The sequence below is a fragment of the Aspergillus ibericus genome (assembly GCF_003184845.1).
Source record: "Aspergillus ibericus CBS 121593 unplaced genomic scaffold BO80scaffold_21, whole genome shotgun sequence".
In the NCBI taxonomy this organism is placed as follows: domain Eukaryota; kingdom Fungi; phylum Ascomycota; class Eurotiomycetes; order Eurotiales; family Aspergillaceae; genus Aspergillus; species Aspergillus ibericus.
Window position 1 is genome coordinate 1 of NW_020292119.1, and position 203,009 is coordinate 203,009.

General features: G+C 53.3%; 76 protein-coding genes across 76 annotated transcripts in view; 36 read left to right on the plus strand and 40 right to left on the minus strand.

Moving 5' to 3' along the window:
- Positions 1–583: 583 nt before the first annotated feature.
- On the plus strand, positions 584–4,698 carry tcsC (putative two-component osmosensing histidine kinase (Bos1); the record flags this gene model as incomplete). The annotated part of the gene is made up of 3 exons (XM_025717810.1): positions 584–918; positions 988–1,018; positions 1,094–4,698. The coding sequence occupies 3 exons, from the start codon at positions 584–586 to the stop codon at positions 4,628–4,630; spliced, it is 3,903 nt and encodes a 1,300-aa protein (XP_025574887.1). The 3' UTR covers positions 4,631–4,698.
- A 1,256-nt stretch (positions 4,699–5,954) lies between these two features.
- On the minus strand, positions 5,955–7,562 carry BO80DRAFT_91881 (uncharacterized protein). Its single transcript, XM_025724918.1, has one exon. The coding sequence runs from the start codon at positions 7,331–7,333 to the stop codon at positions 5,993–5,995; it is 1,341 nt and encodes a 446-aa protein (XP_025574888.1). The 5' UTR covers positions 7,334–7,562; the 3' UTR covers positions 5,955–5,992.
- A 229-nt stretch (positions 7,563–7,791) lies between these two features.
- Positions 7,792–9,352, minus strand: BO80DRAFT_356362 (MCT family MFS transporter; the record flags this gene model as incomplete). The annotated part of the gene is made up of 2 exons (XM_025715788.1): positions 7,792–7,957; positions 8,010–9,352. The coding sequence occupies 2 exons, from the start codon at positions 9,350–9,352 to the stop codon at positions 7,792–7,794; spliced, it is 1,509 nt and encodes a 502-aa protein (XP_025574889.1).
- Positions 9,353–9,551: 199 nt separating this feature from the next.
- Positions 9,552–10,132, minus strand: BO80DRAFT_91841 (uncharacterized protein). Its single transcript, XM_025724917.1, has one exon. The coding sequence runs from the start codon at positions 10,033–10,035 to the stop codon at positions 9,718–9,720; it is 318 nt and encodes a 105-aa protein (XP_025574890.1). The 5' UTR covers positions 10,036–10,132; the 3' UTR covers positions 9,552–9,717.
- Positions 10,133–12,163: 2,031 nt separating this feature from the next.
- Positions 12,164–14,100, plus strand: sxa2 (putative pheromone processing carboxypeptidase (Sxa2)). Its single transcript, XM_025719504.1, has 4 exons — positions 12,164–12,372; positions 12,421–12,703; positions 12,761–12,987; positions 13,046–14,100. The coding sequence occupies exons 1-4, from the start codon at positions 12,174–12,176 to the stop codon at positions 13,936–13,938; spliced, it is 1,602 nt and encodes a 533-aa protein (XP_025574891.1). The 5' UTR covers positions 12,164–12,173; the 3' UTR covers positions 13,939–14,100.
- A 945-nt stretch (positions 14,101–15,045) lies between these two features.
- On the minus strand, positions 15,046–16,858 carry BO80DRAFT_91934 (WD40 repeat domain-containing protein). The gene is made up of 4 exons (XM_025724919.1): positions 16,724–16,858; positions 16,505–16,670; positions 15,285–16,420; positions 15,046–15,232 (listed from the first exon to the last, which is right to left on the minus strand). Exons 1-3 carry the CDS (start codon positions 16,759–16,761, stop codon positions 15,293–15,295), a joined length of 1,332 nt encoding a protein of 443 aa, XP_025574892.1. The 5' UTR covers positions 16,762–16,858; the 3' UTR covers positions 15,046–15,232; positions 15,285–15,292.
- A 3,698-nt stretch (positions 16,859–20,556) lies between these two features.
- Positions 20,557–23,102, plus strand: BO80DRAFT_91991 (putative sugar transporter). The gene is made up of 7 exons (XM_025724920.1): positions 20,557–20,990; positions 21,086–21,185; positions 21,242–21,254; positions 21,320–21,537; positions 21,591–21,740; positions 21,788–22,221; positions 22,271–23,102. Exons 1-7 carry the CDS (start codon positions 20,714–20,716, stop codon positions 22,834–22,836), a joined length of 1,758 nt encoding a protein of 585 aa, XP_025574893.1. The 5' UTR covers positions 20,557–20,713; the 3' UTR covers positions 22,837–23,102.
- A 1,181-nt stretch (positions 23,103–24,283) lies between these two features.
- BO80DRAFT_455495 (serine/threonine-protein kinase) lies at positions 24,284–26,518 on the minus strand (the record flags this gene model as incomplete). Its single annotated transcript, XM_025722113.1, has 4 exons — positions 24,284–25,457; positions 25,515–25,759; positions 25,902–25,952; positions 26,081–26,518. The coding sequence occupies 4 exons, from the start codon at positions 26,516–26,518 to the stop codon at positions 24,284–24,286; spliced, it is 1,908 nt and encodes a 635-aa protein (XP_025574894.1).
- Positions 26,519–27,571: 1,053 nt separating this feature from the next.
- On the plus strand, positions 27,572–28,329 carry BO80DRAFT_92024 (uncharacterized protein). Its single transcript, XM_025724922.1, has one exon. It carries the CDS (start codon positions 27,715–27,717, stop codon positions 28,177–28,179), a length of 465 nt encoding a protein of 154 aa, XP_025574895.1. The 5' UTR covers positions 27,572–27,714; the 3' UTR covers positions 28,180–28,329.
- Positions 28,330–29,048: 719 nt separating this feature from the next.
- On the plus strand, positions 29,049–32,063 carry BO80DRAFT_92022 (uncharacterized protein). The gene has a single exon (XM_025724921.1). The coding sequence runs from the start codon at positions 29,192–29,194 to the stop codon at positions 31,742–31,744; it is 2,553 nt and encodes an 850-aa protein (XP_025574896.1). The 5' UTR covers positions 29,049–29,191; the 3' UTR covers positions 31,745–32,063.
- A 355-nt stretch (positions 32,064–32,418) lies between these two features.
- Positions 32,419–32,849, plus strand: BO80DRAFT_425389 (uncharacterized protein). Its single transcript, XM_025719505.1, has one exon. It carries the CDS (start codon positions 32,465–32,467, stop codon positions 32,624–32,626), a length of 162 nt encoding a protein of 53 aa, XP_025574897.1. The 5' UTR covers positions 32,419–32,464; the 3' UTR covers positions 32,627–32,849.
- Positions 32,850–33,145: 296 nt separating this feature from the next.
- On the plus strand, positions 33,146–33,932 carry BO80DRAFT_425390 (uncharacterized protein). Its single transcript, XM_025719506.1, has 3 exons — positions 33,146–33,588; positions 33,645–33,773; positions 33,834–33,932. The coding sequence occupies exons 1-3, from the start codon at positions 33,294–33,296 to the stop codon at positions 33,905–33,907; spliced, it is 498 nt and encodes a 165-aa protein (XP_025574898.1). The 5' UTR covers positions 33,146–33,293; the 3' UTR covers positions 33,908–33,932.
- A 237-nt stretch (positions 33,933–34,169) lies between these two features.
- On the minus strand, positions 34,170–35,118 carry BO80DRAFT_425392 (type II toxin-antitoxin system death-on-curing family toxin). The gene has a single exon (XM_025719507.1). It carries the CDS (start codon positions 34,895–34,897, stop codon positions 34,439–34,441), a length of 459 nt encoding a protein of 152 aa, XP_025574899.1. The 5' UTR covers positions 34,898–35,118; the 3' UTR covers positions 34,170–34,438.
- Positions 35,119–36,720: 1,602 nt separating this feature from the next.
- On the minus strand, positions 36,721–39,674 carry BO80DRAFT_92153 (putative C6 transcription factor (Leu3)). Its single transcript, XM_025724923.1, has 6 exons — positions 39,070–39,674; positions 38,556–39,004; positions 38,067–38,504; positions 37,751–38,019; positions 37,171–37,704; positions 36,721–37,121 (listed from the first exon to the last, which is right to left on the minus strand). Exons 1-6 carry the CDS (start codon positions 39,265–39,267, stop codon positions 36,811–36,813), a joined length of 2,199 nt encoding a protein of 732 aa, XP_025574900.1. The 5' UTR covers positions 39,268–39,674; the 3' UTR covers positions 36,721–36,810.
- Positions 39,675–40,025: 351 nt separating this feature from the next.
- Positions 40,026–41,258, minus strand: BO80DRAFT_425394 (class I SAM-dependent methyltransferase). The gene is made up of 3 exons (XM_025719508.1): positions 41,120–41,258; positions 40,785–41,051; positions 40,026–40,722 (listed from the first exon to the last, which is right to left on the minus strand). The coding sequence occupies exons 2-3, from the start codon at positions 41,023–41,025 to the stop codon at positions 40,082–40,084; spliced, it is 882 nt and encodes a 293-aa protein (XP_025574901.1). The 5' UTR covers positions 41,026–41,051; positions 41,120–41,258; the 3' UTR covers positions 40,026–40,081.
- A 221-nt stretch (positions 41,259–41,479) lies between these two features.
- Positions 41,480–42,086, plus strand: BO80DRAFT_425395 (uncharacterized protein). The gene has a single exon (XM_025719509.1). The coding sequence runs from the start codon at positions 41,574–41,576 to the stop codon at positions 41,916–41,918; it is 345 nt and encodes a 114-aa protein (XP_025574902.1). The 5' UTR covers positions 41,480–41,573; the 3' UTR covers positions 41,919–42,086.
- A 400-nt stretch (positions 42,087–42,486) lies between these two features.
- BO80DRAFT_445300 (uncharacterized protein) lies at positions 42,487–43,896 on the minus strand (the record flags this gene model as incomplete). The annotated part of the gene is made up of 4 exons (XM_025721483.1): positions 42,487–42,834; positions 42,894–43,044; positions 43,166–43,385; positions 43,449–43,896. 4 exons carry the CDS (start codon positions 43,894–43,896, stop codon positions 42,487–42,489), a joined length of 1,167 nt encoding a protein of 388 aa, XP_025574903.1.
- A 1,091-nt stretch (positions 43,897–44,987) lies between these two features.
- BO80DRAFT_445301 (uncharacterized protein) lies at positions 44,988–46,172 on the plus strand (the record flags this gene model as incomplete). Its single annotated transcript, XM_025721484.1, has 3 exons — positions 44,988–45,160; positions 45,568–45,700; positions 45,765–46,172. The coding sequence occupies 3 exons, from the start codon at positions 44,988–44,990 to the stop codon at positions 46,170–46,172; spliced, it is 714 nt and encodes a 237-aa protein (XP_025574904.1).
- A 656-nt stretch (positions 46,173–46,828) lies between these two features.
- Positions 46,829–50,444, minus strand: BO80DRAFT_382562 (F-box domain protein). The gene is made up of 2 exons (XM_025716897.1): positions 49,882–50,444; positions 46,829–49,772 (listed from the first exon to the last, which is right to left on the minus strand). Exons 1-2 carry the CDS (start codon positions 50,049–50,051, stop codon positions 47,003–47,005), a joined length of 2,940 nt encoding a protein of 979 aa, XP_025574905.1. The 5' UTR covers positions 50,052–50,444; the 3' UTR covers positions 46,829–47,002.
- Positions 50,445–50,689: 245 nt separating this feature from the next.
- On the plus strand, positions 50,690–53,716 carry BO80DRAFT_425398 (putative C6 transcription factor). Its single transcript, XM_025719510.1, has 5 exons — positions 50,690–51,773; positions 51,838–52,275; positions 52,324–52,711; positions 52,762–52,897; positions 52,988–53,716. Exons 1-5 carry the CDS (start codon positions 51,085–51,087, stop codon positions 53,437–53,439), a joined length of 2,103 nt encoding a protein of 700 aa, XP_025574906.1. The 5' UTR covers positions 50,690–51,084; the 3' UTR covers positions 53,440–53,716.
- Positions 53,717–53,962: 246 nt separating this feature from the next.
- Positions 53,963–56,082, minus strand: BO80DRAFT_465069 (protein translocase subunit TIM50). The gene is made up of 3 exons (XM_025722692.1): positions 55,681–56,082; positions 54,905–55,627; positions 53,963–54,852 (listed from the first exon to the last, which is right to left on the minus strand). The coding sequence occupies exons 1-3, from the start codon at positions 55,927–55,929 to the stop codon at positions 54,262–54,264; spliced, it is 1,563 nt and encodes a 520-aa protein (XP_025574907.1). The 5' UTR covers positions 55,930–56,082; the 3' UTR covers positions 53,963–54,261.
- A 212-nt stretch (positions 56,083–56,294) lies between these two features.
- BO80DRAFT_425400 (uncharacterized protein) lies at positions 56,295–57,725 on the plus strand. Its single transcript, XM_025719511.1, has one exon. It carries the CDS (start codon positions 56,627–56,629, stop codon positions 57,587–57,589), a length of 963 nt encoding a protein of 320 aa, XP_025574908.1. The 5' UTR covers positions 56,295–56,626; the 3' UTR covers positions 57,590–57,725.
- On the minus strand, positions 57,666–59,336 carry BO80DRAFT_425401 (proteasome regulatory particle lid subunit RPN11). Its single transcript, XM_025719512.1, has 4 exons — positions 59,035–59,336; positions 58,724–58,977; positions 58,135–58,670; positions 57,666–58,079 (listed from the first exon to the last, which is right to left on the minus strand). Exons 1-4 carry the CDS (start codon positions 59,101–59,103, stop codon positions 57,931–57,933), a joined length of 1,008 nt encoding a protein of 335 aa, XP_025574909.1. The 5' UTR covers positions 59,104–59,336; the 3' UTR covers positions 57,666–57,930.
- BO80DRAFT_92316 (uncharacterized protein) lies at positions 59,027–59,555 on the minus strand. The gene has a single exon (XM_025724924.1). It carries the CDS (start codon positions 59,432–59,434, stop codon positions 59,159–59,161), a length of 276 nt encoding a protein of 91 aa, XP_025574910.1. The 5' UTR covers positions 59,435–59,555; the 3' UTR covers positions 59,027–59,158.
- On the plus strand, positions 59,441–62,044 carry rpdA (histone deacetylase RPD3). Its single transcript, XM_025717811.1, has 4 exons — positions 59,441–59,868; positions 59,942–60,242; positions 60,289–60,830; positions 60,876–62,044. Exons 1-4 carry the CDS (start codon positions 59,677–59,679, stop codon positions 61,878–61,880), a joined length of 2,040 nt encoding a protein of 679 aa, XP_025574911.1. The 5' UTR covers positions 59,441–59,676; the 3' UTR covers positions 61,881–62,044.
- A 289-nt stretch (positions 62,045–62,333) lies between these two features.
- Positions 62,334–63,498, plus strand: BO80DRAFT_425404 (60S ribosomal protein uL14). Its single transcript, XM_025719513.1, has 5 exons — positions 62,334–62,370; positions 62,671–62,718; positions 62,940–63,186; positions 63,276–63,353; positions 63,405–63,498. Exons 1-5 carry the CDS (start codon positions 62,357–62,359, stop codon positions 63,435–63,437), a joined length of 420 nt encoding a protein of 139 aa, XP_025574912.1. The 5' UTR covers positions 62,334–62,356; the 3' UTR covers positions 63,438–63,498.
- A 289-nt stretch (positions 63,499–63,787) lies between these two features.
- BO80DRAFT_465073 (uncharacterized protein) lies at positions 63,788–65,702 on the minus strand. Its single transcript, XM_025722693.1, has one exon. The coding sequence runs from the start codon at positions 65,585–65,587 to the stop codon at positions 63,881–63,883; it is 1,707 nt and encodes a 568-aa protein (XP_025574913.1). The 5' UTR covers positions 65,588–65,702; the 3' UTR covers positions 63,788–63,880.
- Positions 65,703–65,956: 254 nt separating this feature from the next.
- Positions 65,957–69,094, minus strand: BO80DRAFT_356371 (putative polarized growth protein (Boi2); the record flags this gene model as incomplete). Its single annotated transcript, XM_025715789.1, has 3 exons — positions 65,957–68,730; positions 68,804–68,947; positions 69,037–69,094. The coding sequence occupies 3 exons, from the start codon at positions 69,092–69,094 to the stop codon at positions 65,957–65,959; spliced, it is 2,976 nt and encodes a 991-aa protein (XP_025574914.1).
- A 2,100-nt stretch (positions 69,095–71,194) lies between these two features.
- BO80DRAFT_425406 (MIZ zinc finger domain protein) lies at positions 71,195–75,176 on the plus strand. Its single transcript, XM_025719514.1, has one exon. It carries the CDS (start codon positions 71,293–71,295, stop codon positions 74,941–74,943), a length of 3,651 nt encoding a protein of 1,216 aa, XP_025574915.1. The 5' UTR covers positions 71,195–71,292; the 3' UTR covers positions 74,944–75,176.
- Positions 75,177–75,808: 632 nt separating this feature from the next.
- On the minus strand, positions 75,809–77,903 carry BO80DRAFT_425407 (uncharacterized protein). Its single transcript, XM_025719515.1, has 4 exons — positions 77,694–77,903; positions 77,052–77,636; positions 76,755–76,993; positions 75,809–76,690 (listed from the first exon to the last, which is right to left on the minus strand). Exons 1-4 carry the CDS (start codon positions 77,782–77,784, stop codon positions 75,968–75,970), a joined length of 1,638 nt encoding a protein of 545 aa, XP_025574916.1. The 5' UTR covers positions 77,785–77,903; the 3' UTR covers positions 75,809–75,967.
- A 199-nt stretch (positions 77,904–78,102) lies between these two features.
- BO80DRAFT_465077 (putative nucleoporin Nsp1) lies at positions 78,103–80,568 on the plus strand. Its single transcript, XM_025722694.1, has 4 exons — positions 78,103–78,199; positions 78,283–80,035; positions 80,092–80,215; positions 80,269–80,568. The coding sequence occupies exons 2-4, from the start codon at positions 78,321–78,323 to the stop codon at positions 80,473–80,475; spliced, it is 2,046 nt and encodes a 681-aa protein (XP_025574917.1). The 5' UTR covers positions 78,103–78,199; positions 78,283–78,320; the 3' UTR covers positions 80,476–80,568.
- Positions 80,569–80,659: 91 nt separating this feature from the next.
- BO80DRAFT_425410 (uncharacterized protein) lies at positions 80,660–81,396 on the minus strand. Its single transcript, XM_025719516.1, has 4 exons — positions 81,248–81,396; positions 81,058–81,123; positions 80,891–80,956; positions 80,660–80,818 (listed from the first exon to the last, which is right to left on the minus strand). Exons 1-4 carry the CDS (start codon positions 81,379–81,381, stop codon positions 80,779–80,781), a joined length of 306 nt encoding a protein of 101 aa, XP_025574918.1. The 5' UTR covers positions 81,382–81,396; the 3' UTR covers positions 80,660–80,778.
- A 2,731-nt stretch (positions 81,397–84,127) lies between these two features.
- Positions 84,128–85,165, plus strand: artA (14-3-3 adaptor artA; the record flags this gene model as incomplete). Its single annotated transcript, XM_025721485.1, has 5 exons — positions 84,128–84,188; positions 84,266–84,572; positions 84,646–84,887; positions 84,942–85,012; positions 85,064–85,165. 5 exons carry the CDS (start codon positions 84,128–84,130, stop codon positions 85,163–85,165), a joined length of 783 nt encoding a protein of 260 aa, XP_025574919.1.
- A 2,606-nt stretch (positions 85,166–87,771) lies between these two features.
- On the minus strand, positions 87,772–88,444 carry BO80DRAFT_92777 (uncharacterized protein). Its single transcript, XM_025724925.1, has one exon. It carries the CDS (start codon positions 88,228–88,230, stop codon positions 87,880–87,882), a length of 351 nt encoding a protein of 116 aa, XP_025574920.1. The 5' UTR covers positions 88,231–88,444; the 3' UTR covers positions 87,772–87,879.
- A 247-nt stretch (positions 88,445–88,691) lies between these two features.
- BO80DRAFT_356314 (short coiled-coil protein) lies at positions 88,692–89,293 on the minus strand (the record flags this gene model as incomplete). The annotated part of the gene is made up of 2 exons (XM_025715785.1): positions 88,692–88,878; positions 88,974–89,293. The coding sequence occupies 2 exons, from the start codon at positions 89,291–89,293 to the stop codon at positions 88,692–88,694; spliced, it is 507 nt and encodes a 168-aa protein (XP_025574921.1).
- Positions 89,294–91,291: 1,998 nt separating this feature from the next.
- BO80DRAFT_425415 (uncharacterized protein) lies at positions 91,292–91,731 on the minus strand. Its single transcript, XM_025719517.1, has one exon. The coding sequence runs from the start codon at positions 91,633–91,635 to the stop codon at positions 91,393–91,395; it is 243 nt and encodes an 80-aa protein (XP_025574922.1). The 5' UTR covers positions 91,636–91,731; the 3' UTR covers positions 91,292–91,392.
- Positions 91,732–97,016: 5,285 nt separating this feature from the next.
- On the minus strand, positions 97,017–99,229 carry BO80DRAFT_92840 (putative glycosyl hydrolase). Its single transcript, XM_025724926.1, has 2 exons — positions 98,998–99,229; positions 97,017–98,923 (listed from the first exon to the last, which is right to left on the minus strand). The coding sequence occupies exon 2, from the start codon at positions 98,861–98,863 to the stop codon at positions 97,031–97,033; it is 1,833 nt and encodes a 610-aa protein (XP_025574923.1). The 5' UTR covers positions 98,864–98,923; positions 98,998–99,229; the 3' UTR covers positions 97,017–97,030.
- Positions 99,230–100,144: 915 nt separating this feature from the next.
- BO80DRAFT_356612 (RBM8 family RNA-binding protein) lies at positions 100,145–100,747 on the minus strand (the record flags this gene model as incomplete). Its single annotated transcript, XM_025715798.1, has 2 exons — positions 100,145–100,375; positions 100,499–100,747. The coding sequence occupies 2 exons, from the start codon at positions 100,745–100,747 to the stop codon at positions 100,145–100,147; spliced, it is 480 nt and encodes a 159-aa protein (XP_025574924.1).
- A 1,146-nt stretch (positions 100,748–101,893) lies between these two features.
- Positions 101,894–102,961, plus strand: BO80DRAFT_475653 (uncharacterized protein; the record flags this gene model as incomplete). Its single annotated transcript, XM_025723219.1, has 2 exons — positions 101,894–101,925; positions 101,985–102,961. 2 exons carry the CDS (start codon positions 101,894–101,896, stop codon positions 102,742–102,744), a joined length of 792 nt encoding a protein of 263 aa, XP_025574925.1. The 3' UTR covers positions 102,745–102,961.
- A 1,520-nt stretch (positions 102,962–104,481) lies between these two features.
- Positions 104,482–106,432, plus strand: BO80DRAFT_465083 (alpha-amylase AmyA; the record flags this gene model as incomplete). The annotated part of the gene is made up of 3 exons (XM_025722695.1): positions 104,482–105,486; positions 105,555–105,971; positions 106,364–106,432. 3 exons carry the CDS (start codon positions 104,482–104,484, stop codon positions 106,430–106,432), a joined length of 1,491 nt encoding a protein of 496 aa, XP_025574926.1.
- On the minus strand, positions 106,407–107,768 carry BO80DRAFT_425418 (Bax Inhibitor family protein). Its single transcript, XM_025719518.1, has 2 exons — positions 107,236–107,768; positions 106,407–107,170 (listed from the first exon to the last, which is right to left on the minus strand). Exons 1-2 carry the CDS (start codon positions 107,751–107,753, stop codon positions 106,687–106,689), a joined length of 1,002 nt encoding a protein of 333 aa, XP_025574927.1. The 5' UTR covers positions 107,754–107,768; the 3' UTR covers positions 106,407–106,686.
- Positions 107,769–108,286: 518 nt separating this feature from the next.
- On the plus strand, positions 108,287–109,144 carry BO80DRAFT_425419 (EKC/KEOPS complex subunit CGI121/TPRKB). The gene is made up of 2 exons (XM_025719519.1): positions 108,287–108,419; positions 108,471–109,144. The coding sequence occupies exons 1-2, from the start codon at positions 108,351–108,353 to the stop codon at positions 108,783–108,785; spliced, it is 384 nt and encodes a 127-aa protein (XP_025574928.1). The 5' UTR covers positions 108,287–108,350; the 3' UTR covers positions 108,786–109,144.
- Positions 109,145–109,305: 161 nt separating this feature from the next.
- slx4 lies at positions 109,306–112,328 on the plus strand. The gene is made up of 2 exons (XM_025717812.1): positions 109,306–110,242; positions 110,293–112,328. Exons 1-2 carry the CDS (start codon positions 109,424–109,426, stop codon positions 112,039–112,041), a joined length of 2,568 nt encoding a protein of 855 aa, XP_025574929.1. The 5' UTR covers positions 109,306–109,423; the 3' UTR covers positions 112,042–112,328.
- Positions 112,329–112,717: 389 nt separating this feature from the next.
- BO80DRAFT_465087 (putative C6 finger domain protein) lies at positions 112,718–115,099 on the minus strand. Its single transcript, XM_025722696.1, has 2 exons — positions 114,320–115,099; positions 112,718–114,265 (listed from the first exon to the last, which is right to left on the minus strand). Exons 1-2 carry the CDS (start codon positions 115,076–115,078, stop codon positions 112,928–112,930), a joined length of 2,097 nt encoding a protein of 698 aa, XP_025574930.1. The 5' UTR covers positions 115,079–115,099; the 3' UTR covers positions 112,718–112,927.
- A 1,254-nt stretch (positions 115,100–116,353) lies between these two features.
- On the minus strand, positions 116,354–119,643 carry BO80DRAFT_92961 (cyclic nucleotide-binding domain protein). The gene is made up of 2 exons (XM_025724927.1): positions 116,887–119,643; positions 116,354–116,825 (listed from the first exon to the last, which is right to left on the minus strand). Exons 1-2 carry the CDS (start codon positions 119,311–119,313, stop codon positions 116,481–116,483), a joined length of 2,772 nt encoding a protein of 923 aa, XP_025574931.1. The 5' UTR covers positions 119,314–119,643; the 3' UTR covers positions 116,354–116,480.
- Positions 119,644–121,444: 1,801 nt separating this feature from the next.
- On the minus strand, positions 121,445–122,127 carry BO80DRAFT_445325 (uncharacterized protein; the record flags this gene model as incomplete). Its single annotated transcript, XM_025721486.1, has 2 exons — positions 121,445–121,602; positions 121,671–122,127. 2 exons carry the CDS (start codon positions 122,125–122,127, stop codon positions 121,445–121,447), a joined length of 615 nt encoding a protein of 204 aa, XP_025574932.1.
- A 166-nt stretch (positions 122,128–122,293) lies between these two features.
- BO80DRAFT_382634 (uncharacterized protein) lies at positions 122,294–123,257 on the plus strand. Its single transcript, XM_025716898.1, has 2 exons — positions 122,294–122,371; positions 122,440–123,257. Exons 1-2 carry the CDS (start codon positions 122,369–122,371, stop codon positions 122,923–122,925), a joined length of 489 nt encoding a protein of 162 aa, XP_025574933.1. The 5' UTR covers positions 122,294–122,368; the 3' UTR covers positions 122,926–123,257.
- Positions 123,258–123,691: 434 nt separating this feature from the next.
- BO80DRAFT_493872 (kinesin family protein) lies at positions 123,692–127,261 on the plus strand. Its single transcript, XM_025723842.1, has 2 exons — positions 123,692–124,115; positions 124,178–127,261. Exons 1-2 carry the CDS (start codon positions 123,916–123,918, stop codon positions 126,975–126,977), a joined length of 3,000 nt encoding a protein of 999 aa, XP_025574934.1. The 5' UTR covers positions 123,692–123,915; the 3' UTR covers positions 126,978–127,261.
- Positions 127,262–127,724: 463 nt separating this feature from the next.
- BO80DRAFT_356597 (peptide-methionine-S-sulfoxide reductase) lies at positions 127,725–128,448 on the plus strand (the record flags this gene model as incomplete). Its single annotated transcript, XM_025715795.1, has 3 exons — positions 127,725–127,905; positions 128,027–128,345; positions 128,415–128,448. The coding sequence occupies 3 exons, from the start codon at positions 127,725–127,727 to the stop codon at positions 128,446–128,448; spliced, it is 534 nt and encodes a 177-aa protein (XP_025574935.1).
- A 1,107-nt stretch (positions 128,449–129,555) lies between these two features.
- Positions 129,556–131,083, minus strand: BO80DRAFT_407653 (uncharacterized protein). The gene is made up of 4 exons (XM_025717813.1): positions 130,984–131,083; positions 130,804–130,926; positions 129,947–130,739; positions 129,556–129,893 (listed from the first exon to the last, which is right to left on the minus strand). Exons 1-4 carry the CDS (start codon positions 131,050–131,052, stop codon positions 129,697–129,699), a joined length of 1,182 nt encoding a protein of 393 aa, XP_025574936.1. The 5' UTR covers positions 131,053–131,083; the 3' UTR covers positions 129,556–129,696.
- A 3,952-nt stretch (positions 131,084–135,035) lies between these two features.
- utr2 (putative cell wall glucanase (Utr2)) lies at positions 135,036–136,434 on the plus strand (the record flags this gene model as incomplete). Its single annotated transcript, XM_025722114.1, has 3 exons — positions 135,036–135,153; positions 135,220–135,657; positions 135,713–136,434. The coding sequence occupies 3 exons, from the start codon at positions 135,036–135,038 to the stop codon at positions 136,432–136,434; spliced, it is 1,278 nt and encodes a 425-aa protein (XP_025574937.1).
- A 1,271-nt stretch (positions 136,435–137,705) lies between these two features.
- BO80DRAFT_356467 (alkaline phosphatase) lies at positions 137,706–139,560 on the minus strand (the record flags this gene model as incomplete). Its single annotated transcript, XM_025715792.1, has 2 exons — positions 137,706–138,010; positions 138,069–139,560. 2 exons carry the CDS (start codon positions 139,558–139,560, stop codon positions 137,706–137,708), a joined length of 1,797 nt encoding a protein of 598 aa, XP_025574938.1.
- Positions 139,561–139,832: 272 nt separating this feature from the next.
- BO80DRAFT_502362 (uncharacterized protein) lies at positions 139,833–140,919 on the minus strand. Its single transcript, XM_025724318.1, has 2 exons — positions 140,280–140,919; positions 139,833–140,210 (listed from the first exon to the last, which is right to left on the minus strand). The coding sequence occupies exons 1-2, from the start codon at positions 140,788–140,790 to the stop codon at positions 140,014–140,016; spliced, it is 708 nt and encodes a 235-aa protein (XP_025574939.1). The 5' UTR covers positions 140,791–140,919; the 3' UTR covers positions 139,833–140,013.
- Positions 140,920–141,343: 424 nt separating this feature from the next.
- Positions 141,344–144,806, minus strand: hmt1 (putative vacuolar ABC heavy metal transporter (Hmt1)). Its single transcript, XM_025724929.1, has 3 exons — positions 144,124–144,806; positions 142,927–144,035; positions 141,344–142,865 (listed from the first exon to the last, which is right to left on the minus strand). Exons 1-3 carry the CDS (start codon positions 144,496–144,498, stop codon positions 141,554–141,556), a joined length of 2,796 nt encoding a protein of 931 aa, XP_025574940.1. The 5' UTR covers positions 144,499–144,806; the 3' UTR covers positions 141,344–141,553.
- A 487-nt stretch (positions 144,807–145,293) lies between these two features.
- BO80DRAFT_93062 (uncharacterized protein) lies at positions 145,294–145,922 on the minus strand. The gene has a single exon (XM_025724930.1). It carries the CDS (start codon positions 145,788–145,790, stop codon positions 145,470–145,472), a length of 321 nt encoding a protein of 106 aa, XP_025574941.1. The 5' UTR covers positions 145,791–145,922; the 3' UTR covers positions 145,294–145,469.
- A 3,762-nt stretch (positions 145,923–149,684) lies between these two features.
- BO80DRAFT_465098 (uncharacterized protein) lies at positions 149,685–151,923 on the minus strand. Its single transcript, XM_025722697.1, has 2 exons — positions 150,956–151,923; positions 149,685–150,901 (listed from the first exon to the last, which is right to left on the minus strand). The coding sequence occupies exons 1-2, from the start codon at positions 151,874–151,876 to the stop codon at positions 150,131–150,133; spliced, it is 1,692 nt and encodes a 563-aa protein (XP_025574942.1). The 5' UTR covers positions 151,877–151,923; the 3' UTR covers positions 149,685–150,130.
- A 269-nt stretch (positions 151,924–152,192) lies between these two features.
- Positions 152,193–154,088, plus strand: BO80DRAFT_435076 (splicing factor cactin; the record flags this gene model as incomplete). The annotated part of the gene is made up of 5 exons (XM_025720896.1): positions 152,193–152,693; positions 152,758–153,243; positions 153,294–153,920; positions 153,979–154,011; positions 154,071–154,088. The coding sequence occupies 5 exons, from the start codon at positions 152,193–152,195 to the stop codon at positions 154,086–154,088; spliced, it is 1,665 nt and encodes a 554-aa protein (XP_025574943.1).
- A 1,580-nt stretch (positions 154,089–155,668) lies between these two features.
- On the plus strand, positions 155,669–157,143 carry BO80DRAFT_356561 (uncharacterized protein; the record flags this gene model as incomplete). The annotated part of the gene is made up of 2 exons (XM_025715794.1): positions 155,669–156,457; positions 156,538–157,143. 2 exons carry the CDS (start codon positions 155,669–155,671, stop codon positions 157,141–157,143), a joined length of 1,395 nt encoding a protein of 464 aa, XP_025574944.1.
- Positions 157,144–160,278: 3,135 nt separating this feature from the next.
- Positions 160,279–161,038, minus strand: BO80DRAFT_425436 (uncharacterized protein). The gene has a single exon (XM_025719520.1). The coding sequence runs from the start codon at positions 160,539–160,541 to the stop codon at positions 160,305–160,307; it is 237 nt and encodes a 78-aa protein (XP_025574945.1). The 5' UTR covers positions 160,542–161,038; the 3' UTR covers positions 160,279–160,304.
- Positions 161,039–161,101: 63 nt separating this feature from the next.
- On the plus strand, positions 161,102–162,220 carry BO80DRAFT_93147 (uncharacterized protein). The gene has a single exon (XM_025724931.1). It carries the CDS (start codon positions 161,403–161,405, stop codon positions 161,979–161,981), a length of 579 nt encoding a protein of 192 aa, XP_025574946.1. The 5' UTR covers positions 161,102–161,402; the 3' UTR covers positions 161,982–162,220.
- Positions 162,221–162,392: 172 nt separating this feature from the next.
- Positions 162,393–163,170, minus strand: BO80DRAFT_356531 (60S ribosomal protein eL34; the record flags this gene model as incomplete). Its single annotated transcript, XM_025715793.1, has 4 exons — positions 162,393–162,584; positions 162,773–162,896; positions 163,072–163,085; positions 163,147–163,170. 4 exons carry the CDS (start codon positions 163,168–163,170, stop codon positions 162,393–162,395), a joined length of 354 nt encoding a protein of 117 aa, XP_025574947.1.
- A 243-nt stretch (positions 163,171–163,413) lies between these two features.
- Positions 163,414–171,240, plus strand: prp8 (U4/U6-U5 snRNP complex subunit PRP8). Its single transcript, XM_025722698.1, has 2 exons — positions 163,414–168,233; positions 168,296–171,240. The coding sequence occupies exons 1-2, from the start codon at positions 163,671–163,673 to the stop codon at positions 170,792–170,794; spliced, it is 7,062 nt and encodes a 2,353-aa protein (XP_025574948.1). The 5' UTR covers positions 163,414–163,670; the 3' UTR covers positions 170,795–171,240.
- A 1,944-nt stretch (positions 171,241–173,184) lies between these two features.
- BO80DRAFT_93410 (uncharacterized protein) lies at positions 173,185–174,224 on the plus strand. The gene is made up of 2 exons (XM_025724933.1): positions 173,185–174,074; positions 174,140–174,224. Exon 1 carries the CDS (start codon positions 173,446–173,448, stop codon positions 173,803–173,805), a length of 360 nt encoding a protein of 119 aa, XP_025574949.1. The 5' UTR covers positions 173,185–173,445; the 3' UTR covers positions 173,806–174,074; positions 174,140–174,224.
- A 353-nt stretch (positions 174,225–174,577) lies between these two features.
- On the plus strand, positions 174,578–175,627 carry BO80DRAFT_356611 (SANT/Myb-like DNA-binding domain-containing protein; the record flags this gene model as incomplete). Its single annotated transcript, XM_025715797.1, has 2 exons — positions 174,578–175,450; positions 175,505–175,627. 2 exons carry the CDS (start codon positions 174,578–174,580, stop codon positions 175,625–175,627), a joined length of 996 nt encoding a protein of 331 aa, XP_025574950.1.
- Positions 175,628–176,177: 550 nt separating this feature from the next.
- cox5b (cytochrome c oxidase subunit IV) lies at positions 176,178–177,885 on the plus strand. Its single transcript, XM_025719521.1, has 6 exons — positions 176,178–176,323; positions 176,492–176,542; positions 176,746–176,904; positions 177,011–177,111; positions 177,170–177,260; positions 177,330–177,885. The coding sequence occupies exons 1-6, from the start codon at positions 176,233–176,235 to the stop codon at positions 177,416–177,418; spliced, it is 582 nt and encodes a 193-aa protein (XP_025574951.1). The 5' UTR covers positions 176,178–176,232; the 3' UTR covers positions 177,419–177,885.
- Positions 177,886–178,409: 524 nt separating this feature from the next.
- Positions 178,410–180,882, minus strand: BO80DRAFT_425444 (purine-cytosine permease family protein). Its single transcript, XM_025719522.1, has 6 exons — positions 180,053–180,882; positions 179,842–179,995; positions 179,717–179,789; positions 179,554–179,667; positions 178,793–179,498; positions 178,410–178,742 (listed from the first exon to the last, which is right to left on the minus strand). Exons 1-6 carry the CDS (start codon positions 180,509–180,511, stop codon positions 178,659–178,661), a joined length of 1,590 nt encoding a protein of 529 aa, XP_025574952.1. The 5' UTR covers positions 180,512–180,882; the 3' UTR covers positions 178,410–178,658.
- A 409-nt stretch (positions 180,883–181,291) lies between these two features.
- BO80DRAFT_93834 (uncharacterized protein) lies at positions 181,292–181,889 on the minus strand. Its single transcript, XM_025724936.1, has one exon. The coding sequence runs from the start codon at positions 181,661–181,663 to the stop codon at positions 181,346–181,348; it is 318 nt and encodes a 105-aa protein (XP_025574953.1). The 5' UTR covers positions 181,664–181,889; the 3' UTR covers positions 181,292–181,345.
- Positions 181,588–182,711, minus strand: BO80DRAFT_93620 (SANT/Myb-like DNA-binding domain-containing protein). Its single transcript, XM_025724934.1, has 5 exons — positions 182,250–182,711; positions 182,131–182,178; positions 182,040–182,072; positions 181,920–181,985; positions 181,588–181,848 (listed from the first exon to the last, which is right to left on the minus strand). The coding sequence occupies exons 1-5, from the start codon at positions 182,499–182,501 to the stop codon at positions 181,807–181,809; spliced, it is 441 nt and encodes a 146-aa protein (XP_025574954.1). The 5' UTR covers positions 182,502–182,711; the 3' UTR covers positions 181,588–181,806.
- A 1,694-nt stretch (positions 182,712–184,405) lies between these two features.
- Positions 184,406–185,331, minus strand: BO80DRAFT_93763 (uncharacterized protein). Its single transcript, XM_025724935.1, has one exon. The coding sequence runs from the start codon at positions 185,006–185,008 to the stop codon at positions 184,520–184,522; it is 489 nt and encodes a 162-aa protein (XP_025574955.1). The 5' UTR covers positions 185,009–185,331; the 3' UTR covers positions 184,406–184,519.
- Positions 185,332–187,839: 2,508 nt separating this feature from the next.
- On the plus strand, positions 187,840–189,439 carry BO80DRAFT_93871 (ER lumen protein-retaining receptor). The gene is made up of 3 exons (XM_025724937.1): positions 187,840–188,068; positions 188,129–188,415; positions 188,479–189,439. Exons 1-3 carry the CDS (start codon positions 187,969–187,971, stop codon positions 189,094–189,096), a joined length of 1,005 nt encoding a protein of 334 aa, XP_025574956.1. The 5' UTR covers positions 187,840–187,968; the 3' UTR covers positions 189,097–189,439.
- A 2,059-nt stretch (positions 189,440–191,498) lies between these two features.
- Positions 191,499–193,028, plus strand: BO80DRAFT_93986 (uncharacterized protein). The gene is made up of 2 exons (XM_025724938.1): positions 191,499–191,904; positions 191,965–193,028. The coding sequence occupies exons 1-2, from the start codon at positions 191,779–191,781 to the stop codon at positions 192,943–192,945; spliced, it is 1,107 nt and encodes a 368-aa protein (XP_025574957.1). The 5' UTR covers positions 191,499–191,778; the 3' UTR covers positions 192,946–193,028.
- A 2,600-nt stretch (positions 193,029–195,628) lies between these two features.
- BO80DRAFT_407700 (putative translation factor pelota) lies at positions 195,629–197,553 on the minus strand. Its single transcript, XM_025717814.1, has 3 exons — positions 197,291–197,553; positions 196,758–197,246; positions 195,629–196,705 (listed from the first exon to the last, which is right to left on the minus strand). The coding sequence occupies exons 1-3, from the start codon at positions 197,366–197,368 to the stop codon at positions 196,061–196,063; spliced, it is 1,212 nt and encodes a 403-aa protein (XP_025574958.1). The 5' UTR covers positions 197,369–197,553; the 3' UTR covers positions 195,629–196,060.
- A 641-nt stretch (positions 197,554–198,194) lies between these two features.
- Positions 198,195–199,420, plus strand: BO80DRAFT_407702 (aldo/keto reductase family protein; the record flags this gene model as incomplete). The annotated part of the gene is made up of 5 exons (XM_025717815.1): positions 198,195–198,270; positions 198,418–198,485; positions 198,551–198,741; positions 198,835–199,207; positions 199,265–199,420. 5 exons carry the CDS (start codon positions 198,195–198,197, stop codon positions 199,418–199,420), a joined length of 864 nt encoding a protein of 287 aa, XP_025574959.1.
- A 217-nt stretch (positions 199,421–199,637) lies between these two features.
- On the plus strand, positions 199,638–200,753 carry BO80DRAFT_94021 (uncharacterized protein). Its single transcript, XM_025724939.1, has one exon. The coding sequence runs from the start codon at positions 199,740–199,742 to the stop codon at positions 200,562–200,564; it is 825 nt and encodes a 274-aa protein (XP_025574960.1). The 5' UTR covers positions 199,638–199,739; the 3' UTR covers positions 200,565–200,753.
- Positions 200,754–200,941: 188 nt separating this feature from the next.
- Positions 200,942–201,798, plus strand: BO80DRAFT_435087 (alpha/beta fold hydrolase; the record flags this gene model as incomplete). Its single annotated transcript, XM_025720897.1, has 2 exons — positions 200,942–201,371; positions 201,416–201,798. The coding sequence occupies 2 exons, from the start codon at positions 200,942–200,944 to the stop codon at positions 201,796–201,798; spliced, it is 813 nt and encodes a 270-aa protein (XP_025574961.1).
- Positions 201,799–202,027: 229 nt separating this feature from the next.
- The window catches only part of BO80DRAFT_493892 (intradiol ring-cleavage dioxygenase), a 1,457-nt gene continuing 475 nt past the window's right edge, over positions 202,028–203,009 (minus strand). Inside the window, exons 2-4 of the mRNA XM_025723843.1 lie at positions 202,593–202,963; positions 202,464–202,531; positions 202,028–202,390 (exon numbers count right to left, since the gene is read on the minus strand). Coding sequence (XP_025574962.1) covers positions 202,181–202,390; positions 202,464–202,531; positions 202,593–202,963 — 649 coding nt within the window. The 3' untranslated portion in view covers positions 202,028–202,180. The remainder of the gene's footprint in view (positions 202,391–202,463; positions 202,532–202,592; positions 202,964–203,009) is intronic.

Genomic DNA, 203,009 nt, shown 5'->3' on the forward strand with positions numbered 1-203,009 from the left:
TCCCTTCCCTTCCCTTCCCCTTCTTCCCCCCCCCTCAGCGTTCGACTCGGAGCTCCGAGTCTCTCTCTTTTCTTTCCTTTTATCGCCCATCCAATCATTACCCGACATCTACATTTTTCCTCGTTTTCTTTCTTCATCCTCATTTAACCTCCATTTATCGCCCCCCCTCCTTCCCCTTCTTTACCCTTCAGACTCCGCTTTTCAACCATTTTGTTTTTTTGACGTTTTTTCCTATTCCAACTTTTTTTCATCTTCGTTTTGTGTGTCTTTTTTGGACTCTCTTTCCCTCTTCTATCCTCTCTGGGAGGTTCTCCAAATTCCAATATTTTCGGAGTCCAGTCCCGTTACACCTGGATAGACTTTCCCCTCTCCTATCTCCCCTCCGTCTCATCCTCATCGCCTTCCATCCTACGTGTGGCTGAACTTCCATCGTCACTTTGTTGATTGCCATCTTCATCCTCCACCCTCAAAATTTGTCTCACATGCGGCGTGGCGACTTTTAGACCCATCTCGATCGATCAGAAATTTTTCTTCACGACGCCCATACATATGTCCGTTTTTAACTGAGGCGTCCTAGGGCACAATGGCTGGCGCGGACGAAACCCTCGCGGCCGCTGCTGCCATTCTGAGAGGTCTCGCGAAAGAATCTCCTTCCTCCGGCGCTCCTCCCTTCGACTTCGAATTTTCCCACCCTCCCGCTAATGGCTGCGACGCAAAACTCGCCAAACTACCTGGAGAATCAAGCTCGGCAAAGGCGGCTTTCGAACAAGAGTTGGAGGCTTTGGTCCGACGGGTCCGTCATCTGGAATTCCAAAATGTCAGTCACCACCAGTCAACCCCCAAATCCTCTCAGTCTTCTCTCACTCCCGGCGAGAAGGAGCCTGATTTCCTCTGGTCCTTTGGTCTCTCTCGTTTTTCGTCCCGTGACGGTTCTGACTCTTCTTGCCTCTCACAGCAGCAAAACACACATCGCCCCCATGGATCCAGACAATCGGCCACTGAACCGGAAGACCACGAAGTCGAGGAGGACATCGACGATGAGGAGAGTGACGAAGAAGAGGAGCTGAGCTCAAGGACACGCTTGGTACGCGAGGAGGACATCAGCTACCTACGGAACCATGTCCAAAAGCAAGCGGAGGAAATAAGTTTCCAGAAGGATATCATCGCCCAAGTCCGGGATGAATTACAACAACAAGAGGAACAAACACGGCGGGCCTTGACCAAAGTGGAAAATGAAGACGTCGTCCTGCTGGAGCGGGAGCTCCGCAAGCACCAGCAGGCCAACGAGGCTTTCCAGAAGGCGCTCCGGGAAATCGGCGGCATCATCACCCAGGTCGCAAACGGTGACCTGTCCATGAAGGTGCAGATCCACCCGCTGGAGATGGACCCTGAAATTGCTACCTTCAAGCGTACGATTAACACCATGATGGACCAACTGCAAGTCTTCGGTAGCGAGGTGTCACGAGTCGCGCGAGAGGTCGGAACAGAAGGCATACTCGGTGGCCAGGCCCAGATCACCGGGGTGCATGGCATCTGGAAGGAATTGACCGAGAACGTGAACATAATGGCCAAGAATCTCACCGATCAGGTCCGCGAGATCGCGGCGGTCACGACAGCGGTCGCCCACGGTGACTTGAGTCAGAAGATTGAGAGTCGTGCCCAGGGTGAAATCTTAGAACTTCAGCAAACTATCAACACCATGGTTGACCAACTTCGGACATTTGCAACAGAGGTCACCCGTGTCGCACGTGATGTTGGTACGGAGGGTGTTCTTGGTGGGCAGGCTCAAATAGAAGGGGTACAAGGCATGTGGAACGAACTCACAGTGAACGTCAACGCCATGGCGAACAATTTGACCACCCAAGTGCGTGACATCGCCACCGTTACCAAGGCTGTAGCGAAGGGTGACCTGACACAAAAGGTCCAGGCAAACTGCAAGGGCGAGATCGCCGAGCTGAAGAATATCATCAATTCCATGGTGGACCAACTACGCCAGTTTGCCCAAGAAGTCACCAAGATCGCCAAGGAGGTCGGCACCGACGGTGTCCTTGGCGGTCAAGCTACCGTGAATGATGTGGAGGGCACATGGAAGGACCTGACCGAAAATGTCAACCGCATGGCCAACAATTTGACCACCCAGGTCAGGGAGATTGCGGACGTCACCACTGCCGTTGCCAAGGGTGATCTGACGAAAAAGGTAACTGCTAATGTGCAGGGTGAAATACTGGATTTGAAAAGCACGATCAACGGCATGGTGGACCGACTCAATACGTTTGCCTTTGAGGTGAGCAAGGTCGCCCGTGAAGTCGGCACGGATGGTACGCTGGGTGGTCAAGCCAAGGTCGATAATGTGGAAGGAAAATGGAAGGATTTGACCGACAACGTGAACACCATGGCTCAGAATTTGACCTCTCAAGTGCGAAGTATATCGGACGTTACCCAGGCCATTGCCAAGGGTGATCTCAGCAAGAAGATCGAGGTGCACGCTCAAGGAGAGATCCTTACCCTGAAGGTCACCATCAATCACATGGTGGACCGGCTCGCCAAGTTCGCAACTGAGCTCAAGAAGGTCGCGCGCGACGTCGGGGTCGATGGCAAGATGGGTGGCCAGGCTAATGTCGAAGGGATTGCTGGAACGTGGAAGGAGATCACTGAGGACGTGAATACCATGGCCGAAAACTTGACATCGCAAGTGCGCGCATTCGGTGAGATTACGGATGCCGCCACCGACGGCGATTTCACCAAGCTCATCACGGTCAACGCCTCTGGCGAAATGGATGAGCTGAAGCGAAAGATCAACAAGATGGTTTCCAATCTGCGAGACAGTATTCAACGTAACACGGCCGCCAGGGAAGCCGCCGAATTGGCCAACCGCACCAAATCCGAGTTCCTGGCGAATATGAGTCACGAGATCCGGACGCCCATGAATGGCATTATCGGCATGACGCAGTTGACCTTGGACACGGATGACCTCAAGCCCTATACTCGAGAGATGTTGAATGTGGTGCACAACCTGGCGAACAGCTTGCTGACCATCATTGACGACATACTCGATATCTCCAAGATCGAAGCCAACCGTATGGTGATTGAGAGCATTCCATTCACCGTGAGGGGAACCGTTTTCAATGCTCTGAAGACCTTGGCAGTGAAGGCCAACGAGAAGTTCCTGAGTCTGACCTACCAGGTGGATAATACCGTCCCTGACTATGTCATTGGTGATCCCTTCCGTCTGCGGCAGATCATCCTGAACCTGGTCGGCAACGCCATCAAGTTCACCGAGCACGGAGAGGTCAAGCTTACCATTTGCAAGTCCGACCGCGAGCAATGTGCAGCCGACGAATATGCGTTCGAGTTCTCCGTCTCCGACACCGGCATTGGTATCGAGGAAGACAAATTAGATTTGATCTTCGACACCTTCCAGCAGGCTGACGGCTCGACTACACGGAGGTTCGGTGGAACCGGTCTTGGTCTGTCCATTTCCAAGCGTCTCGTGAACCTCATGGGTGGTGATGTTTGGGTTACTTCGGAGTATGGCCATGGCAGCACGTTCCACTTCACATGTGTGGTGAAACTGGCCGATCAGTCTTTGAGCGTCATTGCATCGCAGTTGATGCCGTACAAGAACCACCGTGTCCTCTTCATCGACAAGGGGGAGAACGGTGGCCAGGCCGAAAATGTGATGAAGATGCTCAAGCAGATCGACCTGGAGCCGCTGGTCGTGCGGAACGAGGATCATGTGCCGCCGCCTGAGATTCAGGATCCGTCGGGCAAAGAGTCCGGCCATGCCTATGATGTGATAATTGTGGACTCGGTGGCTACCGCTCGGCTGTTGCGCACGTTTGACGACTTTAAGTATGTTCCGATTGTTCTGGTGTGCCCGCTGGTCTGTGTAAGCTTGAAGTCTGCCCTTGACCTCGGTATCAGCTCCTACATGACCACGCCCTGCCAGCCGATCGATCTCGGCAATGGTATGCTACCGGCCCTGGAAGGACGTTCGACGCCGATCACAACGGATCACTCCCGGTCATTCGACATTCTGCTGGCGGAGGACAACGACGTCAACCAAAAATTGGCCGTGAAGATTCTGGAGAAGCATAACCACAACGTGTCCGTCGTCAGCAACGGTCTCGAGGCCGTGGAGGCCGTGAAGCAACGGCGCTACGATGTCATTCTGATGGATGTCCAAATGCCCGTCATGGGTGGTTTCGAAGCCACGGGCAAGATTCGCGAGTATGAGAGGGAGAGCGGTCTCAGTCGAACCCCGATCATCGCGCTGACCGCCCACGCCATGCTGGGCGATCGGGAGAAGTGCATCCAGGCCCAGATGGACGAGTACCTGTCGAAACCCCTGAAGCAAAACCAGATGATGCAGACGATCCTCAAATGTGCCACGTTAGGTGGTTCTCTTTTGGAGAAGAGCAAGGAGTCGCGGATCTCGAGCAGCGGTGAAATGCATCCGGTCCACCACAGCGGCCCTGATGGCAAGAGTCAACAGCGTCCGGGCTTGGAACCGCGGTCCATCACCGCAACAAGCACGATCAACCGCGGGGGTCTCGCCAGCCCCAGCGTTGATAGGAATGATGACCTTTCCGTTGAAAGGGTAGGCCTTCACCATCACCCTCACACATGAGATTCTTGTGACACTAACCGGCTCCATAGGCACTGTTGCGGTCCAACAGCTCGTGAGACGTTCTCAAGATTATCCTTTCGCTTGTTTTCCTTTCCTCTTTCCGAGTGGCTTCGATGCAAACCTTATACCCTATCTCTTTGCGCGCCTGTAAGAACTGTTCTTTGGCCTGGTAACCTCTTCTTGGTACCTATCTCGTTTCTCACCCAAGTTTTCTTTTCGGGGAAACACTTCTCATGTCCTACCGCACACGCCCTCCGCTTTCGCTTCATTTCCCCAGCTTCTCGGTCGATTTTCCTGCTTTGCATACGCTTGTCGCTGGTAACATTGACGACAGCCGAGCCATGGCATTTTTCTCGTTTCCTTTCTCATCTGCCTATACTATAGTGTGTTCTGATTTCGGATGTTACTGTTTATGCCAGTAAACCTCTGGTGTAAGGTGTTTGGCGCATGGAACCACCGGCGGGGTTTCTCATATAAACCTGCGGCATGGAATGAAGACCAACATGGGCCAGTCAAGCAGCGGCCGGAGGAGCCAGCATCCTTGTGCCCTGCATGCGGAATTCTCTTGCATATGTTCCACTTGACTGCCCGGCAGCTTTTCTTTTCTTCTCATCTAAACTCGTTCCTCTTTAACGCATGCTTTCTGCGTCCTAAGTCAATTTCTCCTTCCTATTTGTATTGTATTTAATCTTTTCACACTAGCAGATGAGCCCCTTGGTATGGGATCAGGAAGCCCGGAATCAGCCACTATCTCTTTTTCTTTTTTTTTCTTTCGCGTTCTATATGGCTGTATGATCGTTTGTCGACCGATGTCGGCGAAAATATGATAAGACACCATTTAGTACGGACTGGATGGATGATCTAAGCAAGTCATATTCTGAGTTACGAGCCACCAGCATCCGGACTGAACTATTAGAGTAATCCAATCAAACCTCCTACATGATAGTAAGCAATAGTACTCAGCGACACATCGATCAGTTCTCTATGTCTTTCCTCACGATTAAAAGGGACTTGATTGAAAGCACAAAGATAAAGCAATGACAAAAGAAATTGAAGTGAAATCAAACCAGACCAGACCAAACCAAGCCTACCCATCACCCTGCGGATCACGAACCGAAGATAGAATTAACCCTTCCTTCCACTCATTCTTCCATCCTTCATTCAATCCTAGAAAAGAAAAGAAATACAAGATGAAAGAAACTCATGAAAGTAGAATCCAAGTAAGTTCTCATCTCCATCATGAAGCTAGAGCTAGGCTAGGCTATGGCTGGGCCGGGCTGGATTAAGTTAGAAAAGACTGTGTTCGTTTTTTTTTTCTTTTTCTTTTATTCCTTTTTTCCTTTTTTCTGGATCATATTTGGATTAGAGAATCCCTGGGATAGTGGTGGGGACTCGAATGGGAGCGTTGGGGTCGTCGTCGCGCTCGGTGAGAGATTTAGTGGTGGGGGTTGGTTTGTTGGTTGTGGTGATGGTTGAGCTGGTTGAAGAGGTTGCTTTGGTTGTAGTTGGAGTGGCGGTGGAGGGGGAAGAAGTGGTGGAAGAGGTGCTGGTGATGGGGACTTTGGTTGTGGGTGTAGCCGAAGCAGTAGTAGTAGAGCTGCCAGACGTGGACGAGGAGGAAGAAGAGGATGAAGAGGTGGTGGTGGGGGTAGGGGCAGGGATTGTAGAGATCAGTTCCTCGGACTTGGTGATCGGTGTAGTTGTGCTGGCGCTGCTGGTGATCGGTGTAGGGGTCGTCGTAACTGTCACTTCCTCAGACTTGGTGATCGGTTTAGTTGTGCTGGTGCTAGTGCTGGTGCTGCTGCTGGTAGGGTCGCTGGCACCGGGGGTCTCAGACTGGGTCTGGAACTCCTCTTCGTCGCGGGAGGAGAAGACAGACACCTTCGGCTTCGGGGTGGAGATAGGGGAGGAGGTTGCGGAGGGGGTGACGGTGGCGGGCAGCGAGGGGGAAATCGAAGTCTGGACCTTGATGGAGGTAGTAGATGTAGTAACAACTTTGGATTGGATTGGCTTGGTGATGGGGACGCCGCTGCTTGATGGCACAAGGAGTTTGCTGCTGACGCTGCTGTCGTCGGTGTCGTTGTCATCGTCACTGTCGTCGCCGTTGTCGGTGCCTTTGCCATTTCCGTTGCCATTGCCATTGCCATTGCCGTTATCGTTATCGTTACCGTTACCGTTGCCGTTGCCGTTGCCATTGTCATTGTCATTGTCATTGTCACCGTTGTTGCCAGGATCAATGACGCTGGGGGAGACGCTGGGGAAGATGCAGGGGGTCGCAATGGGGGAAGATGGTTTGGAAGGTCCCTGACCCTTGGTCTGACCCGGGAGAGAGGGCAGACAGCTGGGAAGGATGCCGATGCTGGAGCCGGAGCCAGCTGCGGCCTCGGTTTCGCGGGCATTGAGTCCCAGGGTCGGGTTCAGGGTTGCGGTGGCACCGAAGCAGGGCAGCGAGACAGTGATGGTCACGGTGGCTCCGATGCCGGGGGCAGCGGCACTAGGGTTGGGGCCCTGGTCCGGAGCATTGGTCGGGGCGGGAGGTTGGGCTGGGACCGGGGTAGGAGTGTTGTCGAGGGGAAAACCTAGGGCATAGTGGGCCAAGGCTGCGGCCAGGATGGGGGTAGAGAAGAACATCATGGTGGTGGGTTTGAAGAAGGAACGAAGATCGAAGAGCGTGGTGGGGAAAAGTAGAGGATTTGAAAGCATCCCGCAACGAGATTATATAGGTTTCGAGAAGCATGATGTTCAGGCTATGTCATAAGGGATCAGCTGTATAAGGGTTGGGAGAATTCAGTGGCTATCATGGTGACGCTGCGGTCAAGAGAATTAGGGTCTCGGCTGCCTTGGAGACTTGCCGGGCCTGCTTCCCGGCGTATACGTCCTAGCCGTCTCATTGGTCTGGATCTGAGGATTATGTACCATTAATTCGATGTACGTAGTCTAGAGCTCTTGGAAACATTGGAATTTTCGCTTCACGTGGCGACGGTGAGAGTTTGCCATGGTTCGTAAGCACCGAGTCTTCACTTCCTTTCTTGTTTTTTTTTTTGCCTTGGCGTTCGTTCTGGAATCGTTGAGGTCATGGACCATGAGACAATTGAGTGCTTTTGAGGCCATTAATGCCAAGTGGATAGATCATTGTGTCGCAAAGCGTGTGGCATATTGCTTCAGTATATCGCAAACGGGTGACGCCAGCCGATGTGGATCAGCTTGGCTGCTGTGACACAGACCAGGCCAAGCACATAGCAACAAGTCGTGAACGTGATTAACCCCCAGTACTCGCCATTGCACCGAGATAAAATTTCACCCGCAATTGGGATCCCCGTCAGGGTGCTGTCAAGGTTAGCGCATGTTTATACCACTCTGACAGCGACAAGGAACCTACCCAAAACTCACGATCGTATACGCCGTAGCATAGTACCGGCCGTAGTTCTCAATCTTGCACAGCTGAGAAATGCAGACCGGGGTCAGGCTGATGTTGCTGCCACTGGCAAAGCCAAAAATGACGCAATATACCACCATGACAGGCACACTACTGCCGGCAGGAAGCCACAGACACGCGTTGCAGATAACACATAGAGCCACCGTCACGATGAGGGTATTGAAGCGACCCAGATAGTCGGCGACGAAGCCCGGGATCCCTCGGCCGAAGAACGAGCCCGCATTGAGGATGGCCAGAATCTGGTACGAAAATTGCGTGGACACGCCATGGTCCAAGGCATACGAAGAGATGTAACTGATCGGAACGAAGAGGCCCCATTCCACAAAGAAGACGCCAGCCGTGGTGAGTGCGAATTTCGGTTCCCGGAAGATTCGAAAATCGGGCAGCATGTTCTCCTTCACAGCCGGCTTCTTAGGCAATCGAGACTTGATCAACAGGCACGCAACGATGACCGAGATGAGGCAGAGAAGAGCAACGACCCGGGTTGCCCACGCGAATCCTATCTTCGGGAACAATGCCTCCAGGGTAAGCGGAAAGACGACCCCTCCGACAGAGCCCCCCGTAGCAGCGATGCCAGTGGCCACGCCGCGTTTCTCGTTGAAGTAATGGCCGATCGCAGCGATTGCGGGGGTGAAGATCAAGGATGCGCCGATTCCTCCAGCGACGCCGATAACCAGCATGAAATGCCAATACTGTGAGCAAAAGCCCAGAGCAATCATCATGGCCATGACCAGCACGGAGCCCGCAAAGACAAGAAATCGAGGACCCTTGGCGTCGAAAATTGGACCTATCTGCACGCCACAGAAAAAGGTCAGAAATGCGTACACCCCGAAGATCCATCCCGTAGTGCCAGAGCTGTAGTTTTGCAGCTGGTGCCCCTCAATGTACGCCTGGAAAGTCCCAATGGTGTTGACCAAACCCAGGGAGCCGAAGAGGCCCATGAAACTCCCAAAGACAACCAGCCAGGCCTCTAATCCACCTTCAGGATAGGTGTTTCCGTCCGCATCGGTTGTCACACGCGTCATTGGGACGCTGTGTGTGGAGTTGTCCGAACCAGAGGCTCCAGACGAGGGTCTGTGAAGGCCATGTTCGAGGGTTGTCTCGGCCTGTGGTAGGTTGCCATCGGATTGTACCCATGTCTGAGACTGCTTTTCTGAGGCATCGAGTGGTCTTCCATCATGGGTGTCCGTCGCGTTACTCAGCACCTTATCTTCGGCTGGTGAAGACTGTGTATACTGGGATTCGGGTAAGGTCGAAAGGCCCTTAGTTGCATGGGATCCGTCCATGTTGTTTATGTCTAAATTGCCAGAAGCCTCCATGTTTGTCGCCAAGTCCAAACAAGAGGGGAAAAGAGGGGAACCACGGCAGACCGTTCGGCCACGCAAGATTCAGTTGTCTGTGCGTGCGTTTACCCCTCTGTATGGCAGGGAGCGTGCGGAGAGACAATTTCTGAATTCAGAGAGAACAGATAGCGAAGTCTCCGACACCGAGTGTATATCCAAGGACTGCTGGATTCAAAGTCTATCAAAAACCGAAAGCGAGCACACTGTCACCTCTCTGAGCCCCGGCCTGAGACTGGATGCAGACATGCCCGATGCGAGAGTACATGCTCGGGGGGAAGTCGAAAAGGCCTTCTGGAACTGCAGGGTCTTTAGCGGCTGGTTAGCTCCGCAGTGGAGGTTTTTCCCCTTCCTACGGCGCACGCCGTTCCCCTCGTGCTTTTCTTAATTCTTCGGCTGCTCCCCTGCCCGGAAATCTTCCCATTGGCGAACCGTTGACCAGCAAGTGGGCAGATTGGATGAGTCGCCTTTCCTGGCCATGGCTGTTTGTTCCTGGTTCGCACCTCATCTGGCGTGGCAAAACCTGGCCACGCTAAACAGTATAGGGAAGGTCGCCGGAGAGTTTGGTGGGAACCAGACGGCGAGAGAAAGGCGCTGATGCAGCTGGCAACTGAATGACCCGATGGCATTCCGTTAGTAAACGATTGAGTCAGAGAAACCAACGATGGCGACTGCTCGATGTTGGGCAGAGGCACCGAGATCGACTCTGACTGGCGGGACTGGCGGGGCCGCCCGCCCATCCTCGGGCTACGGTTACAATGAAGGATCTCTCGCTGCTCGCATCCGACTTCATGGCGGGCTCTCCACTCGGCTACTGGGTTGGTCTAGCAGAGCAGATTGACCAAATGCAGTCTCTGAAATTTGGCCATTGATTGCAGAAGGCCTCGCGGACCGGATGACACTCGTCGTCAATTAGATCTCTCAGACGAGATCGGGTCCAATACATGCTGGACAAGGGTTCCATGGTTGGCCAAGAATTGGCGGTAAGAATCCAGATCGCATCTGATCTTGGATCTCCTCTGCTAAGATATAGCTATCAGGTCGTTGATTTCAGCAACGGGGCTCGGAGTATTGTAGGTATTAGCAAAAGGGAAAAGAGAAGATGACACGAATAGATAATCGACGATGTGAAACTCCCCGAAATGGCCGGTCATTGTTGTACATCCCCAGACTTTGATCGATCCATTCCAGTCGCTCGAAATGTTTACGAGACAATTCTCTATGCAAGTGAAGTCGCCCTCATTGTCCGCAGGAGCCTCTCAGCATGTGCACGCGAGTTTTAGCTAGCTCGTGACAACGATTAGATATCAACTCGCAGACACAGATGTCTGTCGGCTTGAGTCCCAGGGTAGCTCTAGGAGCTGTGGTATCCTCATTTCCCATGTGTAGGTCAGTCTAAACCCGCCATTGGATCGTGGTAGCCATTGTTTTGCATTGCATCACAGCTCCTGGGAGCCTATGCTAGGCAGTCATCACTTCCCTGGGCCAGGAGGCCCAAATGCTGGGTCTGGGTTTTCAGGCTATGCTTATTCCATGTTGCGGTTGAAGGGTCTATAGTCGGGTTAGCAGGCAGATGAGACGGTCTCGTTTCGGGAGAATTGCTCCAGTTCGAATAGTGTCCGCCAGCGACTGGTTGCATCGGCTTGCTATGGTCCCATGCGACGGGCGAGACATGCTGAATACCTCTGCATCGGTCATGAGAAGTGAGGTTGTCATTCTCTGGAAGTTGGCAGTTGGAGAGAAGCAGACAAAGGCGGACAGTCCTGGCAGTACCTACGCAACGAAGCGAAGCAGCTCGACTCGGTTGATCCTTCTTACTTGCAAGTGGAATCGGGATGGGTTCCTTTGCCTGCTGCCTCATAATCCTGAACGGACTGCATCCGAATGGTTCCCCACTTGAGGACTGGCATCGCAAAAGTAAGTCTTGCAGCCGAGTGGGTTAATTCAGCTGGTCTGCCTTTAACCGATGACTTGACGAGTAGCCGTGGCTTAGTGTCGGCACTCTGCAGTTCTTCACCAGTTCCACTTCCCACGTCACAACCAAGCTCAACACTATGAGAGGTTTATCGGGCGCTATCGTTCTGCACATCCACATTCGGACCACCGGCGTACTCCGTGAGACATAGCGGGACATTCCATGGTTTCCATCGTATCACAGCCGTCCAGAATGACGAAGTGGAGGGGACCCAGCTTGATTAATCTGTCTTATCACTAGCAAAAGCCGAAAGTCACCAGATACCGCATCAAGTGATTGTCACCGACAATCGTTATCACCACGCTAAATGCCCGTGTTTTCCGACTGCATCCCCAAGTTAGGCAAGGAGCTTCGTCTGTGTCTTCCCATGAAGCCCTCCTCCGAGGACAGCCGCTGCATCCGTCTGCGGTTCATGCCTCCTCTTGTCTTCCACGGCGGCCCGCAAGCCCCTCCTCATTGGCGCCGCCTTGACCCATTGTCGCATTCCGTTCTCCCTTAGCCCCGGCAGAGATGCCTCTGCAAGGTCCCATCACCTGGCTGCCTCGTTGCAAAATCCCCACCCCTCAGTTTCCAAATGCTCTCACAGCATGGATAGCCTGACTTGGGGAGCTCGTTCCGACAATCAGATGGTCCCGCATCTGCACCATGTCACCTTAGCGTCGCTGGATACATCATGGTTAGGCAGCATGAAAATGGTTGGCCGGCCGCATATAAATTCCCGGAACTCCCAAGCGACCGGCTCGCTGTTTGTGCAAGCCTTTCCCCTCACCTTCCTTCACAGGCTCCTTCAGTATGCTGTTCCGCAGTCTACTGTCGACGGCCGCCTTGGCCGTCTCATTGTGTGTGGATAATGTTTCCGCTGCTAAGCATGGCCGGTTTGGTCAAAAGACTCGTGATGCCATGAACATTGGGAAGCGCTCCGCCAACGCGGTGAAGCATGCACCGACGACTGCCATCGAGGATTATCAATTCCTCACCAATAAAACCAAGCGTGCGTTTCTCCCTCGGGCTAGCTGGGTGTCATAGCTGACGTGGACAGAATTCCGAGTGGAAAGCCTGCCCGATGTCCACTTCGATCTGGGTGAAATGTACTCTGGCTTGATTCCCATTGAAAAAGGCAACTTGTCGAGATCGCTCTTCTTTGTCTTTCAACCTACAATCGGGGAGCCCGTGGATGAGATTACCATCTGGCTTAACGGTGGCCCTGGATGCAGTTCTCTTGAGGCCTTCCTCCAGGAGAATGGCAGGTTCCTGTGGCAGCCTGGAACCTACCAGCCTGTGGAGAACCCATACACCTGGGTGAACCTGACTAACGTGCTGTGGTAAGTCTGGATTGCGGCGATGATCCATGGGACATGTCGAGCTAATCCATCTTGTAGGGTTGACCAACCCGTTGGAACGGGATTCTCTCTCGGTACTCCCACTGCTACATCCGAGGAAGATATTGCAGCAGACTTTGTGAAGTTCTTCAAGAATTGGCAGCAGACCTTTGGAATCAAGAACTACAAAATCTATGTCACCGGAGAAAGTTATGCGGGCCGCTATGTTCCCTACATCTCCGCGGCTTTCCTTGACCAAAACAACACGGAGCACTTTGACCTGAAGGGTGAGTCCTGGTCTCGGTCAGGTTGATCTTGTCGGCCTTTTGCTGACATCTGGACCAGGTGCAATGGCTTATGACCCGTGCATTGGCCAATTCGACTATGTGCAGGAGGAGGCACCTGTTGTGCCCTTTGTTCAGAAGAACCTCAACCTGTTCAACTTCAACACAAGCTTTATGGCGCAGCTGGAGGGTCTGCACGAGTCCTGCGGATACAAGGACTTCATCGATGAATACCTTGTCTTTCCTCCGCCCGGTGTCCAACCCCCGAAGTATATGAACTGGAGCGACCCCACCTGCGATGTGTTTGACATTGTCAACAACGAGGTTCTCAATTCCAACCCTTGCTTCAACCCCTACGAGATTAACGAGATGTGCCCTATCCTCTGGGATGTTCTTGGATTCCCCACCGAGGTTGACTACCTCCCAGCGGGTGCCACTATCTACTTCGACCGTGCCGACGTCAAGCGCGCCATGCACGCCCCGAACATCACCTGGTCCGAGTGCTCGGTGGAGAGCGTCTTCGTTGGTGATGGCGGTGGTGGCGGTCCCGAGCAGGAGGGTGACCTCTCAGCCAACCCCATCGAGCATGTCCTGCCGCAGGTCATTGAGGGCACCAACCGAGTTCTCATCGGCAACGGTGACTTTGACATGATCATCCTCACCAACGGCACTCTGCTGTCGATCCAGAACATGACCTGGAACGGCCAGCTTGGCTTCCAGACTGCGCCCAGCACCCCGATCAACATCGACATCCCGGACCTGATGTACAACGAGGTGTACATCGAGAACGGCTATGACCCGCAAGAAGGGCAGGGTGTCATGGGCATCCAGCACTTTGAGCGTGGTCTGATGTGGGCGGAGACCTTCCAGAGCGGACACATGCAGCCTCAATTCCAGCCGCGAGTATCCTACCGTCACCTTGAGTGGCTGCTCGGACGGAGGGACACTCTGTGATGGCTGACAATATGTGAGAGATGTCATGATATGGGTTACGATATGTAGATAGGTTGTATGCGATGTACATGGAGCTGATGAATAGTTATTTCTACGTAGATCCTAGCTGCCCATAATCGACTACCCCTTCTGATCAGTCCCAGACAAAGAAACATATGATCCTATACCTCGCCATCAGGAATCTATTGCGCCCCCCCCCCCTGCCCCCCCAAAATATCCCCAAACCCTCATATCCCACACATAATACTCCACACAACCGCCATTATACCGCACGAGAAAATCCACTCAATCTAATTTAATAACAAACCCATGATACCCTCCATCTTATCCTTCACCCCCTTTCCCCAACTCAAAACTATCCTATCAAATCCAAAGATCCACTACACGTCAAGTATAGTGATATACTCTGCCCCCGGGGAGAATAAGCAAAAAGCAAGACGCAAGGAGATAGAAGGTACGAGGTCATAATATACTTTTCTGGATCGTGGAAAGTTTAAAAAAGCTTCATTTCATATTTAGGCTAATTTCGATTTTGGAGAATTAGGATTTAGGTTTTGGGACGGGTACCTTTTATCTTTTGGGTTGGGGGGGAGTTGGTTGTGTTGTAGATGTGGGTATGGCTGGTTTGGGGATTGCGTGAGGGTGTGATTATTTTTGATGGCATTGTAGAGTACTTTGGTTGAGGAGGGGGTGGTTCTTTTGGGTGTAGAGAGTAAGGGGAGAGGAGAAACAGCATAACAGGTCTTATGTCCCCAACAGCAGCCATTAAAAGCCCAACTACATAGCTATAGGTACCTATATCTATGTAGAAGTCTAGACCCTTCCCCGATGGAACGGATGGATCCATGTTGGGATACCCATGCAAGGTCCACCTGCAAGATTCCTCCTGCAAGGGATAAAAGCACCGCTAGCTGGCCATTTCAGATAAAACGTACTCCGTAAATACGGCTGCTATTCAAAACATGCAATGGTATCACTTGAGGGTGAGGGAAAAAAAAAGGCATTTGTTGCCTTGGATGCAGGTCAGATGATTCCTGGTGATCCCTTTCTATAGATAGATAGATAGATGATAGATACCTCGTGAATCTCCTCTCCTCCTCTGCATCAGTTCTAGTCCACAACATGATTCATAAGATCATCATTTCATCAATTCCCCTGGTGGTTGGTGTTGTTCGGAGATAAAGGGTCTGGCCTGAGACCTCGGAAGGGAGGGTGGTTCAGGGATGGATGGATGGATGGATGGATGGATGGATGGATGGATGGTTTTTACGGTCTTGCGAGGCAGAATCTGAGTCTTGACATTGGTATTAGTCTTTGGAATGGTTCGGATGTATGCAATCATTTACCTCTGAGACTACGTGAAAATCCGTACACTTGAATCGGCGCTCCCTGTTGCAATCACGCATCGAAACCCAGGCTTGGCAAGGTCCGTCTTGGAACTTTTAGTCGATTCGGAAGACTCCACTGAAACATCGTTCACAGTAACTGGCCCCCAGCGGATGCAACTAACAAAATGCCCGTGTGCGTTGACCGTCTTCACCAAGCGGCCGCCCTGCGAGAGATCCCAGCATCGTATCGTCTTGTCGTCCGCCACGCTGATCAAGTATTTCCCGCCAGGATGGAAGACCAGACTTCTCACCCAGTTGTCATGCCCGACTAAAGTCTTAATCAGTCGTCCCCGAGACTCCCAGAGCTTGATCGTCTTGTCGCGCGCCCCAGTCGCGATGAATTCGGACGAGCTACTCATCGGTGGGGGTTGCTTCAGTCCCGCTATCGCAGCGAGATGCTTGTAGCTCGCCGGAGGCGCAAAGACACAGCACTCAATGTAGTTCTCATGCCCTATTAATGACGCGACGGATTTGGCGGATGCGACTTCCCAGACCACAGCGGCTTGATCACGACCACCTGCCACCAACCATTTCCCATCAAAGGAAGGCGACACGTCTTTGATCCAGGAGCCGTGTGAGTCGATCACCTTGACACAGTATCCGGTCGAAACATCCCATATCCGAATCGATGCATCTCGGCTGGCCGAGACTAGGATATTATCGGTTTGTCGCAAAAAGCGCACCGCGGAAACTGAATGATCGTGCCCAGAAAGTGTTCGGATGTTGGCATAGTCCTTGTTCGGATCCCACAATTTAATCTGCAAGTCACTGGAACAGGATGCGAGTATCGTGTGACCCTTTTGGCCGCCGAAATCGAGATCGGAGACCGGCCGCATATGGCCCTTGAGCGTCCGTTCCAGTTCGCCGAGTTCCCAATCCCATATTTTGATCGTGCAATCTTCGGAACCGGAGGCGAGGGAGGTGAAAATAGGGTGGAATGCGACGCATGTGACAGCGTCTCGATGCGATTCGAAGGTATGTCGGGGGGACGCGGGGAGCCAATTTGTCGGGTCTTTCCCAGTGGACCGGGCCGTAGGTGATATAGTATCGAGCTCAGTTTGTAGACCAGCGAGTTTAGATTCTAGATCCAAGATCTACATGTTGATCAGTCCCTGGCTCCCAAGCGGTCTTGTGAAACAAGAACTCGCAGGCGGTCTTGGTCCAACACATGCACCTACCTTCTTCTGCAGGCGAGCAATGCCCGTCCATTTCTTTTCTAACAGCCCCTCATATTTTCGGCACAGCGCATCGTCGAAACTATTGTCCACCTGAAGTTCCTCCCGCAGCGCCTCACAACTCCGCGTGGCATTTATTGATGATAGGTAGGCGATTATCGACTTGTGCCTGGTTGCAGATAAGCGCGCAAGCAACATACGGCAGGCCGTGCGGATACTCACAGTTCCTCAGCTTGGCTGGAGGTCAATATCTTGGTCATGGTGGTGGTCGTGGTGTATGAACTGTGAGGAGCGACCCAGGGCCTGTGGTGTCGGACGAGGACCTGAGGGGTTACGAGAGAGATCGAGAAATTCCAAAGATGTGATGACTACCCCCCACATTGGCATGTGGCGCAGTACATAGCCAGGAGATAGACAGAGTTATGTTGCGGAATATTGTTTTGGCATCTTGGCCTTAAACGTAGCGCGCACCAAGGCTCAGGCGCGCACTGTCGCAGCCCCTCGATGGGTGCCCTCGATCACGTGGCGCTGGCCCGGGGACTATCTGTTCTTCCGATCCCCGGGCTCTTCTTACGTCTGTGGCGGTGTCAAGCATTCTTCCTCAGTTGCAGCTCTGGCTCTCTACTACTTTGTAGTATGGCCACCACCGCCGCGGGATTCCATCCTCTGCGACGAGATCATGTCCTCTGTTTCCCGCGGGAAACTTGGACGCCAATGTTCTATTGACGTCAATCTATGCCGGATCAGCCCCTCCATCTGCTAACGCGTGCCAGAGTGCCGATATTGAATCCCTTCAGGAACTTTTCGACGTCTGCATTCTAGTTACGGTTCTAGAATAGGTCCAGAACAATGATCGGACGCACGTTATGGTTCGCTTCCCCAGCCTTACCGCATTGGAAACGGCGCTGAAGAGATCGACGTGGAAGAGGAATCTATGCCCAGATAGAGGAAAAGTGTCCCGTCATAGCGTTTCGCGCACTAGGGATTGCAATGCTGCTGGGGAGACTGTATGAGGGCTCTACAACCTTGGGATCCATACTAAGTGACCTTTGTCTCCAGCCCCCAATTTGGAACCCTTCCCGTTTCGCTCCGTGGAATGCAACTTTCGAGCCACCGTTGGCTGCTCAGTCGTCTCATTGGAGGTATAATCATCAAGGACAACTTGGACTGCTCAACAGCGAGGGCGTCCTGGCGATCTGGACTGCCGAGGAGAGTAAGGACAGATGCCATCTCGACCTTAGTGCGAGACAACCTAGAGTTACGCCCGGACGTTTCTCTTGATCCCTCTAGAGCCGGTCTATCTATGGCACGAGGGCACCACTCCCCATGAATCATGTATCCATAGCCAGTACTCCGTAGTAGGGTACGTAACCTGACAGGCGAAATAATCGAGGATTGGCTAGGACCAAAGTACCATGGGCCAGCGGACGTCCCGGCAACGAAATCCTCTGTGAATGGACGGCCACAGGCATCTAGCTGGTAAATTACATGCCACTAAGGACCAGATTTGGCCCCATTGCGCAGGCCAAAAGTTCACCGAGTACTCCCTGTGGTTGGCTGGGGAATTGAGGGAAATTAGGGAGCCATGTGCATGACTCCCACCGTCCATACTGTGCGCCAGAGGCATTTGTGGCTCCATGGCACCATTATGGAGGCCGTCTGGAGGAAATTATGGTCCGATTTGTCGAGGCTGATTGGCCGGGCATGACGACGGGGTGGCCGCGAAACGGATGCGGAAGGCATGACGGGCCACTTCACCAGAAAGTGTAACGATGATCCCTGCTCGTTCTCTTCGCCAGCTGAGCCCGGTGCTAAACCCACTCTGTCATGGTGTCTCGTGTCGGCAACTCCTACTATGGAGTAGGCTGATACTCAGCCGGGATGGATGCATGTTGGACAGTTGAGTTTTCAGCTGTTGCTGGCATGCTGCACTCACGGCTAGGGAAGTCTTCTCCATGCGTCGATCTCATGCGGGGTACGGAGTACAACGCTGGCGTTCAGTGAAAGCCCGTTCCCCAGCCATGAATGAGACAGTCACGCTGGCCGAGATATCGAAAATTGGGACGCTTCACATCCGACCGATTTAGGCAGGTACGGAGGGCGGCACATTCCACGGCGCTTACCTTACCCGTGGGACCCTGAGATCTCTGCCCGGTACTGACATGGTCCGGTAACTTTGCCTATCCGGTTTGGGACTAGTGACAGCCCAAGTGCATAGGGGCGATGACGTAGGGATCGCGGGCAACCTTGGCACGTGGACCGGTTCATGCTCATGTGAGAAAATTCTCTTTCCAGAGCTGCTGGCCGGGAATGTTTACTCATGACGAAGAGTTAAGCTTCTTCCGATGGCATCATTGTCCCCAAAACCGCGAGCATGCGCCTCGGTCTGCACCACGGCGAGCCTCCCCCAGGTTCCAGCATCAAGGTGTCGGGTGGACCCCACGCGTTGCGGCCTTGGAGTCCAACCGACTGTCGCGTCGCTTTCAATGGTTGGGACGTTCCGAGATATCTCAAGGTCGCAAGTCTCCAGTTAGATGATTAGCCACAGCCGAGGAGTGGGTCCTCATCGTGGAAATGGCATCAATCTTCATCCGATTCGGTGCTGAGAGGGCAATCAGGCTGCTATGCTAGACGGCAGGCCCGTCCTTCCCTCGAAGCCCGGGTTTGTCGTTGGGATTGGCCCTCCCTTCTGTTCTGTGACATCTTATCCCTATCATGGCAAGGTTCTGCGGAAGATAAGATAGCTGTTTCCTATCAGAGGTTTGGATAACCAGCTATCGATCCAATCGTGAGGTTGGTATTACCGGGGGGTTGCGCTGCAACGTGCAGATGCCAAGGGCCATAGCGCCGCCTCCAGCGCCGCCAATGCCAAGCGACACTACCAAGGCATGAACTGACCAATCCACGGCGAGTGGGTTGCCCTTCGGTTTCGGCCGGCGTAGTCCCCATCTCAAAGCCTATCAGATGCCCCCGCGCTAGCCTGTGTCCGGTCAAAGTATGGGGGGTTCCCGGAGCGTGCAGTCGCGGTATTGTGGTATCGTATCTGGGGAGTTTTAGGCGGGTGGGCTACAGCATCCTTTTCAGCTCGATGACGGTTAAGCGTCATCTTCTGGGCGCAAGTCTTTTCATTCGTCTTTTTTTTTCCCCCTACTTCTGGTCTTATTGTTTCAGCCAACAGTCGTGCTCATAGGCTGTTAGCTAGCCAGTCACCACGCGATGGTCTTTGCAGCCATTCACAAGGGAAACTGGCGGGTTGCTCCTTGCCACATCGGGCAACCTGTAAAGCACGCTAATTTAGTTTACAGGTACGGACCCATACAACCGCTGGTATTGCAGAGGCCGTGCATGCAAAGATGGGAAAAGGGAAAAAACATAAAAAAAAAAAAAAAAAAAAGGACGGCAAGACAAAAGCTGGGATGTGAATTGATGCCTTTTCACTTTTCACCTTTAGCTTTCCCTCCGACGCTGGATGCGTATATAGTCCCCGGGTATCCTCATCTCACTCTTCAACCTTGGTTCTCCTGTGGTTCCTCCTCTTCTCTACCACCTCATATACTACCCATTCCCCCATCTCCCCCTCCCCCTCCCCCTCCCCCGCAATCTTCCTCCCCTCAGCTCCGTGCCTTCCAGATCCCAGCATCGGACGGCGACTGCAATTGCTGTTGGTTTTCTCTTCAGTGCGCAATCGTCCAGTCCGTCGGGATTGTTCTGTTTCTTTCCCCGTCTACTCTGCTCGATTTACTCATCCTGTCCCTTCAGGTCAACGGAGCCACGGTTCTCAGCTTTCCTGAGTTTTTGCATTACTACATACCATCTACTCTTCTTGGTTATCTCCAAACGTGCTCCAGCAGAGGCCCAATTCGTCTGCTCGATCTTCAGCTGTACGACGTGCGTTGAATCGCATCGACCTAGGACCAATCGACCCGTGACCGGATATCACATCCCCGAGCGCCACTGTTCTCGCCCCCGAGTCCGTCCAAGAATCGATTTTGTCCAGCCTGTCCCTAGCACCAAACAAACCGGCCGTCCATCCATTGCGCCTGCCATCTGACCCTAGCGACCATCGCGAATAGCGACGATAAGTAGATCGAACCGTCCCGGGAAGCCCGCACTAGCAGAGCGTCGACGTCGCTCCCCAGCCCAATCCCATTTCTAGAGCCTATACGATCTCGCCCTCGTCGCACGCGCCATTCTCTTCCAATCCTAGCAGCCATGCCCTTCGGAATCAATCCTTTCCGGAAACACGACCACGACTTCCCCGACGTCGTGGTCCCCCTCTCGGAAGCCCCTGCGCATTTCAAACCGAACCCGGAATTAGAGAAAGCCGGCCGCCCCGATGACAAAACTGATGATAGAAGCTTGGACAGGGCTCCCTCCTCGGAAGCCGGTGTCGGGCCTGTCCCAAACTACAGCACCCTGACGATCGAGGCCCTGCGCGCCGAAGTCGAATCGGATGTTGCGGCATCCGGCAAGGATACTGCGTATGACCGTATGTCCTGATGTTCCCCATGCGACAATGCCATTCAGGATGATTCAACCCCCGAACCCTTTGGAATCCGAGATCTGACTGTGAATCCCCTACAGGCAAGGCCAAAGTCATTAACCGAGCCGTTCAGGACATTGGTATGGGCCGCTACCAGTGGGAGCTTTTTGCTCTCTGTGGGTTCGGCTGGCTGGCAGACAAGTAAGCGAGTGTCCTGGGTAGATGATGTTTCCTCTAGCTGACAGTGAACCCTTTAGCCTCTGGTTGCAGGTGAGACCTTGTTGCCTTTTGGTGCAGAGGTGATGCTGTACGGACAATGTACTAACTGTTGCAAGGGTGTTGCATTGACCCTGAGCCCTATTGCCCAGGAATTTGGTGTCTCTACCACTTGGGTCCGCTTCACGACATGTTCCTTGTTTTTGGGTCTGTGCATTGGCGCATCCTTTTGGGGTATCGCATCGGATATCATCGGCCGTCGCCCGGCTTTTAACCTGACGTTGTTTATCTGCGGTGTGTTTGGTATCGCCGCGGGCGGTGCTCCCACCTGGATTGGGTACGTTTCCCTGAGATGGGCTGTGGGATCCCTTTGCTGATGCATCGCGCTAGAGCCTGTGCCCTGTACGCTTGTATGGGTCTTGGGGTGGGAGGTAATCTGCCGGTCGACGGAGCTCTGTTCCTGGAGTTCTTGCCGTTTGCCTCGGGAAACCTCCTGACGATGCTGAGTGTCTGGTGGCCGGTGGGTCAACTGATTGCTAGGTAGGTTACTTCATTCCAATCGCAGGCATCTGCTAACATGTGGTCAGTCTCCTCGCATGGGCGTTCATCCCCAACTACAGCTGCAGTAGTGAGCTGCCTTCGTGCGGCTCCGTTGCCAGCGGCGTGGCTTGCTGCACCAAGGCAAGCAACATGGGCTGGCGATACCTCGATTATACCCTGGGGGCCTTGACGTTTGCCATGTTCATCTGCCGATTCTTCCTCTTTCATCTGTATGAGTCCCCTAAGTACTTGCTCGCACGGGGTCGCCAGGCTGAGGCCGTGGCTTCGGTTCACGGCATCGCCTACAAGAACAAGGCCAAGACCTGGCTCACCGAGGAGATTCTTAACGAAATCGGTGGTTACCCGGAGGAGGAGACGGAGCAAACCCTCAGTTTCGGTGAGATTGTCCAGAGGAACCTGTCCAAGTTCTCGCTGGAGCGTATCGGGCCCCTCTTTTCCAACAAGAAATTGGGGTTCTCTAGTATGTTCATTGCCCTCCTCCCCCTGATGCTGGCTAACCCGCCTTCTAGCTGTGATCCTCTGGTTCTGCTGGGCCACCATTGGCATGGGCTACCCCCTGTTCAATGCCTTTCTTCCCCAGTATCTGGAGAACGCGGGCGGCTCCAGCTCCAGCTCGACCTACGTGGCCTACCGGAACTACGCCATTACTTCGATTGTCGGCGTCCCGGGCTCCATCCTGGCCTGCTACACGGTCGAGATCAAGTACATCGGTCGTAAAGGCACCATGGTCTTCTCCACCTTGATCACCGGGGTGCTCCTCTTCTGCTTCACCGTCTCCACCAACTCCAACGTCCAACTGGTCTGCTCCTGCCTCGAGGCATTCTTCCAAAACATCATGTATGGTGTGCTCTACGCCTATACTCCGGAGGTCTTCCCCGCCCCAAACCGCGGCACGGCCACCGGGATCGCCAGCTGCCTGAACCGCATTGCGGGTCTCTGCGCGCCGCTCGTCGCCATCTACGGCGGCAGTTCCAACCCCGACGCGCCCATCTACGCATCGGGTGGACTGATCCTGGCCGCGTTCGTGGCCATGTGTCTGCTCCCCATCGAAACCCGGGGCAAGCAGACTCTGTAAATGCTGCACCGTCTCACATACATTGTTGATGATTTCATCCTTATGCCGGTTATGATTATGTGCTCAAGTCTGAGCGAGCGTGACGATGCATGATACCAATGTTGAGTGCCTAAGGCATGTCTGTAGTATTCTTCGTGTTGTTCATATTCTGATGCCGTGGATGGATATACGTGCTGATAGGATAGAAGCACAGGAAGCACCAAAAACAGCTATTCAAATTCCTTTTACCCATCTCAGAAAGTACTGCCTGGTAGTGTAATATAAAAGAAGTACATAAATCCAAGCCCCGTCCAACGGACGACTCCTAAAAATCCTCCTCTTACCTTGATCTGACCCAACACGATCCGCAATACGCTACCCGCTATCCGATATTCCACCTACACTACCCGCGCCGTGCTATCTTACCCTACATACGAAATAACATACAATACAAAACGGAATCCAGGACAGGATGGATGAATGGAATCGAGGCCGATGCTCATGATGGCGTAAACAGACCAATCAAATCAAATCAAATCAAATCAAATCAAATCACTCAGGTAGAAGAAAAAAAAAGGGGGGGGGGATATGCATGGTGATGGGTAGATTGTTTTGTAGTGTGTGTAGTGTGAAGTCTAGAATGACTGAGTGGGTACGTGGGTGGGTGGGTGGTCAAGTTGAGTTGGGTGCGTTGAATAGGGGGGGGGGATAAGATATAGACTGATATTGATAGAGTTGATAACAGTATGAGGAACTGAAAGGCAGAGGGTGAAAAAGAGAAAGGGATGAGAAATCAAGTGTTAGATGAAAGTCGATAGGTGCGGTGGATACGGGATGGATGGTTGACTACTTACGGATTAATAGAGGGATCAATTGGTAGCGAATTGGGATATGCCCGGGTAGATCACCCAGAAATAACGTTACATAACTCTACAATAACATACATAATGACCTGGCCACTGGGACAGATACGCTTTTACGAACACATACGCCGGAACTATCGCGAGCAAGACGCCGCTGCAGAAAGATCAATGGCGAGACCACCATGTGAGAAGACCCATGCCCCGAATGTGCTCCTTTGCAAGTTTATGTATGTGCATAAGCAACAACATGGGAATGTAGAACCCACGACGAACATCGCACGCAGGAAGACGAGTCATGACGAAAAGAAGAAAAAAAAAAAAGGACCATACCATATGCTCTGCCCAAACCCGAATCCAGCGTAAACAGGACAGAAAGAAAACCAGCCGGGAGAGGAAAAGAAAACACCCAGAACAAATGCGACCGATCGAGTTCGTAAGTTGCCACCCAGGGAGCCTGTCCAGCGATCGAAAAAGGGGAATGAGAAGCGAAAGAGAAGGTCATCAGATCAAGAAACTCATAAACAAGGGGAGTTCGTAGCCCGTGGCTCTCGATTCGTCAAATAGCGTGATCGTAGAGAGATGGAGGGAGAGGGAGGAAGCGCCGGTTAGGCCACCGACTGCCCCTGCTGCCGGCGCCCTCTCTTCTCTAAGAGGGTGGCGTTGTCCAGGCTCAGCTCGAAGGGCTCCCGCGCCCCGCGAGCAATGCTCTGCTTAGCGGCGGCGGCCACTTTGGCGCTGTGCTGGCCGTATCCTTGCTGCTGCTGTCGGGGCTGGTGGGCTTGGCGCGCTTGCGCGGCGTGGCTGGGCGCCCCGAGGTTCGTCGACCGGAGTTTCGCTTCCATCGCCGCCACATCGCCGGCTTGCTGCGAGGCCTTGGGAATCTTGGCGGGAGGGAAGTCCTCGCGAGGGAGGGGTTGGTAGGTGATCTCTTCGGGTTCGTCGTAGTCTTCGTTCAAGGGATTCAGCGCCGACTGGAACGCCGTGGACGGGTTCGCCCCCCGGTAGCCCTGGCGGAAGTTCTTGCGCCGCTTGCCTTCTTCCTCCTGTCGGTGGACGGCGTAGCCGACGTCGAAGACTTCGCGCAGATTGATGGCCCCCGGTGAACGGAAGTCCATCGGGCGCTCCAAGCCAGCCGAGGGCTGGTCCAGGAGGCGGGCGCTGGCCGGGGCATAGGGCGCTTGGTCGGCCGCGACGGCATCCAGATGTTGCATCTTGCGGGTGGCCAAGGGCGTCGCCAGCGGGGGCGCGTCGGCCGCCGCCTCCGTGGCTTCATCGGTCTGGCGGATCCACGGATGCGCCAGGAACTGCTTAATGGTGTACCGTTTGTCGGGGTCAACCGTCAGCAGATGAGAGATCAAGTCCTGCGCGGACTTGGAGATATCATCCCACCAGGGCGACAGGAACGTATACTGGCCGCGCGCGACCTTTTCCGTGAGCACCTGAATGCTCTCATCATAAAAGGGAGGGAATCCACAGAGCAGGGTGTAGAGCACACATCCCAGGGCCCACATATCGACGCTCTTCGAGTATCGCTCGTCTTTGACAATCTCGGGGGCGGTGTATCCGACCGTTCCACAGGGAGTCATCGTTTGACTATCCCAGATGACCTTGGACAGGCCAAAATCGGCAATCTTGATCACCCCGATCCCGCCCGCGCCCTGTCCGGGGATGAACTCACCTTCGTCGACCTTGTCCTCATCGCCAGGCTGACGGGGTTGGGGGTTTTTGCTGGGGATGAACTCGGTGGGGTAGAAGAGGAGGTTCTCGGGTTTGATGTCGCTGCCGCGGAGGTCAGTGGGGTAACGCAGCGAACGGGAGCGCGCAGGGGATGCCTACCGATGAACGACACCGGATGTCTCATGGAGATATTCAATCGCCTTGGCCACTTGCAGAATGACGTGGCGACTGAGATCCTCGCTGAAGTAGGTTAATCTCACGATCTGGTGGAACAACTCGCCGCCGGGGCAGAGCTCTAGCACGATGTAGTAATATTGACGCGACTCGGAGAACTGGACCAACTTGACGATATTCGGATGATCCAGCTGGCGCATGATCTGTACCTCCTTCAGGATGTTGGCGCGCTGTGACCCGAGTTAGTGATTAGCTCTGCGGAGGTTTTCGGAGTCACTTAGGGCAAGAGAGACACAGCAATAGGGCATTGAGGGACAGAACATCATGCGGAGGGTGGGGTGGGTGACTGGATCATCCCAGAGGGTTGCGCACCTCTGTAGCTTTGGGTTTCTTTTTTAACCCGGGATGTAGATGGGCGGAAGACTATGACAAAGATTGGCGAATGGCTCAGGGGAAGTAGACGAACTAAAAAACACCAACAAACATCGGAACGACCAAAATGCAACGCGAAAACAATCACCAAGCCAAGGAAAAACTTATCGCAATCCTACCTGGTTACTATTCATCTCAAACTTGCGGACGACCTTGATGGCCACGTCGCCGTATTCGCCGGTGCTGTCTCGCGCGCGATAGACATTACTGAAGGCGCCATCGCCCATCTTTTCGACGAGGGTATACCGTTCGAGACCGGGGTATCGGGGCATCTTGTTGCGGCTGCTCTTTTCCTCTGCGATGATCTGCTCGATTTCGGCCTCGCGCGCGCGACGGGTCGGCTCGGGATTCTTCTGCGATGGCTGTGCCTGGCCGTTGCCCAATCTGCTGTCAATGGCATCCAGGTTCCCAGCGGCTGGCGGGTAGGAACCCTGGGGTTGACGCTGTTGTTCGGCATGGATGGGAGAGACATTGGTGGTGGGCTCGGCATGCGGCGTCACCAGCCGGGCTTGTTTGCCATGACGTATGAAATTCTTGAGACTTTGTATGGTACTCATGGTGCTGAGTAAGGGGGTGGGGGCAAGAAGGATGGGAATGGAAAAAAAGAAAGGGCAGGGAAGGATCCTAGGATCGTAGAGAAGGGGGTCACAAGCAGGTCAGGTAGGACGAGGAAGAAGAAATGGGAGGAAGATGAGGAAATCCGATTGGGAATCGACGAGGAATGGTGGCCGATTTTGGGAGAGGGGAGGGGGGAGGGGATCAGGCTTGTCCAAAGAGATTCGACTCGGTTGGCTGGAATTATCTGGTCAGTTTTGGACCTTTCTCTCTTTTTCCCTTATTTTTTCACGCTGGTTCCTTTTTGGCTCTAATTTGTGTCTAAATTAGCAGCTGGGCTGTTTACCCCGCCAAGGCCTAAACTGTAATGTTCGTTAGTGCCAACAGGAAAAACCAGCGTCCAAATAAAAATAAAAAAAAAGGGCCGGATGGCAGCCAGGCGGGCGATGACGTTTCGGGAAAGAGATCGATCGGGTTTTGGGAGGCTGGCCAACAAAGAGAGAGAAAAAGGGGGAAGAGATGGATGGGATGGATTACCTGGAGGTGAGATCACCACGGCAAATGCAAACCCAAATGATGATATGGAACGGGGCAACCGCCGGATGGAAGCAGTGTCGGCGTCGTCGTACTTCGTAGGGGGCAATTAAATTAATTCCCTTCCGCTGGGCACTGAGACGATGGGGACGGAGACTGGGACTGAGAGAAGGGCGGATGGTGGGGAAAAGCTGGCCGATGGGCAGATCGATGGGCAGGTCGGCTGCAGCAAGCAGAAAGACAAGCAGGAAGCACGACGTGAGGGAGCACTCGGGGCAGGAGAGTCAACTGGAGGCTATAAAATTGCTCACTTGCCGATTCACGAGAAAGAATGAGCGGAATGGAGCGTCATCAGCAACGGAGAGCAGCCGGACTGAAGGACGAAGAAAAGTGAAGCCATGAATGACGTCGAAACCCGCTTCCTGCTTCCTTGGGTTTAGTGTCCCGGGCACGGACAGCCATCCAATCAGTGGCGGCTGAGTCAGCCGCCCTCTCGCGTGCCCTCCTCGCAATTACAATACATAGTACTGTCGCATCCATTCATGGATCCCTCAGCATCTCCTCTCGTCACTCTCTCGTCTCATCGTGATCACTATTACTATGCCCCCATCCCATCCCCCTCTCGCTTGCAATACCTGGACCAACGACAGCGTCATCCGTCGTCATGGTCTGGCCGTACCCGCCGGCGCTGATATTTAGATTAAGATTAAAATCCAGGCGAGGCAAGATGGGCAACCCAATTCCCAGATCTTGGTTCGATTCTCTCCACTTGGGAACAATCATCGTTTTAAGACGTCAACCAGTCCTCATGCTGCCCGTCATGGACTGGTGTCATCATACCCGGACATCTTCCTTTTTATGGTCTGTCCGCCCTCTGCCCTCGGTGCTGATCCAGCGTCTTCCCTTCCCCAGAAAGTCGGGTGCGATAATCGCAGATCCGTTGCTGATGGATTGCCGGTCTGGGGCATCGTTTCGCGGTCGACCATGGGTGGACACGCCACTCCCGCGACTCTGCCATCGGGGCTGGGAGACTCATGTCATCGATGATGCAATAATCCGAGATCCAACGCATGTCAGGAACCTCGAACAACCACCCTGTTTGATTTTCCCGCCGGGACGGTATACTTAAGTAGAGCCGGTCACACGGCTCCGGAGAGGGGCTGTATACTCCGTAGGGACGGAGTATCTACCGCGTATTTGGGCCATCCTGGCCAGGTTACTCCGGGCTATAAGTGGTCGTAGTATGATTCCACTAGGCTACTAGTATTATCAACCGTCGCGACTCAAGGAGAGCGAATCCTGGCATCCCGTGATGCGATGCTGCAGGGCGAGTCACTGGACTGGCCTCCCCTCACCACCATCCCCGATCATCTTCATCTTCATCTTCATCTTCCCATCCCATCACTTCATCCCCTAATTCGATTCCACGTTATCCGCGGCTGTTTCCGCCAGCCAGCCATTCGTATGGCAGCCTCCATGTAGTCTGGCCCAAGCCCCACGACCTTATCGCCGCCATTCTTCGGGTTGACTGGTGCGAAACGCGGAATCCACCGCGCACTGGATCCGCAACGTGGAATGTCCCTGCGACTCGCCTGTCTTGCCTCGCCGTCGCGCTTCTCGGGTCATTTCGTGGCCAACAGGATCCCCTCCGGCGTGTCACGCCTTGCCTGGTCCCAATTCTGACTGCAGACTCTATTTTGGGCGCGCTGGTGGTGGTGGTGGTGGTGGTGGTGCCCCTGGTGACACCCTTGCCTCTGGACTCTCCCTTCCTTGCTGGCTGGAGCTCGTTGCTTTTTCCTCCCAGCCTGGATGCCAACAAACTTTGAAGCCAGACCGGACCAGAAAAGTAAAGCATCGCACCCGCAACCGTTATCCAACGGCCGGCTCTCGAGGGGTTGGGCGGCACCCGTGGACGCGACCACGAATCGCCTCAAGTTCATAGCGAGATAGATAGCTAGCTAGCATGCGACGTCGTCAGCGACCGTCTGGGACCAATCTCCTTTGAAACAGTTCCAAGTGTCATGCTTCGCCCGCCAATCCCCACACTGTGATCGCTTGTGACAAATCTCATCCCTCCAGACGATTGCCGCGACGGTCGGGGTCTGCCAATTGGGCCGACCGTGTCGTTGGGCCATCTCACCATGCCGGGCCTGGAAGTCGTGAACACGTCTCTCGCCTCACCAACGCACCTGGACCCGCCCCAGTTCAGGGCCCACAAGTCTCTACGTCGAAGGCCAAATGTCGTCTGGTGCCCGCCAGTCATCGACACCAAACCCCGAGCTCGACATGGCCGCCCTTCAAATGGCACGCCGTCGACCGCTGCTCCTGTCCGTCCGCCTCTAACGCCTCCGGGGGTTGCTCCCAGCGAAGACGATCTCAGCAGCACCGGCACCAGCACCCCAAAGCCCTCGCACCCACCCACCCCCGAAACCACTCCCCCGCGTGTCGTTGCCCCGGCCCCTCGCCCGGGCCTGCCACACTTGGGACAATCGTCGACCTCCTCGCGCGCCGAGTCGTTTCAGACGGCCTATGAGATGATCTCGGACGCCGAAACGGAGACGCCTCGCCGTTCGTCCCCGGTGTTACCTACGCGACAGAACTCGGTGCGAACGGAGACACCTTTCGAATATGGTGACAGAAGTGGAGAAAGCACGCCCGTTCCCGAGCCTCGGAAACATCGCCTACCTACGACCCTGATGGAGCCTCCGGTGCACCGCCAGGTGGACGTGGATGCGGATCGAAAAGTGTCGCCGCCGCGCCGAAAGAAATCGACGAGGGACGGGGCGCCTCGCATCATGCGGACGGAACCACCCGAACCGCGCTACCATCGGGATGAGGTCGAGACGCAGAGTGTCCGCTCGAGCCTACGAGAGCCGATCCGGGATCCCCTGCAACCCGTGGGGGGCTTATCGATTGAACAGTTCCGCGAAGAAATCGGTTGGCCACGCCCGGAGGATCGGCCTCTCCCTACGCAGCCGGAAGATACCCGCCGGTTGTCCGACATCTCCACGTCTACCGTCGAGGTGATGATCATCGACAGCCCCCAGTCCGCCCAACGATCCCTGCGCCACACCGATAAGAGAGGCTCGCTCCGCTCGGGGACCTCGCCGGTTCCCAACTCGCTGGCGTCCAGCGAGTCGCAACACCGTCTGGTCCACAAGGCGGGCCGGATCACCGAGAGCGACCGCAAGAGCATCGCCTCGGAGATCTCGTTCTCCGGGACCTCGAGTGTGAATCTGCCGCCGCAGAACGTGGACGTCGTTCCGGTCGTGGTGATTCCGGAGCGGAGCTCCTCCCTCAAGTCGTCCGCGTCGACCAGCCGAGATACCTCGCAGAGTCGCTCGCGGCACTCGAGTCGACGCGGCCCGTCCGCGTCGGGCAGTCGGCCGGGCTCTCGCGAGCCAGCGCATCGGAGGCGGCCGTCCGACACCAATGCCAGCATCGGGAGAGGTGCCGAACCTCGTGGTCGCCATTCCGGCCGGCCGACCATTCCACCGCGCGGCTCCTCGCTATCTGCACCGACCAGTCGGAACCATTCACGAACCGCCTCGTTGACGTCGGAGAGCCTGCGCGATCATGCCTTGGCGATGGAACCGGGAATGCCTGAGCGCGCCGCTGCGCCACCGGTGCCTCGACCGGACACCATCGCTCGGGAGGACACGCATGATGCGGCCGAAGCCTCCAAGACCCAGTCTATCATCATTGGAGTGGAGGACATGTCGCATCTCCGGCCCCCTTCGATGCCATACACGCAGATCTCGATCCCGTCATCCTCGCCCGGCCTGATCGAAGTCAGCGAGGCCCGGACGGTGGTCTTCTTCCCCCACAACAATGAATCCCTGCTGCTCGTCGACCCCCAGGCGCAGCCTGCGCTTCACGGGCCAGCGCCCGGCGTGGAATACCCGGAACTCCGCCCGCTCCGGACGGACGATTCGCCCCACCACCGATACGAGATGACTTCGCCGCTGAAGAATCCGCGCCAGCCGCCCAAGCCACCCGTCTGCCACGTTGTGCCTCCGACCCCTGTCCAAGAGAACGACCCTCCGCAGGGGACAGCGGCCCCGCACGAGCCCAGTAAACGCCCGGGCCGGCGGTTTGGCCCGGGTCGACGGCCTTGGATGGGACGTCCGCGGTCCGACTCGTTCCATTCCTTCGTCCGATCCCTCTCCCTGACCTCGGTGAAGAACCGCAAGGCTGGCAAAGACGTGGATGGCCGATTGCAGTCCTTCTGGCGGCCACGCCGGTTCTGGGAGGACTCGGAGGCGGAGGACTCGCCCCAGGCGAGCCCGCGCTCTCCCGCACACCCCGAAGCCGACACGGTCATCAAAAACTCATTGGGCATGCCCCAGCAGCGCATCGTGTTCGAGGGGCCGGCGCTTCGCAGCCCGGACACGCGTCGACGATTCGACCACGCTCGTCCCCAACCCAACCGCAACACCCTAGTGGGAAGCCAGGTGTTCAGCCCCGAGGCCTTCTGCTCGCAGACCTCCCTGCACCACCACCGCTTCCGATCCTTATCCTGGTGGCGGCTGCGGTTCCGGCCGGGGAAAGTCCGCAACATCCGCAAGCGGGTGCGCCGGACCTGGCAACGCCACGTGGAACACCGGCGCCAAGTCAAGCGCGAGAAACTGAAGCAGAGCATCGGCGGGGCGGTTCTGATGGAGTCGAGCACGCAGTTGAAAATCACGGACTAGTGCTTATGCGATTGCAACGAGTATATTATGTTCTATGCAGCTATGATCTGACGGCGTCACTGATGATGATTATGCTTGATTGTGTATTTCTGTCTATTTTTCTTTACGATTCCGTTTTCAATCGGTTCCAGTCCATTGATGATTCACGAGATACCATCATGCCGTGAGATTACCAGTATGATATACATAACAGAAAATGGGGTTAGTAGTGAGGCTTATATAACAAACTCTATCTCTCCTATAGCTATTATTTAAGATAGTAAACTCTCTATAGCTATTACTAACTATTACTCATAAGTATTTACCATCGTTACTTACCGTTGAACTATCGTTGTAGTATATAATTTATATACTTAAACCTAGTAATAGATATTAAGAAGTAGTAAATTGTGATAGAACGGTCTGGATTGAGGCCTTATCTTATCGGCGTCGGCCTGACCGATATCTAGTGATGGACCGGTGCGGTTCGGTTTACACATTTTTAAACCGAACCATTGGAGTGGTTTAAAACCGACCCGTTCTAAAAAGGGGCAGTTTATAAATATTAAACTGAACCATTTTTTTTGGCGGTGCGGTTTATAAATTATTAAACTGAACTGTTTTCCTTGGCGGTGCGGTTCTAAAACCGACCTGTTTACTTAGTGGTACGGTTTTAAACTGATCTATTTACTTAGCGCGAATGTTACCGAAGTAGGAAGTATATCAATGATGAGCTCGAGGATGGAGGTTGGCTTTATACCTGCCCACACTGTGTGGCAGAATTCTCAACTCTCAGCCCTTTATCAGCATGCTGAGGATGTTCCCTCTTGCTCATACCTTGCCAAAGACCACGGGTGTTTGGCCAAGTTGGAACGTTTTATATCCCGCAATCTGGAGTATTAGCTCACTATCAATTCGGTCATTCCCCATCTACTTCTTTCACAGCCAGAATCAACGAAGTTTTCGGGTTTCTTAACATAGCTTGGGTTGAACCCCTAAACACTGATGTGGACGTACTTGTCGTGAGACCCGCTCTCTATCGAAAGGGGTTAGTTACCCTTGACTGGGCCTCTCGCTGGTGTCTGGATACGATCTTGATCATCCTTGGGCGCCTGCAAAACGTTTGTCGGATCTGAGTTTGATCTCCTGGGAATATCTGGGGACGTCCCACACTTTATATCTTAAGAACTCTTCGGGGAGGGTGTCTGCGGGATGTGGAGATCGACCGCACTCTTCCGCAGCCACTCATTTCTTCGCATGATGGTCCCGTCCAATCCTGGCTGCTGACCTTCAATCTTCATTGGCCACAACTCACCCGCCCCTCAGCGGTGTTCCGCCTTCCGATCCCCAAAATTAGAGACACATCCGCTGATACATTTCTCCGCTCCGAGGAAGGGCGCTTCCGGTGATGATCGGATATGGGGAAAGTCTCTGGGGAGTCTCAAGTCGACTTTATCAGAGTCCCAACATCCATATATGCTGTGCACAGTATAGAATCATTCCACGCCTTGGGTGTGAACCAATTATTTGTGGCTTCGTTAACTTGGGATTCCCATTACCCCGGTACCACATGTTTCGCTGTGCGTTTCGCCCCTTCTCGCCTTTCCCTCGCACCAGCGTCGGTCCTACGGCGCGGTACTTTCATCGGGTCACGACAGACTTCGTTGCCCATGATGTGAAAGGAAATCTGGTTACTAGAAAGGTGCCTGTTATTGTTGGCGACCCTGGGGAAACATATGTTTTAATTGAGCCGGCGGTTGGTAGTGCTCTCCGTGCTGCCAGTCCATTTGCATCAGCTTCCGCAGCTCGCGCTGAAGATAGATGTAAACTTACATTTTTCCACGATTCGCAACATTTTGGATATGGTAAGTTATCATTCGTTGGGTATGTCTTGCCAGCCTAACCGTTTGTCCAATTGCAGAATCATCGAGTTATCCCCGCCTTTATGTCCCATGCCAGATCCCTCGCCAAACAGAGTCAAATACAAGCCCTGCAACTTTATTCTTGAGCGGAAAGATGCACGAGATAGTCCTAGATGGAACCCCCGATGGTACAACCCAGCTATCAATCCGTCCCGTCACACGGATGCTGATTCATGATATCTATTTAGCAAAATTTGCCGAGAAGGCAAACGCTACTGGCCAGAACCTTGCCAGTGTACTTCACCAGCTGAAGGATATGTGATTTCGAGTTTTTTTTTTTTTTTTTTGCTGTAGCTATATCGGAAACCGATTGAGATATGTGGATATGGAGACGAGTTGTCAATTGTCCGCTGGGACTCGGGCAAAGGTTAATGGTAAATAAAAATCGTAAGGTCATCAAGATTATTCCACTGATATCCCTCTTAGATGCTTGAAGTATCATAAACGAAGGCAATGGCTTCTGGATTCCTTTGCAAAGCGAATAGAGACGTGAGTCGAACCATACGCAGCTTGGTATATTCAATATCAAATCTATTTGTTTCAGGGGACGCAGGAAGGACCTGATGTAACCTCAACTTGACAAATAAACAGCAGACACAGTCAGATGAATAAGCCAGAACTCGACAAACGATCGCATCAAGGGAGCCTCCTTCCCTTCTCTGCAAGCAAACCGAAAAAAATGCATGAGTGGCAAACCCAACATCCAAAACGGAAATCCTTTCACTAAGCACCGCGTTCGAAAACCTCACCTGGAACCCATTCAGAAGCCTGGCCGTGTTGACGGAGTATGTGGCTAGTACTCGGCAGCGGAGCTTTTATACTCCAGGATTTCTGCAGTCACAGGACCAAGAGGGACTGCCACAGACTTATAATAGTTACCCAATTGTTCCGCGGTCCACTGGTTGGTAACAACGGCGACATGAGCATTTGCTAGCCCCCTATTATGTATATCTTCTGCGAATGGCACCTTCTGAAGGTAGTAGCCGTTGATTTTCAAGAACATATCAGCGGCCAGTAACGCAGTGCGTTTGTTGCCATCCTGAAAAGCATGATTCTTCATTATTTTCTCGGCGAGGTTCGCAGCAAGCTGGAAAACGTCTTCCACCCCCGCGTAGTGCTTCATGTTCATCGGCGAGTGAACTGCAGATTCCAGCATGTTTGGCTGGACGGGAAGGGCATTGGGGGCGACAAATCTCGCATGAAGTCGCTGAACTTGGGAGACAGTCAAAAACTGAAGCGTTCGTGCAGACATTCTGAAAAGATGAAGGCGTCAAGAGAAGAAAGTATGGCGAAAGTATGGCGGGAAACGACTTGATAATTTTCGATAAGCTCTTGAGGCCGAACAGAAAAGACGCTGTACAGGATGATAATATCGAACTACTGAAATGATGTGAAGGGAAAGAACAAAGTATTTCTATTCATTTCGGTGTCCTAATCGCTCTATGCAGCCTTGGGGAAGTCGCCTGCTCACGCAACACTATTTACACAAGGCTGTCAGCTTTGCAGTGAGAGCCGACTCGTACAGGCGCTCTCTGTGCGCTAACATTCCACCTGGTATTGGTTCGCTATCATCGAGTGATCATGAATGGCTGCTCTCGTAGATAATTTATCAAGGCTGCTGTGTGGCCATCCCAGTTTGTTGGGGAGTAATCCATGCCACCAGGGATCCATGAGGCTGCTCCCGATCCACTTAATAGCCGCCGATACACAGGATGGCAAGTCATTTTACGTCCAATGAACGTACTGTTATAGAAATTTTATTTTAAGGCGCGACATTATGTAAACCACCTCCTACTCACTCTCACGGTAGTGTCCAGCTCTTGGAAGCAGATGTTTGGAGACGTTCGAAATGAGCTGCTGAACGTGTCGCAAATGCGGCTGGACGGGCTACACCTCGGGAATGGTAAGATATAGATCAACACGAGATATGTGGTGGCTGCGCACCGCAGTGCACCGCAGCCGCTGGTTTTTTTTTTTTTTCGCCAGCGAGTCAAACGGATAATTGTGTGGGAGAAGGCGAGCGCCATGGGTCTCGACTGGAAGGTGCTGTTACTAGGTCTGTCTCAGAGGATGGCTCACAAGGCCTTTTTCTTCTCGGCTGGTAGTCTGTTCCAAGTCAAGACTCACATGGCACATTTCCTCACAAGAGGGTCCTCACGAGAAAGGTTCTCTCTCAAGAGGAGAATCTTAATCTGGCAATTCTAAGTCGAATCCGCTCATGTGGCCATGCACACAGGATCCCGCTTATACGATGGGAAGCACATGACGGCCTACATGGAGTACTCAGTCATATCCCATATCACGACACAGAGAATGTATCCTATTCCCTCCCCTGCTTTGAGAAGCCCGACCCATTCTTCTAAGCGCCGTGTTCATAAATTCGCCACAAGTCCAGTCACACTTCTGCAGGTTAAACATGGAAAGGCAGCTCATAGCACTTCCGGCCGAACAGAATGGAACCGTAGGCGCTTGGCTGGGGTCGCTGCTTCTGGCTGATCCACTGTCCGCGAAGCCAAGGACAGAATCTGTTTGTCGTTCACAAATGGGCCCTCGGCGGTAAGTTTCCTCGTGCTTGGAGACAATCAATATCGCACTGTTTCTATCAATAGTAGCCGCGCGATAACACTGTGCTGGAATACCTTGTTCGTTTCGTTTCATTTCATGGTTGTGTTATGGTTATGGTTATGGTATATTGGTACTTGTATTGATGGTAGATGGGTAGTAGGAGTAGACTAGGAGTAGTTTAGGGGTGATTATATTGGGGAGGGGGTGTATGTATGTATGTATGTGGGTAGTATTTTTGATCCGGGTTGTTAGTTAGAATGAGGAGCTTGGACTGGCTGGGTTTGATGGGAAATACTAGTACGAAGTAAGGGTAAGAATCTTTGGGAAAGAGGTATTAGTCTCGGTATCATCCGAATGGGTATAATATTCGAAATCACTGATCCATGTGCAAGTCAAGGCAAGGTATACATTCTACACTAACCAGTATAGACACTCTATGGCCGTGATATCAGACCAATACAGACATCTCACCCAAAAAGTTCAGACAACTCCTCGCTCCGTCCGGGCCAAGCGGACTCGGACATCCCGCTGGTATAGTACAACAATCAGTCATCAAACAGAAGAAGAACGCCAGGTCCCCGTCATAGAACAGCAACAAGCTCATGCGATGCCTTGGGACTCCATCCCCGAGATCGTAGAGTAAGAATACGGCAGATCCACCAGCCCGTCCAGCAGCCAGTTCAGCGGGTCGAACACCTCGTAGTTCGGCTCCAGGAACCCGCTCGGCAACGGGCCCACTCCGCTCGCCGGTGGCACCCCCAGACTGGCCTGTGCGAGCATCGGCGCCGGCGCCAGGCTGGGGTCCGCCCCGGCCACTCCCGGCGTCGCGGTCGACGTGCGCGTCGGCACGACTGAAGACGAGTTTGACGAGTCGGCGTTGGAATCCGGGTTGGTGGGGTTTTTTAGATATGCTGTTGCGGTTAGCCTTGATACATTCCCACCCGGAGGTCCAGGGCATACCTTCAATGTTACGGCCCTTGGTCCGCGCGTCTTCCCGCCACCGCCACACCGAGTCAAACAGCAGGGACATGCTCATCCGGCAGCGAACCTTCAGCATCAGCGAGTCGTCCACCTCCCCGCCGTCCGCCGTCAGTTTCGGCGTGGGCACGTTGTTCAGTCGCCACATCTGCGCCACCACCTCCGCCAACCGTTCCGGGAGGTCGTTGCTGGAGACGGACACGCCCCGGATGGCCCAGATGGTCCGGTTGAAGAGGTTCTTGGCGTAATCCATGTCGATGTGGGCGGCAAAGAAGCTCTTGCAGAGTTTCAGCAGGGTGCAGCCGCCCGCGACCATCATCTGGTACACGTAGTACGGGGTGTAGGGCAGCACGGGGCCGACCTCCGTTTCCAGGTTCATCGCAGCTTCCAGGAACGACGTGGTCGCCACGTACAGAGAGAGCAGACGCTCGCGGTAATCCTTCGCGGTCGTGTCATCGAAAAAGGCGGACAGATGGAGGTGCAGATTCGATGCGCGCAGATAAAGATTCGTGATGCCTAGACCAAATTAGAACCATCTCGCACCAGGGACAGGAGCACATACAGTCGTGTTGTGCCTTCAGCTGGTTCTCCAGTTCATCGAAATCCCGGGAGAGAAACGAGATCAAGGTCGACCGCTCTTGATCGCTGCACAATCCGACAGGGTCCCGTCGATTGGTATACAAAGATTTGGTGACCTTGTCGCAGAACTTTTCAATCTCCAGTCGGGGCCGGATGTCATTGGGCAATCGGAAATTCGGGTCCATCGATTCATTCGAAGAGAGGGTCCAGTCGTACACGGTGGACGGCGGCTGGCCGTAGCCCGTAGCCACTCTGCACGCAATCAGTAAAGCCCGGGGCAACGAAGATACAAAGCATACCGCTGTGCAACGATGTTGCAGACTGCCCAGGTGCGCACTTTGTCGCGGAGCTCCTCTTCAATCAGCTCCACCCGGAATTTGCTGAAATCTTGCGTATGGGATGGACGGTGTAGACCCAGCTGCATCGCCACTTGGATCATCATGCCGCAGAGCATAAAGGTGGGGTCCGTGGACGTGCTGCTGGTCGGAAACGGCCAGGTACAGAGCAAGCAAAGCGCCTTCACGACGTGGTAGCTTTGTGGGATGTCCGCCAGCGTACTCCACACCAGTCGCGAAACCGGGCCCGAGAGGGAATTAAGAAGGTGAGTGTCGGCTTGGAAGCGCCGCGCGCCCACGCTAATGATGGTCCAGAACAGCAGGGGCGAGGCGTGGTAATATTCATCGGGGGTCTGCTCGCGATCCAGGAAGGGTAGAAAAGGATGATAAAAGGTGAAGAACCTAGCCAGGTTAGCGAACAGCCCAAATACAACTTCATTGGGGGTGGCTCACAGGTTGAATAGCTCGGTCACCCGCTCGGGAACGACAGCGACATCTTCGATGCGCTTGAAATGATGATTCCCATTTCGCATGTAGCTCGTCCCGTCATAGCCCGAGCGCAAATCCAGCAGCGACGCCACCGCTTCATGGGACCCCATATACTGGTCGGTCGACATGGCCGACGGCGTATGATAGACCCCCGAGCCGACCTGACTGGCGGTCTCTTGCTTGGGCGTCTGGGCCGGGGGCAGCGACGGGGGCGGCGGCTGCGACATGGACCCCGGGGTACTGGCCTGGACGGTGGCAATCTGCTTGCGCAGCTCGATGATCTCCCGTTCCATTTCGGCATTGCGACTGCGTTTCCCGACCCGTTTGAAGTTGGATTCGATCTTACAATCCAGCTTCAGGCGACGACACCGGGAGCAATCGGTCCACGGGTCTTGAATGACATCACACCGGAGCTGCCAGACGCGACAAAAGTAAGCCCCGAAAGAAGCCATGGAAGAGGCGCAAGGAGCAAGCTCACCTTTTGCTGGCGACATTCATTGCAGGCCCGCTTCACGGGCTGTCTCTTCTTCTCCTCGTGATTGTCCTGCCCCTCGACATCATCGATACTCCCCGGGGAGCTGTCCAAGCCCGCCATGGCGGTGGTGCGCTTCCTGGCTGGTCCGAGGCCATCGGACCCGACAGCCGGAGAGGCAGATGGATGGCCGGCACCTCCCATCACGGGACTGGGGGCAGCCGAAGCATTCTCTCCTGTGTTTGGCTCCAGGATGGTACCCTGCAGACCCCTGCCTCCGATGCCGCTGGGTGATCCTTCGGAGAAATCCAGGCTGGTGGACGGGGTGGCAGCCGATGTAGGGAAGTTGGGCAGTCGAGGAAGAGAGTATGGGCCACAAAAAGCCAAAAAAAAAAGAAAAAGAGTCGGTCTGACGGATGGCTGGGCACGAGCCTACCCACGTGAGAAAATTCGGAACTAGCCACCGCCGTGGAGGATGTCTCGTGCACACTGCAGATCTGCAATGGGGTTGGCACACAACGAGTGATCCAGACCCTCAGTCGATGGGATGAATCACCGCGGAGGGGAACGGCGGGCTTGCCAGCGACAAGAAGCTGTCCGATCTCGCTCTCACGTGGTCTCGCCCGAAAACAGGCACGTGATAAGCGGGTGGCACGAGGGGCTTTAGTCAGCACGGACCAGGGCCCACTGGTCCCTTATCTCTATTCCATTAGGTAACGTACCCTAACTACTCCCTGCTCGATCCCCTGATTAGGCATGTCCACTAGCTGTCACCTGAGTAGTCTGTCACAATCATCTCAAGCATACCCTCAATGGCATCATGTCACATGATTTCATGTCATTTGTCCTATCATGCATCGCTCATTCTTATCTATAGGCTGTCATCTCTCTGCAAGTAACACTAGCCTGCAGTCCGGTGCTGCAGTCATTTACCTTGACATGTTTCTGCTAATAAGTAGTCCAAATAATCCAAGTATTTGATTAAGAATCATACTTCTATGATCATTGTATAAGCAGATCAGACATCAGCCTCGGACACGAAACTAGCCACCCAAACATCCATAGACCGAACCCCCTTCCTCCCCCCTGAGATACCCTCCAAGCTGGCCTCACACGCATCCCGCGCCGCCAGAACCACTGCCCGTTCCCTCTCATCCCTCACCTGCTCCTGTACTTCCCGTTCAAACGAGGAAGACAAACAAGCAGCGACCTCCCATTGTCCATCCAACAGCCCCTCGTCAGCTTGCACACGGGTCTCCTTCTGCAGCCGCCACCCAGCCGCCAAAGCCAACTGGGTCAGCCGCTTGGGCCCCAGCACCGTACGGACATTCGAGACACTGTCCTTTTTCCGACACTCTAGCGCGGCCTGGGTGAGCGCAGCTAAGACGTGAGGCTGAGCCGAGGGGTGCGTCGCGACTAAGGACCACTCCGCCAGGAGGAGACGCTTGCTGTGCTGCTTGAGGGCCTGGAAGGTGGACAGGATGACGGCGGGAGAGGCGAAGTACCAGAGGCTGTGGGCGAGTACGGTGGTGTCGAAGACCGTACTGTCGGGCAGGGAGGAGAGGTAGTCCTGGGGGGTTTGTTGGACCCAGGTAATCTGCTTACCCAGTGGGCCTTCTGAGATGTGGCCTTGTGCTTGGCCGAGGGTATATGGGGCACCTGAAGCCATCAGTCAGCGTCAGGACAGGTAGGTAGTAGGGTGAGAAAGCGAGAGAGCTCACCATAGTCCAAGTCCGCTGGATCGACTGCTACCACCTTCCCCTGCTCGCCTACAGCATTGGCCAGGACAGTCGTGCAGTCGCCCTGTCCGCATCCTAGCTCCAGCACATTGGAGTCAGTGGGAATGTTCCAGTGCTGTAGAAGCGCCAGGCGATGAATGGTTTGGGAGTGCTGGATGCGGAAGTGGATGGGATCGTGGAGGGAGATGCGGGCGATAGAGGCGGCGTCGAGTTGAGTAGACATGTTGGGCGACGGAGCGAAATGATTGCCTTGATTGTAGTGCTTGTTAAGAGCATCCCTTAGGTGGTTCGATGACACTTTATAAGTAGAACCATACCTGTCGGTATCCCGTACCAGTCCTCCGTATGGAGACTGGATTTTTCATTTCATCCACGATGCATCACTACCGTAGAATGAAGTATCGAACATACTCTCGATGATCAGATTTGATGGGACTCTCGGCCTGATTCCATCGCTGTCCGAACGTAAGCGGACCTCAGCTCGGACGGCCGACGGATCAGGAATGGGGTGAGTCACGGAGGATTCCTCTGGCCGCTTGAACTTTAGTAGTACCGGACAGTCCGAGGGTGGGAACAGCAGGGTTGTGCGTGGCGTCGTCCTAGTGCTTATGATGACTCCTATCCCAGTCATCTACGGAGTCGTTACGAGCACAAACTATAACTAATCGACGGAGAAGCCAGCCCTGAACTCGAGCCAATCGAGATGCAGCCACCACTTCACATCCCGCCCAACCGCCTTATACCCAGACGAAAACAGTGGCCTACCGCCGGATGCTGTCCCGCTACTGGGACAACGCCAGTCCCTTCGCCCTGGACCTCGTCGGCGCCGTCATCCGCCAAGGCACCTTCAGCAAAACCTACCCCAAGCTCACCGCCACCACCCTCCACACCACTACCTCCCCAGACCCAAACAAAAACCCACACATCTCCGCGCACAACGCCGTCCGGCCTGCCCGCTCCCAATACGAATGCTCCCAACGACGTCTTCGCAAACACCACCTAAACCCACCCCCCAACAAAACCACCACCCCCAATCCAACAAGTATGTATGCAGCCACCCCCCTGGTCTGGGGCTATCCGATCCTCGTCCCGTATTATGCCCCGTATATGTGGTGATCCGGGGGTACATGCGGACGCGTATGTGGGGAAATCCCGGCTGCATGAGTTTTGTGCATGGGGCGGAGGATGTGGTGGTAGTGGTGGTATTGATATACACTATATACTACTAGAATACCATACCTCCACTTATATACGTCCCCATTAATCAAAACTATACTTAACCAGCCAGTCGGTCAGTATATCCCCTCTACATAGAGCATATGACTTATTCACGCGAGAGAGAGAGAGATACAACAACAACAACAACAGTGAATATACCTATGAATAGAATTGAATAAATAAACTAAACGAACCTTGGATGGTCATACATGTCTTCTAGGGAATTTGATGTGATTCAACTCATTGCAAGATTCAGGAAGATGGAGAGGGAATGCTCCCGAAGGAATAGGAATTGGGTCAGATGAGACCAAATTATATCTGGTTATATCAACATATCAAACTATATCAATTATATGGGGGTGCTATGGAGGAGTAGTAGTAGCAGTAGAGCTGTGGTTCACTCATGTGGTAAAAGGCCTCCTCCAGACCGGTGTATAAAGCTATAGTGCAGCAACCAACCAGTATATCAGTCAGTATACATAGGATACGCCGCCTCCGGACGATCCTCAAAGAACCGTAACAGGCCCGTCACCGCGCGAACGACCTCCTTACGCTCCGCACGGTCCCGGATATTGAACGCCCGAGTGCGCTGGATGCGCATCGACCCTGATAGGGTTTCCGTAGCGCGCAAGCGTTCTAGTTCCTGCCGGGACATGGTGGCTTTGACGAATCGAAGATTCCAGCCGCGCAGACTGAGGAGGTAGGCGGGGTATTGGTCGCGATGGGGATCGTACTCGTAGCCCAGGTTGGCTTGGAGTAGGAGGGGGGTGAGTTCATACCGGGCGATGCCTCGTTGACCGAATTGGGGTTTGCACTGGGGTTGTCAGCTTTGGGATACCGGTGACGACGTGGGAGGGGAGGGAGCAGACGCACGATGCAAACCGCAAGAGGAAAGCCAATGGAGTGGCGGCCGGTGGTCTTGTCGTACTTGTGTTTGACAATAGAATGGTGGAAATGAATCCCGTCGTCACACTTGCCCAGCCGAGCCTTCGTGAGTGGTATATAAGAATGGTGATGGAAGGAGCTAGGTAGACCCTTATTATTAGCTCTTAACAATAATAATAGAGAAGCAGCAGCAGCAGCAGCAGCAGAAGACAACCAGCCAGGGGGTAAAGGAAAGCTGGGAAGGACGAAGGCTGGCTCACATCTCTTCATCCGAGGACAAGCGGTCGAACAGCATCCGCAAGGATTGAAATATATAGTCATCCGTCCAACAACCATATGAGTCCTGATGAATGTGGTTGAAAAAGAGCGAGAACGCGCGTTTCTGGGGATCTAATTGCTCGTACACGTCCAGCCAGCTCAGGGTTGGGTCCGCATCTTCGGTGGCAGGGTCTTGCCATCGATCAACCCGGCCCTGCAATTCTAGAAGTTCCAGCGGAGGATGAATTAATTTTTCAGTTTCCAAGGATGGCAAAGCTGACTTACCGGCATCATCATCCGATGGCATATACTGGGCGTCGATGATCGCGTCCAACGGCACTTTCGCCTGTGTCTCAATCCGGACCACGAGCAATCGATCGGGCATGTTGAGACCGCGGCGGTTGTAAGGGTAGTGTTTGATAGTGAACGGCTTCGCATCCTCGACTTCCATCTCGCTGTCGCATAATGGAACCGTATGCGAGTCACTGTTACTCCACGGATCTTCCTCTTCAGCCGTCCTTTTCTCCGTGTTGTTTCGGACGAAGTGAAGTTTGATGCGCGTTATAAACGTGTGTGTTCTCACCTCTGAATCTTTGACACGTCTCCTCTTGGAGATCCTGGCAGCTTTCAGGAAGTCGTCTAAAGCGTGGAAAATCTCGTCGTCGACGGGCCCTTTGGAACGGAGGTCATAGCGGCCATAGCGGTCACGGGGGATTCGCCGTTGCGGTGGCATTTGCAGCCACGTCTACTGGGGATGTGGTGTAGATGAGACGCGGTGGAAGGGTGGGGACAGGAGCGCGGAAATAGCAGCAACCGGCAAGCCTTTAACAGGGACACGGGAACAAACCTGCAATCCGTCTTTGTAAGAGCAGTGGAAGAATATGAAGGCATCGACCACGGGCGGGGGAGCCTCCTTTGACACTCCTGGCGGCCTGGCTTTGTGGTAAGAATAGCAACACGGGAGGTGATACCAGAAAGCCACCGGAACTCCGAAGAGGCGGTGATTGGATGCGTTTCAAGATACTCCCACCTATTACCAGTGCCTCGCGAAAAAGAAAACACAAGAAACAGTAAAGTAAAGTAAAGTAAAGGGATAGCAGGACAGGGACACGAGGGCTGTCAACTCTGTCACCTATGGTAACTAGTATCAGGATATCAGAAAGCCACATCAACTCCAAGAGTAGATGAAGGTGGGTGTGTCCCAAGACGCTCCAAGCCATCGCCAACGCCCAAGGGGAATCATGGGAAAAGAAACGTGACAAGAAAAAAGGTAGAAAAAAAAAAGAGAAAGAGAAAAGAAAAGTCAAAGTAGAAAATTCAAAAGAAGCAATGCCAGCCTGCTATATTGAGGGCCGGTCCTACCATCATCATGCTATCGGGATTGAAGGAGACGATACTCACCTTTCTTTGGTCTGTGTACTTCTTGATAGTGATGATGATGAAGAAGCCTATACCTTTGCTGGACGAGCACCAGGCTGCTCACTGGCTGGCCTTCCAGAAGCACTCAGAGAGATCGAACGAGAGGAGAAACATGTGGCGTTTTCTCAGGGCTGCCTGGGACACAAGGTTTGCAGCATATCATCCGTCTCTCCGTTCCTATTCATCATGCTATTCATCGGGGTGAGACAGTCATTTGAACAAAATAATTTGGAAACGCAAGGTGGAAAAGGAGGCGACGGTCACTTGAAGCTTAGGGGGAAGCCCTAGCTGTATATAAGGCAGAAGCCGTTATGATAAAACCAAATGGAAACAGAGGAAAGAGAGAGAATAGCCGGTGTAGACTACTATCCTTTCATGTTATTTCCAGAAATACATTCGATAACCATGCGGAGATCCTCCATGAACCTGAAATGCCTGCAGAAACCGGCATCGGAATGGTCGGAGAAGCACTTGCGATCCTTACATGTGACACGCAGAGATGGCACGCCGCTGGAGGACTTTGATTTTGCGAGGTACATGCCGGAGGATGGCGACCACGGTATGATTGCCCCGTCTCAGTATCCTAGGATGAAAGACAACTGATCACCCGAGGGGAAGCCAGTGTTTGACCAACTCAATGCCCATCTCGTCAAGCCGGCCTGCTCAGATTTCTACCTTGGGCCGGTCGAAATTTGGGGAAAATTTTCAAAACAACCATTTCTGCTCCTTCTTCCAAGATGTCTGCCGTGCCGTGGATAAGAAGCGTGGGGATAGGCAGCGTCATTCGCCAGTGAGTGACGCCTCGAGCGAAGAAAATGCACAAGAATGCAATCCCGAGAGCGCACTGCACGCATTTGTTCACTCCATCTTGGTAATGAAGGGCCACGACCTCCAGAATGGGTGGTCTATGCAAATGTAAGAGAATTGGCCATGCATGGCCATATCCTGGTGGTTCCCCCTCAGCCCCTGGCGCTGACAATCCCAGGTGCAAGGACCGCTTAGCAACTGAGCTAAAAGTCGGCACGAGGGACAGTGGGCACCATCTAGCTCGGAATGATGGGTGTGTGGTGCTTCGAGGCAGGGATGGGATTGAGGCTGTCCCCATCATCAGTTTCGAGGTGAGAATTGCCGCTTTTGCCTACTTGGGAAAGCCAGACATGAACTGACTCCGACAATGGCCAGGCAAAAAAAAGGGATCTAGGGAACCGAGTCCATTACCCTGAGCACAGCCAAGAGCCCTACCGGGCAGATATTTTCGGACAGGAGGTGGCGTTGTTATATGGCCAGGCATGCGCCTGCAGCGTGGACGGGACGGGGGACGTGGTGACGGGCCATACAGGATGGCTGATAACCATGCACGGTACACGCCTTCGGCTGCTGCAGGGAGACTTCAGCCGAGCGTACCTGTGCGGGGTCCGCAGCAAGACTCTGGCACGCACTCAACTCCTGGTGGTTAAGAGATCCGACGAGTTCAATGTCAAGTACCCAGACAGACGGGTGGAGGCCTTGAAGGCGGTGATGGGCCTGTTGAGGTTCATCAAGTTGGGGACGTACCGGAATGCGTACCTCGAAAGGCTTGGAGCTCGTTGAATCAGCAGCCAGTAACACTGAGGAAGCCCGGAAGAGTCGCAGTCGCAAGCATTACAGCCATAGTAGTCGGGAGAATAAAGGCCATGGGAGGGACAAAGCACCGCATTTTTTCTTCTCTTTCCTTGGAACCCTTGATCGAGCTTTGTGCGGTCCAGAAAGGAGAAAGAAGAGGGGCCAGTGGCTTTGTGGTAAGAATAGCAACACGAGAACGTCAACTCTGCCGCCCACTACTGAGTCTCGCCGGCTTGGCCTCAGGAAGCCATCAACTTTGCTTAGATAGATATAGATATTAATAGAGATATGACTCCCCCGTCTAGGGACCGAATGATCTTACGAGATACTAATCACCGGTGGAGTTAGTATCTGAGGATCATAGCCACAACGTTACACCTCCCAAACAACACCGATGGAGATACGCAGTCATGGGACCTAGGTAGGGAGGTTCGGGAGATACGGAGCAGAGAAAAGATATAAGTGGATAGATAGCATAGGAATATGATCGGTGGTTAGATATAGGAATAGCGGTAGGTCTGCTGGGAGGGAGAGATCTGGCTGATGTAAGTCGATTTATGGAGTACCACCATGATTCATGGAGCAATCAGAGTCTGGTATTGGTAATCGATACAGAGGATTCTTAAGGTGTAGGTAGGATCGGGCTAGACCGGAAAGGATCATCGCAGAACCAGTTCGGTAACTACACTTATGATCATCCATGTACAAGATATGCACAGCTCTACGAGACTATATTCACTCGGGTATATAAACTAACTCGTCCCACAAATCACGCAAAACCTAAACAGTCTAACCCAGCCATGCGACCAACAATCTTCCTACATCACTATACATTTGCTTCGGCGTTTGCTTCTCTCGTAGATGGTTTGTTCGTTCCACTCTTCAATGCGTCGGCGCCACAACTCGTGCGCCGCCACCTGCGAGCTAGTAGACAGGGTGGGATCCGTCGATGCCCGGCGGTTCAGAGGTGGGATCCCCCCGGGCGGGAGTCGGACATCCTGGGATTGGGAGCGCCGGTCTATTGCCCGGGCATAGTGGGGACGATGCCGACTACCCTGCACAGCTTCGGGGGCGTCATATTGGTGGGTGGGAACCTGGAGGTTGGGCGAGGAGAGGGAGTACGGGTAATTGTCGAGGTTGAATGCCACGTGCTGAGTCGCTGGCACCGGCTCCTGCCAGTCTACCGATTCCTCCAGCAGGACGTCCGGATGGTCACTCCGTTGGGCGGACTGGGATTGGTTCGGCTGGGTAGAGCCGTTGAAAGGCTGCGGGTGGCTCTGGGAGCTGACAGAAGGATATTGTTCAGGCAGAGGCAGCTGCAATCCGTTGGCCCCTTGGAGATTGGGTGGCGGGCCCGTGACAGAGCCTCTCCTGCGAAAGAACACGGTATGCCTCCTGTTCTGTTCAGACAACTCGGACTCGGGGTCTCTCGTGCTCCTTCTCATGCGAGCCGCGAGCCGCGAGCCGGTGATGGTATGCAGCCTTTGCAGCGAAGTGCGAGGGGAGGCCTCGTCAACCATACGTTCTAGGCGACTTGTCTGGGGTCTTCGGATCTCTGTGGGAGCGTCGCCGACTCTATGGACAGGTTCCGTATTCGAAGGTAGGAGGGTCCTTCGTAGATAATCGGGAAGAGGGGCGTCAGGCACGCTAGAATAGGGAGGTGGAGGTGGAACCCAGTTATCGGCGTCGCTCTCGTGGGGAACCTGGAACGCCTGGGCCGGCCTCTGACCTTGCACCGGGCGTGCTTCAGCTGGGTATCGGGGGTTATGGCGTCCCCGGCCAGTGGCCGCAGCGGTGGCTGCACGACGCAGCGTGTCCCGAGATCGCGGCTGCGTGTTGTCATACGGGGATTCTGGGATATGCTGGATGTCGCCGTTCGAAGAGCTTGAGAAGAAGGAGCTATTTCTGCGAACATTTGGCCGAGGAGCGTGGGTGACCGAGTTGGCCGATGGATATGATTCCCTCGCAAAGGCTCTCGGCCGCGGCGAAGCAGCGTTCCCCCGATGCAACCGCGTCCTTCTCCGTTCCAGCTCAACCTCAGTGTCCAGGCTCGAGTTGGGCTCATTCAGCATCGTCGGCTCCGCATCGCCGACCTCAATGTTGAGTTCGGTCGAGTCCCCATTCCTGGGGGATCGCTCGAAATCCAATAACAGGACCCGTCCGCCATCGACTGGCACATCTTCTTCGCCGATGGTCGGAGGGCTAATGCCACCAGGAGCAACGGCCACCAGTCGACGATGGTCCGCCATACAGCTTGGATGGCGCACCCAGCGGGCCGCCGTCATCCCGGGCATATCGCTCATTTTATGGCCCCTGATCAGAACCTTTGGCTTTGTGACAGACTGTTGTAGCCGAGAGAGACTATCTCGAGCCGCAGCCGCTTCCGCGATTGGAGGGCTTTGTTCTACCTCCACCCCACTATATGACCTTGCGCTGGGCGCTACAGGAGCAATGTCCAGACGATCAGGTACTCCATACACCCAGAGGCCAGAATTTTCAAACCCCAGAGCGACCAGTTCGCCCAGATCGTCCACGGTCGGTAGCATAACTGGGGAAGACTCCTGAGACCCGTCATCAGACATCGGAGTCACGAAATATGTGGTGCCCGAGTTCGAGTTATGCACTCCAAATGCTCTGAACGTGGCCATCTGCTCGTCAAACCCTAGTATCCAGCTACCTTCTCCTTCTGCGTGCAGGGGAAGCAGACACGCGTGACTAAACCCGGTTGTGATGTCTGGAAACAAAATCTGTGTTGTCCACATCCGGATCTGCGCATCTCTCGGGGAGTACTCGGCTTCCGATTCGGTGTAAAAGGGCACTGTTATGGTAACCAGGCCGCCATTGCCGCGATCAGCGGAGGTCCCTAGGAGCATGACACCGTCCGAGGAGAACGAGACCGAGTCAACCCCGGAGCAGCGCACCGCTCTTCGTTCGGTAGCCAGGACCTCTTCACCGATGGCGTACACCTCGACTCGATCGTCGTACGCAATGGCGAGAACGCCCCCGGTCGGGGAGAGCGCCAGGGTCCGAGGAACATCGTTCAAAGCCAGGTCCTGAATGTGCCTCGCTTCGTCGCTGGTCAGGCGGTAGATATTGACGCGATGACTGGAAGACGCCACGGCAAGAAGTGAGCCATCATCCACAATCGCAGCATGCAACGGGCGTCGCCATGTTTTGAGCTCATGTTTCACAACCGCAGTATCCGAGGTTACATCAAGAACAACAATTCGGGAAGAGCTGATGCACAGGATGAGCTGCGCATTTGGAGAGAAAGAAAAGCGAAACGCTTCACCATGTGGGAACGCCGTCGACGAGCTCATGGACGTCGAGGTAAGCTTGATCAGCGTCCTGCGAGGCCGCAGGAATGCCTCAAAAGCATTCCGCCTGACCTGGGCGCCAAATTGCTGTTTGAGCAACGCGAGATCGCCGGGATGGGCCGGCTCCTCGGTAGCTTTCTGCGTCAAGGCAAAGGACGGGCATTGGGATAGATGGTGAGCATACAAGAGGGTTGAGTCGGAGATACGGCGCCATTTCCGGTTCAGCAGGGACAACGACGCAAAGCTGTTGGCATCTGCGACATATAGAATCCTATGCAGCCAGTTAAATGGAATCCGTCCGAGCGTAGGCAACAGCTGTGACGGATCACATGACAGTCGCTCGGGATCGCACCGCGCTGGGAAGACTGGAAGGCACTTACTGCTCGATCACCGTCCGAGGCAAACGGCTGAAGGGGGACGAGTCCTGCGCCTCGCGATGCAGCGACGTGCTCTTGGATAGCTCGTGGTGCAGTTTGAGGGAGCCGTGCTGGGGATTGAGATGGGGGCCGCCAAGCCGCTCCGCGTTGGGCAACCGGACATCCTCCTCCATGGTCGATGGTAGATATCACCCACGAGGGTCTACATTTGAGGAGACAAATGCAGACGGGCACTGGGTTCAATTATCCGCGTCCAGCATCTTTTTTAGGGGACATAGGGGCAAAAGACCCGAGGAAGGATGCACGCTGGTGGGCAGACGGGGAAGCGCCAACGAGCCAGGTCGGTGGCTGTGTCCCTCACCCGCACGCCAATAATGCACCGGGGATCTTTTGTGCCAATGCGTCGCCTGCTCTGAAACGGGGCGGTTTCAGATGACTGGGGGGAGCGTTTAGTCGACAGGTCAGAAGCGGGGAAGCATACCGAGCATTGTTTGGTAATAGAAGCAAGAGGGAGAGAGAAGATGGAGTAAGTAGTGGAGGTGAATGGAGAAAGAAGAGGAGAAGAAGGCGAGACTGGCCTTGTATGTATCCGAGGAGTACGAACTAGTACGGGGTATGGAATATGGCTGTATGAATATGGTATGGCGCTAAGCCCTGGCAGGAGTGACCTCTCCCAAACCGGGCAAGACCCGCGCGGATATAAATACGGCAATCCGCAGCACGTGGTTGGCCGCCCTGGCTGAGTCAGCAGTGTTACCCCCCACCACAGTTTCGCAGCGCCGATAAGAATTGCGGAAAATCGTCAGGTTTTTATCGCGCGCTCCGCCAGAAACGCAAGGAGATCGGCCAGCAAGTAGCGACAGATTGGCCCTCATCGTTCGCTCCGTGTCGGGTCCCTTGGGTGTCGCTCCAGAAACTATGCACCCCTCCGCGCAGCGACGCGATTAGCAGCATCCTCCCGGTCCAATGCTCCCCTTCGGCCTTGAGATCTAGCCGGGTCCGACGAGAACTCCCGATTATCAGTGGATGACTGGCTGTGCTAGCCCAGGCACCCCGTTGGAACTCCGCGATCATCTTGCAGCTCGTCCGATTTCCCTACCCACCGTTGGCTGTTAGCCGGCCTTTCGGACCTGTCACACGTTTCATTGAAGCCCTACAGCGTATGGTCATCGGCTTGCGCCGACAATCGCACGATCGGGGCGCATCATGCCGCCAATGACGGCTCCCACCACGTCCACGCAGAAGCTGGCTTCTCCGGGGTTCAACGCTGGCGCCAGACCATATCGGTCACACAAGGTTAGGGCTTGTGACTTGTGTCGGAAGCGCAAATCTCGATGTACCGTCGATATCCCCGGTCAATCATGCCTTTTGTGTCGAGTCCAAGGAGCGGATTGTCATTACCAAGAGGAGGCCAACAGTGATCCTCCGCTCACCAACGGCCATGAACCCAAACCATGGGGGGCAGACCACGCGCGCGTCTCGTCTCTCGGTCAGAAGCGCAAACACACCCCAGATACAGATTCTCCGTCGCATTCCAGCCGGCGACGAGCTTCCAGCGTGGCCCATTCGGACTCGGCCTTGGACCGTCGGAGAAGTGGTTCTAGGAGCCAAGGAGTCGAGGACCCCCACAACGAATCGGTTCTGATTGTTGGCCCTGTCGTGGCTGAGGATGCCCAGGTTATTGAGAGGTATATGCCTCCAGAGCGGACCAGCAGATCCGTGGAGCCAAAAAGTCAGCCGTACAACGTCTACTCCAGTGATCCGCGGAAGCCCATTCTGTACACCACAGTATCGCGACGGAGGCAGGGTATGCGTGTGGGTGTCCCTCCTGGGGAGAATCAGAAAGAGATCCTCGAGCAGATCCTCGGGCCTTTCAAGCGCGACCTAGTGAGACTGTACGCTTCCCATGGGTTCAGATCAGGAAGGTGACATGAGACGGCATACTAACTCTGGTCTCAGGTTCATCGACCGGTTCAACGCAGCATTCCCTATCTTTGATGGAGAGAGTTTCTGGGAGGCGTTCCTTTCTGAGTCGCCGGGGGACCCGCCCGCGTCGCTTTTATGCCAGGTCTACTCGATGTCGCTCGTCTACTGGAAGCACACGCCCAAGCTGGCTTGTCACCCGAAACCAGATCCCCGGTATGCAGTCAACATGACGGTCGCCGCGCTGCACGAGGAGTTTTCAGCGCCTGGTCTTTCCACCGTCAGCGCGGCTCTCATTGATCTGACGGGTCGGCCAATTTTCTCGATGACCGGAAATGCCATCAGCTGCGGGCGAATGATCTCCCTGGCGCATTGTCTCGGCCTGAACCGCGATCCCAGTCACTGGAAATTGTCCCGACCCGAGAAGAATCACCGTATGCGACTCTGGTGGGGCGTCGTGATTCATGACCGCTGGTAATATCCATCTATTTTCCATATAGTGCTGGTGACTGACATACATAGGGGGAGCTTCGGTCACGGCGTGCCTCCTCAGATCGCCAAAAACCAATATGACGTCCCTCTTCCCACGATTGATGTGTTAATCCCCCAGACGGCTCGCACCCCCGAGCGCGTCCGGGCTGCTCACTGCCACATTGCCCTGTGCCGACTCACCGAGATTCTGGGTGACTTGTTACCTCTTGTCTACGGCCTGCAGCATCGCGCCCACCGCGAGACCACCAAGAAGGTCCGACAAATCCGCACCGACCTCGACGTCTGGGAGGATTCCCTTCCTGACTGGCTACGCAACCCACTCAGCACAAGCCCGTCGGAGGACCGCATCTCGGGGACCAGCAGTCTGCAACTTGGCTTCCTGGCCGTGAAGATGCTCGTCAGCCGGGTCGAACTGAACGTGAGTACACTCCAGCCCGATAGTTTGCACATCATACTAACCCTGCGCAGGAGGTCAACAACGCCGAGACCGACAATCCCGAAGCACGCCGCTACTTTCAAACCGAATGTCGACGATCCGCCGAAGAAATCGTGCAATTCATCTCCTCCCTTCGCAAACAGAACTTTCAAGAATTCTGGCTTCCATGTATGCCTCCAACCCCTCTCCTCCACGTCTATGCTATCCAAAACAACGTTCAAAAGAAAAACAACTCGAAAGAAGCTAACCCTCCCCAAGACAGCGCCTTCCACCTCACCACAACCGCGACCCTCCTCGTCCGCTGCGCCCTCGAAACCACCGACCCCGAAGTCGCCCGATCCTGCCTCACCAACGTCGAGACCTTCCGGTCAATCCTCCGCCGCGTCCGCGAAGAAGAAGACTGGGACGTCGCCGACATGTGTCTCGACCACTGCGAGCGACTCCTCAACCGCCTCAACACCACCACCGGCGCCAACAACCCCAACAATACCCATCGCTCCGAGCACCCCCCCACCTTCACCAACCTCGGCCACCAACCAGACAGCCTCGTCAACCCCGCCGCCATCTCCCTCCCCGAAACCCAAACTAATAATGACATCGTCGACGATATGATGAGTATCTCGGGTACCTTTGGCACCATGGATGGCTTTCCCTTTGATATGACTGGCATTTGGGATGTTTCGGTCTTTCAGGACGTTAATTTGACGTAGTGTAGCTTTGCGGGGGAGGGTACGGTAAGAAGAATCCCTTATCCCATTTCCCTAGAGGGGGGTTTAGGGTGAGGGAAAATCCTATTTCAACTAGAGGATTTATTTTTCATTGTCTAGGTGGGTTGGGTTGTATTCAACAACAGTGCATGCATGGAATGAAGATAAGATAAGACAAGATGATATTAGGTTAGACTTGGGAGGAACTAGTGGAAGTGGGGAAGAGGCGATATTACTTATACCCAAAATTTTTCTCATTTAAAGTTTTATGTCTCAGTCGATGGGTTGACTGGCTCCTTGTATAGAGTAATCAGTTATTCAAGTATTATCTTTATTGCCATCTTTTGCTAACAAGATAGAAATAAATGACGGACTGAGTAGGTGAGTGATATAAATACTCATATGCGGAAGGTCACGGTGCTTGCTTTTATACTTTGGAGTCAGTTCAGGTGGGGTGAGGGAAATATATACTTCGGTTGTTCATCGGGTATCAATCTGAATAATATCATATTATAATTTGTTACTCCTACAGTATGCAAGTATCTCTGCCCTTTCCTACTAGCGATCAGGGTTAGACGTATGAAATTCTTTGCTGTGAATCAATCAATTTATACACGCAATACAACCAAATGCTATTTTACAACGGAACCCGTGAGACGCAGGAACCAAGAACCCTCTAAGACGAAACCCGTTTCCGAGAACATGACTGCATCTCGGATATACATTATAAGAACTCCGTAAGTGGGAGGAGAAAAAGAAGAAGGAGAAGAGAGGAAAGTCATTGCGAGCGCTCCGGGAACGCCCCCGTCATGATCAATGGCTGATTTACTCCTTCTTGGAACCGGCACCGAACATGCCAGTGAAGGAACCCTTCATCATCGCCATCTGCTCCTGACGGGCCTTCTCTTCCTCCGCAGCCATCTCCGCCAGCCACTTCTCGCCGTTCTCACGGATCTCCTTCTCGATCATCTCGTAGTTCTTCTGGCCGCGCTCGCGGATCTGGTCCCACAGCATCTTGCCCTGAGCCAGACCCTCCGAGGGGCTCTGCTCGCCGTCCAGGGTGCGGCCGGTCTTCAGTCCCAGAGCAGAGGCGAAGCCACCCAGACCGCTGCGGGGGCGCTTCTTCTGCTCCTCGGCCAGTTCCTTCTCGAAGCGCTCGCGCATGGCCTTCTCACGCTTGGCGAACTCCACGGGGATCTGAGTGCCCTCAAAGGACTTGATGACCGGACGAACATCCTCCACGCCCATACCGGCAAGGTACTCCAGGAAGGGGATCAGCGCAACCAGGGTCTTGTCCTTGGAGTCGCCGTGCCACTTGTCGAGGATGACGGCGTTCTCGGGCTGCAGACGGGCATGCTCCTCCTTGGTGTCAATCAGGATAACCTTGGACAGATCACGGTTCAGGTAGGACAGGTCCTAATTGTCGGGGTTAGTGTGACGGCCGATGGATGCAGCCAGGGTGACTTACCTTGATGTACTCGCCGTCCTTGTACTTGGTGGCTTCACGGAACAAGGGCCAGCGGATGATGCGGTAGGGGTCGAGCTTGCGGAGCACCTGGTCGGCCATCATGCTGGGCACGCTGGTGAAGAGGACGAGTTCGTAGTACTGGTTGAGATAGCGGAGGAAGTAGTCGACGCCCGGGCGCTTGGCAACACGCCAGCCGTGCTCACGGCTCCACTCGCTGTGCACCAGGAGGTCTTCCAGACTCAGCACGAGGGTGTAAGGCTGGCGCATGGTGGGATCTTCGTCGGGAAGCAGCTTGGGGAAAGCCGGGTCCTTGTAGTAGCTGGTGATGTCACCCAGGCGGGCCTTGGCACGGCTGTACCAGAGTCCCAGACCCCAGCCCGAGGGAACATCGGGGTGAGCCTTCTCTTCCTCCTCGGTCTCCCAGTTCCGGCCCAGGTATGCCACACCACCGACACCGGCGAACAAGACCAGGACGTATGCCAGGTTGGCCATGCGGGCGCGCTTGCGGTCGAGAGACGACTCGTAGTTGGGGACATCGCCGCGACCGCCATCATCGTATTCATCTGCACGCGTAGGGTCTTCGGTGAGGTTCAGAGTGGTTGAGCCGCGGTTCTTCGAGCGGGCTTCCAATTCTGCGGCAAGGGTGGAGGGAATGCCCTGGGTGAGATCGGGGAGAGGTCTTTGGGGTACATCTTTCTGGGGAGCTGTGGAACCGGACTCGGACTGCGGTAAAAATCAGATGACGTCTCAGGATCGCCAGAGTTAGATCAACTCACAGCTTCGGCAGCCGGCTCAGCCTTGGTCTCGAATTCAGCTTGCTCCGCGGAGTAATCTTTCTGGGAGGACGGCTTGGCCGGTTGTTCGGACTTGGCGGCCTTGCCGGACTGAGGAGGGAGTTTGTAGGGCGACTTGGACTTGCTGTTCTTTGCATACCAGCGAGCATGGGGCACGGATACAGTGGAGGCTCGAACGGTCGAGGCGAGGACGTTCGGCCTCGTCAGAGGCAGTACGGCACGACTAAGCATTATGAGAGGGAGAGGGGCATCTATGGACAAGCGGAAGGAAATAATGTGCCCAGTGTACGCACGCGCCGGGACCAAGATAAACACGGGAGACCACCGACACAGAAGTGAGCAAGCAGGATGGTGATGGTCAAGAATCAAGAAGTGGTTGTCGACGGCCGGCAGTAGTGCCAGGCGGTGCGCGGCGGAAAAGTTCACGCACCGCGGTCCGGGCGGCCACAGACACCAGATGTGCAGCGGCCGTGTTTAAATACCGGCGAGGTCAATCCGTCCTTTCCTCTTCTTTTTTCTTTTCTTCTTCACAGAAAGTTGACACCCAGTCGACAAATTTGACCCTTCAGGCCCTCTCCTCCATGCATGCCGGGTTGAATTAGGCTGGGGAGACTAAGTGAAGAGTTTCTTCCATTCCCACACCCAAGAGCCGCAGCGAAGGTCTCCCATGCAGCTGCAGCCCCGTTAGTGGGATATAATCCTTTTTTGCCTTCATAAGTAGTGCTGGTTCCTCGCTACCCCCGGCGGTGTTGTTCCGGTCGTTAATATTTGGCTTCCAGCTCCATGCAACAATGGAATGAACCAAACAAGAAAAAAAAAATATCAATCATTTATCCGAGTCAAGATCTCTCACTCTCGTATCGTGCCGTATAATTTCTAGACTTGTGTGCAATTTCTGCCTCTCCTTCAACCACAGGCTATCGCCACCATGTCGAAGATGAACTCGCTCTCCAAGGCCTTGGAAAAGGTCAATCTCAACGACGCCGCCCCCTCCTCAAGCAGAAAACCGAAACCCCAGCGAATACGACGTCCCAAAAACGCTCCTGTCGAGCCGTTCCGCTTCTTCGACCTTCCCTCAGAAATCCGTCTACGCATCTACCACTTCGTGCTTTTCACGCCCCGGCGCAGACGCACCCTGCGAACCACCGGCAATGTCGGCGCCTCGTCCAAACGAAACCCCCCGCTCTCTCCCACCTCGCATCGAGTCGCCCTGTTCCTGACCTCCCGGCGCATGCACAATGAAGCCTCCGACTATTTCTACTCCACCCAGACTTTCCGCCTCTTCCATATCCAGGATTACTCGCGCATGCCGACCATCCGCGCCATCGCGCCACAGTACCGCCCCTCCATCGCCACCATCGAGTTGATTCTGGGATCGAGCTGGACCGCGCCACCCCAGGAATGGACGGTCAACCGCAGCCTAGGATTGGAGGAGATGGTTCGGATCCGCACATTCAAGGTGTTTATCGAGTGCGACCCGTCGCATCCGGTGTTCGAGGGCTTCCGGATCTCGAAGGACTACTATACGGATTTTGCGGGCGATCTGCTGAACGAGGTACTGTCGAAGCTGCCGAATCTGGAATACGTCGAGTTCGATGCGTGGCCGTCGGTGCGGAAGAGCGGGGCGCTGATGAAGCGGTTGATGGAGGAGGTCAGGGCAGCGGGGAGGAAGATCGCCTGGGGTCCGGACCGCGGCTGGACGGACCACGATGGAGAGGAATTCAGTGACGATGTGTACGGTATCAAGGCGCATGAGAAGGCGCAAGAGCAGGCGAAACTGGAAAAGGATCGACTGATGAAGGCCCAAGAGGAGGCCAGGGAATTGGCCCGCTTGAATGGGTTTCCACCGCCGCAGACGCTGCCGTTGCTGAGCTCTTATCTTTATGATTGATCTACGATGATATGAACACGACGCTGGATTGGGTTGGTTTTCATCTGCGGGACTGCGGGAGTTGTGATACTTCGTTTTGGGCTATGTTTACTATAGACGCATATATATCAGCTATATAGATGATTCTAGACAATTGGACTGATTTTGGTCTTCCAAATGTCCGCATCAGGCTGTGTTGCTACTATCCCATCCGGTATGCGGGCCTATCTGATACATGTAACGTCATTCATTTATGTGTCTGCCAAGACAAGATGGCCGTCCTGGACATGAAGCCCGCGTGGAGAGAATCGCCTACTCCGCTGGGGGCATTAAATTCAGTTATGATAACGTGACTTGACCGTCTATAGCTCCTCGTCGACCTCCATGCCAGTGCCGTTCTGAGCGTCCTTGCCGTTTGATAGCCGTGCCACAGAGGCTTCCTTGTCGATCATCTGCCGTGACACGGCAACGATGTTGTCCTCAATCAGCTGCTGGCTCACGTCTTCGATGTCTGTAGCAATCCAGATTAGTAATGGAACGGCAGTCGATCTGAACGAGCAACATACGCTTCTTGGGATCGACCTTTCCGACATATCTCGTCTTGAGCTGGTCCTTGGTGAGCGTGGTCTCCTCCTTGACCCGCTTCTCGTAGCCCTCAGCCAAGCTCACGAGCTGCCTCATGCGCTCGACATTGTGCTCGCCCTCCTCGTGGAAGTCCTTCATCTGCAGTGCCTCCGTCCAGACGTGCTTGTGCAGGTTCATCAGCATGTTCTCCTCGAGACCGGTCTTGCGGTAGTTGATAGCAATGCTGTAGTAGTGGCGGTTCAGGCCGTGGATGAGGGCCTGGATGGACGGCTTGTTGAGGTGACCCAGATTGGATGTTGTTTGGCGGGGCTCCTGGCCCATGACGACGGTCTGCGGTTGGATGAGACGGAAGGCATCGATGACGACCTTACCCTTGACGGACTGGATGGGGTCGACGACCACGGCCACGGCGCGAGGCGTGAGCTGTTCGAAGGATTGCTGGGTGTTGATGTCGACGGACGAGAGCCAGCAGCCGAAACCAGGATGCGAGTGGTACCAGCCAACAACGGTCTCTGGTCTGTCGCAGGGCATCAGTACGAGTGGACTAGTCGATGGGTGTTCCGATCTTACCGTCCCGTTTGCCGGAGCATATCCATCATCTTCGTCTGGAACACGGGGTCCACGGCTTCGACACTGACACCGGTACCACTTTGGGGCATGGCGAAAACGTCAACAACCCGGACTGTGTACTCATCCACGAACTCTCCCAGCATCAAACCCATGACTTCCATGGGCACACCGGCCCGACCATGCCTTAGCATCTTCAGCAGAGCGAGCGAGGAGATGTGGACGGTTTCGGAGTTATCGATGAGGTTGGGGATATCCTAGACGTCGTCATTAGTGATCGCTGCTATAGATCCTAAGACATGAGTGTTACTTACACCATTAGAGCTGGCGCCCCCCACGCCCATGCCCTGGGCAGCTTGGAGCATGCGATGCAGGCGGTCCATGATGGAGACGGTGGGTTGACTGAATGTGAGGGTAAATGAGACAACGGATGACTTCCTACGCGGAAGCTCCAACCGGGAGATAGGTGGGAGGAATCAGAGAAAATTCGGTGGCTGGGAAGGCGTAGGTGTTATAGGAATGAAGATAAAGGGCTAATCCGGTACTGAAGGACCAGACGGTGAGATAGACGAGAGCTGAAGATGGGGAACAGGTGGGAGATGGAGCGCAATTGAGGCGAGCAGTGACGGTCGAGCTCCAAGAAGCCTGACGAAGGCGGTGGAGCATCTCGGGGCTCCCGCCTTCCGCCTCCCCTTCGCTTTCTCTCTTCCCCATCACTTATGCTTCGCCCCGGTCATTGGGAATGCAGCCCGTTAGTCCCAGCTTGTGAGCATTCGCCGGTTGACTCGCATCCGAGGGCTTTCTTCGTCCCATCTGACACCGCTCGACTGGTCCACGTGTGCCTTACTTCCCTTTGATCGATCTGACATTCATCTGCACGCCGAGAAATCACCGCGACATCCTCCACATCGGACTGAGTGAGGAATCGCCGTGTGCCTCGCACATTGCCCTCCAAGATGACGTCCCTGGCACCTCTGGACCCCATCACCAATGGGTCGGCGGATCGCAATAAGAAGGTCGCCTACTTCTACGACTCCGACGTGGGAAACTATGCCTATGTCTCCGGACACCCCATGAAGCCCCATCGCATAAGAATGGCCCACAGTCTGGTCATGAACTATGGCCTCTACAAGAAGATGGAGATCTACGTGAGTGAACCCGGCTGAAACCGACGGGGATCCTACCATGACACTAAGAGGTAGCTTGCTAACGCAATCCCAGCGGGCGAAACCCGCCTCGAAATACGAAATGACCCAATTCCACACGGACGAGTACATCGACTTCCTTTCCAAAGTAACACCGGACAACATGGACTCTTTTGCGAAGGAACAAAGCAAGTATAATGTCGGGGATGATTGTCCCGTCTTTGATGGGCTCTTTGAGTTTTGCGGTATCAGCGCGGGAGGCAGTATGGAGGGTGCCGCACGGCTCAACCGCAACAAGTGCGACATTGCCGTCAACTGGGCTGGTGGTCTTCACCACGCCAAGAAGAGCGAGGCCAGTGGATTCTGTTATGTGAACGGTAAGTTCCGCGAGACGTGTGCTGGGCGCCCGCTGACAACACTCAGACATCGTTCTGGGTATCCTGGAACTGCTGCGGTTCAAGCAGCGAGTGCTCTACGTTGATATTGATGTCCACCACGGCGATGGTGTCGAGGAAGCATTCTACACGACGGACCGTGTGATGACGGTGTCCTTCCACAAGTACGGCGAGTACTTCCCGGGTACGGGTGAGCTCCGCGATATCGGAGTGGGGCAGGGCAAGTACTACGCCGTCAACTTCCCTCTCCGCGACGGCATCGATGATATCTCGTACAAGAGTATTTTCGAGCCCGTCATTAAGAGCGTCATGGAATGGTACCGACCCGAAGCGGTGGTCCTGCAGTGCGGTGGCGACAGTCTGTCGGGCGACCGGCTGGGGTGCTTCAACCTCAGCATGCGGGGACACGCCAACTGCGTCAACTTTGTCAAGAGCTTTAACCTGCCAACCATGATTCTCGGCGGTGGGGGCTACACGATGCGCAACGTGGCACGTACATGGGCCTTTGAGACCGGTATCCTTGTCGGCGATACTCTCACGGCGGACCTTCCATACAATGATTATTATGAGGTAGGTTGTTAACTTGACGTGGCTATACTCGGCTAACAGGATCAGTACTTCGCACCCGATTACGAGCTGGACGTGCGTCCGTCAAACATGGACAACGCAAACACTAAGGAATACCTTGACAAGATCCGCACGCAGGTCGTGGAGAACCTCAAGCGGACTGCTTTTGCGCCGTCGGTGCAGATGACAGACGTGCCCCGGGAGCCTCTCGTGGAGGGTATGGACGACGAGGCCGATGCGATTTTGGACGACCTGGATGAGGATGAGAACAAGGACAAGCGCTTCACCAAGCGACGCTTCGACCAGTACATTGAGAAGCCCGGCGAACTCAGTGACAGTGAGGACGAGGACGAGGCGGCGGCCAACGGCGTCCGCCGGCAACCTGGCGTGCTCAAGCGGAGGAATCAAGTCAACTACCGGAACCTCGACGTCAACGATTCGGGCCTTGAAAGTGGCATGGCGACGCCACAGGATGCCTCTTCGATCCCGGACGATGATATGGATACGACAGGGGACGCGAAGATGACCGATGCCCCCGAGCCGGAGACTGAGGCGCAAGGCACACCCTCTGCGGCCGAAGCGCCGTCCCGGGCAGAGGAGGCATCTGCGACAGAGCAGACGGAGATGGCGGTGGACGGGCCAGAACCGGTGGCGCCTTCGGCACCGATCTCACGGCAGCCGTCTCCCAAGCCCCAGGATGAAGATACGCCGATGTTAGACGCGGGCGAGGCCGCGCCTGAACCGGAGAAATCTGAGGCGACGCCCGAGGGCCAGCGTGAGGAGAAGAAACCCAGCGAAGAGACGCCTGCGGCCGATCAGCCCGCCTCGGAAGCATCGGCCGCTGCGAAAGACCCGTCCCCTCCGAAGGAGACCAGTGAGCCCGCCGCGGCCGCGGAGACGGAAGCGTCCAAGCCGGCCGAACCCAGCGAGACGAGCGAGGCCAAGGGTAAGACTCCCGAAGCGTCCAAGGCCGAGAGCGGAGCGACAACGGAGCAAGGGCCCAGCGCGGAGACAGGCGAGAAACCGACAGAGGCGAGCAAGAGCGAGGAGTGAGTCGACCAAGAGCTGGGTCTACGTTTGGCGCAAAGGACGGCCGGAAGGTGTTTGGGAGAAGCATCGATTCGCATGGGGATATTGTACATTTGAAGCATGATTTGGTTGATTGATTAGATCTATTCTTGTTGTACCGGCTAAATACTACGTCTATCTATACCTCCTATATCTACTCTGTAACTACATCGTAGGTCTGGAGCATCGTAGTTAGTCTGGAGTAAGGCGGCTGAGTCATCCTCCCTAACCCCATCGAGCCTAGGTCTAGGGCAACGGACTCGCGGGGCCCACGGACCAATGAGCGACCAGCGCCAAGATTTTACCCACGACGCACACTAAGCGAGAAGCAAATCGAAATCCGCGACCAACCCTTCGATTCGAAGACGACCGCCAGATTCCACCCTTTCGACCTGTCTGTCGCCCCCCCTCCCTGTCGCCCAATTTCTATCCGACACCCCGTTTAGAGATACACAGCCAAGATGTCTGGAAGAGGGTGAGTGTTTTTTTTTTTCCATATCGGGAGACGATTCCGGGAAGAGGAGGAATATCATCTTCAACGTGGGGGAATGAAGGATTGGAAGGAGATGAGACGGTGAATTCGGGCTGAGGAAGAGAGGGACGGATTTCGGGTTTGCAAGCAGAATGTTGCGACTTGGATGATTGGGAGATGCATGAGGAATGGAGATATACAAGATACAAGGGAAAAAAGGAACCGGATCGGAATCAGGATCGCTGGATTGGATATGAGTTCGATTTGATACGGGAAAGGTTGCTAATGATTTTTCGCTATCAGACGCGGTTGTTCCGGCAACAAGCTCAAGATGACCCTTGGTCTTCCTTGGTATGTTCATCATTCACACCATATCCATATCCATATCCATCACCACGTTTGAATTCCCGCGGTCTTGTCCTTCGAGAATCGGTTTTTGTTTCTTTGCCATCGACACATGGAATCACCACCTCGAAATCACAACCAAATCCCGTCCATCCCTACAATGCATCTACACACGCCTCAAACCCGAGAAACAAAGGAAGAGAAAGAACGAAGCTAATAAGATACAGCGGCGCCGTTCTCAACTGCTGCGATAACTCCGGTGCTCGCAACCTGTACATCATCTCCGTCAAGGGTATCGGTGCTCGTCTGAACCGTCTCCCCGCCGCCGGTGTCGGTGACATGGTCATGGCCACCGTCAAGAAGGGAAAGCCTGAGCTCCGGAAGAAGGTCATGCCCGCTGTCGTCGTCCGTCAGAGCAAGCCCTGGAGACGTCCCGACGGTATCTACCTCTACTTTGAGGACAACGCTGGTGTTGTACGTATACCTCGTATCTAACAATCCCTACGGGATTGTTCAGATACCTCTTTACACTGTGAAAAAGGGGGGTTACTAATGAATGATAGATCGTCAACGCCAAGGGTGAGATGAAGGGATCCGCTATCACCGGTCCCGTCGGTAAGGAGGCTGCTGAGCTTTGGCCTGTGAGTTCCATCCTCCCCCCATTCCTTTCTTTATATACTAATAAGGGACAGCGTATCGCCTCCAACTCCGGTGTCGTCATGTAAATTGCCTTTTTCGGTGCGGTGGAATACCAATAGAGGAAATTTCGAAACGATACCAGAGTCGGGCTTTATTTCAGGGTTGTGGTACCGGTTTTAGTATGACCATCAAGAACAAAAATGAAAATGATTCATAAAAATTTAAATCGGGGCGGTGTAGATTATTCCAGTAGATACCTTGTTGGATTGAGGGTTATGGGTATTAGATTAGGTGGAGGTGGGTAGATGGGGGATATCTACGGAGTACTCCGTATCTATCTGTCTATTCCTAGTAGGGGTAGATATAGTGCGGAGTAGATGCTTGGTATCTATACTTGATGCTGTTTATATATGAATTGTATCGTGTTGGTCTTATCGGGCTTAGTGAATTAAATTGTATGCTGGAGAATAATGTTCTAAATGATCCAATATAGACAATAGTCTGCTGTGATATACTTTTATACATATACTCATTGCTCCTTGGTCTTCTGTCGAGGTCGGGTATCTTTTCCAGCAGATACACCAGACGCTCCAGCACCACCAAGGAATAATATCAACACCAACACTCCAGTCACGATATCCAACACATGCACTGCCCACCAAATGTGCTGCACGCCCGCAGCACACATCTGAATCCGATACTGCCACTCGCCATCAAACCAGACCGATAGTAACCCAGCATATCCCCCATACTCCCCCATCATAGATCGCATCGTGACCTCCCGAATGGCTGGGACTCCTATGCTCTTCTCCCTCTCTAACCCCGACATCAAATCCAACTCGCCATACCGCATCGCATCCCATCCCCACCCCTTCTTCTCCCCCTCCTCGTCCTCCTCAACCGTCCGATTCACAAAATGCACCACATCACACCCCGTATGATCGTGGCCCGTTAAAATCAGCCCCTTCCGACCCCATCCACCCCCCGGCACACTCTCATCCCCACTCATCCCAAACACGCCCTCCAGGACCGCATTCGCGCTAACATACTGACTCAAATGATTCTGCTCCTTCAATCCACCGGCATAGAACCGCGGTTCGTCTTGGGAGTCATCCTCCTCATGAAAGGCAAAGTACGGCGCATCCGTACAGACCCCTTCCTTCTTATGCAGAGGAAGATGCGTCAACAAGAGCGTGAACGTGCGGTTTCGATCCCCCGTGACGGGGGGACTGCGTTCCTCCAACAACCCGTTCAGGTATTCGTACGCCGACGCCTGGATAGCCGGGTCCAGGGCCGGAGTGTCCAGAATGAGACTGTTGAGGTTGATGAGGTGGATGGTGGGTGCTTCCGCATCACCTGCTTCTCCCTTCACTGATGAAGAAGAGGAGGAGGAGGAGGAGGAGGAGGAGGAGGTTGAGGGCAACTGGAACTTAACATCCCACTCCCCCCGTCCAAACACCCTCTCGAACCTCTCCATCCTCCCCCGACTCACATCCCCCGCATACCCAACATCATGATTCCCCACGATATTCACCAGTCGATTCTCCCACCTCGCATCCTCGCCCAACACCTCCACCCCCGAAATATGATCCTCTACCCGCGTTCCGCCCCGAAATACCCTCTCCCAGAACCGTTCCCCCCGGGCTTCAAACTCCCCCTCACTCACCCACTGACTCCCAATGAGATCTCCCAGCACTGTGACATGCGAGGGCACACTCCACCAGTGCAGGGTGCGGTAGATGTGCGCGAGGTAGTAGTCATTGCCGAGGAGGTCGAGACGTTTGCGCGCGGCGCGGAATGCGCGGGGAAGGTCGTCGTGGAGGAGGGAGCGGAGGAGGGAGCGGAAGGTGGAGAGGGTTGCGGAGGGGGGTTTCGAGCGGAGAGAGGAGCGCAAGTCGGCGTAGTAGTTGGAGAGACGGGCTGGAAGCTGTTCGTAGGGTTTGGGCAGCGAGGAGTCGCCTTCTAGTTGGGGGTCGGCGAGCACGAGGAGGCGGAAGATCGGGGGGTCGGCGGGCGAAGCGGCGGACGGGGAAGGGGAGAGGTGGTGGCGGAGGGTGGTCAAGAAGGAGGGCGAAAGGTGAGGGATCGAGAGGAGGGAGTTTGCAGCGGACGAGTCATCAGGGAGAGGGAACGCGCAGCCGTGGAAGAGCGGGTAGAGATACAAGTAGACGGTGCTGGTCAGGGCCAGCGGGATCAAGACGACCAGCACGCGGCGGAGGAGCAGGCGGAGGAACATCGGGACGGCCGCATCAACGAACTAAAAGATTAAAAAGAATGACAAGAAGGAAACGAACGGGTCAAGGAGAGGCGGACGGGTCGGACACAGGATCAATCCATCATCATCGGGCGAGTACAACCAGGAGAAGAAGATGAAAGAGAAGGACGAGAAGAAAGGGATCCGAGGCGGGCTGTTGGAGGCGGGCCAGCCGCCCGGATTGGTGACGCGGCCCGCCGATCTACAAGTCCAGCTCCTACGATGATAGGAATCACAAGATACTCTCACAGCGAGCAGACGCCTTCGGGCAAACCAAACGGGGTATATCACATAAAAACGCCAAACAGGGTGCGGTCAAAATTCAAATCACACAAAGAAATCCACCCCCAATCACCGCGAGTTCCGTGCCAACAGCGACCCCTCCTCCATCTGCAACGGACTCGACGACCGATTCTCCTCTGCATCCACATAAACTGGCTCCGGGTCTGTCTCCGAATCCAGAGGCACCCCTTGGATCATCAGTCCGTTGCTATCCTTCTCCAGATCGCCCACTCCGGCCCGCACCTCCGCCTCCGCCGCCTTCGGGGAACCCTCAGGACCGGTCATCAATGCCGGAGGGCGCTGGTTCATCAACCGCGCCTCCTTGAGGCTGATCGTGCGTTGCTTGTTCGTCGTCTCCACCGGCAGCGCCATGTCCCGCTCAATCGTCGCCTTCATCAACGCCGCCATCCACAGCCGTCCCTCCTGCACGCTGTCCACCTGGAAGTAGTGGATCGCCGGCTTGGTGAATTGTACCGTCCGCGACGTCCCCGACTTGGGCGGCACCAGCTTGAAGAAAAATGGCCCGTCCCCGCTGCCCTTGCTTCCCCGCTGGGACTCGACACCGGCCTTGTCGGATGACACCCCGTCAGAATGGCTCACCGGGGCGGCCGGAGTGGGCGACGCGGTGGAGCCCGTGATGGTGGCATGGAGGGCCACGATAGGATCGTTGTCCGCACGCAGCACCCGATGAGCGGTGATGTCAATCAGGCCTCGCTCCTCCGTGTCCTTCTCCGAATAGTAGTACGACAGGCGACGTCCCCGTAAGACAAAGAGACGCGGCTTCCACGTCGTCATCAGATTCGACGACCGCTTCTTCATCCACCCAAAGTATTCACAGCCAACCATCTGCTCCTGCGGCGACTTCTTCTCCAGCCCGCGAGTGTAGGCGCTGGTGTCTTTCTTCGACTTGACCCCCGCCTTGACGGACGGCCGGGATCGAGGCCACAGCCCGCCCTCGGCCGTCTTGTTTGATCCGTCCGTGCTGAGTCGCTCAGAGCTCTTAGTCGTCGAGGGAGTGGTCGACCCGGTCCGTGCCGACGGGTCATTGTCCCGGACGGGGGACGCCGGTGGTGGGGTCGAAGTGTCAATGCCTTTTGCAACCACGTCAGACATGGCACGGATCCCCATGGCGCGTCGAAATTTGGGCCCCGCACTCTTGAGCTGGGGCACAGCGGATGAGCGCGACGAGTCACTGTCTGACTTGCCAAAGAGCGGCCCAAACAAGCCCAATGAACCCGTGGGTCGGTCCTCCACTGCGGAAGTGGGTGCCGACTGTTGGCCACGACGGTCAGCCATGCGAGTGCTCAGGCTGCGGAGGCGGCCCTTGGGCACCGGGCTTGTGTGCGATTTCGAGGGCGGTGACATCTGCTTCATCGATTCCCGGATCGAATCCATGCTCCCAATGCGCGAATGGCGCTTGCCGACGCGGATCTGGTCATCCCCAAAATTCGATGGCCGAGAGTCGGCGCTGCCCGCTGCGGACTGACGCTTCTGCAGCAGGCGCCGGTTCTTTCGCATGTCGCCCTCGGGCCCCGAGAAGTAGCCCCGATCCAAATCATCGCTCACCGCGACGGCTGGATCGGACCCGTTCGACTCGGAGGGGCGGTGGCTGGGCTGGGGCAAGAACCCGGTCTCCTGAGGATGGGACGTCCCGGCTGCGGTGCCTGGGCGAGGAGGCAGCCGCTGGGCTCCGCTGGCTAGGGTCCAGCCACGATCGAACGACCCCCGCTGGTTAGTACCTGGCGACCCATCCAGAGCACCGGAGTACCGATTGGTCGCGTCAATGGACGAGTGACGCCGGGAATGATTGATCTCTCGGATGGAGGCAGCCGATGGCCGTCGAGAATGGGCCACGTAGTTTGGCGTCTGCGGCGTAATCGGCGAGCTGGCATTGCTTTGCAGACTGTTGCTGACCAGGCGCGGGTGCTGGGTGCCGCCGTTCGATCCTCGCAGCGTTGGGATCCGTGGGAGGAGCGGGCCCGTATGACTCGCACGACTGAGGGCTCGCTCCTCTGGCGGAGCGGGGACAGCAGCCACTGAGCCACGAGGATGATGCTGTGGCGGCGGGCTGATGCCCTTGATCTCCTCCTGGAACGTTCGAATCTTGTGCCAAGTTTTCAATCGACGCCCCATGACACCAAAGTCAAACTCCTTCATGAAGAGAAAGTCTTGGTTCATGTCCAGCAGCACATCGCCCGAGATCTCCTGCTCCACGAAGATGTCACAGTGCTTGTCCTCGATACCCCATTGCTGCAGCTGCCGGGCAGTTTCGGTTGGCGTCCAACGCCGGACCTGCTCCTCACGCGGCTGGTTCTCTTCTTCCTCATCGGTCTCGTGCCCGTTGATGTAGGACAGACGGTGCTCGAAGTGGCTACTGTACTCACTCGCCGAATCGTTCATCATCTTCGGCTCCTGGCCGGCGACACTGTGCCGCGGCGTGCTTAGATCGGTGATGTGCTCGTCAATCACACTGAGCGTCTCATTCATGACGGGGCTGTCTTGCCCATTGACGCGATGGCCGTCCATAGTCTGCCGGATGGATGGTTGGATATCGACACTCATCTTGGACGTGGGTAAAGGAGAAGAACTGGAGCGTTGTTGCTGTTTGGGGGAGAGAGCTGGAGCGACTGGACCCCCTTGCAAGTCTGGCGCCCGCAGGTCCGACGCGCTGGTATGGCGCGAGACATGCGGGGTGGAATCGGCGCTCTGGGGAAATGAGACGAAGTCTGTAGTTTCCAACTGGCTCGATTCCGAATCGGTCCCGGCATCAGAGCCCAATGCGGCCGTGCCAGGAGCATCTACCCGTTGCCGAGAGGGAATTCTAGGAGCAGTGGTGGTGTAGACTGCAGCAACCCCCGGGGGCTTGTAGTTAGTAACACGGCCGTCAAGGTTGTAGGCGCCTGTCAAGTCTCGTACCTCCCGGAAAAAGACCGGTTGAGCCCGTATTCAAATCCTTCCCTAGATACCAACCGTCCCCGAACCCATCATCCAGCTCCACGAGCTCAATCTTCTCCCCGCGACGCAAAGTGAGTTCATCAGGGCCACGCGCATCGAAATCATCTAGCAAGGTGGTAAGCGGATCAGTCAGATGAGCACGGACAGGCGGGGTCGCACATTGCGACCGACCAGAGAAGAACAGGTCAACTTACGAACAACGAGAAGAAGGTCGCCAGGGCTCACCCCACGGGGAGGCGTTGTGAGAGCCATTGTGTATCCTCCGTGATGTCGGGGCTAGTGAGAATGAGGAAGCGAAATGTGACGAAAGGGGATGACGAAAGGGAGGCCGGTTAAAGCGCCCAAGTGGGGGGAAACGGCCTAGAGAGCGACAACACAGATGGGAGGGGAGGAATTGCGCCGGACATGGGGCAAGCCGCCCTCCCGGGTAATTAAGAAGCAGATGGACGAAGACACTCGAAGTAAAGAGAACGGATGCCAGCGGAGGAATGTAAACAGGCGGAGAAGGTTGAAGGGAGGAATCTGGCACGCAGCAAGATGAACGAACGGATGGGTCCGACTAGTAGTAGATGAAGTAGACGGAGCTCCGTCGAAGGATATTAAATGGGGGTGGCCAGAGCTTTTCGGTGGGATTGATGGGTTGCGTCAGTGGGCTATTCCGGGCGATTCGCAGTCTGACGTGTAGTACGTCGAACGTAGAGAAATAGAGAAGAGAACCGAGGGAGAGTGAACGATGGTAGCAGATGAAGTCGATAATAAGACAGTGACGATCCCGCCGGGACAGGGCCGGTCGGTCAGGATTGCAACCGAAAATAATAATCAAATCAGATCACGGCCGCAGACTGCAGGCGCTAAGTGGGCGGCTAGTTAGGTGGATCAGTGGGCGGCGGAGAGGAGAAGGTTGATGTATCTTTGAGTTTGAGGTGAGAGTTATGAATTGAATTTGGAGAAGCGGATGGAGGAGCTATGAATGTAGTGGTTGTGAGATGAGGTGAGGTGATGGGAGGGGAGGAGAGGGGAGGGGAGAGCAGAAGGGGAGGCAAGTGAGTAGTAACGAAGTCAAGTGAAGCGATGCAAAGAAAGAAAGAAAGCGCGAAAGCAAACTGAAGCAAACCATGGAAGCGGGGGATGCGAACGAGTAATAAATCTTACCGGTTTGGGCAGGAGGCGACCAGAGAGAAAGCGACTTTCACCAGCATCAGGACGGAGTCAGTCAGTCAGAGTGATTAGGCACAGTTCACTACGGGAGGACGCCGCCCTGAAACAGACCACCACCACCCGCAAGACTGGCATGCGCTGACTTGTTCACCCGCCTGACTGGAGCCAACGGATTCGTCCCGACAACTGGCAGCCTTCATCCGGACAAAGTGAGGCCATCCCCATTTCACGTCAGGTTATGTCAGGCGTCGGTCGAGCTCGCCCTGCGGTTTCATCCGATCTTCCCAGAGATTAAAGGACCATGTTGGACACCGACTATCTACTATTCGCGAACCCATCTACGGAGTACCACCCCGTACACCAGTAAATCACCCTCCCAATGGCGAACATGTTTTAGCTACATCGCCTCCCCTGCAGGATCGACATTCCAGGCTCTGATCCATCACGCATCCGGAGGGCCAACAAGTCGATGCATCGCATTCGGCGCCAGTCCACTATTTATAAACAAACAGACAGGTCGATCGATGGAATCTTCGGTGAATGATGCACCTTGACTTCCATGCTTCTTGGAGAGACCCGAACTCTTCGGGGCTCCCTGTTTCTGCTGCAGATGGAAGGAACGACCGCTGCCCTAACCAGGGGAAGAAGAAGTATGTACAGTAAGTAGGGAAGGAGCAGCAACCACCACCGCCTTGCGCCAGAATATAGTGAGAGTTCCGTGTCTATGGTACTACCTACGACTATCTACCTAGTGCTATGTAGTAATTCTCCGTCTCCTCCTTTCCGTCTCATCGCTTGCATCCGTAATCCATCAATCAAATGAATATCCATGATCCATCGCATCCTCAGTCATGCACTGGGATGACCCTGGTTGGTGTCTTGGTCTTCATTCACTCCCATCGCGATCTATCCACCTCAACCTTCTCAATCTAGTGCCTATTGCCGACTGCCTACTGCCTAGATGCCGGAGGGTGACTACTTTCTTCCCACCGTGAATCCTAAACAAATGGATGTTCCCGTACTTTTGTCATACTACTACTGCCCGGCTTAGATATAGTTCTCTGCCATGATTGCTCTCCCCGACGCGCCCTCCCCGACCCAGCGGCGCCTCCCACAAACGAACCTCATTCTAGTGGACGCTGGCCTGGGTCTGGTCGGTTCGTCGTCTTTGAGTTTTCCAGTTTTCCCCTTCCACCGTCGGCTCACATCATCGTCTTTCTCTGCAAAGTTCTCACCCCGCCACAAATCATCACCGTTCCTCCACTCAGCGCTTTTCCCCGGAAAATGCCAGGATGATTCTGCCCGGAAGTAGTCGCCGAAGCGATCCTGCGAACCTTGGCTTTGAATCGAGCAATTCGACCGCCAGCATATTTCTTGGGGCCGTGCGACGATCTTGGATGGATGCAGCGACCACCGCGCCTCCCCTCTCCTCCTCTGTCACCTCGGCCTCTCCCCCGCGTTCTACCACCACCCGTTCGGCTGGTGCTGCTGGTGCTGCTGGTACTACGGCTACAACGGTAAGCTCTAGGGGCCCGTCAGGGAGTCCACAGCGGACGCGTGTGCGGGAAAGTCCTCCTCGTGGGCCGCCCGTCAACCTCACCACTTCCTCGTCCTCCGACACCACCACCACGTCGCCGTCTGCCGCTCCTCCGCCTCCTCCGCCTCCTCCTCCTCCTCCTCCTCCTCCTCCTCTTCCTCCCTCCGGTCCGATGGCCCAATCCGACCCCCTGCCGCTCGCCTCGACAACAGATGGGAGGAATGAGAAGGAGTCCTACCTCAGTCGCAATCTTTCGACCCTGCCGCGGACCAATTCTACCACCACCGCGACCGCTGTCCGATCGGTGACGTGCCAAACCACCGCGCTCCCGTCGCCCGATCCGAGCATCCCATGCTCGCAAGCCAGCCCAATCAGTGCGATTGATCGGAATGGTGCTCCGGTCGGACCCAGTCCTTTGTTGTCGACTTTGCCCTCCCCTCCGACCGGAGGCACCCCGCCCGTGTCGACCACTCGGCCAAATGCACCCCAGACCGGCGGGCTACCGACGCCTACGTCGCTGACCAATGCCACCACAACTCCAGGGGGAGGTCAGGTAATCTCCGCCATGCTAAGGGATTCAGAACCACATTCCTATTCACATCCGCCTCCACAACCGCAACTGCAACCGCAACTGCAACTGCAACCGCAACCGCAAGTACAACCAGAGCCACAACCACAGACGCAACCGTTGGTATCTCGCGATCCTCGCGCAGGCCCTCAGGCGTCTTCCTGGATGAGCGCGTCAACATCCCCGGTGGTCCAAGGACACCAGCAATCGGCGGTGATGCGGCCCGTGCCAATGCTACCCATAGACCATTCCATGTTCAAACAATGGCTGGAGAAACTGGAAGCCTTTGCGGCGGAAGCGACTCATAACAGGACCATCTCCGAGGTCGTCGAATCGCCGCGGGTTCGTCTTTTGCAGAGCGCTCTGTTGGACAATGACCCCGTTTACCTGGCTCTCCATCAGATGTATTGCCTGTCATCCTACGCGCCGTCGGAGCTTTGCAAATTGCCTGGGTTTGGCCCAGAACAGGAGAAGGGTCTGGCCGTAGTCAAGCAGCTCCTCGTTGATAATAGTCGACTCTCCGGGGATTTTCTCTACTGGTGTGTGAATTTTCCGGAGCCAATGCAAAAACTGCTCGCCTGGCCGTGGTGGCGGGATGCTCTGGAACAAATCATGAATTCCTTGGTCCACCTCTCACGGAGATGGGATACCTTTGAGCAAGTGACGCGTGAGCGCGGGCTGCCTCCCTTGATTGAGGAGATCATCATGACGTTCTCCATTAGATCACATGTGATGCAGTACAACATCTTCCTGGCCCTGTATCGACGGCTTCCCGGACATCGGGGAGAGCACAACTTGTTTGAGATCTTCAACCGAGACGCCAAATACACGGACGAGCGTCTGGACTCGCCCAAACCCGTATCGGTGGCACGTGCCAAAAGGGAGAGGGGTGTGATCCTCTCCATGTATCAAAAGGCCCTCACGCCGACCACTGCCCAGGCAGCCACTGCTCCTGCCCAGCCTCACATTCACTCCCAGCCGGTCGAGTCCCCATTGGCGGCAACCTCTATCCTTCCTCCGCAGCCGACACCACATCAAGCCATCACAATGCCATCAGCCTCGGCGGTTCTGGGGTATGAACCGAGAAGGGACTCTCACTCGTCCTTGCCGGGAAATGGCCCTCATCCGACAGTTCCCTCCTCCACGGCCGGGCCCAATCCAACCATATCGCCGGTGTCCGCCCCGTACCTCTCACAACCCCTGGCTTTTCCCTCCCAGATCGCCAGTACACATTCACCGCGCGTGGCCCCAGTGCATCAACTGCAGCCATCGCCTCGTCAACCTCAGGTGGCTTACCCGTCACGGGTGGTGCTCTCCCAGCCCGAAAACAGTCACCAAGCCCCAGTAGCGATTCATCTGCCAGGCGCAACAGCCGGGCTTCCTCCTTCGGTTCTTCCCTCACAAATAGCCCCGTCGCACCCGGCCAGTGCCCCCGTATCGACCGCCATCTCCGCACCAGTATCCAACCCTAATCAGCCCCCCACCCCTGTTGCCACTTCCGCTCCCTGCCCGGCGCCGGCTGCTGTGCCACGACGACGCGGCCGACCCCCACGGAACCCCCAGCCCAACGTCCCGCCCCTGCCGCGATACACAGCGATGCAGCAGCAGGCAAATAATCCCCCGCTCCCCCCGCCTTCAGCCTTCATTCCGTTCTTCCCTCCGCCGGGCCCACTTCCGCCTCCCAATCCGCGACCTCATCCACTGCGGGACGGGCTGCATCAGGCTCATCTGCGTGGTCCTGTCAATCGGTTTGTCATGCCCGGGCCGGCCGCCGAGCCAGTGACGCAGCTCTATCAGTACCTTCATGCCTTCGCCGCACAGCCTACCCCACTAGGTCAGTGGGATTGTCGCTTTGACTGGACATTCAATCTGCCTAAGCCTGCCTTTGAGCGGCTTGCAAGGGTAAATCAACATGGAGACAAGCTGCGTCCGGCACGTGTCATCACAAATGGCCAGCAGATCTTCCGCCTGCGGTGCATCCAAGTAGATGTGTCCACACAGACCGTCCCCGAACACACCTGGTGCACCACGGAGACATGTTGGCCCAGCGTGATGTACATCTTCGTCAATGATGTGGAGCTTTTTGCCCGGCGTCGTCAACAAAACGGCAAAGACCTGCCCCTCGAAATCACCGAGCAACTCCGGGAGGGGCCGAACACTGTGACCATGCACCTCCTCCGCACCCCTGCCGAAGTGAAAGACCAAGTTTACGCGGCGGCCATTGAGATTCTCAACCTTTCCGATCTCGCGTCCGTCGTAGCTGCGGCGCAGACCTTGCCTGCCTCTGCATCTCAGCAGCAAATCCATAAGCGGCTCACTCCGGACGCGGACGACGAGGTCAGTATTGTGAGTGAGGATTTGGTTATCAACCTCGTCGACCCTTTCACTGCTCGCATCTTCAATCGCCCTGTTCGTGGTCGCTTGTGCACCCACCAGGAGTGCTTCGACCATGAGACATACATCGCCACTCGTGCCTCCAAGTCAGGACGACGTAGCCTCCGAGAAGACTGGCGATGCCCCATCTGCAAACAAGACGCCCGTCCTCAGACGCTCCTTATTGATGGGTTCCTCTCCGGTGTCCATGACTATCTATCGCGGACGAACCAGCTGGACGATGCGCGCGCCATCCGCGTTAAACGAGACGGTTCTTGGACACTGAAGGTAGACGCCGATACATCTGCGGAACAGGCATCCGACCGCCCCTCTACCACTGCGTCTGGGCCGTTGAAACGCAAGACCAGTGATTCTGCCACTCCTGCCTCGCAGAAACCTAAGCTTGAGCGCAGCGCCTCAGGCAACCGCGTCGGGTATCCCGAACAGGTGATTCTGTTGGACTAGAGCATACATGCACATCCATTCGCATCCTCGGGCGCCATTGTGTGAAACGGGGTCAGCCTCGTTTCATTTCTCAAGACGCTTTGTTAATCTTCATTTCTGCTATATTGCTTATCTGGCGTTCACTGTTGTACACGATACCCGAAACCTGCATGTTTGAGTTAATGGCTACGGCCTTGTTTCTTTTCTCCTGTGACGACTTTTAGCATTTGTCATGGTGTTTGTACATAAAGGAGTCATTCTGTCAGCATATCCATATCACGCCGACAGATTAGTGTCATTATTAACTGTCCTCGTCTTGGTGTAAGCTTGTAGGTGGCATCTCTTCTCGTGATGCATATTCAGCCATGTAGTACAGTAGATGTAAGTGAAGAGCAAATATATACCATCTTTCTCAGTGCTCACAGACGACATATTCCAGCTAGCTATACTCCGTAATACCTTTCAAGTTCTTCATCACCCCTCGCAACATATAACCCACAATAATGCTTCATATATGCTAGAGATCGCATCACGTGCAACTCATCCATACTTCCTTTCTTGTCCACACATCCACTGTTCTTATATTCACTTTCTACACAACACTTAAGTCATCGTATACCCAGTATATTTATCATACATTGAGTATCCTTTTTCGGATTACGTTGGTTTCTGTATGCCGTTTATTAGTAGTACTTACTCCGTACACACGGTGAGTATCTGCCGGCGTTCTTGTACATACTAGTCACATGGTAGGCAAGGAATGAAGGTTGCAATTGGAGTATATGTGTATGGTCCGGCAGTACGGTATGGTATACGATAACAGAGAACTACTGAATGAAAGAATATAAATCATGATATATTAGTGTCAGTGTCAATGCCAGTGTCAGCGGGGTATGTATCATTAATTAATAATTCATAGTATTTATATCTATCTATCAACATGACACACATCAAACATGACATAACATCAACATCAACAAAGACATCAATGTTGGAATGGCAATGGCAATGGCAATGGTAGTGGGAATGGTAATGACAATGGGAATCACTTCCGGACTCGTCGAGCATGACTAACCAAATTTTCAATCACGCCTTCAAACGCCTCTTTTTCACTGACTAGTCCGTCCAATCGTTTTAACCAGTACTCGAGGACGGAGCTCGCTCGTAAGGTCACGGTTTCGAGTTCTTGGACGTGTCCGCGTAGTTCGCCGTCTTTGAGACCGTCTAGGGCTGCGTCTGTTGTGGCGCACAATCGGTGCACGGCGGAGAGGTCTAGTTCTGGTGGCGGGGAGGGTTCTCTCCGTCGGGAGGTGCGGGTTCTGGATTGTTGCTGGGGGCCTGGGCTGCCGGGGCCGCTTTGCGTGCTGTCGCGCTTGGCGGCGAGGGATTGGGACCGGGAATGTGCTGTTGGTGGGGCGGAGGAGGGGCGGGTGTCGTCCAGGTTGACGGAGGGGAGAATGAGCTTTTTTTGTTTGGAGGCTGGGAGAATCTCGTCGAGGTCGACGGGAACGCCCAGGGAGACTAGGAAAAGACGGCGGATGCGGGATTTTACCCAGTTTTGGGGTTGGAGTGGGGGAGGGGCCACGAGCTGGGACCAGAGGGAGAGCGAGCGCTCGGTGCTGAAGATGGCGGTGGGGTTGGGGATTGGGTCGAGTGGCTGCAGGGTGGTGGTGTCTTTGGTGCTGGGGAAGAGACGATCGAGGGAGTCGGAGAGGGTGGTGTTAAGGTCTGTGAAGGAGGAGATGGCGTCGAGGTCGAGGAGCGGGGGCTGGAACGGGGGTTTAGTACGGTCTCTGGGTGGCTTGTGTGTTGATGGTAGGGGTGGTGCGTACGACTGAGGGAGGTGTAGGAGGCTGTGAAGGCTGGAAATCTGCTGGCTCGGCCTCGACAGCCTCCGTCATGGGCTCTTGGAAGTCATCGTCAAAGTCGTCAAAATCGCCAAAATCGTCATCTTCCTGCTCCTCGGCAAAATTGTCAAAATCGTCAAACTCGTCAGCACCGGCTGTGTCATCGGCTGCGCCGGTTACTGACGATTCTCCGCGGGTGTGACTTCGATGGCTTGTAGGCGAATCTGAATTGGTCAATCGTCCCTGAAACTTATGTCGTCCATTAATCAAAAACCGGCTTACCTGGTGTCTCGGGGACGGTTTCGGTCTGATCAGGCTCGGGGTCACCTGGCTTGGGTCGGTGAGCCAAAGGGCCAGCTTCCTCGGTATCGTCCTCGTTGGAGTTCACGCGAGAGAGCAGCGTCTCCGGAACAGGTACGTCGGCCGCGCTGTCCTCGACGAAGCCCGATATGGGGGACGAGTCAGCCGATTCGGAAGCCTTTCTCACCACGTCGGGCACCGCATCTGCCTTTCGTAGCTCGTATGCTGGAGTCCCAGGCACTTCGCCATGGCTCGGTTCGTCTAGATCGACTTTCTCGACTACTGTCCGCGGAATGGGCGAATTCGGAGTCACAGGCCGCTGCCCGGTAGCTGAAGCGCTCCGACTGCGCGAGCCATCCGGGATAATTTCAATCTGGTCGGGGACAGCATCCTGATCCCTAATTTCATATGCCGCGGTTCCAGGCACCTCCCCATGCGAGGGTTCCTCGTCGACTTTCTCCACTCGGGTTAAGGGGATAGGGGATGCGCGGGCGGACGGCGGGTGGGATTCGAGGTGTGGCTGGCCTTCACTGGCGTCTGAAAAATGGTCGTCGTCGCTGTTGGTGGCTGTATCAAGAAGGTTAACGTCCTATCCAAAGGTGCTCAGTACTAACTGATGCTCACCGGAATCCCGAGCCCCCGGGTCTTCCAGCTCGACGCTCTTCCTCGGGGGCTCCAAGTATGGACTGGACGGACGGGAAAGGCGTTCGGACATGAGGATCAATCAATGTTTCAATCGTAGATCATGTACAGAGGGACACAGAGGCTCGTGAGAGAGTCTGAGCCCGAAGAGCCAGGGGCAGAATGGATATGAAACGGAGGGATGTTGTTGTCCTCCTGATCGTCGGGTTCGATGGGAGTCTCGAACGTGGCCTGAGGCAGACGCGGCGACATCATTTAGAGCCTCAGGCAAAGAGGGCACCAAGGCAGAAAAACATTATGCCTCAGGTGTGCAGGCTAGCCGCCAGACGCGGCAAGCGCCGCCCCAGCAAAGAAGATGAATGCCGTCCATTTCATACTCCATTCCAAGCAGTTCATTGTCACTGTTGTGTTGGACGAGCACGGCGCGACTTCATCCTCCGCCCGAATTGACTATTCCGTTTCCCTAGGGCACCTCTTCCCCGGGCGCAGTAAGTGTTGCTTCTTTTTCACCTTCTGCTCTCCTCCAAACCCGGCCCGGACTGACTGGTTTGTCTTTTTTTCCCACCTCCAGGGCAGCCCTGTTGATTCCTCTCGTCATCCACCAAAACCATGTCCAATATTTTCTCATTTGATTCGGCCCCCGGCGGCGCGTCCAAGGGAGGAGGTCTTTTTGGGTCTGCTGGCGCCAATTCTGGCTCGGGCGCAGGCTCGGGCAACCTCTTTGGAAATGTAGGAGCTCCGACAAACGGCACTTCCTCGCCTCTGTTCGGGGGTGCTGCTGGCAGTGGTGCTGGAACAGGCACCAGCAGTGCTTCGCCTTTCAGCTTCGGAACCCAGAACAAGCCTGCGGCCACTGGCCAGACATCGCTGTTCGGCAACACATCACAAACTCCCAACAAGTCGACCGAAACTGCTAGCTCCGGACAGACAGCCACGAGTGGGCTCTTTGGAAATGCATCGAAGCCTACTGGGGGTCTCTTTGGCAATGCCACTTCCACACCCGGTCAGACTGGAGGTTCGTTGTTCGCCAATGCCTCGTCCACGACGCCCGCCGGCCCTCCCCCGCAGGGAGCGACTGGCCAGACGCAAACGCTCTTTGGACAGGCAGCACAGAAGCCTGGTGGTCTTTTCGGTAATCTGAACTCGACTACCCCGGCCACAACTACGACCTCATCGACCACCCCGTCTTCTACGACCGCTACAGCCCCTGCTACCACCCCGTCGCTGTTCGGGGGCGCCGCCGCCAACTCCGCCACCGCTTCGCAGCAGCCGTCGACCGGGGGTCTTTTCGGGGGGAACGCAGCGCAAAAACCCATGTTTGGTTCAAACCCGGCGCCTTCTACGGGGGGCAACCTGTTCGCCAATGCCAAACAGCCTGATACCACCACAAACACTTTGTTTGGAAAACCTCCTAGCGCGACACCGACAACCGAGGCAGCAGCAACAGCAGGAGGCGGCGCGCAGACATCGTCTCTCTTCAAGGCCCCGACGTCTGGAGCTGATGCCACCAAGCCAGTCTTCCCTTCTCTGGGTACTCCGTCTTCTACCCCACAGTCCACCACGACCCCAGCTTCCTCCTCTGCCACTCCGCAGAATTCTCTCTTCCCAGCCCTAGGTGGAGCTACCTCGTCGGCAACTCCGTCGTCGACACCTGCTCCTGCTGGTGGCTTGTTTGGTGGACTCGGTGGCGCCAAGTCTACGGCCACGACGACCCCAGCCACTACAGCCACCGCAGCACCCGCGGCGCAGCCCGCAGCGGCTACCGGTGGGCTGTTCGGCAAGCCCGCGGCGAGCACGCCGTCTACGCAGCCCGCTAGTACTACTGCCAGCACCACAACCACCACTACCACCACCACTGCCGGCGACAAGCCTTCCCTGGCCGCCCCTTCGACCACCACTGGCACAGCCGGCACGACCGCAACGACCACCGCGACGGGCGGCATTGGCCTTGGTGCATCGACTGCAGGACCGACTCCACCCGCCCAGTCCCGCCTGAAGAACAAGACTATGGATGAGATCATTACCCGATGGGCGACGGATCTGACCAAGTACCAGAAGGACTTCCGCGAGCAAGCGGAGAAGGTTGCAGAATGGGATCGGATGCTGGTCGAAAACGGCACCAAGGTGCAAAAGCTGTATGGTAGCACGGTGGATGCTGAGCGCGCTACTCAAGAAGTGGAGCGTCAGCTGGCATCTGTCGAGGGCCAGCAGGAAGAGCTTGGCTCGTGGCTTGACCGGTACGAGCGTGAAGTGGACGAGATGATCTCCAAGCAAGTTGGACCGGGTGAAACCCTCCAGGGACCCGACCAGGAGCGTGAGAGGACGTACGTATCCGCCCTTCTTCTTTACAAGTGTGACGGTGATGCTGACAATAGAACAGATACAAGATGGCGGAGAAGCTATCAGAGCGTTTGGATGAGATGGGCAAGGATCTGGCCAGCATGATTGAAGAAGTCAACGGCGCGTCCGCGACCCTCAGCAAGACAAACAAGGCGGATGAGCCGGTGCGTATATCATGTTCGTTGTATGGAATGTTTCATTGACTAATCTCTGCTAGATCTCGCAAATTGTCCGCATCCTCAACTCCCACCTCGCGCAACTGCAAGTCATCGACGTGGGCACCAACGAGCTCCAGGCCAAGGTGAACGCCGCCCAGAAAGCGGGCCAGTCTCTGTCCTCCCGCTTTGGCTACGGGCTGGGCAGCTCGAGCATGGGCGCCAGCGCTGCGGACGATTTCTACCGCTCTTACATGGGACGACGCTAGGGGAGTTATGTAACAAGGTACGGGATGGTTTAGGCATGCTATTTTTCCGCTGTTTACCGCTGGAGTCTTTCAATGGGAATAATGATAATCGCCATGAATATGGATTACCGGCTATGCTATGTAGAACGTAGATGGAAGAGGAGAGATTACATGTGGTAGCTAGGTAGCGAGCTAGACAGCCCAACACGCTAGCTGCTAGCTAAGCAGTCAGGTAGGTAGGTAGGTAAGTGTCATATCGTCAGCTCAACCAAACATAACTCATGTCGGCCGGACCGTGTCAATCAATAGTCAAGTTCATCACATCTAGTTCTGCTCGCCGCCCTGGTTCTTGGTGATCTCGTCACTGTAGCCGCATTAGCTTCATTTTCTATTCCCCACATGCACGGGCAGTAACTGAAAAGTTCGAAGAACATACATGTGCTTATCCAACTCATCCAGGTGCTTGCGCTGTTCCTGGACCTTAGCGCGAAGAAGTCGAAGCCTGTATCCCGTTCGTTAGCTTCCTGTATCTTCCCGTGTCTCTTTGTCCGGAATGAATGAACGACGGTAAAGGTAAAGGGTGTGTGTGGTGGGTATACGCACTTCTCCATCTCCTTATCGTGAATGTATCTTCCCTCCTGGGCGGCTTCGCGCTTGGTGAATGAGTCGCTGTTGGTATGGTGTGGTTAGCTTATGTTGTGTACTTTGATGGTAAGAGATGGGTGGTGATGATGTCATGCATCTCTGACAACGTGTATACTGTATAGAAGGGGAAGGGGGAAGGGGAACGTACGAGTGCTGGGCACCTCCCGCACGGGGAGCACCGGTATCGCCGGCACCCATTCTGGGGGTCAGAGCTGAGAAAGACCGGGTGAGAAGGAGACGGTTGGTGGTGGTGATGGGCTTGGTGATGGATTGGCGGAGCATGGTGGTAGTTGGTGGTGTGGGTGTTGTTGGGGATGAGGATGTGGGATGTAGGATGTAGGAAGGTGATGAGGATGAGGATGAAGGGTGGTAGATGATGTAGGTGGTCTGATCACGATGGGTTAAGGTATGTGAGAAAGCTTCAGGTCGAACAGCACCTCAGGTACTTGTACTCGTTGCAGCGGGCGAATAATGCAACCGGCCTGGCTGGATTACCTAAGGCGTCGAGACCGGGAGATGACGTCGGTTCATCGGGTGGATTCGATCCCGGCGGGTGGTGACTTGGCTGGAATCATGTGATGGGAGGGGACTGGTGAGTCAGCGCGGGAGGTCAGGTGAGCTGACCTGACGGGATGGTGTGTTGCCTAACTTGGCTGGACTACGGGGGAAGCGGAAGGGGAAGGGGGGCAGTGTTGGTTGGGACTTGGGATGTTGAGGATGCGACGTGGATTAACGATGATCCATGGCTAATATTATTACTCCTGGTTGACGTGAAGTCTACCATAGTATAAACTCATGAAGGTGGATGGATGGGTTTATCTATTCTGTCAAACCCAAGGAGATTAAATCTCACTTCAAGTAGTACCCAAGTCTGTCATGTTGATTCCTCCGTCCCCAAGCCGCCAGATCCCTGATGACGATGCGCGCGAGAATTAGTTATAGGATCGCCTCCTATTAAATAGTTCTGCGCCATCATCAATATTCCCCGAGGTTCCAGAAGGAATCCCTTGACCCAGATCAATCAATCAATAATGGTCCTAAGCGTCGGCCGACGCGCTGCCACTACTCCGTCCTTGACCCTTCCAATAATCACCTGCCGCCAGTCCATCTCCTTCGGCGACGGTCTGGGATCTCAGCTGTGGGCGGGACGATTGGCGGGTGTGAAATAGGGATGACGATGGGAGGCCCACCGAACCACACAAAGCCAGACCCGACAGGATGAGGACAGAAGAGGAGCAAGAGCGTGTCGGGACTCAGGAGACGCATCTCATTCTTTGGGTGGCCGATGGGCAATCCTAGTTCCGGCCACTACGTAACGGGGAGGGGGGGGGGTTGCTCTTCTGTGTAGATTGTTGTCCAGCATGTTGACGGTTGATGCCATTGGAGTGGTGGCATCATGGAGAATGGCCATGATGTGCACTCCGTATAGGTCGGGACTCCAGACCAGGCAGGCAGAGGAATGACCGCCAGGATTCTTTCTGCTTCTCTACGTCTCTACCCCGTGAAAGACGCCCCCTTCACCAAATAAACCCACGGGAGGGTCAATAATTACTGTGATTTCTTGGTATTATTAGTATCAATTATCGTAGTTAGTGGTCGGGGCCGGGTTCGGGGGGGAGAGTAGTAGTAGTGGTGGTGGTGGTGGTGGTGGTGGTGGATGGACTCCATCATGGGCTGGCCCTTGGGTAACTATGGACTAGTCAGTCGAGAGTATGGGGAGGCGCCCTCGTCGAAGGATTGGGATGATGAAGACGATGATGCTGCTGGGCGTCTGTTTGGCACCGCAGCAGCGCAGCAACAGCAGAGCAGCTCTTGAGGATTCCTGGCCAGTGGTGACCGCCAACTCCCTTTTCCCCCCTTCCGGCTGGCCATTAATTATTTCCCCCCTCCTTCTTCTTCTTGATCTCCTCCTCTCCTGCTCTCCTCCTTCTCCTCCTTCCTTCCTTCCCCTCTTCCTGACTACACTAAACCTGCCAACCATCTTACTCTCCTCTTCTTACTGCCCTCTCTCTCTCTTACTACTGCCACTCTCCCCATCTGACTAACCTCAATCTCGTCCTCTTTCCGGTACTTCCTCCCTCGTCCCCTCCACCCTTTTTCCCTTTTGCCATTCCCTAATTGATTGTCTCCATCTGCCCATCCCCTCCCCCTGCTTAAGTCATACTCCCCCCCCCCATTCCTTAAATTAAAAAAGGAAAACAAAAAGACAAGACTCGACCAGACCCAAAATTTCCCCCCAATTTATCCGTCGTTCATATTCTCTCCTTCAATTCCTTCTAACCTCTCCTTTTGTCAGACTATAGACTTCACCTTTCCTATCTGTTGCTTCATCTCAGGTAAGCCTCTCTGTCTTCCGTATCCTTGCCGTGTCTTCCCCCCTCCTCCGCGTACCATACCCTTCCAATGGCAACCCCCCTCCCCCTCCAGCGTCATCCACCTTTTCCCCTCCCGATCGCAAATGGCGGGGAGTTTGCGTCAAGAGGCTCTGCATGTCCAGGATCGTGTGCCGGTCTTGGTTGCGCGCTGAATGGCCGGGGGGTGTGTCTCATCCCCCCCTCCATGGCCGCCCGTCTAGACTACGCTGGAACGCGACACGGCAGGCAGGCAGTCGACGGCTAGCCGAGGGGAACGACTGGCAGCACCACGCCCACCTTTCCCAAGCCTCCCGATCGTCGCAGTGCATCCTGGTCTTGGGTGCTGGGTGATCAGGGGGTCGTGAGGGCCTGGAAAGTCGACTGATTTTTCCCTCGCCGTCTGGCGGGTGCTGGGAGACCTGATACGTATGACGGGGGCTCCCGGCAAACAGGGAAAAAGGAGGGGAGGCGTTATCGCTTTCGTGTTCCTTGCACCACTTGACTTCACAGCCTCACTTTTGCCCTGTGACTGCCTGCCCCTCGCTTCTCTGCACTATCGATTCCCCGTCCACTGTGGCGCTTATCCCCAGTCGTTCGGACTCTACATCCGGAAATCTATTTATTCGCGATCTTGCCCACTAATCTCCATTTCTCTATCCAGATAATCTTTCACAATGGGTCACGAAGATGCCGTTTACCTCGCCAAGCTCGCCGAGCAGGCTGAGCGCTACGAAGGTGCGTCATCTGCCTTTACCCGACCGCTTCTCTCGCGGCAACCAGGCTTCCATACTAACATGGCTGGTTTTTGATAGAAATGGTTGAGAACATGAAGGTGGTCGCCTCCGCCGATGTAGAGCTCACCGTTGAAGAGCGGAATCTCCTGTCTGTTGCCTACAAGAACGTCATCGGTGCCCGTCGTGCATCCTGGAGAATCGTTACTTCCATCGAACAAAAAGAAGAGTCCAAGGGCAACGAGTCCCAGGTTTCCCTCATCAAGGAGTACCGTCAGAAGATCGAGGCCGAGCTGGCCAAGATCTGCGATGACATCCTTGAGGTTCTCGACAAGCACCTCATCCCCTCTGCCCAGAGCGGCGAGTCTAAGGTCTTCTACCACAAGATGTGCGTGACGACCCATACTATTTCCACCCTCGATGCGATCGGGAACCATAACTGACATGTTTCCGCTTCACAGGAAGGGTGACTACCACCGTTACCTTGCTGAGTTCGCCGTTGGCGACCGCCGCAAGGGTGCCGCCGATGCTTCCCTTGAGGCCTACAAGAGCGCCACCGAAGTTGCTCAGACCGACCTTGCCCCCACCCACCCCATCCGTCTCGGCCTCGCCCTGAACTTCTCCGTCTTCTACTACGAGATCCTCAACTCCCCCGACCAGGCTTGCCACCTGGCCAAGCTCGCCTTTGATGATGCTATTGCCGGTATGTTGAGGCTGATTCTATGATATGCCGTCATGAGGCTAACAGATGTTGCAGAGCTTGACACCCTCAGCGAGGAGAGCTACAAGGACTCCACCCTGATTATGCAGCTTCTTAGAGACAACCTGGTAAGAGGACATGGTTGCCCTGTGTAGAACCGACCTGCTAACGCTGTGTAGACGCTCTGGACCTCATCCGAGGCTGAGCCCGCCGCTGAGCCGAGCGCCCCCGCCGATAAGAAGGACGAGGCCCCGGCTGAGGGCGAGAAGCCCGCTGAGTAAATCACGAAAGATGACGAAGGACTCGCGTGCGGACCTGGATAAGGTCGACCGGCCGACACACCTTGGATCTTAGACGCAGAAGCCTGGGTAGGAAAAGGGGTACGGAGTGAGAGTGCACATCTGGTTATACCATCTGGCAAACCTAGACGGCAAGGAGCTGTTGGCTATCACTGGCTGACGGTCTTGAACTCGAGGTCATGCTCTGTGCCCCGTGTTCCCTTGGCCTCGAGTGGCTTTTGGGTGGTGTCGTTGATGCCGCCAGTGGTCTCGGTCTGGTCTCTCATCCGGGGGCCTCCGATTGTCGTTTGATTTCTTTTATAATTTTTTGCCTATTGACGCAATTCCCCAAAGAATACCTTTCCCTGTCATCCATCGCACTTACATTAGTCAATCTATTCCCCACCGGACGTTGACTTCCCCGACCTGTCTTGGTTTTCCACATTGTGCCACGTACGGCGTTTGTTTGTCGCCTTAGCTGAGTTTAGATCTAAAGCCGGCAGTGGCTAAAGAAACTTGAATTATGATACCACGGTACTTGTAAGATTGTATAGAGGCGATGGATGCATTGGTCGTACCTTGGCCTGACATTAAGATAGACAGGAACATACCACTAACAGACAGGCTAGCACCAAATCCCAACCCGGAAAGCGAACCAAAAGACCTGAGAAACCACGCGACCAACCAAATCCCGATCTAAGACCACACCCACCATGATCAACTGTGTACCGACATGCAGAACAGCATCGTCCATCATCCCTCGCGGATACTCCGGAGTCCCTTCCGTTCGGAGACCCGGGACATACATGCATACCATCCTCCACCTACCCTCAAGTATACAGTAGTGCCATGCGTCCTCTGTACTCCGTTAGAATTTTCTACCTACCTACTGCCTAGGTGCGAGGGGGGTAGATCTTTGTATAGATTGCTATGTACAGTGGTGCAGTAAGATACATTAAGTTTAGTTGGATTTAGTGGATTGTTGGATTGTTCACTTGTGAGTGATTTATGGAGTACATGCATACATGCATACATGCATACATACGTACGTACGTACAGTACGCTTGACAAAGTACTGCCTATGGTACTCCGTACGGAGTACTGGACTTGACCCTGGTAGGGATTCAAGGGTGGCTACTTGGTTAACTTAGGTTAGATTACTTAGGACATAAGTAAAGATTACTGAATTAGGCAAGCAGTGAGAACTAAGCATCCAGGCCCCGGTAAGTAAGTACCTTCTATCTTTTAGCTTCTATGTCCTACTCACCTACCTCCTTTGGAATATGACGCAGGTAGGGGAGTAGGTAGGTAGATAGGCAGGGGATGGCTATTTATAGTCGTAGTTTTTTTTTTCTCTGTCCGGTGTATACCTACCTACTAGTATGTAGGTATGCACGTATGTACATTTAGTTATACACGAGGGATAAATCGACATAGATTAGAGAGGAAGAATAGTCTGGACTAGAGACTAGAATCTAGAATCTAGAGTCAAAGACAAAGACAAAGAAATAAGGGGGAAGAGAACTTAAGAAAAATGAGACGGAGGGAAAAGGGAATGACGTATGCGGCTAGTAGATAGGTATAGATTGTCTTTATTTTCTTTGTGTTATTCGTAGTGACTATATTGTGAGTTATTAGTACTCCGTACTGGGTTCACTTATGATGGTGGTGGTGGTGGTGGTATTCCTTCCCCAGGGATCAGTGTCTCAAGGAAGTAAGTACTACGCCCTAGGCAAGTAAGTCCCAGGTACCCCGTACATTTGACTCATTTACACAAAGCAAACAAAATAAACGAGATGCATAGTACATTCCCATCATCTTCCACCCCTACCCTAATACGTACTTTCCCCCAGCTGTAGATCATACTCTGTAGCTTTCCCCTAGAAAGGTAGGAACATGCATCTGACCAAACATCGGATAGGGCAGTCAACTAAAGTTCCACCTAGAATAAAGTACGGCTAGTACTTTCAATTAAATTTCTACTACCGACGGGGAACGGGGTTAGTTTCCGATGTGGAGGGTCGACTTTGGCTAGGTGGCTAGGATGAAGACAGCAGGAGAAAAAAGGACGTAAGCGATTGATGGGGTTGGTGGTGGTGTGGTGTGCTCGGCATGGTGGGTGTGGTGGTGATAGGTATGAAACTGATCGATGGCGGGTTTGCTGGCTCGGGGTTGGTTGGTTCGCGTTTGATTGAAGGAGTGGGTGGGTGGGGATCATCCATTGAGGTGTCAGACAAGATGCGGTGAGGACAGTAAGTACTATGGAGGAGTAGAATCATCTAGACTACCAAGGGACCACTACGGAACGACCCTAGGGGATTTACGAGGAGCAATTCGACAATTTTGTTCTCATTTAATGTATCAACCGCTCGCTTCTGGGTATGGTAAGCAAATGTCTTCAGAGCCAAACGAAAATCAAACCAAGTCGAATCCGAATCGTCAGACCGGGACGATTCCAATGTACATGTTGATGGAGGAAGGGTGGGGACGGGGAGGATGAGGTCGAAGTCGGGGACGAGTGAGGCGGCGATGAACAGGATGGGGAGGATGAGGATGATGAAAACCACATGAAGATTGGCTGCTCCGTGAAAATGCTTCCCGCCTTTTTGCAGACCTTTGCAAACAAATGCGCCCAGTGCGGTTCCAATGTCAGAAAGAAAGATGAAACACAACAAGTCTAAGTAACAATCCCAGTCAATGTCCCAACGCCGCGCGTGCTATGCCAATACACAAAGCCTCCGGTATGATATGACAGATAGGAAAGAAAGTAAAAGATAAAAGAAGAGGCAAGGAAGAAGGAAATGAAAAAAGTGAAACACAAAATATGAACAGAGGAAGGTAGACTCGACAAACGGCCCAACAAGCAGGCGTGGATCGCTGCCAAGACGGTAGGCGTCGATCAAACTCCCTGGAAACACCCGGCATTTGTGGATGATGTCACGATCACAGCCTCGTTGGGACCCCCGCGCACGCGCGCAGTGCATTGACGTGGGTGGTCCAGGCGGAAGAACCGGGCGTTGTGGGAAGATTATTGAAAAAGCAGTGGACAAAGTCGTGAGGGTGGTCATCGTGGTCGACCGCCGTGTCCCGTTGCACGATCACGTCCGTCCAGAAACAAAACGAATCGAAGTGATGTATCAATTTGCGAAAAGTCGACGGGCCCCCCCCGGGGCCCCAGGGTCGTACGAGGTTCCACCTGATGAAGCCGCAGATGTCATTTCGGAGTCCCAGACACGGGGAGGGGCAAGTCCAAGCGGATCTTCGCGTGCATGAATCGTATATCGTATTGCTGCTGAGCATGCACTGCAGCCAAGAGCGTCTCATTCCGGCGTATGCGAGACACCTGCATAACGAGGCGAGGAATGTGGCATCATCGGAGCCGAGAACTCATCAAGTGAAGGGTAAAGAAGGTCATCGCGCAGCAGGTTGCGTATCGTGAATTTGATCTGATCGCTCGCTTTCTCCCAGGGCAGCGAATTCCCGACCGTTAACGGTACCGGACAGCCGGGATGACAATGCGGCGGCGTAGCTATTTCTGCGATTTTTTGACCTTGGTGCTACTCCTCGTCATTTCGCTCTTGGTCATGTTGCGAGTCAAACCACCAATATAGTCCTGGAGAAATCGGTTCTCACTCTCGAGCTTATCGTGGTCCGATTTGACGGCTTCAATCCGTTCAGCGAGCGCTTGGAGAGACGACTGGAGGGCCTTGGCTTGTCTGTCATGGACACGTAACACATTAGCATTTCCCTCCTTGGCGCAGCTGGACCGGGGGGGGGGTAAGAAAGGGGAATAATCTTTGCGAACACTCACTCCTGTAATGTTTGCCGGGCTTCCTTGCCCAGTCGTTCCAGGTCAGCCGAGTTGCGTCGAGGACTCATGGCGCGCGCGTCGTCAGGGGGAAACTCTTCTTCTTCGATTTCGATCTCAGGATGATCTCGGGGAACCAGTATCGAGGCACTCGGTTTCCGACTGGCCATACGAGGTCTCTCAGAGCGCCCCCTACGTTCGGTTTCGGCGTCGGAGATGGAGGAGGAAGAGGAAAGGGAGGACATGTGCGAGCGACCGTTGTCGTTTGGTTGGGGAAGGGTCGGCACAGGAGAAGAACCGTGCACATCTGACGTTGACGCCATGGTTTTGTGCTCTGGTGGTGGCGCTCGTGGTTGAATTTAAGAGTTCCTGTGGTTGACTGTGGCTTGGGAAGCGAATAAGAAAAAATCTCGGGCGGTCGCTGAGGTAGGCTTTCCACGGTCGAGAAGAAACTGATAGTAACGCTACTCCCGCACGACGTGACAACAATTGACTCTCTTCTTCACAGCTGGGCTGTGACTACCTCTAGCGATGACTTCAGATGACGGATCTGCGTTGTCGCTGGAGGTAGCTGGCGTAGGAGCGAAAGGTGGGTTGTTTCCAGGGCGGCTGTCGTCGAGGATTTTCGGCCGGAAAAAGCAAAACAGGGACAGCGAAAACAGCAGGGGAAAAGCAAACAGATCCCGGGCTGCCAGGGAGGTGATCTCAGGGGATCAGGAGGGCGGAAGGCCAGAGGTGAGAAATCACGTAGATAAAAAGGGGAGCGAGTGAGTGACCAGCGCGAGGGGAGAGAGGGCGTGGTCGGTTAAGCGAAGTTGGAAAGACAACCAGCACGCCGGGACAAAGCAATTCAAGAATGTACCTGAATCAATGATTGCCAGCTATCGCCTTTGTTCCTTTTTTGGGAGGTTGGGTCTATGGGGATTAGGGATTAGGATTAATCCACGGCGTCGAACCCGGGTTTGGAGAAAGTTCGTTGGGCAGTCCGAAAACGGGCGGACTAAAAACTTGGACACACGGGGGGAAAGAGGGAGGTGGGTTTCTTTTTTTTGGTTTGGTTTTTTGGTTTTGATTTGGGTTGAGTTTGGGTTCGGTGGTTAGTTGGTAGATTGGTGGTAAGGTTGGTCGATAGTGGTGGTAACTGATAGTAGTGGTGGGAAGTGGTGGAAGTGGTGGAAATGGTGGTGGTGGTGGTGGTGGTGAGCGGACAGGTGGGTGGGTGGTTGTCACAATCACAATCCCAATCACGTAAAAAAAAGGGGGGGTAAAAAAAAGTGGAAAACCCAGGAGGAGTTCGGGAGGAGGGGAGAGGTTGCGAGGAAAGGGAGGGAAGAAAGAGATCCGACGGAGAGGAGAGGAGAAGGAGGAGGAGGAGCAAGCCAGTAGCTTAAAAAAATTGAACAGACACTGAGAGAGGTATGAATGAGGAGAGGAGACGACTTCTTTGCTAGAGTCGAGGGAGTCGCTGTAGGAATAGTTCGTCGCAATAATAATAATCAAATAAATAATAATAATAAGCAGCAGCAGCAGCAGCAGAGAGCAGCAGCCGAATTATCGTGGTCAGTTTCGCAAGCAGCAGCAACCACCGCAGCAGCAGCAGCAGTTAAGCAGCAGCCCCAGCAGATTGGTATGTAATAGGATTACTTCCGGGTAGGTAATAAATCGAATGGGTCGCGAAAAATAGGAAATTCGGTAGGAAAAAAGGAACCTCGCCGGGGGGTGGTTGATAGTATGGCGCCGAGGTACCTCCCTGCAACAGGAGGTTAGTCATGCGATCCAGCAGGTAAGGTCAGATACGCGTAGTAGTATGGTCATGAATGGAGACTAATAAACCACAATTTATGAGATAATTGGAGCCGTCGGGGGACTAATCACAGCCCTGCCCCGACAGAATTAGGCAGGTAGCAGGTAACATACCGCGTCCATAATTACCTAGAGGGTACATGCCTGCTGTACTTTTGGGCAGGAAACCCGCCCGAATTCGGTATGGGAGGTACAAACAGAGTACGGAGTGGTACCTCGGTGGGCTCGGGCTTACCCGTTTGGGGGTTAGCGGCACCACACTAGGAGTGGGAAGACTCGTGGCCGCCACTGGAATGATTATCGCCGTATTCCTGGGTACGTACGAGACAACTGGAGACAAGACAACTGGAAGGCAAGCGAGACATGATGATGCTGCTGCTGCTGAACACCCACTGGCCGGCAATTGGCGCATACAACCCGATCCATGACTACGACTGTTCCCTCCTATACTGAAATTCCTCCGGATTGAATCCTCCGGAGGCCCTCTGGCAGATGTTTCGGTCAAGGCCCTCGGTTCGGACTGGCGTCCCGTGGTTGGTGGGCGCCGGCTGCCCTTTTAGGGGTTCGTTTTGTTCCTTTCTCAGCAGTGGTTCGGTTAGTGACTGTCGGACCCAGGCTTTCACGCCCCTTGGTTCGACGCTGCCCTCCTTAGCGGGAACCCAAATCCCCTGAAGGGGGGGCCGCAAACCACCGCCAACGAGGTGTCGTCCTCGGAGGAATGGCGATGATCCTCATCATCCACCGCTAGTACAATGACGATGATCCATGGCGATGATGCTGCTGATGCTGATGATGATGTCGCGGTATGATGCTGCTGAGGTTGGATGCGCTTCTCCCTTTGTTGTTGCCACGGCTCAATCATCCATCGCCAGCGTCAGCCGGACGGCTGCCATTTCCACTTTTCCACTCTCACCAAGTCACAAATTTGCTCCGGGCCAAAGCATTCCTCCCTCCCCTGCGGCTGCCGCTCCTGCTCCTCCCTCCTCCTCCGTCCTCCTGTCCAATTGCCGAGGCGGCGGATCATTAAGCCACGAAGGGCACAAGTGCTAGTACGTCAAATGGGGCGACGGTAGTCAGTCGGACCTAGTCAGAACGTTTTAACCAAAGTCTTCAGGGGAGGTCATGCAACGTCGATCGAGCCATCGGATTCGTGGCTTTGCCTCCATCGCCGCCGCAAGACGGGGTCAGCATGGATATCGGAATGCTTCGTCTACCGCTATCCTGACTAGTGACACTGATAATGCACCTAGACAGTGCTACAACCGACGGTACCTTTCCCCCCTCCGGATCACCTACTATGGGCAGTTAGTCCTACAATTGCCACTGCCACTGCCACTATCCCCCCTCTTGCGTAGACCGAATCCCCCAAACCACACATCCATCGTCCACGTACCGCACCTGATCCATCTGTAGTACGGAGTAGGGTAATTATTTTATCGTCCTTTTGATTGTGGCAGCCCCGAAAGGGAGTGGAGGTGGGTGGGCGTACTTTTCCTCTCTGGTCGGATTTTAAGCTCCACCACAAAGGAAGTCAACGGCTTGGGACAGGACGATCCATTCCCGCGGGTTCGACACCTTCTGACGGATCATGGGCTGGGAGCGAGCAGCGAAGGGAGAACCAGGAAAGGATGTGCAGGCCGCCGATCCATCACCATCGGGAACATGTGTCCCTCGAAAGTATCGAATCACAGTGTCGATAATGTGACGAAAGTTGATTCAGATGCTCCCTTCCCCCTGGACTGGGCTGTATGGGGTACCCCGTACAGCGCCTCTACTACTGACGGGAGCCATGTATGCACTCACTCGCAACCGCGACAGGGATGGAGGGCTTTCATCCACTGTCATTCGCCAACCTTACTAGGAATGGACCAAGGAAGGGTTCCGACGGTGGTCGTCGTGCAAGTCACTAAGAATATAATACAGATACGCGACCCAAGATGGTGGGAAATAAACCTCAATAGAAGAAAATGCCCGACCATGGGTGAGGCTTCGGGGAAGACGCAAGCACAAATTTTCTTTTGCAGCTTAAAGGTCCTTGCGGGTGCTGACCGTCGCCGGCCACCGTGGTTCATCCTCGGGGCAACCTGAGAGTCGCCGCCAGCTATGACGGGTGAGCACGTCATGGGCGTCTCTCTCATTGGACCTGTCTGTTGCCCATTGCTCTTCCTGTTAGATAATTGGATTCGAGGGATGTCTCTCGCGGTGTCTTCTTCGGTCGACGGTACTTTTACTGACTCCGTGCTGCAATGTACCTGACTGGCTGAAATGCAAGGCTCAGCCCCGAAAGGCCCTGACAAAGTACGGAGAGTACGGAGTACTGCCTCGACACCCAAGACACAGATCCATCTATCTGATGGAGAGACTGAAACAGGACAACGTCACTTGCGGAGTGACTAGTATCGTGTAGGTTCTATCAAAGGAACCACCAGCACCGAACAGATCGCATCTCAGCTCGACCGCTAGTACAATCGTGGCGAATTTGCAGCAAGGCGCTGCAGTTGCATACATGAGCCCCAACGGACGACGCCCGGAACGTTCCCCGGCGGCTACTTTAGTTGAGCTGGGCCGGCGAAAACACTGCAAGAGCGATATCGCGCGTCCTACTGGACGGGCACGTCGTCTGGGAGTCTGGTAGTCTGGTACACTATACCGCCGAGCTACTCCTTCCTAGACGCGTCCCTTTAGGAATCCGGTTATCAACACGAGGTCGAGCAGACCTGCAGGATGGCCCCCTCCCCTTTCCCCCCAACCGCCATTGAGCAGCAAGTGAACGAGCTCCGTTTCGATGGAGGGACGCATTCACCGGGGGAGCGTTGAACAGCAGAGGGTGAGTTTCAGCCAGTGGAAAGCGTTCCTCGACCCCCGCATCGGTGCATGCAGTCGCGCTCCCCACCCAGGGAGAGAGCGCGCGAAGGGCTTGTGACCGGATGGGACCATGGGCGAACCCTTTTTGTGTTTTTATTTTGTTTTTTTTTTTTTTTTTAATCTTTCGGTTTCTTTTCGGTTTCTTGATAACTTTAGGAGTCTAGGATGACAGTTGTCCACGGCCCGATGAGGGATGGGATGCTCCATCCGGGTGATTGAGGAAGGCTTAATTTGGGAAGACAGGCACGTCAGTTCAGAGAGTTCAGAGCTGAAAGTCAGAAAGAGGGGGTGAGACTTGGGAGATCGGTAGGTACCTAATCTTAAGGGGAGCCCGTGACCTCATGGGTGTGGACAAGCAGGCAGCCAGGACCCTCGACCGACAGTCAATCATGGACGGTCTGAAGCAACGGATGAAACCGAGAGAAGCGAGGATTTCCCGAAATAATACCATACGGGCGGCTGCCCGCCGTATTGGCATACACGGTTCCATACTCTGGTACGGATGACGGCCATAATACGAGGACGTAAGGGTACCACGACTGGGCGGCCGCGTGACTGCGTCCGGCTCCACCAGCCATTCATTCCATGGTTGACGGCCTCCATTATTATTCTTAGTTCCTGCCGAACTCACCGCGAGGAACATGGCTTCATACCTCTCTATCTAGTGGGAGATATCGTCGAGGAGGCTTTCTCCCCTCCTTCTCTTCCTCCTCCTCCCATGTGTCCAACAGTCACCACCGTGGTGTCCAGGGTGACAGCCTCGGACAGCTGGCCATTCCTGTCACATCCGGACCCAATGAAGGCCAGGAGCTATGAGGGCCAATGCCACCCTGGCGACTGACGATAAAGAACTGCCGATCTGGGATCGGCTAGTGGCTGATGTGATTCTCCGCTAATAAGGACACTGGCGAGGGCTAAGACTCTCAGAGCACCAACAGTCATGATCACAACCCCGATTCGATACTGCTTGGCCTCGATGCCTTTACCCGATCATTTGATGTCGCGGCACGGCTTCCAGGATCATCGCGACACTGACCATGAACCCGCCATCTCCGTTGATGGTCCTCATCCATCTCCTTCTGTGGAGTGTAGACCTCAATTGCTGGGTCTCTACGGAGTAACAACATGATACCTATCAAATTACCCCCCCCCGGCCCCTCCCCCCAATGAGTACCCACTCTCCACAGGAGCACGGAGGACCTATCCAGCAGTACCAGACTACGAGTACCACAGCAGTCAGCACTCGGCCCATACACACCATAAAATCATAGATAGGCAACCCTACACCTCCTCAAGCCACAGGACCACCTTACACAAAGACCCGACGGCATCGACTCGATATGCCATCTCGTCCAACCCCAACTGCAGCCCATCAGCCCAGAAAGGCTAAACCCCCTAAATCCCCTCCGGCAGGTCGATAACACCGACCTACTACTGACCAGGGTCATCCTGCCATGGAAGATTCTTCCCTCCCTTATCGTATGGTCGGTCGCCCAGCTGCCCTGCCCCGTGGTAAGCTCCTTGTAGGTAGCTAGTGCTTCCAGAATAAATTAAATTATTCCTCCTAGAACATTGGGTCTCCCGTCCGGCGGCCACCAGGACCACCACCACCCAGGGGACACGGTCAATGCGTTTCTAGTGGCTTTCTTTTCTCTACCCAACCTCCCTTGGCTTCAATCTCCTCATGGGGTTTGCACATGGTTCGCTAACTTCGCTTAGTTATTGCTAGATTGATTACTAATGCGATTGGTGTGCCATTACATAGTAGTATACCCATCTTCTGAACAAGGAAATGATATACTCCCACAATATACTGAAGAGTTAAATGTAGGTAAATTACCACCTAATAATGCTTCTCTTATGACATACACCCATCCAACAAACCACGGAGTACACAATGCTACATGCAAATACCTCATCACAACCACCCAACATACCAAACCTCAATCCTCTCACATCATGATCACGATCATCACTTCACCAGACCAGATGAGCAAGTGGCCAGTTCAAACGCATCACACTACATACCTACCCCGGAAAAAAAACAATAAACAAGGGCAAAATTACTCCAGAAGAGAAAAAATTAAATAAATGAACGCCAACCCTTACGCCACACAGATTCTTACTCCTGTCATGTCTGGTGATATCATCATCCCCAACCAACCTCACCTCACCCTTCATACTTTCATACATCACGACCAGTTCACACGCCCCATCTCGGTTCCCAGTATATGGCATATGGCATATGCAACCCTAGTATTCTTCATGCTTCATACGGAGTACTCCAACCGATAATTATACCATTTACGACGTAAAGAGTAGTACATAGTACGTAGTATGTAATGCAATGCATCAACGAACCGGGTCTGCCAAGATCATCGACATCATACTCATACTCATACTCTACCTCATACCTCATGCTATGTACACAGATAAAATGAACATTCAACTACAAAGTACCATGTATACTACATTCCCAAAAAGGAAAACACCCCACGGGTAAAACAAACTCCATGTACTGTTAGTATACGGGGTATGCCGAGCAACCACCACCAATCTCATTATCATATCATACTACCCTTTCTATCTTTTCTCTAAAAAAAAATATAACAAATCATTTCTTTCCCAAAACCACTATGTACATAGTACGTAGTATTTCCTTCAAATCGTCACAAAAACTCTCATACCCAAAATAAGATTTCCGACTCGAAATCAAACCAAGCCCTCAAAGGCTCAATCAGTCGGTCAAGAACTCTTCCTCACCTCCAGGAGCAGTCCCACCCGACAACACATTGAACACAACTTTACTTCCCGAAGAAACCACGATGAATGGTTCGGGGCGGCCGGGGACGGGGCCGAGGGATGGCGGGGACGGGACGAGAAGGAACTGAAGGAAGAAAATGGATCCAATCGTGAGGGAGACGAATGAAAGGGAAAGAAAATTAAATGAAAACGGGACGAACTACTCAGTGATTTATTGAGATTTTTCGGGACGGACGGGATTTTCTACTGGTTACTGAGTCGGTAAGTAGGTGAGGCCAACACGATACGGACTACGATGTACTAGCCGAGATTAATCTGGTGATCTTGCCATGTGCGATGATGTCGTGGTTTCCTAGTTCGCTCCCTACCGGGCTGCGGAGGTTTTTTCCGGGTTAACACGGCTGGCGACTTGCCACGCTGGGATGGGGCTAATTCACCGGTTCGACTTTGCCCTGCTGATCCAGCAGGATGCATGTGGCGATGTACGTATGTACAGCTGCCGCACTCTACAGATGACAAAGGTAATCGTGCTCCAAACGCCAGTTCCGGTCCTCGGTATTCCTGAACTCCTAACATGCAAACATCCCATTTATACAGGGTGACCTAAGTAGATGGTCCAATGACCCCGGTCATGCAAGAGACGTTGTCGTCTTCCACTGGTACAAGGCCCGCAGCACCGCTACACCTCCTGACTGTGTCTCGACAGTGCGTCCGCGGCCGCGATCATTGGGGTCTTCCGCCTCATCATCCAGTTCAGTGAAACCCGACCGTTTGGATGCAGTTCCCCAGCGGTGCGGCCCTCTCTGTGAGCTTGGTCCCTTCATCTCGTCGCTGGGTCTTTTGGAGCCACGACTGCGGAGAAGTCCCGTCAACGGCTCCGAGCCCTCAGCCCGTGCGCCATAGTTCTGATAGTCGATTGCCCCCTGCGGCAGAGGGCTCACGTCAGTGGCGGAGGTGTTTCCCCACCACATTCCGATCTTGCCATCGCCATTCTTGGCTAAGAGAGCCGCATTGGCGTTGTGCTCGATCCAGGGGCGGTATGTTCGGCATCGTGCCTGGTGCCACTCGTATACATACTCCCAGCCGTCTTCCCCGTCAGCTGTCCGGTTTGCGCTGGCCAGGAAGCGCAACTCCTGCGGCCGGATATCTCGGCAGAACTCGGCGAGGTGATGGAAGAAGATCCCCTTGAAGGTCTGCCCATTTTGGGAGCAGCTCCCGGCAGAGTCACATGCATCCTCCAAGACACCTCCACGGCCAAGTCCCTTCCACTGCTGACTGACCTTGTCAGGCCACCCGGTAGCCGTCATAACATTGCTGACCAAAAGGTGTCCGTCAGATAGATACTGCTGCACAGCAGTAGCTAACCAAAGTCCTCTTAGCCCGCTAAGGATCACGCCCTGATTGTATGTGTATACCATAGTGTTCAGAACATCACACTTGCCGGTGCCCGGATCATCGGCACTCTTCCACCCGTTGATGTGGAAGCCGTCTGCATAGAGACCATCGGCACCAGTCATGTTCGAGGCATTCAGCCATGAATACCCCTCAATGGCGGCCTGCAAATGAGCCGGCTCGTGAGGGTAACCGTCGGACCAATTCTCGTCGTCCACGGCAGATTCCAAGAAGGGCGAATCGATTCCGTCTCCGGGGAAGTAAAGATACATCCCGATGCTAGCTGATATGTACAGCTCATTGGTGATGGCATTCTTGTAGGGTGTCAGGTAAGGGCTCCAGATCATGCCGCCACCACAGAGGGACACGTCCCAGCCCCCGGACGCCAGCCCGTAGAAGACACGTGCTCGATGGGCCGCCGGGGTTTGAAACTGGGTTCCATGCCAGCGCAGCTTGGCTGTGCCGTTGGGCGAGGAGGGATCATCGTAATGCAGGTCGGTGTGCAACACTTGGAACTTGATGTTCTCCAGCCAGCCCAGCACAACCCACAGCATATCATCGAATGCCTGATTCCTGACGGCAAAGGCATCCTCACCGTAGTAAAATGCCGAGGTTTGGTCAAAATAATGGTTGATGAGATTCTCGAATCCCGACGCATACTCTTCGAGCACTGGCTTTTTGGTATCGCCTCCAGCATCCGGTAGGATATCACCCGCAGTGGAGGTCAGCGAGGAGAGAGTGGCGGAGACTTGAGTCCCAAGCACGGCAGCAGTCCAATCGATACTAGTTGGCCAGGTGCCTTGCCAAAGTTCGAAGTAGTCATCCTGCATCACATTGAGGGCATCCAACAAATCCCGATAGATGCGGGTAATGGAAGCGATGGGTTCGTCAGGCTCCTCCGGGGCAGGAAGGGGTAACTGCTCCGATGGTGCGGTCGAATCCTCTAGCGGAACCTGCGCGTTGGGAGACAATGGCGCAAGGACGTCCTGCGACCGCAACGCCAGCGCATTGGTCTCAGACAAAGCCAAAGTCAAGTAAAAAAATCTATGAATGGCACGTAATGCACGCATCTTGGAGGCCTTTCTAGTGGTAGATACCTAAAACCCGGATAAACGAATGGTCTCGTGGTACTGGTAACACAGGGCGGAGGGCCGATAAGCAACAAGAATGTCTCACGAGGTTAAGAATAGTAGTTACTTCTTACCCGCAGAACTCGAGCAGGACGTGGGGATTCGAGAGCAGAGAAAGACGACCTACATCCAATCGACCGGCAGGACCGAATGAGGCATATTTCAGCAGTCAATGCTCCCCAGTCCGGGGCAAGAGCGGAGGGTGACGAGGGAGAAGGAAGAAAGGGTCCTTGACGTCGAGCGATAAGTTTTAAGTTCGGCCGTTGCGGGGGAGGGAAAGAGCCACTCCCCGGGCTTAACTAATCCGCTCCTGCCCCCCAGGCCCGATGACCTGCGCCGGTCCTCAGCTGCTGCCATCAGAAGCGCTGCTTGGGATGCGATCGTCGCGGGGGCTCGTTCTTGGTATCCTATCACGCGCTCCCGTTGCCTGAATCCCATGCCCGAATCCTACCCAGCCTTCTCCCCCCCACACGATCTTATGATCTTTTCCCCGCCAAATCTCATATAATGTCTGCAGTTCATGAATCGGATGACCAATGACCGTGATCTAAATGCTCTACAGGGATCTAGGTGAAATAAGGGTCAGGCTGAACTCAGCATGCGCGGAATGATGGCGGTTCAGGCAGACAGAGGAGACGCTACAAGTATGCTCCAGCCACATCAGACTCGGATTCGGTGGGTTGCACCCGGATTGGACTTGGAACTAGTGGACATTTTGGCATATCCTAGCTTGATATATCATGCGAGCGGTTTTCTTCTGCAGCCAAGTCAGCGAAGTGCACTTGAGGGAACCACGGAATGCAACGGCATTCAGGATGAAGGGCGACAGAAGACGGTCTGCTGAAGTAGGAGAGATGGGAACTGAAAGGGAGAACGACAGCTTGGGGGCATAGGTTTTGGACCAGCACATACCATATCGCTGTTTATTTACGACGCCGGCAAGTATCCCCTCCCACTGGTATCCTCATCTGAGCAGACACGCACCGTAGGAGACATTGCCGGCTGGAGCCACTGCTGCCCATAACGCCATACCAACTGAGACCAACTTGTGTGCATTTCGAGACAGGGTCATTGTTGACGGTTAACCGTGCAGTCCTTGAGGGCGAACGCGAAGGGAAGATTGAAACGCTAGTGATGACGAGCAAAGAAAACAAAAGATGAGGGTTCTGTCAAGGTCATAGAGCGAACAGAAGACGACTCCTCGCTGCCATAACAATACGCCTAGTCTCTCGCTTCTTCAGCTCCGGGGCTGCGACTCCTCTCGCGGCTCCTGCTGCGACCCCGTCCACCACGCCCCCCTCTTTGTCCAGCATTCTTTCCTTTGTTGGATGGAGGTGGCCGAACAAATGCGTAATCGACCTGGATTGTCTGGTCCAGCAATTTGGATCCGTTCAAGGCTTTGATGGCTTCTGTAGCTTCTGGGAGGGTAGAGTACTCGATCAACGCGTAACCCTAGACAACACTGAATTAGCATCATCTCGTCCTAGAGATAGGGTGTTCCGAATAGATGATTGGGATATATCCAGCGAATAGTAGAATCATTCACACAGAAGATGAGGAGTAAAGGATGCCTACCTTGACATAACCCGTCCGACGATCCAGGTTCAAGTTGAAGTTCTTGATCTCCCCATACTCAGCAAACAGATCCGTCACGTCCTCCTCTGAAGCCTCTTCATGGATATTAGTCGCAATGATGATCCACCCTTCGATACTGCGCACAGCAACAGCACCCCCGTCTGTTCTCGGATCAGAGGTACTGTTGCCCGACTGCGCGGGAACTTCTTCCTGCGCCACTGGAGGGTCGACTTCCATCTCTGCGGACATGATGACGGTCGGATCGGAGAGCCTGTAACCGTCAAGGATCTATAGCTCAAGGGGAGGTGGGTAAGGCGAAAGGATTAGATGAAGGTGGCTGTTCAATGGCCAACTCTGCAATGCGATGGACTGCGATGGATCTTCGCGAAGCTTGCGGTGTGCTTATGTAATCGGGTGGTAGTTAACGACGAATGTTGATAGTTCGGTGGCTACCATGTTTTTAATGGTACCGTGAGAAAGCCGGAATAGATAAGGATGGCATAGAAGGAGATTGTCAGTAAATGATTATGCTAGCAGTGAGGATTGCTGACTTCTTGCCCGGCTTCATAGACCACGTTATCATGCATATGGCAGTATTGTTCCACTTGGTAGAATATTTGATCATGCAGTGTGATGTTTATCTTGTTGTCTTAAGATTAGCAGGAATTGTGTGTAGGATTAACATGGCTGGGTCTTAGTAGATTGCCATGCAATGTGCTCGGAATTCTTTCTCATGGTCACTTTCTCGTGACCGAGAACGTTGTAGACTCCGATATTTTCATACTCTATACCATATTTCATTCTAGTTTAAGTTCTTACGCATATTAATGGTAATGATATTAGACATATAATGAAATAGGAATGTTTTCTACCACATAAGTCTCCATTGCAAGTCAACACTCATTTGGTCTTGGAATGAAGATGGCCTATGCCAATTCCTATCAGGTAGATGTGACGACTTTACAGATCCTGGAAGTATTACTATAAGGTACCTAATACTCTATATAGACTGACTACACCCTGCTGCTCAGTCTGCCAGTGATTGACTTTAAAGACTCCCCACCTTGTGCAAACAGCATGCTAAGATGGCGCTGAGATGAACAAAACAAAAATGCAATAAGGCTTCTCATGAAGCCACTCACACGCAAGAGAGAAATGTGAGCCCTTTTGGGAAGCCATGTCAGTGAATAGATGCCAGTCACTGGCGTGTCAGTGATGAACACCGTCCTGACTTGACCCCATCCTCGATCCCCACAGTTGTCCTTCCTTTTCTCTCATGCATCATCCCAAAGTCAAGCAAGCTATCGTCTCGATATCGAGATAAACACTCACCTATCCTCTGACCATCGTAAATCAAAATTCCTCTTCATCAAGTGAGAGAAAGACTTCGCCACGATGAGTGGCAAGTCAATCTCGAACCTGCCATGGTGCGTCCTCCAAGCTCACTTGAGAAGTCAATCCTCTGACCAGATCATTGCCATGGCAGCGATGATCCCCAATGTTTCTGCCACCTTCGCCCCCCTAAGCCCTTTCCCAAGATTGAAGCTGTGTTGTCTGGTCCGGAGCCCGACCAGGTCCGCGAGTTGCACCAGCCAAATGCGCAGCTCGACGTTGCCTTCGATGTGGTCGGGAATACAATGACAATCAATGAATGTGTCCATGATCCTTCGAGGCCTAAGATCGCATATTCTGTCGGCCTGATCATCAAGGCCATGAATTTTCACTTCCTGAACCTTGAAGGGCTTCCGGATCACTCGCTGCTTCTTTCTCTGAGAATTCGTCGCTCAGCATGTGCTGTGAGAGGCAACAAGATGATTCTCAAGGAGAAGTTCAACGGATACTTTCCCGATCCTCCATATAGCCGTCTGTTCAACGATCTGTTCGAGTGCCGCTGGCCTGAAAAACTTCTCCAAATTCGTTTGCCTGAGGAGAGATGTCGACGCTGGAAAACCGTTGCCCTGATCCTCAAGACCTTCAAGCAGATTAACCCCGATAGCTATTGCCATATGGCAAACATGATGTTTACTCCCCGCGTGGGTGGTTTGAATGTGCGCCAGGTCAAGAAGGACATTAAGACACAGCTTGCACAGGTCAACCATGAGCGCCGGAAGAACCCCGTGTCGTCTGAGTACTTGGTCACAGTCAATGATGAGGAGAAGATTGAGAGGATTAACCACGCATACGAGGTTCATCTACTCGCTTTCATCTACAGCTCATCGCCGTTCACACCCCCGCAATACCTATAACGCCACAGGCGGAAATTGTCGATCATGGAAGATTGCATATCTGTCTCTTAAATCAGCATGATATTGGGACTATTGGTAGCAAAGGGTACAGGAGCAGGCATCTGGTGCTCTGTTATCAGCTGCTTATGGTGGCAGGAAGATCCAGCAACATTGCAACGAGTGATAATAGTCTGGCGTTCTTTTCGAGTTCTTTTTCCATCAGATACGAGGTCATGAGATACGAGGACATGTCAAGGAATATGGGTTGATGTAAATATGATGAGTTGAATTGAGGGTTTAATCTAGCGAACCGGACTCCATTGAAAGCAGCAAAGTAGATTGATCGACCCTATGTTGCGAGATGACCTTTGTGAGTGTTCTCCCGTGCTGGGGTGTGTTTTTGTTGGATTCACACCCGGTCTGACAGTCTATAGAGTTCCTGTTGGCGGTGAGACCTCCCTCCCCTGGCATTGACTCTCACGGCATGCACTTCAGGTTACACTGCCAATCTCAATAGTCCCGAAACCGAGACTCGTTCTTTGAGTCTGACAAGTTCAGCGGCACACAGGCGATGTTATATCTCGTGCTATAGCTCTTCATTGGAGAAACTTCATTGCCTGATCTCGAGTGCCTAGCAACTCGTCCACTAACTACTTTGGATGTTCTGGGCACAAATGGTTGTGCGATCTCCTTGCTTTCTACATCTTCGGCACTTGGTAAAGTGAGAAGACCACTCAGTGATCCTGCTTGGGAGAGCAAATTGGTCCCGCCTATTCTGCAACATTCTCTCGAGAGTGTCAGCAAGCATGAGCGCCCTTATCTTATACTGGAGATCAAGTCTGGGTCTAGGATCAGGAATCATCTTGAATGCAACCAACCGTGCAACACCCTGACCACACTGGGCACTTTCTCCAAGAATCCCTCTACCGCCGGGCAACCCTTGCATGTGGCAGGGGTGGCTAACGTGCTGCAATCACACATGCCCTGACACCAACTGTGCACAGTTGATAGACGCCAGTGGAACTTGCCCCTGGACTGCCCTTTCCCCCGCAGGATGTTGCGTCATGTGCTTCATATGTTGCTGCGGATTAACTTGCATGCGATCAATAGATGAAGGCGCCAAATAGCTTATAGCACAGTTATCTGGAGTCTTGTGTTGGCTGTCGAGCATCCACTTCCATGGAACAGATGCATCACCATCTGCTCCGGGGGTAAGGGATAGATAGCTACGGCAGGTCAACTCTTCGGGGTCCTGCTGCTACATATGTACGATGCGAGCTAACTTCCCCTTGACATCGAGCCCTCGAGGATCCGTTCCCCTGTGAAGAGCCCATTCAGCCACTACTGTACTTCCTGTCAGAGTCATTCAAATGCACACGGCTGCCCAGGTCTCAATGGCAATTTCCCTTCTTGCTTTTCCTCTTGCACCCACAGTCACATCATGCCGTCTTGTGCTGTGAGCTGATCTGGCCATTACCATTTGGCTTTCGCTCATGAGATGCATTAGCATCTAATCCATTCACTTCACCCCGCCCCTCGCTCAACGTCATATTCTACTCCACCATAGACACTCATTTAAAAGATTTGGTAATATCAGCAACTCATCATTCTTGGAGTCGCTCACTCGTTTACTCATAACACGATCTGCCTACGGAGAGCCAGTGAAGTCCTGGGTTGCAACCTTCCCGAAACTGACTTGGTCGATCAGCTTTCATCCATCCAAGCATATCTTCCGGGCTCTTTGACATCACGGATAGGATGCCGCTCTCTTCGCGGTTTATGCGATGGCTTTGCATACTGTCGACTCTCGCACCAGCATTGGCAGCGGGCACCGACGCCTGGAGCACACGGTCAATCTACCAGACCATGACTGACCGATTTGCGCGCACCGATGGATCGACTACGTATCCCTGCAACACCACAGACGGTCTATACTGCGGCGGAACCTGGCGAGGCATGATCAACCAGCTCGACTATATTGAAGGAATGGGGTTCGATGCGGTCATGATATCTCCTATTATCAAGAACATCGAAGGACGAGTCTCCTATGGCGAAGCCTACCATGGCTATTGGCCAGAAGATCTATACTCTTTGAACCCGCATTTCGGAACCAAACAAGACCTTCTCGACCTAAGCAAGGCGCTCCATGACCGCGGCATGTATCTCATGATGGACACCGTCATCAACAACATGGCCTACATCACCAATGGTTCTGATCCCAGCACCAGCGTCGACTATTCCATCTTCACCCCCTTCAACGACCCCAAGTACTTCCACCCCTACTGCCCCATCACCGATTACAACAACTACCCACTGGCCCAAGCCTGCTGGACCGGCGATGATATCGTCGCGCTCCCCGATCTCAAGACCGAGGACCCCACCGTCCAATCCATCCTCAACACCTGGATCCAAGAGATCATGACCAACTACTCCATCGACGGGCTCCGTCTCGACGCCGCCAAACACGTCACCCCTAGCTTCCTCCCCATCTTCCAAAAAGCCGCCGCCAACTCCTTCATCACAGGGGAAGTCTACGATCAATCCGTCGACACCATCTGCGACTATCAAACCAACTATCTCCCCAGCGTTCCCAACTACCCAGTCTACTTCGCGCTCCTAGACGCCTTCACGCGCGGAAACACAACCACCCTCCCCAACATCGTCGAAGACATGAAACACGCCTGTCCCAACGTAACCACCCTGACGAGCTTCTCGGAAAACCACGACGTCGCGCGCTTTGCCAGCCTCGTACCGGACATAAACGTAAGCCCATCCCCCATCCCTCCCCCCTCTCTCCCACCAACAACAACCCCCTAACACAAACACCCCAGCTCGCCAAAAACCTCCTAACCTACACGCTCCTAACCGACGGCATCCCCATGATCTACCAAGGCCAAGAACAGCACCTCAACGGCGCCTACGACCCCCTAAACCGCGAAGCCTTGTGGCTCTCATCCTACAACACCACCACCCCATTATACCAACACATCCGCACCCTCAACCGATTCCGAAAACACATCATCCAGCACATCGACCCCCGCTACCCGGGTACGCAATCCGTGCCCATCTACCGCGGGTCGAGCGAAATGGCCTTTCGGAAGGGGAAAATGGTCATGTTGTTGTCGACGCAGGGGACCGAGAGTGGAAGGTATACGGTGCGTTTGGTGAATGGGTTTCAGCCCGGGATTGGGGTGGTCGAGGTGGTGACGTGTAAGAATTATACGGTTAACGAGAGGGGGGAGGTGTGGGTGGGTATGGAGAGGGGGGAGCCGAGGGTGTTGTTTCCGGTGGAGGAGATGGGGGGGAGTGGGATTTGTGGGTTTAATGTTGGGGTGGATGGGGAGGGTTCGGGGGGAGGGAGGGTTGTTGGTGGGTTGATGGTATCTTGGTGGTGGTGGGGTGTTTTGGGGATGTGGTTGGTGAGTTGGGGGGTTGTATGAAAGAGTACACGGTGAACTGTTGGATATGACTTCTAGTAAATAATACATGGTAATGATATGATATGGTTATGATGACTGGAAAGTGGAGGTCTACAGCTTAGTCAAGGCAGGTTCTATGACGTAGGAGGGAGCCACTACGGAAAACAAGTTTGTCATAATGATGGATTCAAGAGCGGAGATTAATTAGTTTCCACCTCTAGAGCATTAACATCAGAAATTCCATCGGATTTGTCCGCCCCAATGGCCCCGTATCGGAGCTGCGTGGCTAACCCTGGCCATCGGGGCGGAGAGTTAGGGTAGGGTGCCTCTCATCTTCGAAACACAGGCTGAATTATTGGTGGAAACCATGCTGAAATACTAATACAAACGGATCCTCAAAAAACAAAAGTACCATTTTGTTTCAGATTATCATCGTGTCCGAGATCGTGCATATCCGGGTGTTGCTATGAAGGGCTCATGCATTTGTACGCTCTAGCGCTAGACCAGGGCGGATGAAGATGCGCGAATGCGATGCGAAATGCGTTTAGCGGCGGTTGTTGCTGCGCATGCCCAGGATCTGGACCATACGGACGAAGATGTTGATGAAGTCCAGCTCAAGGCTGATGGCCTCGTTGACAACGTCCTTGCGGACAATGCCCCTCTCGGCCAGGCGGGCGTGGTGAAGGATCTTCTGGACGTCGTAGAGGGTGAAACCACCGAAGACGGCGAGACCACCGTACAGCCAGATCTTCTCGGACCACATCAGAGCGCGGGTGGCAGTGGCGGGGAGGACAAGAGGAGCGAAGCCAGACAGAGCAACGATGGTCACACCAGCGAGCAGAGGAGCACCCAGGTACATGTACTTCTCCTGCTTAGCGGTGGCACCGACGAAAGCGATCGAGCCCATCATTCCAACGGTGTAGAGACCAGCGCGAGCGAGGATAGCGGGGTTCATGAACATCAGGGGAGACAGGAGCGCAGCCTGGGTGACGTTGAAAGCCGTCCAGAGACCGTACTTCAGAACGTAGCTACCAGAAGTCAGCCAGATGATTCCAATATACAAAATAGAATGACGGCAAGCGCGAGTACTTACTTATCGGGAGAAGTGTACAAAGTGCCATACATGGTGCCAACGCTGGCAACCAGACCGAGACCAATGACAGCCCAGGGGCTGGCAGCCATCAAGCGGTAAGACCATCCATTCATGTGCAGAGCCCGAGCAGCGATACCGATGATACCAACACCAAGTCCAGTGTGCATAAACGTCTCGTTCAGGAAGCTGCGCTCAAACGGGGGCATGCCGCCATCTTCTCTGGTTTCGCGGTTGAAGATCAGGTTGGTTGCGAGGATAGTACCACCGATGATGGTGGCTCCGTAGAGCAGCTTCTGAGTGAGGTTGCCACCCTGGACATTGTAGGTGGGCTGCATGTAGGTGCGGCGGAAAGCATTCTGGAAGGTCTGACGGGACTTTGCGAAAATGGAGACGGGACCGGTAGGCTTGGGCTGAGCCTTGAAGGGCGTGTTGTGGATGAAACGAGCGCTGTTAGCGGGTTTGGAGATTTGCCGAAGCGCCGTCGGAACGGCGAACGGGCGTCGCATGAAGAACGCCATGGTGGTGAGGGTGACGATGAGGTCAAGGTTGTTGGAGATGAGGAGAAGAGCTGGAGAGCGGCGGATGGCCGGCTTAAGAATGATATCAGTCAGCCGTCGCTGGCCGCTACGGTCGCCCGAACGTTCGAGAAGTGAAGTCACGTGGGGGCTGCGCCCAATGAGTCAGCATCACCGCCCTCGGCGATAAGTTGGCGGGGGAGGGGGATTTAGGACTTAACGGACTTGCACGGCCACCGGCAATTGTCATCCCAATCTCGCATCCACGCTTCTCATCCCTTCTCGACAGTTCTCCCGGGATACGCCTGTCGTCGCGCTCTTGACATCATGTCTTCGCCGCTACTAGACACCATCCACCTGTCGCATCTGCCTCCGTCGATGCCCGTGCACGTTGCTCTCTATCGGGATGTGCAGAATGCTCCGTACCTTCGCCAGCAGCTGATGTCCGCCAATGCTGATTTCGAGTATGCATTCATTGATGCAAGCACAGTATGGACTCAGGATTTTTTCCCAGTCGAGCAACTGATGTGGCTAACAACGCCACAGGTCCTGTCCAGAACACATCTTCTCTCTGCCGTCTTCAGAGCAGTCAATGACTACATGAACGGGCGCCTCAAGTCTCGGAATGTGCACTCTGAGATTGTCTTCTCACTAAGCCCCGCGACAAATGTGCGCCTCTATACGAAGCGAAGAATCCTGAGCTATACTGACCACATATAGATCGCTGAATCTTTCCGCAAGTTCGGCATTCTTGATACGACGAAAGACCTGCTGGTAGTCAAGGTCTCGGTGACGCCGGAGATTACCCACGAATCAGTAGCAGCTCACCTGGGACAAAACGTTGAGGGAACCCCCGTGCCATTTGATGACGAAACTCTATCCACGATATCCGACGTTGCAAAGATCAAGAAGGCCTACAAGCTGGGAGCGCTGAACACTGCGCCGCCCAATCAACCAAACGGCACGCACGATGCCGGAATGCGACGGCTTGAGCTTTCGGTCTTGGGAGCCATTGCCTTGCGGGGAGCGACTTGAAGAAAACTTAGATCTAAAAGCCATCCCTAATCCCCCGACTGCTCTCTTGGATGCTATGGTTCCTCTGAAGTGGACAGGCTACAGTTGCAGAATGCCTGCTCTGCCCGGCCGTCAACAGTGCAGGCTGGAGTACCGGGCCACAGCCTTCGCCAAGGAGGACTTTGGTGCAGACCAATACCGTGGTGAAGAGCATCCAAGCAGGACACACTTATAGAACATCGTGATCTCATGTATATAGAAGGCCCAGGCCGCTATTGATATAGTTGGGGCAGAGCATTGAGCTATGGCCTTTGCTTGTTGACCTAATCCGCCCTTGAAGGCTCACCTTAAGGTGCAACCTCTTAAAGCACAATTTCCAGAAAACGTAGTTTCCGGGACTGATGTTGAATTGGTGATGAGGCATAAAAGAGAACGTGGCGGCGGTTGCCCTGCCCACCGCGCGGGTTTACTTCCGCAACTGCCAAGGCCCGGCCAATCTCTCCGCATCTTCGCGACTTAGTCGATCTTTTGTCCGGGGGCGAGCATAGCACCATGCCTCACTAGTGCAGGGGGCTTTTCTTAGCGCACTGCATCACCAGGGACCGAAAGCGCTAATGTCACCCAGCTAATCGCCTTGATTTTCGTCGCGATTCGCCACCATGGCCACCACCGCGGAGGTCTGGGTACTTTCCTCCTCGCCGGAGCACAATCCTGTTCGCACGCCGGCACCACCTGCCTACGATCCCGAGAAGCTATTCGGCCTGTCGCCGATCGACACCTCCATAACTCCGATACAGTCTCCATCGGAGCTGTTTGAGCTGCCGACACATTCCAGATATTTCGAGGTCGGGAAACAGGCCGACGAACCGCGCCGGAAGGAAGTCAACAAGACACCTAATCCCTCGACAAACGACGAGTCAGTTGTGCTAGCGATCGACGGAGAAGCTGTGGCAGATAAACCGAAGCGAAGGGGCAGACCAAAGAAGGCGCTGGCGAAAGCTCCTGAGGAGTTGGAGCCTATTGTCGCGAGCAAGAAAAAGACCGCTTCGAAAAAGTCAACAACGGGCGTACCGAAGAAACGCACCGAGACCACAACGAAGCGCACGACACCGGCAAACAGAACGATCTCGGGACGAGTGTCAAAGGCAGGCAGCTCACAGCCCAAGGAAGCTAAAGTGCAGGATAATTGCCCGTCGACGCCGCGGGCTTCTTCAGCACCGAAGGAGACTAAGGAGGCGCTCGATTGGGAACGGGATGGCCTACAGCTCGAACAAGCAATGACGAGGAGACTGGACTGGACGCCCACACAACATAAGGCTAAGTCGATCATCGGGTTGGATGACAAGCCAGGGTCGAATGACAGCGGGAGTGGCTTCGGTAACTTGCTCTCTGAATATGGTTTCAATAGGACTGCTACTCCTGCAAGCGACTATGTGACTTCTGAGGATGGCGGACCGACAAAAAGGAGGCGGATAGAGGTATGGCTTGTGGTTGCTATTGGTATTTGATCATTACTCACTCCGTGCAGCTAGTTGATCCTGGAATATATCCTGCTGTCAAACAAAGTGCTGTCGATGTCAACGGAAAGGACAACACAGGGTACGGGTCTCAGCAGTCAACGTTAGCTGCGCAGAAGAAACCGAAGAAGCGCGTCAATAAGTTCACCACACTCACAGCCCGCGTGACGGCGAAGTACATGAGCGAATCTGCAGAAACCTCTGATAATGTGGATGAAGAAATCGAGGCTGCTGAAGAGAGTTTGACAACAAAGTCCAGGAGTACGAAACCCAAGAAAAAGGGCCAGCGAAGCTTGAAGTCTCGAGAACCGGAATTCGTGGTGCTCTCTCCTGAAGAAGCGGCCAAGACTCTTGAAGACCAGGAGCTCATATTCGGAACATGCAGCCAGCTAGAGCGGGAGGATTCTCCCACTACAATAAGAGAGTTGCAGGCAGCTATTTGTCAGTCAGAACTGAGCATGGTGTCGGAAGACAACAGCCGTCCTTACCAGAAACTGGGCAAGGGAACTTCGTCTGCAGTGTCGCGTTTCACGGGGTCAGGAAACTTATGGTCTGTTGCATCTCGTGATGTCGATGGTTCCCTAATGCAGGTGGAAGTCGTGGACTTGGTGGATTCGCCTGATAGATCGGGGTCTGTCGCTATATGCGAACAGCCCAGCAAAGACAAGGCTGATACTGCGATTGAATGTAATGACAGCCGCGGCAGCTCTATCCAGAGGGACGCCCCCGAGCCAGAAGCGGCTTTGGCCGTAAGCGAAGAATCGACTCCTTTACCTACTCAGAATACACAAACAGCAAATAAGACAGCCGAAAATGTGGCTTCGCAAGTCTCAGCGTCTCGCACCCGGATGCCAAATTATCGCGGATTCACGGATGCCCGACTATCGAAACAGGTTGCCAAGTACGGTTTCAAACCGATCAGAGGCCGAAAAAAGATGATCGAGCTGCTTCAAAAGTGCTGGGAGTCGCAGCATGGCACAAGCTCAGAGCCAAATGATGAGACCATTCAGCAGAACTCGTCAGCTGATTCCGTGACGGAACCTGCTTCTTCCCAGTCAAAGCCAAGCAATAAAACGACAAGCAAAAGCACTGCACGGAAAACTAATGCAAACACAAAAGGCAAACCGCAATCCCGCACAGCTACAAAGCCAACGGCAGAAGATGCAACGGTTGTCGATACCAGCAAGAAAAGCACATCCCTTCCATCTTCAACCTCGCTGGGCGCTACCACAAGACCAATAGCCGGACAGACACCGAGAAAGACACCTACATACTCGTTCGCCGACGTGGAAGAAATTGAAGACTCGGAAGACGAAGCAATCCTTTCGCCTAGCCGCCTACAAGGTCAATTATTTCAACACACCTCAGCAATACCCAAGCCCTCTCTGTCCACCTCCCACGTGCCATCTACTCCCACCCGACTCACCTCTAAAAACATCTCTACACAGACCACAGCAACATCAACTGCAGCAGAAACTCCCCTTCCTCTCCCAAACCTATCCAACCAAATCACCGCCGCCATCCGCGCACAATCCCAATCCACCACAGCAGCTAGCACCCACAAACGCTCCACCCCCACATGGCACGAGAAAATCCTCATGTACGACCCGATTCCACTCGAAGACTTCACGACCTGGTTAAACACCGAAGGTCTGAGTCTCATAAATGAGGACCGCGAAGTCGGCGCCGGCTCTGTACGAAGATGGTGCGAGAGTAAAGGCATTTGCTGCTGTTATCGACCGAGAAAGAAAGAAAATTAATTGGTTAATTAGATGCGGGTCATCTATTTACTTTGGGACGACTAATCACGTTGGTTTATGTTCTTTTATCTTCTTGGGGGTCTTCTATATGGTGTTGTTGGGTATACATAGATGGTAAATAGAGGGAGTATGGCGGGTGGTGATTTGGAGTTACCTCGGCTTAGGGCTAGTGGTGTAACGGAGTAGTCATTTGGTACCACCCTCCTTCCGTTTCCGGAATATGTATAGTATAGTATAGTACTTGGGTACGGTACTAGGTTCTGGTATATCCTTTGCATGTATAGCACTCATTCATCAATCATCAATCATCATTCATCATTAACTCATTAACTCATTAATTCATTAATTGTTTCCAAGTTCCCCCCAAACATAATCATAACCGCTCATAACGGCATCAACATCACATCAGCATCCGATTTAACACTAGAATTAAAATCAACATTAACGTTCAAGACAATAAAGCCAACCTCAATTCTCCCTGACCCATTCGCGTCCTGTTAATAATGCATGGTATAATGTATACATAGCGATAAAAGCAATAAAAGAGCAAGCAACGGGAAAGAAAAGGGAAAATGAGAGAAAAGGGAAAGAAAAAAAAAAAAAAAAAAAGAGAGAGAGAGAGAGAGAGAGAGAGGAAAGGGAAAGAAAAAAGGGCAAGAGGAAAAAAAGAAAGCAAGGAAAAGAGACAGAGAGAAGATAGGGATTAGCGAGTATACACCAAGGAAATCTAGATCGAAAGTCGTAATTCGAATTGAGAGGTTGTATACAATGAAATGTAACAAAGCACACACCATCTCTAATCACAAGTCTCATCAAAGTTCATCCGAAGTCGCTTTTTGGTCGTGAGTAAAAGAAAACAACAAGAGAAAAAAAATACCGTCAACATCTACTCCTCTGCGTCCCCGTTGATCGAAGGTTCGGTTTTCACGACCTCCACAATCTGCACGGCATCATCATCCTCCTCACCCTCATTCTCGACCTGGATCCGGGCCTCATTATCATTAAGGATGTCCTCAGCATGCATCATGTACACTCTGTTTCCCCTCGATGAAGCACTATGACTCGCGCGACGGCCAATACTTCCGTTCGGATACATCGGATTTGACGGTCCGGGGGTGCCACCCGGCATCAGGGACGCGGCTGCGTCGAAGTCATTGGGCAGACCACCGTCGAACGTCGGGTCGGTCGCTCCAGCGTAGCCGTCAAAGTCGCCCGGTGGGAACCCAGTGATGTAGTCGGATACGTCCAGGGTTGGATCGACGGCGTCCAGTCCAGGCATGCCCATGCCTGCGAAGTTGGCGGTAGGGTCGAGAGGACCCGGGTTGGGGTACATTGGCTGTCCGGGAGGGGGGAAAGGAAACATTGCTTGCGCGAGCGAAGGGTTCAGGTTCATGGAGGGGTGTGCGGCGGCGGCGGCGGGGTTCATGCCAAAGGTTTCCAGGTTGAGGTTGTGGTCGAAGCTGGGGACATTGCTGACGCCGACGCTGGAGGTTTGGGATGAGGATTGGCGGCGGTTGGGGTATTGAGACTGGGATGGACCTGCTTGTTGCTGTTGTTGCTGTTGTGGCTGTTGTTGCTGCTGCTGCTGCTGTCGTCGCCGCCGCGGCTGCGGCTGCTGGGGTTGGATAGAACGGGAGTGCCGGCGTGAAGAACCCGGGCCATGCTGCATTGCTCGCTGGCCAGGACTCTGTCCTGGGGGGGGATTATAGCCAGGGAGCTGCGGCGGCGGCGCAAGGTTGTAATTTCTCGAGTACATGGCTTGCCATGTATCCTGGGGGGCCGATGTGTGGTGATGGGAGCCCGGAACAGCTTGCATCGTGGAATTTCCCTGTAGAGCATTTGGGAAGGACGGGTAAGCCCACTGGTCTACCCGGTAAGGACTGGGGATTTGGGGGTGACGAGGCGCTGAAGCGACCGACGTTGGATTCTGGACTGGCGCGCTCGGATGAAGAGGATGAGGAGGATGAGACGAGACCATAATTGGTGTGATACCCGCGGCTTTCAGTTGATTTTCCAGAAGTAGCACCCTATGTTGGGATCCTTGGAATGCATATTCGAGTTGTTTCTTCTTCTCCAGCAACTCTTCGATTTGACGTTTATACCTCCGACAGGCTCCGCGAGGCCACGCCTCCAGGGTATTTGGATCCGTCATTTTACATTCCACCTTGGCTAGCTGGCATGCCTTGCAGCAGTAGGGATCTTTGTCGCAAGTCCCTCTCCGGGCCTGATCATAGAAGAGTTAGTCAGGGGGACAGTTGGCATCGTGAAGGATACTCACCTTGCAACGATCACAGGCATTGTTCGTTCTATTCGGTTTCTTGTTCTTCTCCGCCTCCAGATGCTTCTGACGGTATTTCTCTTTCACCTGGTCCGAATAGTCGTTGGCGGTTTGCCTCGGACGGCCAACCTTCCCGGAGGAGGACTTGACGTCTTTCAGCTTGGGACGCCCCCGTTTCTTCTTGGTACTGGCCATGACTTCTTCTTCCTCTTCTTCTTCTTCTTCTTCTTGTACGTCCCCTTTCTCCTCCACCCCCAAGGTTTCAGGAATATCCTGATCATCAGCCACACCTTCGGTACGTTTGACCTCAGCATGCGCGTCATCATGGGGGGGTACATAATCGCCTGCAAAGGCATGTTTCCTTGTAGCGCCCTTTTTCGCCGAAGCACCTTCGGCTACACTCGCGTGTTCGCCAGAGAGGTCAGGACTTCTCAAGTCAGCTGGGGCAGGATGTGCTTCTTTGACTTCCGACGCATGCAGCCGCGGGGAAGTACTGGAGCCCAAGTCCCCGGGGGAATATTCTGGCAGGGCGAAATGCGGTGTCAGACCAGTGGGTTCAATACCCTCCAAGAAGGTCCACAAGGGATCATCCTTGTCTGTCGCGCTATCTGCGTCGGGGATGCCCTCAGCTGCAGCATCTGGCTGGGGAAGTGCAGAGTCGTCATCTTGCACGGGTTCTGGCGCCTTCACTGCCCGTTTGGGGTTCGGGTCGTCTTCATTCCCAAGGCCAGCTTGGTTCGACGTTCTCTTGGCGGTCATTTCACTGGATATACCGGTAAGTTGCTCTTGGAGGAACGCTTAAGCAAGACCTTACCAACGTGATAGGGGGGGGGGGGGGATGGGAGGATCGTTGCACGAGGGGTGAGTTGATTGAAAGATGCCACTCGCAATGACAGTGCTGTCAGGAGAATTGAGGCATCTTGAGGGAAAGACCCTCTATATATCTGAGTAGACAGTCATATCGACCCTTCGTGGCCAAACAAGGCACTTGTCGAAAAGAAAAGGGCAATTGTCGACAAAGAGCCCTTTTTTCTCGTGAAAGGTGCCTCACCCTCAGAGACTGGGGACAAACGCCGTGAAACAAAGGGCATCTTCCGCACAATGCCAGGTCGAGGCTCATGCTGGCAGGAGAGTATCGGCAGCATCCGCTTTCACCAGGGGAACAATGCGGGAGGTGTCGTAAAATCATTGTGTCTGTGTTTTGGGTTATTCATAATGAAACCTGTAGTCAGATCGTGCAGCCTTTCATGGACCACTTTTCAGCCAGGCAATCTCTTTCTCTCTTCCTTGCACTGACGACCACACAATGATTCAGGGAGGTCTGCGTCCGAGATACTGCCAGTCCCCTCACTAGCAAACCTAGTCAGGATCATCCCATTGTTAGAGCGCTCTATTCCGGGCGACAAAAGCTGGAAACAAGAACATTGAAAGACACCATCCGAGAAGACCAGGCAACAAACGGAAGAGGCGGGGGAGACAAAGGAATCTGTCATTTGCGGTCCAAGCCGGCATGATGAAGGCTCTTTTCTATTCGAATACGCAGGTATTTTCCCTGTCCAACACCAAGACAGAGGATTGGGAACTTCTCAAAGAGACTTGGAATAGTCGATGAGCACGAAAAAATAAGGAAAAGGAGAAAGGAAACTCTAAGGTACAGGAAGTCCGGAACCATCATCAGTCCCAACATGCAAGATGAGTATTACCGAGCCAGTCCCTCAGACGACCTATGCTGCCACATGCTCTGTGTTCAGAGACCAACTCCTCCCATGCCCGAGTCCGTTATAACCTGGAAAATATTCATGCAAACCATCCCAACCAAAAGAGGAAACCTAAGAAGCCAGCCTGAGGTAAATGTGCTCCAGATATCAGTGCAATGCAACGAGACCCAAGACGGTCATCAGTCATGAGTCGGGGAGGTCTTCCATGAGAAAACACAACTCCGGGGGATCCAATACCAAGGCAGTTCCAACGAAAGTAAGAAGAAAGATGACGGTGAATAGAGGGTGGAGGATAAGAGGGAGTGATGGACAGAGATCAAGAAGGGATGTTTCGGATATTAGACAATAGATTTTCGCAGATGGGCTGGTATGATTGCCCTTCGATGGGGCCATTACATGGCGATGTTGGGCTCGTGGATCTTGACAAGGCACGACGCACCCGGTCAGCGGAAGACCCGTCCGTTCTGCGCAACGGTCTCAAAGAAAATCCTCTTGCCGTATTTGCGAGGGCCCCCGGCTTCAAGCCAAGGCAGGAGGTTCTTGCACTGGCTCACGTCGAAGGATGTTAGTTGATTACAACCATCTGCAACCGCTTCAACTCCCGCGCCGGTGACTCGAACACAGCCCCGAACGGAAAGGCGTTGGAGATGCAAAAGATGCAGACCAATGCTGCGCAGAGATGGGTCAGATATGGCAGAGCCACAGAAGGACATGTTGAGATAGGTCAGTTGCGAGCATTGCAGAGCGAGCACCTCCGTGGCGGTGTCAGAGAGTGCGCAGCAGAACGACTGTCAATAGTCAGTACCTGTTACCTTAGGACGAAGAGGCTATGTGGGTTCAATTTCTTACCAAATCCAACTCCTGTAGCTGTTTGGCAGCATTGGTAAGATGAACTATGGCGTTATCAGTCAAATATGTGCAATCCGCTAAACAAAGTTTCCGAAGATTGGTGAACTGGGCATTGCCCCAGTATTGAAATCCATGGTCGGTAATGGTGGTGCAACGGGTGAGATCCATTTGTTCAATTCTTGAGGCAGCATGAGACGCGATATGATGCATCGACCGGTCCGTGACGTGCTTGCAGTATGACAGGGTCAATTTCTTGAGCTCGGGGCAGCCGAACACGGTCTCAGCCGCGGTCTGCCTAGTAGGCTTCATAGACACCTTGCCCGTCTTGCCTGAGTCGTCGTTCGACTTATGCTGACCAGGCGCGACCCAGCCGACAATTCGAGCCAGGAGCGTATCGCCGACTTTCCGACAATTACTGAGATCAACCTCCTGCAGGCCGTTGGCTTTGCTAGCCATATCGAGGATAGCAGATGCGGTGACGTCCCAGACGCTCTTCATTTTCCATCCAACTACGTTAGAGCCACATGTCGTGACCAATTTGCTGAAGCCCTCATCTGTGATGTGGAAACAATTGCTGATGTCGATGTAGCGCGGTCTGCTGCCCACGAATGGGCAAATGATTTTCACCAGCACGTCGTCGGTGATGCACCGGTTATAGGAACTCAAGTCTAGGTAACGAAGCAACTCCGTTGACTTACTCAGAAGTTCCGACCAGTGCATTGAGACTGCCCGGAGGCGAAGAAGATCATGGAGCTCAAGGTACTGAAATACAACCAGCAGCACCTTGTCGGGAAGGTACCCGTGGTTATCACGACGCGGTTCACGGAGCGTCTCCGAGGGTGCTGAGAACTCGCCGGCTCCAGGCAGCGTGAGAAAGGACGAGCTGGTGGATCGAGGCTCGGATGGAGGGGACGGCCTCTGTTGCTCCCCGGAGACTTCCTCCGGGGCCAACGGGGCCACGGAGCTGCGCCGGCTTCGAAATCGGACTTTGTCTAGGCCCACGCTGAGGAAAGGATCCGGATCTGAAGGCCGCAGCACACTTGGTTCATCTGTTCCATTAACTTTCGGAGTGCTGTCCAGTTCCGTTTCTGTTAAGGTGAGGAGTGGCATGGATTGTCTGCGACTGGCCCTGAGCTTGAAGTTGTCATCGACACTTAGCTCGCTCGTCGGCTGCTCATCACTCGCTTCTGACATCACAACGTCGCCATCGGACGCTGATTGAAGGCGTTCCTTGGCCGTCCTTTCCACCTGTCCGCGAACCTTTGGAGGGCACCTCTCCCAGAATTCCACCAGAACCTCACCGCTGATCATCAAACATTCCACCGCACTAATGGATCGCACAGTGGCAGTTCTGCGTGGTGCTAGCGACAGACTCACAACCTCACCAAAATATTGCCCCTGTTTCAGCCGGGCCTTCACTTCAAAGCCGGGATGCTCTATCGTGCTCGGCAAGGAATGTGCGTGTTGCATCTGTGTCCGCTCCGACAGGACTTCGACTTCACCGCGAACGATGAAGTAAATCTCGCGGCCCTGGGAGTCTTGTTTGATGATGTCGGTGAATGGCGGGTAGGACCGCGGTTGTGCATTCAGACCCAGGAAATGGAGGATATCCGGCGGCAGGCCGGCGAATAGCGGCAGCTCCTTGAGTAAAAGACGGACATTTACCAGTCCGTTCGCCAGCGCACTGGAGGATCCATCAGCCAATCCAGGACTTGGGGACTTTCGCTTCTTATTGACGGACTTCAAGCTTCTGCCGTCCTGATCTACGAGATTCAGGTCACCGGAGTATGCGTCTCGCAGTCTCTTCGACCCCTTTCTTGCGGGACTCACGAGATCCACTGGCGGTGCGGAGGTCTCCTTTTTCTTTTTCTCCAAGATCATCAGCCTCTCTTGAGCCTCGTCTCTGATCGCCCGCTCGACATCAGGGAAGCGAGGGAGGATTTTCCGGAAGTCCTCCTTGGTTAAGACGACGAGCAAGCATCGGGTGCGGGCGACGATAGTTGCCGTCCGCGGGCGATCCATGAGCACACCGATTTCACCAAAGAACGCCCCCGGTTCGAGTTCCGCGTATATACTCTCGCCATCGCGAGAGGTCACGGACACGGCGCCCCGGACCAACCAGTAGATGGCTTTGGCTTCATCCCCTTCCGTCAGAATATAGTCGTTGGGCGCATGGAGCTGTGGGCGAAGATGCTGGCCGACATCGATGAGGAATGATTCGGGGGTGGACTGGAACAGTGGAAAGGAGCGTAATCGGTCGACCAGGTCCAGCGGGAGGGCCTGGATATTAGACGAGGTCAAGGGCGATGGTCGCACGGGACGATTGGGGTTTGTGAGCGAATCAAACGAATGTAACAGCGACGCGGTGTCGGAGATGGGGTGGACGGCCTTGGTCGAGCCACCACTAGTTCTGCCATGGCGCCGCATGATGGGCCGGTTGTGAGACCTTCCAGGAAAGGCAGGCAAGAACAGGAGGGGAGGTAATTGAAGAGGAGCCTCGAGAGGGCCAACATGTAGTTGTTGGCCGATGTCCTAAGCGATCAATGGGCCGATGACGTCGACGAAAATGAGATCACGGGGGAGAGGAAGCTCTCAAAAAGGCATCTTTGCAGTGGACAAGAGTGCGGGGAGGGGTGGGAGGCAGAGGAGGCGAGGATGGTCGATCAAGCTGAGAGTGAGTGAGAGCTGGGCGAGGACGAGAGACAGCTGGATAGCTTCTATGCGACGACAGGGACCGGGCGAGCAAAGAGCGGTAATGATGCGAAGCAGCAACACGGCAATAATAATAAAACCATAATAATTCGAATAATTATTCTGGAGAAAGGCGGACGAGCATGCTTGCTGCTGGGAGGAGCTAGTGGTTCAGTCTAGCCGGCGGACCAGAAGGTCTGGTGCAGTGGTTGCAGTGGTGCAGAGCCCATCAAAGCGGGGATCACCAAACGTCAAATAACGCGCTGCTGCTCCACCGCCGCTCCGGGAGCTCCTCGCATTGCCCCCCTCAAAGTCAATGACGATTCGATCGGAGCCTCTCCAGAGTTCGCTCGGGGGCTGTCCTATGCGCGGCAATGGACTTGCCCATTGATCTGGATGGAATTTCACCTATACAATGACAATAACAGCAGCCTGAATGCCTTCTTCATCCCCCTCCCTCTTCCGACCACCACCCACGACGGACGAATAAATCGATCTCCGTCCACCATGGCGGGAACGCTGTGCGGATGGTGGGGGACACGACCCAACCGAAACACCGGTCTGTAAATTAAACCCGGCAGAAAGAATGGATGGCCAGGAGCCCGGGGCCAATGCTTTTGGAGGTGCCCTTTTTTTTTTCGCCCAATTATTAGGCAGAGGAATGCTACGGAGTACAGAAGCCGGGTTGGTTGGTGGTCTTGTGTCTTGGGCACAGTGACAGGTCTCAATAATCCGTGGGGTGGGGCTCCCCCAGCAAGCAGAGCAGCCTGTAAGTAAAAGTAACCACAGTGTTTCCCCCCAGTCTCACTGACTAGTACGATCTAGTACGACATACACGGAACTAGTCAGTCCTCTTCAGTCTGAGTCGCCAAAATTCAAAAGAATACAAGCTCGAGGACAATGGCGATCTCTGCCAGACCAATGGAATGGTCTGCAGAGCGTGTGCGTCCCCAGGGCAGATCTGACTGTCAGGTAAGGTTGGCAGAGTTCATGGATCGCCTGTTCGCCTGCATGGGGACCATGCACCCCCCTCGGCACTCTCTCTGGTCTCTTCAAGCTTCCTCGGCAATTCCCATGCCATGATACCAGGTTTACTACCCACTGGATCATCCGTGATCCTCGGGGTCAGGATCCGTGCGCATAAAGCAAAGTCCCCCGGGTGCCGCTTTGGGGAAGTACTGTAAGTTGGACCGGTCAGGTGATGGGGGCACGCGGAAGAGTTCTACATTGGGACAGCAAGGTGGTGGTTCCGTTTCATTCCATGGATTCCTTGCACGTTCGGGAATACCGTGACTAGGTAGTCTGTGCGTATCAATAGCCTGTGGGGAGATAAAAGAAAAGGAGTAGAACGTGCTCCTTTCCAAACTTCCATAATCATCGTCACCCAAGGGTATCCAGCTAACCCTTTCCATTTATCACCGGGCGCCGCCGCCGTGCATACTACGGGCGTATTTGCTGCTCTTCGGCAATCCAGGCATAAGGACGTCACCGGCTTTCTGATCGATCCAGAGTATCAACTCTCCGGTTGAAGTAGCACTGGGCGAGCGCGGGAGTTGGGGGCCCCATATACGTAAAGTGGAGAGTGGAGAGTAGAGATCGAGAGGTAGGATGTGCAACTACCCTAGCAACCCTGATAACTCGCAATCAGTATACATCCTACCCGGTCCAGGAAAAGCAAGAACTTACAAGAACTTACCTCAATATGAGTCTTGCAGGGGTCTCGGTTGCACCTGTCCAGAGATAAGATGACCGGGTATTGGAGCGCTCTCCCGAGCGAAGCAAGCACCATATCCACAGCAATCAATGGGAAAGCTTCATAGAGACATCGAGGAAACGGTTGTCATGTACTCCGTCAATTCCGAGGCTCTCATTCAGACTTCGACTGGCGGCTCCCCAGGATGAAATCAACGTAGGCAGGTCGATTTCCCTTAGCGCTCTCTAGGGCATCTTGCAGCAACCCATAAGCCAAGCTCAATTTCAGACCCAGCCTCGCTGTCCGAGCTGCGGTGTAAACATCGTGTCGACCTAAAAAAAAACACCCATCTATTAGCCTATGCCCATGTCCAAAATCCCACAACAAACACAAAACATACCTAGCAAGCTGTAGATTCCAGAAAACGACAACCCGGCCGTCACCGTAGACAAGAAATCCCTCTGATCGTGACGGGCATAATCCACCGTCTCCTCAAAGAGACAGAACAACAAGGCACCAGTACCCAGCTTAGCTCCCATCCGAAAGCCCTCCTTGATACCTCCGATCGACGACACGTAATTCTTCGTCTTATGGTACTGGAACCATCCCTGCGACGACTCAGGAAAGCGATGGGCGTTTTCGGCTCGAAACCGGTAGGCCAGCATCTTGCTGCCGTGGGTATATCCGATACCCAGACCGGCAGAGAAGGCTGATAAGGTCACGTAATTGAGACGTTTCTTGATGCCCATTCCGAGTCGGGGGGGCGCGTCCGATTCGAAGAATTTGTCCCAGTAGATGATCTTGTATAGGAGCGTGTTCTCCTGGTTATGTCTGGTGGGTGGGTCTTGATCATCCATGGTGAAGAGGTGCTTGCAATTGAAGTCGGAAGAAACAGAAGATTATTGTTATAAATTGAGCAGCCGTGTAGCGATGTTGTGAGGTCAGTGGTGGTGGTGGTCAGCTTCTCCGGGGAGCATAAAATCACTGGCGTGAAGTCGGAACGCCTGAGCGGTTCGCCGACTTCCGCCTCTTCGAAAAGCTCCGAGGACCCGCCAAAGCTTCACTGATCAACCACCAATACCATATTCCGTCTACATCATGGTAACTATGGCGATTATCTTTATCTGCGCTCAGATCTAGAACTACACTAATAGGTTATGCGTCAATAGTCTCACCCCGACCCATCAAGTTGGACTCTCTTGTTCAAGAAGCACAAGACCACCGTGCTTCTCATGCTCCCGCCGTCGGAGACGATCGCCACTACAAAAGAATCCCTCCTCAGCGCCCTCCAATCCCGCGGCCTTCAGGAAATCAACGGCGATCTGGTCCCAGAAGACCCATCGGAAATTGAGTTTGGTGTTCCGGTGGATAAGAATGACTTGGAGAAGGGTTGGACAAGACTGGAGGTTGAGGTGCCGGCGTTTGATAATGATGACGCCCCTAAACGAGGAGCTGCAAAGAAAGGCACCGGGGCTCTGACCTTGCAAGCGGCGGAGATTCGGAACGGACAACCGATCGCTTTCAGGTTCCGGAAGCCCAAGGGTGATGCTGAGGAGACTGAAAAGGAAGACGATATGATTGATCTTGAACTGGATGATCCTGGATGGGATGTCATCGTCCCGAGCTTGGATGACGAGGAAGAAGATATTAGTTGAGGCGTCTAGTCGGGACTTTATCTTGTTGTCTTTCTTTTGATGTGGAGTTCAGCAAGGCTTTCATGGGCTGGCGCACGGTTGATACGAGGCATGAATAGGCGGCGTTTGCAGAATTGTTATGACTACTATATTATGATGGCGTGGATGGCTGTAGAACGGATTTGAAGCTCTATCATCGGCCAGGGTCATACAGGGCTCCAGCAATGTTGAAGACCCTGTTATCTATGAGATGACACTGCATAATGGGCCCCACGTGGTCTGTTGTCTCAGTCCAGATTCATGATTATTCTGTTAGAGAAAAATGTCGACAAATTTGATATTACTATGTAACGGCTGAATCCTCTCTGGATATATATTCCCGTGGCTAGCTGTGTTGGAGCAAGGGAGATGAGCTAGATAGATTAAAGCCGATAACACTCTGGCTCTTTATCGGAGCTAGATATACAGTAGTAAAGAGTAGTACCTATCACTGACGAAAAGCAAGGAAAGTATTAATCGATGAATCATGCATCCAACCATTTCAATCACTGCAATAAACAATCGACCAATCATGAAACAATGGTGCGTGGTGGTGTCAGCTGAGTGTCGTGCAGACTGACATGCCGGGTTGGGTTGTAGGTGCCACTCACGGCGATAACGTTACAGCCACGGCCAGTTTATGTTATCAACACGCGGGGTGGTTGCTCGGAGCAACAGGCGGTGGAAAACAAGCCAATGTCAACAGTCAGGCGGAAGCTCGAACTAGTCCCTCAGCGTCGCTCAACAGGGGAGATTCTGGGGCCGACGGAAAAACAGGTCCACAGTCAACATTCTCACGGTCGACACCTCAATCCTTATCTTCTTGTGTTGTTGTTTCTAATCCAATTCGCCTTGTCGACGATACAGGGCGTCGCAGACTCCCTGGATAGCCGCCCTCCGCGTTGAATCCTCGTTCCGCGATAGCTTTCCTCTAGAGGGACGTGGCGCCTCTGCTGTCACCTAGAAATCACCATGGACGCCACTAGTGACTCATCTTCTATTACCGTTGCGGTCAGAGTCCGACCGTTCACCATCCGGGAGGCCGCACAGCTCTCCAAGTGCGAAGATGGCCCGCTATTTCTCGGTGACGGGTCCTTGGCTGGAGTACCGACACCAAAGCTCAACCAGAAGGGTCTTCGCTCTATCATCAAGGTCATTGATGACAGATGCCTGTAAGTCCAGATTCATTCCATGCTGTTTGGCTCTTAGCACGATCTAATGTGATATCCAACAGAGTATTCGACCCGCCAGAGGATAATCCTGTCCAGAAGTTCTCCAAGAGCGTGGTTCCCCAAGGCAAACGCGTCAAGGACCAGACCTTCGCTTTCGACCGGATTTTCGACCAAAATGCCTCGCAAGGAGAGGTATACGAATCGACCACCCGAAACCTTCTCGACAGTGTTCTCGACGGCTATAACGCCACGGTGTTTGCCTATGGTGCGACCGGATGTGGAAAGACTCATACCATTACAGGCACAGCGCAACAGCCGGGTATTATTTTCCTTACGATGCAAGAGTTATTTGAACGTATAGACGAGCGGTCTGGGGAGAAGGCGACGGAGGTTTCGCTTTCATACCTCGAGATTTACAACGAGACCATCCGGGATCTCCTGGTTCCCGGAGGGAGCAAAGGCGGGCTGATGCTCCGGGAGGACTCGAACAAGTCGGTTTCGGTGTCTGGACTGTCCAGCCATCACCCGCAGAATGTGCAGCAGGTCATGGATATGATCATGAGGGGCAATGAATGCCGGACCATGTCCCCGACCGAGGCGAATGCTACCTCCTCGCGGTCGCACGCCGTCCTCCAAATCAACATTGCCCAGAAAGATCGAAACGCCGATGTGAACGAACCCCATACAATGGCGACCCTCAGCATTATCGACCTTGCGGGCAGCGAGCGTGCCAGCGCGACCAAAAACCGAGGCGAGAGATTGTTTGAAGGTGCAAACATCAACAAATCCCTTCTGGCACTGGGAAGCTGCATCAATGCACTGTGTGACCCTCGAAAGCGAAACCACGTTCCCTACCGAAACTCGAAGTTGACGCGTCTCCTCAAGTTCGCGCTTGGCGGTAATTGCAAGACCGTGATGATTGTCTGTGTCAGTCCATCAAGCCAGCACTTCGACGAGACGCAAAATACCCTGCGATACGCCAATCGAGCGAAGAATATCCAGACGAAGGTCACCCGAAACGTATTTAATGTCAACCGTCACGTCAAGGACTTCCTGGTGAAGATTGATGAGCAGATGGCCTTGATCAACGAACTGAAAGCCAAGCAGAAGGATTACGAGAAGGTCGCCTTTGCCAAATACAAGAAGCAGACCGAAAAGAAAGATGCCGTCCTCCGCGAAGGACTGTCGCGGATTCGTAATGCGTACGAACATTCGCTGTCCGAGAGACAGGAAAGGACCAACCACATGATCAAACAGAGGCAGATTAGTCGCCGGATCGGATTGCTGTCTTCGTGGATCGCCGCTTTCGACCAGGTTTGTGCAAGTTGCGAAATCGACGACGCACTGTCGAACCTGCAGGCAGTCCGCAAGACAGCCCAAGGAATCCTCCTTGAACTGGAGAGTAGCAGGCAACACTACCATCAGCGGCTGGCGAGAAGTACATGGGACCGCGGCATGAACTCCGCAGTGGAACACGCCGTGCGTCAACTCCAAGATTTCGATATCAGCGACAACAACGATTTTGTCAATATGTCTCGCGAGGCCGAACTCCTAAGAGCGAACGCCGAGCGCGAGGCTCTGGCGGCAGTAGCAGAGCAGGACAAGGCCGGCGAAGCGGCCACGGTGCAGTTGCTTCTTCAGGCACAGTTTGAACTGATGACCGAGATCGAGAATCTCATGGAGATGAGTGAAGAAGATGCCATCGACCAGGGCAAGAAGATGCTCGCGAAGATGCTCAATTCCTGCTCCACCACGGCCTCCAGTATCGTGAAGCCAGATGGTAAGATGCCATCTATGCCGCTAAGTCCGATGAAGGCTAGTCCCGTGAAGCCAAAGAAGCGGCTCAGTATAGCCACTGCGGTGCCTACCAGTCGAACGATGATCGCACCCATCTTGACTCCCACGGCAGCACCGCCTTCGCCGACGAAGGGATCCCCTCGCCGTCGCAAACTGAACGTTGGTCGAAAGAGCGTCAGTTTCTCACCGAAGAAGACGCAACCGAAGCCCACCAAGCGAGGCGTGAGATGGAAGGATGACGAACATGAGGGCACATTGACGGAGTTCCAAAAGACACCCCAAAAGACGCAAATTACCACCATACCTGAGAACAGTCCTGAGCCGCAACTGTCGCAACTGCCTCGCACATCGCCTGTTCCTCGCGGGATTCCGGTGCCCACCCGCAACTTCAGCCCGTCCAGTGGCTCTCCCCCCATCTCGGCCGTTCCCGAACCGACGCTCAACATTCAGAAGAACAGTCGATTCAAGGCCGGATTCCTGTCTAAAAAAAACAGCAGCTCCCCCATAGCGCCACCCCCAACAACCACGCTTCCTCTGTCCGAGAACGGAAACTCCCCTCTCCGCGACATTGAGGGCAGCAGCTTTCTGAACCGGACTTCGGTCGAGCGCCCATCTCGGATTGCGGTCCGAACCTCAAGTGGCAGCTACACGGGCAGCCCAGCGGCCGAGAGTAAGACAAGCTGGAAGGCCAGCAAAGACGATGCCATCAAGATCACCTCCGCCATGAGGCGGATCTCGGGGGGATCATTCGGGGTTGGAAGCTCGGCCAATGCGCTGCGCATCCACCGCCGACGCAGCCCGACCTCCGCCACTTATGGTAGCTCTCCGACGGAGAACAACACGATGAACACCATGTTTACGGCATCCCAGGCCCGGCGGATGGTCAAGAGCGAAAAGGAGCTCGAGAGCAAGCCCCCCGTGTTGGGTCCTCGGACGCTCCCAATCATGAAGAACACGCACCGACGTACGACCTTTGGAGGCGACATCCGGCCCCGGAGGCTGAGTGTGATGGCGGGGCCTAGTCCCCCGGATAGCTTCTACAGTGGTGGATTCGCCCTGCGGTAGTGGAACATGCGCCCATATGTTTTGTTTTCTTTGTTGGGGTATTGGTACATGGGACGGTGTTCGGGGCTGGATACCACGTGTGTGCGTTTTATGGAGGGAGGCAGACCGCACGATCTGGGATCCGGTCTGCTGCTCTGCTGCTTCTCTGCTTCTGGTTGTGATGTGCTTCATCTGGAATTTGGAAAGATCCCGTAATTTCATTACTTTCGATGTTGATGGTTTCACTCTTTCATGGCATATATTAGTCCGGAACGTGTATAATAGCAGGATGATTCTTCTTCAGCACTTCCTTCCCCACTACTACTAGTAGCGACTAGTGTCAAGCTATCGTGCAGATGTTCGGACAAGCTTCTAGAAGGCGGCGGCGGCATTATGTCATGCGCGGGATGACGCCACAACCCGCCTTCCATGACAAATTCGCGCCTGCCACGGCGCGCGGCGAGGTGCGTGGCGTGTAGATAGAGCAAGAGTGATTGAATCTCTTCGTCTCATCAATTTATCGCTGAAGTAAAAGCCTCGCGCAACCTGGTCAGGAGGAATCCATTCTGCAGCCGAATTGCCGGTGCCGCTCTCTCCCGCGGAACCGAATTTGAGGTGGAGCAACGCCCGCATTCGAGTACGTACTGTTATACGGCAAAAAAGCCTATGGCCTTCGCGGCGCCCATCTTCTCACGCCTTCTCCGTCCCTTCTCGACCAGCTCACCTTTCCTCTCTCTCACCTCCCCATCATCGACCACCACCCGCGCCATGTCCTCCACCGCCACCCCTCAAACGGCCACCGTCGCCGCCGGCTGCTTCTGGGGCGTCGAGCACCTCTTCCGCAAGCATTTTGGTAACGGCAAGGGCCTGCTTGAAGCCAAGGTCGGCTACTGCGGTGGTCATAGTGCCTCGCCGTCGTACCGCGCTGTGTGTACCGGTGATACAGGTCGTGAGTACCTCCTACCCCCCTCCCTGACCATGCATCCATACCACAATTCGAAGAACAGTACCTTCCTCGGAGTACCTCCGACCCCAACACCCCAATGAAATGACACTAACAACCCATCCAGACGCCGAAGCCCTCCAAATGACCTACGACCCCTCAATCGTCAGCTACCGCTCGCTCCTCGAATTCTTCTACCGGATGCACGACGCCACGACCCTCAACCGCCAGGGTCCGGACGTCGGCACCCAATACCGGAGTGTGATCTTCACGCACGGCGACGAGCAGGAGAAGATCGCCCACGACGTCACGGAGAAGGTCAGCCAGGAGTGGTTCAAGCAGCCCGTTTCGACGGTCGTCGTGCCCGCTGGTCAGTGGTGGGATGCAGAGGAGTATCATCAGTTGTATTTGAATAAGAACCCGGAGGGGTATGAGTGTCCGGCTCAGTATGTTTATCTTTCCTTCTTTACCCTTTTTTGTTTGTGTTTGGTGGATGCTGATCTGTGGGTGTGCAGTTTCGTGAGGTCGTTTCCGCCGCTGTCGGAGTAGGATGTGATGTGAGATATGGAATATGGTATTCTTGGAGATTGGGAGATTGTATCGGTATGGAGTAGTTGAAGTCGAAATATATCCAATTCATTGTTTATTTACAAATGAGGACATAGCGTATTTTTCGATAGGTTTATAATGAATTTCCCGGAACGCATGGGCTGTATACGATACGCCGGCGATTTCAAACCCACCCATCCATGCCACGCTATGCCATATCTTCCCAATCAGGCTGCATCCATGCGTCCACATACCCTGCAGGCCAAATCAACATCCCTGCATTACCACTGTGTTACTTCCTCATGTCTTATTTGGCACTTTATTCTCACTACCACCACTACACCACGCCCATGACCACCATGATGATCTCTTCACATACTTTAGTGAAGCTGTAGGCAATTTATTTCTCGAACCGACATAGTGATCAAGCTCTTGGGAAGAGTGAGTAAGTCAGTGAGTGGGGTGTTTCTATCCCTGTGCATAGTATATCCGAAGTGGGAAGGTGAGTACCTATCTGTCAGTCTAGAGTTGAATCTAGCAGGCAGGGAAGCTTAGATAACGAATAACTCAGTGAGTTAGTCAAGGGACTACGGGAAATTAAGGTAGGGAGCGGGTGGGTGTATGAAGTACCAAAGGGAGAACCGGATGAATCTTGGTGAATTCGAAAGATGGGATTTGCAGATTGTTACAAGATGGATATTAGGGATTGGGATATACAGGCTTGTAGATTGGTATGGTTAACTTTTCATAAGCCTGCTCGCGGATGGGCTACCCTACTTCATACGCAGAATAGTCTCAGGATCATGGTGATGATTGGCATAGCAGACATGGTCGACTTCATTACATCTGATCATACTCGAGTGACCATGCTTAGATATTACATAGGTAATGTGTATGGGCAAGGCCGGTTCTAGAATTTTGACATTTCCATAAATGAACAATTAATCTGCATCGTACGAGTGACCCCGGCACCGTTGGGATCGTGCATGTCTCCCCAGGCCGATCCCACTGCTCTGGAGTTAGGATAGTCTCCTACATTTCCAACTTGCAAAGGGATACAACGCCCCTTGTCCCGGGCATCCGACGTGCCGCCCATTTTCATTTCTCCTTTTCCATTATTGACCGTTTCCTGTGCCATCCCTTGTCTTTGCAATCACCAAGTCCTGTTAACATAGATAATCGAAAATTAATGCGCTACCTGGAAGGTGAGCAAGTGCCTGGCCATCGGCAGGCAAGAAGGACATGCAGCTACCGCATGGTTCGCTTCACAAAGTTTCTGATCATGCCCGGGCGATTGGTCTCGCGAACCAGCACCAACTCCTTCTCGCATGGATCCGAGGAGTAAGTGACCGAAACGCCACTGTAGACGTTTCGGCCATTCTTCCAGGTCTCGAAGTGTTCTAACACGCGACGAGCAACGATGGTGCTCGTAAACACTGCAGTCGCTGCAGACTATCAGTGTCCAGTCGAGATCACAAGATTCAAGGGCATCACTTACCATTTCCAGAGTTGAACACCCACAGGAAATCAATGTTTCCAGGTCCAGCCAGGGTACGGACGTCCTGCTTCCATTTCTCAGGCGACATGCCTTCGGCAAAGAGCCTCTTCCTCGCAAAGGAGAGGCGACGCCGTTCCCGGATGGGCTGATTCATCCGACGATGGTCTTCATTCCAATCAACGATCTCGATCAGCTCGACACGGTAACCGTCTCCGAGGCGTCCATAGCCCAGCATCCGCTCCATCTCCTGATTCGATTTCAGGAAAGCGAGGGCCTGAGCCGCGTGCTGGAAGGTTACTCTGGTCCTTCCATTGGTCTCGACCCGGATATCCTGCAAGGGTCCTTCATGGATTCGGGTGGTGATATACTGAATAAAGTCCCGGGTGATCTTCCCATAGACACGGATGACTCCTGCCTTGGCTTCAGGAATCTCAGGCTGCACGGCCGGAGGGAGCGCTACTCCCGAATTTCCTGGCTCGCGTGCCTCATCCTCATCATCACTGACCTGACTGGGTTTGGATACCGAGCCCAAAACCAAAGACAGAGGTGACATGCACTGCACCGCGTCGGGGTGAGGGGCTCGGTTTTCAGAGAACGAACCGGCGACCTGAGCCCAGCTTCCAGTAGAAAGGAGACGTCCATCATGCATGGACACCTTTCGGGCGGCAAGGCTCTCAGTCCCGACCGCTTCGTTCTCCTTCTCCGATCTGTCCGCCAGGGCCGCGATGGGTTGCTTCGGAAAGGCGTTGAGGGCAGGGAACTCTTTGTTGGGGGCACTCTGGTTGCCACCATCCTGCTATTGCGGATTAGTCCTTGCGGTCTTGTATCTCACCCACCCCGGCTGATTGAGTGCTTACCTCCTGGGCTAGAGCATAGTCGTTGGGAGAAATGTGATCAATACCCTCCGAGAACTTGTTGACGATCATAATGCTGAGTTTTCCGATCTCGTTCGCAACCTGGTGCTGGCCATGCTCGCGAAACTATTGGGGTTAGTTTACTCGACGTGTTCATGAGCTCGCAAGGTCAGAAACACGTACATGACAGGATATGAGATTCAAGTGACTGAGGGCCTCAGCCATGGCCCCATCGATGGAATAGGGCCTCATTTGGATAGCAGGGGGAAGACGGTTGGCAGCGCTTGGTGAAGGGAGATTGAGGGAAAGGGGTCGTTTAAACAGGCAGAGTGGTGGGAAAGAGCAAGAGAAAGTTTCCGGAGGAGAAAGCGAAGAGGAGGGGGAAATCAACAGAAGGGAAGAGATTTGGCGACATTCACCTGGCCGTGCAGGCTGAGCAAGTGAATTGGGAGAACAAACCAGACAAATGACGTTCATGATGGCATTTGTCGACTAAGCAGCAGGCTGTGCCTAGACAGACCTGTCGGTACTGTACCAGCCATGACCGGCACTATCAACCAGACCGGCACTCATCCTGAAGCCTGGGTGCTGGCCGGCATGCGCGTTACAGAGCAGCCAGAGAAACTGCACCCGACGCTTTGGGGGAAATGGCTGGGATGGTTACACCACCCGAATAGGCTTCTGTACCTGAGCTTGAAGGGGTTGAGCCTGTCCAGCGGAGTGAAACAGATCATGTGGATGGACACAGAACGAACGGGATTGCCATTGATTTGCGTGAATCTTTACTGCCTGGCCCGTTGGGGGAAGCCTACAACCATTCCAGTCGTCAAGCAGGATTCACAGCTACTGGGAAAGACATGGCCAAAGGCTTGGCTAGAAGTGGAGGTAAACCAAGCAGTCACGCTAGTCCAGGCGGCTGTCCAGAGAGATGTCGCACGTTCCCGTTGATGGGACTGTAAGACCCGGCAACTTGGACGGACAGCATCATGGGATACCAGTCGGAGATTGCCTGACGTGGGTGGTCCCTGGAGGAGGCTTGGTCCAAACTCCCCAGTCCTACGCTGTTAGCAATCTGTACGACGTTAGGCATCGGCTCAGCATTTAGACTTACTTCTTGGAGCATGAAATGCTGTCATGACGTCCAGGGGAGGATTTTAGGTAGAACCCCGCATACCCCCTCCCTTATGATCTCCTAAAACCTTGGGGGCAGAACAACAAAAGACTCCGCATTCAAGGCTAAGCCCCGATCTATCAAGCCATGGATGGAGGCTTGAAGATGTGCGCCACGAAGACAGGTCAGAATCAATGATAATGTCCGGATCACATCAGAATCATATCAAGATTAAGGCAGGTCTTTTCAGATCATTAAAAACGCTCCATTACCCCATAATTCCATGCACTGAGGCGGCCCCTTGCATGATAAACATTCAATGGACAGTGGAGTGAGGCTATACGTCAGATGGAGGCTGATCTGCTGGGAAAGTATGCAACTCTGTTGTTATTGTGATGGGTTTGGAGCAATACGAATTCCTAGGACATTGTTGTTGTTGTTTTTCTTCTTCTTATTATTGTTGTTGTCACTCGATTCGCCTGATCTCCCTAGCAGCAAGCGGGGCTGGTGATCGGCTATATCATACTTCTACAGAGGGCTATTCCAGGAACTGCTACCCCATAAACCCGTCCACGCTGTGCCCCGAGCTCTCGTAGATTTGAAATTGGAGCTGCTAGTTTAAGTTCCACTGCCCCTGCAGTGGTGTCCGGGTCCACAAATGGGAGAGACTCCTGGCGAGGATTAAGGTTCAGTAGATGGAGGGGTGGTGAGATGGGTGCCATGTCAATCCGCCCGCTTCAATTTTAAGACCGGTCGAGTCAGGATGACGAGCAGATAAGACACGGAGTTTCCGTGGTCCCAATAATGATTAATCTGCATTTATTTATGGAATTATCGGGTAGATTATCCGGTTGCGTTCCACGGTTTCAGATGTGTTGGTCGTCGAAATGAGGGGACCCCGATTTTGATTACTCGTTAGCCAGCAGTGAGTCGGGGCCGTTTGAAATTGATGGCTGACACATATGGTGTCATTGTGGATATCGACGGGGCCGTGAGCCTCGGAGGCAGGCCATTGTATTCCTGCTCTGGTTCCAGATGAGATTGAAAATCATTGTTATCATTGAGGAACAATGCGACGGTGTTGACAGAGCCACATTCCACGGCTGTCGGGGGCACTGGCAAAGGCGCCTGCTAAAAATATCGTCCCCCTGGGGGAGGTTTGTTTTCTTTTTACTTTTTCGGTTCGGTTCTGCCAACGCTTGGCCCCTGACAAAGACAGAAATCCACGAGCTCAGTTCCCCCCCCTCCTTCCCGCAGCTGTCGTGTGCCACCCGAAATTCCTGAGGTGTTTACTTGCTATCAAACAGCCAATCCCCGCCCGATTCGGACAGGTTCCCAGAACCATCCGGTGAGGTCATCCGGCATGTGCGCGGCCGGCGTGACAACAATGCTCGCAAGACGATTGCGGCAGCTCCAGCTCGGAAAGTCCTTTCGCTCCCGTATCTAACCCACCCCATGTCATCAATTAGTACGGAGGAAGGCCGACGAAAGTGGCCGTTCGCGACCAGATTAATTGGAATGTCTTGCTCGTCTTATCGTGGGCGCAGTGGGCGGATGTTAAGTGGAACAAGTGCTTCGAGTAGGCTGTTTAGTCGGACCGATATGGTTTTTTTTCCGGGCTGCAAGCGCCTATTGGTCTAAGACATGGTGGGCGACCAAGAGAGCACCAACCGGGGTTGTTTGTTGTGAACTTAGTCATTGGAACCACATGGAGCGACCCTGGGTTATGTAGATACCTGCCTAAGTCGCTCGGCGGGATATTTGGTTGTCCATTCAGCGAGCACGAGATGCGACAGCGATCTGGGGAGGGTAAAGGGGAGAAGCTACTGGTGAGAAAGAGCTCAACTACCGAAAGTCTTTAACCCCGTACTCGTTAAGGTAGACAGATTACTTTTTGTCTTTCAGGGCCTGGAGGCGCTAGTGCAACCACTACTCGGTACTAGTGGGCTGTCTAGCTCGGGGTGCTGGGTGGCCTAAAGCGGCGCCGCCGATAAGAGTTTAGGCCGCGGAGGAATTAACTTTGGAGGGGTGGGGCAGGGTCTGTCGGCTGGCCCTTGGAGTTCTGCTTGGAGCCTAGGGTCCCGCGGCCGATCAGGGATTTGCTCACCCAAGGCGTCCCGAAACAGAAGGAACAACGGATCCTGCATGGAACGTTCTTTCGTACTCTGTACGGCCTGGGTAAATACGGCGACTCCTTTACGGCCCTGTGCCGGCCCGGGGCCCTTATCAGGATTCAGGGCTCAGGATTCAGCACATTCGGCGGTCGCTGGGGGAGGGCCGGAGAACCCAGGTCTTCGGGCCAACGACATGCCATCCCCATCACGATCAACGTGCTCCTCCGATCCCTTCAGCTGGGTCTCACGAGCTGTCTATCGGATGGTAAACAGCTCTGGGGATAAAGGGGTAGCAGTTCCCCGGGGCACACTCGTCAGGTTCTCGTGCTGCTGGACCCTCTCTCCGACAGGAAATAGGAATACGACGTACAAGGCCGTGCATTACGGGGCCAGTGAAATTACCGGACCAGTATAGCCCAGCGAACTGTACTACGGGTGGGCCTATCCAGCGAACCACACACCCACCGGACTGCATTCGCATCGAACCGTTCCTTCCACGCCGAGCAGCCGCGAGGTATATAGTATATGACTTCTCCTTTTCGCCTCCCCGTTTGGGTACCTTCCTCTTCCTGTACTCGTGGCCCAACCAGGACTCGTTCCATCCCATCGTTTCTTCTTCCTCTTCTTCTTTCTCTTTTCTTCACTCGTTCTCCTCCATCTCTCCAGCGGTCATACATTTACAGTCGCCCGCGGTCCCTCATTTATCGGCGCTCCCGTTGATTGGATTCCGCTCGTCGACTCCCTCGGTTTCCATCCTATCGCCGTCCTTTATATAGAAACCGTTATCCTTATCGTTCACGGAAGACCTGCCTGGAATTTGGTACGTCCCTTATTCACTCAGCCTCAGGCACCGGCAACAAAGGAGACGGTGAATCCGGGACCATAGTCGCTGATAAGCTAATGTCTCCGCTCTGTAGTTCCCTTACTGCACATCTTCCGCCCTTCTCCCCATCCTTCTACGGGCTTCTACTTCCTAGCTCTTTGGTCTTGCAACAATAATACCCGTCACAATGGTGCGATATACTTCATCGATCCTCTTGGCCTCATTAGCCGCCACTTCTGTCTGGGCCGCGGCCCCCACCTGCAGTACTAGCTCTCAATGTCCCGAAGAGTATCCCTGCTGCTCTCGTGCGTCGGTCCCTTTTTCAATCTAGCCCTAAGTTGCATCACGCCATTGACTAACGCTCATTCTAGAATATGGTGAGTGCGGCACAGGGGCTTACTGCCTTGGTGGTTGTGATCCTCTCTCGTCATTCTCTCTTGACTCGTGCACCGGTGAGCCGGTGTGTCAGAGCAGGACCTACACGTGGGACAATCTAGATAATGCGGCACTGAACACCAAGTATCTCGGAAACGCCTCCGAATACGACTGGGTGTACAGTGGCTATCCCGAACTGGACGATGGCAATCTACTCCTCACCATGCCCAAAAACACTGTGGGGAGTCTCTTTGCCAACAACCACTACATCTGGTACGGCAAGATTTCCGGCAGGGTTAAGAGCAGTCGTGGTGCCGGTGTCGTTACAGCCTTTATCTTGCTTTCGGATGTCAAGGACGAGATCGACTTTGAGTTCATTGGTTCGGATCTGGCGAATGTTCAGACCAACTACTACTGGCAGGGTGTCCTCAACTGTAAGTTAATCCTGTGAGTTGGGTGCTGGAGATGACGCCGCTAACACCTTTCCAGACAACAATGGAGAGAAGAATGCAGTCAATGGCAGCGATACCTTCGATGAGTGGCATGACTATGAGATCGACTGGACACAAGATGCGATCACCTGGTCGGTGGACGGGCAGGTCAAGCGGACCCTGACCAGGGAATCGACTTGGAATGAGACTGCCAAGCGCTACCAGTTCCCCCAGAGCCCATCGAGAATGCAGATGTCGCTGTGGCCAGCTGGTCAAGCTAGCAACGCACCAGGCACCATTGAGTGGGCTGGTGGCGAAATCGATTGGGATAGCCAGGACATCCAAGAAAAGGGCTACTACTATGCTACATTTGGTGAGATCACCGTTGAATGCTACGACCCCCCGAACGGCACGGTTTCGACTGGTAACAAGTCGTACATCTTCACCAACTCCGACGGGCTCGAACAATCGGTTCAGATCACCAACAATGACACCGTCCTGGCATCTTTTGGCGCCACCGGTCTCAACATGAATCTTGGTGCCAGCAGTTCCAACAGCACTGGAAGTAACAGCACAGTCCCGGAGAACCACGGCGGATCAGGAAGCGTTCCAGGAGCTACCGGCAGCAACACCACTACCAGCAGCTCGAGTAGCTCTTCTGGATTCAGCCAAGGTAGCAGCGGGAGCGAATCGAGCGGTGCCCCTTCCCAGGGTGAGCGAGTCATGAGAGGCTCATTCTTCGCTGCCTTGGTCGCAGTGGTTGTTCTGGTCACCCTCTGAGGAGCTTCGACAGCCTCCATCTTCTTTTCTTGGATATTCTTATTCATATAGCTTGACCACCGGTTCACGCCATTCTTTGACGACTTGACCTATCATTTTTAATCTGTTTTCATGTTCTATACCTGGCGCTCCGAACGCCCGTCTTTGATCGGATCTTGTACCTTTACTTTTTGTTCTCTTCTATTGGATGTCTTGATGGGTTTTTATGACCGCGCATGGGAGGTTGCGTTTTACTGTCATGGAAATGACTTGAATACACATACTAATACCCCACTCCGCTGGATAAGCACGTGTCCGCTGATTGAACATTGGCCTGTTGTGATGCTAGATGATCCTTGGATGGGATTAGTTGTTCTGTACCATGCTTGATGATTGAATACCGTTGATGTTCTTTCACTTGTTTAGAGACAAGGCAAACACATCCATTATGCAATCGTATATGCACTCTTCCTTCTCCGTTTCAGCCTATAACGCAAGTGCCTGAATAAAGACAAAGGACAAAGAACAGTCGATAATGTGCGGTTCTAAGAAAGTTTCATACAGTCTGGTTAAAGGAATCCTAAACACACATCCTTTCCTACCCTTCCGTTAGGACAACATCAAAGACCCAAATCAAGCCCATTGTACTCCGTACTCTACCTCCGCTAGCCAACCCCAACCTACTGTGCTACGCTGACCATCTATCTATCTGCACCCCATATCCCAAAACAAGAGACCAGAGACCCTCCAGCCCCAAAAGCCCATACCCAGAACCCATCAACCCCTCCTCCCCTCCATCAAAAATACACCGAAAAAAAAGTCACCCAATAAATCAATACAAGATAACAACACCAGAAGCATGTGCCAATACATCGGCCTCTTGCATACACCATGCCAACACCACGAATTCATGATCTTCGCGTTCTGTCGTGCGATGTATCACCAACTGAATCGCATTAATGATCCCGTGGAGCGGGAGAAATATCTTTTGCCGTTTGAGGCGCCGGATTGTCCGCCTGTCGTGGGGGGAAATGTAAGGGGGTGGCAGGTTGTGAGGGATGGGGGTTGTTTGGAGTGTGGTGATGATAAGAAGTGAGGGGTGGAGGGAGGTGTGATTTTGTTCTTGGTTTGAATAGAGGGATGAATTCATATATGTAATGTAATGTGATGTATTTGGTTTGATAATGTAACGACGCCGTACACCGGAAGGAGATATGCAACACTGGTAGATCGTTATTTGTAGATCGTTGGGCAGATAATTGGCAATATAGATGTGGTTATGTGTCTGAGGCTCAGTGGGTTTCACCACAGTTGCAGCCTCTCTCGGAGAGTCCGCGCTTTCGGAACTCGCCGTGGTAGGTATCCAGTCCCTCAGTGCGGACGTCCTCGCCCAGAGGGTCACCGAGCCAACTCAAGTATTTATCTCCGGAGGAGGAAGACGTGGACCAGTAGTCGGAAGAGCGGAGTTTCTTGGTTGTGCTCTTGAGGTCCAAGTCTAGGTAGTTGGCCAGGAAGTCGCCAATTTCGGTGTTTTCGTGGTTGCCGACGAGGGGGAACCCGTGTTCGTTGGAGGAGGCATAGATGTTTACGTCGACAGCTGTGTTGATGTTAGTGTATACTTGAAAGGGAAGAGGGTAGCATGGGTGTGGTCTTACCGGAATGTCCGTGTGTGGCCCATCCGATCTGCGCCCTTCGGCTGATGATGTCTGCAAATACGTCTTTAGGAGCATATGGGGATTCCGGGTCGATAACGGCGTGAACCTCCTCGTCTGTAGCGTCGGCAATACCAAGATCCTCTACTAAGAGCTTGCGGACGAAATTGCGCAGCGCAGAGTCATTCGTTTCCGCGGCGGAATAGCTCGCTAGCTTCTTGTTGACGTATTCGGCGGAGTGGCTGGCATTGGCGAGAACACCCGGAAGCCACTTGTAATCAGGATACTCAGGATTTAGCTGGCGGGCAACGGACAAGCCTCCGGTCTCGTGATCGGAGGTGCTCACGACCACTCCCGGGGTTGAGTCCTGCTCCAAGAACTCCAGCACGGCCGCGAAGGCCTTGTCATATGCCAGAACCTCATTGACTTGTGCGGCGGGGTCATTGCCGTGACCGGCATGGTCGATGCGCGAGCCCTCGATCATGAGGAAGAAACCTTGGTCACTATCGGCGGTGGCCTGGCTGAGAGCCGTCAAGGCAGCACGGGCCATCTCCTCGAGAGAGGGATACACGTCATCCTGGCTGCGGCGGTCAATCTCAAAGGGAATATCTTTGTCCGCAAAGAGACCCAGCAGCGGCAACTTGGCTTCGGTGCCTCCGTTCAGAGAGTCAAACCCGGCCCGGTCGTGCAAGTAGTGAAATCCGCCCTTCTTCGCAATCTCGACCAAGTCGCGGTCATCCCTTCGACAGCTGCCGTCGGTAGAGTTGGGCAGGAAGTGGCACCGGCCTCCACCCATGATCAGATCCACCACCCGACCCAGCGGGTGTTCCCCGATCTCCTGCTCCGCAATCCGGTCCTCGTACTGTCGGAGATTCACGTGTGAGGCGAAGCAAGCAGGGGTCGCATCGGTGATACGAGTGGTCACCACCAGCCCCGTCTTGTAACCAGCCAAGGAGGCGGCCTCGAGGACGGTACCACAAGGCGAATGGTCGGGAAGCACGGAGATCGCGCCGTTGTAGCTCTTGTGGCCGCACGAGAATGCAGTCGCTCCGGCGGCGGAATCGGTCACAAGGCTGGAACTCGATCTGGTTCGGGAGGTACCGACGATGTGCTTGTCCAGCACGAGGATATCATTAATAGGGAGACCTTGTGTTAGCTGCTTGTAGCTCCTGGTCATGGACAGACTAGCAGGACCCATTCCATCGGACACCATGAAGATCAGGTTCCGTTTGCCGGTCGGCTTGCCCCAGGGGTCTTTGGAGTGACCATGAGTCCGACTAGATTCGTGCTGGTACACGACAGAGAGAACGATGACAGCCACTGTAGCAACAAGAGCCCATGTGAAGAGACCGATTTCCTTCCAGAAGGCCCATCCCCGGCGATGGTTACGGTGAGTGCGGACCCCGGTCAACAGGGCGTCTTCCTCCTCGGCATTGCGGATGGAGGAGTGGTCGGAGGAGGGGCGCGGGGCCAGAAGCGGCTCTTCTCGAGCCATGTTCCTTGCAAGAGGCCCTATGAATGCGTATAGGGGGGGTAAATCAGAGCAACAGGGCGGGATGGAACATGAGGGAGGTTGGACAGGAGGTGAGAGGGTGAGAGGACCGATGATCGTCCGGGGTCGCAGCCCAGCCGATAGTCCAGGTCACGGTCCTGCCATTTCGGGTATCGCTCCGCCCGGGATCGACGTCGACGTCGACGTCATGAGCAAGATTCACATCGCAGAAATCATGAACTGGCTAGCGCACGATACAAACACAGTACAATCCTGTAACCTATTCCATCTATTATATAGTACATCATATACATGAAGGATTGCCCATCCAAAGAGGAGATTATTCGTAGGTCGTCCGACGTGGCCACAGCTCCCTCAAGCGCCACAACAGTCGAACTAGTCCCAGCCACCGCATACCCCTTATGCTTCAGGTACCACATCGCCTCATCGATCGATTTACCTTCCCTTCCACCCGATCGGGATCATGGCCGCAGCAATCTCCGACACGCCTCTCTCGGTAGCAAGCAGATTGAACTGCGCAGCGGCATTTCTGGTATCCAGCATTTCCACCCGCACGCCCAAGGAATTGATATACCTCTTCGTCTCCGGAGACAGAGGAAACACCGTTTCTCCCATCCCGATGATGAGCATGTCTATAACCAAATGCCAACGGTCAGCGAGAGCTCCAACGTAGAACACAAGAAAACAAGCAATGAACCTACCCGGACGAGGCCAGACCAAATCCAAAACACCCCACGCCTGCTCGCCCACCTCAAACTGGCCCTTCTTATTCACCATACTGTCTTTACCCCCTTCGACACCGTGCCACGGCCGCCAGGCAAAAGCCTCGCCACCAACAAGCAACACCCCATCACCGCCGGTGATCTTGACGCCGTTGTTCAGATGGAACCCCGTGTCAAGAGTGGCGTCGATCGCGGTCGTCGGGGTAGGGATGTTCCCGAGCACGTTGAGCGCAGCAAAGTCCGTCTGAGTGTCTTCCTTGGACGGCGGGCCGCGGTCGCGGTTCGAGGGCTTTGCGGTGTGAGCGCGAGGGATCATCCGGGTCGGGCGTGCATGGTTGCTGTTGTTGCGCTGGAGCGCGAGAAGAGGGGCGACTCGAGGGAAGGGGGAGATAGAGCGAGATGCCAGTCGCGTACAGGTAATGGTGGCGCTGGGGTTGGCTGAGATGGAGGTGCGCAAGGCGCGGAGAAGTTGGGGAGACGGGGGGTGCATCGTTAGGTTGATGTTCTGCGTAGATTGGAAGAAGAGCTCCTTTCTGTAGATGTAATTATTGAGATTGCTGATTACTCAGACAGACAATAGCGAGGTTCTGAGAATTGCTGGTAGAGGTTGGCAGCAATGGCATCTCTAACGAAGAAATGGAGAGCGGAGCCCAAACGCAATGCGCCGGAGGTCTTGTTGCCTGAGGTATCATTACCCCAGCTTGGCGGTGATTAGCCAATCGAACGGCAGCGAATAGTAACAGTTGCATCACTCGGCCCAGTACTCCAACGACCTACAGCTCCATTGCCAGTGACATAGTACTATCATGGGAGCAAATATTGGACACGACGTAGAATACGTTTCTGTCATGAATACTACAGAATTGGCAGGAGCGGATGCACAAAAGACTCTGGTATTAAATACTAAAGGATGCTATCGATCAGTATCATAAATGTCGTGTGCCAAATGCAACTGGTCTAATGAAATTTTATTCACGGTTCCAACCATTTTGTACGCCCCTTCTCCGAAAAGGCAAAGGGTCAAGGTTCCATATAAATTGACAAGTGAACATGTGTCATGCAGTCGTGAAGGGCTTACAATGCAAGTGCACCTAAGCAGCAAATTCAAAATCGAAATGGTCCCTGGATGTTGTGTCAAACCCCGAGAATGCGCTACCTCATCCGTCATCCAACAAATTTGGTGCGGATGCAGGGACGTCTCCGTCCGTAGATGTCTCTCTATACATACTAATTGCTCACCGAGCCATGTCCTGTCATTTTCGACCATCGTTGCCAGGCTTGTTGGTAGGATAGCCTGGACGGGCCCCGGCGGGGTGGACATTGCCATTCCGGTCCTCATCAGACTGACTGGAACTATCATCGGCGGCACCCGATGTGGATGCACTACGCAAGCGTTGAGCGCGATCTTGAAGCACTTGGGCTTCCGCGGCTGCTCTTTGGGCGCGAATCTGTTTACGCCACATGCTCGCGTATCGGCCTTTCATAGCCAGCAATTGATCATGAGTACCACTTTCGGCTACTCGTCCCTCATGCAAGACAACGATGCGGTCCGCCGTCGTGATCGTACTAAGTCGATGGGCAATGACAAGCATGGTACGGCCAAGAGCGAGGCTAGACAGCGCGCCTTGGATGTGTTCCTCGGTTTCTGTGTCTAGGGCAGCAGTTGCTTCATCCAAGAGAATGATCCGCGGGTTCTTGAGAATCGTCCGAGCAATGGCAACCCGCTGTTTTTCTCCTCCGCTAAGCCGTAGACCACGCTCACCAACCTTGGTATTGTATCCATCGGGGAAGGACATGATCTTGTCGTGGATGCTAGCAGCACGGCAAGCTTCGTAGACTTCCTCATCCGTCGCGTTCTGATTGGCATATTTCAGGTTGTACATCAGTGTCTCATTGAAGAGCACAGTGTCCTGTGGCACAACTCCGATGTGTCTCCGAAGCGAATCGATAGTAATCCCTTCGACGTCGTGCCCATCTACACGAATCCGGCCCCGCGAGGCGTTATAGAACCGGAAGAGTAACCGGAAGACAGTAGACTTGCCACCGCCCGATTCACCCACCAGAGCGGTTGTCGTCCCTGGCTCGCAGCGGAACGTCAACCCATTCAAGGCGGGTTTCCGGGTGTCGTACGAGAACTCCACATTTTCGAACATGATGTCACCCTTGCAGACCGGCAGAGGCCTGGCACTGGGTCGATCGATCACTGTGGGCTGTTCTCTGAACAGTTCCAACAATCGCTCGGAATTGATCATGGCCGACTGGATGGAACGATAGAAGGTACCGAAGAAGTTCAAAGGCCCCTGTAATTGGGCCATGTACGTGAGAAGCGACACAAATTGGCCAACATCCCGCTGTCCTAAGGACACCTGATAAGCCGCAATGAAGCATGCAATCAGCAAACCTAGCATAAACACGGTGTTCTGTGACGTGTTCAGAAGGTTGAGGGAGAAGAGCACGTGGTATTCGGCCTTCTGGAAATCGGACACAGCATTTCGGTATCTGCCAAACTCATAGTCTTCCGCGTTAAAGTATTTCACGGTCTCATAGGAGACCATTGAATCGTTCCTAGAACCATGGTGTAAGTCGCTTTGCGCAAAAGAAGTAGAAGGCCTTCCCAGGTACTCACTTGACGGCATCTTCTTGCCGGGATTTGTTGACCATCTCTCGACGGATTTCGGCTCTCCATTGTGCCATGCGCACTGTGACATAGAGATAGCAGAACGTTACGATGGTGACAACAAGGGCATAGTAAGCATCCAGGAAGACGAGGAAAAAGACAATCGCAACGCACAGGTCAACCAACATAGGGACGACCTGAAAGGTGACTTGTTCGAGGAACGTGTTGATCGAACTACCCTTACTCAGGGCAGAGAGTACCTCACCCGTCTTCTTCCCTAGGTGGAAATCGAGGCTGAGACTATGCACGTGTTCGAAAGCCGCTGTCGACAGCTCCATGTAGGAATACTGGCTCACAGGAATCCACAAATTAGAGCGCAAAGACCCAATGAGTCCCTGGTTACCCTGCAACCACCGATAGAGGATGTAGAGGCAAATGTCGAACCACGGGACCCGAAACTCGCCATCCCCTTTAGAGAGAATGTTGGTGATGACACCGGCCTGGTACGGGACCAAGACATTGACAATCCGTTGCAGGACGATCAGTACGAAACAAATGACGACGACCACTTGTAGCTGGCGGGACTTGGACGGCCATAGATAGGGGAAGAACAGCGAATAGCCACTGAGATACTCCCACCAACTGGTTGACGGAACGGTAGTCGGGCGAACCCATGGGTCGGCGGGTTTGGAAGGTTGCGCGTGACCGTTAGTTGAACCATAGGCATTCCCATTCTCTGCATGGTGGGCGCTGAGCAGTCCCGTGGACTCAGTGACGCCATTGACGTGACCTTGGGCTCTCTTGGAATTAACGTTGATTGAACTGAACATATATACCGTGACCATAGCCATGAGAAACAGTACCCTGACGCAGTTCAAAATCACCTCCGTTAACTCCCATGGCGTTATACCTTGTCTCAGGCGGCCGCCAGTAGGATCCCCAACCACGGGTTCACGGTGTGCGCCAGCATAGATGGAAAGAGAGGAACCTAGAATACTCAGCTCGACCGGGACTGCTGCTAGCCATGGAATGAACTGGGCAAAAGTCGGAGACGGATTGGTATCCAGTAACGAGACGAGAATAATCGCGTAGTCGAAAAATGACCCCACAACGTAGATCTGTTCTCGTCAGCAGCTGCGCCTATTCTGTTTCTGATGCTCCGGTTCGAGGCCTAGCCTGAAGCCGAAGACGAGACAGGGAACCTACCACGACAGATTGACCACACCACCAATGCTCCGATCTCGCAATCATGACATGGGCGATATTAATGGCGCCGTCCGCAGCAATCGTCAAAAGAACCCCGACGGAAAGCCACTTGAATAACAGCTTCGTATTTCGGGAAAACTTCTGGGGTGTCTTGATGACGGTCATCGTGCTCCTTGACCGCTTAGGGAGTGGTCTCCCCCCAGGCCCCGTGTGGACGGCATTGGTGTTCTTGTTCGCATTTCGGGCCGTAACAACGGAGCTGGCAATGAAAGAGGCCACAAAGACGAGGAGAAGGACGATTGGAGACGCAATGCGAAGATACCCCAACAATTCGCGAGTGGCGTGTTGGTTTCCCATGATGTATAACCCTCCCATTGACCGATAGTATCAGAAGACCATCAAGATATTTCCATGACACGGCAACTGTGCTCTTCGATTCCAGTCGGAGACCGCAGGTGTTGAGAGACGACAATCGTGAGATATGAGGGAAATCTCGAATTAGGATGCGTAGGACGAGGCGACTGCGGACTAGGAGCTCGGCGATCGAAGGACTGGGTGGATCGACAGACACGTGGGAAATAGTAACCTCTTCTTCTTCGAGTCTCTATTAAACTTAGGAATGGGGAGAACGGTTTCTTAACCAAAAATGACAGGCGGGGAAAGAAAAAGAAAATGGCGCGCAAGAAAATGGAAATGGGAGAGGGGAAGAGGAAAAAAAAAAGAAGGTTTCCAATAAGTACAGGAGAAGAATACAGATAGACTATCCCGAAACTATAAGACGAGGAAAAGTCGGGGCTAGGATGATTGCACCAGGAAATTGGTCAAGCAAGAAACAAAGAAGAGAATTAAAAGGGAGGAGAGACAGCGGAAGAGAGGAAGAGATGGAGAGAAAGACGGAAGAAAGAGAAGGGACAGACGAGATAGCAGAGCGACACGCGAGAGGAAAGGATCGTTGGGAGGATACAAATAGTAACTGGACGGACGAGGAAGAATGACGGTGTGGATGCGAAAGCAGTCGAGAACCCAGGCTGGCCGGACCCAAAGCTACTCTAAGCTTGGTTGGCTCCGGAAGGCGAAAAAAAGGAATCGGGCCCAGCAAGCAGCGGGACCAGCGCCGGAGGATGCGATTAATTATAATAAATTATAATCATCAAAGATTCGTTCCTCGAGTCGCCGCCTTTTCTTTCAACGGTTGGTTTGGTTTTTTTTTTCTTTTTTCCTTTTTCCTGGGGGATGATCAGATGCAAAATCGGAGGTTTATATTTTATGCCTCTCTTCTCTTCTCTCTTTTTTTTTTTTTCCTTTTTTCCCTTTTCTTTCCCTCCCTTCCCCATGGTGGTTAAATGTTACGTGTCGAGGAGCAAGGTGTGGCTCACAAGAAGCAAAAAAGAAAGAACAGACAAGAAAAGAAAATGAATTAAAAAAATAAAGAATAAAAATAAAAAAAATCCCAAAGGGCGGAGAGGAACAATAGGAATGATCAAACTACAGTGTCGTACGTAGCCGTTTGTCGTCCTAGGATGTAGGGCCAGTGCCTGCTGAACCCGTTCATGGACAGTTTCATCGGACCTGAGTGGATTTGACCAGCAGGTTCGTGCCCAATGAGAACAGGGGTTGGAATGAAGGTTCGAGTCCCGAAGGAGAGGAATCCGCCCGACGAAGGTCATGATCCCTCTAGGGAAGAATGGAAGAGTGAGTGTGTGGGGTAGAATCAAGCGAAAGCTTCATACCGACTACACCATGACTTCCTGGAGCTTGATTACCTACCTGGACCTACATACATACAGACCTGCATACAGAGTACAGCTCCCGCGATAGAGTTACCTACCTCCGGTGGGGAGGGAAGCAAGCAAGCAAGCAGGTCGTCGCAGAAGGGTTGTGAATTGTGATAGCTGTGTAACCCTCCAGAAGAAAACGAAGATCGTTCAGGGCTCAGAAGTAAACAAGGGCAAAACCAACTGGAGGGAAGTCCGTCGTAGGGATGCGGTCGTGACAGATCTCGATGGAGGAGGGCAAGGCGCAGATCGATGCGAGAGGTAACTGGCCGAGGGCGAATGATGGCGGGCCTGGCCTGCACCAGCAAATAGCCGTCCGGGGATTCCCTGGAAAGCTGTTTGCTGGGATGCCCGAGCAGCTCCTTGACTGGCCGCGGGAGACGAAAGACACATCACTTCTTCTTCCTCCTCCCCCCTTCGCACACTCGATACGACTGATAGGAGGCGGGAGGTATATATTAACCCGGGGGGTCATTATTGATTGATCGAGCCCTTAATGCAGGAGGTGTTATGTCTAGTGCGTAGGTGGCTGACAGCTTCAGAGACGGTCGTTAGAAAGGAGTGGTCCGGTCGCTTTTCTCGCCCGTGATGACCAGCCCTTTTTTTTTGGATTCCCGTATAGTACTAAGTTATTACTTACCATACACTGGAGCATTGGAGCATTGGAGAATTAGGCGGAGGATTTCCTGCTTCCATGAGAACCCAGTATCACCCGACCCCAAGTCCCTCCGCAGAATGACCCAGCTGTCGGTACAATGCGGGGAGGGCTGGAACCGATCATGTTCTTCAAGTTGAGGATGCATCGTTATTGCCATCCCGACGAGTCATTCCTGGTACTAGTCTTTTTTAGCTTGTCCCACCTGGCAGTCCCGAATGTCCGGATGATCTAAAACCGCGCCTGGAATGTACGGCCCTGGAACCCCCTCCCCCTCGAGTAAGACATGACATGACTCCCACTGCCTTAATTGTCTCATGGCTTGGGAGGATCGTTCTGCTGTAACCTGGTAGAGCTCCCGATAGGTAGACAGTGCAAATAAGCACGTTGCTGGGGATGGTCAGACAACCACCCCCATCCTCCCCCCAGCTCTAAAAGCTGTATTGCCGACGCGATGACTCTAAGCGCAAGAGCTAGTCGTCATGGAGCCGATCGAACCCATCCACCGTCGAATCCACACCGCCTTAACTGCATGCAGGTCGGATTTCCTCCAGCCTTCGAGTCTGCACCCGTCCATCCTTCCGGCCATCCAGAAGGGTTCTCCCGAAACCAACGAAACGGTTTCCAACCGGTGGGAACCTCAAACTGTCGACCTGTCGGTCTCCCTGGATGACCGGATGTTTGACCGAACGGGTCAACTCTGGACTCTGTACAATCCCCTGCTTGAAGGAGCTAGTCGGTAGAATTTTTTTACTTTGTGAGCCATCAGCTGGACAGATCGAATCTGTGGGTTTGCTTTTCTTTTGCCGTGAAGTTGGTGCCTGCCTTCTCTTCCTCATTGCGCTGGTTTCGCTCTCTTCTTAGTTCTTAGTTCTTACACATTCGACCTCTTTTCGTACTAGCAGCTGGCGATGGGGACACTAAACCCACTGGGAAGCTGCACATCACGGGGTGTTGCCACGCCGGGGTGGGTTACCTAAGGCTAATACTCCCGAGGCGGGACTAGACCCCGTCGGGACAGGTTCAGGTATGGATCAGGTGTCAAAAGACTCAACGGTATCATCATCATGGTCGCCACAATGATGGAACGATGGCTATAGTTAATAATAGAACAGATTGGGGATGTAGGAAGTACACAGTGAGAACGATACTGATCAAGAGGTCATCCAGTGGGCAAATGATCGGATAATCTACCGAGTAGTTTCAGGTCCCTGTGATTCTTGAATTAATTTTCTTTTTTTCGCTCCTCTTTACCTGCATGGTGCAGGCTGCCTAAAATCATATCCCACCCCGTCGGTATGAATTGCGCAAGTCATCAGTTCAACCTCACTAACTATCAACTGGTCCATCCTCAACCTGACTTCGCCTCCCCCTTTCCACTTCATTCTCCACCTGCTTCTTCTCCTTCTCCTGTTGGCCCTTTTTCGAGAGCCTTCGTCAGTAATGACGGAGCCTCCATCTCCATCGGGTTCACGCCGTTGTGTGGCTGAGTGAGGCTGGCCCTCATGTCTGCTTCTCACGGAGTCATGCCCAGCACCGCCGCCTCGCCTCGCCTCCCCCACCTGCTCCCGTACCACAGAGTCACAAGTACTCTTTCCAAGTTCCAACCGCGCGGCCAGTGCTCCAGCAAGATTCGCCCAGCCCTTTCATCTTAGGGTCTCGGCCTCGTCGTCCGCACCCCACGGGAAGTCGTGCAGATTCCCTCTGCTGGTCCCCGTTCAACAAGGCCCGAGTCATTGTATAGCCTACCACCCCCTCTCCCTCTCCTCATAGTCACCCACCCCCCAATTATCCTCCTACCGATTACCGACTTTGTCTCCCTCTGTCGCCTCTCCCGCGTAGTCCCTTGCTTTCCAAATTTGGGTTTTTTATCTTTCCCTCCCTTGTCGCACGCGTTTACGTACTTTTCTGCTGGACAATGCATCGTCCACTTCCTCCGTACAGTATCTAGTACTTTCCTCACAGACAATGGAAACCCTGAATACGGGAATTGATCTGACTCTTACGCCCTTTCCCTGGACTTGGAGGCTGGAACATCATCCCAGACAGTTTTCTCATCATAAGACTAGGATCCCCGCAGCGGGCACATGCAGTCATCAGCTACTACTTACTCCGCTCTATGTACGTAACCAGTGAGATAGCAGGAACAGTGATCCTGAAGATGACCTAATAAATCGTCCGAGTCCAGCCCTTTCAATACCTATTATTAGATCTCAATCAGCTACTCGTGGTACTCATTGTCTTACATACTATGGTACTATGTGGGAGGAACGGGATCCCCTGTCCAATCATGACGCAGAGGGTATGGTGAGGGGTGGGAGATCATAAGATCTTCTTATAATAGATATGACTATTATACGAAGGGTATCGTGATGGGGGTTGAACTTCGTGTTGTGTATTGTAGCCGGCTTGTGATTTGATTTAGGTGTAGTAGTTATAGCTTAGAAAGCTATTGCCTTCATGGACATACAAGGACTGACCACCACCCAGCGTATGGTTTTTAGTCTAGTTGGTAAAACATGAGGTTGCTCATTTAGCTTAGAGCCTTTAGTTACATCCAATAGCTAATGAAGTGATTTGATAGCCTTCAACCCCCGCTATATATGTTCTATGTAGCTGATTAAATACCAATCAAAAGATCTAGCAAAGACTCTCCAATCGACTATACAATAATCGTAGAATTTATACTCCGCAAACATCTCCTAACCAAGTCAACAGTCCATCGATTGTTACGCATTGACATATTAGCAGGACTAAGCACGAGTAATACCAGTACAACTAGTAATGCTATCTACTGATATAGTGCCAAACGATCAAGCAATCCGATCATGCTAGATCCAACGTGGGTACTAAGACAACTGTAAAAGTGAACACGCAAGCCAAACCTTCTTTATATGAATGTTGGCATTGCCTATTCTACGTAACATGCCTCCTAACTACGGCTTAGACATCCTCAGAGACATCGGAATTTCTTACGGTGATGTTCTCTAATCAGGCAAGTTGGTGACGGTCAGTGAGAGGGATGACTGGGTTCAAGTGGACCCCGAGTTAGTGTTGGGTAGTATTAGGGATAAAGATGGTGTAGCTTCTAAGGGAGATCATTCAGTGTGTATTGGTTTGCAAGAGATGTTCTGACATGTTCGCATTGAGAATAAATTGTGGCGCCTTGATGGGTCGGAAAATGTGCAAGTGGTTCGTGTTGGCTATGGTATATAGCTCATATACTACATGTGACCCTAAGATGCAAAAGAGATGACCAGACATGTTTGCTCTCGAGTCCATCTGACTGCGGCTTTCCTGTGTCCCTCTAATTATTGACGGAAGATGATATATCCATGGATCACTTGCCCCCGTGTTGATATGTGGTCATAACCAAAATCTTCCCCAGATATCAGTGTACACAAATAGCGGCCCCAAAAAAGACAAGGATAATCCTGGAAACTTTCGTGAAGGTGTTGTAGTTATCCTGAGACAGAACTCATCCACTGTCTTGGAATCTTGTTTCAAATTCCAAAAGAACATTCCGTGATATCCAAAATCACGCAGGAAGATTGACTCTGCTGGCCAATGTCAATACTCAGAACTTCCGCTTTTTCTTCGCCGGAGCCTTGCTTTTGGCATCAAGTTGCCTTTTCAATTCGTCACGCTTCCTATCCGCTTTCTCCTGCTCCGTTTCTTCTTTCTCTTGCTCTATGGGTGGTGGCGGTGGCGCCTTTGGCTGTTGTTCGGGAGCCGGTGAGTGTGACTTAGAGATGGTATTTTGTGGCTCGGGAGACTGCCTCGATGGTAGTGGTGAGGCTTGTCTATCTTTCTTCTTGCCGCCTATCACTCCTAGTCCCCGCGGTCTGGTCTGTGGCTTGCTTGAAGGTTCGGGTTGCAGCGACGGCGGTGGTGATGAGGCTTCCTTTTCCTTATTTCTACCACCTATGACTCCTAGTACACGCGGCTTGGTTGGTGGAATAGTTGACGACTGGGGTTTGGACGGCGGCGGCGATGATGGGAAGGGTTGGTCATCTTCGTCTGGTTCTGACTCCGTTTCGTCGTTATTTGGTTGAGGTGGAGATGATTTGGGAGCCAGTGCCGGTGTGTCAATATCTGGTGACAACGGCGATGATGGCTGTGGAGAATACTGCTTTGGTGGCTGTTGTTTCTTGCCCCCGATGACTCCAAGGCCCTTGGAGGGTTTGACAAGGGGCTTCTCTCGTGGCGCAGGAGGTTTGACACGACCTTGTTTTCTTTGGACATCTTCGTCTTCGTCGTCGCTTTCCGTTTCCTCCTCTAGCCTTGGTGAGGGTGATTTAACTTTGGAGGCCGGCGGACGTTTGAGCCTTGGGGGTGTTTCTTGTCGCTAAAACACGAATTATGAATACAGAAATGACGCGCTCGTGGGGAAGGGACGTACTTCAAATTCATCATCTTCAGTCTCCGTACCACCATCTGTTCTTTCTGGTTCTTCTGAGCTCTGTGGTGGCTTGGAATCTACGCCTTTGCTGTTTTCCCTCTGCTCAGGCGGCTTGTTGGTAGCGGGAATGTTACTTGGTGTAAGCGTTTTCCACCACCCATCGGAAGCCGGGCACAGGGATTCAAGTTGTTGGGCCATATCATCCGTGCTAGAACCCGCTGCTTTTGTCATGATAGCGGATGCAAGTCCGAGACCAAGAGACGATACGTTGGCCTCATCCAGCCAAGCTTGCTCGTCAAAAGGCGCTACTCCTTTGATATACTTAGCAGCTTGTGTCAGCATCGAGCCTTTGTGGCTGGTTCGAAATCCAGTGATACCAGGAAAAACGGTGCTGATATCAACCCCCATCGCTTCGAGCTTGTCAAACAGCTTTACCAGCACCCAATCTTTCGTGTTTAGCAGTTCGATTAGACCTCGTTGGCGCGCCTCCCAGCCAGTCTCCGCCTTGATTAGCGGAAGGAGTAATTGAGCCGTCAATGAGGACTGTGGCTCTTTAAAGAGGTAGATAATCCATTTCAGAGGCTGGAGCGGAGCTGGTAGTTTTGTTGAGGTGATCAGTTGTAGAGAGTCACTCTCTGGGCCATGACTCAGCGCTGTGCTGCTTCCAGGTTCATTGCGAAGCCCATCCCCTATCTTTTGTAATAGTACAGAAAACTGTTCTGTGTCCTCACTCGGGTCGATCGTCGCGTCATCATCAGCGGCTCTTCTCAGAATATGCCGGCGATTTAGATTCTCAGACCAGATGTGGGTCAGGTCAGTTATATACAACTGATATCCGTTTTCGGAGACAGAATAGTGAAACAAAAGAGGTGGAGCCAATCTGTCGTTGGATAGATGCAATCTCTGCCACTTCGACGACATTGCTCAGTGGCCTTTTGAGGTAATTTTGCTCAGCTGTACAATAGTAAATAGAAGCAGGTAAGTGAAGCTCCTCCAGGCTCCCGCAGTGGATCACATGAAGGCGACAAGTGCACGTGGTCGCAGGGAAACTTTGCCGGTCGCTATACCTCCCATTTTAGGCGCGCGATACCCGTTGCCCAGAAAGATTGGAGGAAACTATGTCAGACCTCACTGTTCTCGGTCGGTTCACGTCAAGAACTCGGCTGGTTACCGCTCGATTTAGCGTCACTTACCTAACTTGCTTCTCTAGAATTACTACCCCCAGTGAGGCGCCAAGATGTCATCACGAATCCCCGACCGGACGGGTTCGAAGCGAAGTCGGTCTCGGTCTCCATCCTCGCGTCATCCCCAGAAGGCCCCGCGCAGATATGACGACACGGATAGATACCGTGACAGAAGAGATGGAGATGAGCAGTCGCATTCCCGTCCCCGGAACATGAGAGATCAAGTCCGGCTCAACCAACTTCAAGAGGACGAACAAGTACGCGAATGGGTGGCGCAGGAAGACATCTTCGTTCTCAAGCAAGCGAAAAAGAAGGCCGAAATTCGAGTGAAGGAAGGTCGGGCCAAACCCATCGACTGGCTTACTGTCACACTGCGGGTCATTGATCCGACAAGAAACCCTCTGGACGATGAAATCGCCGACTCAGAGCTCGATCTGGTGGATCCGGATGGCGTATTCGAGGGACTATCTCAGACTCAGCTACTCGACTTGGAGAAGGATATTGATACGTTCTTGAGTCTTGAGACCAATTCACAGAACAGGGATTTCTGGAAGGTACGGATCTTCTACTTTGGCACGATATTGGAGCTCGACGCTGATTGATTGTCCCTTACTACAGACCATGAAAGTTATTTGTCGAGATCGCCAGAAAGTCACCGCCCCCGAAGGACGCGCACTCAGTTCTGTCGCTACTGATATAAACCGGCTGTTGAGTCCTAAAACCTACGAGCAGCTCCAGACACTCGAGATTCAGGTCAGGAAGAAGTTGGATTCCAATGAGCCTATCGATACCGATTATTGGGAGGAGCTTTTGCGTAGCCTTACCGTCTGGAAGGCTCGTGCAAAGCTAAAGAAGGTCTGCCAAGTTGTCATAGATGAGAGGGTTCGTGGACTGCGCCAACAGCAATGCGAAGAAGCTGCATCTGTCCGGGCGAAGCTGGCCCCTTTGGCGCCAGTCATTCAAGCAACCTCCGATGGTGAAGAGCAGCCAGAGTCGGCTGATAGTGGCGAATATCGTGGACTCGACCCTGACCCATTGCTTCAAATCCGGCCAGAAGACAAGGTTTTGGAGATAGTGGACGAAACCGCATTCCTTAATCAAGTGGTAGGCAGCACTCATCCCTGTACAAATCTACGGGTACTAATCTCATACAGGCTCGCGAACGTCAAAAGATCCTGAAAATGGGATTTGTTCCCCTCCGCCAGCGGCATGCCGAAAAGCCCTCGGTGGTAACAACAAATCAAGCAACAAGTGCCCCGGTAGCCACCGCATCAACTCGCTTCTCCTCGATTCCTAACGAAGACTTCTCGCAAGCAACCAAGGCCCTTTATGAGCGAGAGTTGGCCAAGGGAGTGAGTGAAAACGAGGAGATCTTCACCGGTGAGGAGACTGTGAGCACGGGCTCCCAGCCACAATGGGCGAGCAAATACCGACCACGCAAACCACGGTACTTTAACCGTGTCCAAATGGGCTATGAGTGGAACAAATACAACCAGACTCACTATGATCACGATAACCCGCCTCCCAAAGTTGTACAGGGCTACAAGTTCAACATCTTCTATCCAGACTTGATTGACAAAGCGAAAGCGCCAACCTACCGCATAGAACGAGAGCATGGACGGAAGCGTGGTCAATCTTTTGCTGCGGCTGGTGAGGAGGATACTTGTCTGATTCGCTTCATGGCCGGCCCTCCGTACGAAGACATCGCCTTTCGGATTGTCGACAAGGAATGGGACTATAGCGCAAAGAGAGAAAGAGGCTTCAAGAGTACCTTTGATAAAGTATGTCGCCGAGTGATTACGTCGGGCCACAAAAAGACACTCACTGACTTGATTCCAGGGAATTCTGCAACTACACTTCCAGTTTAAGCGCGTGAGTGACCCCTGTTATTTCGATCATCGTTATCTCACATATACTGATGTTATTCGCAGATCTACTACCGAAAGTAAACATTTTCACCTGAAGGATGCGGGAGTCTTATGTATGTACTGCAGTCGGGATGGGACTGATCATCTGGTGTTCCACTACTACTACCCTCGGGATCCGTCGTGCACCATAATTGGACTGGAAACATTAACCACTTCCTCCGGCATTGGATCCCATCTCGGCCAAGCTAGGATGTATCATATCGATATGAAACCACATTATCGGTCCTCGCAGATCCAAGTTTCCACACGTGCGTAGCGGCCTATGCTTATTTGCACCGCAGTCTTCACACTTCACGGTTTCCCCATTCATTGCCCCTCCGTTCGGCACTTCAACCCCTCTCTGATTAAGACTCAACATCTGGGGGGCTGTCTTGCTGCCCATCAGGTGAAGAATGACAATAGGAGAAAGATTTACTTTTTCTTTTTCTTCTCTGTGAATTGCTTTCTTCTTTATTTTCTCTAAATAGCCCGGACTGGCTTACGTCGTGTCGCCTTCACGGAAGAAGGAAGGGCCGCGACAACAGTGGGTGCGGCTTTTCCAAGGTGTTACTATGCCGCCTGCATGGTTCTCTAAGGCTTCGGGCTGGTCGGGGAATCGGGAATGAACTGGAGAACCTGCAGGATACTAGATTCCAAAAGCGCTGATGGCTTTTAGGAAGGTGATCCAATGGCAATCCCCGAGCTTGGCGGCGTCCCATCTGTGTTCTTGAGCGGTCATGGTTAGCGCAATAATCGCAGGACTTCTGCAGCTGGCCGCCATCCACCAGCGACTCCCACCATCCCCGGTCGGTCCAGCGTTGTAGGGAACCAAAGTACGGCCGCCATGACAGGCCCCTGTCCGGAGTACCCAGTATGAGTCCACGGTAGGTACTACTATACGTGTCCCAGATCCGGCCTCTGTTTGGGCCCGCTGCGGCGCTGAGATCATTGGTCACTGCTGCACGCTGAATCGCTGTTCTACCAGTGGATGGCGACTCCCGCGGTAGAACGAAGCAGCTCCGGCCACAACATCCCCAGAGCACATGATGGAGACTTTTTTTTGCTTCTTGGTGCCTGTCAGGCTACCTGTTAGTTTTTATTTTATTCTATTTTTTTTATTTATTCTTTTTTTTTTTCTCTCTAAGGAAAATTATTTTAACCCTTTCTGTTTCTTGGTGCGGTTTTTACTATTCTTAAGATTTTCGTTGCTGTTGCTGCTTCTGGGATTCGTTAGGTAAATCTATCTCCAGCTTATAGAGCATCTCTCTTGTTTGCCAGGGAAATGCATTGTGCTTGCTGGCTTGGTGCAGTACAGAAGGAGGAGGAAAAAAAAGAAAAGAGACGACAGGATATCTTATGAGCTGGCATTTCTTTCGCCTCACAGCTCTCAGGGAACTACTCTCCTCATCCTGAGTGGTCACACGTCTTCTATATTAATTTTCTAGCCAACCCCTCTTGACATCCCCATTTCACAGGGCCCTTCGCACCTACCTGGCATATCTCGTACTCTTAAGTCCTTTATATTCCTTTTTTCCTTCGCCGAAACCTCCCCAGGTGTCACTTCACCTGGTCAGAGCTCTCGAACCGGATCGCGATAAGTTTGGTTCACCCTGGAGGACGACATGGATCGTTTCTTTCCCCCTCACGGCTTACCGTCGGATTCACTTCCATTTGGCCGGGGGCTTGTTGATGTTGCAAGACAAACAGTGGCCCCTCCCGCTTCCGTCTCGGATGGCGTTCGTTTGGACCCTTCTCACCATCGCGATCCCTGTTCAGCAATCGGGAATTGGACGAGCTCTAGCTCTTCCAGTCCAGCGGAGCCGATGTCTCTGTCTCACCATCAACAAAATCCATGGAAGATGGCGCTACCCCCGTCACTCCCAGCGCCCATTTCATTTCCAGACCGCGGGTTGCCTCGTTTGCTTCCTTCGCACCGTCTTGAGGTCCCTGAAGGACCATCTTCCTTGCTGGCAGCTGGTGGCTCTAGATCGAGACAACTAAAGCCCGAGCTGCGGCGTCTTCATGACAGCAGACCTTCCTCAGACTGGCTACGGGAGCCGGGAGCTATCTCCTCATGCTCGCACGAATCTAGTTCTTATCACCTATCGACGGGGATGGCGCGATCTGACACTTCTGAAACGGCTTGTCCTACAGCGAACTTGCCACCACTGTCCCCAGCTGTCTCGGCCTTGACTTACCCTTCACTGAAGCTGGACCAGTCAGACGCCTCTGATACCATTGATGAGAAGCCTTACTCTAAACTCATCGAAATGGCTCTCAAGACGAATCCCGAAAAGAAGTTGTCTCTCCAGGGGATTTACAACTGGTTTGAGCAAAACACAGCGAAAGGGAGAGATCAAAGCTCGAAAGGTTGGCAGAACAGTGTGCGGCACAACCTGTCCATGAACGCGGTATGTCCCCTCGCTTCCTGATTCTCTTCTCCGCGAGTCTGTCTCTAAGCACTGTACTAAGACAATACACCATGCGGCAGGGCTTCGAGGCTGTCCGGGAAGAACCGATACCTGGGAAGAAAGCCGTGAATTACTGGCGCCTGACGAATGAAGCCATCGAGAATGGCGTCCAATCCACAACCCGGTACAGGAAGCAGGCGAGTTACAGGAAGGCCTTGGGCTCGGATCCGCTGGCTCCCCAACGCCAGCGGTCCGGGGCCAAGGGGGGTAAGGCTACGAAAATCAAAGCTAGGTTCCGTGGACGTATGAGCGAGGACGACTTGCGAAGAGAAAGATGTCGCCAACGGGTGACATCACAACGGCGACCGCAAAAGAATGTCTATGCCCAATACTGTACCACAGCCGCGGCACTGACGGGGATTACAGTAGTGTCACCCTACCAAGTATCAGGACCGACCACGCCGGGAACTCGCTTATCAACCGAACCATTTGATTTGGGGAGCGTTGTTGGCTGCGCTGATCCCTCTCCATGCACTCCCCTTTTTTGCGACATGGCCGGATCGGGGCCCGACTGTGTTGCGTTGGACTCTGGGTTTCTTGGATGGGGAGCGATCCATTCATTTCCCACTGGATTGCTGGCTGGGTCCGGAATCTCCGCAGATATTCAAATGGGGGGTATAGCATAGGTTCGGTGCAATTCGGAGTAGATAGTATCTAGAGGGTTTTCTGGCTGACTTGCATGCGGGTTGTATTGTAGCGGATTGAGAGCCTTGTTGGGTTTAAACGAGAGGCATTGGCCCCTGTCATAATTTTCGATACTTCATAATTACTATTATTTGGATGTTTGACCTTTTTCCTCCATTTGGATTTCCCCATCTTTCATGAATATTTTATTTCACATTCGTTTGGCCGCATCCTTCATTGGCCATTGACGACATCTCGCTGTGGGACTCAGGGCACAAGAGGTACGGGGTGCGGCGCTTGGTGTTTACTTTTTTCTTTCGTTTCTCGTTGCTTTCCTTCTTTTTCTTTTCTTTTCTTTTCTTTTCTTTTTTTTTTTTTTTTTTTTCCGCTAAATAAACCCCAGCCTGATTTGAAGGAGGAGGGGGAGGCACTCCGTAGATAATGGGGATATGCAAGCCATGACGATGAGACAACCCATGATGGTTTGGCACTTGAAAAGCACTGGCCGAGAAGCACGAGGCAGAAACCACTACTTACTATCTACCTGGATCAACAAGACCCCAGCAAAAATCGCCATTGATGTATGTATAGCCACTGCCATGTCAATCCCGGGCCGTTGTCGGGCTCGAGGATGCATCTGGGCCCTTCAGGCTGTCAGCAAAGTCTGGTAGCTCATCTGCATGCCCTGCAGGCAAGCAGCATCTCCGGCGTATCTTCGTTCTTCCACCATTCCACCTGGCCTTCTTTTTTTTCACTCCGGTACTTTCTCGCGTCTTTCCTCTCGTTTGATCGCAGCGGTTTCTGATCTAAACGCCAGCCCTTGGTTCCCCCATTTTCCCCATTCATCCGCGATGGGTGCCCAAGGGATCGACCTGACTAGTTCCTCATGTCTCAACCCAGCTTCGAATCCCGTTCGCACGCTCTGTTCCCCTCCGCAGTTCCACCCAGACTAAATGCTGCTAAGTCTCCGTCCCTGGTCAGTTGCTTAGCAACCACCCTCCCCACGACGACTCATTATTGCGTACAGGACCATCATGGGGACATTCTGATTCGATGGAAAACTCAGCCGTTCTCGGTCTGCTTCCAATCACGATCCGTGCGCGGCATGTCTGCAATGGTCTTGCCATGGGAACCCCTCGTGATTACTCTTCATTCTTACCCACGCGGTCAATTTCCGATCCGGTTGGATGGATGGATGATATTACAGATGCCAGTGGCACGATACAGATTACAGCAGTGGTATTTGATTAGTCTATCGAGCCTAGCCTCACTCTCGACTATTCTCATTTCCCCCACCTTCCTTGTGAGTGAGACTATCATGTCAATTCCGGAGAGTGTGCGCATTGCACTCACCCTAGTAGCACAGCTACTGACTTAGTTCAAGTGGTGTCCGAGTTTTCATAAACCCCCCCGCCGCCCATCTCCATATTTTCGGAACGGGTCAGCCAACGAGCAGGATGGAAACGGATGAAACAATAAGCAGTACACAGCACGGAGTACCCATAATCAAAACCCGCCGGGGTCCGTCAATGAGATTCGACAGCCCACGGGAAACAGTGCTGCCAAGCATGTTGGCGTGTAATGGTAGGTTGCAGAACGAGAAATGACGGGGCATGCGAGGTTATGAAAGCACTAGAGCAGCATGCCTGCTTAGCTACTACTAGTCGCTGCATGACAGTCGCAGGATTGTGGAGTTGTTGCGAGGCTATAGATCAGGGTGAAAAATCACCCTACACCCTAAGGAGCAGGTAGCCAGCATGACAACTCTCGCCAGTGATGCAGGCTGGGTGTCATGTCCAACCCCAAGCAGATGCATGATGTTCATCCTGCAGACGGCGTAAGTACTATTACTGTCACTCGATCTGAGTGGCGGGGCGCTGAATAGCAAATCAACGCCAGTGAAGGGAATCAAATCATGGTCGGTTATCTCTTCGGCTCCCCCACCCTCTCTCCCCTCTCTCTGGGTCCCTCAGCTTATGCCTACTAGTGAACTAGTTAGTCACCAGTTATCTATCATTGCTGACATACACCGGCCCTCCTCAGTCCTCACGCATACTCCGTACATCGGGCTTCTCGACCGTTTACTGGCCTAGGCGTAGTGTTCTCTGTGATCCATCCCGAGAAACGCCGGGACTAGATCAGTGCGGGCCTCGCTGGTTTTTAGGTTTCTCATTGGAAATGCTAGTTTTGCTTTTTCCATGTCTTGTACCTTCTCCTTCAGCCATCCGTCACATCAGTGGATATCCTCGGCGTCTCTTAAACTTTGGGAATGCGCATCCGACACTTAATATTGCGGTGCAGCAGCACGCAAAAAGTACCTTCTGCCCCCCTCAACGCTCCTTTCCCCTTCAATTTACTTTAGTGTAATGTTTTTGGCTTTAGGAAAACGGGCCGCGCCGAATGTTTAAGGCTAATCTGCAACTGTTCGGTCCCCTCCGCATGGACGGTCGGGTACAACGCATCCGAAGGTGAGCACTATGCTTAAACACGCTTGGGTCATGTAAGGGGAATATCGATGGGCACGTTGGAATCGATTTCGGCCGATGCACTGGGCTGGAGTCTAGAACTGGCCGCGTCGAACAGGGGACGAGATCCGGAATGATTACCTGGATCTCTACGGAGTACTTGCTCACCTCCGGACGCAAGAACATATTTAGAGGCGGCTAGCGAGTCGTCACCCGAAATATCAATGAGATTGTCCCCAGCGGTGGAAGAACTAGTGGCAGGCATGGTCTCTGACATAGCCATGAATGTCTCTGCAATCCGTGATGGCATCAGCAAGTTGAATCAGCAGTTGGACGCCACAAACCCGCCGTCCCGACTGTTCGCGATCCGTCGAATCCTTCGCCACCACCCCTCTTCGCCAATCGGCCATCCAGCCAATGGCAGCAAGGGCAACCATTCCAGTCACGACGTGCAAAGATGACATGCCATTTAGAAATACTTCTGTAGCTATCTTGAGCCAGCAATTGTCGAACGGACCGAGTGACCCCAGTTCACAAATTAACCTACGAGTCAGGCGTAGTTGTCTTGTTCTGCCTTCTCGGTCGACTTCACACGTGCTAGGATATATCCTGTATCTTGCATGAAAGGGGCCCCTATCCCTGCGGTGCGATCGGGGCATAACGGGGCGATACCTGCCAGTACCTAAGGGCTTGAGAATCTACGCTCCATCATTTGGCATTTGATAGTGTTTGAGACAATGCAATTCCCCCTCTCCCATCTCACGCTGTGAGGTGCTACAGATCAAATTCAAGACCGTCACAGCAGCGGCTAAGGCTGGTGTCACCTCAGCACATGCCAGGTGGCCAAGTAACTGGGCGAGAAGCTTGCTGAGCGTGTGCTGTATGTACGTACTGTGGATGCCGGGTCGGGTTGGATAGAATGCCAATAACCACATCGTCGTCCTTCTTCTGCTTCTTCGATGATTGCGATCGGACCTCCCGCGGATCTGATTCTTTTCATTCCAACCACTCCCACCCCCAGCAAGAGCAGGCACCTACATGAAACGCATGTCAGATGACACTTTGTCGGAAAGCGAGGAAAGCGCGCGAAGATGAAATAAAACCCTCCTCACCGCTGGCGACAAGTGAGACGCAATGAGGGGAAAGGAGAGACTGAGGAAAAGATCCTTGGCGCGCCAGACGATAAGAAGAGCATAATGCAAGAAATGAGCACTAAGGCAAGAAGAAGCAGGCCGAAGGGCCTGTCTGTCTAGTATTGAGTGGTGCCCTCCGTCTGGGATCGAGATTTCAACCAGCTGGCCGGCCTTCTGTCATTGAGATCCCTCAAGTCCTTTCCAACCTGACGGTGCCCTTCCGGCCTGCCACGGTCCAGTCGACGCCCACTCGCCTTCCTGACAGATGGCTGGATAGCACAGCAGCCGCAGGTGGATTCATGTCGGATGATCAACCGACCCCCACGGCCGATAGCCAACGCGCCTGTCAGACTGTCTGTCAGCTGCATGCCATCTGCACGCGAACAGGGGTCAAGGATAATTCAATAGTGGCCAGAATCTGTCATGTTAATTCATGGATTGAATTCAGGTTCCCGCGAGCCCGTCTTGGAAATGAGAAAACGGGAAAAGGAGGGAAAAAAAAGAAAAATAAAGATTCAGCGCTTATTGAGTACAATGGGACAAAGACGATGAATCCGGAGGATTGACAATGGCCAGGTAGGGAATTACCCTGATGCTTAAGCTCTCAATCACAATCACATTTTCTCCGGTCCTTCGGTCCGAGTTACTCGTCTCGTCTTGGGGATGCAAAAGTGCCAGTCACTCCACCGCGGACAGGCCAGTCAGTATGCCTGCGGTGTCAGTTCAGCCCGTCCAGGAAACTCAGGTATCACAAGGCAAGCCATTTGGTCATACCATTCCCAACCAGGTACACGGGGTGAGATGATGCCACCCCATCGATGCTTTTTACCTTTTCCCAAGGCTCCAAAGCCGGACATGATGTGCAGTCAGCTAGGTGAGTACTTCTGGCGGTACGTACATAATGTGGCTCTAGATGCATCCACGTACATACTTCATTTGGAGCTCATCTATCTGAAGCAAGTCATAATCTTGACCGCCTACCGACCATCGCCGTTCCGTACTTTTACATGTGCTGCTTCCCTTCCCCCCCATGAAAGAGATGGTATGTCACCGGTTCCCCTTTCGGTTGAGTATGCAGAGCCTGGTCCAATGTTCGAAGCACTGAGATCGCACTGCAGTACACACCACGCGCTGTGGCATAGTGTTTGTGGTTGCGCCATCTTTCAAATTGGACAGCTACGCAAGACCGCCATTTTTAAGGCACTGCAAGAAGGATGTGGAGGAAAGGTTCCGTTTGGCTGATTGAGCATGTCCGGTACCTCAGCCGCGGAGCGTCGAGGTAGGCCTGGCAACTGAGAGTATTTTCCTGCTCCCCTGACGTGAAGATCACACCTGGTTGGACAAACAGCCCTGATTAACCGCGTTTACTCGCGCCGCTTCAAGTTAATTTGAGTAGGGCAATCTGGCGGTGTATCAGCTCACCGGCCGCGGAGGCATGCATCCAAACGGCTTAACTCTACGGTGCAAGAGACGCCGCTCGCGTCAATCAATCACGGTCAAAAAAATGGAAATTTCATTCATGAATAGAATTCATTGATCACGACATTATCCGTCGCGCTAGCCGTCTGTTCACTGAAGAGGACCATGCCCAGCCAATTTTAAATTTTCCATATTCGCTCCTCTAAACACACAAAAACACCATTAAAGATGCATTTAGCGCTTGCCGGCAGCCTTCTCCTGAGACTCCTTGAGGACCTTCTTGACGATCTTCTGCTCCTCAATCAGGAAAGCACGGACGATACGGTCCTTGACGCAACCAGCGCAGCGGGAACCACCGTAGGCGCGGCTGACGTTCTTCTTGGGGCGGGAGATCTGGGCGTACTCGCGGGGGCGGAGGGCGGGAACCTAAAAGGTCACGATGACCATCAGCCATTTTTGCTCTGATTTGCCGTCGTCGAACATTGGTGTAGAATCCTTCTTGACTTCCTTGTGCGCCCGGTCGTGCCAGTCCACACACAAACACATCCCCCCATCATTCGAATCCAAGCAAGCCATTCACACCAGTTCAACAGAAATCACTCGGGAGCACTCACACCAGGGAGCTTGATGCCACAGTCACCGCACTTGGGGGCAGTGCCCTTCTTCTTGATGTGAAGGTAACGGAGCTCACCGCCGGGGGTCTTGATGATGCGGACCTGGTTGGACCGCGTGTTGTACCTGGAGACAAAAATCCATCAATATCCTATTCATGCACATCTCGGCGTGTAGATTTCAACAGGAAAAAAAAGCGTCTCATCGCGTCGAAATCGGACAAAGCGTGGTTGCACCGTAGCGACCGACAAAGCTGGTGGGTAGAGCAGGGCACGAGGGGAAGAGGAAAATTCAAACGTACGGGTTCCGGCGGCGCTGCAAATCGAAAGAATTAGTATCCTGTTCGCAAATTATCCAGGGAACCGATTCTACTCACGTATTGGAGTCTGTTGTTCGCCATTTTGTCTGTCCTTGAACCTCTAGGTCGGTGGTCAAGAGATTGGCGGCGGCGTCGTCGGTTGTCGTCGTTGACCTCGTAGAATTCTTGCAGTAATCTGGATTTGTGTGGGTTTCGCTCGGAGCCCTGGGGCGGCCGCGCTAGCGCCAATTTGGCGAGAACGCGCTAACCCCGACGCGGCCTAGTGCCGGTCCGAGCAGAGCCGCCACCTCTTTTCAGACTTGCTTCATCAAGGCAGGAGCAAGAAGAGACTGGAGCGCCGTCCTATCACCCGTCGTGAGAAGGGGATCGTCCAGGAGTGGTTTCATCTTCTTCCGGGCAAAGCTTCATCTCTCCGACGCGATACTTTCACCCTACTTTCTTTCCCCCCCGGTCGCTGAGCTTGGGCCGATGAGCTCGCGATAAGTCACGACCTTTCTCGACGTGATCTTTGACGCGACTGGTTCACGAGTATCACCCGTCGATCAGACAGAGAGGGTCCTGCCCCATCAACACCCTTCACAATGGCATCATTGCCTCCTCCTCCGCCTCCGGGCTGGGGTGCATCGGCACCGCCTTCGATGCCGTTGGCTCCTCCACCACCTGGATATCAACCGCCTGCGGATCCGACTGTCGCGAAGTTTGCCCAGAAGAAGAATGAGTGGCTGCGGACGCAACGGAACCGATTCGGCGAGAAGCGAAAGGGAGGATTTGTCGAAACACAGAAGGCGGATATGCCGCCGGAGCATTTACGGAAGATTGTCAGAGACATTGGTGATGTGTCGCAAAAGAAGTTCAGCAATGAGAAGCGTAGCTACCTCGGTGCGCTGAAGTTTATGCCTCATGCGGTTCTGAAGCTGCTGGAGAATATGCCCATGCCCTGGGAGTCAGCGAGGGAGGTCAAGGTATTGTATCATGTTAACGGCTGCCTGACCCTGGTCAACGAGACTCCCCGCGTCATTGAGCCTGTCTTCCATGCCCAGTGGGCGACCATGTGGGTGTGCATGCGTCGCGAAAAGAGTGATCGCCGACACTTCAAGCGTATGCGCTTTCCTCCCTTTGACGACGAAGAACCTCCGCTATCGTGGTCGGAAAACATTGAAGATGTGGAGCCGTTGGAACCTATTCAGATGGAGCTTGATGAGTCGGAGGATGCTCCGGTTTACGAGTGGTTCTACGACCATCGGCCTCTTCTAGACACTCCCCATGTCAATGGTCCGAGTTACAAGGACTGGAACCTGACACTTCCGCAGATGGCTACTCTGTATCGATTGAGTCATCAGCTGCTGAGTGACGTCGTCGACCAGAACTACCACCATATGTTTGACTTGAACAGTTTCTTCACGGCGAAGGCGCTGAATGTGGCTATCCCCGGTGGCCCTCGCTTCGAGCCCCTGTACAAAGATATCGACCCCAATGACGAGGATTTCAGTGAATTCAACGCCATCGACCGTATCATCTTCCGCGCCCCTATCCGGACGGAATACCGTGTTGCCTACCCTTTCCTGTACAATACCCTCCCAAGAAGCGTAAAGGTTTCTTGGTACTCGCACCCTCAAGTTGTATATGTCCGGACCGACGACCCTAATCTCCCAGCCTTCTACTTCGACCCTGTCATCAACCCTATCTCCTCCCGGTCCGTCGCGCCTAAGAATATCACCGTCAGCCACGAAGATGAGATTTTCGGAGAAGGAAACAACGAGGACGACTTTGAGCTTCCTGGTGACTTCGAGCCGTTCTTCGCTGACGAGGAACTCTACACCCCCGAAACGGCGTCAGCCATTGCTCTCTGGTGGGCCCCTCATCCCTTCAACAAGCGTTCTGGGAAGATGGTGCGCGCACAGGATGTGCCCCTGGTGAAGCAGTGGTACCTGGAGCACTGCCCGCAGGGTCAGCCGGTTAAAGTCCGTGTTTCATACCAGAAGTTGCTCAAGACCTATGTTCTTAATGAGCTGCACAAGAAGAAGCCCAAGGCCCAAAGCAAGCAGAATTTGCTGAGGACTTTGAAGTCGACAAAGTTCTTCCAGCAGACGACGATCGACTGGGTTGAAGCTGGTCTGCAAGTTTGCCGCCAGGGTTTCAACATGCTGAACCTGTTGATCCACCGCAAGAACTTGACCTACCTGCATCTCGACTACAACTTCAACTTGAAGCCCGTCAAGACCTTGACGACCAAGGAGCGAAAGAAGTCCCGTTTCGGAAATGCTTTCCACTTGATGAGAGAAATCCTCCGTCTCACAAAGTTGATCGTCGATGCTCAAGTGCAATACCGTCTGGGTAACATTGATGCCTTCCAGCTGGCTGACGGCATCCTGTATGCTTTCAACCACGTCGGACAGCTGACCGGTATGTACCGTTACAAGTACAAGCTGATGCACCAGATTCGTTCTTGCAAGGATCTTAAGCATTTGATTTACTACCGCTTCAACTCAGGGCCCGTGGGCAAGGGCCCTGGATGTGGTTTCTGGGCTCCGGCCTGGCGTGTCTGGCTGTTCTTCATGCGTGGTATCATTCCTCTGCTTGAGAGATGGCTCGGAAACCTGCTGTCTCGTCAGTTCGAGGGTCGCCACAGCAAGGGTGTTGCCAAGACCGTCACCAAGCAGCGTGTGGAGTCTCACTTCGATCTTGAACTTCGTGCATCTGTCATGGCTGATCTCATGGACATGATGCCTGAAGGTATCAAGCAGAACAAGGTTAACACAGTCCTTCAGCATCTGTCGGAAGCATGGAGGTGTTGGAAGAGTAACATTCCCTGGAAGGTTCCTGGCCTTCCAGCACCCATTGAGAACATCATTCTCCGTTACGTCAAGAGCAAGGCTGACTGGTGGATTTCTGTCGCTCATTACAACCGTGAACGTATCCGTCGTGGTGCTACGGTAGATAAGACAGTTGCGAAGAAGAACCTTGGTCGACTCACTCGATTGTGGCTGAAGTCTGAGCAAGAACGTCAGCACAACTACCTCAAGGATGGTCCCTACGTGTCATCCGAGGAAGCTGTCGCTATCTATACCACCATGGTGCACTGGCTCGAGTCTCGCAAGTTCTCTCCGATCCCCTTCCCTAGTGTTTCTTACAAGCATGACACCAAGATCCTGATCCTTGCTCTGGAGCGTCTGCGTGAATCCTACTCCGTCAAGGGCAGACTTAACCAGAGTCAGCGTGAGGAACTTGCTCTTATTGAGCAGGCGTACGATTCTCCCGGAACGACCTTGGCTAGAATCAAGCGATTCCTCCTGACCCAGCGAGCCTTCAAGGAAGTCGGCATCGATATGAACGACAATTACAGTCACATCAACCCCGTCTACGACGTGGAGCCTATTGAAAAGATCACCGACGCCTATCTCGACCAGTACCTGTGGTATCAGGCCGAACAGCGCCACTTGTTCCCCGCCTGGATCAAGCCATCTGATTCCGAAGTGCCTCCGTTGTTGACATACAAGTGGGCTCAAGGTATCAACAACTTGTCCAACGTATGGGAGACTGCGGAAGGCGAGACGAATGTTATGATCGAGACGGAACTGTCGAAGGTCTATGAAAAGATGGATCTCACCTTGTTGAACCGCATGCTGCGCTTGATCATGGACCACAACTTGGCTGACTACATCACCTCCAAGAACAACGTGCAGCTCAGCTACAAGGACATGAACCATACCAACAGCTACGGTTTGATTCGCGGTCTACAGTTCTCTGGTTTCGTCTTCCAGTACTATGGCCTGATGATCGACTTGCTGCTTCTTGGCTTGCAGAGAGCTAGTGAAATGGCTGGACCTCCGCAGAGTCCTAACGATTTCTTGCAATTCAGAGACCGCGCTACGGAGACGAAGCATCCTATCCGTCTGTACACACGTTACGTGGACAAGATTTGGGTCTTCCTGAGATTCAACGCAGATGAATCTCGTGACTTGATCCAGCGCTTCTTAACGGAAAATCCAGATCCCAACTTCGAGAATGTTATCGGATACAAGAATAAGAAGTGCTGGCCACGCGATTGTCGTATGCGTCTGATGCGCCACGATGTTAATCTGGGCCGTGCTGTTTTCTGGGATCTGAAGAACCGCCTGCCGAGGTCAATCACCACCATTGAATGGGACGACACTTTCGCCAGTGTCTACAGCAAGGACAACCCTAACCTTCTGTTCTCCATGTCCGGGTTCGAAGTCCGTATTCTTCCCAAGTGCCGCAACCAGAACGAAGAGTTCTCCGTGAAGGACAGTGTCTGGTCTCTGGTCGATAACTCGACGAAGGAACGGACGGCCCATGCTTTCCTTCAGGTCACAGAGGAGGATATTCAGAAGTTCAACAACCGGATTCGTCAGATTCTCATGTCGTCCGGTTCGACGACTTTCACCAAGATCGCGAACAAGTGGAACACGGCTTTGATTGCTCTCTTCACCTACTACCGTGAAGCTGCCGTTTCAACTGTCAACCTCTTGGACACGATCGTGAAGTGCGAGACCAAGATCCAAACTCGTGTCAAGATCGGCCTGAACTCCAAGATGCCTTCGCGTTTCCCTCCCGCCGTTTTCTATACCCCCAAGGAGCTTGGAGGTCTGGGTATGATCTCTGGATCCCATATCCTCATTCCTGCTAGCGACAAGCGGTGGTCCCAGCAAACTGATACAGGCATCACTCACTTCCGAGCGGGTATGTCTCATGACGAAGAGACTTTGATTCCGAACATCTTCCGTTACATTATCCCCTGGGAAGCCGAGTTCATCGATTCTCAGAGAGTGTGGATGGAGTATTCCCAGAAGCGACAGGAGGCTCAACAGCAGAACCGTCGCTTGACGTTGGAGGACCTGGAGGACAGCTGGGATCGTGGTCTTCCACGTATCAATACTCTGTTCCAGAAAGATCGGAGCACGCTCAGTTTCGACAAGGGATTCCGTCTCCGGGCTGAGTTCAAGCAGTACCAGCTGATGAAGAGCAACCCGTTCTGGTGGACAAGCCAGCGGCACGATGGAAAGTTGTGGAACTTGAATGCCTACCGTACCGACGTCATTCAGGCTCTTGGTGGTGTTGAGACCATCCTGGAACACACCCTTTTCAAGGCAACGGCGTTCCCATCCTGGGAAGGTCTCTTCTGGGTAAGTGCTATAACTATCATATTTCACAAAAGTAACGATCACTAACCTACGTTATTTACCAGGAACGTGCATCCGGTTTCGAAGAATCGATGAAGTTCAAGAAGCTCACCAACGCCCAGAGATCCGGTTTGAACCAGATCCCTAACCGTCGTTTCACCCTGTGGTGGTCTCCCACTATTAACCGTGCCAACGTGTACGTTGGTTTCCAGGTGCAATTGGATCTTACTGGTATCTTCTTGCACGGCAAGATTCCCACCTTGAAGATTTCGTTGATTCAGATCTTCCGTGCCCACTTGTGGCAGAAGATTCACGAGTCTGTTGTCATGGACTTGTGTCAAGTGTTCGACCAGGAGCTTCAGCAGCTGGGTATTGAAACTGTCCAGAAGGAGACTATTCACCCGCGTAAGTCGTACAAGATGAACAGCTCTTGCGCAGATATCTTGCTTTTCGCGACAAATAAGTGGAACGTCACCCGTCCTTCCGTGCTGTTTGATACCAAGGACGTCTACGAGCCAACCACGACGAACAAGTTCTGGCTTGACGTGCAGTTGAGATATGGTGATTACGACTCCCACGACATTGAGAGATATGTCCGTGCTAAGTATCTCGACTACACCACCGATAGCATGAGTATCTATCCTTCTGCTACCGGTTTGATGATTGGTATCGACCTTGCGTACAACTTGTATTCGGCATATGGCCAGTACTTCCCTGGTCTGAAGACCTTGATCCAGCAAGCCATGGCTAAGGTCATGAAGGCCAACCCTGCCTTGTATGTGCTGAGAGAACGTATCAGGAAGGGTCTGCAGCTCTATGCCTCGGAAAGCAACCAGGAGTTCCTGAACTCCCAGAACTATTCGGAGCTGTTCAGCCCGCAGATCCAGCTGTTCATTGACGATACCAATGTCTACCGTGTCACCATCCACAAGACCTTTGAAGGTAACCTGACGACCAAGCCCATCAACGGTGCCATCTTCATCTTCAACCCCAGAACTGGACAACTGTTCTTGAAGATCATCCACACCAGTGTCTGGGCAGGACAGAAGCGTCTGGGTCAATTGGCCAAGTGGAAGACGGCGGAAGAAGTGGCGGCTCTCATCCGGTCTTTGCCTGTTGAGGAACAGCCCAAGCAGCTGATTGTCACCCGTAAGGGTCTTTTGGATCCGTTGGAAGTCCACCTGCTGGATTTTCCTAACATCTCCATCCGTGCTTCCGAGCTCCAGCTTCCTTTCCAGGCCGCGATGAAGGTTGAGAAGCTTGCGGATATGATTCTTCGGGCGACGGAGCCTCAAATGGTCCTCTTTAACCTTTACGATGAGTGGTTGAAGTCTATTTCGCCTTACATCGCTTTCTCCCGTCTGATTCTCATTCTGAGAGCTCTTCATGTCAACATTGACAAGGCCAAGATTATTCTCAGACCCGACAAGAGTGTTATCACTCAGGAGCATCATATCTGGCCCTCGTTGTCGGATGAGGTCTGGATGAAGGTTGAAGTGCAGCTGCGTGATCTGATTCTCAACGATTATGGCAAGAAGAACAATGTCAACGTCCAGAGTCTGACCAGCAGCGAAGTTCGGGATATTATTCTCGGTATGGAGATCAGTGCGCCTTCTCTGCAACGGCAGCAGGCGGCCGAGATCGAGAAGCAACAGGAGGAGCAGAAGCAGCTCACGGCTGTTACGACGAAGACGCAGAACGTCCGTGGTGAGGACATCATCGTCACCACCACGTCTCAGTATGAGCAGCAGTCATTTGCCTCCAAGACCGAGTGGCGTACCCGGGCAATCGCGACGTCCAACCTCCGCACGAGGGCGAACAACATCTACATCTCGTCGGATGACATTCGGGATGAGGGATACACCTACATCATGCCGAAGAACGTCCTCAAGCGATTCATCACGATTGCTGATCTCCGCGTGCAGGTTGCTGGTTACTTGTATGGTACTTCCCCTCCTGATAACGACCAGGTGAAGGAAATTCGCACCATTGTCATGATCCCTCAGGTGGGCAACACGCGTGAGGTTCAGTTGCCCCAGCAGCTACCACAGCACGATTACCTCAACAACCTCGAGCCTCTAGGTGTTATTCACACCATCTCTGGTAACGAGCCCCCTTACATGACGGCCATGGACGTTACACAGCATTCTCGTTTGATGAATGCCCACTCATCGTGGGACAAGAAGACGGTGACGATGACGGTGTCTTTCACCCCTGGATCCGTGTCTCTGGCGGCATGGGGCCTTACGCCCCAGGGCTACAAGTGGGGAGCGGAGAATAGGGATACCACATCCGATCAACCGCAAGGGTTCTCGACCAACATGGGAGAGAAGTGCCAGTTGTTGCTCAGTGACAAGATCCGGGGTTACTTCCTGGTGCCGGAAGACAACGTCTGGAACTACAGCTTCATGGGCAGCTCGTTCGGTAGCGTCGACAAGCGGCCGGTGTATGTCAAGATCGACACGCCGCTGAAATTCTACGACGATCAGCATCGTCCATTGCACTTCCAGAACTTTGCAGAACTGGAAGATATTTGGGTTGACCGTTCTGATAACTTTGCGTGAGCGATGAGTGTGGTAGGCGTTGGATGAATTGTTTCGATATGGATTATTACGCCGTTTTTTCTCGTGGTTCCCCCTTTTGAGCCTTTTTTTTCCCTTTAATGTAGGTACTATACAAAATCCTCTCATGTGTTTTACTATGATATTATTCTTTTATTATGATCGATTTCTGTTGGGTGGCAAGCGAGGGATGATGATCCGGGCAATGCAGGCGAGATGGATCGGGGGTAGGCTGGTGTATGTACAGTAGAACAGTCGGTAGCGATGTATGTTTTACTCTAGTCGATGGTAAACACTCAAAAAGGTAATTGGTCGAGCCTGCAATGCAATGGATCCCACCATGTGTATCTCTGCCGTCTGGACTATGGAGTACTATTTACTCCGGATGGAGAAACAAGAGTTTTCCGGCCTTAAGAGTTAGGGGATCGACCATGTGGGTGGTGAAGGAGAGCTAAGCCGGCCGGAGGAGACGGTCAAGCACTGTGATCCATCCGCGCAATATGGGCACCCATGTGTGAGTCCACTTTGGCCAGTAGGTTAATCATCGAATGTGGCCTAGATAGCGAACTAGCAGTAATTTAGCAACCATCGGGGGAATTGGTTGACGTGTGTTGGAGCCTGGGAGGGGTTGGTCACCCTGTTACCTGGAACTTGGCCGAGCCTGAGCTGGGGAGGGAGGGGGGGGAAGGATTGCCAGAAGATTGCAGTTGTTGGCTTGCGACTTGCTGGTGACTGGTTGGTTGCTCCTGACTTGTCTGTCCCCTTCCAATCCAATCCCCCCCCTCTCTCTCCTCCCCATTCATCCCACCACTCATCACACACACGCTCCCTCACGCTCCGTGTGCCGTGCACGGCTGTTGCTAAAAACGCCTCCCCCCCCTGCTTCACTTCCTCCTCCACGCCATTCCTTCCGGCTGGATCCGACGCATTTCAACGTTCTGGCCAACGCACTGGCTGGCTGGGCCACCTAAGACATTCTCCTCAGGTTCATTTCATTTGGTTGTCTTTTTTTTTTTTTCTCTTCTAATGCAATGTGATCACCTCTGCTGTTTCACCAGTGCCTCATGCCCATGGGCTCAAATCTCGGGACGCAAAGTCAAAATTCCGACCCGTCGGGATAACTCGTCCTGGAGCCTGCAACTTGCAAGATACGATGGCGGATGAGGGGGATCCACCGGCGTCAGTCCGGAGTACGGAGTACACGCCTAGTTGAGACTACTTCCTTACGCCAGGCTGAGAGCCTGAGAGGGGTCTTACGTGTTGTGTATAAGCTCCCACGCGCCCTTTTCCTGTGTCCATGATTCATGGTCATCATGCTCATTGACCAAGGAGGTAATAGGATTCGGCGCGCGGCGTTTGCGCAAAGCCATTGCAAATTGCAATATACTATATAGTAGTCTCAACTGCCGTCCTCCATGGTGGCTTCACTTCGCGCTGTTGGCCTAGCTCGAGGGGCTTCCTTTCTTTCTCTGACTGACTGATTGACTGACTGAACTCTCACGGAGATCACGGACACGGACTTCATGAAAAGGGATTAGACAATCATGAACAATCATGTCATCCATCCATACCAGTTACAACTGCCATACAATTCTCGCGCGCTAAGCTCCCGGCCTCCGACCGTTCTCGGGAGGGGGCTTTGTCCACGAGGGTTGTTGGGCCTAACAGTTACTAGAGTCCTCGAGCAAATAAGGTTGACAGGAAGCTCTCATCAAAAAAGGGTCAAACCTGCTCCCCTTTGACGGCCGCTAATCACACAGATGGACAAGGGACATGGGCTTCCCTGTCTAGTTTGCCCGGCTCCGGATTGACCGAAGGGGAAGCAGGTTTGAAAAGAAAAACAAAACAATAAAAATAAAGAGAGAAAAAAAAAAAGGAATAAAAAAGATTTCAGAAGGGTTTAAAAAAAAAAGTGAGGCCAGGCAAAAAGGGGAAATAGACGTGGGTACGGGTTTAGACTCGAGCCTGACCCGCGACAACTTTGCTTGCGCGAGAATAGTCTTACATTTAGTCGACGGGAACCACCGCGCATCTCGATGCGAAGAGTTACTGCAATGCCTTTCGCACTGCCCTGTGGTGTTGGATGAGTTCCCGCGCCCGTTCCAGGCTACGGGAATTTTTATATACAGCATCCAGACCAGACCAGGGTCGTTGCTCCATCACTCCCTCTCGAGTAAGAAAGGCTCGGCCGGAACTCCCCTGCTTAGCATGATGGCCCACCTCCGAGCAAACTAGCACCCTCCCGCTAGTCATTCCCAATCACCTTTCCCAGGTGGATGTCTCGCCGACGACGGTTCTCTATCCGCCATTGGCGTGTCGCTGAGTGGAGTTGCTGCGACGACGTACGACGGACGGTCCTTGTTCTGACAGGGGGCGAATTCCTGAGCGAGTTAGGAGCCGACCAGCACAACAACAGGTTTGACTCCCTTGACCCGAATCCACCGAGTCGCTCAGCTCCTCCACGTTCGTATCCAATAAGTTAACTTCAGATTATGCCTGGCCTACGTATGGCTTGGGCTTGGATCGCCCCCCGCTTCTGGGTTGGTCGGGGTTTGAGACGGTAGAGCCCTCCCCCCCCCCGAGGGAGACGGCGTGATGCGATAGCTGGAGGGCTGGCAGGCAGCTCTTTGTCTCCTCGCCCACCGGGCTGTTTCATGCTGTATCTCCCGGCAGCTGCCCTAATTTCCTCCTCCACGGCAGTCAGTGCCATGCCTTGGCAAGCAACCAGACGGGCCGGCGGAAGGCAAATGGTAGCCTCATCCTTCGTCCTGCTGGCATCCATGACCGTTGTCCCCTCTGGGTCCCTCTGCAAGCTAAGCTTGACTGGAACGCAGATCCGTCAAATGGGGGATTTCTCTTTGCCAGCCCACCTGCACCTTTCTGATTTGGGCCGTATGGAGTATCTCCGTGTCTCGTCAATTTCACCCCCAGGACCTCTTATTTATTATTATTTGCCCTTTCCAGAACCTTTCCTCGACTGCGTACCGTCCGCGCTGCCGTATATATCCTACTGACCCTATCACTGCACGGGACTTTTACATGCAGCTGGAAGCAGCATCCCGGCATCACCTCCACTTGTTCTTCCCCATTGATCCTGCATCTCAAACGACGGAGGAATACGGGCTGCAAGCCTATCTGCGGAGTCTCTGGCATGAGCATCAGACCTCCGACCTCCTTCAGTAGATCTGGTTGGGCCGGGCCTCTCGTCGGTTGCGTCTGGACTCTCGTGAAGATTACCGGTCTTTTTCGGGCTTTCCACCTGGCGCGCTCATCACTGACCCCGGTGAGTAGTACTAGTAATCCATCCATCCCTTTCGCCCACTGGTTTTCTTTTCTCATGGTGGCCAGACCCTGCGTCGCCTCGAGCTCTCTGCCGCTTCCTTTCAAATGAGTTCGATGTACTGCGACCTGACCTTGCTACTCTCTTCCTTCCTCCTCCTCCTTGGGATGAGCGATCACCGTGTCCTAACGTTGCTGTCGAGTCGTTCGCTGCATGACCTATAGTTCTGACGGCCAAATAGTGTCGCGCCTAACGCCCATCATCACCACCATCTAGACTCAAGCTCCTCGGACTGGTACATGGCCACAGCTTTGATTCTGGCGTCAATCTAGAGGAATTCACGATCATCCGCACATCGACTCATCGGACGGATTCCGACAAGCGTCTGAACTATCTCTTGACGAGATTTCTCCGTCGAGATAGTACTCTCGACCCCATCCCTTTACCTTCTTTTTAGAGCGAGTCGGTAGCCTGCCAGGGCTTTTAGGCTCTAGCGGCGCAGATGTATGTCCGCGACGCTGGCGGATCCGTATCGAGAGTATGCTATTGATTATTCTCAACATGCTACCTGCAAGCCCGAGGAACATGCGAGCACGCTTGTTTACCACGCACAGCAGCCGCACCTTCAACATCATAAGCAGACCGACCCGCCGTTCTCGCAGGGAGCCTCTCATAGCACGACGGCATTTGAGCAGCATCATGCAAACGCGACCGTACTGTCAGCAGCAGCTCCTCCCACAGTCCATGATATCTCGCAAAACGTTGTCCTCGGCCCACCACAAATGCTCTCGCGACACCTTCCAGTGCAGTATCCGTCCGCCAGCTTCGAGATCCCCCCTATCCAGCGCGACAAGAAACGTCCCCATTCGGAGACAGAAGACGACGGCAATCACGACCATGGGCTCCGGCCACAGTTGTCCGTTCTCTCAGCAGACGCGCCCCACGAACCCTCGCATTCTCCCGAGATGCTCTTCTCGGTCCACGGCGCGTCGTCTCAGCAGCATCCCATGTCAAACCACAGCTTTGGGCCCACAGACTCGGTGGCACTGCCCCAACATCACCACCACCATCGACTCCCGCCCCATGCGGCGCTGCGCGCCCCTGGGCGTCATGGAATGAATGTGGAATCGTCTCCTTTGCCCTCCGGCCCGCCAAGTGTTGTGGGCCAGCCTGGAATGCCCGAACCAGCTCCCAGGCCTCGGGGACCAAAACTGAAGTTCACGCCGGAAGAAGATGCACTCCTGGTGGAGTTGAAGGAGAACAAGAACTTGACGTGGAAGCAAATCGCAGACTTCTTTCCGGGACGGACGAGTGGCACCTTGCAAGTTCGGTACTGCACCAAACTGAAGGCCAAGGATGTGGCTTGGAGCGATGAAATGGTTCGGGTTTCCCTCTCGCTCAAGCTTGATTCTACATACTAATAGCGGGGATAGGTACAACGGCTGCAACGGGCAATCCAGGAATATGAGAACGATCGGTGGCGGATCATTGCAGGGAAGGTTGGAAATGGCTTCACCCCAGCTGCATGCCGTGAGAAAGCGATGCAGCTCCCGTGATGGCGTGGTGGAGACTAATATATAAAGCGGCCTCTAATATGCCCTACGGGCGGCATCTGATTTCCTTGCTTAGATTGTTGACGGCCGTTGCCTCGGTAGGCTGGTTGTGCGGGCTTGTAGGAACGGGATGCTGATCACCATAATTTTGCTTTCTATAACGGACGGTCGATGTAAGGTAATTAGTGGTGTATGATAATTCATTTAGCCCCGGGGGGAGGGAGATGCACCGGCATCTGTTCGTTCGCGGTGAACTGACACTAGCGTCCGCTAGAGCACCGGCTCGTGTAGCGGCCTCCATCCATCCATCCCGGCCTGAACGCGGCCATCGCTCGGTCGGACGGGGCCATGCATGTCTACGGTGGCCGGGGAAGACTTCTCGCGCAGCCTGGCGAGCCCTGAGCCCTAAGCCGGGTGCCCGATCGAGCAATCTGCGGACCTGGTTACTGCAGGCAGCCGGACAAGCTCCGCAACCAATCAACCCACAGCGCTGACTAAGGGGGGTCGACCACGGGCCGAAGCGGCTTCAAACTCACCTCAACCTCCAAACTCCCTCATCTCCAACGTCCTCGCCTTGTCTGCCGTCATTGCATCAACCCACCAGGACAATGTTCCTCCAACGCACAGCCTTCGCCCTCGCCCGGCGCACCCCTGCCCGGGCCATTGCTGCTCGCCCCTTTTCCTCCTCCGTCAGCCGCTGTACGTGACCCTCATCGTCAATTCAAGACCGCCTCTTCTGCACCCAGTAGTGGCAGCCGTCCTCTTCCTTCCGCGCCCCTCCCCATGGCCTCGACGTGGGTCAATTGCACGGGAATGTGGACATTGGTCCTGGATTTGCGAGCTAACATGCCATTGCCACTTGTACAGTCAACAAGAAGTATGAGGTGAAGCAGGAGGGCAAGATCCTTCCCTTCGAAGGTTGGTGGCCTCACCCATCCTTCCGCGAGCGTCCATTGTCCCTACGGATCCTCTAGCAGGATGCAGTTGTCGCTGGTAGCGCGAATGGATAATGCAATTGAGGATCTGCTGTGGGGCTTTGGCGCTGGGACATCTGACAGCGGGCATGACACGGCCTCGACCCGATTTACATCATACTGATTGTGCGCTTTCTTCCTGAATAGAGATCAAGACCGAAGACGACCTCATCCCCCCGGGTGCTAAGGCCGGTACCGTCCCCGTCGATATCGAGCACGCCACCGGTCTCGAGCGTCTCGAACTGGTCGGAAAGATGCAGGGCATTGACATCTTCGACATGAGACCCCTCGATGCCTCTCGCAAGGGTACGTTGTGCTCTTTCCATTCCTCTCGGTTACTTCTTGAGCTTCTGCGATAAGAGATGACTCCAGTGTCGATCTTCCCCGGACAAAGCTGACCCCAGATTCGCAGGAACCCTCGAGAACCCCATCATTGTCCCCGGTGCTGGTGACGAGCAGTACGCTGGTTGCACTGGTTACCCCGCCGACTCTCACCAGGTCGTCTGGCTGACCGTAAGCGATATCCCGTGTGATTGAGGCGATAGCATGATCCTAACCAGCCACCATACAGGTCTCCCGTGACCGCCCCATCGAGCGCTGCGGCGAGTGCGGCAACGTTGTCAAGCTCAACTACGTTGGCCCCTTGGAGGACCCCCACGCCCGTGAGTGCTTCCTCTCATTTCCGTCCACTTCCGTACACGTTTGCTCGGTCTACTAACCGCTGCATCTAGACGACCACGGCCACGAGCACGGCCACCCCCCTCACGAGGAGCCCAAGACCTTCGCCGACTTCGTCAAGCCTGAGTACTGGTACCGGTAAATATAATTTACTACTACAATAAATGGAGCGATTGTTCTTTCCTTTTCCCTTTTAGTTGCTACTTTGATCCGGAGCAAAGACACCCAGTGAAGTGAAGCGAAATAGAAGACAATCCGACCTCATATCTGTATGTGTACATGCGGGCAGGAGTCAAGTCAGAGAGACGGGGAGTGTGTGCGAGAGAGAGAGGGGAGGAGAAAGAGGAGTTCTGTACAAGAGATGACATTTTTCCTTCATCAGGATAAGCTGCTAGTTTGTATCGTTCATGAAACCAGTTCCGTTGTATCTGCTTCTTCCCTCTTATTCATCATTATGCTCTAGACGATGATATCACCAGTTTCTTCCCCCCATTACTAATCTCTTTCTCTCCCTCACATTCTTATACCTTTTAATTCCTCCCTCATTCCTCATCTTGCATTTAGTATACAGTCATCTTAAATAAAACCCACACAACCCAATTCCTACTGCAAATATCCTACCTACGATTTAATCCCTCCTTCCTATTCGGTATCATCATCCCTAATACACAACCAAGCCAAAAAAAAATAAAATTAAGTACCCATAATACTCTCATTAAATTACTATTCCTATTGTGGCTTGACAACAAAGTGAGCTGATGCGATGCGTTGTATGAGCCATGAGGGATTCAGTAGTGTAGTGGGTGGCATGATCCCCGGAACAGCGGATGTACGGAGTACATAGCCCAGTAACTAGTAGTAAGCGGAAGGATTTGACTGGATGGGATGATGGATTGGGATCACGTGGTTGGGTCGATAGATAAGTATTTACCACTAGCTTCTAGTAGTAAGTAGATAGTAAGTAGCCAGGAAAGGAAGGAGCTGGCTTAGTTTGTTTTGGGTTGGGATTTGGGGAAGGACGAAGGGAGGAGGGGATGCGGGTGGTGATTACTGAATGGAATTAGCTAGGATTTTGAGTGAGTGAGTGATTATTGAGGAGTGCGTTGATGCTAGTATACAGTGGACGTACTCGATGATGGGTGTATTTGTAAAGATGTATTCTTTCTTGCGTTCTATTTGTACATGTGCTGGGGGCAAGAGGATGAATATGTAGTATGTCCGGCCAGCGTATGTGCATCTAATCTAAGTGTACACTTTACAAGACTACTCCGCAGTGAGGGGAGAGTTCCTTTGTTCTTCGGTGGATAAAACTAAGTACTCGATGAGAGCACCAAAAGTTCACTCCGATAGGTCGCAACAAGGTGCATGTGACTGGCATCTCCTTACCGTCCGAGAAAACGGAGCTCGAGGTATCGAAGAGGCGGATAGACCAGACACGTCCATGAAAAGCCGACGTAATTGCCCATCTAGTCGAGGTCAGTTGAAAGCAATCCGGGTGAAATCATACTTCACTTACATCTGCACCATATGCACCAACCAATCGTGCAAGAGGTCCGATATACCACACTTGCGCCATGCACAAAATCGCTCCAGCCCAGCCGATCAAGAAGGCAAGGAAAGCGGCAATGCCTATGGGCAGTTTGGACGGGTCATTCCAAGCGTTCCAGTTGTAGCCACTGCGGGAGCGGAAGATGAATCGATCTTCCAGAATGATCGCCATCCAGATCGCGACCCAGTAGCCCATGAGCGCAAGGAAGTTGGTGAAGATGTCGGAGAGGTTGCTCCGACCCACCAAGGCACACACGGTGTAAATGATAACCCCAATGGCATTCCAGATCGCTCGAGGCACCTTTTCTGCGTATCGTCCGAGGATCTGGAAATCCACGCCAGCGGAATAGGTGGGTGGGATGGTGTTTGCGATGAGACCAAGTGCGACGACGACAGCACAGAACTTGCCGAATCCGTTGAGCGGACTGAACCCTTCGACGATGAGTGCCCCGGCGCCGTTGGAATATGCTTGACTGTATGCTGGGTCGGTGGTCATGCCCGATGCGAGTCCGATACCGCATACGAATGCCATGGTAAAAGAGGTCATCAGGCCACCCAAGGAGAGGAAGAACAGCGCCCTCTTCGAAGTGTTTTGAGGATAGTAGACAAAGAAGTCTGCTGCCAGCGGCGCATATGTAATCGCGGCACTGAGACAGATGGAGAAGAAGGACAGGCTGCGAGCGGATTACACATCAGCATGGATTATCTAGTGGCTAAAGTCAGACCTACCGGTTCCCAGCTACTGTGCGAGCATCACCTGTAGATGGCGTAGACAGATCATATTTCGTTCCCGACATTCCGAATAGTATGCAAAAGACAATAAGCTGAGGGAGGAAAGCAAAGCTAATCTCGTCAGTACCAGAAACCATAAGACCAAGTCAGTGACACATACCGTTCATAGTAATGGAAGATCTGAATACCGAACGTGGCGATGACCCAACTAATGATGGCGATAATCACGATACCTTGTCTACATCAGTAACCACCATATATCAGCTCCATCATCTCTCAACTTACCCACAGCGACAGACATGTGTCCATGTGGTGAAACAGCGGACAAGAGCTGTCCGCCGACAACACAGTCGATCAAGCCATATCCCAACATTTGGATCAGATTCAAAATGACGATGAGCTTACTCGGCCACCAACCCATTGAGTAGCGTCCAAATGCCTAAATTGTGTTAACACCTGGCCCTATTTCCACCGGAGTCGCATTGTGATGGCTTACCATGGTCCGAATACCGGATAGGGGTCCCCATGTGGCCATCCACGAGGAAACCACAGCACCTACTAGAGCTCCGAATACCCCGCAAAGTGCTGAGTCAATAAAACTAAGTCCGTAGGTAGCAGGTCCTAGCATACCCAGGGTGATGTTGTTGGCCGCCAAGTTGATCGAGACCCAAAGCAAGAAAGCCTGCAAGTAGGAAACCCAAGTCAACTTGGACATCCGTTCATGCTCCCCCACCCGCTCTATACCACGGGCCTCTAGGTTGTACTCCACGAGCTGCGCTTCGAATCGCCTAAGATATGCAGCCATCCGCGACGAGACAAACGGCCCACTCGGCGACCTGACATTCTTTTCTTCGCCATTTCCGGGGAAGAAAGAGGGGTCTTCTCTGGAACGAATCCTGGAGATCTCCTTTTCAGAAGACTGCCCTAGGGCGGGGACTGATTGCGGCGAAGACATCCTAATACAGTCTGTCAGTATACGTCCGGAGAAGCGGGAGGTACAAAGAAAAGAAAGCGCGCATGAGTCCTTTCGCTGGAATTATCCAGATCAAGTTCAACCGTATAATCTCAGAACGACAACGGTAGTCACCACAGTATCTGGGGGACAAGCGCCACCGGCAAACAAGAGGGCGAGAAGTCCCCGATAGTGTGTGTGACGTACAGTTGTTGAACACCGGTCTTCATGCAGGCAGGCTACCTAGATACCTTGATCGACAGACAAAACCACGCTACTCGTCTTCATGATAGCCGTCCCTTGCATAAGGTTTCTGTGAGAAGACGGGAGAGCTGTACTGGAAGGGAAAACGTTGTGTTCCGATTGCAACGAATCCGTTGTGGCGATTAGACCTTGACCTAGTGGAACAAACGCCAGTCGCACGTCAGTCAATTTGCCTGGTTCAGAGATTGTGGCGATTGTCTGCTCGCAAGGAATTACCAGGTTTGTCTGATACAACGCAGATGGTAGAACCCAATTGCCGTATCACAGCGTGCTTGTCCGTGACCTGACACTGATGGCTGAGAGCGAAGAAGTGGAGCGGGGGAGAAGATTCCACTGGAGTCAATAAAATTGTAATCGGCCGCGGGGGAAATTCGGTCCCCGCGGGCGGACAGTCGGACTCCCCTCTCCGCGCGCCTTCCCGACTTCGGCTGCTGCCCACTATTGTAGATATCTATCTACTACTCCGTACGCTTAATGCGACCATCTACATCTACCGGCATTCAAGCCAACATCAGCAATGCATCATCGTATTGATGGCCACTCAACGCTGGGACACCGAGAGCACAGGTTCTACTAAACTCCCTCCTGTCTATAGAAGAACGGAAACCTTACAGCAAGCTCCAGCAAATCGTTGAATGCGCAGGGTGGCCGCCACCGCGGCGCAGCGCTGCTGTCAAGAACCGCCAGAGACTTACGCGTAAGAGATTGGTATTCACCAAGAATATAGGAAGACGAGGAACAAGGAGAGATATCAACCATGGCAGGCGCAAGTGAAACGAACAAGGACAGAGGATTGAAAAGAAGGCAAGAGATGCGGGCAACACAAGGAGAGCAAAAGGGATTACATATGAAAGACGCAAGCCAACTCCGATAACCCTTCGCCCGATACATTGCAAATTGTGGCTAACATCACACATTGCCGTGAAAACCAAAGCTTAAAGCAATGTAAATCCATAACTCATGCCCGTCGTCGATTCGTGAATGTGTGGAAGACGATGCATTGGTCATCACGTCGTCAATACTTCGTAGGAAATCTAGAGATCCTTGAAATGTTCTTTCGCATACTGTTCGCACGCCTGGTTTTCTACACGTCAGCAGCCCAGACATCTACAGACCCCAGAGAACTTACCTTGGCTGGCTTCCCAACCTTCTGCCCAATCACCTTCCATTTATTCGCCTCATATTCCTTGATTGCTTCCCGAAGCGCTATGGACTACATCGGCTTAGTATCGCTACACAAATAGAGCCAGACGCTGAAAGTCGTTACCTCATCTTCCGCAAATTCGGCATAGTGCATGTCCTATGTGTGGCGTCAGTATCTGTCTATTCACGAGGAATCGCCACCAGTATCTACTCACCTTATACCAATGTTTCTTGACACTGCCCTCGGTCCGAGTAGTAAATGTCTGTAACACCCAGGATACTCAAGTCAGCGCACTCGACACCGCAGGGTCCTGAGACGGAGCGTTTGATGAACCTTGGCAATTTCGCTCCAGCTGCGACCCGCATCGCGCATCGTCTTCAGCCTCTGCTCTTCTTCGGCAGTCCAGGGAGTGTTGGTCCTTCCCTTCTTCTTGGGTGCAGGCTCCGCTACCCCCGACCCTTGCTCGTGCGCGGTGTCTCCGGTGGCGGTTGTCGCGCCTGGCGCCGCCATGGTCGGCGTCGAGCCTGCCGGGGGAGAAGCACGGCGTTTGCGCGGATTCTGGGGAGGAATCTGGGGTTGGGGCATAGGAATGCCCTCGAAAGAAGGCACTCTGGAAAATGGATTCACTTGTTGCTGGGCTAACAGGTGTGATGGTGCGTTGGCAGAGACGGAGGTCTTGATTCGCTTAGATGTTGGAGGGGACCTGTAGTAGAGGGACAGGCGAAAGGCGCCGGGGTTAGAGACGCAACCAACACACGAGGAAAAAGGAAGGGGGGTGGGATAAGGTCAAAGTGAATGCAAGGCCAGAAACGATAATCGCAAATAATAATAGAACGAGCCAGTCACTTTGCCAATCGCAAAGTCAAGTACAGACGGGAACTGATCGGAAAGGAAACAGATACAAGGTCAAGGCTAGGGAAATTAAAATAGAAAATCCCGGCAAAGCACATGATCTCTGACAGGTATATATGGAAGGACAACTGCCGCCGACGCTGCGCAGTCCCAGAGACCAGCTTTCCTCCAGGCTGGGGAGGACGAGGAGGGACTTACGACATGGTTGACGATACGCAGTTTTCCCAATCACGCTCCGTCGATTCATCTGTAGATACACATGCTTATGAGATTAGCAAATCTGCTACTCAAGGAACGCTCCGTGTAGATTGGCCTGTCAGGTTCAGGGAAGCGAGCGCTGGGTTACACCAAGGTGACGATGACACCGGCGCATCATACGGCGTGGCAGTAGCGCCGCAGGCAGGGAGGTAGACAACAGGAAAGAAGGAAAAGGTCGGAAGAATTGTTACATGCATATATAAAGGTTGTTTGTAGCGAGAAACCCCAGTGGATGAGGAAGGGATTGGGAGGAATTCTCGTCGGAAGGTGAGGAGAAGGAGAAGGAGGAGGCGGCGGCGGAGGAGGCAAGAGGAGGCGATGGGGAGGGGAAAGGGAAGGGAAAGGGAGTGGGGGGGAAGGGAATGAGGGGAGGGGAGGGGAACCAAAGGGACCAAAGAGGATAGTAAGTATAAACAGGTTTAGGCACAGTCACAAGAAGACCTTTCTAGCATCTTAGGATACAGAGGCTGGAAATAGTACGGAGGAGTACTGGAGTTGCGATGATAAGACGTTCTGGTCAGGACAAGTGGAGATGGAGACTGACAGAGAGTGTAAAGAGAGGCTTACTGGTCAAAGTTCATGGTTCGAAATCGATTCTCGGGTTTTTTCCTGATAGGCAGGGGACGGTGTTGTAGTAGCAGGAGTAGTAGCAGTAGCAGTAGTAGTAAGTAGTGAGTAGTAAGTAGTAGCAGTAGTCAGTCAAGTCAGTCAGTAAGAAGTAGATCAGGTCGACTGGTAGGGCAAATTCAATCCGGTAAGTTCACGGTAAGTCAGCAGTCGACTTGAGTTCGGTCGTTCGGGAATCAGTCGGAACAGTGATGGTGGTGGTAGTAAGAGCCTGGGACTGTACTTCCAGGGCTTCCTTCTTTACAGTTACCAGTTCCGGGAAGAACAAATGGGAATGGAACGGCGGGGGAAGCGGTGGCTCGGTTGACAGTACACAGGACTAAGGGAAGGAAAGGAAGAAGTAAATTTACCAGCGCGAGAAGGAAAGAGAGGAACAAGAGAAAGAAAGAAGGCAGCGGATGGGAAGGTCGAGCGCCGGCCGGAAATTGGCAGACGGACAGACAGACCGTGACTACTGCGGAGGGGAGCGAATGCAATTCGAATCCACCCCAAGGCTAAACAGATTGCACCGTCACCAATCCCGCGTCTTCCGAGGCGTGTTTGCTTTTTCCTCCTCAGCAGCAACGACGAGGAATCATCATGACTCGTCCTTTGCACCGGAACTACTGGAGACGGGTTCTGCACACCATCCACGATAGCCCCGTCCTTTTCCTAAAAACAATTTCTGAATTATGAAAGGACGGCCCGGTGGGATCGCTTTGAGTCCTGGCGCCGATTATCTCGATTCATCTCCCCCTCTTGCCCCCCCTCCCCATATGCTGGGTCAATGCGATAGATACACCCCACACCCGGATTTCCACTGACTTCGGAAGGAACAATCACCACAGATGCCCGACGAGGCCAGATGGAATGGATATTCACCACCCCTATCCTTGTATTCCCACCCTTTCCCCCCCCGACACGCTTTTCTTATTTTTCATTTTCTCCCGACCGATGACTCGACGGTGATTGTTCACAGTCATTAGGCCTCCATCCCAAAAGCCAGCTGCTCCCGCGCACACCATCCGCCACTTGATCCAGGCGAGAATGCCTGTTACGCGAACGAAAGAAAGGGCGATGATGATGGTGGCGGCAATCTGACCATAGAACTCGCCGTGTCCGGGCGACTTTGCCAGGCCAACCCGGTGATGCTGCAGTGTCGAGTAAAGCCAAGCAGGTTGGCGAGGCCAGTGAGGGGCCTGGCCATCCCGATGACCGTGAGGCAGCTTACAACATGAAACGAAAATCACCATCTGTAATCTCAACCCTTGGCAGTCCAGAGGTGAAGTAAAAAGCAAACCTCGAGGGTCCATGGGTCCGGATCTCTGCTGTTTACGTGGGTGCCAGGTTCTCTTTTCCTCCCAATGAGATGGCATGACGGGAAACAATGGGAGCGGGGTAAAAGACCGCTACTTTTCCCCTCCCCATCTGCCGTTGCTCTAGTCGATACCCGCTCCGTATGATCGGTGCAGGGCTTGCCGGATCCATGATGCAAGATCGGCTGCTCTTCAAATCGAGCGCTCGCGGCCATGGCCAGGTCGGCTGCTTTCCACCAAAAACAGCCTCACTCGTTCATCTCGCACCTCTCCAGCACCATATCTGCACCCTCCTAGGCCAGTTTAGAAGGTTCTAGGTAGGCCCGTGAACCGTTGTATGGAACCATGTAAGTCCGTTTCGAGCACGGTCCTCTCGGCGCGCCCATCATTCCGATGACATAGCTTGCTGTCCTGTTCGCCATCTTCGCCATCCTTTGGCTTGCAGGCTGAATGTCGATGGACTTCCTCTTCGGGCTAGGAGTGTCCCGGGTGACAGGGTAAGCATCTGTCGATGTCCTTGATTTGATAGCATACTCAAAAGGCGTCTGTAACAGAAGGTAGGCAAAAAGTTCAATGCCCTCAGCATGTGATTGGTTGTAGTCAAGATGCAGGACGTATTCCGCTAATGACGTTGATGTACACGTGGTGAAGCCCCAGCAATATAGTTGTCATTGTGCAAGTGAGTACAGGATTGTTTCCAACCAAGCATCATTACGGAATGAATCTGCCTCATTTGCTCGTGATGAGTAGAGGTAGCACTCTTTGAGCAATGCCCAGTATGGATGATCTTCCTTCCTTTCTTGGCCAACTTTATACGACCACTTACAGCGTAAATCCAACAATCGTCTTCAATGGCTTCGCACTTGAGATTCCAAAACCCGCCAAGGTACTTCTAGTGCATCTAGGGCTTGGGAATAGACTTTTCTAGAAAAGGGTTACTCCTTCACTAGCCGCACAAGGAGTGGGTCAAAGAAACATTAGATCTCTGGAGCAGGCCCATGTATATCTATCAATAGCTTCCGCTGGTGCTTCCGTCTTGATTAGTTCTCCAACGGAAGTTAATTGTCCACTAACAGAACCTTGGCATGAGATGGCCAATCCATCTCAGATGTTGCCTCGGATTTATATAAAGCCCTGCTAGTAACACTAAGCCTCTTTTGCTATCCTCATAAGAGAAAGCGATTAGAGTTAATGCTCTAAACGACAGTCTCGCTTGACTGCTTGAACTGCACCTTGGCAACAACATTCAATACCCGATCAGTCATCAGCTTTGGCTTGCTGCTGGGAGGCTAATGGCCAGCTTTAGTCCTTGTCACATCAAGATTTTATCATTCACACTCTCAACCATGGCCACTGACGCTCTCTGTAATGTGGCTGGAATACCCAAGTCGTCGACACTCACAAGCGACGATACAGGGATATCCTTACACCCGACATGGGTCAACTCACCTGTATGCAGAAGCAGAGTGGCGCGTGAGTTTCCTTGCCAAAATATCACTGTTTTCACTTGACATGTCTGAGAAACCAAAGGCAGCAGATAAGCTATGTCCGAGTGATGTAGCCAACCGTCGTCCTGGCCCCATATGAGTTGGCATTGTTGAAGTCGGGCGAAGACAACATAAAAGGCAAACAAACATCAACTTTCAACTCCGCTGTCTGCCCCCTTTGCTTGGGCATCAGAAGCCACTAAAGCGCTCGCATTTGACGCTCCCAAGGACAATACGAGGAAGCTCATACACGCCAGCCGTACAATCTCGCCTTTCATTCGCTGAGCCCGCCTCTCAGCCTTCCCCAAGCCTTTGGTTTTCTGTATTGCCGGGATACCCCTATACGAGTGTGCAATTAGCACCGCGTCTCCACCTGGTTCTGTGACCGAGAAGACTGCTGCAGCGATAAATGCGGCGTCGTCTTCCACACACGGTGGCACTTTTACCCCGCTTTTGTATCCCACGCTCGGAAGATGTGACTTTGAGCAGCTGCCCCGTCGGAGACAGCATCATGGTGCGCTACCAGAGCAAAAGCTCCAGGAATGAGGAGCATTTGTCTGACATTTCATCGGAAGAAGATGACTGTGTTCAAGGACTTACAGGAGATCTAGTGGACGGCCTTATATCTAGTGCACTTGGGCAGGCACGATCGCTGTTACGACCAACATGACCGTCTTTTCATAGATCGCCATGGGCTAAATTCCAGAGATCGTCAGCAGCGGTGAAGATCGCATCGCATCGGCGGAAGGAACATTTCCCTTCCTACTTAAAAGTATTCACGAAAAGTCGCCCAAAATGACTTTCACGTCGATGGCAGGTTTTGAGGGCTCAGCTAAGGAGCTCAAGGTATATTCTCTTAACCCTCTTGTGATAGATATGGCGTCGATTGCCAACCGTGGGTTACAATAGCACGGCCATGGAGAGGAGACCGTCCCCGCGCTCTTCCATCGCAAGCTACAGACTGATTAGTTGATCCTCAACACCTTTCTTCGAGAGCCCATAGCACTGGCGTGTCTCTACTCCGTACGGAGTACTCCCTAAGCAACACTGCAGAAGCGTCTTGACGTCGCCCAAAATAGCAGTCGCACAAATCACGTGACCAACACGCGGCACGGGACCACCCCAGCTGCAGGTGGATCCCGCTGTGACGGTGAGCGCAGGAGCTCCCTTGGTTGAGACCAGATAAGGCGACGCGGCCATTGCAGGTCCATGACTATTAGACCGCCCATCACTGCTACCTCAACTGTTGTCACTGCTACCTCAACTGTTGTCATTGCATCTCTTTTCAGCCTCTCTCGGCATCCCTTCTCGCGTCCACAGCACCCTTACTTGTTCTTACATTGAACGACAACCTACGTTACCCAACCGGGGTCTCTGGGTGATTAACGGAGCACGGTCCACCGACTAGGACCATCTCTCACAAACTTGCTAGACTATCTTGATGGTATTCTAGGCGTGGGTTGCAGGGCGATTCCACTGCACAAGTGACAAGACAAACCGTCCATATATATACAGACATACACAGGACTCAAGATGCTGAATCTCAACATCTTTCGGCTACTGGCCGATCTCTCCCATATCTCTTCGAAGTGTGTCTTGATATGGGCCATTCATCGTAATAAGAGCGCAGAAGGTGCGTGGTAGCATCCCCTGTTGAGGTGTTTTGCATACTAAGTCGCTGTGTCACATACAGGAGTCTCGCTACTCACGCAGATGCTCTATGCCCTGGTTTTCGTGACACGATATCTCGATCTGTTTTCGAAGACTGGATGGACGCACTTCTATCTTGTGTTTTTCAAGCTCTTCTATATCATATCATCGTTTTACGTTATATATCTGATGATGAGGGTTTATCCCCGAACACGGGAAAGGGAGCGGGCATGGAAACTGGCCATAATATCCGTCGCTCTTTCATTGGTTTTGTCCCCCATATCCATCGCCATTTTCTATCGTGGTTATCCCGGACACTGGTTCACAGAGGTGAGTTGGTCTGTTCCAGTCGGCTTAGACGGGCACGCTAATGAGACTGTGATGGTACGATAGACTTGCTGGGCTTTCTCTATCGTCCTAGAATCCGTTTGTGTCCTCCCTCAATTGTTGCTCCTGCGCCAGACCACCGTTCCGACCGTCATCGATTCGTACTACCTGGTTATGTTGGGCTCGTATCGTGCCTTCTATATTCTCAATTGGCTTGTACGGGGACTCGGGTCCGAGGGCCACTGGGACGTGATCGCAGATGTCTACGGTGTCATCCAAACCGCTTTCTACATTGACTTCGCCTGGGTTTACTACTCCCGCCAGCGCGTGAAACTCCGAAATGGAGGTGTTGTTGACTCGGAAGACTTCCGTAGCAGCTGGCTAGTGAACAAGGTTCTGAACTTCCGGCAGCGGAGGAGTACAGATGAGGAGCAAAACCTGAATGAGGGAGACGTGGATGACGAGGGGGTGGCTGATGGAGATAGACCGAGAAACAACCGCTGGGGTGCGCGAGGAATTTCTGTCTCCGCCGACGATACGTTGGAAAATCACCGGGGGGATGGCCCGGGAACGGGCCATGACGACGGTCTAGAAGGATTCTTGGAAGATGGTGAAGATGACAGTTCGGAGTACAGAGGGGTTCCCCCGAAGCAGTCAGCTGGGGTAACGGGCAGTCACGAATGAACTGTCCGCGCTCAATGCCATATATAGAAACCCTGCCGCAGATCTGCCGGCTTTCTGGTTGCACGGTTCAATGTACTAGGGGAATTGTTTCCCTAGGGCCCCTGTCTCCGTTCCCGTTATTTTCCCACTTTTTACTCGGCTTTGTCTGCATGAAATTTCTTTCACGTCATCTGATTCTCACAATCTCAAATCACTTTTTTGGAATATGTAGTAATGCAGGATCCATGCTGAGTCAGGACTAGGGCAATTGGAATCCCGGTTCGATCAAGCTGACAGTTAGATTCTCCAAGATTCAAGACATGGGGAGGGAAGGGGAATGTCATGGTAGGGTCAAGATGAGATCATCCCCCCCATCCGAGGCGCTATAGGTGAAACAGAGGTGAGAAGGACCCCGTTGTTTCAAGACTGCAATCAGCCATTGCTGCGCCTGCCCATAGCCACCGCTGGTTGTTTGGACAACCGAGGGGACAAGTGGAAGGGGGGGGGGCCCAGGGCAGAGAGGAGGAACAAAGGGGCCATTTTGAGGGCAAAAAACAGCCTAGGCGACAACCTTGCCCTTAATCGGCAAACCCGGCAAAAGGCCGTCATCCGAGTGCTGCGATGCGATGCGATCCAAGCCCAGTCAAAAATAGATCAGTGACTAGTGCGGTGCCTTTTTCCTAAGGAAATAACGAGGTAGCATGCGCTAACCTAGAGAGGCAGGCGCGGGACCTAGTGACATCACGTGCGGGCGCCCCGGGCGCCCCGATCGTTCGACTGGCGGGAGTTTCTGGAGCGAAGAATGAAGATCATCCACATGGCGGTGATGTGCGCGGGCAACAGGAGGGGGCCTTGATGATACGCCGGTCAGAAAGCCGTTCCATAGGGCCAAATCCCTCCCGAACGCCAAAGAGGAATCCAGCACGAAAATCACTCGCCAGTGAATTAATTGACTTCCAGAAGGACGGCCTCCCCGAGGGCCCCGGCAATTCCTGATGCGCCATGCCATGGCGGAATCCTCCGGCTGGGAGAATGGTTGGAGATGGAGTCTTGAAGACTGAAGTACTTGCACTCGTCGAGGGGCCCAGGAGGCCTTGAGGCCATGCCCCTCTCGTTCTGGCGCGTAACTCACCATTCTCCTGGGGGACACGTGGCTTTGCCTGAATGCAAACAACCGGGCAGGATAATGAGCATGATCACTGACCGATGACTGCCTGCCTGGCCTTATCCCTCTGGTCCCTAGGGAATCGGGGAGCCCGCACATGGCTGGGCCGGGATGGAGGCCATCCACAATTACCGCCGCTCATTTCGGGCCTGGCGGACTTGGTGGTCAGCTTGACTCCGTAGGGCGATTACACTAGTCCGATCGCATAGCCAGAAGCATGTCTCCAATCCCCATGTCAGTCTGACAAGCCCGCCAGCCTAGGCTAGACCAGTCCGTCTGATCCACCGGGATTTGCAGCCGCAGCGATGGAGAAGCGCTTAATGGCCTATTTTGCCGTGCTAACCCTGCCCCCATGGAGCTTGCTAGATGTTCTGCGCCTGTTTTGCTGGTGACCGTGTTCCTCCACAGCTTTCCGAACAGGATTTAGTTGCGTCCGCTAACAAAGCACGAGAATCCTGGCTGATGACCTACCGTTGTTGGGGCTGCGTTTAGTAGCTTGTCAAGTTGCCTACTCGTGGCCGCGCTCACCCGCTCTCCACCTGCCGTAGCGGCTAGGAACTGGCGATGCGTTCATCTCTCCCTCGGAGAGTTTTGACGCCTTTTTGGCCTGTGAATTTATTGATTAATTTCATGATTTTTTTCCCTTGGATTTTTTTCTATTTGAGTGCTTTTTGAGTTTCCTTGACCCGGTCTTATCCTAATCCGCAGAGATCGTCTCCTGCGATGCTCGAACTGTCAGCTCCAGCGCTAACCTGCGGATTGCCATTTGATATGGGATTCGGGCGGACCGCCAAAGCATCGATTCCGTTCCTTTGCCAGGACATTATTCATTATACGGGTGCCCACTTGGGAGATCCAGAGCATCGGGACTAAGATCGCAGCAGGTGCTGCCTTGCTCTGAGTAACCCATGGTGGTGGGCCTGGGAATGCAAAGTCTGAGCCCCGAGGGTTTGGGGGCTGGATTGTCTCCCTTCTCATGTCATGGCCAGAGATGAGAAATTATTACTCTCTCCTTCCCTGCCCCTCTAGAAAATGGAGCCGTTCGCCTGGAATCCGCGGGCGCTTAAATGCAGCTCATGGTCAAGCCTTCACCTCTGGTTGCGATCCAATTTATGCGGCACAGTGAAGTGGGCGGTACCTACCATGTTCGCTAGAGTTCTCTAGGCCTGTTGTCACAAAGGCTTCACCCATCTGGCCTGCCTTGCGAGGCATCCCGCCTGTCCTTGATATCTCTACTCGGGTATATGAACCGCACGCAGTCCACCCAACTTCGCCTCTCTCTTTTGGATATTCTCCCAGCCCGTGTTGTCTCCCACCAGATGCTTACGACAGTGTGGACTCTAGCTTTCTGTTGACTGTCTTCAAGCAACTTCCAATCATTTCACTTATCCATTCGCTTCGCTTAATCATCTGATAACCCCCCCTGCTTTTGCCACTGCTGGCGGTTCATCTGTTTGCGTGTTTCATCCACGTTACATTCATTCCACAACCACAGCCCCTGCGTCAATCTCACTCAAGGCATCCCAAACGGCCTTCCAATGTATCCTCAGACGCCCATAGGATACTCGGGGCCAATGGTGTTTGGCCATGGCGGCCCCAACCCTGGGGACGGGATGGACGAGTACTATGCCAGTATGCCGCCTCAGTGGACCGGCATTGATACTGTACGTTGATGCAACTATCGTTACGTGGCCAACCTCACTGCTAACCGTCTGGCTTCCTAGTCCCCTTACGCTAGTGTCAGCCATCCTTATACCACCGCGGCCGCCTTTCCGACTGGAGCCATCCTGACTCCAATCAGCCTTCCCGACAGCTCTTTCAGGCCAAGTCCGGTACTCAGCCATCATTCGCAAGAATTTCACTACAGCGTGCCCGAGTCCGTGCCGTCACACGGACTGGGCATTACAGCACCCTTTCCCAGCACGTTCCCCCGCACGGTTACTGCAGGTTTAGGACATGCCTCCGAGGAACCCGAATTTAATTTCAGTGAAGCCACCCTGTCACCCCAACCACCCCCGGCGAAGAGGGCCCGACGCGGGCCCAAGCAGGCGATCACGCCCCGGGAAGCTCCGGTTACAATTCTACCCAACCCCGAAGGGTTGCAGCGCCTAGAGCAAGCGCGGCGACAAGGAACCGGTGAAAACAGTCAGAGGCCTCGGGCCCCGGGCCGGGGACGGAGGGACCCACAAGCGGAGGAGGAAGACGCCTTTGTGGAGCGACTTCGGGAGCAGAACCTAGCCTGGAAAGTCATCCGGGAGATGTTCCGGGAGAAGTTCCATAAGGATGCGTCGGAGGCGCGGCTGCAGATGCGCATGCTGCGGCGACGAAAGGAGCGGTTGGCGCGATGGGATGAAAACGATGTGAGTACGTGCGCCACAGCAGTCGCAAATTGTCAACTAATTAACGATCAAGTCATCCAGATTCGATTGCTCATGAGAGCACGGGAATACTATGAGGATGAGAAGTACAACGTGATTGCACAGAAGGTGAGTGGTCTCTCTGTCCTTGAAAGTGGCCCTCCGGCTTGGCTAACGGGGCATTTCCAGATGAAGGAGTTTGGGGCGGGGCCGTACACTCCCCAGCAATGTGAAGCCCAATTGCGATACCTCGACTCGCAGAAGCGGGACCGTAGCGCAGGTCCGCGGGCTCGAAAACGGTCGTGGTCGAAGGCGGCTCCCAGCATGGCCGGCGGTAGTACAACATAAGTGTTTTGGGACTTTTGGCCGGGGGCTTCTTGGCTTGGGAGGGATGTTGAAGCGCATTATTTGATTTCTTTGGGGTTTGGGGGGGAAATTACACGCAAGGATGATTGTTTACGTCGGGATGATTTCTTTGTTTACTTGGATATACCCTGTGACCGATTGCATATGAATGACATCGTTTTTGGACCTTTTGAGCAACATGAATTGCAAATCATCGACTCCAGGGTGCGATTCGCGCACGACCTGGAGAGAGACGACCACGCCAATCAGGGCTGGCGGTGAGAACAAAGAACGAGGGAGGCAGCGTCGTACAACGTCCGACGTCGGACTTTCTAGGCGATCTCAATTAAACTTTCCGACCCATCTCAACGGCTGAAGATCAGCCCGACTAGAGGCCTCGCTAGCCTGCTTAACCGCCAGCTGCCCCAAGCCACACGCCAGCTGGACCATCTCGGTCCCTATCAAAGAGCCGCCGACCCTGATCCTCCACGCTTACTTACAGCGGATGTCTGAGACCCAAAGTCTGGACCGACAGCCACGCTTTGCTAAGTTTAGCCCGAGTCCCCCCTCCTGGCGCTAGGGGGTTAAGCGATGAATGATGATATGTCACGATATTTCATGCTATGCCATGCCATGCCATGCACATGCACATGCACCTTTCAGCCGCAGCGGCAGGGATGTCCTCCCTCCCTCCCTCCCTCCCTGCCCGCGGCACTCAGCGAAGGATTGCCGAGCCGACTCCATGGTATCTTTTACACCGACTGCCTAGTCAATGACTCGATTCATTCCTGTGAAATGCCTCAACTTCGTCTAAGCGATCATGGCGTAGAACACATCCCCAGAGATAGCCGCCCGGAAAGGGTGACTGCGCTGTTAGCGTACTTCCCCTGCTGCTGGTGCTGCTGCCCGGTTCGGGACGTGGTACATGTTCTATGTTCATGTTCTCTCCGCTGTCGGTGGATTTAGCCGGTTGGGATTTACAGACCCTGGATGATAGCGCATTTACATTCGATAGGATGGTCGTTCAAATTGGGGAGCGGTATGAAACAGCTGCAACTAAGGCTCTCACAAGTCTTAGAGGAAAGTACATGTGCTTGGATATGTCGTTGTATAGTAAATCTAGTACATCTTGTAGTATAGTATAGGACGAGTGATCAACAAAGAAAGTCTTCGTTGAAGTTTTATAAGTACTCCGTACAGACAGTTGATGGGGGGGAGGTACTAAGTGCTCCTTGACAGGTCGATTAATCGATTGATCAATTGGTGGCTGCCGCGATAGGTATCATACTGTCACTTACATACAAACATACCACTGCAGCAGTGTATATCACGAAAAGAGAGAGAAAAAGCAAAGTAAAACATGCATAGCCCCGCATCCCATCCATTTTCACGTAGATAAGTACTTTACTTATCTGGCAGTTATATAGTCAGGGTACTGACTCAGTGAGACATTTGACATTTGACATTTGACATTTCTATACGCGCCCAATGCCCGATCTTTAATGCCTTATCGTTGATGAATAGGAGGATGGTGAGATATTCAAATGTGTTTTCCATCAGAGGGGGGAAAAAAGGCTAGATGACTTTTCAAAGGCATTTTCTGATGGGATGACGTAGGGAGGTGTATCATGGGACTCAATCCCAGATTTTCAAGTCGGACTATCTTCGTTGCGGGGGGTATGTTGAGGGATGGGGATGTGTTGGAACAGTGCAGATTTTGCAGGGCAGGAACCAGGGTGCAGACGTTGAAACATCACTTGGGTTGTTCTTTTACCTTGGCGTATTGTTGTTGACCTAGATGCTTGGAAGAATGGTGGTTCTCACGAACAAAGCATCACGGACTGGTCTGGAAAATATCCAAAACAAACAATACGATAAGTCTATAAAGAAACTATTTACACGATTCAAACTGAGATGCAATAAGCTGCTCCACTTGAACAGGCATCCCACGGTACGCTTCCAACTGGCCGCCCGCAATCAATTCACGAAGCAGTGCTTTGGGATGCTGCGGAAGATCCCACACATCCGACCCAACCATGGCCACCTGCTGCCCAGTCCCCCATATCTTGCGACAGTAATATGCTAGCGCTAACGGATGTCCGGCGGACAGGGCAGTCTCGACTCTGTCATTGATGGAGTGTGTGGTTTCCGAGGCGCTGAGTGTCCGCGATCCAAACTTCTCGGTCAATGCCGCGACGATATCATGTCCGGTTGGGGACAGCTCGCAGAGGGCGAGGGTTCGGTTTTTGATTTGATCGATGGGGCTGACCGTAGACAGCAATGCGATTGAATGCCATTTTAGTGATTTTCAAAATGAAGGAGTGGGAAGACACCACTTTGGATGGAGTATAGAAAGAGATATACTTCGACAGCAAGCCAGGGCCCACTTTGACTGGTTTGCACTGTTTGGAACCGAGTTAAGGGACTACATGATTGGATCATCCTTATCCTATGCGTCTATGAATGGCTGTTTACCTTGTTTGTGATGTTTGTTTGGCTCTATTTGCAGATGTTGATCCGTCAAGTGTCTCCATGTCGTTAACAGAGGGGTATAGGAGCCAAATATGGGACGCACCGGAAGTCCGGCCTGCCTGTGCAGGATATGGTCAATCTGAGCTGAACATGCACCCGTTCTTCGTGAAGTACTCCGTAGGGGGAGACCTCCCAGTCCCCAGTCCAAATGACCCAGCCATGTCGGTGGTAGCAATCAACGAAGGGTACTCCTGTGGCCTGCGAAGTCACACGCTCAAGAATCTTGAATAGTGAATGACAAATCTTTAATACAAACCAGAGGATGGTTTGCTCCCCTCTCATAGTAACCTCCTGTAGAAAACCGCGGACCAACAGCAATAAACAATGATGGCAGTCATTGAAGATCCCTCGGGCCTTCCTATCAGACTGACATGAGAAGGCTAACATGCCCAGCTACTTGAATATGAAGAGATAGCCCGCCTATCAGATCCAGGATATTGGACAGCCCGTCAGGTCCAATGCCACCCTACTCCTGCGGGTCACACCCACAGTGATTAGAAGGTAAGCTCCAAGAAGGAAAGAAATAGATATGTACAATATTCTCCGGAACAACAGATCCTATGTATCAGGACATCAGATCTAGGCTTTATTGGTCGTCTTCCTCTATATCATCATCCACTATAGGAAACGTCAACAGGGCCGCTACACCTCCCAACCCATCGAGTCGCCTTCCACTCTCGTGATCCGAGCTGAGCACCCGCACTTCGCCTCCTTCAATATCCCGCACTCGATCCACCAGTGACACCCAGCGTTTGCGCTCCGCCACGTCCTGTGACCTAAACAGCCGATTGGAGATGATCAGCACGCCGCCGCCGCGGCCGACGGCGCCCTGGTCGACAGCTGATTCGACCTCGCGGGGCCCGTACGTCGCCTTGTTGGTTTCCTTGCGCAGTTGCTCCAGAAAGTCGTCCATGAGCTTGGTCTCGCGCGCATACTTGGTGTCGGCGAGGATCGTCTTCACAGCAGGCGACTGCAGTACCTCCGCTAAAGAGTGGAGATACCCAGAGGCAGAATGTACGACCACAATGCTGGGCAGGAGCCGTTTGAGTGCCGGCGTCGTGGTGGATGCCACCGACTGGATGTACTTTTGGAAACCGGCGGCCACGAAGCCAGGAGACGCCAGGAGGACAGGTCGAACGGCCTCGTTGCTCGTGAGTGCCGCGGAGTTGGTGTTGAATTCTAGCTGGCGCAGCAGCGTATCGAGTGTAACCTGGAAGAACTTGGACATGCCCTATTCCCTGTCAGCATCATCCTAACCTTCAAGCCCGATCGATCTCACCCACCTTATCATGATCACCCCCACCATGTCGTTTCCTGGGCACCGACATCTCGACCTTCTGCTTGAGGATAGTCTGAAACTGCCCGATAAAGCAAATATGCGCCAGGCCTTCCTGCATCACCACGGCCACGGCCTCGGCTCTCCGGTTGCCCCCTTCGTCCACCGCATCCTTCAACATCTGCACTGCGATACTATCCCATCCAACGCCCTCGCCGTCCGCTCCGACCTCCTTCTCCAACGTGAAATTCCGATTGAGTTCCAAATCGAGCGTATGGTGCTGTCCGATCTTCGTATGCGCCGTCTCGTTCACGATGGTCCCGCTAACATGCAGCTGCGAGCTCTGCGGGTCGAAGTCGAGGTTCTTGACGCGGATCTCCAGCATCAGGTGAACTCGTGCGGAGGTCGTCGATCCGGTCTCTTGGGTGGAGGTGACGCGACGGATGGCACTGGCGCGGAGGAGATCGTTGGGTCGGATGAGGTTGTATGCGTGCCACTGCATAAGTTAGACCACACCACCTGGCAGAGTATATAACATACCATATCCTCCGGCTCCTCCGGACACAGCGTCACCGTACCGGAGCCATTGTGCTCGATTTTGTTCTTGATGAGGCGCATATTGCCGTATGGCCTTCACCGCGGGGTAGTGCTTAATAGTAGACAGCCTCCAAAGCAAAAGGTAAACACGGCCTCTCACTCTAGTCAACAAGATATATAAAGTAGACACAAACGTGTACTAGAACACCAACAAATGGCAGACCAACAGCCCGTCAATAATCCTCCGCTCAGCTCTCCCACCACAGATGACGAGGCGGATGCGGGACACCTCCCAAAGCAGTCTAGCGTCTAGCGAGTGTGTCAGCATCTTATCGATAAGAGAGCCCTAAGACCTAAGCCCTGGGTGATTCCTTACTTGGTTAGTAATGATGTTGGGGTTGGTTCCGAGATAAGATCATCTGATAGGTAGCTTCCGTTGCATACCCATCATTCCTCACTTCCGATGACATATCATAGCTGTAGGACTAACTAGTTAGTATACGCAATAACAAACTAATCATACATACTTCTCATAACTTTGCGAAGAAATCAAAAAGACATATATATATGCTAGCATCACACCCCGATTCAACCCCTCCTCATATCCCGTCCCCTCTCTACCCCCTCGCCTCGTGGGCAAAAGAGGAGACAGATCGGCGTGGGGCGACCCAGCAATTAATCCTATTATCTAAATGAAATCATTCGGCATGAGAGAGCTCCGGCGGGGACTCACCTCATCTCACCTCGTGTTCTTTTTGCCGTAGGTATAAATCAACTGTTTCGAAACCTAGACCAGTTTTAGTGCTTCCCTGCTCTACTTGCTGCTTTTCTTGATTCTTTTCTTGTCTACTGCTTTTTTGATTCTTGGATTTGTGTTGAGTAGAGTACGTACTACTGCAGAGACAACATGGCTGCACTTTCTCTACAATCGACCAAGAAGATGGTCTCGGGTTATGAGATTCCCGTGCTTGGGTTTGGGGTATGTTGCTCCCTTTTCCTCTTCCTCTTTCTTTTCACTGTCTGGTGTCTGGGAGGGTGTACATACTGACCAGGAGTATGTAATGAATTGTATAGGTCTACAAAACGTACTCCTCCCTCCCATCCCAACCACAATGAAATCCACAACTAAGCAACAAACAGTCCCCCCTCCCTCACCACAACCGTGACCCTCAAGGCCCTAGAAGCCGGTTACAGGCATGTACGTATCCCCCTCCACCAACCCCCTCCTCCTCAAAACACATCTCAGCTCCGACGGCAACCCAGATCGACAGCGCAGCCCTCTACAACAACGAAGCCGAATGCGCCTCCGCAATCCAACTATCCGGTCTCCCCCGCGAGCAAATCTTCTATACCACCAAAATCCCCATTACGCATATGTCGTATGAGAAAGCCAAGGAGGCGATTGCGGATAGTTTGGCTGCGGCGGAGAAGGGTCGGTTGGGATATATTGATTTGTATGTTCCCATCACCCCCCTTTCTTTCTATTCTGCTCCTGTCATGGAGCAGTATATGATCTCTACGTTGATGGGGTTGGCTGATGGATATAGAATGCTCCTCCACGCCCCTTACGGCGGCAAAGAAGGCCGTCTAGGCGCATGGCGCGCACTCGTGGAAGCGCAACAGGCGGGAAAGATCCGGTCCCTGGGGATATCGAATTACGGGATCCGGCATTTGGAGGAATTAGAGGAGTATATTAAGACCAGTGGGGTTGGGGGACAGATTTCCGTGGGCCAGTATGAGATTCATCCGTGGTGCGCGAGGGAGGATATTGCGGGGTGGTTGAGGAGTCGGGGGGCGGTGGTGGAGGCGTATTCGCCGTTGGTGCAGGCGAAGAGGATGAAGGAGCCGGTGTTGAGGGCGTTGGCGGAGAAGTATGGGAAGAGTGAGGCGCAGGTGTTGGTGAGGTGGAGTTTGCAGAAGGTGAGTGATTTCATTCCTTGTAAAGGGGGGTGGGGATGGGCTAATGGGTTTGGGTAGGGATATGTTCCGCTGCCCAAGTCGGTGACGGAAGCGCGAATCGTGGAGAATTCGCAGGTGTTTGATTTTGAGCTGTCGGAGGAGGATATGAAGCGTTTGCAGACGGCGGAATATGCCCCTGTTTCGTGGGATCCGGTGAGGGATTCGAAATTGTGAGTGACGGGATGGTGCGATCGGGATCACTCCTGAGGGATAACTGTGTATGTTAGTGTTAAGAGATATTAAAGTGATGTAGTGGTAGATTCCAGATATCCAAGCATCCAAGTCCGGTAGGTGGCCGTCATCCAAAGGGGATATCCGCTCGGCACAACGTATCCCCGGCCGCTGCAACAGCCGCCTTCCGCATTCCCAACTATACAAACACCTGCAAGCACACCCACCCTTCTTCATGGCTCTACTCCCACTCTCATGACCCCCTCGAGATCTCCTCCAATGTCGGCCTGCCACCCATTACGATCGCGTCCCCCCGCCCACCATGCCCGATCCACCCAAGCGCATCATCCTCGAGAAATCCCGCACCGTGCGGCGCCGCTACCAGCGCAGCAATAAACGATTTGAGTTTACGGCGTCGCAAATCGCGCGCATTGATCGCGAACAGGAGCGCGAGAAACGCGCCCAGCAGCTGCGCGACCGGGAGAAGAAACGAGTCGCGAATAAGAAGAAAAAGGCGGAGAAAGAGGCCAGGGCGCGCGAGGAACGGAGACGGTTGGGTTTGCCCGATCCGAATGCGCCGTGTGTGCCGTCTAGTCAGCCGTTGCTGTTTAATTTCATCAAGAAGAAGGAGAGTCAGGGGGAGGGAGAGGATACAGAGGTGGACGGGGATGGAGATGGGAATGGGAGCGAAGGAAGTTCGGAGCTTGAGGAGATTGATGATGCTTTTCTTCAGAGTTTGGAGGTGCCTGATCCCTCGCCAGTCGAAGCTTTTAGAGTGTACGAAATGACCGAGGCGGATAGTGAGGGGTATGGCGATGAGGCTAGGGATGAGTCTACGATTTGCGACGAGGTTAGAAGTGACCGTGACGATGCTGGTAATGAGCAGCAGGAGACTAGGGAGGATGAATTCTCCGACTGCTCAATCTTCTATGATGAAGAGCTGATTAAAGAGACCGAGACTATCACTGCGCCAAACCAGATTGCGGAGACCGAACACCAGCCAACTGCAGCCACTGCAGCCACAACCGCACCCACCACGTACGAATCGTTTCAAGATGACACGGCGCTCTTGCTGGAAGAATTTGGCCACGAGTTTGACACGGATGAGGAATTTGAACAGGCGCTGGTTGAGCTGGCAGCCGTGTGATCCGAATGATTTATACTGGAGATACTTCCGACCCGATGGCGATCCGGTCGGATGTGCCTCGGCTCGGGTGATATGCTGCGCTGCCCCGCCGTGAGCTGTAAGCCGTGAGCCGTGAGCCGTGATGCCGTTGATCCGACGGATTGAAGACAGGAAGATCTTTAGGATTTCGGTGAGCTGGTAGTGCTGTATGGAGTACACAAGGCGAAAGGGGAGATGGTGCGGGAAGGTGGGCGGAAATGTGCACCATTTGAGGCTCCCGCGGCGGGCGGCATGACGTCTGCTTAAGGTGCACATCCGATCGTTTATCTCCCGACATACGGAGTATCTCAGCTTCCTTTCCCTAACAACCTTACTACCTTTATTGGAAAACATCCATCATGCCGAGCATCACAGTCAACAATCATCAAATCGCATACGCCGACACCTACCCGGGCGGTGCCCCGGCCGACGGCCTTACATTCATCTTTATACACGGTCTCGGCTCATCCCAGAATTATTACTTTCCCGTGATTCCCTATCTATCAAGCCATCGTTGCATCACCATCGATACGTATGGTGCTGCCCGGTCCCCCTATAATGGTGGCACGATATCCATTGCCTCGATCGCTGCAGATGTGATCGGGGTACTGGACGCATTGCGCGTGCCTAAGGCGGTGGTGGTTGGCCACTCAATGGGGGGTTTAGTCGTGACGCTCTTGGGTGCAGAGTATGCTGATCGCGTGGCTGGCGTGGTGGCCATCGGACCTACTCATCCGACAGAGAAGCTGGCGGAGGTGATGACCCAACGCAGCGAGCTCGCTTCCACCGGTAAGTGACACTGACCTTGGTAACTATTCGTGCTGACTTGGCAGACGGAATGGAATCACTGGCCAATACGATCCCTAAGAGCGCCACGGGGGCACGCAGCTCCCCTCTGGTCCAGGCCTTTATCCGCGAGCTGCTCATCGGCCAGAACCCGAAGGGTTATGCAGTGCTGTGTCAGGCCATTGCCACGGCCCCGATGATCGACTACTCGGCGATCACAGCACCGTTCCTGCTGATCGCCGGTGAGGAGGACAAGTCGGCATCTATGGAGGGATGTCAACACATCTATGCGCGGGTGTCAAGCGAGAACAGGCATTTGGAGGTGCTTCGAGGCGTTGGACATTGGCACTGCGTGGAGGCGCCTGAGGCGGTTGGACAGGCGATTGCCAGGTTTGCTGATTCTCACATGAGGGCAACCACTTTTTGGTGAGGTAGAGTTGGTATAAGTATTGATAGGATTGTTGTCTTGGAGATTGGCTATTTCTATGGATGATACATCAAGCTATCTTATTTAACAACACTATTGATTCTATCCATTAGTGATAATAACACGACTGACTACATAACTCCTATACTCACTCGATGCAATATGTAGTACATGCCAGCTAGTCCAAAACACAGCTGAAAAGCGGTCAGACCTGTCCGTATAACATTGATTACTTACAGCCTATGATCACCTTTCCCCCTCCCCCTACCAAACCCAACAAAGCCCATGCAATGAATAAAATGCATAATTCGCTTCACAACATACATACAATACAAAAGCCAAACCGACCCCCACCACCACCATACCACACCCAAATCACCCCTCCCTACGCCAGTGTCTGCGCCGGCGCCGGCGCCGGCGCCTTCACCAGTTTGACATCATACTGCAACTCAAGACCAGCTTGAGGATCATCCTTACGGGGCACGAAATCCACAATAAGTGAGTCCTTGACGGCAAACACGGAGTCATTCGTCAGGTACTGATCCTTGGAATCGAAGATTTGCGTCGTGAGGGGTTTGTAGTTTTCGTAGGTGGCCTTGCCACATATTAGTATGCCTTCACTTCTTGGGGGGGGGTATACATGGAAAAGGAAAGGGGGTTATACGCACAATAATATGAATATGCGCCGGCCGGAACGGATGTCTATCCATGAGTTTGAGGAGTTTACCCGCGGGTCCTAAAAACCAATCACCCATTAGCCTCACTTCACCCAACCCATCAAAAGGGATGATACATACCATCATCCGGCACCGGATACGGCGTCGGCCTCAGACAATAAAACGCATACCTGCCCTCCTGATCGGTGCGAAACTTCCCCCGGAGATTAAACTCCTCCTGGTCCGGATCCTGCTGCTCATACAACCCATTCGTGCTCGCCTGCCAGACCTCCACGGTGGCGCCGACCAGCGGCTGCTTGGTCTCGAAGTCCAGCACGCGGCCGTGCATGTAGGCCATTTCGCCCGGGATGGGTGTCGGCGGGGTGAGGACGATGTTGGCGCCGTTGGGGCGGTAGGGGGTGTCGGCGCGGAAGAACGGGCCCAGGATGGCGGTTGCGGTGGGGGCGTCGGTGGCTTCGGAGGCGAGGGTGTATGTTATTTCGTCGACTAGGCTATCATTCTTTCTGTTAGATGGGTGGTGGTTTGAGGCGGGGCGGG

Coding starts and splice junctions, on each gene's coding strand:
- BO80DRAFT_425444 (XM_025719522.1), bottom strand. CDS start 180,511: ATGTCTTCGCCGCAATCAGTCCCCGCCCTAGGGCAGTCTTCTGAAAAG. Junction 179,996..180,052: donor TATCCGGTATTCGGACCATG/GTAAGCCATCAC, acceptor AACACAATTTAG/GCATTTGGACGCTACTCAAT. Junction 178,743..178,792: donor TTGGTGCATATGGTGCAGAT/GTAAGTGAAGTA, acceptor GACCTCGACTAG/ATGGGCAATTACGTCGGCTT.
- rpdA (XM_025717811.1), top strand. CDS start 59,677: ATGACGTCCCTGGCACCTCTGGACCCCATCACCAATGGGTCGGCGGAT. Junction 59,869..59,941: donor ACAAGAAGATGGAGATCTAC/GTGAGTGAACCC, acceptor ACGCAATCCCAG/CGGGCGAAACCCGCCTCGAA. Junction 60,243..60,288: donor TGGATTCTGTTATGTGAACG/GTAAGTTCCGCG, acceptor GACAACACTCAG/ACATCGTTCTGGGTATCCTG.
- BO80DRAFT_465077 (XM_025722694.1), top strand. CDS start 78,321: ATGTCCAATATTTTCTCATTTGATTCGGCCCCCGGCGGCGCGTCCAAG. Junction 80,036..80,091: donor GACCAGGAGCGTGAGAGGAC/GTACGTATCCGC, acceptor ACAATAGAACAG/ATACAAGATGGCGGAGAAGC. Junction 80,216..80,268: donor CAAACAAGGCGGATGAGCCG/GTGCGTATATCA, acceptor AATCTCTGCTAG/ATCTCGCAAATTGTCCGCAT.
- BO80DRAFT_425394 (XM_025719508.1), bottom strand. CDS start 41,025: ATGTCTACTCAACTCGACGCCGCCTCTATCGCCCGCATCTCCCTCCAC. Junction 40,723..40,784: donor TCCAGCGGACTTGGACTATG/GTGAGCTCTCTC, acceptor TGATGGCTTCAG/GTGCCCCATATACCCTCGGC.
- BO80DRAFT_92840 (XM_025724926.1), bottom strand. CDS start 98,863: ATGCGTGCATTACGTGCCATTCATAGATTTTTTTACTTGACTTTGGCT.
- BO80DRAFT_91934 (XM_025724919.1), bottom strand. CDS start 16,761: ATGACCAAGATATTGACCTCCAGCCAAGCTGAGGAACT. Junction 16,671..16,723: donor TCCAGCCAAGCTGAGGAACT/GTGAGTATCCGC, acceptor ATCTGCAACCAG/GCACAAGTCGATAATCGCCT. Junction 16,421..16,504: donor TTGCTCGCCTGCAGAAGAAG/GTAGGTGCATGT, acceptor ATCAACATGTAG/ATCTTGGATCTAGAATCTAA.
- BO80DRAFT_93410 (XM_025724933.1), top strand. CDS start 173,446: ATGCTGTATCTCCCGGCAGCTGCCCTAATTTCCTCCTCCACGGCAGTC.
- BO80DRAFT_92024 (XM_025724922.1), top strand. CDS start 27,715: ATGGTCTGGCCGTACCCGCCGGCGCTGATATTTAGATTAAGATTAAAA.
- BO80DRAFT_465073 (XM_025722693.1), bottom strand. CDS start 65,587: ATGTTCCTCCGCCTGCTCCTCCGCCGCGTGCTGGTCGTCTTGATCCCG.
- BO80DRAFT_407700 (XM_025717814.1), bottom strand. CDS start 197,368: ATGCGCCTCATCAAGAACAAAATCGAGCACAATGGCTCCGGTACGGTG. Junction 197,247..197,290: donor CGGAGGAGCCGGAGGATATG/GTATGTTATATA, acceptor TAACTTATGCAG/TGGCACGCATACAACCTCAT. Junction 196,706..196,757: donor GTGGGGGTGATCATGATAAG/GTGGGTGAGATC, acceptor GACAGGGAATAG/GGCATGTCCAAGTTCTTCCA.
- BO80DRAFT_425392 (XM_025719507.1), bottom strand. CDS start 34,897: ATGTCTGCACGAACGCTTCAGTTTTTGACTGTCTCCCAAGTTCAGCGA.
- BO80DRAFT_93620 (XM_025724934.1), bottom strand. CDS start 182,501: ATGCCCCAACCCCAGATTCCTCCCCAGAATCCGCGCAAACGCCGTGCT. Junction 182,179..182,249: donor GCTGGAGCGAAATTGCCAAG/GTTCATCAAACG, acceptor TGGGTGTTACAG/ACATTTACTACTCGGACCGA. Junction 181,849..181,919: donor GGAAGGTGATTGGGCAGAAG/GTTGGGAAGCCA, acceptor GTAGAAAACCAG/GCGTGCGAACAGTATGCGAA.
- BO80DRAFT_382562 (XM_025716897.1), bottom strand. CDS start 50,051: ATGGAGGAGGATGTCCGGTTGCCCAACGCGGAGCGGCTTGGCGGCCCC. Junction 49,773..49,881: donor CCTCGGACGGTGATCGAGCA/GTAAGTGCCTTC, acceptor CTGGCTGCATAG/GATTCTATATGTCGCAGATG.
- prp8 (XM_025722698.1), top strand. CDS start 163,671: ATGGCATCATTGCCTCCTCCTCCGCCTCCGGGCTGGGGTGCATCGGCA. Junction 168,234..168,295: donor CCTGGGAAGGTCTCTTCTGG/GTAAGTGCTATA, acceptor GTTATTTACCAG/GAACGTGCATCCGGTTTCGA.
- BO80DRAFT_493872 (XM_025723842.1), top strand. CDS start 123,916: ATGGACGCCACTAGTGACTCATCTTCTATTACCGTTGCGGTCAGAGTC. Junction 124,116..124,177: donor GTCATTGATGACAGATGCCT/GTAAGTCCAGAT, acceptor GATATCCAACAG/AGTATTCGACCCGCCAGAGG.
- BO80DRAFT_92316 (XM_025724924.1), bottom strand. CDS start 59,434: ATGGGGAAGAGAGAAAGCGAAGGGGAGGCGGAAGGCGGGAGCCCCGAG.
- BO80DRAFT_425415 (XM_025719517.1), bottom strand. CDS start 91,635: ATGATTGAGCCGTGGCAACAACAAAGGGAGAAGCGCATCCAACCTCAG.
- BO80DRAFT_425404 (XM_025719513.1), top strand. Junction 62,719..62,939: donor ATGACCCTTGGTCTTCCTTG/GTATGTTCATCA, acceptor AATAAGATACAG/CGGCGCCGTTCTCAACTGCT. Junction 63,187..63,275: donor TTGAGGACAACGCTGGTGTT/GTACGTATACCT, acceptor AATGAATGATAG/ATCGTCAACGCCAAGGGTGA.
- BO80DRAFT_425406 (XM_025719514.1), top strand. CDS start 71,293: ATGATTCTGCCCGGAAGTAGTCGCCGAAGCGATCCTGCGAACCTTGGC.
- BO80DRAFT_425401 (XM_025719512.1), bottom strand. CDS start 59,103: ATGGACCGCCTGCATCGCATGCTCCAAGCTGCCCAGGGCATGGGCGTG. Junction 58,671..58,723: donor ATGCTCCGGCAAACGGGACG/GTAAGATCGGAA, acceptor GCCCTGCGACAG/ACCAGAGACCGTTGTTGGCT. Junction 58,080..58,134: donor AAAGGTCGATCCCAAGAAGC/GTATGTTGCTCG, acceptor GGATTGCTACAG/ACATCGAAGACGTGAGCCAG.
- BO80DRAFT_92961 (XM_025724927.1), bottom strand. CDS start 119,313: ATGCGGCGCCATGGCAGAACTAGTGGTGGCTCGACCAAGGCCGTCCAC. Junction 116,826..116,886: donor AGCTACAGGAGTTGGATTTG/GTAAGAAATTGA, acceptor GACTATTGACAG/TCGTTCTGCTGCGCACTCTC.
- BO80DRAFT_425418 (XM_025719518.1), bottom strand. CDS start 107,753: ATGGCGTTCTTCATGCGACGCCCGTTCGCCGTTCCGACGGCGCTTCGG. Junction 107,171..107,235: donor TTGTACACTTCTCCCGATAA/GTAAGTACTCGC, acceptor GACTTCTGGTAG/CTACGTTCTGAAGTACGGTC.
- BO80DRAFT_94021 (XM_025724939.1), top strand. CDS start 199,740: ATGCCCGATCCACCCAAGCGCATCATCCTCGAGAAATCCCGCACCGTG.
- BO80DRAFT_425407 (XM_025719515.1), bottom strand. CDS start 77,784: ATGTCCGAACGCCTTTCCCGTCCGTCCAGTCCATACTTGGAGCCCCCG. Junction 76,994..77,051: donor AACCGTCCCCGAGACACCAG/GTAAGCCGGTTT, acceptor TGACCAATTCAG/ATTCGCCTACAAGCCATCGA. Junction 76,691..76,754: donor CTCCTACACCTCCCTCAGTC/GTACGCACCACC, acceptor CCCCCGTTCCAG/CCCCCGCTCCTCGACCTCGA.
- BO80DRAFT_425419 (XM_025719519.1), top strand. CDS start 108,351: ATGAACGGGCGCCTCAAGTCTCGGAATGTGCACTCTGAGATTGTCTTC. Junction 108,420..108,470: donor CACTAAGCCCCGCGACAAAT/GTGCGCCTCTAT, acceptor GACCACATATAG/ATCGCTGAATCTTTCCGCAA.
- BO80DRAFT_93147 (XM_025724931.1), top strand. CDS start 161,403: ATGCAAAAGTGCCAGTCACTCCACCGCGGACAGGCCAGTCAGTATGCC.
- BO80DRAFT_93763 (XM_025724935.1), bottom strand. CDS start 185,008: ATGCCATCTCATTGGGAGGAAAAGAGAACCTGGCACCCACGTAAACAG.
- BO80DRAFT_93871 (XM_025724937.1), top strand. CDS start 187,969: ATGCTGAATCTCAACATCTTTCGGCTACTGGCCGATCTCTCCCATATC. Junction 188,069..188,128: donor TCGTAATAAGAGCGCAGAAG/GTGCGTGGTAGC, acceptor TGTCACATACAG/GAGTCTCGCTACTCACGCAG. Junction 188,416..188,478: donor CCGGACACTGGTTCACAGAG/GTGAGTTGGTCT, acceptor ATGGTACGATAG/ACTTGCTGGGCTTTCTCTAT.
- BO80DRAFT_465087 (XM_025722696.1), bottom strand. CDS start 115,078: ATGACCGCCAAGAGAACGTCGAACCAAGCTGGCCTTGGGAATGAAGAC. Junction 114,266..114,319: donor ATGCCTGTGATCGTTGCAAG/GTGAGTATCCTT, acceptor TTCTATGATCAG/GCCCGGAGAGGGACTTGCGA.
- BO80DRAFT_93834 (XM_025724936.1), bottom strand. CDS start 181,663: ATGTATCGGGCGAAGGGTTATCGGAGTTGGCTTGCGTCTTTCATATGT.
- BO80DRAFT_425436 (XM_025719520.1), bottom strand. CDS start 160,541: ATGTGGTTATTGGCATTCTATCCAACCCGACCCGGCATCCACAGTACG.
- BO80DRAFT_425390 (XM_025719506.1), top strand. CDS start 33,294: ATGTTTCGCTGTGCGTTTCGCCCCTTCTCGCCTTTCCCTCGCACCAGC. Junction 33,589..33,644: donor TTCGCAACATTTTGGATATG/GTAAGTTATCAT, acceptor GTCCAATTGCAG/AATCATCGAGTTATCCCCGC. Junction 33,774..33,833: donor CCTAGATGGAACCCCCGATG/GTACAACCCAGC, acceptor ATATCTATTTAG/CAAAATTTGCCGAGAAGGCA.
- BO80DRAFT_91881 (XM_025724918.1), bottom strand. CDS start 7,333: ATGCTTTCAAATCCTCTACTTTTCCCCACCACGCTCTTCGATCTTCGT.
- BO80DRAFT_93062 (XM_025724930.1), bottom strand. CDS start 145,790: ATGACCTTCGTCGGGCGGATTCCTCTCCTTCGGGACTCGAACCTTCAT.
- BO80DRAFT_502362 (XM_025724318.1), bottom strand. CDS start 140,790: ATGCACCCCCCGTCTCCCCAACTTCTCCGCGCCTTGCGCACCTCCATC. Junction 140,211..140,279: donor TTTGGTCTGGCCTCGTCCGG/GTAGGTTCATTG, acceptor ATTTGGTTATAG/ACATGCTCATCATCGGGATG.
- BO80DRAFT_465098 (XM_025722697.1), bottom strand. CDS start 151,876: ATGTCGTCGAAGTGGCAGAGATTGCATCTATCCAACGACAGATTGGCT. Junction 150,902..150,955: donor CTGAAGATGATGAATTTGAA/GTACGTCCCTTC, acceptor TTCGTGTTTTAG/CGACAAGAAACACCCCCAAG.
- BO80DRAFT_425389 (XM_025719505.1), top strand. CDS start 32,465: ATGGAGGTTGGCTTTATACCTGCCCACACTGTGTGGCAGAATTCTCAA.
- BO80DRAFT_91841 (XM_025724917.1), bottom strand. CDS start 10,035: ATGCCATCGGGTCATTCAGTTGCCAGCTGCATCAGCGCCTTTCTCTCG.
- BO80DRAFT_425395 (XM_025719509.1), top strand. CDS start 41,574: ATGCTGTCCCGCTACTGGGACAACGCCAGTCCCTTCGCCCTGGACCTC.
- hmt1 (XM_025724929.1), bottom strand. CDS start 144,498: ATGGGAGGGTTATACATCATGGGAAACCAACACGCCACTCGCGAATTG. Junction 144,036..144,123: donor GGTGTGGTCAATCTGTCGTG/GTAGGTTCCCTG, acceptor TGACGAGAACAG/ATCTACGTTGTGGGGTCATT. Junction 142,866..142,926: donor CGGCAAGAAGATGCCGTCAA/GTGAGTACCTGG, acceptor CCATGGTTCTAG/GAACGATTCAATGGTCTCCT.
- BO80DRAFT_425410 (XM_025719516.1), bottom strand. CDS start 81,381: ATGCTCCGCCAATCCATCACCAAGCCCATCACCACCACCAACCGTCTC. Junction 81,124..81,247: donor GCGGGAGGTGCCCAGCACTC/GTACGTTCCCCT, acceptor CCATACCAACAG/CGACTCATTCACCAAGCGCG. Junction 80,819..80,890: donor GATGAGTTGGATAAGCACAT/GTATGTTCTTCG, acceptor ATGCGGCTACAG/TGACGAGATCACCAAGAACC.
- BO80DRAFT_425400 (XM_025719511.1), top strand. CDS start 56,627: ATGTCGAAGATGAACTCGCTCTCCAAGGCCTTGGAAAAGGTCAATCTC.
- BO80DRAFT_92022 (XM_025724921.1), top strand. CDS start 29,192: ATGCCGGGCCTGGAAGTCGTGAACACGTCTCTCGCCTCACCAACGCAC.
- BO80DRAFT_91991 (XM_025724920.1), top strand. CDS start 20,714: ATGCCCTTCGGAATCAATCCTTTCCGGAAACACGACCACGACTTCCCC. Junction 21,538..21,590: donor GGTGCTCCCACCTGGATTGG/GTACGTTTCCCT, acceptor GCATCGCGCTAG/AGCCTGTGCCCTGTACGCTT. Junction 22,222..22,270: donor CAAGAAATTGGGGTTCTCTA/GTATGTTCATTG, acceptor CCCGCCTTCTAG/CTGTGATCCTCTGGTTCTGC.
- cox5b (XM_025719521.1), top strand. CDS start 176,233: ATGTTCCTCCAACGCACAGCCTTCGCCCTCGCCCGGCGCACCCCTGCC. Junction 176,905..177,010: donor CCTCGATGCCTCTCGCAAGG/GTACGTTGTGCT, acceptor CCAGATTCGCAG/GAACCCTCGAGAACCCCATC. Junction 177,112..177,169: donor ACCAGGTCGTCTGGCTGACC/GTAAGCGATATC, acceptor GCCACCATACAG/GTCTCCCGTGACCGCCCCAT.
- BO80DRAFT_465069 (XM_025722692.1), bottom strand. CDS start 55,929: ATGCTTAGTCGTGCCGTACTGCCTCTGACGAGGCCGAACGTCCTCGCC. Junction 55,628..55,680: donor CTGAGCCGGCTGCCGAAGCT/GTGAGTTGATCT, acceptor TTTTTACCGCAG/TCCGAGTCCGGTTCCACAGC. Junction 54,853..54,904: donor AGGACGGCGAGTACATCAAG/GTAAGTCACCCT, acceptor CCCGACAATTAG/GACCTGTCCTACCTGAACCG.
- sxa2 (XM_025719504.1), top strand. CDS start 12,174: ATGCTGTTCCGCAGTCTACTGTCGACGGCCGCCTTGGCCGTCTCATTG. Junction 12,373..12,420: donor CCTCACCAATAAAACCAAGC/GTGCGTTTCTCC, acceptor TGACGTGGACAG/AATTCCGAGTGGAAAGCCTG. Junction 12,704..12,760: donor AACCTGACTAACGTGCTGTG/GTAAGTCTGGAT, acceptor TCCATCTTGTAG/GGTTGACCAACCCGTTGGAA.
- BO80DRAFT_92153 (XM_025724923.1), bottom strand. CDS start 39,267: ATGGGAGGTGCCGGCCATCCATCTGCCTCTCCGGCTGTCGGGTCCGAT. Junction 38,020..38,066: donor TGCAACATCGTTGCACAGCG/GTATGCTTTGTA, acceptor GATTGCGTGCAG/AGTGGCTACGGGCTACGGCC. Junction 37,705..37,750: donor GCTGAAGGCACAACACGACT/GTATGTGCTCCT, acceptor AATTTGGTCTAG/GCATCACGAATCTTTATCTG.
- BO80DRAFT_93986 (XM_025724938.1), top strand. CDS start 191,779: ATGTATCCTCAGACGCCCATAGGATACTCGGGGCCAATGGTGTTTGGC. Junction 191,905..191,964: donor AGTGGACCGGCATTGATACT/GTACGTTGATGC, acceptor CTGGCTTCCTAG/TCCCCTTACGCTAGTGTCAG.
- BO80DRAFT_407653 (XM_025717813.1), bottom strand. CDS start 131,052: ATGAGGCCCTATTCCATCGATGGGGCCATGGCTGAGGCCCTCAGTCAC. Junction 130,927..130,983: donor TGAATCTCATATCCTGTCAT/GTACGTGTTTCT, acceptor TAACCCCAATAG/TTTCGCGAGCATGGCCAGCA. Junction 129,894..129,946: donor GGTGTTCAACTCTGGAAATG/GTAAGTGATGCC, acceptor GATAGTCTGCAG/CGACTGCAGTGTTTACGAGC.
- slx4 (XM_025717812.1), top strand. CDS start 109,424: ATGGCCACCACCGCGGAGGTCTGGGTACTTTCCTCCTCGCCGGAGCAC. Junction 110,243..110,292: donor CAAAAAGGAGGCGGATAGAG/GTATGGCTTGTG, acceptor CACTCCGTGCAG/CTAGTTGATCCTGGAATATA.
- BO80DRAFT_92777 (XM_025724925.1), bottom strand. CDS start 88,230: ATGACCACCCTCACGACTTTGTCCACTGCTTTTTCAATAATCTTCCCA.
- BO80DRAFT_425398 (XM_025719510.1), top strand. CDS start 51,085: ATGCCGCCAATGACGGCTCCCACCACGTCCACGCAGAAGCTGGCTTCT. Junction 51,774..51,837: donor AAGCGCGACCTAGTGAGACT/GTACGCTTCCCA, acceptor CTCTGGTCTCAG/GTTCATCGACCGGTTCAACG. Junction 52,712..52,761: donor TCAGCCGGGTCGAACTGAAC/GTGAGTACACTC, acceptor AACCCTGCGCAG/GAGGTCAACAACGCCGAGAC.